At 40.2% G+C, this 250,819-nt stretch overlaps 2 protein-coding genes across 2 annotated transcripts; one reads left to right on the top strand and one right to left on the bottom strand.

Annotated features, from left to right (window-relative positions):
- Nucleotides 1-1,212: 1,212 nt before the first annotated feature.
- On the top strand, nt 1,213-40,875 carry LOC140071657 (uncharacterized). The gene is made up of 11 exons (XM_072119204.1): nt 1,213-1,323; nt 18,868-19,055; nt 22,987-23,036; nt 23,654-23,731; nt 24,645-24,731; nt 25,124-25,198; nt 30,183-30,360; nt 35,831-35,875; nt 38,217-38,321; nt 38,536-38,712; nt 40,541-40,875. Exons 1-10 carry the CDS (start codon nt 1,229-1,231, stop codon nt 38,709-38,711), a joined length of 1,077 nt encoding a protein of 358 aa, XP_071975305.1. The 5' UTR covers nt 1,213-1,228; the 3' UTR covers nt 38,712; nt 40,541-40,875.
- A 5,400-nt stretch (nt 40,876-46,275) lies between these two features.
- UGT8 (UDP glycosyltransferase 8) lies at nt 46,276-113,420 on the bottom strand. The gene is made up of 6 exons (XM_072119205.1): nt 113,115-113,420; nt 91,790-92,613; nt 52,889-53,031; nt 50,725-50,801; nt 48,906-49,125; nt 46,276-47,337 (listed from the first exon to the last, which is right to left on the bottom strand). Exons 2-6 carry the CDS (start codon nt 92,609-92,611, stop codon nt 46,989-46,991), a joined length of 1,611 nt encoding a protein of 536 aa, XP_071975306.1. The 5' UTR covers nt 92,612-92,613; nt 113,115-113,420; the 3' UTR covers nt 46,276-46,988.
- Nucleotides 113,421-250,819: the final 137,399 nt, after the last annotated feature.

Genomic DNA, 250,819 nt, shown 5'->3' on the forward strand with positions numbered 1-250,819 from the left:
ATTCAGTGGAGCTTAAGGTTTATTGTAATTAAGTTAGGACTGTTACTTTTATAATTTATTAAGGGTGGAACTGTATATAAACTCATACATATAACAGGCACAGGCTACATTTATTATAGACTTTATATTTATTTTTATTAAAGGGGTCCTTAAAAAAAATCTAGGACCCAGCTGGGGTGGGCTTTTTAAAAACATAAACCGATACTCACCACATCCAGGTGCATATAGGGGCATGGCTAGGACGGACCGTGGTGCAGGAGACCGGAATTGCTGGACGAGGTAAATAATAAGCAAGCCCTCCCCATAAAATTATATTATATGGAAAATTCCAGCGTACAGGTAGAAGTTTTTTTTTTAAATACAAATCTATGTTTATGTGTATTTTTCACTTCACTTCACTCCCTCTATGACTTTAATTACACTTTTTTACTGACCAGTGAATTCAGCCTCCAGATTCTCCAGTAAAAATGGTTTGCATGAGCACCACCTCGAATCTCTTTTCCCATTCTAATTTGTGGCTCAATCTGCCACTCTATTTTGTACTATATAATTTACACATTGTTATGTTTACCTGGCTTGACCACATTTATAAGTAATAAATAGTGGCACATTTTTGTGATTATTATTATTATTATTATTATTATTATTATTATTATTATTATTGATATTATTATCATCATCCTTAAAAATAATTATGATAATATTAATAACACATAATATAAAATTAATATTTGGAGAAGTTCTTTTAATTTAAACTAATACAGTTAGGACGATAACAGAAAGAACAACAAGAACATAGTAGAATTTTACAGTATATTATTTATAAATATAGAGTAACCTTTTAGTTAAGTTAAAGTTAAATTTTATATGCAGCTTAACTTCATTGATGTTTTTCAGTTCAGTGCACTTTTGGAAACTATTTTGTATGTCCTTTCTAATAATCAAAGGGCCATTGTCTGATTAAGTAATTATTACGTGACCAGCTTCTGATGTTCAACCTGTTGTCTGTGAGTCTTAGAAACCTTAGAATGAAACTGTATACCTCAACATTCCTGGAGTTATTCATCAGGATCAATTCAGCCTGATGGTGGTACTTAAGACAGAGGACTCTCTGTATAGGCAGGCTAAAGAAATGTAGTAATAGCGAACAAAAAAAAAAAAAAATAGAAACACTGAAGGGCTCTGAGCAGTGCACTAAACAGCAAAAAGTCTCACTAGCTACAGTAGTATGGATACTCCACAGGAAAATTATGCTCTCTTACATGATGAGTCTGATTTGGAAGAATATGAAAAGAACAAAGCATCAACAGTAAAATCTCATGGGTAAGTAACAGGTGGAACAGATGCAGCTTATATCAGTGTAAGTGTAAATGTGAATGGGTACGATGGAGAGTTATTGGTGGAATTACATTATAATTCCAGAAAACTTATGTACGATATCTTGAATTTACAATGCATAGACAATCCAGATTTGATTTGGTGGAGTAAAAAGATATAACAATATATTGGTTGAACGATAGATAGTGGAATAGATACACATGCATCATTGTAATTTTATGGAAATCTTCTGTGTAAACATTGACTCTCTTGAGTTTTATGCAGTCTGATCATGTTAAGTGTTGTTATTTTGCCTTCTGCATTGTATTGTCATTGACATTTTAAATATTGCTAATTATAATTAATATGCTGCATAATCAAAACTAAAATATTTGGCGCATTGAGTAAACAACAATTAGCGTTTATTTCATACTCTAAAGTGAATAATCAGTTTTATTATGATCGAATATTAATATATAATGGTAAAAAAATAATGGATCTTTTCAAAATGTTTGTGCTCTAACATAGAAAAGTGTTATTTATTAAGTCATTAGTATGTAATTGTCATCCAGTTCTTTGTCATGTTTACTGTTTAGTTTCTGTGCCTGAAAAAGTTCCTTTGATTTATGTTATGGATTTAGAACTACCATGAGACAGTTCATTATAACGGGACTGATTTAGATCAAGAGCCACTTTGAGTATGGTAAATTATAAAGCAGAGCAATGCCATGGAGTATTGACAAAAGTATCTGTAAGGAAAGAAACTCTAGGGCAGTAGAAAAAATATTTGCTCTATGTTGTGGAACATCTAAATATAATTTAAGAATAACAATAGGACAATTTAAAGAGTCATAAGGGCGCGTTCACACCTTTCAGTTAAAACTTCTAGTATTATGTTTGGCAGTGGTTTTAGCTGCAGTTTCTTAATTTAAAAGGTGAAAGACATGAACTGAACAGGTGAATTTGAAGCTGAAAAACATTAAAGGGGTTATCCGGGTAGAAAAAATTTCTTATGGCCGGGCTGGGGAGGGCTAGTTAAACATAATAAACATGGACTTACCTCCTCCGGCGCCGCGCACAGGGAGCTTCCGGTCTGCGATGGGCTCCTCCCATCCATCCCTATCTCTCAGCGTTGTAAGCGCTGGGAGATGGTGCGCATGGGAGCTTCCGGCCGGCCGGAAGCTCTCTGTGCGCACTTGTAATGAAACCGGCGCACAGAGAAGACCGGCCGTGGCGCGGGACATCGGCAGCACCGGAGGAGGTAAGTACATGTTTATTGTGTTTAAATAGCCCTCCCCATCCTGGCCATAAAAAATTTTTTAAACCCGGATAACCCCTTTAAATAAATGTGTTCAGTTCTTATCTTCCACCGGTTAATTAAGAAACTGCACCTAAAATCACATCAAAACTGCCACGTCTGAACGCACCCTAAGTGTTATTAATAATCTTAACAATGCCTGTTTCATAAGATCCACGTGTCATCTTTGATAGTTTCATAGTAGATAAGGTCACATGTTAACCTGTAAGCCATTGGCCCACATTTATCAAAACTAGTGGAGTCTGTACTATATGCAGTTTAAAAACTTTTGCAATGCCTAGATTTTAAATAGTGTACAAGAATCTACAATGAGCTCTCCATCAGAAGAAATGGAGATAGATGGGAAACAATTATGTCAGTCCCACACATGTCCCACATATGGGTTTGCAGCCAGATCTTGTGCAGTGAGCTCTGCAGATTTTTGTGGCAGATAACTTTAAAAAAAGCATTAGCAAAGCGAGTGTGTGAGCTTGGCGGCGAGTGTGTATTGATCCCAAGTGCGTGCAGTGTCTTAAGTGTGACTTAGGTTTAAGGGAAGGAGTACTTTTTGGATCCAGCAACAAATAGATAAGTACATCTACATTTTTATTTCCTGATATTCATTGTGTGATTTTTATTGCAACCAAGTAGATCTGAAGGTATTTTACTTGCATAATCTGTATATTGTGTGGGGGTATAGGGAGGCAGTCACCTTGCTTATCTAGACAGTATAGTCACAGGTGCTGCCTAATTAATAGTGGGGTGTGGCTATCTAATTAGCAGCCTTTATATACTTCTGTGGTCAGTTTGCTTGGTGGTTTGCAGCCAGATCTTGTGCAGTGAGCTCTGCAGATTTTTGTGGCAGATAACTTTAAAAAAAGCATTAGCAAAGCGAGTGTGTGAGCTTGGCGGCGAGTGTGCATTGATCCCAAGTGTGTGCAGTGTCTTAAGTGTGACTTAGGTTTAAGGGAAGGAGTACTTTTTGGATCCAGCAACAAATAGATAAGTACATCTACATTTTTATTTCCTGATATTCATTGTGTGATTTTTATTGCAACCAAGTAGATCTGAAGGTATTTTACTTGCATAATCTGTATATTGTGTGGGGGTATAGGGAGGCAGTCACCTTGCTTATCTAGACAGTATAGTCACAGGTGCTGCCAAATTAATAGTGGGGTGTGGCTATCTAATTAGCAGCCTTTATATACTTCTGTGGTCAGTTTGCTTGGTGGTTTGCAGCCAGATCTTGTGCAGTGAGCTCTGCAGATTTTTGTGGCATATAACTTTAAAAAAAAGCATTAGCAAAGCGAGTGTGTGAGCTTGGCGGCGAGTGTGCATTGATCCCAAGTGTGTGCAGTGTCTTAAGTGTGACTTAGGTTTAAGAGACTTAAGTTTGAGGGGCTTTAGCAGGTAACTTCTGTGTTTTGTGTTACTTTGACTGTAAATTCTTCTTTCCGTGCATATTTCTATTGTAATCCCCATTAGAACAATGGACTCCATAAGTGGCATTGCTACACGGTGTACATCCTGTGCCATGTATGCTTTCCTTGAACAGCCGTTCGAGGGGGAATACTGCTGTGTGGGATGTGTGAAAATTGCTCATCTGGAAGCCCAGATTCTGGATCTAAATGAACAAGTTTCAAGGCTGCGGGCAATTGATAATATGGAACGAAGTTTGCTGCTCCTGGAGCACAAACTCTCTGGGGAAGATGGTTGTGGGGAGGGAAGTATGGAGGTGCAGAATAAGGGGGCAGCTAATTGGGTAACATGTAGAAGGCGGGGTAGAGGGAAGAGTTGTAGAGAGTCTAGTCCTGATCTGGTGCACCCCAATAAGTTTGCCAGGCTGGCGAATGAGGGGGATATCAGCTCTGGGGTAGCAATGTTGCAGCAAGACATGGCCGCTAGTAACCAGGGGACTGTCTGCTCCAGTAAGACGGGTAATGGGAGCACAGGCAAGGTCAGACAGGTGCTGGTAGTGGGAGATTCCATTATTAGGGGAACACACAGGGCAATCTGTCACAAAGACCGTGCATACCGAACAGTGTGTTGTTTGCCGGGTGCTCGGGTTCGGCATGTTGCGGATCGGGTTGACGGATTACTGGGAGGGGCACTGCTGGACCTTATCCTTACCAACAGACCTGATAGGGTATCAAGACTACAGGTTGGGGGGAACCTGGGGAATAGTGATCATAATATCATTGATTTTGTATTACGCTTTACTAAGCACGTTAGTGAAGGGGCAACCAACACTTTAAACTTCAGGAGGGCAAATTTTCATCAACTAAGGGAAGACCTTAAAGGCATAGACTGGGATAATGCTCTCAAGGACAAAAGCCCCCCCCCAAAAAAAATGGGACTTTTTCTCATATATTCTGAAAAAGTCCTGTGAGAAACACATACCTTATGGGAAAAAGCATAAAAGGAACAAGAAAAACCCTATGTGGCTAACTAGTCTTGTAAGGAAAGCAATAAGCGAGAAAGATAAAGCGTTTAAGGTGCTAAAACGTGAAGGGAGCGATGAGGCATTACAGGATTATAGAGAGAAAAATAAATCCTGTAAAAAGCAGATAAAGGCCGCAAAAATAGAGACTGAGAGAAATATTGCCAGGGAGAGCAAAAATAATCCCAAATTATTTTTCAAGTATACAAATGATAAGAAACTAAAAACAGAGAGCGTGGGTCCCCTTAGAAATAACATGGGGGTCATGGTGGAAGGAGATGAGGAAAGGGCCAATCTACTGAATGTCGCCTTCTCAACTGTCTTTACCCAGGAAAATCCCCTGGTGGAAGACACAATGAGGAATAATGTAAAATCTTTTTATAATGTCAACAGTTTAACCCAGGAAGAGGTACGGCGCCGCCTCGCAACCACTAAGATAGATAAATCACCTGGGCCATATGGCATACACCCCCGGGTTCTGCATGAATTATGTACGGTGATAGACAGACCGTTATTTTTAATATTTGAAGATTCACTGAGGACTGGTTATGTTCCACAGGAATGGCGCATAGCAAATGTGGTACCAATATACAAAAAAGGATCAAATAGCGATCCTGGAAACTACAGACCCGTAAGTCTAACTGCTGTGGTGGGGAAAATATTTGAGGGGTTTATTAGAGATGCTATCCTGGAGTATCTCACTGTGCACAACCTTATAACCCAGCGTCAGCATGGGTTTATGAGAGATCGGTCCTGTCAGACGAGGAGGTAAGTTCAAGACTGGATCTGGGGGACGCTGTGGATGTTGTATATCTGGACTTCTCAAAGGCATTTGACACCGTGCCACATGAAAGGTTGGTATATAAAATGAGACTGCTGGGAATAGGAGAAAATCTGTGTATCTGGGTAAGTAATTGGCTTAGTGATAGAAAACAGAGGGTGGTTATTAATGGCACATTCTCAGATTGGGTTGATGTTACCAGTGGAGTGCCACAGGGGTCAGTATTGGGGCCACTTCTTTTTAATATTTTTATTAATGACCTTGTAGTGGGTTTACACAGTCAAATTTCAATATTTGCAGATGATACTAAGCTGTGTAAAGTAATAAATACTGAGGTCGATAGTTTAGCATTACAGAGGGATTTGTGGAAGCTTGAGGGATGGGCAGAGAAATGGTTGATGAGGCTTAATGTAGATAAATGTAAAGTTATGCACTTGGGCCATGGAAACAAAAAGTATAATTATGTTCTAAACGGTCAATTACTTAGTAAAACTGAAGCTGAAAAGGACTTGGGCGTATTGGTGGATGGTAAACTTAATTTTAGTGACCAGAGCCAGGCGGCTGCTGCTAAAGCAAATAAAATAATGGGATGTATCAAGAGAGGAATAGATTCTCATGATAAAGACATAGTTCTGCCCTTATACAAATCCCTGGTCAGACCACACATGGAATATTGTGTACAGTTTTGGGCACCAGTGTATAAAAAGGATATAATAGAGCTGGAACGGGTGCAGAGGAGAGCAACCAGGATTATTAGGGGAATGGGGGGACTAGAATACAATGACAGATTACAAAATTTTGGATTATTCAGTTTAGAAAAAAGACGACTGAGGGGAGATCTCATTACAATGTACAAATACCTGAACGGACAGTACAAGGATCTCTCCAAAGATCTTTTTATACCTAGGCCTGTGACCAGGACAAGGGGGCATCCTCTACACCTAGAGGAGAGGCGATTCTACCATCACCATAGACAAAGGTTCTTTACTGTAAGAGCAGTGAGACTATGGAACTCTCTGCCGCAGGAGGTTGTTATGGCGGACTCTAAGTACATGTTCAAGAGAGGCCTGGATGACTTTCTGGAGAGAAAAAATATCACGGGTTATGGGGATAAAACATTTATTTAATTCTTGAAGGTTGAGCTTGATGGACTTGCGTCTCCTTCCAGCCTTATATACTATGATACTATGATACTATGATACATAAAATCTAGAATCAGAAAAAGAAGTGTCCCTTCTGCTTGTAATGTTCCATCTACTAGAGTACTAGAGATGTTCCATCTACTATAGAAATATAGAGTAAGGGTTCACAATCTTCAAAAACTGTAATGGAGGACCGTTGAGGTCCACTACCAACTTCCAGCCCATGTGAAGGCACTAAAGCTGTACCCCCAGGAAATTGGACCTAATCAGAAAGGACCACTTGTCGCATAGTCCGCACTGCTAGAGATGTTGGGATAGTTTGGAGCATTGGATGCTTGTAACTCCTAACTAAGAAAATTTGCTGGTTTTATGATTATCAAGGCCTTTTAAAAATTCTCCTGTTTGTGAGTAGAATAGAATTTTATAACACAAATTATATGGCGTCAGTATTACACTATTGCAGACTATCTGGCTAGTGGCCCTTTCTGATCAGGTCCAAGTTCCTGGGGATACCTCTTTGGTGCTTGCAAACAAGCTGGAAGTTGGAAAGTGGAGCTCAGCATCCTCTGTTACAACCTTTGAAGATCGTGAACCCTTACTCTATATTTCTAGCCAGCGAAAGCTACCGTGCTTGATCTGGTTGATTTCCCCACCAGTAGAAGGAACGTTTCAAGCAGGACATTTCTTCTTTTTCTGACTTTGTGCAGTTTGCCCGTGGAGTGTGCAGAGTTTGCCAGATTTTTCAAAAGTGGTGCACAGTCTCCATTAATCTGGCGCTCCCTGCACTACTCTGGCAGTGTGCACCATTTTTTTGGGTGCACTTTGTTAATGCTGCAGAATTGTGGTGCAGACAGAATTGTGGTGCACATCAGTAATAAATGTTGAGCAAACTCTGACTAAGAAGTAATCTACCTATCAATTGCACATTTTTTCTGTCTTGTCAGACACAATGCATCCCCGACACAAAACTGGTTCAGACACGTTATAAATACATGTGCAAGCAGACGGATACCAGTGCAAACACTAAAATGTGGGCCATAGAGTGTTGATTCAGATTTGTGGACCTTCAAAAGCCATTTATTTACCTCTCAAAATGATGTGTTTACCAAGCCATATCCCTACAAACAATAGTGGCGGAAACCAATTTTTATTGGACTCAGATATAATAATCTCCTAAATAGATTAGTCCTGGAAAGACATTATTGAGATAATAGTTTGTTATAAAAATATCATTGCCACAGTAATACTATCTGCTTACAATAAAGCTAAATAAGCTATTTAGTAAGTGCGTCTCCATACAACATACTGTAAATCAGGTCTTAATGTTACAACATGTTACACTGGCACCATAATTACAAGCACTAGATGCACTATTTTAGGGATGAGTGCATTTGCCTGGTAATAAACCGCTATAACGTGTAGTGCCTGCAGGTTTTCAATGTAATTTCAGAAAAAAAAGTACTTGATCATTAATCTCCATGCAGGTGGCACTCAATAAACCAAGAACCATGGAGAGCAACTTTTTAATATCGATTTTTAAGATTGTTTTGCTTTGTTCTTCATGGAAACTGAAGTTGGTAATGCATAGGAAAAATCAAAAGCACTTTCTGAAAGTAATTGATTGGAAAAAGTTTTGTACAATGTGTATATCAAGCTGACGTCTATTTTGTCCTGGTAGAAAAGTATATATTCCAGGAAAGAAAATCAATTAATTGTTTATGTTATCTATTTTATGAATAAATTCTTAAGATATTAGTAGAAATTAATTTACCAATCCATTCCAGTTCTCTTGCGTGACAACTGTTGAATGCTTTATTAACACTTTTTATAAAAAATTGCTAAAGCCCCCACAGTAAATTTACCAAAATGTTCCCCAGAATCTGTTTTAACTGGTTCCAGACTGTCCACTGTATATATATATATATATATATATATATATATATATATATATATATAGTGGGCGGTTAAGGTCCATTAAACCTGGCTTCATAGGTGCATTATAGAATGCACTATATGCATTATAGAATGTATATTATAGCATATAGTGAAAATGGAAAATATCCAAACCCCTTTACATTTTTCACTTTGTTTCATTGCAGCCAATTAGCAAGATCAAAAAAGTTCTTTTTTCTCATTAATGTACACTCTGCAAAACATCTTGACAGAAAAAAAACGTGAAATGTAAATATTTTTACCAATTTATTAAACAATAAAAACTAAAATATTAAATACTAAATAAAACGTATTCATACCCTTTGCTGTGACACTCATATTTAACTCACATGCTGTCCATTTCCTCCTCCTTGAGATGGTTTTACTCCCTCATTGAAGTCCAGCTGTGTTTAATTAAACTGTTTGGAACCGATTGGGATACAAACACACCAGTCTATATAAGATCTCACAGCTCACAGTGCATGTCAGAGCACATGAGACTCATGAGGTCTAAGGAACTTCTTAAGGAGCTCAGACACAGAATTGTGGCAAGGTACGGATCTAGCTAAAGTTACAAAAGAATTTCTGCAGCACTCAAGGATTCTAAGATCATAGTGGCACTCAAGGTTCCAAAGAGAACAGTGGCCTCCATAAGAAGTTTAGGACGACCACAACTGTTCCTCGACCAGAGCAATCATTGGAGAAGAGACTTGGTGAGAGAGGTAAAGAAAAACCCCAAGATCACTGTTAGAAGAAAGCTGCTTGCAGCACTCGAAAACATCATCTTAAGCGTGATTTTAATGGCGTGAGCAACTTTCTTTTTGTATTGATTACTCACCTGCCAGTCTGTAGTGGATTGCGAACACCTGGGGCTCCTCATGAATGTTCTTGTTGTTCCAAATCATTCCGCTCAGTGGTAGAGTTAATTTTTCTGAAGAGTGAGCTGCAATTTTCGTTTTTTATATTGATTACCAAGATCACTGTGTCTGAGCTCCAAATGTGTAGTATGGAGATGAGAGAAAATTGCAGATAGTCAACTATCACTGCAGCCCTCCACCAGTCAGGGCTTTAAGGCAGAGGGTGCCAACAGAAGCCTCTCCTCAGTGCAAGATATATGAAAACCTGCATACAGTTTGCAAAAAAACACATGAAGGACTCCCAGACTATGAGAAATAAGATACTCTGGTCTGATGAGACAAATATTAAACTTTTTGGTGTTAATTCAATCAGTTGTTGATCAGATTCAAGTCTGTCTTGACCTAAATCTGATCCCAGGTCTCTTCTACACGTTCCTAATACTGGTACATACTGGTTTAATCACTTGCGTTCGAATAACGTTTTTTCTCTACCCACATGTGTTTCATTGGTCTAGGGACTCTGGTGGCCTAATCAGAAGCTGTACTTGATTTTTATTGAACCATATATTCACCATTCTCAACAAATCATTTGTCATTGTTCTGCTGGAACTCTTTATCATCAACCATCAAACAGCCCCATATTATAAGCATCCTCCACTGAACTTGACAATTCCTTAACACCTTGCCGACCGAGGCACCAACTGCGGCACCTATCTTACAGTTAAATGCCGGCCACCATCTTGGATGCCCGATCGCCGCCCCCCTGGAACGTCATCGGAGGGCGGCGATCGGTTGCTATGACAGGCTAGAGTCTCATTGAGACTCGTAGGCTTGCCAGGTGCAATGATTTCTAATAGCCACCAGAGGGCAGGCTATTAAAAATCATTGTAAAATATCTATATACTGCAATCCAGTAGTATTGCAGTATATAGTATTAGCAATCGGACCCTGCAGGGTTAAATTACCCTGAAGGATCTAAAATAATGGTAAAAAAAAATGTAAAATTATTTTTAAAAAATATGAAAAAATAGTAAAAAACTTAAAAGTTTAAATCACCCCCCTTTCCCTAGAACTGATATAAATATAAATAAACAGTAAAAATCATGAACACATTAGGTATCATCGCGTCCCAAAATGTCCAATCTATCAAAATATATTAGCAATTTTTCCCAGCGTTTAACCCCGTAACGGAAATTGGCGCCCAAAGTCGAAAATGCCACTTTTTTGCCATTTTGAAAAATCTTTTAAAAGTGATCAAAAGCCCATACCGTCCTCAAAATGATAGCATTGAAAACGTCATCAAAATTTGAAAAAAATGACACCACCCACAGCTCCGTACACTGAAGTATGAAAAAGTTATTAGTGCCAGAACATGGCAAAATGAAGAATTTTTTTTTTTGTACAGAAGGTTTAAATTTTTTTAAATGTATGAAAACATTATAAAACCTATACAAATTTGGTATCATCGTGATCGTACCGACCCAAAGAATAAAATAAACATGTGATTTGGGGCGCTCAGTGAAAGCTGTAAAGTCCAAGCCCACAAGAAAATGGCGCAAATGCGTTTTTTCATCATTTTCACTGCATTCTGAATTTTTTTCCCGCTTTCCAGTATACGACATGGAATAATAAATACCATCACTATGAAGTTCAATATGTTATGTAGAAAACAAGCCCAAACAGAGTTTTTTACATGGAAAATAAAAAAAGTTACAGATTTTTGAAGGTGGGGAGTGAAAAATAAAAATTCAAAAACGAAAAAGGGCCACGTCCCCAACCCAATATTTTAATCTTGACAATTTCATGTGTACATCTACAACCACTATACTTGTATATTATAATGGACTAGTCAAAAAAACTTTGAATTTAATCCATTTTCTGCAATGAGTATGTTATCTTTACATGCCCTGGCACGATTTGTAACCTACATATTGCATATGATTTCTCTTCATTAGCATCTTTCAATACTCTTGTGACCTCTCAATACATATTGCATAAAATCTAAAAATATTTTCTTTGATATTCTCCCATTTAGTATTTTACAGATGGCATCGAGAACTAAGACATCCTTTCACAGGAAGTATGTTCTCCAGTTATTTGTAGAATGGACCTCTTTACTAAAATAGGTTTAGAAATTATGAAGATTGCATTATCTTGTTCAATGTGCTTTCTTTCTTTTGTTAAGTTTAATCCAAATGAATAAAGCCAAGTTTTCACATGGATTTTATTCTGGTAGCATCTAAGCTGAATGTCTGATCTAAAAGTGCATTTAAATGTCAATATCACAACAGACCTTAAACCATCCAAATATCAAATAATGCATTTTTGCCATGTTCATTAGGATTTCTACATGCATTACTTAATTGAGTCAAGGGAGATTTTATTGATAATGTTCTTTTCCACAATCTGCTGATCTCCCTGAGGCTGATGATTGTGTGGTTTGCGAGAATGAAGAATGAAAAAAGAAGAAAGATTGTAAGAATGTATCAATCCATTACAATAATCTCCTTTTCACTAAGTACACCCTTAGGAATAAATAAATCCATGGAATACTTGAAAAGATATATGCATTTAGCATACACAATCAGCAAGGACACAAACAAATACATATTACACAATGAAAAGTCAAAATACTAAACTCTGTGTGTTCATTTATAGTTTTCTATAGCTATAATAGCTGAAAACTAACATTCATTACTTTATTGCAGCCATTTATTTGCTGATTCTCTCCTCTCTGCCGGCCTCATTACCTCTCCCCTCAGCCTTGCATTCTGGTTGCCATAATGAAGACGTAGTTTGCAACATTGGCGGGTCAGGGCTTTGCCCTGTGCTGCTCCCAAGCCTCTAAACTGGAAGCCAGGGACTAAGGTGCATCAGGAAGACCCTCATATTACTGCTTATGGTCCACCTCCTCCCCTGGAGTATCACCCACAAGCCTGCACTGTTCCACTGCCTTCTCACTAGGCTTTGAAAAAGCTACAGTCGGGTCAGTGAAGAGAAGGGGAGGAGTTCATCACAGCAGTATGTACACATAATGAAAACTACTTACTTCCCAGTGTATCTCCTTCTTCAGAAGTTGATTTCTTATCAGTTTCTATACTCCTCCTCCTCCCACTATCCTGGGAAAGGGGGAGAGAGATGGTATCAGCTGAACAGTCTGATCATCTGATCATCCATCATAGCAGGTAGTGTGTAGTGTGTACAGTAGTCATGTCTGGATTTGAATACAATCTCTTTTTTTGTAAAAGAGTGTATATGTGTGAGTGTGTGTAATAATCAGTGTATATTGGTCACTCTAACTGTAATGCATGTTAGACCCCATGCACACAACGTATATGGCAGCCCTATGTTAGCCGTACAGAAAATTTATAGAGCATGCTCTTGCTATATGCATGTCTTGCTGAGAAGAGGGGAGGGGTGAGGAGCGCTCATGCCTCCAACTCTCTTAAACCTAATGGGGCAGATTTATCAAGCAGTCTGAAAGTCAGAATATTTCCAATTGCCCATGGCAACCAATCACAGCTCCCCTTTAAAATATTCATGAGCACTGGTGCAATGAAAGCTGAGCTGTGATTGGTTGCCATGGGCAACTGGAAATATTCTGACTTTCAGACTGCTTGATAAATCTGCCCCAATGTATCCTACACCCAAGTCCCATCCCAGGCGTGACATACATTCTTGTGGAAACAGTTCTATTATATATAAACATAATATACAAAAATCAGATGTGATTATTGGAAACATATCTTTATTTAAATACACATACAATTAAAAACACTTAAATCCCATAAATATGGAACAAGAACCGAAATTCCCCTTACTCCTAGACAGAGCCACAGAGCCATATAGGGGTGTATTATAATGAGTTTTTCCATAGAGAGGAGGCAAAAATATGATAGGTTAGTGAGAAGGTGTGTCTGCACTGACGTTTAAGATCTCTATTGGTCAGAAATAAGGAAAGTCACTACTGGAGCAGAAAATGAACCGGAAGTTTGAAATGCTATTTAAATAAACTTAGCAATGAAATTAATTTTATTACCATGGTACTGATGGAATATTGTTATATGTAAGACAAAAATACTGAATGGAATGTTTTTGTTTTGATTCCCTATATTTTCATGATATAAATTGAAATGCTAACTTAGCCGGAGACATGCCCTGGTAGAAGCCATATGGCGAAACCCAGGGTCAGATGAGGATTTCTGCTGGCTTGAACATGCTGTGATTTTTTACTAAGAGCTTTTTTATCTTCGTTTGCGAGTATAATAATGACTTTTAATCTACATTCTCAACCTTTGTGTTTTGCACCATTGATCTGTCTTCCTCTCACAAAGTCCACAAAAGAGCTCAACTGGAATACGTCATCAGATATTGGCCTAATAAACCACTGCAAGTATGTTGTCAAGCAGCTGAGCAGTTTCTAGATTCGGTTTCTTCCATGTCCTTGGGTGATGGCATCATCCAGAAAATTTACTTTCAAGTAAGATGTAAATTGGTGTTATGAAGTTAAGGAGGGGGGGGGAGTTTTAAACTGAATTCAAGTTCTCCCTGCCTCAGAAAGCCCACTTCACCGTAAGTGATGGTCCTGCTTCCACGGACATCATTGACCAGATCTGCTAGTCTAGTCCAGCGCATTATGTCAGCCACAGGGGAGGAGGTGTTCAGAGGCAGCAAGAGTTTTGAAGTCTCCACCTCATTGAATTCATGCAACCAAATAAAATCTCACTTCATAGTAGATTCTCTGGATGATGCCACCTAGCAAGGTCATGGAGGAAACATGATCTAAAAACTGTTGTGCTGCTTGACAACATACTGGTGTTGGTTTATTAGGCTAATTTCTAATGACAGGTTTCCCTTAAAACCAAGCTGAATTCTGGAGAGATGGGTTGTGGTTTCTCAAAGTGGTGTATACAGATACGAAAAGGTCCAGTGGAAAAAGGAGACAGAGCATTAAAGTTGTTTTATTGTTTATTTGAAGCTCTCAAAAGTGCTGTTTGGTCTTACATCCTGCATGAAGATTCTTCATCCTCGAGATTAAAGGTAGAAGCTTGATTTTTATTTTTTATTCACAATCAGGAAGTGTCCAATCACTTCAGGAGAAACTGAAGATGATTTTATAAGAACGGCTGATAGATGTATCAGGCTAGGAAGAAGCCAGCAGCTCGATATAGGTATCATTGACATCATTGTAAAGGCTCTCTTTAGCTGTCCTAAAACTATTTTGGGCCAAGTAACTTTGGAGTTCCCAACTTGAGAACCACATTATCAGCACATTGTAATGAATGAGGAGGAAAATCCCTGTATACTGCCATACTGTAGTATGGCAGTATATGATAGGATCGATCAGACAACCTAGGGTTAAAGTACCCTGGGGAGTCTGAAAAATAGTAAAAATAAAAATAAAAAAAAATCAAATCACCCATTTCCCTAGAACTGATATAAATATAAATAAACAGTAAAAATCATAAACACATTAGGTATCGATGCGTCCGAAAATGCCCGATCAAAATATAGTAACGTTTTTTTTCACTGCATTTAACCCCGTAACAGAAAATAGCACTAAAAGTCAAAAATGGCACTTTTTTGCCATTTTGAAAAATATTTTAAAAAATCTATAAAAAGTGATCAAAAGGTCCAAAAAATTTTTGTACAGTAGGTTTTAATTTTTGTAAATGTATGAAAACATTATAAAACCTATACAAATTTGATATCACCGTAATCATATTGACCAAAGATTTTTGAAGGTGGGGAGTAAAAAATGGAAATGAAAAAACGGGAAAGGGCCTGGTCCTGAACAGGTTAACATTGGTTAATATTTAACTAGCCCTAAGTATAGCAAAAAAATAATACATTTTTTTAAAAGTAGCACAAAAAAATAGCTATGGCCATTAACTCAATTTAAGACTGCAGTTTTCTACTGTTTCTGCACTAGCCGTGGACGCAGGATTGGGTATCCAGGTGTACTGCTTCCCCCTTTTCCACTCCTCACTACATGGCAATCACAAGGGGTCAATCATCAGTCACAGGGGGTTGTTTCTCCTCATGGGAGACATTTAAAGTAAAAACACACATACACCAAAAATATTCATACATATTCATAAAAATACATTCGCATATCCATATAATAAAAAAAATCCCCAACTACACTACAAAAAAAATTGCCAAAGTCGCCCCGTTTGCCCAAGACATATTTTATATGAGCATGACAGAAACAAAATAGGGAATTCCTTAATAATGATCATTTTGAGTTAATTTGAAAATTTAAAAAATATGCACTATAAATTACAAAAAAAGCCTTTTTTCAACTTTTAACCTCAAAACTAAACAAGACAAATAATCTTTAAACATTTATTATGTTTTAACTTTCCCTATGTGCCCTGAAAACTTTCCCTATGTGCCCTATTTTTGCTTTTACATTTTTCACTTGCCACCTTCAAAACCCATTTTTTAAAAAAAATTTCCATATAAAGAGCGCTTGTTTTCTGCATAACAAATTGCACTTCATAGTGAAGGTATTTTATATTCCATGCCTTGTACTGGGAAGTGGGAAAAAAAATCCAAATTCAGTGAAATTGGTGAAAAAATGCATTTGAGCCGCTTTCTTGTGGGCTTGGATTTTACAGCTTTCCCAAATGACATGTTTGGGGATACCAAATTTGTTTTTGTTTTCATATATTTAAAAAATTAAAACCTCCTATACAAAGAAAAAAATTATTTTGCCAACTTTATTAACTTTTTCATACTTTGGTGTACGGAGCTTTGGGTGGTGTAATTTTTTTGACTTTTGATAACATTTTCAATGCTTCTATTTTTAGGACTGTTCGTACTTTTGATCACTTTTAATTGAAAGTGGCAACCGATCGTCGCCCCGATGACATCACGGGGAGTTGGTGGCATATGGTTAACATCTGCGATCGTTGCTAGCATTGATCGCGGGTGTTACCGGTAAGTGTTTACAGCAATATGCAGCAAAGACTTATTGGCTATGGAGAGGGCTCAGCCCGTAAGCCTTCTCCATTCACTCCATGTAAACTGTTCTTATATCCGAGCACGGCAACCGCATTGAGATCTGAGAAGCCAATGATTGCTGCTTTGTAAACCTACTTATTGATGAATATGTGAGTATTAACAAAGAACTAATGCCCCACTTATAAAAACAAAAATATTCTCTCAAAATTATTAAATAAAGGTTTTTTCTGCTGCCACCTGAGATGAATACACTTAATTTTTTAGTTTTTGTCTGAGATGTAAATATTATACATTGATAACATACTTTCTAAACATAATTATATACCCCTAATTGTCCACTTATAGTGGCTATGCTTAGATTAACCAATTCTGAAATATGCCTTAAATTTCTAAATTCCAAAATAATTAATATACAGTATGTGTATACCAAAGTGCCTCTCCCCAAAGATATGTTGAACATCCCATAAAGGAAAAAAAAAATTTTGTGTAATAGTTTTCAAAATTGTTGGTGTTTCTTTACTTTTTGTTACTACAAACCCATATCTTTCCAACATAATCTTCAGAACATTCACTCATTTAGGCAGCCAGCTCCTTTCCAACTCTCCCTCCACTAGCTCACCATCCCCCAGGAGACTTAGTGCTTTTATTGATAAGTGCTAGAGGTCAAATAATCCAATATTCTATGTTTCTGATAATGCAGCTTTCTTGAGAAATGAAAAATGTTATCCACCAAACTTTCTGTTCCAAATTACTTTTCATCTGAGTTTATCTTTCAGATGAGCAGCTGCTTCTTAAGATAAGTGCTCAAAGCAAATGCTCCTGACAGTGAATGAAGAGATAAAAGAACTATTTGCATCGGGTGATGTGTCCCATTGTTTAATTTACTAGCATGAAGATGTAGGTCCAGATAGTTGTACACCTCTGAAGACACTTCTGATAGAACGGGAAAGGGATCTTTTCCCATTCTATCTTAATAGATTACTGTAAACTGTTGTAGATAAATAATATTTTGTGGAGTTGTATCAGCATTTCACTCTCTGTAGCAAATGAAAACTAATCTTCAAACCAAATCATTGTGGGATCTTGGCTCTAGCCAGACGCAGGTTAATTGGTGGGTAGCCGAGATGCCTGATCTATTGCCCTGTTTATCCTCTGTGATCATAAAAAGTTTATGGTGCTCTTTCTCCTCTGATATGTATTAAATGCATGTTGCTACATGAATATCAATGCTTATACCTTGAACATAAAAGTATAGACACTAAACATATAGTATATGTTTAATATTTTCAAGAAAACATCATTTTACAAAGCCATGTCACAAGGTGATGAGTGTAACCACCTAATGTTTATATTGTCCACCCCAACATTTAAGATGTTTTCATGGCAGGAAATATGAATAAATTGGTTACGTGATAAATAAAGTCATTATCATACATTTGAGCTCAGTAAATGATGGACAAGTCTGTAATCGATAAATCAGACTTGTCATAAATGTTACCAAACATTTTGAAACTGTAAGAAAATTTGGGGAACTGTTTTAGTGCCATATATTTTGATTTAAAGTCAGAGTTCATACTGCACTGTACCACTATAAAAAGGTCCACAAGTCATGGTCTTGCAGCTGGGGAAAATAGTAGCAATGTTTGGGGATTGCAATTGTCAGACCACCCCCTATCTAGTAATTGCCCATCCAGTGAACTGACTTTATGACAACATCTCAGTCTATTCACATGAGACCTATTTACCTTTCCTTTTGGTTTGGCCTGTCCAGATGTCTTTCACAAGACAGTTAGCATGTTGCAATGCCTTACAGAATTGAAAGTAGTGTCCACTTTACCAATAGTTTACCAAAATGTACATTAGGTCTGTATAGATGACCACATATAACACACATTTCAAGTACCAAATGAGAAAAGAAGGATCTTTTAAGAGATCATGTGTAATTTTCATTTGTATTTTTAAAGGGAAATCAGTTTTTTTCTGGTTGATAACGCATTGTTCATACAACTGTTCACAGGGATTGCTATATACTAATAGTATCAGAGATGTAGATGTAATCTACTTGTTATCTTGTGGATTTATATTTATAAAAGCACATTATATTTCATGGCATCTGTCTTCTAATGTTTCAGGAAATCTAACTTAAGGAGATTGACTGCAAAAGTGGGCTGGGCGCATCCTCAATGGCTTTGTCATACTACATTCATAGCGGTTCTGGTTGTGTCACAAGTAGCACTGTGCTTCTATGTTATGGCGGAACACATGAGGAACACAAAATATAATAAAGAAAATACTTCAGTGCAGATAAACGGAAAGAGCAGTAAGTAATTTCATTTTATCACTACAGAATCTAAAGTTATTATATGTACCTATACTGGTGTAACTAGAATATGTCCAATACTCTAGCAAAGTTCTTAATTAGTTCTACAACTTATTAGGGAAGTTATATCAGGGCTTTTGAATAGGTTCTTCAACTTATTGGGGGAGATTTATCAGGGTTTCCTTGCGTACAGGCCGTGAAATAATTGCAATTATTGGCAAACCGGAAGTAATTCCATTCTTTTTCAGGCTTTCTCTGTGGAGGGGCATGAAGGGGGCTCAGCCAGCAGTGAAGTAGGCAGGCAGTTCTTGCCCCACAGAACTTTCACGAACTTACCACCTTTCACTTTCATTGGAGGGTTGGAGACTTCATGATAGTCTGGCACACAAGGGCTGGCGTATGATAAATATCCACAATTAGACAGTAAACTGAACTCTATTAAGCGAAAACCACATTATTTGCTTGTGTATGGGTCCAAGACTGTCTATACATAAAAGGTTGTACTTGTACTGTTGGTTACAGTGGCACTGTAAAACGATCAAAGGGTTAACAAATTTTATGACAGTTGTTTTGCATATGTTCTAAAATTATGGGATATTTACTTTTATTTAGGCCTCTCAAAGTGACTTGAAAGCTGAGCAAATGTCAAAAATCCCAAAATCACATAACATAACATCCTCCAAAAAGAGAACAGTAGAAAAATTGGAATTTTTGAAAATCAAGAATTTTTTTACATTTTCGCCACATATCTGTTTTTTTCATATGTAACCACAAAACATATCACTAAAATGTTTCAATTCATACGAAGTGTGTTACGAGAAAACAACCTCAAAATCACCTGAATATGTTGATGCGTTCCAAACATGTGGAGGGTTACCAATAATATACCATATGGTGAGTTTGTTAGATTAATTGAGGGAATTGTACAGACAACGTAAATTTTATGAGAGAGAAGAATTTACCGAAGAGAAACTTGGCCAGAGAGGTTACAGTAGGAGGATTATCAAGAAAGAAGATAAAATCAAAGACACAGAGCAACTCACATTTTTTGGACATAGGTAAAATCCAATCTCAACCAGATAAATCGAGATAAATCGAAGGGATGTCAAGTGTTTTCAACTCCATATAGTAGGATTGTGCAGAAATATGTTCCCATTCTATTACAGGATCAGAGTCTATCTGATGTTCTTAAAGATGGTGTAAGATGTGTAGCTAAAGGGGCCCCCACTATCAGTAATGTCCTGTCCCCTAGCCTTTTTAGTAGCCAGAATACCAATCATACATGGCTCGATGTGAAAGGATGTTACAAATGTGGCCACCTGTCAGATGTTATCAACGATGCTGTCAATATTTCTGCGGCATCAAGACATTTTAGGGAAACACACAAAAAAAGAGTTAAATAATTTTCATGGATGGGAATAGAAAAAGTTATGTATCCTATTAGAGGAGGGAACACAAAGAGAAAATTACTCAGGAAACCTTTTGGATTTTTGTCATGGAATTCAGGGTACCTCTAGGCTTGAATAAATCAAGATCTTATTCTTACATATTGATTCCTCTCCTCTGTGGTCACATCATGTTGGTGCGACTGCTGTATGGTTATTGTGGTTCCCACTGCTGGCGTGATGCCCTACGGCAGTGATGGTCAACCTTTTGGAGATAGAGTGCCCAAAGTACAACCAAAGCCCATTTATATGTCAGAAAGTGCCAACATGACAATTTAAGCAGTAACTTATTAATCCCTGCTGTATCACAGGTTTCACTGAGATTGGGGGAAAGAGAGTATCAGGTACTATAAAATGTTACTTTTATTAGATATGCACTAAAATAAATAAAAGAATGTGTTGAGGTATATCGTCCTGCACCACTAAAATAAGTGTCTAAGGTGATTCAAATGTCTGACCCCAGCTCAAGCATATATCTAGGCTGACCTAGACTGGGACCAAGACCAAAGACAGCGGGGGTATAGGCTACTGTATGATACCATAGGCCCAGCATCTAGTGGATATAGGGCATATGTAACAAAGCCCCCCTCTCACAGATGGTTTGATGGCATACAAAAAACTAAAGATCAACACCAGTACATCAGCCGTGTCCTCGGCTTGACCTGGGATCAACCTGAGATAAATTGGAGGCTATCTGCTCATATTGTTGGTGGATAGGAGACTGCTCATTAGCCTACATGGAGTCTAAGATAAATGCTCACAACTGCTCGGCCACTAAAATTCACTCTATCCTGAGCCAGCGCTCCTAAGATGATTAGACCCAACGCGTTTCCTGACTATCTAACATTCATCAGGGACCAGATGTAGTATTAAGTAATATACACGTATTGGATGATAGTACACATTCACATAGCGTGTCCCCGCATTGATACCAGCGGCAGCGCGTGCGAGGAGATGCTCAGTATTTAAAGCCTGAGTCCCGTCCCTTCGTGATCAGCGGAGTGGTTCAGGACCTGTATCACAGGTTTCAATCATATTGGCGTAATGAGTTCACCAATGCAAAAGGAAGATGATGGAGATATATGGATTTTAGCTTCCCTCCAGGGTTCCCTGAAGAGGAAGAAGCAGGGTTCCCAGAACAGGAGCTCCAACAATAATCTGTCTTTATCCACACCTTCTTGTTCCGGCTGTAACCCTGGCAGCCAAGGATGTAGCTTTAAAATGGCGAGTCCTGGGCTGTACTGGACCACAGGAGGAAGCTTCATCTCAGAAGAATAGATAGAGATGTGTAGATGAAATTATGTGTCCTGAATGTGAAGTCTTTCTAACATATGACAACATGTCATACATATGACAACATGCTGTATATTTTGTACAGCATCGGATGCCTGACAGCTGTTTGATATTTACTGACATATTGAGAGTCTATACGTAATTTTTCATAATCGTAGTATACAGCTGACTGACGTCTGATTATTTCATAGTTTGATCCATGTCCCTTTGTACGAGTGCATTTCACTAGGAACTGCATTATGTAGTTCCTTTTAATTTTTTCTCTTTTTTAATTCTATTATTGTTATGCTTACGAAATTTCTAAAAATGCGTTCTTTGTATTGACCTTACCTTTTCATGTGATATGGGGGGATGGTCTACCTGAGATCATGTGGTGCTGTGGGAGGGCTTTCAGGTCTTCCTTCAAGACACACAGATCTAACAGATATAAGGTATTGCAGTTGTGATTTGTACAGGTTATGAGTAAGATGCTGGGAGTCAAAACACGTTAACCCATGTCTCATTGTGTTGGATATGTGCATTTTTATTTCATCTTTCATATTACGCTTATGTTTTTATATTTAGATTATGTTGGACATTTTGGGGACACAGCAATACCTGACATGTGTATGACTTTAATTATTTGTGTAATTTTATACGTGTTCTAGAGAAAGGTGTTTTCATTTTTAGTTTTTTTTCATATTTTAAAACTTTTAAAATACTTTAAACTTTTTTTAAACATTTTTATTACTATTTGAGCCCCCCATACTTGAATCACAGGGGGTCTGATCTGGCAAATGCCAGGTACCAAGCTACAGGCTGCTCTGAAGTCCCATTGACTTTGGACTTTGCATAAAAGATGGCGGCTGATGTCTGATTCAAGCAGCAGCATTTTTATTTATTAAATTATTTTTTTTCCATTCACTTATAAAATGGCTGGACCATTATACAAGATTTAATACCACCTGTGCCAGCCCCTCATACTCACAGACTGTAAGCTCTAACTTGTTTATCCTTGTTTATAAGTTTATATTATTGTATAGCGTTTTTTTTAATTTGGCCAAAATGCAGACAACTGCTCTAATTGCTATGAACACGGCTCTTCATGTGTGTGAGTGGGATACATTAAATCCTGTAGGGGAAAGAGACTTATGCTTACCATACAAAATATGTTGGTTCTGTAAACACATATAAATGTATTTTTTTTATCTTAGGTCAACTTTACCATATTGACAATGGAAGTAGTCAGAATGAAACATACATGGTAAGAATATTAAGCCTATTCATAAATATTGGTGCTTTCAGTTTATGCTGAACATTGCATGTTCGGGTGCCTGAACTCAGACATCAGCCAGGATTTTGGGTTTAGCGTTCGGACTCACCCATGCTTTCCGGCAAACAGCCCTCTACCAGAACCATTCTCTAGGATCATTGCTCCCCAATGGAGTCACAGGGAGTGAAATTCCTAGGGATAGTGTCCTGTAGGTGGCCCTTGTATTTAAATGGTAGCACAGGCACTGCCGGTATTAAAGGAGTTAACACTATTGCACTGATTGCAGGGGTTAACTAGTGATGAGTTGAAAACTTTGCCGGGATTTGAATGCTGATGGCAGCTTTGTCCTCTGTATTTAAAGGTTAACACCTGCAGGTGTTACTTGGAAGAGTTAGGTTTCGGGTACCTAAACCAAATTTTGTTCGGACAAAATTAGACTACCCTATCCTGAAAGGGTCGCTCATCACTACTCCCTACACTTCTGGAGAGTTGTGCTGATAATGTGTTACCTAAATCTATTAGTCACTATGTAACATATACTCTACAAACACAATAAAATGGATTTGGGGCATTTTTGCTACTTTAATATTTTGTATTATTTAATCTAGAATGAAGATCAGAAAATGGAACAATCATATCGATCCAAAGAGACTATTCTTCTAAAAAGAGTACATATGTTGGAAGTTGTAAGTGTATTGGCAGGTGTCAGTCTTTTTGTTCTGACATTTCAAATAAATTAAATTAATTATTTTCAGCATACAGTGGGCATACATTGGTGCCGGGGAGAGAATAAGGGGGAGAGCGCTGCTCACCTCTGTCCCTCTCCATAGAAATACACTGCGTGCGGCGCCGTATTCCGTAGAAAGATAGGACGTGTCCTATCTTTATACAGGCTAATGAACGATGTGTAAAAAAGTATAATAAGACTTTGTTTCCCCTAAAACATAAATACTTTTTGGTATGGATGTATATATGGTATTTGATGTATGCTAACATACAGCATACTCTGACATATGTATGCATTCTACAGTATATGTTGCAATTTCTGCCATAAAATGTGTAATTTTTTTTAAATGTATGCTTCTATCATCTAAAAGAATATAATGGGGCAGATTTACTTACCCGGCCCATTCGCGATCCAGCGGCGCGTTCTCTGAACAGGATTCGGGTCCGGACAGGATTTATGATGGTAGTTCCTCCGCCGTCCACCAGGTGGCGCTGCTGCGCTGAAAATCATCTGAACGCGCCGGAATACACCGAACTGGACCAGGTGAAGGTAAGCCCTTCCCAAGCAACACATTTTCGGTTATTAAATGCGACGGTTTTTCAGAATACGTCGGGTTTTCGTTCGGCCACGCCCCCCGATTTCTGTCGCGTGCATGCCAGTGCCGATGCGCCACAATACGATCGCGTGCGCCAAAATCCAGGGGCAATCCAGGTACAATCGGCGCAAATCGGAAATATTCGGGTAACACGTCGGGAAAACGCGAATCGGGCCCTTAGTAAATGACCCCCAATGTGCCTTAACAGCTGGGTTTTTTTGTGATGTCAAACATTTAATAGCTAATAATTTTAGTGAATTTACATTTTATTTTTTAGAACATTAAATCATTAACAAAAACTGTTTCTAGTCAAGGAGAAGACATAAAAGCCCTGCTGGCCCGGGAAAAAACTGATGGAATAAAGGTATTTAAATTATTTATTAATCAGGGCACTATATGGAGCTTGCTCACCCTATAACAGTATAAAAGGATGATATTCCACCAGTATCCAGCAGGAATATGAACACATAAAGTCAAGGTGACTTAACACGATTCACAAACATACACCAGACTTTCTGCTAATGACTTATATAAGCAAATCAATTCATACTTGTAGGTAACACTAAACTAAGTTAATATGTGTTTCGTTGGATAGTAGTAATATAAAGTATAAAATAAAAAATGTAAAACAACATCTAGAATATAAAACTGCTGAATTTCATGCTCAGATTTTAAAGGGTCAACTTCATTTGCAGATGAGCATAGTAATTTATACAATAATTTGTATTTTATTACCTTTTATTACATTTTTCACAGTACGAGAAAGCACTGGAACGACAGTTCAACAATATGACCACAGCACTGAACAGCCTTCAAAATCGCCTGGAGGAGGTCAGTACAATTTTCTGTGCATTTTCAATTAATTTAATGGAAATTACATGCTTTTTACTGAAAATGTAATACAGTCTACAATGGGTCTACAAAAGCAGAAAATAGCCTAGTGTCTTGTAATAAATACTTCCCATTAGAATTCCAATTGTTCGAAGAAGTTCTATTCTAGCAATGGTACATAATGTAACTAATTCAACCCTACATGATCTATTTTCTAAATGAAAGGTGGTTTAAAAGTGTAAGGTTCTAAGGCAGGTTATAACTTCAAATTATTCAAACTTTTGAAAGTTGAAACCTTTCCCTATGATAAAGCGACTATAATATTTTTTCTAACAGAAATGATCCAGCCAGCCATGTTAAGAGCATTTTTAAACCTATGCGTTGGCTACATTATTCATCTAGTCTAAGCAAAATCTTTTTTCTTAACGCAGGAAGGAATTTTATTTTTAAGTAAAAGTCAGTATTTTCCTCAGCAGACAAAAAATATTACCCATCACTTACTGAAATATGTACTAATAATGTTTCTATACTGTTTTGCATCCAAAGCAACAAATTTAGCCACAATAAGCCTATCCACATGATAGGGCCTAACTTGCTGATCAGTGGGGTTCTCATTGATGAGTTTCATTCAGCGATCTTCGTCAGCTCCATAGAGATTAATGGAGCAGAACAGTCATGCATGGCGCAATGGAGTCTGCTCCATTACTTTGTTGGAGTGATGAGGGGTTCGACTGAGGTATGTGGGACTCCATCATCTTTGAGACCCCCACTGATCAGCAAGTTAGGCCCTATCCTGTGGATAGGGCCACACTTTTGTTTGTGGGATTTTTGGGTTTTGTAAACCTGGCTTCCTTCTGCTGAGTTATGTTCCCTGGCGCATTAGGGTAATTTGGCACACAATTTTTTACATGGCAGGACAATTTTTGAAGTCACCATTGCAACATCCCCCATCGGGGGCCTAGCCATTTCTTGGAGCCTGGAGGAAGCCGGGGCCCAGAATACCGGAGTGTCTGGTGGTTGCAGCCTAGGCACGCTAGTTTCACAGTGCTTGGTATGGGGACTGAAGGGCTGTCCCACAGCCTGGCAGGTCTCCAGCGGGTGGTGTGTGCAAGAAATTAGATGGGGGAGAAGCTGTGGTACTGGTTCTCCCTGGGGCAACCCTTAGAGTCTGTAGTATGTGTCCCTGGATGGTGGATGAGGGAGCCCTTGATGGTGATACGGCCATAGCAGGGAATAGACGGAGGCAATGTTGAGCATAAAGGTAACTTACAGTTCTTTATTTGAACCAACAGCAGCAACAGGCCAAACGATTCTGTACTAACGATTATGCAGGTTACTGGAGTGATCTTGGAGAGGGAACCTCAGGAGTTGGGTCACCAGCCTGGATGCAGGTACAGGCTGGGATGTAGCTGTGTCCAATGCTGGAAGCTGCAGCATTGTCCTGGGTATGGTTCAGTATCAGCCCTGATGGTGGACTGACACAGTATCTCTCACTATGTGCTCTGTAGATAATCTCCTTAGGTCTGTGCTAGGAGCAGACCTGGTCACCGAGAGCTGGCCCGTTCCTGACAGGAGTTTCTGGAACTCTCTTCTTTCCACACTCACTGTCTCTCACTGTCTCACAGTCTTAACTCCTCCCCTGACTAAGGGTCTAGTTAATCCCTGGTGAGGTGATCCCACTCTCCAATCACACTCCAGTTACAATAGTGGAACATCATTGGATGATAAACTTTAAATAATGTTAACCTTTGCCTATCTAGGAGGTATCTACCGCACAATTACCTCTGAATGTACTAAATGGTACTAGGGGCTTATTCGCAATTACTCCTCTGCCATGTGCATTGGCAGGGGTGTTGCACCATCACCATTGTTAGGGCAAAAATCTACGTATAATCTGCTGGTTTTTTAATTGTTGGCATAACTTCAGTACATTGGGCTCTACCACCCCCTCCACAATTCCAAGAATAATCTGCTCTCTAATTGTTTCTGGAAATAGAGTATTTTGGGGTTCACCATCTTCCTCAGTTATTGCAGCATATACTACATGATCTTCCAGTTTCTAATTGTTCCTGGAAATACAGTATATTGGGGTTCACCATACCCTTCAGCTAATGAAAAATATACAGAATAACCTGCCAGTTTCTGAATGTTTCTGGAGATACAGTATATTGAGGTCACTGTCCCCTGTGTGATTGGCTACTGAGGGCTCTGTGACTGTTGGCTGCCGGGCGTGGCGAGACTATTGTCTACTTGGGGTCATATAACTTTGACCACCAGAAAAGACCAAAATTGAACTTTTCGAAAAAATGTAACAAACCAGACAAATTGTAATTTTTAATATTTGCAATTTCAGCTCAGCTGATCATGCATGTGAATGAGACAATTCAGTTTAATGTTCAAGCTTTAACTAATAAGTTTTCCCAAATAACTGGATATATGTCAACCTCAAACCTCATCACATTTTTAAGTTAATTCTGGTAACCATGTTTTTATTGGGCATTCTGTACTCTATCTACAACATTACAGAGATAATGTTGTAGGGGGGGCTGGCTGTACACTTGAGGGGTGGCTGGCTGTATACTGGGGGTGGCTGGCTATATACTGGGGGTGGCTGGCTATATACTGGAGGGGGCCTGGCTACTAGTAATAGTTATATTCCTGTACATAGTGGGCAGTATTATAGTAGTTATATTCCTGTACATAGGGGGCAGAATTATAGTAGTTATATTCTTGTATATAGGGGGCAGTATTATAGTAGTTATATTCCTGTAAACAGGGGCAGAATTATTGTAGTTATATTCTTGTACATAGGGGGCAGTATTATAGTAGTTATATTCTTGTACATAGGGGACAGTATTATAGCAGTTATATTCTTCTACATAGGGGGCAGAATTATAGTAGTTATATTCTTGTATATAGGGGGCAGTATTATAGTAGTTATGATGGAAGCTTGTAAAGGAAAGACCATCGGCAACAGGCCAAAAAAGTTTGCAGTAAAAATACAAAATTTATTGAAAAAACATTAAATGTTTTTTCAATAAATTTTGTATTTTTACTACAAACTTGGGCTTGGGGGCAGCTAGATTCCCTTTGGTACCTGAGCGGCTGGCTGAGTGCAGCCTAATGCTCTTCTCGGTCACTTTTGTGGGGTAACCTAGGAACGGGTCTCTTACACTTTGGGCAGGTATCCAACAGCTGGATTTGCAAGAAAAGATGGAAAGGCTGCAGGTGTATGGTAGTTCATAGTTCATTTATTCTGGAACACGGCAATGACCACAACAGCATGGAATAAATTCAACTGGTTCAAGGTTGCTGCTTCAATCCGTTGTGTTCTGCAGAGGTTGCACACAGCCTGCTACAGGTAGCTTCAGGCTGGAGGTTGCTATCGGATGTATCGGATGTATCGGACGCTGGGCGGTAAGTCAATAAGCTCAGCATGTAATATATCGGACGCAGAGCGCCAAGAGGTTAAGTTAAATGGGAAAGTATTCATTTCTCTAGAAATAAAAGGCAACAAAAGTCATGTGGTCTCAAGCGTCACAGCTTGCCTAATTGTCTGTTGAAGCATGGAATTCAACTCTTCCCCTCAGGTCAGGTTTTGGGGTACAGACTCCAGTTTCTACACTGGAGATCAAAATTAGAGAACAGTGTATGGTCACTTAATTTTTCAGAAATAATATAATCTCTGTTGATCAACATTTGATGGATATACCATCATGTTTGGTAAAATAGTGTTTTACCAAATTACCATATTATATCAACATAAAACCTTTATTTTGCAAAAAATGTGATGATCATAATTAGAGAGCACCATTGACTGTAGCACAGAGAATGATTATAATAAAATTTTCTGAATGTTACATCAGTCACCAATCAGTAGGAACTGCCAGTAGCCACACCAAAATGGAAACACTTGAAAATCATCTCATCCCGCAAAAAAATAGCCCACACATGGCCCCACTAAATCTAGCATGATAAACTAGGGGCACTTACTCATAGATCCAGGCACAGTGAACTTCCGATATTTGTTACCCATAATATCCTTCCTTCCCTCTGTGCTGCAGATTCATAGCTTTTACAGTGTGCAAGGAACACTGCCCTTCTCCCACTGTGTGCTGAAACTTCCTGTGCTGCTGTGATGTTTTCATCAGGCAGGGGGAGAGGGATGTGCTGATCAGGAGCAGAGAGGAATGGGTGGGAGTCTAACAATCTGTGAATCTGCAGCATGAAGGGGCTCTGGGAACCACCCCAGTAGCCTTTCAGACTCATTAGCATAATTGTAAACATTGATTTTAGAAGGAAGGAGTCAATGGATAAAAAATATAAGAATATTACTGCAGTCACTGTGCCTGGATCCATGAGTAAGTGCCCCTGGTTTATCATGCTTGATTTTGATGGTAGATTCCCTTTAACCTCTGTTAAAGCAATCATAAAGCATTGTACTGTATACCTCCCACAATCAAGGTTTAACATTTTTATTTGTTACAATTTGTGGACTAAAACATTTAGACTGCTTAATAATGGAAAATAAATTAATGATGAACAAACAACCAAGATTTACTGTAACTAAATAAGATAAATAACTGTTTATGTAATGCTGTATGTTCTCCTTTACTGGAAAAACGAAATAATTTCAGACTATCACCACAGGGTGGCAGCAAATGACCATATTTTGTACTATTTAAAGTACAAATTTTGCTTCAAATAAATATATATAGTTTACTTTACAATTACTGTTACTGACCAAAAGCTTTAAGATTTATCTGTAGTCCTATAGAGAACCAGTGATAATATCTTTCTTTTAACAGGTGCATATCCAGCTCAGCTACATCTCATTTTGCTTTTGCAGCTGAAAAATGAAGAGTTTCTGACTTATTTGACTTATTTTGACCCAAATGATTAATGTCTCAGTTTTTTATTCTTTTTTTTTCCTGAGTGATGCATTCAATAAAATTCCTGTCTTCTTTATTTCTTTCCTTCACAGGGTTTGGAGCTAAGCTTTTCTCAAATATCACAGCTCAGAGATGATGTCTACTTTATTGAAAATGCTTTAAACCGAACAAAGCAAGAACGTTTTGGAGAAAATGAAACAACCGTGAAATCAACAAAGAATAGAAGCACAGTAGAATCTGTAACCGAGCCTCAGACTCATGCATCACCGAGTATGTAGCCTTCTTTCATCGTATATTTTATATTTTATTGCACAAAATATGGCTACATCTTTCAGTGGCTTTTGATTCATTTTGTCTGCATCTTTTTCTAACTTTGCCAACTCTTGGTTCAGACCACTGTTTGTACCAAAAATGTCATTTTATACCCATATCTTTTCTGACAAAACACACCCCTGCCCCAACAGGGTTAAGCACTTTTTTACGATATTTGCTTTATTACCATCCCTTTACCTTTCTTATAGTTCCTACATTTCAATTCATATAGATTATCCATTTAAAATGTATATAATGTCTCCCTTTTAAAAAATACAGTGACCACTCCTTTCAAATAAATTTAGTACCCCCATAGGTAAAGATGCATTCAGTACCTCCCCTCTTACAATATAATTATAAAATACAGTACGATCTCACAGTGGGTCAGTGCTGATGCTGATGGGGAAAGAGAGACATAAGATGTATTATATATATATATATATATATATATATATATATATATATATCAAAACCCTTTGTATCTACCCCTAATGCCACCATATAGTGTGCCCCTTACTTGTAATGCTAGCCCTTTCAGTAGTCGGTCATCCACATATAATGCTGCCTTTTCTGTTGGCCCACTACTAAGAATGGTCTGTTTTCTGTAGATTTCTACTTTTAATGTCCCCTTTTCTACTATTCCCCCAAGAAAAAATGCTCATTCACCTTTTCTATAATGCCCCCAACTTTTGCCCATTAATCTTTGCCAAGCCTACTTACAATAATAGGAGAGCACGACGCACATGCAGTTGGCATGCACTGGATGACCTAGCCAGCTCTTTTCTGTCACTTGACTATAGTCTATGAGCATTCCAGAAAAACACACCCCACTGACACAATTCAGCCATCTGTTATTTCACATAAATATGTGACTATAGTTTTAGTGTCCATCAATGCCATAGAAGTATCCATAGGGCAGTGGTGGCGAACCTATGGCACGGGTGCCTTTTCTGTGGACACTCAGGCCATTGTCCCAGGACAGAGTTCACGGAACAGACTAAATCCACTGAATCTTCCTGCAGTCCCAGGAAACTTAAGAGATACTGCTCTCAGCGCTATTTTAAAGCGACATTTCATTGACTGTTTGAAACTGAGGGAAAAGTGAGAAGCGATTAACAGAACTGCATTGTCTTTGGAGATCCTCCTGCTGGACCCACCATTCTTCCTCTAAAGGGAAACCCTGGAGAGAAGCTACATTGATAATCTGAATTTGCTCCCCTTCTATCAACTATATTGGTGGCCGCAGGTGGCCGATACAATTGAAAAATGTGGAAGACCAGATAGCAATAAGTTACTTCTTAAAATTCCATGTTGGCGCTTCACGATGAATAAGTGGATAAAGGTTGAAGTTTGGGCACTCTGTCTCTAAAAGGTTCGCCATCACTGCCACAGGGGGTCCCCACATGTGCACTGCTGTTCCATCACACAAGCGTGCATCCATCCTTACCTATTCCATTAGGGAGCAATATCCAGATATGTATCTGGCAAGTTAAACTACTGTTCTGAAATCAAAATAATTTTGTGATAACACAAGATAACACAAATGTTTATGCTCTCTATGTGTATCCATATGGCCACTGTGCCAGGAGCTGGGTGTGAACAGAAATTGAAGTATTTCTAGCTTTTGTTATCATGTATTGAATTGTTTTAAATATGAAAAAATATATCACATAACTGAGCTGGAGATAAGTAAAAGGACGTGTTTTTTGGGTTGCTTTGTGGAGTCACAGCGATTGGTCACAGTAATCATGTGCCAGCTGATACTTTTGATTCTGCCAGTATTGCTACACTGCAGGGTGCAAATAAAAAACCTGTCCAGGATAATATGGGATGACGGCCTAGATTATTGATGTGAAAATACCTCTAATAAAGATCACACATAGCACCAAATTACCATTCACCAGTGCAGGGTTTGTCGGTTTGCTTTATGTGGTGTCCATTGTAATGTCCAATGGTGACATTTTAACCCCTTAAGGACGGAGGGTTTTCCGGCTCATTTCTCGCTCTCCAACTTCAAAAATCCATAACTTTTTCATTTTTCCGTGTACAGACCTGTGTGAGGGCTTATTTTGTGCGTAACAAATTTTACTTTCCCGTAATGTTATTTATTTTAACATGCCGTGTACTGCGAAGCTGAAAAAAAATTCCAAATGTGGAAAAATTGTGGGCTCAGTTTTTACGACTTTCACTCTTCGCTCCAAATAATACGCCTACTTTATTCTTTGGTTCGGTGCGATCGCGGTGATACCAAATTTATACAGGTTTTATTGTGTTTTAATACATTTTCAAAAATTAAACGAATGTGTACAAAAAAGAAAAAAAAATTTTGCCATCTTCTGACGCTAATAACTTTTTCATACTTTGGCGCACAGAGATGTGTGAGGGGTCATTTTTTGCGAAATGAGGCTACGTTTTCATTGCTACCATTTTGAGATCTGTGCGACATTTTGATCATTTTTTATTTCATTTTATGTTATGTAAAAAGGTGTAAAAGTCGCATTTCGGACATTTCGGCGCCATTTCCCGCCTCGGCGGTCACCCCCGCCTGTAACCGTTTTTATATTTTGATAGATCGGGCATTTTGGGACGCGGTGATACCTAATATGTTTGTGATTTTTACTGTTTATTATGTTTTATATCCGTTCTAGGGAAAGGGGGGTGATTTGAACTTTTAATATTTTATTAATTTTTTTTATTTTTTAAACTTATTTTTTTATTTTTTTTTTCACTATCTTTTAGACCATCTAGGGTACATTAACCCTAGACAGTCAGATCGCTCCTACCATATACTGCAATACTTCTGTATTGCAATATATGGCATTTTTGCAGCACATTCATTACAATGAGCCACTGGCTCATTGTAACGAATCTGCAGCTGCAAGATAGCCTCGTGTCAAAAGAAGACACGAGGCTACCATGACAACCGATCGCCGCCCCCCGATGACGTTCGGGGGCGTGGCGATCGGAAAAAAGATGGCGGCGCCCGCGCGCCGCCGTCTTTTAAACGCCGCCGGTGACTTTGCCGGCGGCGTTGAAGGGGTTAATAGCCGCGATCGGTGCAAGCACCGACCGCGGTTATTAGCGGTGGGGGTTTTGTGCAATATGCAAAAACCCCCACCCTTGTATGAAGAGGACTCAGCCCATGAGCCCTCTTCATACATCCCTTATACCTCTGCGCCGTAGAGCTACGGCGCAGAGCGTTAAGGGGTTAATGGAACTTTATGTGAAAGCTTTACTTTAAAGAAAATCTACCATCAAAATCAATCATGATATATCAGGGGCACTTACTCATAGATCCAGGCACCGTGACTATGGTCATCTTCCTACATTTGTTATACGTACATCACCTTCTTCCTTCTAAAATAATCTTTATAACTATGTTAATGAGCCTGACGGCTCTGGTGGGTGTTTCCAGAGCCCCTCAGTGATGTAGCTTGACAGGCTGTTACAATCAGTCTCCCCTCCTGCTGCACTTCCTGCTGCTTCTAGATTACTCAAAGAGGGGGAAGAGGGAGAGAGCAGGGATGAGGGAGAGACATGTTTTTCTGATGGGAACTGCCTGTTAATTTGCAACACTAAAGGGCTCTGGTAAGTCTTTCAGGTTCCTTTGTCTAATATTAATGCAAGCATTCGGGATGTGTGGATCCACTGGACCACCACGGGAGTTGATACTAGCCGACACCTGGGACCGGAGTCTAAGTGGCACCTGGTCTTCACCAGAGCCCGACGCAAAGCGGGATGGCCTTGCTGCGGCAGGGAACCACCAGGTCGTTCCACAGGTGTGGCTAGCCCGCGGTTGCAGCCAAGATCAGGTTACCTTAACGGATTGCAGTCTCATGGTCGAGTACAGGCACAGGGTCAGGGCAGACGGCAGACATGCAAGGTCAAGTCCAATCCGAGGTCAGCAATGGGAGATCAGGCAGATGGGAACGGGAACTCAGGCACACAGGAGACAGGAACACAGCAGCACGGAAGAACTCTGGTAACACAGGAACATGAAGGGACTCTGGTAACACAGGTACACAGAGGGACTCTGGTAACACAGGAACATGGAGGGACTCTGGTAACACAGCAACACAGGACTCAGGAACACACAGGAGCAGGAACACAGGACTCAGGAGCAGGAACACACTGGAACGCCGGAGGCACAGGAACGCAGGATAATTGCTAGGCAGCTTTCTCTAAGGCTGTGAGGCACAAAGATTAAGTAGGACTTTCAGGAAGAGGCAGACATAAATAGTTTTCCAGGAAATGGCCAGTGCGAATTAACGGTGCACCGGCCCTTTAAATCTTCTGAAGCCGGCGTGCGTGTGCGCCCTAGGAGTTGGGAACACGTGGGCACGGGCGTGAAATTAATGAAAGCTGTGACAGAGCAGAGAGTATAAATTGGCACTTTGCGATAAATACAGTATTTTTCGGACTATAAGGCGCACCGGAGTATAAGGCGCACCATAAATAAATGCCAGCTAAAATGTCTAGGTTCATATATAAGGCGCACGGATTATAAGGCGCACCTGATTATAAGGATGAATGACCAGCAGGTGGCAGACCTGTGCACAGTTCAAGGCAGCTGTTGTCTGTAAGTACGGTTCATATTTAAGGCGCACTGGACTATAAGACACACCTTTGATTTCTGAGAAATTCAAAGGATTTTTTGTGCGCCTTATAGTCCAAAAAATACGGTAAGTGGGTCTTGGTTGTAGTTTGGGCTTTAACAGTCTTTAACAGTCACAGGCCTCGGAGATAAGTGTAAGTGTCCCTGGCTTATCATGCTTGATTTTGATGGTAGATTTTCTTCAATAATTTTCTTTAGTAGGATCATGAGTAATGATCAGTCAACAGTGGCACATGGCTAAGACCCAGGTGCAGGCATGCCAGTCTACAAGGTGCTGTCATTTTGCATTTAAACAGTTAAGTCTGCGGTTGGTGTCACTGGTGGGTGAATTCGGATCGGTTCATATACCTGGACCCAATATGTATTTTTATTAAATCCTGCTTTATGTTTTTTTTAAGTTCAAATACAGGACCATATCATTTTATAATCACATCACGTTAAATACAATGTAGGGGGCTTTCTGAGTTGAAATGTAAAGTAGTATAAATATATAATAAAATAATATTTAGCTAAAAGCCCAGAAAATAAATTATTGTACAACATTATAAATACTGAAGAAGAGTCAAATCAGAGGAAAGATTTTCCACCCATAGAGACCAGTACGCATCTTATAATGTCTTCAGTACTTGAACAGCTGCAGTTTAATAAAAAGAACTGAAGGTGGCGCCACCAGACTGTTTCTAAACATCCTACCCTGCAAAAGCTCTATCTTATTACATTCATACAATAGCTTCTTCTGATGAAATTTACAATAATACGCCTTTGTATCTAGACATTTAGCAATATTTCATAACAACCTTCTTTTTGTTACAGCAACCTTTGTTCCAAATGCAGAAGTTCTGGATACTATACAAACTGGTATGTCTGATGTATTCAACTAATGCAGAAATATACAAATAATAATTTTTCTTCCAGGTACATCTTGCATTTAGAAGCGATAATATCAATTTCATTAGACACATTAGGGGAGATTCTTTATGTCTTACTAGTGGAGAAGACATATGGATCTCCTCCTCCCCCTAGATTATTGGCTACTCTTACCCGCATGCCACTTTGTCGGGTCAGGAGGTTTATTACTCTATTTACTATAGACTCTGCCCTCTATAGCAAAAATCTCTGCCAGTTCAGACCGGATCTTAGGTCCAAACTGGCGAGTTTGCACCCATATTTACAAAGAAACCAGAGCCTCTTAGAAGTGGTTGGCACCGGTTCATGCCCCCAATTCTGTTTTGTACAGGATTACAATAGTGGTACACATGAGATCTGATCTTTCCTATACATAATTACTACCAGATTATGGTATCTAATAGCAACTTTTAGCTAGCTACTACATTATTTAATATAGCCAAGTGGAATCAAACTTACATTTTGTTAGTTTTTTTTTTTTTTTGCCTTATTCTGGATACACACTATATAAATTGTTAGACCTTCCTATTTTTCCAACATTATGTACTATGGTACTATGTAAATTTCATGTTGTCGCTACAAACACATAAAGGATTTTTTCAGAACTTTCTTTTTTGTTTCCTTCAATACCTAACTCATTCCTGTCTTGTGGATATTCAGTCCCAAAGGCCAATGTCAAGTTCTTCCAATAATTTATATAATATAATTCATTATATTTATTTACTTATATAATTCATAATGTTATGATGGTTGTTAGTGTCTACTAGAGATGAGCGAGCACTAAAATGCTCGGGTGCTCGTTACTCGAGCCGAACATTTCCTGATGCTCGAGTGCTCGTTTCGAGTAACGAGCCCCATTGAAATCAATGGGAGACTCGAGCATTTTTCAGTAAAATTACAAACTGAACGAGCACAGTGAAAGAACACAGTGCAGAACAGATTGCAGATGTTCGGGAACATCTGCGATCTGTTCCGGAGACACGCGTGCAGAACGGTGTTCTCCGCAATAGTATTTGAAGAACAATATGTGTGAAGAACAACTTGCAGATGTTGTTCTTACCTGCCAATGCTCCCCGCGGCTCCTCCACCTCGCCCCACGTAACAGAGCGCACACACTATGATATCAGCAGTGGCGACACTGCAACGTAATAGTGTCTACATGTGCAGAGCGCGTTGACGCATCTGTCCACTCTGTTAAATGTGAAGAGGAAAGGTAGTCACAGAGAGCATCGGATATTAAGTATGTAAGTTTATTTATGCTGCTGCAGGGCATTTCATTACTGCAGGGCAGGTGCTGTATAGGGGTATTTCTTTACTGGGGGAGGCTGCAGGTGACATTTCATTACTGGGGAGCTGCATGGGGCATTTCTTTCTGGGGAGGCTGCAGTGGACATATCATTACTAGGGGAGACTGCATGGGGCATTTCTTTACTGGGGAACCTACATGGCGCATATTATTACTAGGGGAAGCTATGTGGGGCATTTCTTTCTGGGGAGGCTGCAGTGGACATATCATTACTAGGGGAGACTGCATGGGGCATTTCTTTACTGGGGAACCTACATGGCGCATATTATTACTAGGGGAAGCTATGTGGGGCATTTCATTAGTAGGGGCATTTCATTAATGGGGCATTTCTTTACTGTGAGAGGCTGCATGGGGCATTTCATTACTTAGGAGCTGCATGGGGCATTTCATTACTGGGGAGCTGCATGGGCCATTTCCTTACTGGGTAACTGCATGGGGCATTTCTTTACTGAGGGAGGCTACATGGGGCATTTTATTGCTGGGGGAGGCTTCTTGGCGTATTTAATTGCTGGGCAGGCTGCTTGGGGTATTTCATTACTGGGGGAGGCTCCATGGGGTATTTCAATATTTGAGTTGGCTGCATGGGGTATATTATTAGTGTGTGAGGCTGTATGGGGTATATTATTAGTGTGAGAGGCTTCATGGGGTATATTATTAGTGTCGGAGACTGCATGGGGTATTTTATTACTGTGGGAGGCTGCTTGGCTTTTTATTAGTGGAGGAGGCTGCTGGGCATTTCATTACTCGGGGAGGCTGCTGCGGGGCATTTCATTACTCAGGGAAGTCGTGCCCAATGCCCACCCTAGGCTTATACTCATGTCAATAAGTATAAGTAATTGAAAATACAGTTTGATACAGCTAGTTTTTTTGTGGACACTTTTTACATCCCTTGAATAACTTTAAAAGGTAACTAATTATGCATTAATACATCATGATATGTAAAGTACTATGGTAGATTTTCACTATTGTTCGATCTCTACCTTGCAGAAAGTATGCTGAACATAAAGGCCACAGTTGAAGGAGTTTTAAAAGATCAGCAAGATCCTATAGAACAACTTCGTATAGCCACATCTTTCCTGAAAACCCGAACCGGTTAGAATCAGATAACTTACTGCATTTTTGCTTTTACACTTGCTTTTTCTTGTATGAAATGTTACAAGACTGTATATGACTTTGAAAATGTGAAAGCTCATTGGGTAATGTAGTGGCCGCTCTTGACTCACTTAATAATATCCTAGTATAGAAATGTGAAATGTTAATTTACTAAGGCCTTTATTGAATTTACTTGAATCTTTTCACATTTCAGACTTTCAGGTGTTTTTTTATGGAGCTGATAAAGATGCAGATGGATATTTAACCTATGAAGAAATAAAGAGCGTTCTAGGAGAAGAATCTCCAAGTGAGCAGTTGCTGCAACACTTTGATACTGACCAAGATGCAATGTACTCGTACACAGAACTCATGAGAACATTTCTACCCTGAGGTGAATATTACATTTTAACACTATGTTGTACAGTAATTGCTTATCTAGCAGTTGTTCCATCTGTAGACTTGGAATGGGAATTTAATGTTATCCTGTACTGGTAGATGGAGACCTAGTCGCTCTCTCTTTTGTATCTCATAGACTTTTATGTAATATGGTATAGCTATGAGCATCTGTGAGTACATTATTCTTTACACATATAGGCTTAATGTCCCAATGAAATACTTTACATCCCAATGAATTAAAGGCTTCTGTGGAACCATAAATATCACTTTATGTGTAATAATTGCTGATGAGCGGACCCAAATCGCAATGTTCGGCACAGAGCCAAACCCAGACTTCAGCCAGAAGTCTAGCATTTAGGTTGGGGATCGGCTCACTCCGACAACTAAGAATGAGCAGACCCAATCAAGTTTGAGTTCAGCGCCAACCACTACTGGTAACACCCACAATTGATGCTGACACCAATAAGGCTGTGTTTTGTCTAGAATGAGTATAACTGTAGCAAATTCTGATATGATAAGCATTATATAGATTTATGGATACTTTCTTTCTATGTATAGATTTATTGTTGCAGTTACCTCAGTTCACCGTCTTCAAAATGTCTGAAATTTTTTTTTAGCAGATCAGCTACACTTTTGTAGTAAGCCATATTACTCCATTTTTCATTTCTAACAACAAATTCAATGTTAGATTCAGATGTGGTAGACAGATGCAATTTTAAAAAAATTAATTCCAGTTTCCCTTTGGTGCTGGAAAAACTTAGGAACTGCAGTGTTTTCCTTAAATGTTTATATTTTGTGCAACTTTTCAGTCAAAAAAGTCATACATCCAAACATGAACATCTCATGTGCCTAAGCCAATTTTATCAATCTGATGTTTGAAAGACATCTAAAGACATTGTCAGATACCTGCCTGATGATACATTCTTATTTACCATCAGCAAACAAGTTCTTCAAAATAGTGAGGAACTGCAACACAAAGTATACAAGGAAGTCAATCAGTTGTTTCCAATTTGCTTTAAACTTGTATTTAACATTCAGGTCAAGGGCATTTTACAATGAATGATTTTATCTAATGTTATCTCAGGGAGGCTTACTTCCTCTCACATAGTGAAAAATAATGGGGCACATTTACTACGAACAGTGCAGTCTGCCTGTGTAGTGTGCACCCTGCACTGCCCTGACAGATTGACCACTTTTTTGGTGCACCTTTAACATAGGGCATGCAACACAATTCTGTTGCATGGTAAATCTGGCATGTGGTCTGACTAAGCACTGGAACGCCTCCTAATGTGAGTCACATGATGACAAGTGCAGCTACGCCACAAAAGGTTGCATGTGACACAATAATGGCGCGGACACTTCTTAAATACCTGTGTAAGCAGTTTGCACGAGAAAAAACATGCAAATCCTGCTGCCAAAAGGTCACGTATTTATTGCTCCTACAGACTGCATAGGAAGTTTACCAGAGTAGGTCCAATATTGCTGATCCAATTTGGATCTTATATTTACCCTGGTAAAGTTTCTTATTAGTTGTCTTTGGATAATCCCTTTAAATTTGCTGCATCTAAGTTGCTTGCTTATTATATTTTGTAGATTGTAGATATCATTGATGTTTAGTAAATGTGCCCCTCTGTATGCAATAAAGTTAATGTATGCAATGCTTTCATTCTTCCTCTACCATTGCAAGAATACTGGATAGATATCCCTCACAGATTATACTATAGCTCATTTTTAAAATGTGCAAAAGTGTATATTTCAGTTAGAACAAAGTTTGGATTGTGTAGTGATGCCTTTAATCTTATTGAAAACCTTTGTAATTCCAGATTCCATAGCAGCATTGTTGGGATGGAAGGCAGAAGTGGAAAAATGTTATTCGTGGCATCGGGAAGCAGTTTCATAGAACATATAACAATGATTTTATTTGTATTACAACGTGTAGGAAAGAAAAACGGTTCATTTGTTCTAGACTTTTTTAAACATTTTTAATTAGCATTTTAGCTTTATATTGAATACAGGCGGTCCCCTACTTAAGAATACTCGACTTACATACAACCCCTAGTTACAAACGGACTATGGATATTGGTAATTTATTGTACTTTAGTCCTAGACTAAAATAATCAGCTATAACAGTTATCAAAGGAGTCTGTAATGAAGCTTAAGTTTTTTTAAAATTCATTTGTCAGAGACCAAAAAAGTTCTGGCTGGGATTACAATGATAAAATATACAGTTCCGACTTACATACAAATTCAACTTAAGAACAAACCTACAGACTCTATCTTGTATGTAACCTGGGGACTGCCTGTAGTAGTCATTAGGGAGGCCAAGTCTGTAGTTTTTTGTAGAATGAGATGACTAATGGTGTCCTTTTAGGAATTTTAGTTACAATGTGATGTTTTATGTTTGTGCAATGAATAATTATTTTGTATCCTCTTAGACATGGAGTCTACTTGCTTCTTCAATTATTCAAAAGATAATGGTTTGTGTAAGAACGGGTTCTATGAATACCTTTCCTATATTGGACCTTTAGAATTCCCCAAGTCAGGGTTTATACAGGTCCAGGTCGAATGCTATATGCAGCCCAATCAGCTGCAGCAGGTCGCCATATAAAGCAGATGGATAGATTAGATTAGTAATTGACTAATATGCTCTGCATGATAATGTTGATTAAAGGGAAGGTGTCACCAGAAAATGACCTACCGGTATTTCCTTTTTTGCTAATCATATTTTTAAGAAATTTATTTTATGATGTTTCAAAACAAGTATCTATTTTTAATAAAAAGTTAAATATCCTGCAATTTCCTCTCTGGACATTTAGAATAACACCATACAGACGCTTAATAAATCTGTAGAGTTTTCTTTACAGCACTCACATCATGAACATCACAGTCAGGAATACAATAGAAGATAAAACTTCTAAAGAAAAAACTATCACTGCCTCAGATACTGATGATAGATGATATCAAAGAGCATGTCTAGAAATCTCACCACAGACCTCTTTCAGCGAGTCCCCTTTCTGCCTGTGGCCATATAAGACTTAAACAAATTGGATGCCGCTTTAATCTCCAACAGAGAAAAAAAGATAAAAAATGTACTCAAAAGATTAGAAAAAGAGGAATACAAATGGTGCAACTGTTTTCAACTCATTTATATGAATTGACCATAATCTGGGTTTAAATCTGTGTCCAAACAAAAATAGGCAACACATTTCCTTTAAGACTTCACAACTCCAGTTAATTGTGGAACCACTTCAGGGAACCATACAGGTTGATATTGACAGTTAGGCCTTATGCACACAAACATTATGGGAGCCGTGATCTGGCCACAAAATTGACAACCAGATCACGGCTCCAATTGAGGTCATTGTCACCCGGTCATAGGGCGGTGAGCACTTTGAGTCTCACTGCACTGTGACCTTTCTATACAGAGGGTTGAAGAGAACTCACTCCTCCGCTCTCCTGCACCCAATCATGTGCTTGCCTGGGTTAAGGTCTGGGTGAACACAAGTTTGTGTGAAGTCAGCTTCCATACAGCCAAACATAGGCAACGTAACTGTTATAGTAATGACGCATTATTCGGCTGCCAGACAGGGATTCCATCATATTTTTCTTTGATGCAAGGACTTCCATCCACTGGACTTTTGCTTGGTCCGTGGGATCTGACAGTACCCGGATCCATGTTTGTGTGCACAAGGCCTTTTACAACAGAAATGTCATTTATTTCCATAGCAGATTTGTTTGCACAACAGCAATGAAAATAAGCAAGGAAATTTCATAGCTTAAATTTTCTTGAGATATTTTTTATAGTTTTTGTTTTAAGGGACTTTTAGACATGTCACTTATTTAACTACATGTAATTTTATATGAATAAATGAATTTCACTTTCTAAAATGTATCTCAGTATCTTGTATTTCCTGTTTGCAGATATCTGAGGTGTAATCTTTGTTGTGAATGCTCTACACAGCCTATATCAGTAATACACCTATTTATTCAATGTTACAAAGCAGCCACTGTCCTTAGGGTTACACAGTGTTCTCCTCTACTGACAAGTGCTTCATTTAGCAATGGTGCATTACAATCAATGCTTTAACATCCAGGCAGCCCTAAAAATAAATGCTGCTTTTTGTTTGCAATGTGCTGGCTAGTGCCGTCAATTTAGAGAACATTAGAGACATTGATACTGCATATATTATCTCCTGACATCAGTCCGCGCATGCATTAAGACTAAAGGCATTCAGTTAAACCAGTTAAAATTTTATTTTAAAATTTTTCTAAAATCATATTTTTACACACAACTGGCTCGACCAATCATTGCTTTAGGAATAGAACTTTGCATAATGTTAAGATATTTGTTAGTTTTAGTTCAAAGCTCCTGGTAGAGTATGTCAAAGTAGAAAAATCAATAAAATTAATAAATAAAGCACTGTTCACTATGTACATATTCCATATGTGCAGTCTGCCTTTCTAGTAAACCTACTTTCAGTTGGTATTTACATAGTACTTCCATCTTAAAAGGATAATTTTCCAAATTATTTGCTCAGTTTCCTTTACAATTGTGAAATCATATACCGAGCATGATAAAGTAGTCAGTCACTTTGGATATAAAATAGAAAAGTGCACAGAAGTATACCTAAGACAATGACTTATTAACACTGTCCAAAGTAGAAAATAGACAATGAACCACAATATGCAAGTGGTTCATACTCTAGAGGCTTGTCATGAAACGATGCAAATTCAAATACCTAGGCATCATGCACACGGACCAGATCCCCAGATTGTGGCCCATCTGACTTAGGCCGGTGAGCCTATGTCAATAGAAAATGACTGCTCGGGAAGTAAAGAGCGGCAGGAATAGAACCTGATCTATGATTTGCGGCAGGACAGTCTGCTCAGTGTCAATGTGTCTCAATGCGCCATGACCAAGCTCAAAACAGTTCAATTAAGCTATAAATTAGCCAAAAAATGGTAGCTAATTACCAAAATAGATGACTGTGTTCATGAGGCCTTAGGCTGGTCATGGACAATCCTAAAAAACAATATAATGATCTACTGGTGAGGCGAGGCTGGTGAACCTATGTCAAAAGAAAATGAAAGCTCAGTGAGTAAAGACGGCCAGGAGTAGGACCTGTCCTATAATTTGTGGTAGGGCAGTCGGCTCAGTGACAACGTGTTTTACTGCACCGTGGCAAAGCTCAAAAGAGTTAGCCACAAAACCTCAGCTAATTGCTAAAATAAATGGCTGTGTTCATGAGGCCTTAGGCTGTTCATGGACAATCCAATCCTAAAAATACAATATAATGATCAACAAAACTCACTCTTCAAGCACCTTTATGAATATCATCTTAACATTTGATTATTTAAGAATTTTCCATTTTTTATTATACAAACCAACAGAGTTATCAAATTGTTAGGAGCAGGTGGCTAGAAATATGAGGAACTTTAAAATATTATAAAGTTATAATTTTTATAAAATTCACCTAATGTTACATTCCGTCAGTATATGGATCAATGCATCAACAACAGGGTTTTTTAAGTTATGTTCCAATTCCAAAAACCCTGCTGGAACCTGCAAGGTCATCATCATCTATTGTGCACAGAAAATATCTGCTCCTTGAATTGGAAGCCTTAACACAAATATGAGATGTTTATTGTCAACTTATTTATAAGTAAAAAAATATATGCACAGTATAACGTCTCATTTGAACTAAATTGGAGCAAAGCTATGTGGGACTTTTAGTGCCTATTCTATTTTTCTGGGATACAAGTGGTTGCAATCTGACACTTTTATCTATTGGAAAGGGGACAAATGTATTGTCAATTTGGGACAACTACGTTAAATATGAAGAAAGTTTCTAGTGAACAGTGTTTCTAAAATATGAATTCTGAGAGTTGTGTTTTAAAATTTGGATTCATTGAAATATGTTAAACAATGAGAAGAGTTTTGTATTATAAAAAGAACAAAATGGCCTCTTTATTCCAAAAACAGCACCACCCTTGTGTGTGGTATTGCACCTCAGTCTCATTTCCAGAAGAAGATTTTGATAAAGTCTTATTCATCGACATTTTCCTATTACCTCTCTATAAACAATAAAATAACTTCCGTACATTCCCCAACACCTACCATGCCTTTGGTACATAAAGTCTAATCTCTTTGTACAAAAATAATTTAAAATGACCGACATAAATTGAACACCTTTCCACTTCTTTGTTCAGACTGATGACAACATCTGGATATGAACATTTCACATGGAAAAGTTTACATATACTGAGGTAACAGATGGCATACATGACACTGACATGACATCTTTGAAGCCCATAGAAACCAATCACGGCACAGCTTCCATTTCATATTCTTCCCTTAAAAAAATCAAAGCTGTGATTGATTGCTAAATAAAAAGTTATTTTAGTTAAAATGGATCTATACTATATATATCATCACAGCACCAGATGAACAGACACTTTGTATTTGCCTTTTTAGAGGACAATGGGAGAGATCATAGATTGCTATAACATATTAGTTCACAGGTTGTCATAGCTGGGAATATTATATCAAAAGGCCAATTGTGTACATTGATCACTTATCTGCTAGTTCATCTTAGTGATATAATACTGTTTATTACTGTAATACTAGCTGCAGGCATTACAGATGTAATACATTTTGCTTTTCATACATAAAGTGCAGGAAAATCCCTTAAACACTTATTACCATTGAAAAGAAACTGGCGCTACTGTAGCAAAGTATAGATGAATTATAGATTCAGATTCAGAATGAAAGTGTTAAGGAAGGGAATGGAATCATATTCATTTTGCAGCTGGATAACACTGTCAATCATCCCAGATCTTATGGAGGGGAGGTGGACAAGGGAAAATGTAAATATCTGTAAAAAAAACTGAACAAAACAATATTATGGAAAATCTGTGCTTTAAAGGACTACGGGGGTTATATAGCAATGTGCAGAACAACTGAAACAACATCGCTTCAGATCGATTCGGATGTGGACCAAATCTTTTATAAAATTTTAGTTTCAACAAATTGAATATTTGATGAGTCTAAAGAGGTTTATCTTACAACATAATCAAAATACATTCCTACCGAATGCCATGGTGGAGATCTTCAGGATAAATGTGGTTGAGCTGGCACACTCAACTACACAAGACATGTTAGGTGCATCTTAGTTACAAGTTTTGAGGGGTGATAAAAGTCCTGTTTGTAACTAAATGTATTGGTAGAATACACACTATAGAAATGCCAAAACAGAAAAGCATGTGTGTCCTTAAAGGAAACCTACCATTTCAAATGGTAGGTTTAAGCTGTAAACACCGAGCACCAGCTCAGGGTGAGCTGGTGCCGGTGCTTAGTTTCGTTAGTGTTAAAACCTGCGGCATTTCCTATGTAGATCGTGCGCGCGCAGTGCCGAAGCAGTTTATGCTATAAAGTTTAAAAAGTGTTAAAACCGCGATACCGCGGTTTTAACACTAACGAAACTAAGCACCGGCAACAGCTCACCCTGAGCTGGTGCTCGGTGTTTACAGCTTAAACCTACCATTTGAAATGGTAGGTTTCCTTTAAATGTGCATGCAAATAGGATCAGTGGTATAACAATATAATCCATCTCACCACCTACATTCAGGTGTCATTTATAGTATTGGAATAATAAATCTCCAATTTGTTTGTCACTTCTTATCTGGCATTTAAGACATTTAAGATGTCAAAAAAACTTACATGTACAATACTACATATGTAGTGCTTCTAAACTTTGTTAACCTTAGAGTAACGTAAAAGCAATGAAAAGAGTAAAGATGTAGTTAATTTACAACTGACATACAAACTCACATGTATATTTTTATAAATAGTGGTTTAGGCCCAAGTACATTTTATCCTCTGCACATGGACTCTGTACAATATTAACAATAACATTCACCCAGTGTGTATTACAAAAAAGTAGCGCAGTCTCATGGTTGTTGATGTCCTAGTAGAGAAATGTCACAAAAGTATTAGTAATGTTTTTGGTAGAGTTCTGACACTAAACAGTGAGAGATAGAAATTGGTGAGGTTGATTGTTTAGAAGTGTTAGTTTGGATTAAATTTCAAGTCATTCAGTGGTTGGGGAGGATAAAGAATGTTGACTGCAAGTGAAGAAAAAACCTTGGAATAAATAATGATTGAAATAAATGTCCAAAGGTGTTTCCATTGATGCACTGATGACTCCTGTAGTACTGACAAAAGTTAGAATCCTTGTTATAGAGGTTCCTTTGAATGAGCTGTGTACTGGTTCATTTCAATTTCTCTTTATGCTTAAGATGACCGTTCTTCTTATGTTTTCCATTTGCTAAGCCATTGTGGTAGAATCCATTGCTGGTGCTATGGACTATAATTTTGCGATGCTGCAAATATTTACTGATTTTTGAAACCATATACCCAACCACAATAACAATTACCACGGTGAGTAATACAATATCAACTAAAAAGTACTGAAAAATTGAGATGTCATATGCTGCAACACGAAGATGCTCAGCTCCATTGTGCCGAACGACATAATCAATCCAAAAAGAAGCTCTGCTGACTGGATGACCTGCCTGATCCTTGTGAATGCTTGCCAACTTCTTTGCTTGCTGTCGATAACTATGTTACAGACAGAAACATTTTTTTGTTAGTTAAAATGACTGAATAGATGAGTAAGATCTAATTATGAAAATGCAATAAATGATCTGCAATAGTAAAGCATCCTAAGCAATATACTGTATTCTAATACTAGGCAAAAAATACAATATACTGTATATAAAACCAAAGGACAACATATACTCAGGGACAGTGCTTGGAGTTGGAGATTATATTGAAATAGATATATTTTGTTATTTTAACTGCAGACTTATTTTAATCTGCTGTTTCTGTGGTGCGTTGCTGGCGGGTACCCGGGGCCCTCGAGCCTTGGGAGCTATGCCTGCCAGTATGGGTGCTGGGGCCAACTGGGTCTTGGTCCCTGATGCTGCTGTGCTGCAGCGGTCAGAGGCCATGTGATGCCGCACCTAAAAGTAAAATGTAACTAAGAACCTCTAGTTTATTTTGTAAATGTAACCTTGTGGCAATAAATCATTTTTGTGTGGATGCATGGTCCAGTTCTTTTTTCTCTCTCCATATTGGCTTAGTTCTATTCTCTTCCCTCATTTATTAATTTTTTTGCCTGATACAAGCACTTCACCCCATTCAACCCAGGTGTTTTTAAATAAACAGGAGACATAAAGTGGCCCCTACTTCCTCTCAGCCAGTCTCTGAGGCCACATGGAATAGTGAGCATTTAAGAATTGCTCACACAAGGTGAGCATTTAAGACCTGTTCACATGGTGCGGTATTGCATGGTGTCTGCTGATTCTGTGGTGCTGGTGGGGACCCAGGGTCCGGAGCAATGAAGGTTATGCCTGCCAGTAAAGGTGCTGGGGGGCAACCGGGTCTTGGTCCCTGCTCGTGCTCTGTTGCAGCGGCGGTAGATGCCATGTGTAAATGCCACTTAATAGCACAGGGACCCACAAAGTCTTGTAGTTAGTGGATTCATGCAATTTGATCAAAATGTAACTAAAAACCTTTGTTTTGTAAATGTAGCCAGGAGGAAATAGATCATTGTACAATGTGTGGATGTGCAGTCCCTTTCTTTTTTCTCCCCCAATGTTGGTTTATATGTATGGTCTCTGGGGGTTTGCTTGCACACTACTACACTGTCCACAGGAGTGATAACCAAGTATATATTTTTGTCTCCATTATCTCCATTCTTCATAGACATAAAATGTAATAACATCATCTATATTTATTCTGTTGGTGGAGGTCTCAGAATTGTGTTATAAAGCAACAAAGACTATAAAGAATATAGTACTGAAGTTTTGTTTCTTAAAAAAGGAGAAGCCTTCCGAACATTCCCCAGATTACATGGTGTCATGCAGGCCACCAAATCCTGCCATCTTAGGGTGGCACCAATTTCACAAATTAAGCAGTTGGATGTCACAAATCAGATTTATGTAACACATAGGTTTGTGTAAATGTATTGCCTATATATGATGTATGTTGATATCTTCTGTGAAGCCAATGTTTCTGTAGATATTTGCTTGAATTATAATTGGTTCATCTGAAAATCAGTTTTCAAAAAAATATTACTGACATACATTATATACACTTAGAATATTTCCCAAGTGCATTATTACCAGGGCTTGTGGATGACATCTGTGAGGGACTTGTAAAGACTATCTTGTGTCATTTGGCTCCAATCCAGACGAATTCCCATGCCTTTAGCCTGCACTCTGGTCATAGTATCATAATGGTCTCCAAACAGAGGGATTCCAACTACGGGAACTCCATGGTACATGGCTTCAAAAATACCATTCAGTCCTCCATGACTGAGAAATGTCTTAATTTTTGGATGTCCTAGAGGAGAATAAAACAATATAATGGATTAATATTTAACATATTTGATATGTCCTTTATTTCTTATACCATTTTGTGTGAGAATTGTGGAGATATTAAACACTGTACTTGTGGTACATAATGTTATTTATAGAATTTTATTGGTGCATCTCACCTGATAACCAAATGGAGAACTCACTAAAAACAGGTGTCAAAACTCATCTTACATACTATAAGATGTTTATATGACCTAATAAATCACATGAAAATAGTTATTTTTCATTAGACAAGTCCATTACATATGTTATTGAAGGCAACCTACCATCTACCAACTACACTTACTCATATATCAAGACACTGTGACTGTGATAACATTCCTATATTTGTTATCTATGGCCTCCTTCATTCTAAAATCAACTTTTAAAATTATACATGACTGAGTGACTCTGGAGCACCTCGAGCTCATTAACATAATTGTAAATGTTTACTTTAGAAGGAAGGAGGCCATAGATAACAAATATAAGAAGGTTATCACAGTCACAGTGCCTAGACGAGTAAGTGTCCCCGTTTCATCATGATGGATTTTGATCATAGAATAGTCAGTGAATGTATACAGTATAAAGTATGTTCCTATTATGTTTTGTGAAGACATTCAGCATATGTACCCAAAGCTGAATATGTCAATACCCAAAAAAGTCATCAATAATGTTGGTTTGCATATAATTGACATACATCATTGCCTTCCATAAGGGGTTTTCATTGGAAATATCTAATGTAGGTCTTAAAAAGATTTGAGTCTTAAAGAGAACCTGTCACTAGGTTTTTCCACACTAAACTAGAAGTCCCCAGTTAGGGTATGAAATATCCTTTCTAGTATTTCCTCTTTTACATGAAATCTCATCTGTTTACCTATAACCTCCTCCTCCCACCCCAAAGCCAGGACAATGTGACTCTTCTCTTCCCATTTTCACATCAGATGTCACTTCAGAAGCCTGTTTGTTTGGCTCTTAAGTACCTAGAAACATGCTTTTTGTGTTCCATCAAGCTTACAGTCCTGTGAGCTACAGAACTGGACATACAGCCTATTAAAAAATAGTGGATCTTTATCTGCATCTTCCATTTCCAACTATGTCTTTTGCTGCTCGATTCTCCAGTTCAGTAAAACAGAAAGCCATAAGTCTGTGATCTGAAAGAGGTGATCTTTATCTTTAGTATGACACAAAAAGCATTTTCCTAGGTACTATGGAGCAGAAGAACAGAAGATAGGGATTTTCTGAAGTGACACTGCCCCTACAACCTCTCATTGTGGAAATGAGGTAAGAAAAGTCATATTTGTCTGACTTTTGGGGGAGTTTTTTTTATAGGTAAATAAGTGAGATTTCACATAAAAGAGGAAACTAGTAGTTTAGTGGGGTAAAACCTGATGACAGGTTCCCTTTAAATACTATATATAGAAGACAGCATGTCAAAGATACAGCATCATATCAGAGACTATATATGTATATTGTGTGTTTTTAGAATACATGGTTAAATGTATTCACCTTCTCTCTTAGATTACTAAAGCATACATAGAATAAATTTATGTCAATAAATGATTTCAACAATGCAACATTTACTTACCAAGCAAGTCATTTTGTGGGAGCCATTCCACCAATTTTGTGTTGTTACCCAAATTCCTAGGCGTAGGACCAGTAAATCTAAATAAACCAAATAATATTAAAGGCATAAATACGTAGAACTTTGATATTCTTGTTGCTATAAAACTGTCTTCTGCTGAAAAGGAGAGATAAAACATTATGGTTGGCCAAGAAATCAATACTGCACTTTAACATCACAGTATTGATTTTCAATGTGCAAATATAAGCCAACTGCACAAAAAATGTCTTTGGTACTGATATGATTTATATTTATCTAAGGGATTGAGTACTGGAGTCAGACCTTTTATATATGTTTAGACAAATGAGTGGTATTTCTGTAGCACTGCTCAATGCATTCCCTATCTTCTGAAGTTTATTAAAAAAAGATTCAATATCAATAAACTTCATGAAATCTTATTATATAGGGATATTCACCTAAAAAAGAAATGTTATAATTTTATACAAAAAAATATTTAAAAAACAAGTAATTAGATAGTTGTGATACGATCCATATATTCCAGAAGAAAAAGATAGGTGACTTAAGAATGGGCACAAAACATATTAATGAAAAAACTTCTGTCAAGACATGGAAGAACTGCAAGCTCTGCACTTCACACAACTTTTGTCTATGCCTACTTGTCGGCCCTGCACTAAATCGTAGTCGACCTCTAGACAACAGTCCCTACACCAGGTTTATTCTAAGAAAAAAAAGACAAACAAATAAAAGAGATAGACAGAACAAATAGTGAGATCAGTCAAATTGAGTCAAAACCCATATGGTTCGAGGTACAAAACCATAAGGAAAAAGAATGGTTAAAGATAAAAGCAAATAATGCAAAGTCAAGCCGATAATGAATCCAGATAAACAGAGCAAAACATTTGTATAGCATTGAATGAAGTCACCAGTAAGTTAAAATAGAATGCCTGGATGTCTCTCTAGCAGCTGATTGATTTGGAGAAAGTCACTCCAACTAGCACCAGTGACAGAACCTCACAGCTCTGAGACACAGCAAGATAATCAGCTCTCTAGAGAGTATAGACCAGAGTGTGCCACTCATCCAGCAGAACTCAAACTGATGTACTAAAACATGACAACTATGATATAGTATGATATAGTAACAAACACAATAGAGTACATTCCTGAATGATAAGCCTATAAAGATAAAGTAAAAAATACTGTATAACGTAATTGAAATTTGAAAATGTAATATAGACATTAAATAGTGTAAAAATGCCTCACAAGACAGTAAAGCACCACAGAGAAGCAGGGGGGAAAATGCAGGAAAGACACCACAAAAGGGAAGAGCAGCTCACCAACATGTTTCACACAGCTGTCTTTGTCAAGCCAGGGGAAACGCCAGGATAAAGCCATCTATGCAAAACACTTGTTAGGCAGGTGCTTTCCTCCCTTCTGTGTTCCATGTTCCCCCTGCTTTTCTGTGGCGCCTTACTTTAAGGAAATCTACCATCAAAATTAAGCATGGATAATACATGAACACATACTCATAGATCTAGGCAATGTGACTGTTGTAATCTTCTTATATTTGTTATCCATGGCATCCTTCCTTTTAAAATAAACTTTTTTAACATTATGCTAAAGAGCCTGATGTATGCTGCTGATTCAAAGGATGTTACAATGTGCAATGGGCACTGCAGGAGCAGTCTAGCAGCCTGTGAATCTGCAGCACGGAGGAGCTCTGGGGACCACCCCAGTAGCCTTTCAGACTCATAAGCATATGTTAGCACACATATTAGAAGATTATCACAGTCACAGTGCCCAGATCGATGAGTTAGTGTCCCTGGTTAATCATGTTTGATTTTAATGGTAGATTTCCTTTAAGGTTTTTATTAAGACTTCCTCTTGTCTATTACGTGCTATTGTTTTTTCCACTTTAGCTTTATAGGTTTATCTTTCAGGGATGTGCTCTATTGTGTTTGGTACTGTATAGTAGTTTTTTCATTAATAAGTGTTGTGCTCATTCCTACCATAGGGGTGTCAATCATCTTTTCCTCCTAGAATAGATATGATTACTTGTTTTTTAAGAATTGTTAAAATTATTACAAGAATTAAATATGACTGATATTTAGCTTTTTACACTTTTAAAGGTGGTTGCTCTTACTTAATGAGGAAAGAGGGCATGTCTTACCTCCAAAGGACTTTCTGATGCAATTTACCAAGGGCCCCTGCTAGTTTCTCAGCAATGTCTTCAGATAAATATTTCACTCCAGCCCCAAATGAGACAACCACAAAGCCATGCTCATCCACATTATCCACCCAGGTTTGAAAATCCTTAAAGTAAAGAAAAAAGAAACATCAGAACAAATCCGAAGAACAGTGTTTCAACCATTTTATTAAGTATTTGACAGCAAGAGGGATGAAGTAAAAAGAAGTAGGTGAGGCAAGAAGTGAATAAGACTCACAGGACTTTGATGTTTATTAGAGATGAGCGAGTGCTCGTTACTCAGGTCGAACTTTTCCCGATGCTCGAGTGCTCGTATCGAATAACGAACCCCATTGAAGTCAATGGAAGGCTCGAGCATTTTTCATTGAAAGAACACAGTGAAGAACACATTGCAGATGTTTGCAGATGTTCTTCACAATAGTATGTGAAGAACAATATGTGTGAAGCACACATTGCAGATGTATGGAAACATCTGCAATTTGTTCTTCACACATATTGTTCTTCATATACTATTGTGAAGAACACCGTTCAGCACGCGTGTCTTCGGATAAGTTAGCAGATGTACGGAACATCTGCAATGAGTTCTTCACTGTGTTCTTCACTGTGTTCTTCACTTAAATGATCCTGTGTTCACTGTTTTCATTGTATTCTTCACTGTTCTTCACTGTGTTTCGTTAAGTAAATGCTCGAGCCGACGAGATACTCATCCGAGCAACGAGCCATTTCGAGTACGCTAATACTCGAACAAGCATCAAGCTAGGACGAGTATACTCGCTCATCTCTAATGTTTATGTTTCTTTACCCTCTCAGACAGCTTTTTGAAAGGCCTGTAGTACTTGTTATACTTCATCAGTGTGTTCATTAGTCCATATAAGTGCACTCCATATACTTCGTAGTGGTGGTGCTTGGTATTACAGATCTATCCCGTTGAAAGTGCAATATCAACCACTAAGTAACATGTAGACACATAATCGTAAATGTAAGGAATTATTAGTGACCCTTTTTTGTGCATGACAGAAATCGGACCTCAACCAAGTCAACAACTAATTCTTATGTCAAGCCATCATTGCTAATCCCCAAAAAACACTAAACCACTTAAATTGTCATAGTGACTGCAACAGTTCTTTTTCTGTATATATACAGTATATATACCTAGTGTTGAGTAAACCAATCACAAAGTGCCCTTTCATAGCTTGACAAGAGCATTTGAACTTTGGAACAGTTTATGGTAGTGTTTTATTGAGCATCTTTAATATTTCCGTCTTTAACCAACTAGTGCGTCCCACGCACTTGTCACATGGAAAGTATGTGCTTTCTTATATGGTTATGTATTGGTCATTGTGTCATCATTGTAATTGTGTGGTGATATTACTATGAGTAATCAGAAATTAATTTACCATAAAGTGAAAGGATATTTACTAGAGATGAGCGAACATGCTCGTCCGAGCTTGATGCTCGGTCGAGCATTAGGGTACTCGAAACTGCTCGTTACTCGGACGAATACTTCGCCCGCTCGAGAAAATGGCAGCTCCCGCCGTTTTGCTTTTTGGCGGCCAGAAACAGAGCCAATCACAAGCCAGGAGACTCTGCACTCCACCCAGCATGACGTGGTACCCTTACACGTCGATAGCAGTGGTTGGCTGGCCAGATCAGGTGACCCTGGGATAGACTAGCCGCTGGCCGCGCTGCTCGGATCATTCTGTCTCTGGATGCCGCTAGGGAGAGAGCTGCTGCTGCTCAGGGAAAGCGTTAGGGTGTTCTATTAGCTTACTGTTAGGCAGGAGTGATTCTCAAAGAACCCAACAGCCCTTCTTAGGGCTACAATAACGTTCTACTTTTTTTATTTTAATTTGCATCTTTTACCATTTTGTGAGGAATTAGCAGGGGGACTTGCTACCGTTGTGTTTAGCTCTTAGTGGCACACATATCCATAGCAAAGACCGAAGTGGGAAAATTCAGTAGGGGTTGGATTTCTATTAGGCAATAACTCAGTGTCATCTCATCTGGCATAGTACTGTGCTTCCTTTGATACTTGGCTAGAAAATAGCCATAGGAGAATACAAACAGCTTCTTGAAGCCTACAGTAGCGTTCTATATATTTGATTTCTGGTTGATCTGCTGGTGGCTGTAGTTTCTGCAGTGCATGTACTTGCCAATTCTGAGCAATTTGTAGTGAGACTTGCGACCGCTGTGTTCTGCGCTTAGTGGCGCACATATCCATAGCAAAGGCTGAAGTGGCAAAATTCAGTAGGGGTTGGATTTCTATTAGGCAATAACTCAGTGTCATCTCATCTGGCATAGTACTGTGCTTCCTTTGATACTTGGCTAGAAAATAGCCATAGGAGAATACAAACAGCTTCTTGAAGCCTACAGTAGCGTTCTATATATTTGATTTCTGGTTGATCTGCTGGTGGCTGTAGTTTCTGCAGTGCATGTACTTGCCAATTCTGAGCAATTTGTAGTGAGACTTGCGACCGCTGTGTTCTGCGCTTAGTGGCGCACATATCCATAGCAAAGGCTGAAGTGGCAAAATTCAGTAGGGGTTGGATTTCTATTAGGCAATAACTCAGTGTCATCTCATCTGGCATAGTACTGTGCTTCCTTTGATACTTGGCTAGAAAATAGCCATAGGAGAATACAAACAGCTTCTTGAAGCCTACAGTAGCGTTCTATATATTTGATTTCTGGTTGATCTGCTGGTGGCTGTAGTTTCTGCAGTGCATGTACTTGCCAATTCTGAGCAATTTGTAGTGAGACTTGCGACCGCTGTGTTCTGCGCTTAGTGGCGCACATATCCATAGCAAAGGCTGAAGTGGCAAAATTCAGTAGGGGTTGGATTTCTATTAGGCAATAACTCAGTGTCATCTCATCTGGCATAGTACTGTGCTTCCTTTGATACTTGGCTAGAAAATAGCCATAGGAGAATACAAACAGCTTCTTGAAGCCTACAGTAGCGTTCTATATATTTGATTTCTGGTTGATCTGCTGGTGGCTGTAGTTTCTGCAGTGCATGTACTTGCCAATTCTGAGCAATTTGTAGTGAGACTTGCGACCGCTGTGTTCTGCGCTTAGTGGCGCACATATCCATAGCAAAGGCTGAAGTGGCAAAATTCAGTAGGGGTTGGATTTCTATTAGGCAATAACTCAGTGTCATCTCATCTGGCATAGTACTGTGCTTCCTTTGATACTTGGCTAGAAAATAGCCATAGGAGAATACAAACAGCTTCTTGAAGCCTACAGTAGCGTTCTATATATTTGATTTCTGGTTGATCTGCTGGTGGCTGTAGTTTCTGCAGTGCATGTACTTGCCAATTCTGAGCAATTTGTAGTGAGACTTGCGACCGCTGTGTTCTGCGCTTAGTGGCGCACATATCCATAGCAAAGGCTGAAGTGGCAAAATTCAGTAGGGGTTGGATTTCTATTAGGCAATAACTCAGTGTCATCTCATCTGGCATAGTACTGTGCTTCCTTTGATACTTGGCTAGAAAATAGCCATAGGAGAATACAAACAGCTTCTTGAAGCCTACAGTAGCGTTCTATATATTTGATTTCTGGTTGATCTGCTGGTGGCTGTAGTTTCTGCAGTGCATGTACTTGCCAATTCTGAGCAATTTGTAGTGAGACTTGCGACCGCTGTGTTCTGCGCTTAGTGGCGCACATATCCATAGCAAAGGCTGAAGTGGCAAAATTCAGTAGGGGTTGGATTTCTATTAGGCAATAACTCAGTGTCATCTCATCTGGCATAGTACTGTGCTTCCTTTGATACTTGGCTAGAAAATAGCCATAGGAGAATACAAACAGCTTCTTGAAGCCTACAGTAGCGTTCTATATATTTGATTTCTGGTTGATCTGCTGGTGGCTGTAGTTTCTGCAGTGCATGTACTTGCCAATTCTGAGCAATTTGTAGTGAGACTTGCGACCGCTGTGTTCTGCGCTTAGTGGCGCACATATCCATAGCAAAGGCTGAAGTGGCAAAATTCAGTAGGGGTTGGATTTCTATTAGGCAATAACTCAGTGTCATCTCATCTGGCATAGTACTGTGCTTCCTTTGATACTTGGCTAGAAAATAGCCATAGGAGAATACAAACAGCTTCTTGAAGCCTACAGTAGCGTTCTATATATTTGATTTCTGGTTGATCTGCTGGTGGCTGTAGTTTCTGCAGTGCATGTACTTGCCAATTCTGAGCAATTTGTAGTGAGACTTGCGACCGCTGTGTTCTGCGCTTAGTGGCGCACATATCCATAGCAAAGGCTGAAGTGGCAAAATTCAGTAGGGGTTGGATTTCTATTAGGCAATAACTCAGTGTCATCTCATCTGGCATAGTACTGTGCTTCCTTTGATACTTGGCTAGAAAATAGCCATAGGAGAATACAAACAGCTTCTTGAAGCCTACAGTAGCGTTCTATATATTTGATTTCTGGTTGATCTGCTGGTGGCTGTAGTTTCTGCAGTGCATGTACTTGCCAATTCTGAGCAATTTGTAGTGAGACTTGCGACCGCTGTGTTCTGCGCTTAGTGGCGCACATATCCATAGCAAAGGCTGAAGTGGCAAAATTCAGTAGGGGTTGGATTTCTATTAGGCAATAACTCAGTGTCATCTCATCTGGCATAGTACTGTGCTTCCTTTGATACTTGGCTAGAAAATAGCCATAGGAGAATACAAACAGCTTCTTGAAGCCTACAGTAGCGTTCTATATATTTGATTTCTGGTTGATCTGCTGGTGGCTGTAGTTTCTGCAGTGCATGTACTTGCCAATTCTGAGCAATTTGTAGTGAGACTTGCGACCGCTGTGTTCTGCGCTTAGTGGCGCACATATCCATAGCAAAGGCTGAAGTGGCAAAATTCAGTAGGGGTTGGATTTCTATTAGGCAATAACTCAGTGTCATCTCATCTGGCATAGTACTGTGCTTCCTTTGATACTTGGCTAGAAAATAGCCATAGGAGAATACAAACAGCTTCTTGAAGCCTACAGTAGCGTTCTATATATTTGATTTCTGGTTGATCTGCTGGTGGCTGTAGTTTCTGCAGTGCATGTACTTGCCAATTCTGAGCAATTTGTAGTGAGACTTGCGACCGCTGTGTTCTGCGCTTAGTGGCGCACATATCCATAGCAAAGGCTGAAGTGGCAAAATTCAGTAGGGGTTGGATTTCTATTAGGCAATAACTCAGTGTCATCTCATCTGGCATAGTACTGTGCTTCCTTTGATACTTGGCTAGAAAATAGCCATAGGAGAATACAAACAGCTTCTTGAAGCCTACAGTAGCGTTCTATATATTTGATTTCTGGTTGATCTGCTGGTGGCTGTAGTTTCTGCAGTGCATGTACTTGCCAATTCTGAGCAATTTGTAGTGAGACTTGCGACCGCTGTGTTCTGCGCTTAGTGGCGCACATATCCATAGCAAAGGCTGAAGTGGCAAAATTCAGTAGGGGTTGGATTTCTATTAGGCAATAACTCAGTGTCATCTCATCTGGCATAGTACTGTGCTTCCTTTGATACTTGGCTAGAAAATAGCCATAGGAGAATACAAACAGCTTCTTGAAGCCTACAGTAGCGTTCTATATATTTGATTTCTGGTTGATCTGCTGGTGGCTGTAGTTTCTGCAGTGCATGTACTTGCCAATTCTGAGCAATTTGTAGTGAGACTTGCGACCGCTGTGTTCTGCGCTTAGTGGCGCACATATCCATAGCAAAGGCTGAAGTGGCAAAATTCAGTAGGGGTTGGATTTCTATTAGGCAATAACTCAGTGTCATCTCATCTGGCATAGTACTGTGCTTCCTTTGATACTTGGCTAGAAAATAGCCATAGGAGAATACAAACAGCTTCTTGAAGCCTACAGTAGCGTTCTATATATTTGATTTCTGGTTGATCTGCTGGTGGCTGTAGTTTCTGCAGTGCATGTACTTGCCAATTCTGAGCAATTTGTAGTGAGACTTGCGACCGCTGTGTTCTGCGCTTAGTGGCGCACATATCCATAGCAAAGGCTGAAGTGGCAAAATTCAGTAGGGGTTGGATTTCTATTAGGCAATAACTCAGTGTCATCTCATCCGGCATAGTACTGTGCTTCCTTTGATACTTGGCTAGAAAATAGCCATAGGAGAATACAAACAGCTTCTTGATCTTGAAGCCTACAGTAGCGTTCTATATATTTGATTTCTGGTTGATCTGCTGGTGGCTGTAGTTTCTGCAGTGCATGTACTTGCCAATTCTGAGCAATTTGTAGTGGGACTTGCGACCGCTGTGTTCTGCGCTTAGTGGCGCACATATCCATAGCAAAGGCCGAAGTGGCAAAATTCAGTAGGGGTTGGATTTCTATTAGGCAATAACTCAGTGTCATCTCATCCGGCATAGTACTGTGCTTCCTTTGATACTTGGCTAGAAAATAGCCATAGGAGAATACAAACAGCTTCTTGAAGCCTACAGTAGCGTTCTATATATTTGATTTCTGGTTGATCTGCTGGTGGCTGTAGTTTCTGCAGTGCATGTACTTGCCAATTCTGAGCAATTTGTAGTGAGACTTGCGACCGCTGTGTTCTGCGCTTAGTGGCGCACATATCCATAGCAAAGGCTGAAGTGGCAAAATTCAGTAGGGGTTGGATTTCTATTAGGCAATAACTCAGTGTCATCTCATCCGGCATAGTACTGTGCTTCCTTTGATACTTGGCTAGAAAATAGCCATAGGAGAATACAAACAGCTTCTTGATCTTGAAGCCTACAGTAGCGTTCTATATATTTGATTTCTGGTTGATCTGCTGGTGGCTGTAGTTTCTGCAGTGCATGTACTTGCCAATTCTGAGCAATTTGTAGTGGGACTTGCGACCGCTGTGTTCTGCGCTTAGTGGCGCACATATCCATAGCAAAGGCCGAAGTGGCAAAATTCAGTAGGGGTTGGATTTCTATTAGGCAATAACTCAGTGTCATCTCATCCGGCATAGTACTGTGCTTCCTTTGATACTTGGCTAGAAAATAGCCATAGGAGAATACAAACAGCTTCTTGATCTTGAAGCCTACAGTAGCGTTCTATATATTTGATTTCTGGTTGATCTGCTGGTGGCTGTAGTTTCTGCAGTGCATGTACTTGCCAATTCTGAGCAATTTGTAGTGGGACTTGCGACCGCTGTGTTCTGCGCTTAGTGGCGCACATATCCATAGCAAAGGCCGAAGTGGCAAAATTCAGTAGGGGTTGGATTTCTATTAGGCAATAACTCAGTGTCATCTCATCTGGCATAGTACTGTGCTTCCTTTGATACTTGGCTAGAAAATAGCCATAGCAATAGGATAGCATTGTTTGGTTTTAAAAACTCAAAAAAAAACAAAAAACACAAAAAAAAAAAAAAAACACAAAAAAAAACAAAAAAAAGTAAAAAAAAAAATAAAGTTATAACTCTCATTTTAAAAATGTTTAACCCGAGGGCTAGGGGTAGAGGACGAGGGCGGGGACGTGGGCGTCCAACTACTGCAGGGGTCAGAGGCCGTGGTCCTGGGCGGGGTGAGACACCACCTGCTGATGAGGGAGCAGGGGAACGCCGCAGAGCTACACTCCCTAGGTTCATGTCTGAAGTTACTGGGACTCGTGGTAGAGCACTGTTGAGGCCAGAACAGTGCGAACAGGTGATGTCGTGGATTGCTGACAATGCTTCGAGCAATTTGTCCACCACCAGTCAGTCTTCCACGCAGTCCACCCATGTCACCGAAATCGCCACTCCTCCAGCTCCTGCACCTCAGCCTCCTCCCCCCCAGTCTGCCCCCTCCCAGGAAAATTTGGCATTTGAACCGGCATACTCTGAGGAACTGTTTTCTGGACCCTTCCCACAGTCACAAACCACTTGTCCGGTTGCTGCTGAGCAATTTTCCGATGCCCAGGTTTTCCACCAGTCACAGTCTGTGGGTGATGATGACCTTCTTGACGTAGTGGAAGTGTGTAAAGAGGTGTCCGACGATGAGGAGACACGGTTGTCAGACAGTGGGGAAGTTGTTGTCAGGGCAGGAAGTCCGAGGGGGGAGCAGACTGAGGGATCGGAGGATGATGAGGTGACAGACCCAAGCTGGGTTGAGAGGCCGGGTGAACACAGTGCTTCTGAGACGGAGGAGAGTCCTCGACCTGAACAGGTTGGAAGAGGCAGTGGTGGGGCCAGACGGAGAGGCAGGGCCAGAGCTGGTGCATCAGCGCCACTGTCAACTAGTGAAGCTCCCGTGGTGAGGGCTCTTGCGGCGAGGGCTAGATCTTCAGAAGTGTGGAGGTTCTTTAAGGAAACACCGGATGACCGACGGACTGTGGTGTGCAACATTTGCCAAACCAGGCTCAGCAGGGGTTCCACCACTACTAGCTTAACTACCACCAGTATGCGCAGGCATATGAATGCTAAGCACCCCACTCAGTGGCAACAAGCCCGTTCACCTCCGGCCGTGCACACCACTGCTCCTTCCCCTGTGTCAGCTGCTAGTCAGCCCCCTGCCCAGGACCCTGGCACAAAAACCCCATCGTCGCCTCCACGATCCTCCACAGCATCCACCAGCGTTCAGCTCTCCATACCCCAGACGCTGGAGCGGAAACGCAAATATAGTGCAACCCACCCGCACGCCCAAGCCCTTAATGTGCACATCTCCAGATTGCTTAGCCTGGAGATGCTGCCCTATAGGCTAGTAGAGACCGAGGCCTTTCGCAACCTCATGGCGGCGGCCGCCCCTCGGTATTCGGTCCCCAGCCGCCACTACTTTTCCCGATGTGCCGTCCCAGCCCTGCACCAGCACGTGTCAGACAACATCATCCGTGCCCTGACCAACGCCGTTTCTGACAAGGTCCACCTGACCACGGACACGTGGACGAGTGCTGCCGGGCAGGGCCACTATATATCGCTGACGGCACATTGGGTTAACTTGGTGGAGGCTGGGACCGAGTCTGACCCTGGGGCTGCTCATATACTGCCGACGCCGAGGATTGCGGGGCCTACCTCGGTCCAGGTGTTTCAGGCCTACTATGCCTCCTCCTCCTCCCACCCCTCCTCCACCTCCTCCTCCGAACTACCATCCGTGGGCACGGCGCCATCAGTCGGTAGCTCTAGGCACAGCAGCAGTGCCGTCGCTAAGCGACAGCAGGCGGTGCTCAAACTGCTGAGCCTAGGCGACAAAAGGCACACCGCCCAAGAGCTATTACAGGGCATCACGGCGCAGACTGATCTGTGGCTGGCACCGCTGAACCTCAAGCCGGGAATGGTTGTGTGTGACAACGGCCGTAACCTGGTGGCGGCTCTGCAACTCGGCAGACTGACACATGTGCCATGCCTGGCCCATGTGTTAAATCTGATAGTGCAGCGTTTCCTCAAGACATACCCCAATCTGTCTGATTTGCTCACGAAGGTGCGCCGCATCTGTGCGCATTTCAGGAAGTCCAGCCCAGATGCTGCCACTCTCAGGGCAGCGCAGCGCCGCCTCCAACTGCCCGCTCACCGACTGTTGTGCGACGTGCCCACGAGGTGGAATTCAACACTGACCATGTTATCCAGAGTTTACCAGCAGCGCAGAGCGATTGTAGACTGCCAGATGTCAACTTCCACCAGAACTGGTAGTCAGGTCAGTCAGCTTCCTCAAGTCTACAATGAGGAGTGGACGTGGATGTCTGATATCTGTCAGGTGCTGAGTAACTTTGAGGAGTCAACACAGATGGTCAGTGGCGATGCCGCCATCATCAGCCTCACCATCCCGCTGCTTGGCCTGTTGAAAAACTCTCTGGTCAGCATGAAGTCGGAAGCTTTGCGCTCGTCACAAGAGACGGGGGAAGAATATTCCCTTGTTGATAGCCAAAGCACCCTGAGGTCTGTTTCTCAGCGCATATCGGAGGAGGTGGAGGTGGAGGAGGATGAGGAGGAAGAGGAGGAGAATGTTGGCGAGACACAAGAGGGGACCATTGTTGAGTCCTTCACTGTTCAGCGTGTATGGGCAGAAGAAGAGGAGTTGGAGGAGTTGGAGGAGGAGGAAATGGACAGTCAGGCCAGTGAGGGGAGTGAATTCTTACGCGTTGGTACTCTGGCGCATATGGCAGATTTCATGCTAGGCTGCCTATCCCGTGACCCTCGCGTTCAAAGAATTTATTCCAGCACCGATTACTGGGTGTTCACTCTCCTGGACCCACGGTACAAGCAAAATCTTCCCACTCTCATCCCTGGAGAGGAAAGGAGTGTGAGAATGCATGAATACCAGCAGGCCCTGGTGCACAAGCTGAAACAGTATTTCCCTTCTGACAGCGCTAGCGGCAGAGTGCGTAGTTCTGCGGGACAAGTAGCGAGGGAGAGTAGGCGAGCAGGCAGCTTGTCCAGCACTGGCAAGGGTACGCTTTACAAGGCTTTTGCCAGCTTTATGTCACCCCAGCAAGACACTGTCACCTGTCCCCAGTCTCGGCAGAGTAGGGCTGATCTTTACAGAAAGATGGTGAGGGAGTACGTAGCTGACCATACCATCGTCCTAAATGATCACACAGCTCCCTACAACTACTGGGTTTCAAAGCTGGACATGTGGCACGAACTGGCGCTGTACGCCTTGGAGGTTCTTGCCTGCCCTGCCGCTAGCGTCTTGTCCGAGCGGGTTTTCAGTGCAGCTGGTGGCATCATCACCGATAAGCGTACACGCCTGTCGACTGACAGCGCTGACAGGCTGACGCTTATTAAAATGAATAAAGGCTGGATTTCTCAGAATTTCCAATCTCCACCAGGTGAAGGAAGCTCAACCTGAATAATTGATCCACTCCTCCTCCTCCTCCTCATTTTCCTCCTTCTCCTCCTCTTTGTACAGTAAAGCAGAGGAAAATGGCTATTTTTTGACAGGGCCCACTGGCTCTTGCTATAGTACTTCATGCATTTAATTTTTCTGGAGGGCCACCTACCCGGTCCTCTGTTTGAAACAATTTTTGTGAGTGCCACATACAGGCACTCAATCTATTCCATTTTTCTGGAGGGCCACCTACCCGGTCCTCTGTTTTAAAAAATTTTTGGGACTGCCACATACAGGCACTCAATCTATTCCATTTTACTGCAGGGCCACCTACCTGCTCCTCTGGTTTGAACAATTTTTGGGACTGCCACATACAGGCACTCAATCTATTCCATTTTACTGGAGGGCCACCTACCTGCTCCTCTGGTTTGAAACATTTTTGGGACTGCCACATACAGGCACTCAATCTATTCCATTTTACTGCAGGGCCACCTACCTGCTCCTCTGGTTTGAACAATTTTTGGGACTGCCACATACAGGCACTCAATCTATTCCATTTTACTGGAGGGCCACCTACCTGCTCCTCTGGTTTGAAACATTTTTGGGACTGCCACATACAGGCACTCAATCTATTCCATTTTACTGCAGGGCCACCTACCTGCTCCTCTGGTTTGAACAATTTTTGGGACTGCCACATACAGGCACTCAATCTATTCCATTTTACTGGAGGGCCACCTACCTGCTCCTCTGGTTTGAAACATTTTTGGGACTGCCACATACAGGCACTCAATCTATTCCATTTTACTGCAGGGCCACCTACCTGCTCCTCTGGTTTGAACAATTTTTGGGACTGCCACATACAGGCACTCAATCTATTCCATTTTACTGGAGGGCCACCTACCTGCTCCTCTGGTTTGAAACATTTTTGGGACTGCCACATACAGGCACTCAATCTATTCCATTTTACTGCAGGGCCACCTACCTGCTCCTCTGGTTTGAACAATTTTTGGGACTGCCACATACAGGCACTCAATCTATTCCATTTTACTGGAGGGCCACCTACCTGCTCCTCTGGTTTGAAACATTTTTGGGACTGCCACATACAGGCACTCAATCTATTCCATTTTACTGCAGGGCCACCTACCTGCTCCTCTGGTTTGAACAATTTTTGGGACTGCCACATACAGGCACTCAATCTATTCCATTTTACTGGAGGGCCACCTACCTGCTCCTCTGGTTTGAAACATTTTTGGGACTGCCACATACAGGCACTCAATCTATTCCATTTTACTGCAGGGCCACCTACCTGCTCCTCTGGTTTGAACAATTTTTGGGACTGCCACATACAGGCACTCAATCTATTCCATTTTACTGGAGGGCCACCTACCTGCTCCTCTGGTTTGAAACATTTTTGGGACTGCCACATACAGGCACTCAATCTATCCCATTTTACTGGAGGGCCACCTACCTGCTCCTCTGGTTTGAAAAATGTTTGGGACTGCCACATACAGGCACTATCCAAATTAAATTGTCTCCATAGCAGCCTCCACACGTTGTCTCCATTGCTACCTCCAAAAGTCGTCCATATAGCTGCCTCCATACATCGTCCCTTTATCAAACGAGGTGTGTCAGGCAGAAATTTGGGTTGTTTTCATGGATTCCACATCAAAGTTGTTAACTTTGTCACCACCCTGCTGTGTAATCCCCAAAATATACTGGCAAACTTTTACCATTTAGGGATATTATTTCAGCGCTTCTTGCGCATCTGTTTACATTCCCCTCACCCGGCATATCCTAAACTTATAAGAACGCTACTACACTTGATCTTATACAAAAGGTTCTTAGAAGTGCTGTTTGGGGAGTAGCCTAGAGACAGGGGCTTGGATTGGCGAAAGCTCGCCTGGCAGCGGAACGCCAGCTCCATGCGCATCATGCGCTTCTTGCGCATCTGTTTACATTCCCCTCACCCGCCATATCCCAAACTTATAAGAACGCTACTACACTTAACTTGGTGCAGGCTGGGACCGAGTCTGACCCTGGGGCTGGTCATATACTGCCGACGCAGAGAATTGCGGGGCCTACCTCGGTCCAGGTCTCAAAGGCCTACTATACCTCCTCCCACCCCTCCTCCACCTCCTCCTCCTCCGAATTACCATCCGTGGGCATGGCGCCATCAGTCGGTAGCTCTAGGCACAGCAGCAGTGCCGTTGCTAAGCGACAGCAGGCGGTGCTGAAACTGCTGAGCCTAGGCGATAAAAGGCACACCGCCCAAGAGCTATTACAGGGCATTCCACATCAAAGTTGTTAACTTTGTCGCCACCCTGCTGTGTAATCCCCAAAATATACTTGCAAACTTTTACCATTTAGGGATATTATTTCAGCGCTTCTTGCGCATCTGTTTACATTCCCCTCACCCGGCATATCCTAAACTTATAAGAACGCTACTACACTTGATCTTATACAAAAGGTTCTTAGAAGTGCTGTTTGGGGAGTAGCCTAGAGACAGGGGCTTGGATTGGCGAAAGCTCGCCTGGCAGCGGAGCGCCAGCTCCATGCCAAGATCCAACTAACATAGTTTTAACTGCAGCACCTTTAATCTACTACTAGTTCACTGCCTCCATACATGGTCCCCTTATCAAACGAGCTGTGTCAGGCAGAATTTTGGGTTGTTTTCATGGCTTCCATGTTAACTTTGTCGCCACCCTGCTGTGTAATCCACAAAATATACTGGCAAACTTTTATCATGTACCGATATTATTTGAGCGCTTCTTGCTCACCTCCTTTGGTTCCTCTCTGCCACCCATTGGTTTGAAGCCTGAGTCCATTTAGGGTATGTCGCCATGCCACTCTCTAGCCTGCTGCCGCTGCCTCTGCATGCCGTCCCCTATAGTGTCAGGGTCAATTATTGGATGTTTTAGATGCTATCTAGCTTCATTCTGTCACTCTGTCATGGCCATGCTGTTGCCCATAATTTTGGCATAATGGTGCGATTATGCAGCCTCAGAGGCATCCATGCATGCTGCCCCTGCTGTTTCCTGTCCATTTCCGTGGTGTTTCCATCCTTTTCTGAGGTTCCCAGGTGTTTGGCCAAGCTTCCCTGTGCAGAGCCTTGGTCCCCTTGAAAAATGCTCGAGTCTCCCATTGACTTCAATGGGGTTCGTTATTCGAGACGAGCACTCGAGCATCGGGAAAAGTTCGTCTCGAATAACGAGTACCCGAGCATTTTAGTGTTCGCTCATCTCTAATATTTACACTACCCAACTTTAGACTCTATTTTTACTGTAACATTACAATATATGACTAACTATGTGCTGGATATTTTTCTCAGAACTATTTTGATACTTGGCAACAGCAGTCTGGGGCAGGTGTTTCTGCCAAAACTGTTACACAATGGCAAAGGCCCCAGGAAGATATCCTTCCTGGGTGTCTGGGACCAGAAGGACCCAGTTTCGCAAAGTCAGAGCTCCAGAAGGGTGAAAATTTTGTTCTGACTGGGATGAGGCACCAGGACCCTGTGGAACCCTTATTGAGGAGACCTGGGGTAGCCAAATAAAGAGTTTTCAACTAAAATCAACTACTCCACACATCTCATAAAACTTCTTATTTACATTTGGTGTTTTCGCATAGTAGCATAGTTTGTGAAGGTGAGACACAAGTCCTTCCAGTAAAATTAGAAGAAGCCAAAATAAATGCCAGGACATAACGTAACTTAGTGATATTAGGTCTTTCAGTTTCTCCCCATCAGTCACTACCTTCATAGAGTTCCTGCATTGTTTACTCTGTTGGTGTTAGTTCAAAATGTCCAGAGATGTGTCTAAACTTGGCAGCTGATGACCTGCTATGTCCATTAGCTACCTAGATTGACTGCTAGAGGGTTTGCACAGTGCCATTCACAGTAAATGGAGCCCATGACTAGTTCCTGTGACGTCTACCATATGCTTAAACCATGCTTACACAAAATATCATATACTAGTCTTTTTAAGGAACTTTTTTAGCAAAAAGATACAGGATCTTATTATCACCTGTGGTGTACCTCAATCTTAAAGATGCTGATAATTTATAATTATAGAAGTCAACAATACTTCTGTCAAAATGGAAAACTGGTGCAAAAACAACAGAAAAAACAAGTGATACATCTGGCTCAATGTCTTCATTGAAACGGACCTTCATTATCAATAGCTGCCATAGCAGCTGGTACTGTACATTGTGTTTAATATTTCTCTAAATGCATTCATATTCTGTGCAAAGTGATATATTATACATGTCAACCATTATAAACCACACATAGTAAACCTGAACTATGGAACTTGAAGAGAACAGCAAATTTTGCTTTAAAAAACTTAACTTTTACTAGTCAATAGTCTAAAAATACCACAATGCAGAAGTGGAATTATCAACCAATTAGAAAGTATTAAATGTTACAACTTGCTGCCACGGATGAAAGCCAAGCCGTAAATATCCTACTATCACAGCAACACTGCTATGGTAGTGTATAGGGTTCGGTAATACAGTTGTAGAGATATATGTACACCCATAGAAAAAGGGGTCTCACCCAGTCCTTGATGAAAAGGGAGGGAGGCAGACTGTAAGGATGGCTCGCTGGGTCTGCAGACAGCACGGCCACCATTTCTTCTGATAAGATAAGATTATGCCCAACGTGTTTCCTCCAAGATAAGATGGATTCATCAGGGGCCAACACTGAAATACTTAGAACAGGTAATGAAGAGAACGCTGCACAAAGTTATATGTGTCAGCGGTACCCTATAGTCGCAAACGGAAGACAGTGGTTCTATCCGTCTGACAGCAGCGGTGGTTCCATGCTGCTTGCTGGAACGCCGAATTTGGAGGTATCAGTATCTTGGAGGAAACTCGTTGGGCATAATCTTATCTTTTGTGTAGAATAGGGTGAGATATATGGAGATACAGCTGTGGACTGTCCTTGTTAGGACGGGAGCTCTATGGGGATGTGAGGACATTAGTTTAAAATTATAGGGTATGATTAGGACCTTTGACTAGTGCCTATCTGGGAAGCCAGAAGAATTGGTGGCCGTACTGTCTGTAGACCCAGTGAGCCATCCTTACAGTCTGCCTCCGCTCTCTATTCATTGAGGACTGGGTGAGACCAATCCTTTTTCTATGGGTGTACATATATCTCTACAACTGTATTACTGAACCCTCCGTGGCAGCAAGTTGTAACATTTAATAATTTATAATTGGTGGATATATCCACTTCTGCATTGTGGTATTTTTAGACTATTGATTAGTAAAAGTTAAGTTTTATTAAGCAAAAAATGTTTTCCACTGCTGTTCCCTTCTTTTGTATTTAATGTGGTGAGGTATTGGGCTCCTGCATGGGTGTATTGATCTAATTATCCCTGCAACTTGTATAAACAGAGCCTTTTTGCTTATGTCTGAACTATGGAACTTAGATGAAAAGAGGAACTATGGAACTTAGGTATGTTTACTTCTTATAGCTTAATGGAATGTTCCACAGTAAAACTTTATAGTGTTAGAATGTGCAAATAAACGCAAAGCCATCATTTATACTCCAAGATAAACTCACAACAGTTTCCTTATCTATTTGTCCTCTGTCAAGTAGATGAGGAAGTCATGAAAGTCACCAGTGAAGACAAGAAGGGACTGATTCATGGCACTGTGGGCTCTTTGTTTCTGTGCTGGAATCATCACTTTGCTATTCTGTGTAGACTTTGGTAATTCAATGTACAGCTGCAGTTACTAAGCGCGGCCTCAGCTGGTACTAACCAGTACAGACATCCACTTCAAAATACTAAATGGAAAACGCTGCATTAAATAGAGACATGATAAAATCTTAAAAGGTCAGAAGATGACTGCACATGTTGTTAAAACTCTTTACAGACCACTAATAAAAAGCAAGAATACATTTATTTGTGTTTTCTTTTGCTTGTTACTTAATGGTATTCAGGGGAAATTCTTTCTCAATGTCATAGGTAATTGACTCTAAGGTTACCTTTAATAGAGCACAAATCATCTAAAGTATACTCAGCGCTAACACAAGATTAAGTTCAGAGGGTTTTTGTTTCCAGTGTTTTGTATTTAATAGTATCTTTTGTATTAAATAGCATGTTATTTATTATTTCTTTTTTTTAATCTGAAAATAAAAATTAGCTATAGATGCAGAGGGGGAGATGTACAAGATGCCGGTGCTCCAGCACAAAACTAGATGTATAATATGCTGGTGCTCCTGCGCAAAACTACGCTCCATGCCTACCCTTTACACCAGCCGTCGCGTCTACACCTCCTCCACGCCCACATGGAACTATTTTAGTCACCCCTGTTTGTGACTTTTTATGCGCAAATCTGCATAGGGTCCAGGGCAAGTACAGAGGAATAATTTACATGTTACCATGCGTTTGGCTAGTTAGAAAGTATTTTTTCTTCATTGCTTGAAGTGTGAGCATCTGTGAAAATGTAAACATGGCTGCTTACACTTCCAACAACGAAGAGGAATGCTTTCAAACCAACCAAACACATGATTAAACGCATGCGCTTCTGCACTGCTTCAAAAATGCATCCCAAATGCCACGTGTGACTGCACCCTCATATTTCGTCATCTCCCTGAGGTGTGACTACAGTGCTTAAAAATGCAGGACACGGCCTCAAATCCAAAATTTACAGTAGTGTCCACTCCCTTCCATAACCCCTCACATGTTCATTTGAGACATTTGCAAAAAAAGTAGCAAAAAAGACAAACGTTGCACCTGCCAAGATAGGAAAAACTAAACATGTAAGAAAAAAAACATCAACATACATAAAGTGCAAAAGAAGACCTAACAAAAATCTCTCAATTATACTCCAAAAAAACAAACAAACTTAGATACATGTCGCCCACAGCGTCACCAATGCTGTAGTCGACTGCCGCACTACAGAACTACATTAATGCATATATGGGAGAGTAGTCCTGCAAAGACACTGAATCACAACATTGAAGATCATCATAGACAATATTGCTGTGAGATTCTAGATATCTGCATCAAATGTCTGAGAAACTCCATGTACATGGTTGTGAGGCCCAGTGCAGCTTCTCTTTTATAGTTGGTAAAAATGGACAAAAGTGGGTGCACCTGACATCCATGGTGCACTGAAATCCCTGCTGACTTCAGTGGTAACAACAGATGAAGCCAAAAGCTGCCAGCTCTGTCTACAGTGTACAGCAGCATTGTGGGCTACTATGGATGTTGCACTGTCCTGTTTTAATGCCAGTCAAGCTGAAGCCACTGCACTGCCCACACCAATGCTGAGTGCCAAATCCCTAGCATAGATATACAATAGATAAGTTATATTAAGTGATAGCTGGAAAATCCCTTTAAGAATTTTGTGAAAATGGGAAAGAAAACTCTATTTCATAGACTCATGATTATTTTAATAAAGTCTAAAATTCTTTTTCAATTACACTCTCCTCATATGCATTTAGATTCCCCATAAAATGGATTTTCAAATGTCAACAACGGTGATATTCTCACTTTCTTTCTAAAGCTTTTTCCATTTTCCTTACATTATGTGCAGGTCAGTAAAGACCATTGGCGGATTAAGTGTCCCATGGGCACAGGGCTGTTCACCCTTATTAGGGCCCACAAAGTGTCCAAAATATATGTGTCCGGATTTTAGGACTTAAGTTCTATGCTATATCCTTTTTATACTCTATGGGGGATATTTATCATATGCCAGCGCTCATGCATTCAGCGTCTTCAATGCTCATGCATTATGTATCGGGCAGGGTGGTGCGCAGCATTTATTCTAGAAATAGAAATAAGAAAATAGAAAATAGAAATAAATGCAGCCGGTGACTTATGACATGTGACATGTGACATGTGACAGTAGCGCCAGCCCACTCCCGGCTGGCAGCGCCCTCTGCTCGGCCGACAACGCCCCCCCCCCTTCACACCCCTTCACGCCCCACTGGCAGAATAATGACCCATTGCTAGCATTTGCGATTATTTCAGGGCACATCAGTGGCGTAGAGGCCCTGATTAATATGCCCTTATCCTTAATTGTGTACTGTTCATAAAACTATTTTAATGATGATCTGCAAATGTGTTCTTATAACCCATCTATTTAGGAAAGCCAATCACTTTGCCTAACTGCATGAAACCATCCACCCTGACTGCCGTCCAGAACAGATCTCCCAGACAGTGTAGGAGATGTGGACTGAAACCCCTGGCCAGCCCGGCCTCTGTGCGCTCTGCAGCTAAACTCCCCCTCATACTGGCTTATACTCACGTATAAGCCGAGGCTCCTAATTTTAACTAAAAAATAAACTTTGAAAAGTTATTGACTGCAGTATAAGCACTAGGGTAGGAAATGCTGCCACTGCTCATCATTAATTTAATGTCAACAGCAGATATCAGTTTACAGAAATGTCCACAGCAGTTGCCCCCTTTAAAGAAATGTCCACAGCAGAGCTCCTCTTTAATGAAATGTCCACAGCAGCGCCCCGCTTAAATAAAATGTCCACATGAGATGCCCCATTTAATTAAATGTCCACAGCAGATGCCACTTAAAAGAAATGTCCACTGCAGATGCCCCATTTAAAGAAATGTCCACAGCAGATGCCCCTTAAAAGAAATGACCACTGCAGATGCCCGCTTGAGAGAAGTGTCCACTGCAGATGCCCCTAAATGTTCGTCAGGAGAAAACTGAACCTGTCTGCTACCTTGTAAGCCTTACATCCTTTGCCTCTCATGGGAAAGGCCATAAAATGTGGGGGACTGGCTAAACTCACTCTTCTTCCCTTCCACGCACTCTCAAAATGGCGCTGGCAGAATGTGGGAACCGTCTTTCCCTTCACAGTACATAGTGTCTCCGGCTGTGTCACAGCGCTTGTCAGCACCCTCATCGCCCCTCACACCCACGCAGGCTGGGCCTCTTCCAGCACCAAGTATCTGCAGACCTCGGCTCTCCAAGCAGCAGCTCGGGTGGGCTGCCCCTGCCTCTGCAGCTTTTCCATCCAGCTCCACTCCTATGATAGTCTCTAAAGATCTACTGAAATCCCTGCTAGGAGGGATATTGCGCTCTTCTCTACAAAGAGATATCCAATGAGGTTTACAGGCTTTTCACAATCAATGCAGCATACTGGATGAGCGTACGTCACATGTTGAGAATAAGATTCACGGCAGCACACAAAGAGCTGATGGAGCGGCAAAAATCTTCCGTTCTAATCATATTCCTTCTAAAATGGGGGCTTCCTGTGAAAATTATTATTTCTTAAGAAGGCAAGTAAGTAGTCTCCAGCAAAACTTCAGAAGCTACTGAGAGATTGGGATCTACTCCCTGCTGAAGGACTTTCCAACTCTGATACAACCTCGGCTCCTGCACACATGGAAGAAGTATGGCTTTTAGTGAAAAATTCCAGGACAGTATCCACACTTTCTTGCAGAGGACTAGTTCGGAATCTCCAGGATTGAGATCTCCATTGGTTCCTAGGTGTAATGCTAGTGCCAAGTGTGTCTGACATCCGTGTCTGTATAGTTCCATAGATCCTTTAATAGGATCCAAACATGTTATAGTTTGGTAATGTGTATTGCCGCTGTTTATTTTCTGTTACCTGTTATTACGATAGTTGACAGGCCAGTATGTAGGTATGTGCATCCAGGATAGGCTGATTACATAAGCAATGATAAATACTTTTCAGCAATGAGATTTAGCAGCACTAGACATATGGAAATGTAACATTATAGTAATGAGGGTTACATCATTTAATCTAAAGTGGCTAACAGTCTGTACAAAAGGGCGAGAATGTGGAAGAAGCAAAACATTCCAGGGCAGATACATTTTGCAATTGCGATGGTATGCCATTCTTATATGTTCCATTAATAATATTGTCTACACATTAGTTTCAGTCTATGCCCCGAACAAGCGACAGTCCAAGTTTTTTAAAAAGCTGTTTGCTGTGATTAAGTTACATAAACAAGGTTCTGTGCTTCTTGCAGGGGACTTTAATATGCCAATGTGGCCTGCAGTAGACACTTCCAACCCCGCACATCCAGATAAAGCACCAAAATTATTCCATCTTTCTAACCAGGAGGCTTACCTGGATGTCTGGAGGTGATAACACCCAACGGAATAAGAGTTCTTCCTCTTTTCCCATCTCCATAAAATGTAGTCTAGAATTGACCTATTTTGGGCAGATCATTTACTATTTAGCAGGATAACTACCTCTAAAATAAATATTGTAAGCTGGTCCGACCACGCACCAATTTATTTAGAAATATAAGAGAAGTATTCAAAAATGAGATCCATGCCATGGAAGCTACATCATTTCCTGCTAAATTTGACCAAATTTCATGATTTTCATAACGCAAAGAGAAATGTAAAATTTTTTGGTCAGAATACCTCTTCTGAATCGTCTAGCCCTAAATTGTGGTGCACACATAAAATGTTCATGAGGGGACATTTCATAAACATAGCGACAGCAAAAAAGAAAGCAAATGATGAAATGTGGCTTCTTATACTGTCTATCCTTTCCATTTTAAATGCTTTCAATAAAGCCATGTATTGCCCAAATAGAGCAGAAATGATAGATATGTTACAGTACCAGTTAAAACAACTAGACTTATGCAATATGCACTACACAACAAGGCTAGTAGGCTCGAAGCCAACCAATTAAAGAAAATGCAACACAGAATCCCATTTATTTTGAATGTGAATGGTGAAAAAGTATATGATCCCCATCAAATAACGGGGGTGATGACTACTCAGCTCTATTCAACTTCAGGTCTGACAGCTCTACCACACAGCCAACAAATTCAGATGTTAAGCAATTGTTAGATTCAGTAACACTCCTGACTTTATACCCAGAGCAGACAGAATCCTTAGGTGCTTCTATTACCTGAGAGGAAATAACGTTAGCCATAAAACCCCTGAAAACTTATAAGGCTCCGGGGCCAGATAGGCTAGTACCACATCTTGTTCTAGTATTCAATGACATTCACTCTACAGGCCAGATTCCCAAGTAAATGCTAGCTGCACCTCTTCCAAAACACTAGATAGGCCTGCCAATTTTGTCCAAAATCTAACTTCTCAGCACAGACCTTAAGCTGTATTCTAAGATTATGGCAAACTGGCTGGCTCTTTTTCTGCTGGGGATCATGCACCAAGATCAGGTGGGCTTCGGCAGGGAAAGAGTTTCCTCGAATGTCACTAAATGGTTTATGGATCTGATAGAGCTGGTGGAGCAGAATCTGATATCTTCTCTGCTCCTTTTGTTAAAAGGCATTCGATAGAATACATTGGGGAAACCTGTAAGCAATATTAGAAAAATGTGGGTTCTCTCAGAAGGCTATAACAGGCATTATGGCAATATATTCATCTCACTCAGCTAATGTGTTGATGTCAGGATTCTCATCTCCGCCTTTCATGGTTATGTACGGCAGGAGACAAGGGTGTCCTCTTTAGCCCTTAATCTTTACACTAGTAATGGAACCCCTGTCAGAAGAGATCAGAGCCCCAGCTGCTGTGTCAGGAATTAAGTGACTCATAAAATAAGACTGTTTGTGGACGATGTCATTATAGCACTTACAAGTCCAGCAAAGTCTTTGGCAGCTGTTTCCTTGCAATAAGACCAGTTCCACAAAGTCTCCTACTACAAATTAAATGCAAGCAAATTCCTTATTTTAGGTATGAATATTCCAGACTCAATTACCTAAAAGCTGCATGTCCCTTTGAGTGGATTGAGGACGAACTCTCCTATCTAGGTTTTGAATTGCCTTACCCAAGCTCTAAGTTGTTTGCATTAAACTATACTCCTCTATTGACCCAAGTAGAGATTCAACTAAAAGAGTTTGCCAAACACTGGGTATCATGGATAGGAAGGGTTTCTGCTATAAAGATGATGGTGCTCCCTAAAATTGTTTATGATTTTAGAAACGTCCCCACAGCAGTTTCCAAAAAGTACTTAGCAAATATTCAGAAGAAACTAAACAAATATGTATGACTTAATGCCAGGTCAAGAATAGCAGTGGATACTATATTTTGGCCACAACAAAAAAGGGGGCTGCACTTGCCATGGATCAGCTTATAGTACAACTCTAGTAGAGCAAGCAAGGCGTTTGTGTGGAAAGGCTATAAGGAAGCACTGGGTGCAAATTGAAAATGAAGCAAGCTCAAAGTTATCAATACACGCTAATCTTTGGGTTTTGGCGTTAAATTAAGTCACTCCCCCATATTAGCTATTGCAAGAACAGGATATAACAAAAGGAGGCAATACATGATTTTTGAACCTTTTTTTTCACTGAAGATTACTGGCCTACCTTGCTATCTGATTTCTCAGTTGGTAGATGATCTAGATGTAAGCACTTGTGCTGAGAGGGACATCCACAGAATTGATGATATTTGGGGAAAGGATCATCTGATCGATGTTACAGATTTATGTCAGACATTTTCTAGTAGATGCACCGAATATGCATATTAAACAAACCAAAGGAGTTTTGCTGGTTTGCCATGCACTTGAATCCCTATCTACAGCTCTACAATTGCAATTAGTAAGCAATTGGGAAACATGGGAGTTTATTTTTAGATTACCCAGTGTGCTTTCTAAGTATATACTTCATTTGGAGCCAAGATGAAAAATACTCTTTCAGTGGTTATATAGCCGCAGCGAATTGTCAGGAATATTTCCATTCACATCAAGTACAGTAGCTGCTTGAGATGCCGGGGTGCAACAGGCACAATAGTGCACATGTTTTGGGATTGCCCAGTCCTCAAAGGATTTTGGAGGCAGGTGGAGAAGATGTTGTGTAAGATTCGAAAAACCTATTTTACCCTAACTCCAGCTATGGCTCTACTAGGGGTGGAATTGACAGAATGGCAATATTTAATGTTACGGTACCAGCAATTGTTCTTATAGCAGCACTTTGGAAGTCAGTAAATATTCCTTTGTTTACAGAACCTTGATAAAAGCAGCAATTGAATATGTGGGTATCTATAAAATGGCAGATCATATAATTATGCTGCATTGTTTAGGATTCTCAATACCTTATTTACCCTACCGAGCCTGTCGATTTATTTGTTCTATATGTTAATATGTTGTATATGTATGTTTTGGATGCATGTGGACTTTAGGGTTATCTCAGAAGTTCCTGAATCAATTATGGTTCTAATGTCCTTGGCAGCTTTGTCTCCTTTTTAGTGATTACAACATTACTTGTAGATGACAAAATACACAGTAAAAAATGAACCCTTCACCAAATTAAATGTTAGATTTCATTTCTGTGTTCAAATATTGTAAATTCAATACATATTCTTCTTGAAAGAATGTTCTTGTTTTTGTCAACCCATGTTCTGGTCACTTTTATTTTCCAATTTTTATGTACTAAAGTTACTATTAAATCTTGTTTTACTGCCAAAACTGTGGTATTGCCTTTAGTAATACAAACATCTTAATACTACATTTTGGGGAGAAAAAAAGAAAAAAATATGTAACTTAGTGAAAAATATTTTACTATTTATTGGCCTGCAGCTGAATGAACTCCTTTCTGATTAAATTAGTGGAACACTTATGACTTGATTCTGTTTTGATGTCCACAATTATACAAACACTGTATTTAATGCTACAATGGAAGCATTCTCCCTGAATTGTGCCAGTTCTGTATATTTATTGTCCAGTGCCAGAACTACTTGTCATGTAAATGTACAGACCATAAACGCATGTGTAAGGATAGTGTCACGGTCACGGACCCAGTTGGGGCTTTGGATAGTATAGGTCAGGAGTTAAATAGATATAGAGACCATACAGATGCAATACTCAAATGTGAACATCTATGTAAATTACCTATGAGTAAGAGACTATTGTCACAATTTCACAACTTTACTGAGACTTTAAATGACTCATTTGTTTGATATGAGATTTGTAGGTTATCAAAACTCTTAATTGCTTAATCTGTCCAGGCTACCACTCCCATGCAAATCACCTTTGCGAAAACAATTGCTGAATTGTTTATCAGGAAGTTTGACATAGCTGAATATTATTAAGTGGATATATTAAAGGAAATCTACAATTTGTTGGTTTTATGCATCGTGAACCAAACCTACCTTGAGAATGCTGTAGCTACACTGATGCAGGAAAATGTTTTGTTTAATCCTTGATCTGAGTGGTTTTGCTCAAAAAACTATTCTAGAATTCAGGACTTTGTGAAAGCTGGGTTCCTACATAAACACATTACACATGGAGCTTTTAGAACTGACCACACAGGACTAATCAACCTAAGCTGGATGATACACAGCAGCTGGGGGATGATTGATTACTACTACCTGTCAGGGTCAACACAGTGATGTACTCTCAGCTTAAGCTTTGCAGGACAAGGCTGGAGCAGTGCATAATTAGGGAGAGGAGAAGCTCTGGAGCTTTACCTCTTTGAGTAACATTGGATATCACATACTAGTAGTGTGGGTTACATGTCCCATTATGGACTATTATCTGCTGAATGTATTCCCCCTACCGGTCTTGGTGCGCACAGTGGCATGGTCTAATCTTTTCCTATCCCACCCGGCTGTGTCAACTTCTTCTTGTCAAGTCTAAATGGCCACCAGGAGGATGAGGGGTGGACCTTCCCAATTTTAAGCTATACTATTGGGCGTCCCACTATCCTTGGATGTAAATCCCTAATCTAGTCTACATATTTCACCTAAACATCTCCTCTCCTTTTGTGGGCGAGAGTTTGCTCCCACTACTATACAACTGGATGTGACAAGTGCACTCCCTTGTGGAACAACCCAGCCTTTTCTGAACTTTCCTTGTTGCCTAATAGGGCTAGATGGAGAGCCAGGAGGGTGTCTTAGATGGGGGATGTCTATGTGGATGGAGTCATCTGCTCATTTCAGCAGTAAAAGGATTCCTATGACTTGCCAAACTCCTTCCAACTGCTATATCTTTAACTCTACCATGCTATAAACATGGATTCTCTGGGTGACCAGTTGGTAGACAAGTCCTTTCCTGTTATCCTCATCCTCCTGTGGGCCCCAGGTAGGGCCCTCATACCCCAGTTATATTATAGTATCATATAATATAAGCCTGAAAAAAGATGCAATTCCATCAAGTCCAACCTTTAAGAATAAAACAATTGCTTCTTCCCCATAACTCGTGATAAATTTGCTCTCTAGAAAGGTATCCAGGCCTCTCTTGAACATGTACATAGATTCCACCATAACAACCTCCTACGGCAGAGAGTTTCAAAGTCTCCCTGCTCTCACATAAAGGAATCCTTTATCTATGGCGATGGTAGAACTGCCTAGAGGATGCCTCCTTGTCCTGGTCATAGGCCTAGAATTCGCTGGGCTCAGGAACAAAATTCCTAACAGGGCCCCCCACTGTGACCACCACCATTACTACTTCCCCATAACAAAGTAGAGATGGCCATTTTTATTATGCAGCAATGTGAAAGCCATAAAAACTGAGCCCACAAGAAAGTTAGGCAAATGAGTGTCATGGTTGGTGAGGGATGAACCGTCTTCTTTGGGCAGAGTCTGTGGACCCTCTGGAACACCGCAGGGGTTGGTATGAGACCCGCGGTGGCAGCCAAGGCGACAAATGCAGGAAACAATCACAACCTGAGATGACAGCAGGAACGCAGACGTGTACTGGTAAAGCTGGTACGGAGTGAAGACACCACTGGGCTGGAACCCAGGAGGCATCTGGAAATGCATAGGAACACAGAGGTGTCTGGAAATGCACAGGAAACGGGACCTCGGTATACACACAGGAGGCTTTCACTTCAGTTGGGAAGACTTGAAGATCCAGAGGGGAGTGAAAGGAGCCGCCCCGTTATATAGGAAACCCTGAAGTGACCAGCGCCAATGGGAAGGACGCTGGCCAGGGGCGGTCTGGCCATTGTACCTACCGGGAATTTTCCCGGTGGGCCGGTCGGTCCTGGGCCGGTCCGGAGCTTGTCCGGGCCGGTCCGTACTCCCTACAACTTTTCATCTAATCTATAGTACCTGCATCATACAATGCAGGCACTATTGATTAGCACACAGACGCAGCGCAGCACCGCTGCTTCTGCGTCTGTGTATACCCGCAGCTACACAGATCGCGCAATTGACATCATTGCGCGACCTGTGTAGCGTGGAGGAGCGCTGACACCTACCAGACGCCAGCTGTCCGGCGCTCCGTGCAGCTCCGCGGCTTCTTTTTCTGGGGTGGGATGGGGCCATTAATTCTATGTCTGGGGTAGGCTGGGGCCATTAATTTTATGACTGGGGTAGGCCGGGGCCATTATTATTACACCTGGGTCATAGTCGGAGCTCTATCAATACTGGGGTGGGGGGGTGGTTAAGGAGGTTAAAGGAGAGAATAGAAGAAATAAAATATCCTATACTATTACAGTATGTTACATTATGGGGCACTATTTGTGTGGTACTAATATTGTAGGGGGCTCTATTACAGTATTTGGGGCACAGTATTGATGGTAGCAGAAGAAGGGACAATGGGAAAGTGCAGAACATAAGACGTCTGTGTGGTAAACTCTGCAGGAACGCTGTGTACCTGGAGGAAGAGACAAGGTGATGGTGGAACTAATGGAGATGAGGAACGAGTACTATCCGAGGAGACGTCACCTGATGTCACTGGATGTAATAGGTGAGGATCTCATGTGTTTTCTGTAGCTGTATATGATACATATGATACAGTATTCTAGTAGTTATATTCCTGTACATAGGGGGCAGTATTATAGTAGTTATATTCTGGTACATAGGAGGCAGTATTCTAGTAGTTATATTCCTGTACATAGGGGGCAGTATTAGAGTAGTTATATTCTTGTACATAGGAGCAGTATTATAGTAGTTATATTCTTGTACATTCGGGGCAGTATTATAGCAGTTATATTCTTGTACATAGGGGGCAGTATTATAGTAATTATAGTAGTTATATTCCTGTAATATAGTAGTTATATTCTTGTAAAAAAGGGGGGTGTAGTATTATAGTAGCTATATTCCTGTACATAGGGGGCAGTATTATAGTAGTTATATTCTTGTACATAGGAGCAGTATTATAGTAGTTTTATTCTTGTACATAGGGGGCAGTATTATAGTAGTTATATTCTTGTACATAGGGGGCAGTATTATAGTAGTTATATTCCTGTACATAGGGGGGGGGGGTAGTATTATAGTAGTTATATTCTTGTAAAAAAAGGGGGTGTAGTATTATAGTAGTTATATTCTTGTACATAGGGGGGAGTATTATAGTCGTTATATTCTTGTACATAGGGGGCAGTATTATAGTAGTTATATTCTTGTACATAGGGGGCAGTATTATAGTAGTTATATTCTTGTACATAGAGGGGCAGTATTATAGTAGTTATATTCTTTTACATAGGGGGGCAGTATTATAGTAGTTATATTCTTGTACATAGGGGGCAGTATTATAGTAGTTATATTCCTGTACATAGGGGACAGTATTATAGTAGTTATATTCTTGTACATAAGGGGCAGTATTATAGTAGTTATATTCTTGTACATAGGAGCAGTATTATAGTAGTTTTATTCTTGTACATAGGGGGCAGTATTATAGTAGTTATATTCTTGTACATAGAGGGGCAGTATTATAGTAGTTATATTCTTGTACATAGAGGGGCAGTATTATAGTAGTTATATTCTTGTACATAGGGGGCAGTATTATAGTAGTTATATTCCTGTACATAGGGGACAGTATTATAGTAGTTATATTCTTGTACATAGGGGGCAGTATTATAGTAGTTATATTCTTGTACATAGGGGGCAGTATTATAGTAGTTATATTCCTGTACAAAGGGGGCAGTATTATAGTACTTATATTCTTGTACATAGGGGGCAGTATTATTGTAGTTGGCTTGTATATGGGAGAAGGTATTGTAGTAGTTTTATTTTGTATATAGAAGGTAGGATTGAATGTGTTATTCTAAATGTGTTATTGCAGCATTATCCTTGTACATAGGAGGCAGCATATATTCTTTCTCTGAATTGTACATGTATGGCACAGGGAAAAGGTAATTAAGGCTTACCGGGTCATGTGTTTGCATCATCTACTGTTCGACAGGTCACATTCTTTGCACATTAGATTCACTTACTAGCAAAAGATGTTCTTGTTTTGCATTAAGGCCATCTACCAACAATTTGTCTGTTATAACCCCACCCACATTATCTGACCACACCCACTTGTTTTGACTCTGCCCATAAAATGGGCCACTTTTATAGTTTTTTCCAGGGCCGTTTTAAATTCCCAGTCCGCCCCTGACGCTGGCCCTTTAAGTTCAGAGAAGTGAGCGCGTGCCCTAGCAGCAGGAGGCGTGCGGCCTGCACGCCGGGACCTAGAGCATAGCTAGGAGTCAGGAAAAGTAAGTGCGGGCAGGGGGATGGGGATAGGCAGCCAGAGTAGCACTGATGTACCCGCAATCCGTGACATGGATTGCGGGAGCACCCGTGACAATGAGTTTTTTTACCAACATTAGCTCATTTTTTTCTCACTTCCCAGTATACAGCATGACATATTAAATACCGTCACTAAGTAGTACAATTTGTGACATAGAAAACAACCCCTTATACAGCTCTTTACATCCACAAATAAAAAAGTTATAGATTTTTGAAAGTGGGGAAAACAAAATGGAAGCAAAAACAAAAAAATCTACTACACACACATATAATACATACTTACATATATAGTACGACTAGCCCCATATAGCCATATCATTGAAAATACATACATCTATTACACATAATTACTCACACATGCAGCAAATACACCCTTCACACAAACATGTATTATATCTGGAGAAATCAAGGTTCAATCACCAGAGGTGACAGGGTTTTTTACTATGAGAACTGTAAATCTGTGGAAAAGCCTGCCTCAGGCGCTGGTCACAGCAGGGTCAGCAGATGATACTATGATATATTAACATATGTATATAGCATACATTACTGAACATACATGCTGTACATACAGACCATTCATACATTACTGAACATACATGCTGCACATACATTACTGAACATAAATGCTGTACATACCATACATACATTACTGAACATACATACCATACATATATTACTGAACATACATGCAATACATACCATACATACATATATTACTGAACATACATGCTGTACATACCATACATACATAACTGAACATACATGATGTACATAAATACATTACTGAACATACATGCTGTACATACATGCTGTACATACATACCATACATACATTATTGAACATACATGCTGTATATGCATACCATACATTCATTACTGAGCACACATGCTGTTCTTACAGACCATACATACATTACTGAACATACATGATGTACATACATACCATACATACATTACTGAACATACCTGCTGTACATACATACATACTGAACATCTTCACACAAACACTCATGGTATATATGTACATATCACACATGCTGCACATATACATGACACACACATATACAGTTACCTACCTCTCCAGCTGACCCACTACTGACTGCTGTCATCACAGTAGACACCAAGGGAGCCCATATATACTTTCTTCTTTGGTGTCATTTACTCCGGTAGGCGGAGCCTCTGGTATTAGCAAACAGAAGAGCTTTCAGCTCAGCAGGTATGCAAAGTGTGACAGAGGTGCACGGAGCTGCCATAACTCACGTGGGTGCAGCATGTAAGAGCAGCACACGGCAAAGCCGAGAACCCAACTCTACCATCAGGCCCGGAAGTGGTCGCACCTTCTGCGACCGCGATCTTTATGCCCCTGGTACCTTCAATCAGCAGGTGTCCGGAACTGCGATGGGGGCATGCTGTGCACCCTCCTAAGTGAATCTCTTTTTAGGTTGGTGGGAGGAGATATCGGTGAACCCCTCGTGGCCATTTCAGACCCATGGCCTTAGGTGGTTTCCATTTGTAGATGATATCATTTTCCTGTGGCAGTGGTCGAACAATGATTGTTTACAATTTGTTGATGGACTTAACAGCAATCCGTTTGACATATTAATTGCTCCCCAAATTTCTGACAATGCCGTTGATTTCTTGGACCTACAACTCTTCAAATCGGGTGACCAGGTGACAGAAAAAAACGGCCACTAATAGCCTATTACATTATACATGCTTTCATCCTCAACACTAAAAACAGTGGGCCAATTCATGAGACTGAGATGCAATTGCATCGACCTTGATGAGTTCAAAAACCACTCTCTAGGTCTAATGGATAGATTGAAATTTCTGTGTTATCCAAAAAGGATCATCTCTAAAGCTTATCGTCCAGCCAGGGATTGTAACAGGAAAGACATTCTTCAACCGGAAAAAAGGATTTCTGATGACATAGTTCGACTTATTACAGTCTACAATAATCAGTGGCATGACGTTTACTGCATTTGTAATAGAAACTGGAACATATTGGTGAGTGAACCCAAACCGTCTGCCTACATCACCACTCGACCGTCAATTACTGCTAGAAGAGCATGTAACTTGAAAGATGCACTTACACAAAGTAATTTCAATCGTCTGCCAGTGACTACAACTAGCGGTTACAGGTTGAGGGACTCGTATGCCTGCGCTTAATACAATATTTGTCATTTCATGCACCCAACTGAATTCTTTGTAGATCTGATTGATGGCAAACAGTATCGACTTAAACAAAAAATGTTATCTATGCCTTGACCTGTGCTTGTCCTAAAATCTACATAGGACAGACCACCCAGGAACTTCCAATGAGAATCCAAAAATATTTATCGACTATCTCAACTCCTCAAAGAAATCTGACACAAGAGAAGAGTCTGACTTCAGTGGCTTTTCATTTTCTCCTTCAACAGAGAGATCTAAGGATTGTTATTGGATTAGAACGAATCAATGTGAACATACGAGGTGGAAACATGATTCCACGATTATTACAGAAAGAGTCCGAGTGGATTTACACCACACAATCAACGGTGCCCAGAGGTCTCAATGAGGAACTTTTATACTCTGTTTTTTTAATCTCCTAAAGTAATTTTTTGTTTTTTATTAACTGATTAGTTTTTTTTGGCTGCATGTGCTTTTTCAGTTTCATGTGCTTCTGAGCTCACTTTTATGTCCATATTGGGACCATAAACTGCATTGTGATTGTCTGTTTGTAATCTTTGCACTTTCTTTTGTTTTGCTTACAGATGAGAAAGTCGTCTGTCATATTGGAGATTCACGCTGAGCACTTCAGCACTTCAATCCTCCTACTAGCCATTATGGAGGAGGCACAGGGGAGCCGCGTGTGTGCATGATCGGCTAAAGGGAACGCCGCAGCAGCCATTCAAATACACACAGGGAAAGGTAATTTACTGATTACATGCTGCAACCACCCACTTCCTATAGGTTTAAGTATATATAAGAGTACACTACTCAGTCACCTTTAACCCCGAGGAAGCCACAATTGTGGCAATACACGTGGGGCTTCTCTCCCTCCCCCATCCAATTCTTGGTGACGTATGAGTTTCTATCATTAGGAACATCACATACCATTATTTTCTGTGTCTTATTTATTCTTGTGTCCACTCCATCTTTTGTACTATTGGTATTCTTATTCTCATATTTATGAGCAATTATTTATGGTATTTGTGTTACATGTGTTGTGGTTCATTGGACCTTGGTTGTACAAACATATAAAGTGCATGATATTCATGTTTTTGATTACTGTCACCACATCGTTATTGTTATTCTTGTCTTATTTTGACATTCATGGGGGTTGAGGCTTCTGGTTTATCCTGCCAGACCCTTTGGATTACTTATGGTATTTTATGTGTTTTTAATTGTTTTTAGGTGTTCTTAATAAAGATGTTACATTTGTTTGGGAGTTTATGTATACACCAGGTTTTTTCTTGTCTCTATATGATTTTTTCATGGCCTATGCCCTAGCAGGAATTGTTGGAAGCAGCCTGGTTTGTATAGTTATAAAAAGATCTTTGGAGAGATCCTTGTACTTCCCATTCAGGTATTTGTACATTATAATGAGGTATCCCATCTTTTTTTCTAAACTGAATAATCCCAAATTTGTAATCTGTCCTTGTATTCTGACAGCAGCATATTGGGAGGGGGAGTTCTCTTGCACAATATAATAGCCTGCAAAGACAGAACATGGAGGTGCTCAGGTAATGCACCCCATAGCACTTCTGGCTTATTGGCACTATTGTAAAAGTTGATTTTAGAAGGAAGGAGGCCATGGATAACAAATATAACAAGATTACCACAGTCACAGTGCCTGGACCTATGAGTAAGTGTTCCTGGTTTATCCATATTTGATTTGTATGGCAGATTTCCTTTAAATTAAAATAAACAGGAATAACCTAAATATATTGACCAAGTAAGCACCCCTAAATGTCACTCTCAGTAGGCCGGTTCCCTGTGCACTGCTTATCTCAGATTTCACTGAAGCTGATCATGTATTAAATATACTGCTGATTACTGTTATTAATATAATTATTTTTAAAAGATGTATATACACTTACCGGCCACTTTATTAGGTACACCTGTCCAACTGCTCGTTAACACTTAATTTCTAATAAGCCAACCACATGGCGGCAACTCAGTGAATTTAGGCATGTAGACATGGTCAAGACAATCTCCTGCAGTTCAAACCGAGCATCAGTATGGGGAAGAAAGGTGATTTGAGTGCCTTTGAACATGGCATGGTTGTTGGTGCCAGAAGGGCTGGTCTGAGTATTTCAGAAACTGATGATCTACTGGGATTTTCACGCACTCTCTAGGGTTTACAGAGAATGGTCCGAAAAAGAAAAAACATCCAGTGAGCGGCAGTTCTGTGGAAATGCCTTGTTGATGCCAGAGGTCAGAGGAGAATGGGAGATTGGTTCGAGCTGATAGAAAGGCAACAGTGACTCAAATCGCCACCCGTTACAACCAAGGTAGGCAGAAGAGCATCTCTGAACGCACAGTACGTCGAACTTTGAAGCAGATGGGCTACAGCAGCAGAAGACCACATCGGGGGCCACTCCTTTCAGCTAAGAACAGGAAACTGAGGCTACAATTTGCACAAGCTCATCGAAATTGGACAGTAGAAGATTGGAAAAACGTTGCCTGGTCTGATGAGTCTCGATTTCTGCTGCGACATTCGGATGGTAGGGTCAGAATTTGGCGTCAACAACATGAAAGCATGGATCCATCCTGCCTTGTATCAACGGTTCAGGCTGGTGGTGGTGGTGTCATGGTGTGGGGAATATTTTCTTGGCACTCTTTGGGCCCCTTGGTACCAATTGAGCATCGTTGCAACGCCACAGCCTACCTGAGTATTGTTGCTGACCATGTCCATCCCTTTATGACCACAATGTACCCAACATCTGATGGCTACTTTCAGCAGGATAATGCGCCATGTCATAAAGCTGGAATCATCTCAGACTGGTTTCTTGAACATGACAATGAGTTCACTGTACTCAAATGGCCTCCACAGTCACCAGATCTCAATCCAATAGAGCATCTTTGGGATGTGATGGAACGGGAGATTCGCATCATGGATGTGCAGCCCACAAATCTGCGGCAACTGTGTGATGCCATCATGTCAATATGGACCAAAATCTCTGAGGAATGCTTCCAGCACCTTGTTGAATCTATGCCATGAAGAATTGAGGCAGTTCTGAAGGCAAAAGGGGGTCCAACCCGTTACTAGCATGGTGTACCTAATAAAGTGGCCGGTGAGTGTATATATATATATATATATATATATATATATATATATATATATATATTTGTCATATATTTATTAAATAATTAGTAATTAATTACTGAGAAATTGTTGTAGCTTCTCTTTCTGTTCAGTCCTCACTAAAGATTATTATACTATCTAGATATGCTGATGCTCAAAAGAAAGTCCAAGCAGCACAATCCTGGTTTGAATGAAGTGGGTGCATACTGGCAATGGGGTTAGAGGACATTATCCATCATCCTCTGAAAGGTTGCTTGAGCCCCATATTACCCCAAAGACATGATCTCATATTGGAACAGACCATCAAGGGTGACAAAAGGCATTTTCTTATTTATTCACTAAGGTAGTGCGCCCGATGTCCACTAGGTGTCGCTGCTGCGCTGAATTCCATCGGAGTTCACTGAAGTTCACCGTCCTACCCTGGGTGCAGGTAAGCGCACCCGCGGTTTTTCCAATTCCGTGGGGTTTTCTTACGGCCACACCCCCAATTTCCGTCGCGTGCATGCCGGCGCCGATGCGCCACAATCCGATTGCGTGCGCCAAAATCCTTGGGCAATTCAGGGAAAATCGGCACAAATCGGAAATACTCAGGTCACCCGCCAGAAAAACGCGATTCGGGCCCTTAGTAAATGACCCCCATTGTGTCCGTGCCACTTTTTACTTGTATTGGTGGTTATTTTAATAAATGCTTCATCACAATATCACACTATTATGCCTTGCTCCTGCATAAATAAACCGACTTTATGATGTAAGTAAAAAAGCATGTTGTTGTATGACAAGCATGCTTGATCCTCATTCTAATGCAAGATATAATTAATGTTTGCTCTAACCTGTGCAAACAATACAAGTAGCCATACTTTCATTCTGGAATAAATTTATGATACCAGGTGAGTCATTTTTGGCCTGAGGCCAGTTTATTTGTACAATCTTTCCTTCAATAGCCTTGCGTGATACTAATTCCTAGCACGGGTTGTATCCCAATAATCTTCTCTACAGAATGCTAGTCTGATACAAGTATTATGTAACAAAAAGCAATGTACATCAAAAAGGTAAAAATATGATAGCAAAAAATGATACCAACAATAGTACAATAGTTTCAGTTTGAGACCTATGAATTACAGCTGTCATTCACAGCCTCGGGGGCCTTAATTTAGATTAAGAGGGTTGATCCAGGGATTATTCTATGGATAGAGGCTAACTTGATGTGACTGGACTACCCATTTAATGGGGTATTCGAGAATTTATCCCATTTAGTACTCCTGGTATATGTGATAATTATCAAATCAGAGGGGGTTCCCAGCACTCCAAACAATCATTATTATGAAAAGACCATGGTATTTAGATGAATTATGTGACTTCTTCACAGTCTACAAGCACAGCACAGTACATAGTTAAGTGGCTGCACTTGGTATTGCATTTGAAACCCATTCACTTAAACAAGAAGCACAAAACAGGCTGATTGATCTGACTTCACAAGCATAAACAACACTCACTGGACACACAGCAGCTGCTTCAAAGAGGTGAGCAGTGGGGCTGTAAGGTGTTGCACCACTTGTCATTCAGATATTACCTAAAACTGAAACCATTTTACATTGAATGCAAGGAAAGAGCAGAGATCTTGGGATCTTAGGAAAAAACTGCTCTTAGCTATAACAAAATAGGTTAACAAAAATATTTTATATGTATCTATCTCTCTTTCTGACTGTATCTCTCTTTCTGACCCTCTCTGTGTCTCTCTGGCTGTCTCTGACTATCTCTGTCTATGACCTTCTCTGTCTCTGACCGTCTCTTTCAGTGACTGTCTTTGACTGTTTCTTTCAGTGACTGTCTCTGACCGTCTCTGTCTCTGACCTCCTATGTCTTTGACCATCTCTTTCAGTGACCGTCTCTGACCATCTCTTTCAGTTACTGTCTCTGAAGTCTCTTTCCGTGAATCTCTCTGATCATCTCTTTCAGTAACTGTCACTGACCGTCACTGTCTCTGCCCGTCTCTTTCAGTGACTGTCTCTGCCCGTCTCTTTCAGTGACTGTCTTTGACCGTCTCTTTCAGTGACTGTCTCTGACCGTCTTTTTGAGTGACTGTCTCTGTCCCTTTGTCTATGGAGAGATGTATCAGAATTGTCGGAGAGCAGAATTGCTCTTGTTGTCCATGGCACCCAATCAGAGCTCAAGTTTCAGTTTTCCCACAGCTGTTTAAAAAATTACAGCTGATCTATGAATGGGCAAATAGATCAGTTTTACCTAAGTCATTTTTTATAAAGCTCCCCCTATCTCTGTGTCCCTATCCATCTTACCTCACACGTAAGAGTCTTATAAACATTGCCTTTAGTAACCATTCAAAGCTCAGAGCTCATATTAATGACCCGCTTCAGAATAGCAACCAATCAGGGCTCAGCTTCTATCTGCAACAGCAGCAGCAAACAATGACAATGACAATGACAATAAAAATGTTGGCTCAAAACTGAGTCTATGACGTTCACTGAGTGACAGAGAGCTGCTCTGCCAAATTTGTAGATTATAAACACGGCGGTGCAGATTCCTTTAGCGGACATACATACATACATACAAGCCAGTCTGAGGATACATAGTTTCAGTGAAGAGCTTGATGAAAAGAAAAATGCGAACTGAGCCATCGATTGGACAGGAGGTCCAGCACCTTACACTGATCCACCCCGTCTACTACTGGAACGACAGGCAGCTGAGCATCCAGTACAGGAGAAATTGCTGTAACTCAAATGAAAGCATCAGCAATGGAGCACTGCTGTTTTGGAACAGCCTTTGAAATGACTGAAAGAATACATTCTTTAAAGCAGTGATTTTCAACTTGTGTGCCATGGCACACTAGTGTGCCGCGACACATGGTCGGGAAATTTCCCCAAACTATGGTGCCCCCTGTGTTTTGTTTCCCGGCAATGCGCAGCCATGCACAGTCACGGCTTCTTACAATGTAGGAGACGTGTACAATAACACATGTGCAAGCTTTGAACCTCGTGCGACAAAATGACGTCACCGAGGCCGGCACATCATCATGAGAGCGGAGAGACTCTCGCATTTGCCCACCGCCAAGGTAATGCCCACCAATAATGCTGACTGTATGAGCTTTTGCCTGAGTATATGAACTGTTGGCAAAATACTCAGCATATGAGCTGGTACTTGTAGTACTCCAGCAGTATACTGCATATAACAATGAGAAATGTAAAATGAGAAATACTATAGTCATGAGGCTGGAGTACTACAACTACCAGCTCATATGCTGAGTATATCAGCTGGCACTTGTACTCTGGCCTCATGGCCATAGTACTTCTCATTGTACCCCTTTATTTTGCAGTATATGAGCCACATAATAATCAGCACCATATACTAAAAACAGGGAGAAACTGAGAACTGTTGAGGAAGAGCTTTGTGTGTGTCTTTCCACCATTCCTGCCAGGATATCCCTTTTGTGTTTATCGAAACAGGCCCAGGTTTCCCAATGAGTGAGAAAAATAAATTTAGAATCTATATTATTAACTATATGTATAATATGACTGTTTTAGTGTCATTTTGGTTGGTGGTGTGCCCCAGGATTTTCTAAGTATAAAAAGTGTGCCGCGGCTCAAAAAAGGTTGAAAATCACTGCTTTAAAGAATGTATTATCGAATATGTCTGGGAATTCCTTTGGTCAAAATACATAAACTAGTTTTAGATGACACTAATATTTATGGGTAATTCCAAACCAAGACTTGTAATACCATGTGAGGAGGAATCTTCACTAAAATGACAACAAAACATTTTTTACACTCAGTTAAAGGGGTATTCTGAGAATATGAACGTCTGGCACAAAAACCCATGATGATATAAATAAATGAGTACAATAATACTCAATGTCATTAGTCACAAAATGGAGCCTAAATTGTTTGATTTTATGATTTACAAAATGTATGGCCTCTCTAAAGTAGGTGGAGTTATCACTAATATGGCCGCCGCTGAAAACTACAAGTTCCATGATTCTTTAGTTCTCAGTAACTCCTCCCTCTTATGCTCTGCTCCCAGCGATGATGTAACAGACTGTGCTGCTCTGTTACCATAGTAATGATGCGTAACTGCCATCACCAAAACACTGGCCATACTGGATTCACTGCAACCAACCGACTACAGCCAAACATAGTGCTGATCACATGACCTGCCCAGGCAGGTGCAGGACATGTGATGTGGACATGTGACCAGCGGCCATCTTCTGTTCTGTGTCTGATCCGCAATGGACCGCACAGGGGATATTAACGGACTGATTAAAGGGCCAGTAGTATTTTAATTCTTCTGCTAATTCTAATTTTCTGCTAAGGGGAGCAAAATTTTAAATAACAACTAATTACAAACTAGCTTATATTTTGAGTACCCATTAGTATATGAATTATGCTTATTTCTGAAATACCCCTTTAACAAATGTTTGGGCTTGTAGGAATATGAATGTTCATGCAAAAGTTAAAAATATCATATATTACTACAAAGTCTTACCTGTGGTAGTGGGTTGGCTGGTTTAGTGAGTATTCCTCCAACGTAGACAACATGTGGTAGAGTAGGTCTAGGAAATTCCAGTGCTACATCTGTGCAAAGCATCCAAAGAGAGGATCCTTGAATAAGCTCGTTCATTGACCTAGTTGGCAAAATGTTGTGCTTCCTCATTATCCTATCATATTTTGGTAGGACAATAAAATTTATTCCAAATCGTGAAACTAAATAAACAATTGTATTTTTAATTCTGTCCACCAGGTCCATGCGGTCAGTTAGAAGTGAGTTGAATTCTGGAACATATGATAAGGGTGCAGGGGCACCAACCTCAACTGGGAACCAAAGTCCAGTAGAAAACACAATGTATTTACTATCCAATATATTGGCTATGACTAGTCCACACATTTCATTAGGATCAACAATCACCATGTCATAGTTTTCCTTCTTAAGACGTTGGATTACCTCTTGGTTCCCAACCAAAATGTCGCAATTGCTGGAATAATGATCAAGAATGTCAAACATTTCTAATGCTGTAAACCTCCCCGAGAATATGTTCTTCATCTTAGACTGCAGAAATTCATCAGATGTGGTGCTATTAAAAATCCCTGGATAGCGTTGAATTTTATAATGACTTGATGGTGGCATGTCCCTTCCTTCCGACACCAGGAAGACAGTCTCATGGCCTTTTTCATGTAGAGCAGCAGCGACTGTTTTGAATATATAAAGGTGACTCTCAAACATTATTGGAGGGACAATAATTATTTTGGCTGCCTTTGTTATTGTAGTAAAGAAACACAAGAATAGAAGAACAGATGCAGGAGTCTTCATAGCTGTTGTCAAAAAAGAGAGATATCGTGAGCACAATAATACTTTATTTCTACACAAATGGAAATGATACCAAACTATGCCAAATTACTACGCCGGAACATTCAATACTTACAGTACAATAGGGCAATTCTTGACTTGTAGGTGAAACTATTTCAGACAGTAAATGTACTCAGTCTTGGATAAATAAGTGACATTATGCTTTAGTAGCTATAAAGAATCCAAAATCCGTATTTCCAAATTTGGGTATTGCTAGAAATAATGATAATGCAATTTTTCTATAAAGCTGAGACAGCATAAGGTCACACCCCAAACGTACATCACAGATGTGGGCTTGTAAGTCCCCAGAGTAAATGTTCATCTATTGTACGTGTTCTGTTGTCAGTTTGATTTCTATTTACATCAAATCTACTATAAGTTTTTTCCTGCCAAAGTGTTTTATAATCAGAATAAAACTTCTTTATGAAAAAGCAAACCACAGATTGACAGAAATATCACAGATGACATGAGCATTTCTCTCATTGGGAAAGAAAAGAATACACTTTCTACTGCATTTTATATCAGTGTTTTACAGACAGTACATTCAAAGCAACCAATCTGACTTGTGACTGGAAAACAAAACAGACTATGGGGGCAATTTACTAAATTATAAATGGCGTCCTGAATCAACTAAGAGGCACCTGACGTAGAATTGACCCTAGCCTGCATCTGAATGGGAGTAGGCTATAGGCTGACTTGGTTCAGAAACACCCTGCGCTGACCCATTCTGCCTCTGATCATGCCCCCATACACACAGAGGGGAATGGGGCATAAATGTGCAATTTCTTGACATGCATCCGGAATTGCTTCTATTTTAGGGCTTGCACACCAGATTTCAGGCATATAAACCCCGATAAATGTGGCCCAAGATGCACCAAGGTCTTTTTGTCTACTTTGCAAGTTTTTGTCTCATAAAGACTTTTGTTTCCAGGTTAAGTGGAACATGAGGCGAGTTATGCAGAGAATGTGAAATATTATCAGATCATATCTCTAGATAACCAGATCCAGGACTGTAATGGCACAAAATAATTGTATGACACATTATTTATTCATAAATTGTTTTCATTTGGACAGTTAACATCAGGTATGTGCAGTATGGCTTACTGATGTAAGATTTTCCTGGAACTAGGGGCAGTACACGCAGTACCCGGGTTACATACAAGATAGGTTCTGTAGGCTTGTTCTTAAGTTGAATTTGTATGTAAGTCGAACTGTATATGTTATAATTGTAGCCCCAGCCAAATATTTTTTGGTCTCTGTGACAATTGGATTTTAAAAATGTTGGATTATCATAAGAACCAGGATTAATAATAAAACTTAATTGCAGACACTTTTGATAACTGTTATAGCTGTTTATTGTAGCCTAAGGCTACAGTACAGTAAGTTGCCAATTACCAGAGGTCCGTTTGTAACTAGGGGTCATCTGTAAGTCAGGTGTTCTTAAGTAGGGGACCACCTGTACTTCTTTATAGCAGATATGTGCATGGCCATATTCTCCAAGATACATCACTTCTTAGGGCAGTACTTTGCACTACTCCAGTCGCTCTTGAAATTACTACACACCTTTAATTTGCACAACAAACTCCTAGTTGATGGTGTGTTCTAAAGGGGATGACTGGTTTGGTTGGTGGTAGAAAGTATAGCACTTACAGACCTAAGGGAGAGGGATTTGTTTGTCCTCTCCACTGCAGTAAAAATATAATATAGCAGTTACTTCACTGGGTCATATTTGCTACCACATGTATCACAGTCATTGAGATAAGGAGTGACCTGACTGATGAATTGTTGGTTGGAAAGGGGAGGATAAGATGTGTCTATAGAACCAGCTTTATACCTCTGATGATGGAGTGTAGCGAGGTGCTTAAAGGAGTTGTCCAGTTTAAGCACATTCCAGCAAATAGTTGATATTGTTTGTGTACTGAAAAGTTATAAAATTTTTCATTTTTTTTGTTGCTGTCACACAAGAGGAAACTTCATCATTTGCTTCCTGTAGATAAACAACAGTCCATGGTCATTTTATTGTATACAGGTGCAGGGCTTGCTATAACATACTGGGGGTCATTTATTAAGGGCCCGATTCGCGTTTTCCCGACGTGTTACCCGAATATTTCCGTTTTGCGCCGCTTGTACTTAAATTGCCCCGGGATTTTGGCGCACGCGATCGGATTGTGGCGCATCGGCGCTGGCATGCGCGCGACGGAAATCGGGGGGCGTGGCCGAACGAAAACCCGACGTATTCGGAAAAACCGCTGCATTTAAAAACCGAAAATGTGTCGCATAAGGACCGCTTACCTTCACCTGGTCCAGCTCGGTGCATTTCGGCGCGATGAGTTTACTTTCAGCGCAGCAGCGCCACCTGGTGGACGGCGGAAGAACTACCTTATTAAATCCCGGCCGGACCCGAATCCAGAGCGGAGAAGCCGCCGCTGGAACGCGAATGGACCGGGTAAGTAAATTTGCCCCACTGTGTTATAATCAAAGCTGTGTGATGCTAACGAGCATTGCACCTGTGTGACATCACATGACCATGGACCGGTGTTTATCTACAGGAAGTAAACACAGAAGTTTTCTATAGCATGACACCATGCAAAGATCTAGAAAATTGTGAAGAATTGATACAGAAAGCATATTGGAAAATGTAATTTTATTACACAAACAATATAAATTATTTGCTGTAATACGCTTAAAGTGGAAAACCCCTTTATGGTAAACTTAGCACTCCGGTGGACTTAAACCACACTGTGCACACATAAGAATTGTAGCATATTAACTACATGGAAAATCTAGTTATACACACAACTCCGTTGTCACAGAGAATTTACATTGCATGTACCATTGAATGTGCATTATGAGTGAATAAGTGGAGAGCTCTGCTTAGACAAAGGGAATACTCAGGCTCCCTACCATGAAGGTCTCTTGCTGCCCTAGAAATTGAAGCAAGCAGTACAGTTATCAAGCAGGTGTAGGGGTAAGATCTCACGTGCCTCCAATACATATTAAATAGTTTCTAGTATATTTACTGGGAACTGCCACATCACTGTTTTAAGAATGCATGTGCTGAAATTATGCATCTAATGGGCCCACTGTGTGGCTTTTCTCTGTGTAGTACCCCTCTGTAGGCATTATCCTATGACATCAAAATAGGTATATATATGTGAATGTGACATCACAGGTTTCCTGTTCAGCCACCTCAGTTTTGTGCTATAGTGGTTATGAAATGTAATGTTATGTTTTGTGATTAGTAGTATAAGTCTACAAACATGTTTTGTCTGTGTGCACCAGCCATTCAAAATAAACGCTGTCAAAATGGATTAAAATAACTGAGACGTAGTGAACATTTATGCTATTTAAAGGGGTTTGCCCATGAAATAAACGTCTCACATTTTAATCCCTTAGTGATGTTGACATAATAAAGATCATCAGCCGCATCTTATTTACAGGGTCCAAGGTGAAAAAGACTGCAGAGAAGCCTGGAGCTTAGTTTATATCTGGTGTTTACCGGATAACACATGGGAGGAAGACATAGTACGGATTAGTAAAGGGAGAGTTGACGTTTCATGCAGTTAGCGAGGGTGATAGGCTTGCCTAAAGAGATGGGCTTTAAAAGCATGTTTGAAGCTTTAGAGGGTGTGTATTAGTCTGAGAGTCCAGTGAAGGCCAGAGAATTGGAGAGACTCGGGAGAAGTCCTGGAGACGTGCATGAGAGGTTCGAATTAAGGTAGAGATTAATCTGATAGCACTGGCAGATCGAAGAGCATGGGAAGGGCAATAGAATGAGATGAGAGAAGAGAGGTATGGAGGTGCAGCATTATTCAGAGCTTTGTGGATGAGGGTTATTATTTTAAAGTGAATATGGAAGGAGACAGGAAGCCAGTGCAGTGACTGGCACAAACTGGAGGCATCCATGTAGCGTTTGGTCTGAAAGACGACCCTTGCTGCTACATTAAGTATATATTGTAGAGAAGAGAGTTAAGTGTGTGGAAGACCAATTAGTAGGGAGTTACAGTAGTCTAGTTGAGAGTGAATAAGTGCAACAATTAGTATTTTAGAAGTTTCAATTGACAGAAAAGGTCGGATTCTGGAGATGCTTCTGAGATGCATACGGCAAGAGTGAGCAAGAGATTGAATATATGGTGAAAAGGAGAGGTCAGACTCCAGCACAACCCCAAGACGGGGGCCTGCTGCCTGGATGCTATAGTGATCCCACAGACCGAGATGGAGAGGTCAGGGTTAGGTAAGTTAAAAGGTGAAAGACAAGAAGTTCAGTCTTAGAAAGATGAAGTTTCAAGAAGAGAGAGGACATGATGTTAGAGACAGCAAAGAGACATTCACTAGTGTTCTGGATTAAGGCAGGGGTGATGTTGTGTACAGAACTATACAGCTGGGTGTCATCAGCATAGAGATGATACTGGAAACCAAATCTGCTGATGGTTTGTCCAATGGGGGCAGTATAGAGGGAGAAGAGAAGAGGACCTAGGACTGAGCACTGAGGAACCCCGACACTGAGAGGAAGATGAGAAGAGAAAGATCCAGAAAAGGAGACATTGAAAATGCAGTCAGAAGGATAGGAAGAAAACCAAGAGAGTGCAGTGGCCTTTAGGCCAATAAAGCGACTCATCCTGAGGAGGAGCTTGTGGTCCACAGCATCGAACGCTGCCAATAGATCCAGAAGAATGAGGAGTGAATAGTCACCTTTCGATTTTGTAGTGCGGAGATAATTGGAGACTTTAGTAAGAGCAGTTTCAGTGGAGTAGAGCAGAAACCAGATTGCAGGGGGTCAAGGAGGGAGTTAGCTGAGAGATAGCGGGTTAGTCAAGAATACACTAGGCATTCCAGGAGTTTGGAGATGAAAGGGAGGTTAGAAACTGGTCTGTAGTTAGTAGCATTAAATGGGTCCAGTGAGGGTTTCTTTAGTAAAAGGGTAACAACAGCATACTTGAAAGAAGAGGGGACAACACCAGAAGAAAAAGGGAGGTTGAAGATTTTTGTGAGGTGAGAAGTGACTGCTGGGGAGAGAGACTGTACGAGATGTGAGGGGATGGGGTCACTGATGCAGGTAGTGCGTCGAGCAGAGGAAAGTAGCCTGGACACTTCTTCCTCTGTGACTGGCTGCACCTTTGGTGTTAGTAAGGAGTGAAGAGTATCAAAGAACCAGTGCAGTGCAGACTGTAAGGTTTCTGTAAGGATTATTGAAAGTAAAAGAAAGGAGATTATGGTCTGAAAGTGGAAAGGAGCAATTGGTAAAATCAGATATTGAAGATGGGAGAAGACCAAATCGAGGATGTTTCCCTCATTATGATTTGGGGAATCACAGAGTTGTGAAAGACCTAGAGAAGTAGTTAGTCCTAAGAGGTGAGAGGCAGGAGGGGAAATAGGTGTTGATATCTCCCTTGATGATGGTTGGAATGTCACAGGATAGAAAGTGAAGGAGCCAAGGAACTGATAAAGTGAGCCAGGAGGATGGAATAATACAGTGACACGAAGAGAGAATGGGTGAAAAAGTCTGAGGGTTTGAACCTCAAAAGATGGGAAAGTAAGAGAGGGTACAGGAGGAATGACCTGAAAAGTGCATTGTGGAGAGAGGAGTATGCCTACCCCACCTCCCTGCCTATTCTTTGGTCTGGAACAGTGAGAAAAGTGTAAGCCACCATAAGACAATGATGAAACCGAGGCGAAGACATCCTGCTTGATCCATGTTTATGGCAAGCATGTCAAAAGACTTAAAAAGAAAGAGGTCATGAACTGATTCTAGTTTATTACACACAGAGCGGGCGTTCCATAGGACACATTTAAAAGGGTTATGGATGGAGGAGGAGAAGAGGGGATACACTGAATCTTTATAAGGTTAGCAGGGTTTCTGTGTGAAGTGTTAAAATAAGCAGAATGTGGGCCTGGGTTAGGAGAGATGTCCTCTGCAGCAAGCAGAAAGAGAAGAGACAAAAGATGCTTTAGAGATTTATAAGAAGTTATTTCTTGCTTCACAGCAGAACAGTGCGATAAGTTAGTATGGTTACATAAGGTATAGAAAGTGTGAGTGGTAAAGAGAGGTGAGTGAAGGAGTGAGGCATTGATAAGGATAGTTGGTACTGGTGGAATACATGGACGGTAGGAAAGTAAAACAACCATAGCAAACAGAGCGAAAATGGAAAACATTTTTAGAGAAAAATAATTGTTCATTTTACTCTGCCATCTTACCTGTCTCCTGCCCTGTCTAACTGCAATGTCAAACTGCAGCATACTTGTCAGAATATTATTATACCTAGCAGAATATTATGCTAGCAAGCATCTAAGAATGCAAGCATCCTATACTATCACTTAATTTATACCCAGAGAAGACAAGAGACCAGGCCCTCATTTAGCTAAATAAATCTAGGAGACTTAACACATGTGGATCAAGTTCTAAACAGAGAAAAACAAACTCATTGAAGGGCATAGAGAACATTAAATTAGTTAGGACAGAAAAGGATCAAATGTTAGAGAAAGAAACAGACACATGCAATACTAAGGAATTAACAAATATATACAATTGCAGAAAGTGAGACCGGATTTAAAGACACAGTAGATGGGTGAATGTTATAGGGATAATTGTTCAATCCCATTATGGTAGCACTGCCGAGTCTTGTGTGGTGGTGTTAACCATTAGAGTATTCTATGGACATCTAGGATATTATTAAATCATGGTATGGCAGTGTTGTGTTCCAGTAATTGTCTGGTCCCATTATCATGTCATGAGGCGGTGTTTTCCACTCATTACATGGCAGTATTGTTCAGTCACTTTGTTTCTTACTATTTGGCACATGGCTTATCCAAATACACAGATTTACACAATTGTGTTTTGTTTCTGAATAAAATGCATGACTGGAAATCACATTTGATGATCAATGATGGGAGTTGATCTAATCCTTTATTAACCCTGACAGCTTATCATCATGATTTCCCAGACTAGAAAAATTGTGACAATAATTGGTGAGGGTATATTGGTATTGGTAATGTTATTGCGTTTATGTATGCGGGTAAGAGCATGAGCCAGGCTAGTATTACCCCAAATGTGTGGTGAACCCTCACATTCTACAACAGATACATCTCCTGCAGTACTGCATAGTGAAGTTTTAATATGTCTATAGCCTTCAGTAGCAAAACTTGTGTTAAAACAATGGTTTTATGGCAAATCGTTGAGAATTCTATGTTTAAACATTGATAATAATTATGCTTTTTTTAATAAATGTTTTGAAAACATGTATGGCAGTCTGTTTTTACTAGGCGTTAGAGGAAGTCCTGTTGCCCATTGCAACCAATCAGAGCTCAGCTTTCATTCTCCCACAGTTATTTATAAAAGTAATGTGGAGCTCTGATTGGGCAACTAGAATAGTTTAACCTCAGACATTGCTGATAAATCTACCCTAGGTAACGTCGACCATTTTTATAATGCAATATAACACTCACATACATGTTATGAACCTAAGCAGAATTTTGGCACATGGAGAGGCCATTGTGTAGTGTGGGAAGACATAACTTGTAATACTATTGTTTATGCCTTATAAGCTGGTATTTTGTTGACAGTACATTCCACATAGTGACGTGATGTGTTGCTGGCATAAAGTGGTTTTAATGGCTAAATAAAAGCTATGTTTAGTGCCAAATGAGCATTTGTGTGATGGTTCAGAAATTCTTTATAAGGGAGTGGAATAAAATAACTTAATTAAAAATTAATTAAAGAAGCATTAAAGACTCTGCTTCTTGAACCAGTCATCAGCCGCCATCTTATATACAAAGGCTCAAGGTCCATGGGACTATCTCTGTATTTTGCAAAGTATTGTAAGCTGATTCCATTACATTTTTTTTTAAAGATTCCTTACTCTCTGTAGCATCCAAGCATAAATCTACAAGCTGGTGTGTTTTAACCATTGAGGGTAGTTTATCATAGAATTTTACGCCAGCACCCGCCACCTGCCAGATACTTCAGGAGGTCAGAGCCTCTTGTTGTATCTAATGTGGCAGGGGAGCAGGGTGAAGTCCCTGCCACGCTGGATACAACAAGAGGCTAAAGGTGGCTGAAGTATTCGGCAGGCGGCTTGTGCTTCCGTATAATTCTATGCCAGGCCCTATTTAATGTAGAATGGTGCTATTGCTTGCAAGCATTCAGACCTGAATGTAGGAAGGCTATTGCAGGAATGTGGCAGTCACATCCCTCTTCATACCCCTCCATGCCTACATGTAAGACTAGAATTCCGAAAACAGTAGAATTCATAAAAAGTTAAAAGGATATGAACATCCCTAAAATCTCTTTATTGACAGTTATCGGGGATATTTTTAACAAATAATTGTAATTTTTTTTGGCATACAGTAATGAACAGTTTACTTATTTTTCAATATACTTTCTATTTTAATTCCTTACTGTTTTCGCTATCTCAGCTTGCTGTCATTCTACAGGAAGCTGAAATATTTACTTCTAGTTGTCGAAAATCTTTCTATGGTCATGCAATGTCACATAGGTTCCCTGCTGGTGATATCACACAGCTCTGATAACACAGTGCCCCATGATTTCTTACAACACATCTTTTAGTGAAAAAAGTGAAGCTTAAAGTTGCAACTGCTTACCATTTTTAAATGGACACTGTCACCCTAAGGCAGGGTATGATATATCCTTTCAAGCATTCCCTCTCTCATGTGAAATCTCACTATTTTATCTATACAAAATCACCTTCAAGGTCATATGCAAATGTGCTGAAAGCATTTGCCTTAGATGAGCAATACTTAGGGCATCAGGCTTGGGGTTCTGTAAGTTACAGAACCAGAGATACGGGCAAAGACACCATTGGAAATGTAAGCTGCAGAAAAAGATCTGATTCCCTACTTTATTATTAACTCCTTGTTTGTCCAGTTCTGTAGAACCACAAGCCTGATGTGGTTTGAAAGATGAGCTCCTCTTTTTGATACGCAATTTCTTCCGAGTATGCCAATACCTCATATGTGACGGTAAGCTGCTGTATAGGCATAAGCCTGGGCATTGAAGGGAAGCTGTGCCATTCAGAGCAGATTTGCAATCTCTATAATTTTTGGGCAATTTGGACAATTTGGGCATATTTTATGCAAGATAAGACGCACTTTAAAATACTTTATTTTAGTGGGTCTTTAGCTGATTGATGAGATTTTATTACCTATTAAATGTATGGGTGGAAAAAAAATCATCAATTCTGGTTTCAGATTTTTTGCATATGTTTCGGGGCTGTTCAGTGTACAATAAATATAATATGTTATCTTTATTTTATGGATCACTACACTTACAGTGATATCTCATTCTTTTTTGTTTAGAAATGATTTTACAATTTCACTGAAGATAAACTAATAGAGAACTTTTTTAGTATTGCCATCTTTTCAAAGGCATAGCTTAAGTATTTTCCGGTTGACAGAGCTCGTTAAGAGTTTATTTTCTCTGTGATGAGTTGTTCTTTTCAGTTGTACAATTTTGGCAAATTGTCCTCTCTTTATCCTCTTTTGTTAGGGATTCTATTGACCTGATCACAATATTGGAAGATATCTCACTACCGATGGACACTTTTCTTGCAACATTGGATACACATCTACCCCCATTACCTATTTGTGAGGGGCTGTACTGTTACTTACTTTGCAGGTTTTACCATCAGGAGTAGAATTCTTGGATTTACAAATCTCAATTAAACATGTGTTGTTAACTCCCTTAGACAGCTACAATTTCTTTTTTGCATTACAACAGTTTTCATCTTGAGTACCTACATCAAGGGATGCCAAATGGACAATTCTCGCACTTTGTAAACAATTCTCTAATTGTACAGACTCTTCGGATTTTAAACTACATGTTTTGGATCTTACATCAAGAATCAGGAACCAGAGGTTCCAAAAAAAGGTTGTTTCCAATATATATATGAAGGCACATAACTCTAACCTTTCTGATTTGCTGAAACCAAGACTGAGAAGTGCCCAGGAATATCCTAAATTGGTAGCCACGTATAATGACCAATGGGCTGATATATGCTTATAACATCAAAATCTTAGCACATAAAAAATGCCACTGTGTTTTGTGCGAAGACATAACTTGTGTGATGGTTCAGCAATTCTTTATAAGGGAGTGGAATAAAATAATGTAATTAAAGATTAATTAAAGAAGATTTAAAGATTCTGCTTCTAGAACCAGTCATCAGCCGCCATCTTATATACAAAGGCTCAAGGTCCATGGGACTATCTCTGTATTTTGCAAAGTATTGTAAGCTGATGTGTTCCATTACATTTTTAAAAAAAGATTCCTTACTCTCTGTAGCATCCAAGCATAAATCTACAAGCTGGTGTTTTTTAACCATTGAGGGTAGTTTATCATAGAATTATACGCCAGCGCCCGCCACCTGCCAGATACTTCAGGAGGTCAGAGCCTCTTGTTGTATCTAGTGTGGCAGGGGGGCAGGGTGAAGTCCCTGCCACGCTGGATACAAAGGGAGTCTAAAGGCTCCTGAATTATTCGGCAGGCGGCTTGTGCTTCCGCATAATTCTATGCCAGGCCCTGTTTAATGTAAATCCATGGAATATTATACTTACTTTGCAGGTTTTACCAGGTTTTTCAGCAGTAGAATTCTTGGATTTACAAATCTCAATTAAACACATGTGTTGTTAACTCCCTTTTTTGGAAAAAGACAGCTACAATTTCTTTTTTGCATTCCAACAGTTTTCATCCTCAGCACCTACATCAAGGGATTCCAAATGGACAATCCTAGCACTTTGTAAACAATTCTGTAGTTGTACAGACTATTCTGATTTGAAACTACATTTTTTGGATCTTACATCAAGAATTCAGGAACCAGAGGTTCCAAAAAAGGTTGTTTCCAATGCATATATGAAGGCACATAACTCTAGCCTTTCTGATTTGCTGAAACTAAGACTGAGAAGTGTCCAGGAATATCCTATATTGGTAGCTACGTATAATGTCCAATGGGCTGATATATGCTTATACACAATTGGAATATACTGAGAAGTGATAAACATTTAGTATCTTTTGTTCCTTCTACTCCACCTTTGATGGCCCGATGAGCTAAAAATCTAAAAGATGAACTTTCTTACAGTCATTTTCAAAGACTGATCAGAACATTAGGAATAGGAGAACGATTGAAGGGTTATTTTCGTTGTAGAGCCAGCTTGATCTGTCCATTAATATAACCAAACAGATGTTAATTAATCCTTTTAATCAAGAATATTTTCAACTTCAGAATTATATCAACTGTAGGACCCATAATGTCATGTACGCTCTAATGTTCCCATACAATAAAATTTATGTTGGACAAACATCCCAAGAGTTACTTAAAAGGTTACAACAGAATCTAGCAACCATTTTAAATGCAGATTCACATGTTGTTCAAGAAAAAACAGTCTCTACTGTTGCCACCCCTTTCAGAAATTTCCATAGAGGTAGAACTGCCGGTATACAAGTGGTGGGTTTGGATAATGTGCGTAGTAATACTTGTGGTGGAGACATTACTCCAGGCTTATTACACTGTTGGATCTTTACACTGGGAAGTAATACATTTGGCGGTCTCAATGAAGATCGACTTTTTACAGGTTTTTAAAAACATCTCTAATTCAGGGATATGAGGCATTTGTATATTTGGTAGGGTTTTTTTTCTTTTTTTCTTTTATATGTATCTTTAAGATGTTGGACACAAGATGTTGGCTGTTGAATAATTGTATTATTACATGGTCACCTCCATTAGACATTTAGGTATGTTGTATTATGTGCATATATTTCACGGTTTAGAACCTTCTCACCTTACACGCTTGTGTATCTTATTTGATTTATTTTCCATTGGTTCCCTTACATTCTTATGCACTTCCCCCTCTTTTTATTTTTACTAATTCTTTTTCTTTATTTAGGTATTATTTTAATTTAGCTTCATACACCCAGTGATAATGTGGGTGCTTCATGTCTTCATTGTTAACCATCCATTTCGTCTGAGCTCCTTCTGTGATCCTCATCCTGATGACTCATCCTGTTTGCCATCAGCCTCCTGTTGTACTTCTTTATGATTTGCTAGTTGATTGACTTCATTTTTCCATGATTTCTATAAATTTGACATTTGGACTTCCTATTATTTGGAGAAATCTCTGCAATTATGGCCTACTAGCCATAAGCAATGGATTGGACTCTATTAAGAGACGTTAGGCTTGCTTGCTGTAAGCTGTGTACTGGACTTTAAGGAAAGCCTGTGTTTTCCTGTGTATTCATTTAATTTTATCTTTGATTGCTATGTTAATGTTTTTGTTATATTCTTTCATGTTTGTATATATGTCTCCTTCTGTCTCACATGCATACCGTATATACTCGAGTATAAGCCGACCCGAGTATAAGCCGAGACCCCTAATTTTACCACCAAAAACTGGGAAAGCTATTGACTCGAGTATAAGCTAAGGGTGGGAAATGCATTGGTCACAGCCCCTCTCCCCCCAGTTCATAGCCAACAAGCCCCCAGTAGTATATAGTCAGCCAGCTCTCCATAGTATACAGCCTGCCAGCCCCTAGTAGTATACAGCCACCAGCCCCCTGTAGTATACAGCTAGCCAGCCCTCAGCAGCATACAGCCAACCCCCAGTAGTATACAGCCAGCCTGCCTCCAGTTGTATACAGCCAGCCTGCTCCCATGTAGTATACAGCCAGCCTGCCCCCATGTAGTATACAGCCAGCCTGCCCCAGTAGTACACAACCAGCCTGCCCCCAGCAGTATACAGCCAGCCAGCCCCCATGTAGTATACAGCCAGCCTGCCCCCATGTAGTATACAGCCAGCCTGCCCCAGTAGTATACAGCCTGCCAGCCCCCAGTAGTATATAGACTGCCAGCCCCCAGTAGTATACAGCCAGCCCCTAGTAGTATACAGCCAGCCCCTAGTAGTATACAGCCAGCTCCCATGTAGTATACAGCCAGCCCTTAGTATTATACAGCCAGCCCCTAGTAGTATACAGCCTGCCAGCCCCCAGTAGTATACAGCCTGCCAGCCCCTAGTAGTATACAGCCCGCCCCCAAAGGACTTTAAAAAAAAAACTTATATACTCACCCTCCGATGTCAGCGCGGCTCCCCGATGTCCCTGATGTCGGCGCGTCCTGTCTTCTTTCTTCTCCGCGGCTCCTCTTCTTTCTTCATTCATGGACGCGGCCATGTTTTCTTCCCGGCCGGCGCATCTATGACGCGGCCACTGCTGAGGTCATAGAATGTGCTTGCCAGGAAGTAAACATGGTCGCGTCCATGAGAGAAGAAAGAAGAGGAGCCGCGGAGAAGAAAGAAGACGGGACACGCTGACATCGGGGACATCGGGGAGACGCGCTGACATCAGGGAGACGCGCCAACATCGGAGGGTGAGTATATAAGTTTATTTTTTTTAAGTGTTTTTTTTAAGTGTTTTTTTTTTTTATAGACTCGAGTATAAGCCGAGGGAACGTTTTTCAGCACATTTTTTTGTGCTAAAAAAACTCGGCTTATACACGAGTATATACGGTATATAATTTCTATGTGTGAGTTTGATTCATGGAATACACCCCTCTCCCTCACTTCTTATTAATTTTTGACTAGCATTATTTATTATGCCTTTATATTGTTTTATTTTATCATTCCATTATGCTCCGCTCCTTTTTGGGCCAGATATTTTTTGTATTTTCTTGTTTAATTAGTCTTTATTATTTCTTGCAGCACCAATTTTGCATTGTTTGCACTATTTTTTGCACTTTTTCTATTTACACCATTTTTCAAGTAGTGCATCATTTTGCCTGATTTTCTAACATGCACGCTACTTCAATACTTCTTTTTATTTGTATTGGGGGTTCACTCATTTCATAGTGTCATTTGATTATTTATTAGCTAAGCCTTTTATTTTAGACTTCATAACAGTGTGTGCTGGTTGCTTGGCCTCTTGCTATTCTTTTGCACTGTGCATTCTTATTTCTTGTATTGGCTGGCGCACGGCGCATAACTTAGTTTCAGGACCGTTCATGTGACAATGGCATACTCACTGATCACATGTTTTAATGTACTTCCGCTCCTGTACCATTGGAATTGACCTACGCTGAGCTTTACCGTCAGCATCAAAGTGAGCTAAGTTCCATTTGTCTGCGAGTTTCAGGTGATTTGGAGAGGAGTTTTTTTGTTTACCTTATCAGGGAATGTTTATATATTTGGGACATACTCATTCCTCCCTTATCTACCCCTGAGGAAGTCACCATTGAATGACGATACAAGTGTGGTTGTCCCCCCTCACCCTGATTTTCTGCCAATGTCTTTATTATGTACCTTACTTTGGTAATCTATTGTGGTACTCTATTTTCCTAAAACAGCAGCTAGATGTGTTTGGCAGCAAAAATAATAAGCCTGGAAATAGTACATCACACTTGATCATGTTGAGATCAGGAGCTAGTTTGCAGCTAAGATGTCAAAGTTAGTGATGAGTGGACCCGAACCGCAATATTCAGGTCTGTGCCAAATATATTTGCTGACTTGTTGAGGAACAGATGTGTCAGCACTGTATTGATCAATAAAGATCGATAGGGAGAGTGCAGGGATAGGAGTCCGGATCAAACTAATCTTAAGGGAGAGTGTAGGAATAGGAGTCTAGATACGGCTTGTGTTAAGGGAGAGTACAGGGATAGGAGTCTGGATTGAGCTAATGTTGAGGGAGAGTGTAGGGATATGAGCAGGTGCGTAAGGGATATGAGGGGGTGCAGCGGTTGAGGTCACACCCGGGCCCAAGAAGTTTAGTGGGCCCTTATGGTGTCACTTTCCCATATGAGAAAACTATTACTATCAACCATACATTATATGCGGGGGCCTGGCACAGTCTTTGCACTGGGGCCCATCAGCTTCTAGTTACGCCACTGGATAGAAGTCTGGATCGAACTAATGTTGAGGGAGAGTGCAGGGATAGGATTCTGGGTTGAGCTAATGTTAAGGGAGAGTGTAGGGATAGGATTCTGGGTTGAGTTAATGTTAAGGGAGAGTGTAGGGATAGGAGTCTGGATCAAGTTTATTTTGAGGGAGACTGCAGGGATAGGAGTCCGTATCAAGCTAATCTTCAGGGACAGTGCATGGATAGTAGACTGGATGAAGGTAATGTGAAGGGGGAGAGAAGGGATAGGAGTCTGGATCAAGCTAATGTTAAGGTACAGTGTAGGGATGGGAGTTTTGATTGAGTTAATGTGAAGGAAGAGTACAGGGATAGGTGTCTGGTTCTTCTTAAGGAAGTGGGGGATATTGTTGGTCACAGTTCTGCAGAAGCTAGCTGCCATAGATTGTTTTGAGGTCAATATACCCTGTTCATTAACCCCAAAACCTAACATTTATTTCTGTTTCTGCCACAAACCAATTTGAGCCAAATAAAATTGGCACATGGACCGCAAAACCTCAACAGACTATTTCTGTTATCCTCCAGAATTGTATTTCCCCCAATAAAATTGGGAAAGCGAGCTGAAAACCCCAACAGGTGCTAAATTTTATTTCTGTATTAAACACAGGCCACAAGCATATTTGACCCAAAAATATGGACCAATTGTCAGTCAAGGATCCCAAGGGCCTATCAATAAAAATTATTGTTGTGCAATTAACTATATGCAAATGTTATCTAACAACCATTCACCAATTTTTAAGTATATGTACTGCACAGCATGATTGAGTAGGTTGAACTGGGGAGAACTAGATGACAAAAGACCAGTAAGCTGCATATCTGTAAGAAAACCAGTGCATTTATTTCCTGCATCACTCATAAAGGGCTGGGGACATTTCTCTTGGTAGCTAGATGGTAAGGAGGCTGGGTACTTGATGTGCGTGTCTACATACTGTATGAGACAAGCCTGTCATACTACTGATCCACAGCAACCGTTACATCACCAGAAAGGACAAGCAATGCATGTTGCAGCAATGTACACTGATTGAAATGCACATACACTCTCACAATGCTTTAAAATAGCTCCGTGACAAATTAGCCAAAAATTATTTTTGTGCACATGTACATAAAATATGTTTCATGTGTTCTTCATGTTAATTCAGAATTGGTATCACACTGAGAGCCAGTGCAGATCTTCTGCATATTGTAAAAGTAACATGTCACCTTTGTTTTATAAGCAAAAGTGATTTTCCATAAAATATTCCATATACAAAAGGGCACCATAGCATATTTCAATAATCCAAGGGCTTATTTTTAACAGACAATGAATATGTTTATGGACAATTGAAAAACCACTATGACTCATACTGTAAAGAGTTGTCCACAAGTTTATCCCAATTTAGGGGAAAAAGGATTGGCAATCATTGAAATTAGACATCTTATATAGGACTGCAAGTTAGATTATTTATTTTTAGCAAGTTTATCAAAAGGTATAGCTCTGAGGAAAGGAAAGAAACAAATAACAAGGAAAACAACATTCAGTACTTGTGAGAATTGGTAGGTGAGTTAATTGGAATAATATTTATAGACAATATTTAATGTTTTTGCATAAAAAAGTACAAAATGATAAAATAACATCATATTATAGTTATAATGACTGTTATGACTTACAACCTGGAAGAACAAAGCCTACACTCAACAAACAATGTAATAGTAATATCTCAGTAGGCTATGAAGAGTATATGGAGAGAGCTCATGGAATGATCCCTCTCCATACAGGGCTGGTGTCTGCTGTATTATACACAGGGCTGGCTCCAGGTTTTGGTAGGCCTCTGGGCGACAGAGCCTCAGTGGGCCCCTTTGTGGGCCACCCTCCAGTAGCCACACTGCCCTCTGCCCTACATAGCCACACTGTATCCTCTCCCTGCAGAAACACTGATTCCCCCTTCCCCTGAAGACACACTGTATCCCCCCACCCCCTACACTGCCCCCCTCCCCCTACACTGCCCCCCTCCCCATACACTGTCCCCCATCCCCTGCATGCGTGCATTTGATGGAATATTAAATGGTGCCACTAGGAAGTACAAAATGTCCCACAAATAACAAGCCCCTGGCTCTGAACGTCGCTCCCTGTGATATCACTGAGGAGCAGCAATCCATTGCTATGACAGCCTCTGGTCACACATAGACCTGAAGCAGTCTCATTTTACACTATTCTGTATTATGGCAGCATTTGGTAGGATCAGTCAAACAACACAGGGTTGAGGTACCCTAGGGGGTCTGGAAAATAGGAAAAAAAACTTTTTAAAAAAAAAATAAATAAATAAATAAATAATAACGCCCTTTCCCTAGAACTGATATAAATAGGAATAAACAGTAAAAACCATAAACATGTATTGCTGCATACCAAAAAGTGTGATCTATCAAAATATAATAATGGTTATTCCGGGCGTTTTAACCCATAATGAAAAATAGCGGCCATAGTCAAAAATTCTTTTTTTGCCATTTTGAAAAATATTTTTAAAAAATCAACAAAAGGTGATCAAAAGGCTGTACAGTCCTAAAAATGACAGCATTGAAAACGTCATCAAAGGTGGCAAATGACCCATATAAAGATCTGTAAACTTAAGTATGAAAAAGTTATTAGGGCCAGAACAAAATGAAGAATTGTTTTTTGTACAGGAAGATTTCATTTTTGTGAATGTTATCTCCGTGATCATACCGACCAAAAGAATGAAGTAGACATGTCATTTGGGGAGCTTGGTAAAAGCCTTAAAATCTAAGCCAACAAGTAAACGGTGCAAATGCCCTTTTTCACCAGTTTAATACATTTGGAATTCTTTTTCCTGCTTCCCAGTACACGGCATGGAATATTAAATGCCATATAATTTTTACCAGGCCCCTGACTATAGGCTTAGGGACCCTCTGAGATTTCTATTCCCTCATCCTCTGCTCTCCTCAATTGACTCTGCTAATAATGGACTTTAAACTGCAATTAATAAAAACAATTGACAATTTAACCATTAAAAGGCGATATCAGCTGTGGACAATCCCTCTTTTGTAAATGAAAGCCTAGCATTTTGGTGTTATCTGTCAACAAGCTAGCAGCAAGTATTTTATTCCCCTGCGGTGGAATTACAAAGTTGTCATTGAAAACAATCATCTGACAATGTTATGAACAAATGTGTTGTGTTCCCCAAGGGAATTACAATCTTTGTAGACTGAACCATTTTTATGAGACCGCTGCTAGTGGCTCAGACTTATCCAATAAAATGATTATATTTACAATAATAGCATTTTCTCATATGTTTTTGCCATGAATATTAAGCACTCAAGAATTGATATTTATAATTAGGGCCATTACTACAGGGGCTACAGAAGTTTCAGTCACCCCCTCCCCCTCTATGTGACACATATTATTGCACATGGCACAGCAAATTCTATTACGTCTCTTATGGAAATGATCTTTGGATCCTGGACTTCTTATCTTAACTGGTGCCTGGTGGATATATGAGGAAGCTAGTTATTAACAGAACAGTACAACAGTGTTGTTTCCAGTCTACTTTAAGCTTTTAGCCAAGTCACATATAGGTCCTTCTATGTAGGTAGCATTATTATAAAAAATGCTCTATAACTTTTAAATGCCTTTATAATTTGTCATATATTTGTCTCATGCTGCAATTCTGTTGCAGAAAGTTTTTTACTGTTCCATTCATGTGAAAAAAAAACTTGCAGAGATCGCTGCTTGCTATCACACAATCCTATTCCAAGGAAGGGAGCTGATATTCAGAGACATTTCCATAGCAATTACGCTCAGCTGTAGTATAGATGTGTCAATACAAACCCATATGAAACAGGATGCAGGACCCCAATGTACATCTCAGCACACGGCTTTCATTAGGGGGTAGAGTACCGGACAAGGGCAGTGTCCCGAAACACGAATTGGGGTGTCTGCCATTCTGATGTGTTCTTTCTTTATGTGCTTTCGGGAGGTTTTGTGCCTTTATTTAGAGATTGTGTGCAGATGACCATGTACATCTGATTGGGTACTCTTATATTGATGCTTTCTTAGCCATGTATACAAACAGATGTGCACGATGATTGCATTTACATCATTTTTAAATTTACTTTTTGTTACATCTTTCATATCCCTGGTACGTTTGTGTTTGTTTCAGTGGTTTGCTTTTCGCTTGCACCCATACACTCTGATTACTTAATATAACATTTGTAGCATATTAGTAGTAGAATATATTTGTAGTTTTATGTTGATTTTGTGTCAACTAACTTGAGACTAACAATAGGGAGTGTTAGATCATAAGAGAGTATATACCATGTGTTATATTCCCCCCATTTTCTAGTAAGGTCATTTTTGTTGAAGAGCAAAGAACATTATTCAACCTTTCATCAAATTGGGCAGGAAATCAACAGTGATGGCCAAAGTATAACTTTTATCTTTTCTCTATTAGTAATTCACTCAGTTCTACGTAATAATTATAAATTGGTCACAAATCAGAAGTATCCGATCATCAATGCAAAATATAAATCTATATATGGGTTACCCAAATGTTGTTCTTAAACCACATTAGCAAGCTAACTACAAACTCATTCAACCCTTAACCAGAGTGAATCATGACCTGTGCATTTCTCTAACCCTGCCTACTGAACATTGTACTTTCTCTGCACTACTTCTGGAGTGACAACATACACAGATATAGCAGTGCAGAGTTGTAAAACTCTACTCTTACACAATCTATGCAAAATGATTAACCTTTCTGCAGTTAACTACAGTCATATAAATCCACATCATGAGGATGTGATATTACCCCTCATGACAATGGCAGGATAATCATTTTTCTCATCCATTAATATAGATTTTGATTATTATTTCAGTGCTACCTGCTAATGAATGGTGTGAAAACAAGAAGAGTAAGTAAATAAGACACAATTTTAATTCTATTCAAGGTAAAATTATTATGTTCAAGCTATGTTGATTGTGATAATAGTATGTCTTCAGTTGAGGGGGTAGAACCATACACCAAAATATGACATCAAGCATTATTATATTGTAAGAATTTAGTAAAATGCTACATTATATGCACAACCCCTTCTCAGGTTGGGGGTCCGATGATGCAGATAAATATGGGATCTGGAAGCAGAGTAACCAAAGAACCTTTAAGCAGTTTCTCTTTTTCCATGCATGGATGAAATAGAGGAAATGATGCGTTAAATGGAGCCTCTTCTAGAGCCAAGGGTTAGACTGCTTAGTATGAATGATGGGGAAGGGGAGAGTACAATTGATGGACCAACACCCTATATTATAGCAAGTCTACGACCTGTATAAGAGAGAGTTCATCAGAATAGTCATCTCAAAAATGGTTCAGAGCAAATTGGTTCCTATTAGAATTTCTGAACGTAGAGGGCAAACAAAAGCTCTTCCTCTACCTTTTTCATACAACTGTGACATCGGATATGTCACAAGTGCATCAGTTACCATGTCAGTGTGTCCATGTTATTTCATCATATAGCACAAAGTAATGAATATAACACTGTGAAAATGTTATATGAAATACTAAGCTGGTGTCTTACCTCATATGATTGATGTATACCTTGTAAAGTATAAGGAAAAAAGTTTCCAGAGGTAATGGATTAGAAATTAGAGGAGTCCTGGAGTGTCCTTGTAGTGTGTCCACTGAGTGCCTGAGATCAAGGTGAAATAAGAGGCAGGTAAAGCTCCTCCTTGCACTGTGCAGAATCCTGAAGCCAGGAACCAGGTGGCTGCTGCTGTCCAGGTGGAGAACACAGCTTGATGTCACAGAAATCCTCTCCTGTTTGCTGGTGTGATGTTTTCTCCCTGTGCTTGAGCAATGAGTGCAATGCTGTCACCCTCCCTTCTCACAGGCTTCTGTGCCCTTTATAACTTACTTTCCTAGATCTAACTCCTCCTTCCATTCTCAGACATATTCTAGATGAAAATCTGTGACACTTTAATCCTGGATTTTTTTGAACCAAAAAAGAGTTTTATTGGAAATTAACAGGTGGGGCTGGAAGTTGTGTATAACAATAAAGCAAACCCTGTTGAGATAAAAACAAGACTATGTGCTGTGATGTTCTAGGAAAACCTGAACTCAGTGAATATACAACATTTGTTTTCCAAGTGACTCTAAGCAAAATATTCTGTACATATATGTAGCAAATTTAATGTGATTGAGAATACTTAAGAACACCCGACTTAAAGACGACCCCTAGTTACAAACAGATCTCTGGATGTTGGTCATTTACTGTACTTTAGCCCTAGGCTACACTGATCAGCTATAACAGCTATCAATGGTGTCTGTAGTTAAAATTTATTGTTAATCCTGGTCCTTATGATAACCCAACAATTTTAAAATCCACAAAACCAAATTATCAACACAGAACACAAGTCCAGCAGTGATTCCGCACTGCTTTTCAATAATCGAACCCACTCCATAAATTGTATCTCAATCCGAAAAAAACACGAGAGTGAACAATGGTTCTTACACACTGAATCCTACAAAGAGGTTCCTTAAAATATTCCATTCTTTATTAAGAATTAATTAAAAAGAAATATAGACAAACAATTTACAACATTTGTGAATATCTATAAATAGTTTAGATCGTTCTTGAAGGTCCACAAAAAACCATTACTACAATACCAATGTTTATACTTGCGTGAGGCACAAATTATACATACACTGCGATAGCTGCCGGTATTATATCAGGTGCAAAGAGAGATTGCAAATGTAAAAGATCGCTCAACTCAAGAAAGTGCCCGTGCATAAGAGAAGGGGAGTCAAGATATACAAATGGGTATGATGAAAGTGTCCAGTCACAATGATTATATGTCCAAAGGGAAAAAAAATTCAAAAGTAAGTTTGCTTACCCATAGTATATAAGGTATGTAGAATGGAAACCCCGACGCGCGTTTCGCGTGCCACCGCTTCCTCAGGGGGCCTGTGATAATTTGTGCCTCACGCAAGTATAAACATTGGTATTGTAGTAATGGTTTTTTGTGGACCTTCAAGAACGATCTAAACTATTTATAGATATTCACAAATGTTGTAAATTGTTTGTCTATATTTCTTTTTAATTAATTCTTAATAAAGAATGAAATATTTTAAGGAACCTCTTTGTAGGATTCAGTGTGTAAGAACCATTGTTCACTCTCGTGTTTTTTTCGGATTGAGATACAATTTTAAAATCCAATTGTTACAGAGACCAAAAAAATTTTGACTGGGGTTACAATAATAAAGTATACAGTTCCAACTTCCAACAAATTCAACTTAAGAACAACCCTGCAGAACTTATCTTGTATGTATCCCGGAGACTGCCTGTACACAGAAAATTTTACTTGAATGGATTCTTATGTGCTAAATTGTGCTGCAGAATTTAACTGCTGCATCTTTTCTTCAATCACTCAAATGATTTCATCTAAATGTTGGCAATACAGAATAGAAGCTATTGCAAATGTTATCATTCATGGCATATTCATGGCATATGGAATGGTTATCATTCATATTGATTTAACAGAAGCAACTAACAACTTCTCTTCTGTATTAGGCTGGGTTCAGTGGCAGATTAAGTGTCCCGTGGTCATGGCCAATAAGCTTTTTTGCTGTCAGAGGCGAAACTTGAAAATGCTGCCTCCCCTACTCACCTGCACCCAATGATGATACCACACTAGAAGTCAGTCATTAGATAAAGACATTAGTGACTAGTACCTTGTACTAGTACAGGAGGCGATCTGCTCCATCAGGAAGAGGACTTCTTTATAATTCTTTATAATTTCTAACTCCCGGCCATGGTTTTCTCTGCTGAATTCACAATCAAACATCTTCAGCTCTATGCAGCACCTCTCCAAACTGTGCCCCTAAAAATACAACAGTCACTTACAGTATAATGGAATGTTTTTCTTATATATATTATCCTCAAAACATGACTAAACAAACTATTCCCCACATAAAACAACCTGTATATAGTCACCCGAATTATAGTATATACAGCACCCACAATTTATTGGGTGCCCTATTTTAGCCTCCCGTAGCCTCCCCAAGTAATCAACAGCCTCTCCTCCCCCTGTATATATAGCCTCTTCTCCCCCATATACACAGCCTCTCCAGCCCCCTGAATACACCGCCTCTCCACCCCCTGAATACACAGCCTCTCTACTCCCATACAGAGCCTCTTCCCCTCTACATACACAGCTTTTTCCCCTGTATACACAGCCTCCCCTCCCCTGTATACACAGCCTCTCTCCCCTCCTGTATACACAGCCTCTCTCCCCCTGTATTAAGGCGCCTATGTAATTTATTTTTCAGGTAGCACAGACTTGCCAGCCATTGGCAAGTTTGTGCTACCGATGGCAAAATGCCCCTCCCAAGAAGAGTCTGCAATCTGCCGTCTGAATCACATTCCCCAACTGCATGAAACCATCCACCTCGACTACTTTTCAGACCAGATCTCCCATACAAAGTAGAAGATGTGGACTGCTACCCCTGGGAAAACTGGGAAAAGTTTTTGACTGGATTAAACCCTAGGGTAGGAAATGCAGCATCATATAATAAAATTTCCAGCAGCAGCCTCACCTCTTAAATAAAATGTCCACAGCAGCGTCCCCCTTTACAGAAATGTCCCCAGCAGAGTCTCCCTTCAATGAAATGTCCACTGCATAGCCCCCTTTTCAGAAATGCCCACAGCAGAGTCCACTTTTAATGAAATGCCCACAGCAGAGCCCCCCTTTAAAACCCCTTTTAACAAGGCTGTTTAAAATAGAATCACTTTTTAGAACATATGTACGATGGGTCCATGTAAGATGGGTCGACTCTGTTCAGAACCTCAAGCGCAAATTAAAAAAATGGGAAATTCAAAATAAGTAGCAACTCTTCCTCTTTGGATCCAACCTGTCCATTTTATACATATTATTCTAGTACACCAGTCTAGAGCTAGACAACACTAGTCATTTGGTATGCCAGTTTTATCACTGTGATGATCAATTCTGATGCACTGTTAAAAAAAAAATGTTGCATTCTACTTTAGACCTACCTTTATTTGGTTTAAATATTTAAACATTAGTCTGTGCACCGAAAAAAATATTTTCCACTCAGCCAAAGCATATTTTCCCAAGACTAGACCCAATTAATCGAACTAGTCTGAAAAGTGTCAAAAAAGACCTGTATGGCTGGGCAGCTCCTACTTCAAGGACATAACCTCAATCATCCTATATAAAACACCAACAGGTAATACACTCATCTCAAATTATGACTTCAACAAAGGTCACATCTGTCCATTTTGTTTACCCCTGTTTGTTCCCATTTCCACTATTTTAGTACAATTTTACTTCTACAAAGCAATGTAACCCAGATCACACTGATCACACAGAACATTGAGCATGGTGTCTGGAGAACATATAAAAACGTATTCAGAACATCATATATGGTATAAATAATGACACATGAAACAAATTATAACATAAGTAATTCCTTAATTATGGTATCATCCAAATTAAATAGGTAATTTAAATAGGTAATCCCTATTTATCTATTGTATTGTATATGTTTAAATGCTGCTCAACTCAAGACATGCAAAATGTCCACCCCCATGAATTGAAAACAGATTGAAATTTAAAAAAGCTGCAATAAAAACATTTGTTTTTGTGTTTTTATTTAAAATATTAGTGAAACATAATCATATCTTGAATCCTAATTAATTAAGTGATTAGCAAATAGCATTCATTTGTTGGCAAGTATCTCCATGTTTATGCACATTATGTTCTTCACAATAAAGAAAGTTTATGAAATTCTTACAGCTTCTTTGCTAGAGGTAGATAAAGTTGGAAAAAGATGGTCCAATCTGAGATTAACAAAATGTTTTGTTCCCATATACAAAGCATCGGCCATCACAACAGAATTCCATAGACTCACTGCTCTTATGCCCATTCCCCACTTGCGAGGGTGATGCGATGAACTCGCATCACACTCGCAACGCAAGCTGCCGGGAACGCATGGCCCGAACGCTGCACCGCGGGAGTGAACTCAGCATGTCAGTTCACTCCCGGTGTGCAGCGTTTGGGCCGTGCGTTCCTGGCAGCATGCGTTGCGAGTGTGATGCAAGTTCATTGCAAAATGTTCAAATGTGTTCTGACCAGTGATTTGTATACAGGCAAAACTATAAATATCTATCCCTCTCTTAAAACATCCTATAATTTTATTTGCCTTATTAACAAATAACATATTTTTCTGTTTTTATATAAATCTGATCCGTGATGCACCAGTCAGTGGTGTGCTGGCCCTTTAAATCTTAGATCTCCAGCGTACATGCGCCCACCAGCAGGGATGCACGCGCTGAAGCGAGGAGACAGTCGCTGGAGCATGGCATGGTAAGTAAAGCTGGAAAGCGCTGGAGGCACAGGGAGGCACACGGGTACACGTGCGACCCCGCAGGGTTACTCGTGACACTGAGATATTCACTTCACAGTGCAGTCGCAGCCCCCATTGAGATCAGAACTAAAAATATATTTTTTTATGTATATTTTATCTACTCAGAGTGATAGTGAGGGTTGTACCCTAATGTCTCACTCATCAGCTCATTGTATTATATGTTCTTGCACAAATGTTGAAGTTTTCATGCTAGACACTGAGCTTTATGCCATTGCTTTATATGGGAATATTCCAGTTTTTTTTTTTAGATATCTTTGTTTTCATCTTCAGGATAACCCTTCGGGCAGATAATACAGGATCTATCCTGAAGTGAATAGCTCATCTCCTATCCACTGCACAAGGACCTCTGCACAAAACACTCAGCACTTTCTTACATATCCATGGGCTGTTGTAATGCAGATCTCTAGAGCAGAGAAATAATTTTCTGTACATAATCATGTACAGAAACTTAAAATAAATAAAAATGTTCAGTCATGATTCAAAACTGACTTGAAAAATATATGTAACTAAAAAAATCTACATGATCCAATGTGTGTTGACCACAATGGGAATGATTGGTTGAGTAGGCAACTCCATTCATTTCCCATATATCAAGAGCTACCCAAAAGTACTGCATGGAGCATGGAAAACATTGTGGCATAGTGTGTCCTGTCTTCCAGGTGAAGAGTTTGCTAGACATGACATCTTTCTGCAGTCCCAGGTAGTGCTGCACTATTTCAAAGTGACCCATCTTGAGCTGCCTAGGACTATAGGAATTGTGATAAAGTGTGGACAGAGTCAGTTTGGAGCTAGTGGAGAACTTGCCCCAGGCTCCACAATTCTTCCTGTAAAGGGGTCCTATCTTCTTTTAATGACTTATAAGCTGTGACAGAACAGGAAGCAATAAGTTAAGTTACTGCTTAAATTGCTGTGTTGACACTTTGGGAAAATCAGGTGGGTTTCAGGTCGCATTTTGCCCACTTGATCTCTAAAAGGTTTGACATCACTGCCTTAAGGGATTTTCATGTTAACTACATTGAACAAATATTCTGTTGGCAATAGCATACAGCATTCATTTATTTCATAATACAATCTTGGCTGTGTACCTTCATAATACCTGTATTGTAATTCAACCTTGAATTTGTCAACTGATTTATCAAACAAATTGCATGACTTAAAATATAAATGGCATACGTGCCAATTCTTATGTGTCACTTTTAAATCAGGTATTTCCGAGTCCAAAAGAAGAAGGGGCTTGTAAAATCCTACTCCTATATTTAAGCACACAAATGGTCCGCCCATAGGCGGTGCATAGTCAGGACTTAAACATTGCAGTGTAATAGAATTTTACCAGGTAATGACACAAATTGCAGATTTTATTTATTTTAGTGTATTTAAATTAGTGATCTTTCTTACAACCTCTGCTTTATTTTCTTAAAAAATTTCTTGAAGCACTATTGAAGTGTGTGTTGATTTGTTAGGCCACCATGTATTTAAAGGGGTATTCTTCTTTGTAGATCAGTTGCAGATCATCCAGAATCCAACCCAGGGGAACTTGCAGGTCAGCTGCCTGAAGCAGTAATGGAGCAAGTGAAAATACTATAAAACTCATCTGGGCCCTGTGGTCTTTTACTTGCAGGAAAATTCCCATATTGTTGCAATGCGAAATGAGGTAGCCATGAGCAGTACTCTACATATATCTAAATCAGAGATACCAGAATAGGTAATGTATTTCTCGGCTCATAAAAGTAAATGTAGAGTCACCACCACTCAACTCTTTGCAAATACAAGAACCTTCTTATCATGATGAAATTAATGTTTAAAAAATGGATGTAGCTACCCGAAGCGTGGTGGACAATGTGCTTCATTTAAGACTTAAGCAAGGGAGGAAGTGACTTCATTCAAAGGATTTAAGGGGCTATTTGTATACAATATACATGGAATTGTACGGTGGAAATACTATAAAATGTAATTCTATCACTGACCATCTAAAAGTAACCTGCAAAGATATCTGAGAAACGTAAGACAATTATTGTACAGTTTTTATTGAAACAGACCATAAATGATCCTTCTAAAAAAAGACAGCACATACATCAATAGACTAGCTATTCTGTAAGTCTCTGTGTAGGGTTGAATAGACATCTTGTAGGAAATGTGATGCAGCCAGGATCCTAAACAACATCAGCATTGTGATAAATTCAAGGCAACAAGGGAACATGATCTAGATAACAATCATCGCTGACATAAATATTTTATAAATGTCTAAAAAGTTTCAATTAAGTAAAAGTGAATACTCTTAGCTGCTACTACTGAGTTTCTCATTACTAAGTGTTTCCATGGTGTATATGTTTTTCATATGTTTGATAGTTTTTGATTGCATGTATATCAATGCATTGGGTATTTCTGATTTTGAGGATCAGCCATTAAATAAACTGTAATTCCACATTTTAAGTGTGAGTTATAGCTATAGTTTAACTCAAAAAAGTAAGATTTAGTTCATTGTTGTTCAAGAAATTCATCTACAAAGTGAATTATTATTAAGTTTCTGTCACTGTATCATTATGATACCAGGTTACAGGCATGGATCTTCTCTAGGGAATGGCTTATTATTAAGTCCTATTAAAGAAAATGGCATATTTTTCATGGTTGACAAGTGCTGTCAGGTATTGTTGGTCTCACACACTTTTTCACATATAATATGGATGTTAGCTTGGAGGGCTAAGCAATACAGTAATGCATGAAGAATGTATAGAGCAACTCAAAATGTCAGGGGTTTACTAGAGCTAACCTGACTCAATGACATGGCTTTAATGACCAGGCATGCAGGTTTAAAGGGGACCTGTCACACGCTTTTACCCCTCTAGACTATTGCACAGCTGGGTAAAGACTTTGCTCCAGTAACTCCCCATCCCTTTTCCATGCATGAAAAAAAGTTAGTAATTATTCAAATAGATAAGTCATCATCTCATTATGCGTGAAGTTATTAGAATCCTTAATGAATTTAATGATATGTCTATTTTGTGAAGTGAACCAACAAGAAAGTTCGGGTGACCTGTGAAATCACTGATAAGAGGCATGAGTGCACCTGTCTTTTGGCTTTCTCTCTATGTTGGATTCTAAAACAACAGTAAATAAACCCCTTCTTGTCACAGCACTTTTCTGTTCATTTTTTTGCTCCCCACCTTCAAAAGGTTATACCTTTTTAATTTTTTGTGTACAGAGTTGTTTGAGGGCTTATTTTCTACATAACAAATTTTACTTCTCAGTGACGTTATTTATTATTCCCTTGCGCGTACAAAAAAAACAATTGAAAAAAAAATTCAAATGTGGTGAAATTGCTGGAAAAAACACATTTGTGTCACATTCTTTTGGGCTCAGTTTTTACGACTTTCACTCCAAACGACATGTCTACTTTATTCTTTGGTTCAGTACAATCACGGTGATACCAAATTTATACAGGTTGTATAGTGTATTAATACATTTCCAAAAATTAAAACAATGTATACATCGTCTTCTGACCCTAACAGCTATGTTGTTTGTTCAAGATGAGATGACATTTTCATTGCTAACATTTTGAGGACTAGGCAACCTTTTGATTACTTTGCATTACATTTTTTATGTTATGTAAAGTGGTGTAAAAGTCATTTTGGACATTTGGGGGCTATTTTCTCTAGCAATAACTGTTTTTATATTTTAATAGATCGAGCATTTTGGGATGGGGCAATACCTAACAATTGATTTTTACTGTTTATTTAGTTTTACATTACTTCTAGGTAAAGGGGGTTGATTAGAATTTTTTACTTTTTATAATTATTTTGTTGTTTTAACTTCTTTTTTTACTATTTTTTAGACCCTCTAGGGCACATTAACCCTAGATGATTTGATCATTTCTACCATATACTGCAATACTACTGTATTGCAGTATATTGGGTTTTTACATAGGATTCATTACAATGCACCACTGGCACATTGAAATGAATCTCCATATAGCCTTGGATCTGACGAAGACCTGAGGCTGTCATGGCAACCAATCGCTGCTCCCCAATGCCGTCACAGGGATCGGAGATCTCAACTAAGATGGTGGCGCTCATGACCTGCCGTCGTGTCGTCTTCATCTTTCCCGGCGACAATTAAGGAGTTAACAAATGGTTGTTAGCGTTGGGAGTTTGCTGCAATATGTAGCAAACCCTATGTCTGTATGAAGAGGGCTCAACACATGAGCCCTCTTCATTCAACCTTAACAGCTTGCTGAGAGATGTATCCATCAGTGAGCGTTAACGAGTTAAATTCCTTGGACCTGGTATTTACTAAGCCTCCTGAGAGATGCCTCTGCCTCCCATGTTTGAGAGGGAGGTTACATCACACAGGGGACGTGTGTGAAGGAAACCTCAATGTTTTGGACCCCTGAAGGGTACGCAAGGTAGCTTATTTATCCTTTTTAGACACTCCCAGAACAAATGGGTTTGGAGAGGCGTAGGAATTGATTTAAAGTTGTCCACACAACTTCCGGTTATGGCACAACAATAAATCACAACCCTGATTGGCTATAAGACTCCTTTCACTAGCCTCAGTGAAACAGAACCTTATCAACCCAGTTCTCCATTAATATAAGCCCAGTCCATAACTGGATTATACAGGGTGAGGAACCAACCCGGTAGCATAAGACACGGACTTTGGTGTTTGTGGATCGAGAAAAAAGATCAACACAGGTTAAATTTTATATTTAATTGCCTTAAGGGCACACTAGACAAACAGTACACACAATATATAAATATACAGTTAACATTTTACAAAATACACAGGTAGTACTACAAGTATCAGCAATCCATATGTTAGTTACCTTATGTGTGGGCTTAATGGAACCTTAAGATCTTTCCTCTGAACTTTTGATGGCAAACCTGACCCTTTTGCTATGGTTCCATCCCAAGATATGTATATCTCTGGACCCAAGGGTGCTAGAGCCTTGGGAATTGGGGCACAGTGATCCCCTGACAATAACAATCCAAAAATGTAGTTCCCCTTTGGCTGAGATGGACCATTATTCCATAACCAACATATTGGTCCAAAAGTTTTATGACTCATTGTCTCCTATTTGAAAATGGCGGGGGGGAATCTGCCAAAGCCTTTCAGAGACGCTATGGCTGCAAAAGGTGTTAGTTAATATCTACCCCCTACTGACCGAGACTTCCTCTGCAGCCTTTTTAGTGTTAGATAACAGTCTAGCTAGCTCCATTAGGATAATTAAGCTGAGTCCGGGGGGGGGGGGGGTAAGGATATGGGTGGCTTGATGAACAGGACAATATTGGGTGGATCTAGCTTGTTCATCACAGCGGGCATAGAGCGCCAGACATGTTGTCCCTGTCCTCCGTGCTGCTAGCTATCAGTTTCTTTTTTAGGTGATCCCTGCATCTCAAGCTTAGAGAAGAACACCACTGGGATCAAGATGAAGAAAAGTAAAGGTAAGTATTTTCAGTCTATTTGTATAGCTGTGTATATGCAATATGTATAGCTCTCAACCTAAGCCACTTGAACTTGAAAGTTTGAAGATGACAAGTCCAGGGAGGACTCTTTAATTTTTGAGGAGTGGTTAGTGGTTAGTGGTTGTGCAATGTGTTCCATGATTTTAGAAAGGTCCAAAACTGTTGCCCTTTTTTATGTTCATGTGCGTTAATAGGGCATTTGGACAGGGGGTTTTCTGGTTGGAATAACCACATTATCACCTTAGTAACACCCATACAAGTTTTCTTGTCTATCACTAAGGGACCTTAACAGTCCAGATCAGAATGTGTAGGGTTGGTTAGTGAAAGGAAAGTTGAATTTACAAGTTAAAAAATGTGTAAGGCCTGTCTGAAGAGGGTTTCAAAAGTGAGGGGGAGGTGTGAATTAAAGAAGAGAAAAATCTTTGAACACTAGCATATCAAAGAGCACAGGTTGGGTGTTAGGCTAATATGAGAGAGGAGAGGTAGAGCAATACAGCACTGTGCAGGGCTTTGTGGATGAGTGTGATTAGATTAGGCTGTATTAAGAAGGAGACAGGCAAAAAGTACAGTGACTGGCACAGAGAGGAGTCATCTGTGTATCATTTGGATAGGTTTTTTAGAGATTTTCATATTAAGAAATGGGTGGAATATGGAAACGGAGAAGTCAGATTCAAACACAACTCAAGGCAATGGACCTCCTGCCTCAGGGTTATAGTGACACCTCTTATGGAAATATAGATGTTGGGGGTAATTTAGTTAGTAGAAGGCAGGAATACAAGAAGCTCTGTTTTAGAAAGATTAGGTTTCAAATAGAGAGAGGACATGATGTTAGAGATGTCAGGCTTCTGCCTACAGTTACAGAGAAGTGTCCCTAGATGAAGAAATGTTTTTTCTGTTTTTTTAATATAATGTTATAATCTTATTATTGGCCATATTGCTGCTATAGACTAACTAGTCATACTACAGGTAGAGTTAGATCAGGGAGTCAAACTTCATAGAGGTGGGAACACAAGTGGTAATGTCAATGAAAAAGGAGGTACCTATGTTATTTGTCTTTACTATAAGATATCATTAGTGTTGCGTAGTCCTGAACCGGGTTGTACCAAACTCTGTGGGTTTGTGTCTTCCGGACCCAAGATGGAATTCCATTAGAGGTTTGACTGATCGTCCCCCACAGTTAATATCTGTGATCGGTTTCTGGGACAGATCATGGGCGTTAACTCTTTAAATGCAGCTGGCAAAGATGGCCTTTAAATGGCCAAAAGAAGACACTTATATGGCTGTGGCCACGCAGCGGTACTAACCTGCCAGCGGCGCTGGTTGCCGTCATTCTGTGGAGGATCAATGCTCCCAAATGATGTATTTGGGAGTGAAAATCATCCTCAAAATGGCGTTTTAAAATTTGGATTCAGGAATTCTTGAATTTTCTTTAGTCAGGTTAGCAGTGTGAGAATGACAGGGAAGCTTGACAGTATAGTATACTGCAGTTTTTTGAGAGAAAATAATTAATTTTCCTTCTAGCCGGAGCTCCAGAGTTCTTCTAATTCTTCTCCTATAGTGTTAGAGTGACAGATCCTTCTAATGAAACTATGCCTCAGTTCAGACCAGCACCACCGCGTTTGTTCCCCTTTCGTCTCTTAATTGATTCTTTTCAGACGATATTGCTGCGAGGAACATACAGGCAAATGGTGTAGTGTGTTTCAACAGAATTTATTAAAAACATACTCACAAACATAAGTAAAATTGCGCATCAAAATTAATAGCGGGACGCTAGCTCAACCAAGCTGCCTGACCCAGGGTTTCGCCTCCAGGGTTTCACCTCCAGGGCTTCTTTTGGGGAGTTTGCTCCCTGCCTCTGTAACTGGAAAAGGGGACATAAATAAAAGTCTTTTTTAGAGGGATGGTGGCTCTAATCCCATGGATAGAGGCCTCAATGGAGCATTTATAAAGACATCTAAAAGGTAATGTGTGGGGTTTGTCTACTGGTGACAGGTTCTCTTTAAAGTTCCAAAAAATGTCCATCATATTTTACATGATAAATTGTACAATGTTTAACAGTTATATTTTTAACTTACCTTACTTAAATGTATATCTTTATATAACAGTTCATTATGACTATGGAGTTTCTAAAAGAATCAAATGTTATTATGTAATAAAGTGATATAGTGAATACTTTTTGATTTTTCACATCACATATGATAATTTCTTTATGAAATACAAAACACTGATTCTTCTATATAGTCCCATGAATCCATGACTTGGATTCCCCCTCTAGGACATGTACTAATAGGATTCCACTCCTGAACTCTCTGTTGTGTATGAGTCAGCAGAGCCATTTCTGTGTCATGTATTGGCAAAGCTGGACAAAAAGCACAGTACTTTGAGAGGGGTCTATAATTATGTGCTCCTAAAGTTTTGGAGAATATGAGGGATACAATAACGAACATTAAAGCGGAGCATGATTTACACACTCAGAGGAAACATTTAGTGGATGACATTTATTTGGATTTTTGTTTCAGAAGTAAAAAGCTTTTGTAATTCTACCACATTTATTAAACCTTTGAAGAAGGAAAAAAAGGCAGAATACAAAGTATGTGCTCTCGTCATTAATTTACAATTCCTTATTTTAATCTCATGAATTAAGTCATTGTTAAGAACATCCCTTCAAAATGTCATTGTGTTCAGTGGAATGCAACCAGGGGCGTCCAGTGCAAGGAGCCTGAGCTGTCCTGTCTCAGTATAACAATACATCTACACAGAGGCTGGGACATTAATGTGGGCTATAGAAGCACAATCACTACTTTGTGTATGGAAAGTCCAGAATATTACCTGATCGCAGTGTTAGATATTATGTATCATTTACAAATATATAACTGTTCAACATACGAAAGGAATGTTTTTATTCTTTTTTTGCACAATAAATGCATAATTCATATGTTATTAAGGGTTAGGGAACGGAACTGGAAACAGAGAGAGTGGGCCCTGAGACCAAACCCCCTTTTCTAGCTTCCCTGCCCTAACTGCCCTACCAACCCTAGGCGGAAGGTAGAAAGGAGAGAAGAGTTTACAGAAGACAGATGGGTGTGGGACAATTTAATAAAGGCTGTTAGCAGGTTATAAAATGGCGACTAACACAGAGATATTGAAACAAAATGAGCACAGCCTCAGCCATACTTTACAGACATAGGATGACAGATTTTACAGCATAGGTGAAACATCTGGTGCCCTCCCTTTTAATCTGCCTGGTTCAATTCCTCTGATTTTACGTTTCATATTCATTCCTGAAAACATGTTCACTTCTCCAACTACTCTATTTCCATTAGTAGGAGACATTCCTCTGTGCTACCAATCTTTAGTACCAAATCACAGCATGCCTAAAGTTGTCTGAGAAGCTAGGGGGGACTAGAAGTTCTTCTTCAAATATTAAACAGCAGAGCGCCAGGTATTCTAACTATGTATTATGCATCCCTTTATGGATCATTGCCTCTTTGAACTAATGGATTGAATTATGCATGGATCATTTGCTAATACCTGTGGAATATTTTAGAGTATTTGCTATAAATAAAACATTTGCCTATACATTCCACTGCATGTATCTACTGGCTGCTATCCACAGTATTGTAGTAATTTTCATGCATGTAAATAATATGTTTGCATAAACAGAAGGTAGACCCTGTGAGGAGAATTTATCATATACTTGATCTATGTACTCTAGCATATGATGAATTCCCTGCCCCTCAGCCATATGGGAAAGATCAGGAAACTCCCTGCCTGACAGATTTTGCTATTACCTGTGCACTCCCCCCAGCATATTGGTATATCCAGTACAGTCCACCCAGTATATAGGAATGCCCAACAAATTCCCCCCAGTATAAAGGAATGCCCAGCATACTCCCCCCAGTATATCGGAATGCCCAGCACACTCCCCCCACTATAAAGAAATGCCCAGCATACTCCCCCCAGTATATAGGAATGCCCAGGACACTCCCCCCCAGTATATAGGTATGTCCAGCACACTGCCCCCAGCATATCGGAATGCCCAGCACACTCCACCCGGTATATAGGTATGCCCAGCACACTCCCCCCAGTATATCGGAATGCCCAGCACACTCCCCCCAGTATATAGATATTTCCAGCACACTCCCCCCAGCATATAGAAATGCCCAGCACACTGCCTCCAGTATATACATATGACCCGCACACTTATCCCAGTATATAGATATGCTCAACACACTGCTTCCAGTACATAGGTATGCCCAACACACTCACCCCAGTATATTGGTTTGCCACCTGTAGTACACCCAGTATATAGGTATGCTGCCCAGCACACTCCACCAAGTATATAGGTATGCCCAGCCCAAGACACTGTCCTGGTATATAGTATATATATATATATATATATATATATATATATATATATATATATATATATATATATAGTTTTATTAAGTATAAAGATATGCCCAGCACACTGCGCCCAGTATATAGGTATGGCCAGCACACTACCCAAGTATATAGGTATGGCCAGCACACTACTCCAGTATATAGGTATGTCCAACACACTGCCTCCAGTATATAGGTATGTCCAGCACACTACCACAGTAAATAGGTATGCCCAAAAACAGGTCCCCAGTGTATAGGTATGCCCAAGACATTACCTCTAGTATATAGGTATGCAGTATATAGGTATGTCTAGAGCACTGCCCCCATGATATAGGTATGTCTAGAACACTGCCCCAGTAAATAGTGCAAACAGCACATATCATATCCCCATTATATAGGACACCCAGAACATAACCCCAGTGTATACGGGCTACAGCACAAAATGTTTAAAATGCATGCTCTCGACTAGCTCGCCCTATAGCTTCCTTGTCTTCCAGTTCCCCCATTTCATCCCTACTGACTATGTAATACAATCCACCCTTAAATAACTAGCTTTATGTTACCATAGTTTATCTATGAATATTTAAGATAATTGTGTAGAAATTCTACCATTTCAATAGTTTTGTATACGATTAAAGTCTGCAAGGATCCCAGACTATGCTGCTTCCCTGTCTAATGGTAAAGGATAAAAAATATGTGCACCATTTTACTGACCAATCTGTATCATCTTATTGGTCGTTGTGCTAGTTCACTACAACCTTGTTTGCACAATATAACCGGATAAAGGCTACTTGATAAGGAACCAGCTGCTGAATATGCTATTGTGCTGTTTGCATGCTGAATATTAGTGGATTTTCCTGACACCAGCCACTTATCCATGGAAACATTGATTCATTTGGCTATTTAAATTTCTTTTTGTCTTGCAGGGTTATTAATAAGAAATCTTTATTTATATAGCGCTATGAAATTCTGCAATGCTTTACAGATGCTGCAAGTTCTGTTTGGGTTTTTTCATTGACATCGTATTATTTATTATTATTAATTATTTTTATAAATATATTTTTTTATTTTTAGAAAAAATAATTTTGATTAAACTAAACTAAACTAACATTTTTAAACTAAAAAAGAATGCAAGAAAAGGGAATATAGTAAAACACATTTCCTCAACAAATGAAAAATATGGTATCAACTAACATAATAGTGTTCCACTAGATTACATTGTATACAGTAGTTCATTGACTACTGCGTACCCCAGTAGGATGCAGGCCAAGTATGTTTTCTGTGGTTGTAAATCTTTAAAAGATATTAGTCTGGCAATAGGATATGAGGGCACATAGAATTCTCCTCTTACTTACACGGCTGAGCAATTAGTTACCAGGCAGCTTAATCATTCCCCAGACATTGGGCTCACTAGTCAGTTAGTCACAGGTATTAAAGCTCTTTAGCTAACTGAACATGGTGTTTCCCATACCCCTGAGTAGGTCAACCGTTAAAATAGAGACTTCTAAATGATTGCATTGATGTTGTCATTTGTGATTAAGTCATTATGAATAGTCATTACGAATACATTATGAGAATTTACCTGACCCCTTTTCTTGCGTATATACAACGTCTTTGTTAATATACAGGGCTTGGCTGTAGTATAGGGTGTGCAGAGATACACAAAGGCCTTTCTGTGACATAGAAGGGCAAAAGGTAATTAAAAATGGCTCATGGTACTTGGGGTGCGGATCCCTGTTACACCCAGGAGCTTTAAAGTATGTTACTGGATAACATCTCTGTAAAATTGAATATTTACTTTACACACTGGTAGAAATGCATCTAATGTGTGGACAGTTTTATTGTTCATACTTATAACAGGCACAGTATTGCCACAGTATGTCCATAATGGATCACATGGAGTCCATTGGTTAATATACCAAAGTGTAGAGGGTAGAAGATCCCAAGGAGCATCAGATTTTATGTAGGCTATAGGGACTCAATAGACAAGGAGCCTGCATAGAATAAATAAACTGCACAGTGACATAACAATACACAGGTACAGTCTACAAGCTCCCACATGTATAAACAAATGTAAATAGAGATCTGTCACTTTTACAGACATGTATTGATGTAAATGAGTTGTGAATCCTGGTCCACCCAAAGCCCTAACCAAAGTATGTATAAGTAAATACATACAGAAGCACCTGGATCTGGGCTCCCAATGCAATAAAAAGCTGGTTTGCATGAAGACAAAAGTATATGTTTCTATAAAATGACAGATTGCTAGGAAACAGGAATGGTATGTGTAAACGTGCCCTACACAATGTAGTTTTTGCCTTGATTTAAGAGCTGACACTCTCCCTTTAAGTAATAAAAAGGGGTTATTGTATACAGGCAGTCCCCGGGTTACATACAAGATAGGGTCTGTAGGTTTGTTCTTAAGTTGAATTTGTATGTAAGTCGGAACTGTATATTTTATCATTGTAGCCCCAGCCAGAACTTTTTTGGTCTCTGTGACAATTGGATTTTAAAAATGTTGGGTTGTCATAAGAATCAATATTAACACTACAGCTTCATTACAGACACTTTTGATAACTGTTTCAGCTGTTTATTGTAGCCTAGGACTAAAGTACAAGAAATTACCAATATCCAGTGGTCCGTTTGTAACTATGGGTCGTATGTAAGTCGAGTGTTCTTAAGTAGGGGACCGCCTGTATTTGAATCTAGAATGGGAATAACATACAATGAGGTCACAGAATGGAAATAATGCTCACAGTGACGTCATAGGCCAGTGGTGGCGAACCTATGGCACTGGTGCCAGAGGTGGCACTCAGAGCCCTTTCTGTGGGCACTCACCAGAGAGGACTCCAATTATCTTCCAACAATCCAGACAGCCCAGGACTTGCTATGCACAGAGATATTTTAAAGTGACAGCTCTACCTGGGACTACTGGAGGAGAGGGAAGGTGTGGACAGATCTGGATTATCACTGTAGCTCATGCTCCGACCCTGACAATTCTTCCTGGACCCTGGAGGGAAGCTACAATGGTCATGCAAATTTCTTCTATTTTCTGCTTTATTGGTGTCCTCGATGCTGATATGAATGAAAGCAGTGGCAGAGCAGGAAGTTTAAATCACTAATTACATTTCTATGTTGGCGCTTTCCAATAAATAAGTGGGTCTTGGTTGTTGTTTGGGCACTCGGGCTCTAAAAGGTTCGCCATCACTGTCATAGGCAATTAGGACTACAGTGATGTCAGAACAAAGGGATAACTGGTATTGTTAACCGAATGTCACAGAACTGTAGTAATGTTATATAGCAGACATACAGTCATACACAGAACAAGGTCATAGCTAATCTCTCACGATGGGGGAGATTTAGCAGAAGTGTCTGAGAGCAGAACTGTTCTTGTTGTCTGTGGCAACCAATAAGAGTTTAGCTTACATTTTTCCTGTTCCTAAAATAAAAGCTGAGCTCTGATTGGTTACATTGGCGATTGAGTAACTGAAACAGTTCTGCTCTCAAACACTTTTGATAAATATCCCCCTATAACTTTACTCATTGTGTGGAATTTATCATATGCTGTTGCATGGTGCCATGAAACACTGTCCCTTCACAATATATATACTGTAAAAGGCCCCCACCTGATGTATTCAACAGTCGGTTTTGCTGCCATACAATTCTATACCAGGACCTATGTGGTATAGAATTGTGCTAAAATACCCTGCACCGGGCCACTATGCCACTGGGCATGCCCCCTTCACAACCCTCCATGCCCACATGACCTGGAGGTGATGTAAAGGAGGAAATAATCACAATTCCTAGTGATTTGCTAAGAATTGTGATTATTTCAGGGCTTGTACACCACAACACTCTCATATAAGCCTTAGTAAATGTGCCCTATTGTCACTAGACTTTCTGGGACTGGAATAATTTCTGGGCAGATCTTTGGGGGTTGGGGACACATATACTTTTTAGAACCTGACAACATGTTTGAACAAAACATTTAGAAAAGACTGGGACATCTCAGTTTATTTGCTCATATCCTAGGGCTTTTGTCCAGTAGCATTTGTTTCGATTTTACTTGGCACAGCAGGACGCAGTTACCCATTAACTGAATTTTGTACTTCCTTTGCATGGGTTGATGCCAATGTATTGAGTTTGTTAATTTTCAAATGAAATATACAAAACAAATGCAAACAAACATACTTTTTCATGGCCTCTCCACAATATCACATTGATGCTCACCCATAGAACAGATCATCAGTGTTTAAGTAGTGGCCATCCAACCTCTGGGACTATTGAAAAGAAGAGATTATGGTTACCTTTTATAGTGATAATATGTACAATGGACAAAGAGTCAGGACGAACAGAAAGGATAAGTGTGGGCAAAAATAAAACATGAATAGAAATATGTAAATGTGACAGAAGTATCAGCTATTCATACATTTTTCTCCATGGAGAGCATAAGGCTAAATTCACATTTAGTTTTTTTATACACTCAGCTTACACGTCAGGAGAGCTCCCAGTGTATTATAGTTTATGTGGGATGGATGTCACTGTCCTAGGAGATAGGCTGGCTGCTTCCAATGTTTACTCCTCCCACTTTCAGGGTTGAGGGGGGGGCTATAGGAAATAACTCACTGTATGAGCGTACAGTGGGTTACATCCTAACCCTCTCTTGTAAGGATAACTTAGGAATCTGCTTGACGTATCCTTACAACAGATGGCAAAAATCATATGTGAATATAGCTTAAGACACAATAAAAGATTACCCTTTAGGTTGTTGGATGATTCTTCAAGCCATAAGTCTGTTTACTTGCAGGTTATGCAAAGTTCCTTGATACTCATTTTTCTTTTAGTGACCTCACTGACTCATTGACAGAGAGGAATATACATATTAGAAGAAAAAGGAGACATATCAAGTGAGCTATTTGAGACCATTATCAATTGTTAATTGGCTACCGAGCCCTAAACCAGATACCTAAAGTTAAAAACACCACTACTAGCAACAGATGCAAGTTATATAGATCCGCGCTGCAGACAGGCGTTACAAGTTATGTGCTCATGTTTAATATTTCATTCCCTTTACCTTTGGTACATGCTGCCGAAGAAGCACCTGATGATGAAGGGAAAATGAAACCAATAACTGTCCTTCTGGATTAATTTTAATCATTTTTATGAAAAACATCTGACTTCAAATCACTAAATAAGTTTACATATCAAATGCTAGAAGTCATCTACATTGTTTATCCTGTTTCCAAAAGTGATCCATAATAGATTTCGAAAGTAAGCTCAATTCACAAAGTCAGTTTGCACATAATAAATAAATCTTTCTGGAAACGTTAAAGGGCTTTGTCCAGTATTACTTTTTTTTACTATGGCTTCCATTGGAGGTCTATGTGTAAAAAATAGTGAATCACTGAAGAATATTGAAACCAACGGAGCAAATTTTTCTTCTTCACATAGTGCCTGTTTATCTGTACGTGGTAACTTCTACATAATTATAATCCATTGTATGTTTACCACTTCAATTTAGTAGATGATTTTTTTATAGGGATTGGGTAGTGCAATGAGACCACTGCCTGCACCCTCTGTATGAAATAGGTGGTGCCGTCAACTATTCTGTGCCATCTGTGTAATAAAGAGGACGCAGGCAACAATATCAATGTTCTGCCTGCATCCTGTTTGAGAAGCAAAGGCCGTGGGAAGAGGAGGAAGATGCAAGAGCGCGGGCAGCAGGGGCATTGCTAAGTCAAAAGCCTGTGTCTGGTTGAGACCCTGGTTACCCTCTGGCAGTGGGGAACTCATCCTGTTGTCCAGACAGCTTTTCCCATTCTCACCCCCATCTGAGTCCTCTGGACACAGATTGAGATGATAACTGTAGGGGAGTCAAGAGCCGATTCAGAGTACAGCAGGAGACAGTGACATCTCTACATCATGTCTCATGCAGCACCCTACATCAGTCTAGAGCAGGAGACGCGATGTAGTGACGTCCCTACACCTCATCCTGCAGATGGAGAAGAAGAGGAGATTCAGGAGGGAAGCCAAGTAAGTATTAGTGTTTATTACTTTTAACTTAACAGTGTGTGTATGATGGTCTGGGGCAGTGATGACAAACCTTTTAGAGACCTAGTGCCCAAATTTCAACCAAAACCCAATTATTTATCACAAAGTGCCATAAAAGTAGTCTGAGTAGTAAGTTATTACTAACTGTTCTGCCAAAACTTTCAATCGTTTCGGCCTCTTGACGACACCAATACAGTTGAAAGAAGAAAGGCATATTTGGACTATCATTGTAGCTTCTCTTCAGGGTCCCCCTGTACAAAGAAGAAATGTGGGGCCAGCACTAGGACCACCAAAAATAATGCAGCCCTTTAGACAACTCTCACTATTCCTGCAGTCCCAAGTAGACAATTATGTGTAGTGCTGAGAGCAACTTAAGTCTCCTAGGACTGCAGGAGGATTCTTTGAGTTTGTTTGGTGATCTCTGTGCTGGGTAAATGGTTTTGGTGCCAACAGAGAGGGCTCTGAGTGCCACCTCTGGCACCCGTGCCATAGGTTCGCCACCACTGGTCTGGGGTCACTACTGTGTGAGATTATTCTCAGTGTGGGGGAGCTATCATTGAGTGTGGGAAGCTATTACTTTGTGTGTGGGGGCTATTCCTCAGTGTGGGGGTTATAACTGAGTGTGGGGGACTTTTACTGAATGTGGGGGGCTGTTACTGAGTGCAGGGGGCTATTACTGAGTGTGGGGACATTATTTGGGGTTGGGGCATTATCGGGTAGTGGTTATTAGTAAGGGAGTAGGACCATTGCTGAGTTTGTGGTGGAGGTATTAGCAATTCTTGGGGCAATTAGTGAGTATGAGGCTACCATGTGTGTTGGGGGAGCTTTTACTTAGCATGGGAGGCTTTTACTAATTGAGGGGGCTATTAGTATATGTGGACTGTTAGTGAGTGTGGGTGCATAAGTGAGTGTGTGGAAGTACAATACTACTTTGTGGGGACATTATTCATTGTATTAGGGTATTAGCAGGTGAGGATTCTTTCAGTAGATATAATTAGATATGGGAAACAATCAGGATATTAAGTGTAGAGGTCTTGAGGGGTTATTATGGGGATTTACCTTCAGGGGATATTATTAGGTGGGGAGCGCAGTTAGGGGGGATTAGTGGCTGGCCATATTTAGGGTTATTAGTATAAGTAGTATTAATGGGGGCCATATTATTAAATTGTTATTTTCATGTATGACATATCCACAGGATGATAGGTCCATGCATATACTGTACCAGGCCATGATGAGGACAATGTACTGTGTAATGCGATAACTAAAGGCATTACCAAGTATGGGTTCAGAATGGAAGGATTTTACAATATGTTATACTTGGGCACATTATTTCTCTGGTACTAGCCTATAAGGGGGACTCTGCAGCACTATTTCAATTTATTGGGGGTACAGAGTTAGGCTATATTCACACTAGCTGGGCGAGTATACGGCAGGCGAGCTGGAAAGGAGGTGGGGTGAACGCAGCTCACCCCTCCCCTCTCCATAGGGGTGCACCATGCACAGCCATATGAACAGGGAAAGATAGAACATGTTCTATCTTTTCCCTGTGTAGGGTGCAATACAGTGCCCCCACATATACATCCCCACAATGGCAGTGTAAATGGGGTCTTAATGTTAGCATAAGAATTATATTGTTAGGGGACCAAGATGGATGGCATAATAGAAAGTGCAGAAAATAAGTTGTCTTTTTTGGGTCCACTTGTGGCTGGCTTGTGATGGTGGCCCATATGGAGAAGATAGGGAACAACTACAATACAAGGACATGTCACATGCAGTCACTGGAGGGAATAGGTAGGAATCTCACCTGTGTTTTCTGTAGCACAGTTATTACAGTTTGTTGGTGCTAGTGACATACAGAAGTGGACTACCAGAAATCCTGTTCAGATGCATTGGGGCCCGAGCCACAAATCTTTTACAACCCTAGCAACGCCCTTCCAAGGCAGGTGAGAATTCATTTTTATTATTTTTGCATTAACTGACAACATTGCTGGGGGCAGTGGTATTGCTATATTAAGAGGGGGCAGCACCATACTAAGTGGGAAAGCGTGGTATATTAGGGGAGTTGTGATCTATTAAGAAGGAGGCTGTAATATATTAAGAAGGGCTATGCTATATTAAGGGGGTGCTATTTTAAAAGAGGAAGCGCTGTGCTACATTAAGAGGGGTTGCTGTGCTACATCAAATGGGGCTCTGAATTACATTAAGTTGGTGTTGCTTTACATTAAGGCGGCTGTGTATTAATTTAAAAGGGTGCTGTCTTGACCCTACCTATTAATTTGCTTGGGAGAAAAAAATGCATATATAGAATTAATTACAGTAAGTCTAGATTTTAGTAATGCTTGAGGCAGCTTTGCTCTGGTATTATAATTGGCTTCTTAAAAATGACGATTCAACATGTCATGGGTTGAACTGTTTTTACACCTACAAGTGATTACAGCCTGTAGATACAGGTGCCTTGTAATGATGTCCCCTCTTCACAGATAAATCTATCCACATTAGTTGATTCTATCAGCAACAGTGTTCCTTCATCAATATTACATGTAAGAGTAAGTATCCAGGCTCATTCCTTACAAGACCTCAGTACAATAGCTATTGTATTTTTGCCTCACATGGAATTCCACCAACTTCAGTCTTAAAGGGAACCTACCACCACAAATCTACCTATAAAGGTAGATTGGGTGGTAGGTGGATCAATGGGACGTGAGGATAGCCCTTTTAAGGGCTAATCCTCACGTCCCTGCACTTTTTTTATAACTTTTATTTGATATTTATTCAAGTTTACTTATGCGGCTACTGGGGCGTGGAGTAGCCGCATATGAGATTACACGAGGCGGCTACTCCACGCCCCGGTAGCCACTTTACCCCTCCTACTCACCCATCTTTGGCGCGCAGCTCCGCGTAGCTGCGCGCCCTCGTCCAGCGATCCTGCCGTCTGCGCATGCGCGGAGTAGTGACCCGAAGATGGGTGAGTAGGAGGGGTAAAGTGGCTACCGGGGCGTGGAGTAGCCGCCTCGTGTAATCTCATATGCGGCTACTCCACGCCCCAGTAGCCGCATAAGTAAATTTGAATAAATATCAAATAAAAGTTATCAAAAAAGTGCAGGGACGTGAGGATTAGCCCTTAAAAGGGCTATCCTCACGTCCCATTGATCCACCTACCACCCAATCTACCTTTATAGGTAGATTTGTGGTGGTAGGTGCCCTTTAAGGCAACTATTAGTTGGTTGATTTTTAGGACCCATTTACTAAGGGTCCGAACACGCAACTTCATCGGGTTTCCCGAATATTTCCGTTTTGAGCCAAATTTCCCCGGGATTTTGGCGCACGCCATCAGATTTTGGCACATCGGCACCAGCTTGCACGCAACAGAAATTGGGGGGCGACCCGATGGATTCGGACAAACCATGGAATTTAAAAAAGGATTTGTGTCGCAAGGTCAAGCACTCATATGCACCAGGAAGAAGAAGGTGAACTCTGGCGGATCTCAGCGCAGCAGCGACACATGCAGGAACTCGGGAGCACAATGTTAGTGAATTGCGCCGGACCCCAATCCTCGTCGGACAACACACCGTGGGATCGTGACGGGACTGGGTAAGTAAATCTGCCCCATTACGTTAGTTAGGTAATTCATTGTTTCATTTATATTTTATTAATTTGTATCTTTCAACTTTCTGTTCTGAGAAATCATTTTGACAGTTTTTTTTTTTTTTTTTTTTTTTTTTTTTTACTCACTGGCAACATTCAGGCAATTAAGTTTTATTTTACTCCCCATGAGGTTAATGGAAATTAAGTACATGAATTAATAAGTAGTTGCCTTCAACAATCTCAATCTTTTTTTTATTTATTTTTTTTTTCAAAGAATTCTATTAAATATACATACGTCAATACGTCCAAGTAAATGTATCATTTAGTGTCTTACAGAGGTGTTCTAGGCAAGTTACAGAGGTGTTCTAGTCAAGATATTAATACATAACAAATAAATTTACCATTTAGTATCTTACAAAGGTGTTCTAGGCAAGTTATCAGAGTGTCACAGCTATATACAGTAATCGTCTATTACAGTTAACTTACCGCATATACTAAAAAATACACTTCTATTAAGATTGGCATTTCAATTGGACTTGCAAAGACCCGTACTTATTCCCCCCTTCCCCCATTCCCCCCCCCCCTCCCCTGCTGGAAGTGTGCAGGACCCCAAACGAAAAAAAAAAAACAAAACAAAAAAAAAAAACTTCTAAGCTTTCCATTGGTCCCATATATCGTTCAGTCTTCTTCCTCCTCTATATCTTTTTTCAAATGCGCATTCATATGCACTAATACGATCCACTATATTTTCCCATTCCTTTATTGCAGGAGATTTAGCTTCTTTCCAATGTTTAACCAACACCACCCTTGCTAACAATAAAGCCTTCAGCACTAGATCTCGTTTAGATTTTGTGCCTATCTTATCTGGGATTAATCCCATTTTGACAGTTCTGATCATGAGTGACCGCCCACATGACTTCACAGCATAGAAGGAACAGTTATATAAATGAATAAAAACCAAGTTGTACTTAGATCTGTTCTACAGAAGACTTCAGACTTCATTATCCATAATAATAATAATACAGTAATCTTTATTTATATAGCACCTTCAAATTCCATAGCTTTACAAATCATATGGGACAAATACAGGTAGTCCCCGAGTTACGTACAAGATAGGTTCTGTAGGGTTGTTCTTAAGTTGAGTTTGTATGTAAGTCGGAACTGTATACTTTAGAATTGTAACCCCAGACAGAATTCTTTTGGTCTCTGTGACAATTGTATTTTAAAAATGTTGGGTTGTCATAAGAACCAGGATTATCAATAAATCTTAATTGCAGACACCTGTGATAACTGTTACAGCGGATCATTGAATCCTGGGGATAAAGTACAGTAAATTACCAACATCCAGAGGTCCGTTTGTAACTAGGGGTCGTCTGTAAGTCGGGTGTTCTTAAGTAGGGGACCGCCTGTATAATAATACATTACAGAGTACAAACAGTCATATGGAACAATAGGAGTGAGGGCCCTGCTTACAAGAGCTTACAATCTATGAGGATGAAAGGGGGTGACACAAGAGATAAAGAGCTTGTATAATGGTCCAGCCATTCTTTATTAAGGAACAATATAAAATCATTTGATAAATAATTTAATAAATAGAAATGCTGCTGCATGAACCAGCCATCAGCCGCCATCTTATTTACAGGGTCCAAGGTGAAAGTGACTGCAGAGAAGCCTGGAGCTTAGTTTATATCTAGTATTTTACGAATAACAGACGGGAGATAGGACATAGTACGGATTAGTAAAGAGATAGTTGACGTTTCATGCATTTAGCGAGTGTGACAGGCTTGCCTAAAGAGATGGGTTTTAAGAGCACGTTTGAAGCTTTGGAGGTTGGGTATTAGTCTGATTAGTCTGGGGAAGGCCATTCCAGAGAATTGGTGAAACTCGGGAGAAGTCCCGGAGACGTGCATGACAGTTCCAAATTAAGGTAGAGATTAATCTAATATCACTGGCAGATCAAAGAGCATGGGAAGGGCAATAGGGCCTGAGATGAGAGAAGAGAGATAGGGAGATGCAGCATTATGCAGAGCTTTGTGGATGAGCGTTATTATTTTAAAGTGAATACGGAAGGAAAAAGGCAACCAGTGCAGTGATTGGCACAAACTGGAGGCATCCGTGTAGCATTTGGTCTGATAGACAAACCTGGCTGCTGCATTAAGAATAGATTGTAGAGGAGAAAGTTCCTATACTTTACTATATAAGAGAGGATGCTCTTAAAGGATATTCCCATCTCGGCATTCACATTTAATTACTTTAATTCATCTACCTTAAAAAGAAATTTCCTTTGCATGTTATACAAAAAATGTTTCTGTATTAAGAAATTTTTTTATAAATGTAGTGATGTTGTCCCTTACAAACATGATTGTTGTCTTTGGATACGACCATCACTGCGGACATGATTGCACAAAAGGAAACAAGAAACAAATAGTTTTTTTCATATGAAATGGCCTGGAGTTACTGCATGTCCCACAGCTGTCCTGTGGTAATAAATGCTAAATCCAGGTTTTTGTGAATTTCAATAGCACTTGCGTGGACACCGCTTGAAGAAGGACAACAAACTCGTTTCCAAGGGACATGATGACTACATTATTGGGAAATTATCTTCACACAGGTATTTTTTAAACATCCAATTGAAGAAATGTATGTATATGATAGGGGAATTCAATTAAATGTGAATGCCCAGATAAGAATATCCCTTTAATTCTAAAAAAAACTGTACTTCATAAAAAAAATCTTTTCTAATCACCTCACAGAGCTTCCATGTTGCTGAAAGAATAATCTGCAAAGAATTAAACCTCTGTTCATTATCTCTACCATTTCATTAGTCAGAGTACCTCCTGTATAAATGTTTAATACAGTTACCAGATACTATCTTGCTTTGATACAATAGATCATAGTCGCTTAGTTAATTTTTAACATGGTTTAAAAGTTTCTGATTTACTAGTCTTAGAGTTAGTATAAGATAATATAGGTAATAGGCAGATAGATAGGAATATAACATAGGGAATTAGATAGATAGATAGATGGATAGACTTAAAGAGAACCTGTTAGTAGGTAAGGCAAATATGACTCTTCTCACCTCATTTTCATATGAGATAAGTCAAGTTTAGTGGTTGCAGGGGAAGTGTCTCTTCGGAAGCATCTATCTTTTGCTCCATAACAACTAGAAACATGCTTTTTGTGTCATATTAAATAAAAGGGCCATCTTTCAGATACATTCAGGCTTATTATGGCTTTGTTAGCTACAGAGCTAGAAATACATGCAGCTAAAGACATAGTTGGGAATGCAAGATGCATATATAGATCCAGTTCTTGCCTATTTTTTAACATGTCCACTTCTGAGAATCTTATCTTTAATTATCTTAACACCAGCAGCATGTTTCTAGGTACTATAAAGCAGAAGACATGGCCTTCTGAAGTGACACCACCCCTGCAACCTCTAAACCTGACTTATCTTGTGGAAATTAGGTGAAATGAATCATATTTGCCTGACTTTTGAAAGTATTGTTTTATAGGTAAATGGGAGAGATTTCACATAAAAGAGGTCATTTATAAACTACTGGGGACTAGTAGTTTAGTGCGGCAAAACCTGGAGAAAGGTTCCTTTTAAGACCTAAGAAACCAGCAGCAGGGCTGCCATTAGGAATTTTTTTGCCCCTGCCTGACAAATTTTATGGGCCCATCGCCTTCCCCATGCCCATTAGTTTCCCATCTTATGTTTGCAATGTAGTGTAGCGTTAGTATAAATTTAAGACTATTTAAGAGATTGCGGCCTCCCTAATGGTCTAGAGCAGTGGTGGCGAACCTATGGCACGGGTGCCAGAGGCGGCACTCAAAGCACTTTCTGTGGGCACCCAGGCCATCACCCCAGAATGAAGTTCACCAGACAGGACTCAAAGAATCTTTATGCAGAATTTTCTTGCAACAATAGACAAATTTGCTCTCCTCCTTTTAACTGCATTGGTGTCCTCAGGAGGCTGATACGACTAAAGGTTGTTAAAGAACAGGGAAAAATAAATTACTGTTTAAATTGCTTTGCAATAAATAAATGGCTTTTGGTTGAAGTTTGGCACTCAGGCTCTAAAAGGTTCGCCATCACTGGTCTAGAGTTTTAAAATGATCTTGCATTTGGTGCATAAAAACAGTAAAATATCAAAAACTTTTCCACATAAACTATAACATAACTAAATGTTTAAATGTGGACATGTGCTAATTACCAGAACCAAGCGTATCACACTACCGCAGTATTCTGATACTTTTCATGTATTCTGATACCTATCATGAGAGTGAAAGCTATGGGCTTGGGCCTTAAATGAGTCTACTACCTCCCATCTCACTTATAATTAAATACAGACCACTTGACAAGCTTTCCAGAGATCTGTCATTTAAGAAAAATTTTATGAAAAAGCTCATTTGTACACATTTAAATACAAAATTTCTCTAAAATGACAAATTAGTAGGAAAGGTGTGTCTCAAAATCTTCTGAAGTGCACTACAGAATATTGATTTTCCTCGTGGGTCATTCAGGAGGTAGTGGCCTCCCTTTAAAGATATAGTTCTGTATCTCCATTAAGTTTATGTGCCTCCATTTTATGGACTATTGGAACAGCAAAGCTTTATGTAAACTGCTCCATGAACTCACCTTTTGGGTCGAATATCACCCTGATTTACCATCAATGGGCTAGGACGTCACACACAAGCCCGGTAGCCATCGTGACCTGAGAGCTATTCAGGTAACTTTGACCCCTTAAAGAGAAGCAAAACTACCAATTCAGGGACAATTCTCTGTGTGAAACCCCTTTTCCAGCACCCTTAACCACAGGCACCCACTGCTTGCTCTTTACAGACAGACATGAAATATACATTTGATATGTGAATTTTTTGCCTCTGTGTGGTGTACAGATTACTGACTGGAATCATATCAAAAGTCGCTGGCTTGTTTTTTCTTTTCTAAATCCACACAATTCTAAATGATTTCACCTATATCGCTGTCACTAGCTCCACTGCCAACAAAGATGCCATAGAGATTTGAGGTATTGTCTGCGCCCTTCATGCATTCCAGTCACAATTCACTTTTTGTAATGTAGCCAATAAATCCTGTCCTAACGTCTCCAAAAAAGCCTATTTATTCCTGTCAAAGAAGAAACTAAAACCATCGTGACATCTGAACCTATTGTGTAGCTCTGTGAAAGACACCTGAAGTAACCTTCCATGTTACAATGGAGGTCTGTTCCCTAACATACAAAATGGTCACACAAGAGCATGTGTGTAATAACTCCCAGTCACCCAGTGACCAGCTCATGTCCTGATGATGCAAGAATATATTGGACGTCTGTTTTATATTGAACCACAGGACTTTCTAAAATCTTATATAAACTTCTTATCTTGAGGCACACAGTTATGTGCAGTGCAAATAAAAACCAGGCTATTGCCAATGTTTATGATGACTTTAAAATGGGAATGGCCTCAGTGACTAAGGTTTTACAATCCAGGCAGTTTAGTTATCCTTTAACTCCTGCTGATCAGGTATTCAGCTCATATTAAGAGGGACTCCTTTACCTCTGACACCTTCTATCCTTCAATAGGTGCAGCCCCATGGATTCCGACACAGTTGCTCTCTAAAAAATCCTTTGCCATCAGTGCTGTTAGTGTTGCCAGTCAGTATGCTTATTAGGCTCCTTATTGTCAGGTGGGTGGAGCTTGGCTGTCTGCTACAGCTCAGGACAATAATAGAGGACGCTGTTACTATATATGATTTTATAAATGTGTGGGGATAAGGGGGTTCGATGGGGCTAAAGAAAAATTCTGCAAAAAGAGTTGGGGTTGAAGGAGGGGGTAAAAGGTACTCTCTGGGGGAAATGTATCATAGTTTTCTTTTCTTCGATGAACTTTTGAGACATTTGCCAGCTCTTTTTTACACCTTACGTATAATCATGTCTTTTTACTTGTGATACGTGTTCAGCTTTGCCTGTCCTGGCAGGAGCAAATTTTGGCTTCTTTTTGAGACTTTTTGTAGTAAATGTCTCAAATCAACAAGCCATGTGAGGGGGTTATATACAGGAGTGGACACAAGCCATGTGAGGGGGTTATATACAGGAGTGGATACAAGCCATGTGAGGGGGTTATATACAGGAGAGGACACAAGCCATGTGAGGGGGTTATATACAGGAGAGGATACAAGCCATGTGAGGGGGTTATATACAGGAGTGGACACAAGCCATGTGAGGGGGTCATATACAGGAGTGGACACAAGCCATGTGAGGGGGTTATATACAGGAGTGGATACAAGCCATGTGAGGGGGTTATAAACAGGAGAGGATACAAGCCATGTGAGGGAGTTATATACAGGAGAGGATAAAAGCCATGTGAGGGGTTATATACAGGAGTGGATACAAGCCATATGAGGGGGGGTTATAAACAGGAGTGGATACAAGCCATGTGAGGGGTTATATACAGGAGTGAACACAAGCCATGTGAGGGGGTTATATACAGGAGTGGATACAAGCCATGTGAGGGGGTTATATACAGGAGAGGACACAAGCCATGTGAAGGGGTTATATACAGGAGAGGATACAAGCCATGTGTGGGGTTATATGCAGCAGTGGACACAAGCCATGTGAGGGGGTTATATATAGGAGATGACACAAGCCATGTGAGGGGTTATATACAGGAGAGGATACAAGCCATGTGAGGGGGTTATATACAGGAGAGGATACAAGCCATGTGAGGGGGTTATATAGAGGAGAGGACACAAGCCATGTGAGGGGGTTATATACAGGACAGGATACAAGCCATGTGAGGGGTTATATACAGGAGTCAACACAAGCCATGTGAGGGGGGTTATATACAGGAGAGGATACAAGCCATGTGAGGGGGTTATATGCAGGAGAGGACACAAGCCATGTGTGGGGGTTATATACAGGAGAGGATACAAGCCATGTGAGAGGTTATATACAGGAGAGGATACAAGCCATGTGAGGGGTTATATACAGGAGTGGACACAAACCATGTGAGGGGGTTATATACAGGAGAGGACACAAGCCATGTGAGCGGGTTATTAACAGGAATGGACACAAACCATGTGGGGGGTTATATGCAGGAGAGGATACCAGCCAAGGAAGGGGGTTATATGCAGTAGTGGACACAAGCCATGTGCTGGGTTATATACAGGAGAGGACACAAGCCATGTGAGGGGGTTATATACAGGAGAGGATACAAGCCATATGAGGGGATATATACAGGAAAGGACACAAGCCATGTAATGGGGGTTATATACAGGAGTGGACACAAGCCATGTGAGGAGGTTATATACAGGAGAGGATACCAGCCATGTGAGGGGTTATATACAGGAGTGGACACAAGCCATGTGAGGGGGTTATATACAGGAGTGGATGCAAGCCATGTAAGGGGGTTATATAGAGGAGAGGATACAAGCCATGTGAGGGGGTTATATAGAGGAGTAGACACAAGCCATGTGAAGGGGTTATATACAGGAGAGGATACAAGCCATGTGAGGGGTTATATACAGGAGTGGATACAAGCCATGTGAGGGGGTTATATACAGGAGAGGACACAAGCCATGTGAGGGGGTTATATACAGGAGAGGATACAAGCCATATGAGGGGGTTATATACAGGAGAGGATACAAGCCATGTGAGGGGGTTATATAGAGGAGATGACACAAGCCATGTGAGGGATTATATACAGGAGAGAATACAAGCCATGTGAGGGGGTTATATAGAGGAGATGACACAAGCCATGTGAGGGATTATATACAGGAGAGGATACAAGCCATATGAGGGGGTTATATACAGGAGAGGATACAAGCCATGTGAGGGGGTTATATAGAGGAGAGGACACAAGCCATGTGAGGAGGTTATATACAGGAGAGGATACAAGCCATGTGAGGGGTTATATGCAGCAGTGGACACAAGCCATGTGAGGGGGTTATATATAGGAGATGACACAAGCCATGTGAGGGGGTTATATACAGGAGAGGATACAAGCCATTTGAGGGGGTTATATACAGGAGAGGATACAAGCCATGGGAGGGGGTTATATACAGGAGAGGATACCAGCCATGTGAGGAGGTTATATACAGGAGTGGACTCAAGCCATGTGAGGGGGTTATATACAGGAATGGACACAAACCATGTGGGGGGTTATATGCAGGAGAGGATACCAGCCAAGTGAGGGGGTTATATGCAGTAGTGGACACAAGCCATGTGCTGGGTTATATATAGGAGAGGACACAAGCCATGTGAGGGGGTTATATACAGGAGAGGATACAAGCCATATGAGGGGGATATATACAGGAGTGGATACAAGCCATGTGAGGGGGTTATATACAGGAGAGGACACAAGCCATGTGAGGGGGTTATATACAGGAGAGGACACAAGCCATGTGAGGGGGTTATATACACGAGTGGACACAAGCCATGTGAGGGGGTTATATACAGGAGAGGATACCAGCCATGTGAGGGGTTATATACAGGAGTGGACACAAGCCATGTGAGGGGGTTATATACAGGATAGGATGCAAGCCATGTAAGGGGGTTATATAGAGGAAAGGACACAAGCCATGTGAGGGGGTTATATGCAGGAGAGGATACAAGCCATGTGAGGGGGTTATATACAGGAGTGTATACAAGCCATGTCAGGGGGTTATATACAGGAGTGGATACAAGCCATGTGAGGGGGTTATATACAGGAGAGGATACAAGCCATGTGAGGGGGTTATATACAGGAGTGGATGCAAGCCACGTGAGTGGGTTATATACAGGAGAGGACACAAGCCATGTGAGGGGGGTTATATACAGGAGAGGACACAAGCCATGTGAGGGGGTTATATACAGGAGAGGATACAAGCCATGTGAGGGGGTTATATGCAGGAGAGGACACAAGCCATGTGAGGGGGTTATATACAGGAGAGGATACAAGCCATGTGAGGGGGTTATATGCAGGAGTGGACACAAACCATATGAGGGGTTTTATACAGGAGAGGACACAAGCCATGTGAGGAGGTTATAAACAGGAGTGGACACAAGCCATGTGAGGGGGTTATATTCAGGAGTGGACACAAGCCATGTGATTGGTTATTTACAGGAGGGGATACAAGCCATGTGAGGGGGTTATATGCAGGAGTGGACACAAGCCATGTGAGGGGGTTATATACAGGAGAGGATACCAGCCATGTGAGGGGTTATATACAGGAGTGGACACAAGCCATGTGAGGGGGTTATATACAGGAGTGGATGCAAGCCATGTAAGGGGGTTATATAGAGGAGAGGATACAAGCCATGTGAGGGGGTTATATAGAGGAGTAGACACAAGCCATGTGAAGGGGTTATATACAGGAGTGGACACAAGCCATGTGATTGGTTATATACAGGAGGGGATAAAAGCCATGTGAGGGGGTTATATACAGGAGTGGACACAAGCCAGGTGAGGGGGTTATATACAGGAGAGGATACCAGCCATGTGAGGGGTTATATACAGGAGTGGACACAAGCCATGTGAGGGGGTTATATACAGGAGTGGTGGAAGCCATGTGAGGGGGTTATATAGAGGAGAGGATACAAGCCATGTGAGGGGGTTATATAGAGGAGTAGACACAAGCCATGTGAAGGGGTTATATACAGGAGAGGATACAAGCCATGTGAGGGGTTATATACAGGAGTGGATACAAGCCATGTGAGGGGGTTATATACAGGAGAGGACACAAGCCATGTGAGGGGTTATATACAGGAGTGGATACAAGCCATGTGAGGGGGTTATATACAAGAGAGGATACAAGCCATGTGAGGGGTTATATGCAGGAAAGGACACAAGCCATGTGAGGGGGTTTTATACGGGAGAGGATACAAGCCATGTGAGGGGGTTATATACAGGAGAGGACACAAGCCATGTGAGGGGGTTATATACAGGAGAGGATACAAGCCATGTGTGGGGTTATATGCAGCAGTGGACACAAGCCATGTGAGGGGGTTATATATAGGAGATGACACAAGCCATGTGAGGGGTTATATACAGGAGAGGATACAAGCCATGTGAGGGGGTTATATACAGGAGAGGATACAAGCCATGTGAGGGGTTATATACTGGAGTGGATACAAGCCATGTGAGGGGGTTATATACAAGAGAGGATACAAGCCATGTGAGGGGTTATATGCAGGAAAGGACACAAGCCATGTGAGGGGTTATATACAGGAGTGGATACAAGCCATGTGAGGGTTTATATACAGGAGTGGATACAAGCCATGTGAGGGGGTTATATACAGGAGTGGATACAAGCCATGTGAGGGAGTTATATACAGGAGCGGACACCAGCCATGTGAGCGGTTATATACAGGAGTGGACACAAGCCATTTGAGGGGGTTATATACAGGAAGGATACAAGACACATAAGGGGGTTATATGCAGGAGAGGACACAAGCCATGTGAGGGGGTTATATACAGGAGAGGACACAAGCCATGTGAGGGGGTTATATACAGGAGTGGATACAAGACACATAAGGGGGTTATATACAGGAGTGGACACAATCCATGTGAGGGGCTTATATACAGGAGAGGACACAAGCCATGCGAGGGGGTTGTATACAGGAGAGGGCACAAGTCATGTGAGGGGGTTATATACAGGGGAAGATAAAAGCCATGTGAGGGGGTTTTATACAGGAGTGGACACAAGCCATATGCGGGGTTATATACAGGAGAGGACAGAAGTCATGTGAGGGGGTTATATACAGGGGAAGATAAAAGCCATGTGAGTGGTTATGTACAGGAGTGGACACAAGTTATGTACGGGGTTATATGCAGGAGAGAATACAAGCCATGTGAGGGGGTTATATACAGGAGAGGATACAAGCCATGTAAGGGGGTTATATACAGGAGAGGACACAAGCCATGTGAGGGGGTTATATACAGGAGAGCATGGACTGAGCATGTTTGTGTGCGGGGAGCCTTACTCATACTCTAGACTTGAAAAGTTATCGCCAGGGGGCCTTATCCACTCTTCTTCCGGGGGCCTTACTCTTCAGATTTTTCAAATGATAATCAGCATAAAAACGAAGTATTCCTAAAGATCTCCATATACATTCAATAGCCGAGTACAGGCGGTCCCCTACTTAAGAACACCTGACTTACATACAACCCCTAGTTACAAATGGACCTCTGGATTTTAATAATTTGCTGTACTTTAGTCCTAGGCTACAATAAACAGTTATCAAATGTAATTAAGATTTATTGTTAATCCTGGTTCTTATGACAATCCAACATTTTTTAAATCCAATTGTCACAGAGACCAAAAAACTTTTGACTCGGGTTACAATAATAAAGTATACAGTTACAACTTATATACAAACTCAACTTAAGAACAAACCTAAAGAACCTATCTTGCACGTAACCCGGGGACTGCCTGTATATATATGTTTTAATGAAAAGATAAAAAATGAGTGTCCTTTGCGTGGGTTTCCTCCCACTCTCCAAAACATACTGGTAGGTTGATTAGATTGTAAGCCCCATTGGGGACAGGGACTGATTTGGCAAACTCTGTGTAGCGTAATCTGTGTGCTCTATATAAAGGAATTATTATTATTATTAGAGAGGTCCCATGCAGAATTGAAATCTTCCTACGGCTGTTGTATATTTCAGCTACAACAAGTTTTCTGGCACAAGTTGCAGTTCAGTTAAGGTGTCGCTTAGTCTGTCTTACTTTTTACTCTTCTCCCCCCTCTGCCAAAATGTTGAGTGGGGCTCAAAATTGCTAGATATTTTCCCACCTTGTGCACTTAATAACTAAGATACATAGCACACTATGTCAGCTCATTCTGCAGGACCACAGCAGGCATTCTGTAGAGAAACGGCTCCAGCAATGCTATTTAGAGTGGGTGCACAACACAGAACTGGCAAACAATTGCATATAACCATGTCCTTTAAAACAGCAACAAAAAGTGTGGCATAATATGTCCTGAAAAGTGACTGCACGCGGCTTATTCAACATTTGTTAGTTGCAAGGATTATGGCTGGCAAATAAAGTTTTGTGGACTAAATTAAGTCAGAAAATTATATATATTATCCAGTATCACACATGGTGATAAATCTATTGCATTTTATTAGTGATTAACAATTGCATCCTTATAGCAGCAATATCAGGCTGGGTCCCTTAAACCATGGGCCCAAAGCTTCCATTCGACAGAAGAGCCTGAAATTTCAGCACATATAATAAGGAAAATTTTAACAGTGCAACAGTGAGGGCAGAACATTACAGATTTGTGATAAAACCATCTCATAAGGTTAAAAGTGCTTTAGATACATGTAACCAATACAACATAAAAATTAAAAACCAACATACCAGTCTTTACCTATTTAACCTTATGGGATGGGTTTTTTCAGTGAGAGAACAGTGTCACATAGCTGTTATGTTCTGTGCTCACTGTTATGCTATATGTATTAGTATTTACTGGACTTTAGGAATAGACACTTTGTAGAAAGAGATTTCCCATGTTTTGTGTATACCCATTTCAGTCTATTCTGTAGAATGGAACCTCAGGTTTTAAAGTTTATATGAATTAATGATAATAAATATATTTTCAAGCAAAATAAGCTTTCTTATTGACTCCATTTTCTTGGGTAATATGTATTTAATCCAATCTGGTCTAACTTGAAACTGACTAAATATTAATCTGGATGAAGAACAGGTCAAATGATCTTTCTTCAGATTATATGAAAAAGCACTTGTGTAGTTTCTGTTCAGGGTTTAGTTTTGAAATAGTGACATCTAGTGTATAACTAAATGAACAGCAAGCACTTGTTCTCAAAATAATAGCATTGGGTTTGCTACTCCTACTGTTTCATAGTATCATGTCCTCTATTGTATACTTAATAATTATAACAATAATAAACCTTTATTTCTATAGGGCCATCATATTACACACAAGAGCTTAGTTGCACTCTCCCTTTAATTTCCAGTGTATAGCAATATGTATGCTGAGTGGACACATGTGCATAGTTATAGATTTTGCCCCTGCATGTATTGCTAGCTGTATACCAAGTTGGATAAACACTTTAATGCAGGTTGGATACAAACTCTTCCTAGAAATACTGAGTGTTCTTAAGAACTAAACTGTCCCAAACAATGAGAAAAGCATTGATAAGCAGGAAATTAAAAAAAAATTGCAGAGCTCCATGAATCTGCTGCAGGAGTCATAACATTGGAAGGGATAAAAGCTTATGAAACCGTTGCTGCAAAAACAGTCAAATCTGGAAATCTTCCTTGTGGGTTAAAATTTCTTCTTTATTGTAACATATTAAATTCTGATGCACATGATGCTCCTGACCTACACATTTGAACCTCATATGGTTCTTACTCATGGGTAACCCTATGCGGACTGAAATGCGTAGGTCAGGAGCAGGATGTACATAACATATTATCATTCCTTCTATCAATGCATCTATGATACTGGTTGTGTTCTCTGCAATGTCCATGAAAAAACCACCCATCAACTACGCATTTAATATTTAGCTCTATAAATTAAAAAATATATGTGTATTTTGATATAGATTAGAAAAAAAACTGAAATAATGTATTACACCTTTCTATAAAAATGGCGCCCTCTAGAGGTACAGCCTTTTATCGATAACTTCCGTTTTTTAAAGCACAAATTTCAGTTCATCAGTTCAGTGGCTGTGCAGTATGCTTGGAGGGAGCTAACTACCTGCACACCATATTTACACAGCCACATAACCCCTGCCTTCAGTATCTCACATTTAACCTCCTATGGCACTTCCTGTATGCCCTTTTCTCCATGCCATCATTTACAAACTGTATGCCTCCATCTGCCCTGCCTTTCTTATCCTTTTAACCACTTACCGACATACGATATTTCTATACGTCACATGTCGACTGCTCAGTTGGCTCTTATACAAGCTGGGTATGTGCTGCATATTGCAACAAACACCCACTGGTAACTCCAGTGATCAGTGCTACCTCCGATCGCGGTGTCTACCCTTTGATGGTTGCCGACAGCAGTCAAAAGCTGGTGGCACGTGGGCACTGCCATCCTTGTTGAGATTGTTGCGCCCCGTGACATTATCATGGAGTGGCGTTCTGTTACCATGACAGGCTTGGGTCTTTCTAAGACGTGAGGCTGTGTATATTAAATAGATCTATTACAGTGGCACATTGTAGTAGATTATGTATAAAAATCCCCATATATTGCCATACTACAGGGATAAAGTACCCTAGGGAGTCTAAAAATTAAAAAAAATATACAAATCGTCCTGTTTCTCTAGAACTGATATAAAAAGAAATAAACAGTAAAAATCATAAACATGTAAGGTATCGCCGTATCCCAAAATGTCCTGTCTGTCAAAATCTAAGAACGGTTATTCCCGGTATTGAACCTCGGAGTAACGGAAAATAGCACCCAAATGTCCAAAACACCACTATTTTGCTATTTTGCAACATATAAAAAATTTTATAAAAAAGTGATTAAAAGGTCATTCAATCCCCAAAATGGTAGCAAAGAAAACATCAACTCATCCTGGAAAAAAATTACACCTCGCACAGCTCCATACATGGAAGTATGAAAAAGTTATTAGCGCCAGAAGATGGTGAAACGAAGAAATGTTTTTGTACAGAAGGTTTAAAATTTTTTAACTGTATTATGTAAAAATACAAAAAGGACTGGTCATGGTCATTGAGGAGTTAAAGTCTATTCCCATGCTCTGCTTTGAGTGATGGATTGCTTCCCCACAGATCAGCTTTTAATGAAGTATCATGTGGGTTTATCCCTTCTAGTTTTGACTCCCACCAATGGAGGGGGGGGGGGTCAATAACAAAATGTGCTCCCCTGTGCCCCTTTTTTTGGGGGGCTAAAAACACAATGGGGGGAATGTATTATTTTGACCCAAAATAGCGCAAGAAATAGGTGTCAGGAACCCAAATCGGAAGACAAAAAAATATTGTGAAAAAATTAGCTTTTTATGGCATCAACACTTTGTAAATCTGTTGAAACGGGCTCAAAATAAAAAAAACTTTTTAAAAAAAAATGGGTTAAAAAGCATTATTACATTCCCAGACATATGTATTCAATGAAAACAAAATGTCAACGTATTCCACATATTATTTCAAATGCCATTTTTTTGTCACATACTTAATCAGACCATTGTAACCACAGACCAAAGCGAAAAATAAAATCTCTGTTAGAATTTCTGGGTCTCTTTTTCTCACCACGTGTCAGAGGACATATTCTTCTCTAGCTCTTCTCTTGCTTGCAAGCCATGGTATCTAGATGCTTTTCATTACACTTCAGAGACAGAGTTTGCTCTCACCACCTGTCAACAGAGGTCCGGCTCTGGGAGTTTGGATAGTGTTCAGAAGGTTGCATAAAATTGTACTGCCCAAAAGAGCCAGTCTGGCTCCTCTACAAAAATGACATTGATTGCAGCCACAACAAACACTGGTCCAGCCAGGACTGAAGATGTACTACTACCACAGCCAGCCAGCTGACAGAACTTCTGTAAAGAGATGGTGGCACCGTCTATGTGCAAAATTCTTTATTTTTTTTTACTATAATACACACAGGGAGTTACATACCACGACAATATGTCATTTTCCGCCCGATGGAGCTTTCTCAAGCCTATCGTAGGCAAAGTTTTTGCTTTCTTCTGCTTTCATGGATTTCGTTGCCAGTCTGTTATCCTGTTGCTGTGAGTAATTTTGCAAACTCTTTTCTTTTTCATGCTTCCCCATGCAGGTCCATGACAGGTGGATGGGGCATGCTTTAGGTCATAAGTAGGCCAACCACTTCAGTCCTACCCTATGAGCTGTCCATCACCTGCACACATCTACATACATGTCAGCCCCGATGGCAGTTGTTGCACCTCCATATGCCAGTATATGTCTACAGAGGCACTCAAAGTATATGCTGGAAACGTTCCTGTCACATATACTGAATGTGTCTTAAAATCAAGATCTGAACACAGCCATATAGAGCAGTCAGAGTACATGCAACCTTCTGAGAGCAAAGTAGGGTTATTCCCAAGAACACTTTTACGTTCTTTATCTCTATATACTCTTTAATTCTGTAGACATGTGTGGCCATGTTTTTAAAATCGTGGAAATCGTCGAAATCTCTGCCACTCTTGCGTGATAATCCTCAGCATGTGCCATGGATACCTCCCAGATACAAGAAGAATGTAGGTCAGCAAAACAAGAATCATTTTGTTTTCATAAAATCATAGTCTCATAGCTCTTTTATATTCATCAAACAAAAATAGCAGTAAATACATTGGTCCTGGAGTTACCGGCAGCTCACATAAAAGTTACATGCGGCAGACCTACGTGTTTTGAGCACTACACTGTGCTCCTACTCATAGCTAATGAATTAATAAATAAATAAATTCTTATATGCTAACAAAGCAATTGTAACTTACTTGCATCATAAGTTCCATATCCAATAGAAAACATTGATACAGTGCAATATTCGGAACTTGCGGGTTCCAAAGCAAGTTGTAACCTCTGTTGCTAGGCAAAACTTTCCGTATACGTATGACCTGCAGGTCATTCATCTAATGGAATCTTCATTTTGGTACTACGTATCAAATAACTCAACCACTATTGTATTTGTTTTTCTGCAAGAGGCAAACTAAAAAAAACATAGTTTAACCGGTTAAGGACCGGGCCCTTTCCTGTTTTTTCATGTCCATTTTTCACTCCCCACCTTCAAAAATCTATAACTTTTTTTATTTTTACACGTAAAGAGCTGTGTGATGGCTTGTTTTCTGCGTAACAAATTGCACTCTATTGTGATGGTATTAAATATTCCATGCCATGTACTCGGAAGCGGGAAAAAAATTCCAAGTGCAGTGAAAATGGTGAAAAACGCATTTGCGCCATTTTCTTGTGGGCTTGGATATTACGGCTTTCACTTAGCACCCCAAATGACATGTCTACTTTATTCTTTGGGTTGGTACAATTACGGGGATACCAAATTTTTATAGGTTTTATAATGTTTTCATACATTTACAAAAATTAAAACCTCCTGTACAATTTTTTTTCTTTTATTTTGCCATCTTCTGGCGCTAATAACTTTTTTATACTTTGGTGTACGGAGCTGTGGGTGGTGTCATTTTTTGCGAAATTAGATAATATTTTCAATGACATCATTTTTAGGACTGTACAACCTTTTGAAAACTTTTTATAGATTTTTTTTTAATATTTTTCAAATTGGCAAAAAAGTGCCATTTTTGACTTTGGGCACTATTTTCCATTACGTGGTTAAATGCATTGAAAAACTGTTAATATATTTTGATATCGACGCATTTTCGGACGCGTCGATACCTAATGTGTTTATGATTTTTACTGTTTATTTATATTTATGTCAGTTCTAGGGAAAGGGGGATGATTAGAATTTTTAGGTTTTTTTATTATAATTTTTTTTAAACTTTTTTTTATTTTTACTATTTTTCAGACTCCCTAGGGTACTTTAACCCTAGGTTGTCTGATTGATCCTATCATATACTGCCATACTACAGTATAGCAGTATATGGGGATTTTACTCCCTATTCATTACAATGTGCTATCAGCACATTGTAATGAAGGGGTTAAAACGAAATAGCCTCGGGTCTTCTTAAGACCCGAGGCTACCACGGAGACAGATCGCCGCTCCCCGATGACGTCACGGGGAGCTTTGTCGGCAGCGATCGCTGTGACAACACCCGCGATCGGTGCAATATGCAGCAAAGACTTACCGGCTATGGAGAGGGCTCAGCCCGTGAGCCCTCTCCATGCAGCAGGACACGACTGCCGCCGTGAATTCTCGGCGGGCGGTCGTGGACCAGTTAATAACAATTCCTGTATCAAAGCACTTCTACAATATACAGTGCCTACAAGTAGTATTCAACCCCCTGCAGATTTAGCAGGTTTGATATGAAGCAAATAAGTTAGGGCCTTCAAACTTCAAACAAGAGCAGGATTTATTAACAGATGCATAAATCTTAGAAACCAAAAAGTTATGTTGCTCAGTTAAATTTTAATACATTTTAAACATAAAAGTATGGGTCAATTATTATTCAACCCCTCAAACCACCAGAATTCTGTTTGGTTCCCCTAAAGTATTAAGAAGTAGTTCAGGCACAAAGAACAATGCGCTTCACATGTTTGGATTAATTATCTGTTTTTCCAGCCTTTTCTGACTATTTAAGACCCTCCCCAAACTTGTGAACAGCACTCATACATGGTCAACATGGGAAAGACAAAGGAGCATTCCAAGGCCATTAGAGACAAGATCGTGGAGGGTCACAAGGCTGGCAAGGGGTACAAAACCCTTTCCAAGGAGTTGGGCCTACCTGTCTCCACTGTTGGGAGCATCATCCGGAAGTGGAAGGCTTATGGAACCACTGTTAGCCTTCCACGGCCTGGACAGCCTTTAAAAATTTCCTCCCGTGCCGAGGCCAGGCTTGTCCAAAGAGTCAAGGCTAACCCAAGGACAACAAGGAAGGAGCTCCGGGAAGATCTCATGGCAGTGGGGACATTGGTTTCAGTCAATACCATAAGTAACGTACTCCACCGCAATGGTCTCCGTTCCAGACGAGCACGTAAGGTACCATTACTTTCAAAGCGTCATGTCAAGGCTCGTTTACAGTTTGCTCATGATCACTTGGAGGACTCTGAGACAGACTGGTTCAAGATTCCCTGGTCTGATGAGACCAAGATCGAGATCTTTGGTGCCAACCACACACGTGACGTTTGGAGACTGGATGGCACTGCATACGACCCCAAGAATACCATCCCTACAGTCAAGCATGGTGGTGGCAGCATCATGCTGTGGGGCCATGGATGGTTCGCATCCATGGGAAGATGGATAGCACGGCCTACTTGGAGATTTTGGCCAAGAACCTCCGCTCCTCCATCAAGGATCTTAAGATGCATCATCATTTCATCTTCCAACAAGACAACAACCCAAAGCACACAGCCAAGAAGACCAAGGCCTGGTTCAAGAGGGAAAAAAATCAAGGTGTTGCAGTGGCCTAGTCAGTCTCCAGACCTTAACCCAATTGAAAACTTGCGGAAGGAGCTCAAGATTAAAGTCCACATGAGACACCCAAAGAACCTAGATTACTTGGAGAAGATCTGCATGGAGGAGTGGGCCAAGATAACTCCAGAGACCTGTGCCGGCCTGATCAGGTCTTATAAAAGACGATTATTAGCTGTAATTGCAAACAAGGGTTATTCCACAAAATATTAAACCTAGGGGTTGAATAATAATTGACCCACACTTTTATGTTTAAAATTGATTAAAATATAACTGAGCAACATAACTTTTTGGTTTGTAAGATTTATGCATCTGTTAATAAATCCTGCTCTTGTTTGAAGTTTGAAGGCTCTAACTTATTTGCTTCATATCAAACCTGCTAAATCTGCAGGGGGTTGAATACTACTTGTAGGCACTGTACATCTATTAGTGGACATAAATTCATGGTTATAGTTTAAGCCCTGAGGTCATCTGGTGTTTAAGCACTTAATGACTTGGCCATTTTGCACCTTCCTGAAAAAGCTTTTTTTTTTAATCTGACATGTGTCACCATAAGTGGCCATAACTTTGGAATACTTATTTAAATAGGGTTATTTAAATAGGGTAATTAACATTTTTTTCATGACACATTGAACTTCATGTTGATTGAGAGATTGAAGCAATATGTTTAGTATTTTTTAATGAAAAAAATTTGGCAAACATTTGGAAAAAAATTCAAAATTTTCAACTTTTTGGAAAGTTAGTCATATCACCAAAGTAACTTGATAACTACATTATCCATATGTCTGCTTTAACTTGGCATAATTTTTTGAACATCTTTTCCTTTTTTTTAGGATGTAAGGAAGCTTACAACTTTAGGTTTTAAGGATTTTCGTGAGAAAATCTGAAAAATCGCACCTATTTTTGGAGGGACCAATTTAGTTAGAAGTGACTTTATAAGGCCTATTTGACAGAAAGCACCCTCAAATTATACCATTTTAGAAACTACACCCCTCAAAATATTCAAAACAACCTTTGGGAAGTTGATAACCCTATGAGCGTTTCATGAGTGTGAAAAATAAATGGAAGTGAAGTTACAGAAATGTAATTTTATTGAACAGTATATTCATTGAACACTAAAATTTACACCTTCACAAGGGGTTAAAAAGTAAAATGCATTTTACCAATGCATACCAATATCCAATACCCATTTTGTCAATTTACCCTGCTGTACAGGCACACGGGGGCACTTGGAAGGAAAAGAGTGTTGTTTTGTTTTTGGAGGACAAATATGGCTGGAATTTTTTTTCATGTGTCAGGATGCATTTAGAGAGCCCTAATGGTACCAAAACAGAGGAAAGCCCCAACAAGAGACACCATTTTGGAAAGTACACCCCTTGGAGAATTTAGTGTTAACCCCTTCCCGACATTTGACGTACTATTACTGCATGGCGGGAGGTGCGTTCCCGCAATATGCAGTAATAGTACATCAAACTTCTGGCCCCAGCTCCTGAATGGAGCCGGGGCCAGAAGCTGTGGGTATCGGCTATATAAATCTCCGCGATCGGAGATTTCTCCGATCGCGGGTGTTAACCCCTAACACGCCGCGGTCGCGCTGACCGCGGTGTGCTGGGGGCATTTAACTGGATTCGGACCCCCCTGCGGCGCTTACCGGGGGGTCCTGCTGCTCTGATCGCAGCCCCGGGACTGCCGGTGCCCGGGGCTGCGCAATCTTCTTCCGGGTGCCGGGTCCGTGCCTTCTGGCAGGACCCGGCTGTGACACACTGAGCAAGCGCAGCATGCTCAGAGTGTCACATAATACAGTGTAATACATCTGTATTACACTGTATTAGGTGAAGAATAGCTTGAACAAGTGATCAGTGGATCACTTGTTCAAGCTAACCTGTAAAAGTAAAGAAAAAAAAGTTAAAAACACTGAATAAACACAATTTTTAATAAAAATAATTAATTAAATAGAGTTAAAGTCCCCTAAACACAAACATTCCCTATACACATCTAATAAAGTAAAAATACCTGAAAATCACCAAAACCCCCCACATATTTGGTATTGCCGCGTCCGTAACAATCTGTACAATAAGTCAGAAACATTATTGAACCCGTACGGTGAAAGCCGTAAAAACAAAACCCGAAAAACTCGCCAAAAATATAAATTTTCATAAAATCCCTTCACAAAAATGTTCTAAAAAGTGATCAAAAAAAGTTATGTGCCCCAAAATGATACCAATTGAAAGAACTACTCAACACGTAAAAAATAAGCCCTAAACTAGCTCTGTCAACCAAAAAATATTAAGGTTAAGTTCCCGAAAAGATGGCGATGCAGAAACAAATGAGATTTCCTCTATATTAGTTTTTCTCCAGTAAAATTGTAAAAATAAATGAAAAACTATATAAATGAGGTATCACCGTAATCGTAGTGATCTATAGAATGAAAATATTATAGTATTTTTAGTGTATGGTGTACGACCCCCAAAATATACAAAAAAAAAGAAACCCCAAATTGACAATTTTCTTTTCCTCCATACATTAAAGAGTTAATAAAATCTCATCGAAAAGCTACAGACCCACTTATATTAAGTATTTGTAAAGTGCATCTCATGTCGCAAAAAATAAGCCCTTATATGTCCAAATTGCCAAAAAAATAAAGATTGTATAGCCAATAAAAAGTGACAATGCATAATCTGCTCTGAATGGCGCAGCTCCCCTTCGATGCCCTGGCATGTGCCCATACAGCAGGTTACCACCACATATGGGGTATTGTTATACGCGGGAGAGATTGGGGATCATATTTGAGGAGCGTTTTGGAATTTTATGCACTGAGAATTTGTACATTTTATGAAAAACACATTCATTCAGCCAAATAAAATGTAATTTCGAAATTGCATCCGATTTTGTTTTAACCCCTGTAAATCAATTAAAGGGTTAACAAACTTCATAAAAGTTGTTTTACATACGATGAGGGGTGTAGTTTCTATAATGGAGTAATTTATGGGGTTTTACTTTATTTAGGCCTCTCAAAGTGACTTGAAACCTGAGCAGGTCCCTCAATAGAAGGATTTTGCTTTTTTTATGAAAATGTGAAAAATTGCACATGACGTTCAAAGCCCCATAACATCTTACAAAAATAAGAGTATGCATAAAAAAACACGGAGGTATAAAGTAGACATTCGGTGAATGTTAGTTATTACGTTTTTTGGTGTTATGACTCATGTGTGGAAAAAGTAGAAAATTTTGAATTTCGAAATTGCTAATTTTTCCAAATTTTCACCAAATATCTGATTTTCTCATAAATAAATGCAAAACATACCACCAAAATTTTTTAACTAACATGAAGTACAAAGTGTCACGAGAAAACAGTTTCAAAATCACTTGGATATGTTAAAGCGTTCCAAAGTTATAACCATTTATAGTGTCAGAGGGCAGATTTGAAAAAATGGGCCGTGTCAGGAAGGTGAAAAGTGGCTTCGGCGTTAAGGGGTTAAATATGTGTAATATGTGTATTTGCCCCAACAGGTGTTTGATTCAATTAAGCCCCAAAAAGGAAAAAGGTAAACATTTTTATAAAAAAAATTCCCAACCTAACAGTTGTTACAATAATACCTTCTACAAAAATGAATCCACAACAAAGGTTGGACAATTATGAATGCATTGCAAATAAGGTGGTGGAATATACTAGTAAAAATTTTTCACTCTGGAGTTCTCGCAGGTCTTGTATAGTGCCCTAACCCCCTGTTTGGAACAGACTCTTTTCTGAGTCCTTCCTTTAGAAGCAGACGTGAGGAATTCACTGGGAAAATGTTGCCCTGGTTAAACACAGTGGACATCTAATCTACAGGTACTGGGGCCCTGTCCTTTTTGTTAAAATATTAGTTCCTTAATTACGACCTCTATAAAAAAAAATGGAGAAATGACGCAGAAAGACTTGCCCATTGGAACTGCATGTAAGAGTTGTACAGCATCATCTGTACAATGTACCCGGCCAGCGATTTGTACCATATCTTCATTTTCCATAGGGTGTTGTGCGGCTTCAGCACCTGATCTGACAGATCAAACCCACCCATGTATTTATTGGGAGCCAGGATGCCGCCTGGCTTGGGGGCAGTGGTGGTGGTACCTTGTACAGAGGTGAGGGTGCTGGAGTCCCCATGAATTGTGGTCAGAACAAGGACATCCCTTTTGTCCTTATATTTGAGCAACAGCATGTTCTGATTGCTGAGTGCCTTGATATCCCCCTTTCTACGTGGCTGCCTAACAAGGGATCCAGGGAGGCATCTCTGGTTTTTACGTACAGTGCCGATTGCTACAGTACCTCTGGAACTGAGGGATTGAAATAGGGGAATGCTGGGATAATGCTGGGTTATCCACATACAGTTGGTAACCCTTCTCCAGCAGTGGGTGCACAGATCGGTCAATCAGAGCTCTTTGGGAGATGGCATGATGCCACCAGACATGGCCCCTTCCAATGATGATTGGTGCTGTCCTAGACAGCAACAATTATTGCCGTGTGTTTCTCCCATTAACCCCTGTAATGCCCATTGTGATATTGCTGCTATTGCCTGGTCTGAATTGTCTTTTTTCTTGTAATAAATTTTTAGTTTTTCCTATGCAACTTTTGGCTTTTATTTTAGACTTTTAATTGCAAAAGTCTCAAATCCACATGGACACAAGCCATGTGAAGGGATTATGTACAGTAGTGGACACTACTATAATTTCGTATTTGGGGCCATGGCCTGAATTTTTAAGCACTGTATCCACACCCAAGGGAGATGACATTTATGATGCGTTTTTAGATGCATTGCATAAATTTGTGTCAGCTTATACTCGAGTATATACGGTACATATAGTGATACCACAGTACAGGAAAATACACACAGTGATGTCACAGTGCAGGAATAATCATTGGCATGATGTTACAGTATAGGGACTATAAACACAGTGATGTCACATAATACTGGCATGATAAACATAGTGATGTTATAGTATAAGAAAAATACAAATAGTGATATCACAGTACAGGGATAATACACACAGTGATGTCACAGTACAGGGATAATACACACAATGATGTCACAGTATAGGGATAATATACACAGTGATGTCACACAACAATCTTCTCAGTGGCATAAAAATTTTACATAGTGTATCGAATTGATTTGGTTAAGTAGCAAAGTAATTTTGTATCTTTTATTCAGGTGTATCATCTATACTTTAATACACTGTTTAAATGATTATCTTATGTTGCAAATTTTTGTCATCATGCTTTAAAATCTGTACCTTTCGTGCCTTTTATTTATCATCTAAAAAATTGTAATGGAACCAAAACATATAAAGATGGTGAATAATTTACACTAGGTGGCGCTACAAGCATTGTATTGGGCAAATGTTTTAGTTTCTGTAAAATAGGGAAGAATTCTATTTTTGTCTGGTAATGTATAATTCAGAATGTGTAGAGCTCTTCATGGCTACAAATATTTATCACACTCTTTAAATTCTGAAGCTTTCACAAGCTTGTTGCCATGAATGTCAGAAACAAGAATGATCTGAAATAAAAGGTTACTGTATGTGATGTGTAAAATATATTTTTATAACATGAAAGGAACCCTCATGGGGATTGCAATTATTTCACTTCAATACAGCAGTACCCCCAAAGGAAACTCCAAAACCTGTCCATACTCTATGGCAGTGATGGCGAACCTTTTAGAGACTGAGTGCCCAAACTACAACCAAAATCCACGTATTTACCGTGAAGTGCCAACGCGGCATTTTAAGCAGCAACTTATTGCAACGTCCAGGGGCGGACTGGGAATTTAAAATGGCCCTGGAAAAAAATATAAAAGTGGCCCCATCTTATGGGCGGAGTCAAAACAAGTGGGTGTGGTCAGATAATGTGGGTGGAGTTATAACAGACAAATTGTTGGTAGATGGCCTTAATGCAAAACAAGAACATCTTTTGCTAGTAAGTGAATAGAATGTGCAAGGATTGTGACCTGTCGATCAGTAAATTATGCCTTAATTACCTTTCCCTTGTGCCATACATGTAGAATTCAGAGAAAGAATATATTGATACTGCCTCCTATGTACAGGAATAATGCTACAATAACACATTTAGAATAACACATTCAATCCTGCCTTCTATATACAAAATAAAACTACTACAATACCTTCTCCCATGTACAAGCCAACTACTATAATACTGCCTCCTATGTACAGGAATATAACTACTATAATACTGCCCCCTATGTACAGGAATATAACTACTATAATACTGCCCCTATGTACAAGTATATAACTACTATAATACTGCCCCCTATGTACAGGAATATAACTACTATAATACTGCCCCCTATGTACAAGAATATAACTCCTATAATACTGGCTCCTATGTACAAGAATATAACTACTATAATACTGCCCCCTATGTACAGGAATATAACTACTATAATACTGCCCCCTATGTACAAGAATATAACTCCTATAATACTGGCTCCTATGTACAAGAATATAACTACTATAATACTGCCCCCTATGTACAGGAATATAACTACTATAATACTGCCCCCTATGTACAGGAATATAACTACTATATTACTACATATATACACAGAAGCGAACATGAAAAAAATCTGAATTTATCATATACAGCTACAGAAAACACATGAGATCCTCACCTTTTGCATCCAGTGACATCAGGTGACGTCTCCCCGGATTGTACTCGTTCCTCATCTTCTCCATTAGTTCCACCATCACCTTGTCTCTTCCTCCAGGTACACAGCTTTCCTGCAGAGTTTACCACACAGACGTCTTATGTTCTGCACGTTCCTATTGTCCCTTAACTGTCCCTTCTTCTGCTACCACCAATACTGTGCCCCAAATACTGTAATAGAGCCCCCTACAATATTAGTACCACACAAATAGTGCTCCATAATGTAACTGTAATGGGAGGGATAATTTATTTCTTCTTTCTCTCCTTTAACCCCCCCCCCCCCCCCCCACCACCACCGACCCAACCCAGTATTGATAGAGCTCCTACTAAGACCCAGGCATAAAAATAATGGCCCCAGCCCGCCCCAGACATATAACTAATGCCCCCTGCCCGCCCCAGACATATAATTAATGCCCCCTGCCAGCCCTAGATATATAATTAATGCCCCCTGCCAGCCCCAGATATATAATTAATGCCCCCTGCCCGCCCCAGACATATAATTAATGCCCCCTGCCCGCCCCAGACATATAATTAATGCCCCCTGCCAGCCCCAGACATATAATTAATTCCCCCCCCCGCCCCAGACATATAGTTAATGCCCCCCTGCCAGCCCTAGATATAGAATAATGCCCCCCCCCGCCCCAGACATATAATTAATACACACTGCCAGCCCCATATATACAATAATCCCCCCCAGACATATAATTTATGCCCACTGCCAGCCCCATATATACAATAATACCCCCCACCCCAGACATATAATTTATGCCCACTGCCAGCCCCATATATACAATAATACCCCCCACCCCAGACATATAATTTATGCCCACTGCCAGCCCCATATATACAATAATACCCCCCACCCCAGACATATTATTTATGCCCACTGCCAGCCCCATATATACAAAATTACCCCCCACCCCAGACATATAATTTATGCCCACTGCCAGCCCCATATATACAATAATACCCCCCCAGACATATAATTTATGCCCACAGCCCGCCCCATATATACAATAATCCCCCCCAGACATATAATTTATGCCCACAGCCCGCCCCATATATACAATAATCCCCCCCAGACATATAATTTATGCCCACTGCCAGCCCCATATATACAATAATCCCCCCCAGACATATAATTTATGCCCACTGCCAGCCCCATATATACAATAATCCCCCCCACCCCAGACATATAATTTATGCCCACTGCCCGCCCCATATATACAATAATCCCCCCCACCCCAGACATATTATTTATGCCCACTGCCAGCCCCATATATACAATAATCCCCCCCACCCCAGACATATAATTTATGCCCACTGCCAGCCCCATATATACAATAATACCCCCCCAGACATATAATTTATGCCCACTGCCAGCCCCATATATACAATAATACCCCCCCAGACATATAATTTATGCCCACAGCCCGCCCCATATATACAATAATCCCCCCCAGACATATAATTTATGCCCACTGCCAGCCCCATATATACAATAATCCCCCCCAGACATATAATTTATGCCCACTGCCAGCCCCATATATACAATAATACCCCCCCAGACATATAATTTATGCCCACTGCCAGCCCCATATATACAATAATACCCCCCCAGACATATTATTTATGCCCACTGCCAGCCCCATATATACAATAATACCCCCCCAGACATATTATTTATGCCCACTGCCAGCCCCATATATACTATAATCCCCCCCACCCCAGACATATAAGTTATGCCCCCTGCCAGCCCCATATATATAATAATCCCCCCCCCCCGACATATAATTTATGCCCACTGCCATTCCCAAATATAGAATAATGCAGCCCCCTCTCCCAGACATATAATTAATGCCCCCGGTTCTGTAATTTAAAAAAAAAAAACATCATACTCACCCCTTTGGTGCAGTTTCTTCCCGTCTTCCTCGGTCTTCGGTGGCTTGGTGAAGAGGCGCGGGATAGTGACGTCACTGCTCCGCGCCTCCACACCAAGCCGCGGAGCTACACGGAGGCAGGCGACAGCTGACATGGTAAGTGCCAGCCTCCTCCACGCTACACAGGTCGCGCAATGACGTCGATTGCGCGACCTGTGTAGCTGGGTTTATACACAGACGCAGAAGCAGCGGTGCTGCGCTGCGTCTGTGTACTAATCAATAGTAACTGCATCGTACGATCGTACGATGCAGGTACTATGGATTATGTGAAAAGTTTTAGCGAGTGCGGACCGGCCCCGCACCAGCTCCGGACCGGCCCCAGACCGGCCCAGGACCGACCGGCCCACCGGGAAAATTCCCGGTGGGTACAATGGCCAGTCCGCCCCTGGCAACGTCTTCTTCCACATCTTTCAATCGTATCAGCCCCTGAGGCCACCAATACAGTTGAAAGAAAGAGGGCAAATAGCTTCTCTCCAGGGACTCTCTGTACAGGAAGAATGGAGGATCTAGCAGGATGACCTCCGAAGATAATGCAGTTCTGTCAACACCTTCTCACTTTTCCTGCAGTTCCAAACAGCCAATGAATTGTCGCTTTAAGACAGCGCTGAGATCAGCATCTCTTAAGTTGCCTGGGACTGCAGGAAGATTTGGTGGATTTGGTCCTGTTTGGTGAACTCTGTCCTGCAGTGATGGCCTGAGTGCCCACAGAAATGCCTCCGAGTGCCACCTCTGGCACCCGTGCCATAGGTTCGCCACCACTGCTCTATGGTATACTGACCCAGTGCATTGTTATTGCCATTGTTACTGTATGACACATCATAATGGCCTTCTACAGTGTGAAGATATTCCCTATTCATAGGGGAGATTTATCAGGACTTATACATCAGTTTTCTGGCTTACAAACCCTAAAATAATCACAATTCCTTGCAAACAACCAGGAATTGACATTAATGTCACCTGAATTGATGTGATGGGGATGTCTGTCTGGCAGTGTTATTCCACAAACCTTCACACTTGCTATAACCTTGCCCCATTCAGTCTTGAACAGGCGCAGGTAATAGCGCAATTCTACGCCTGGCAGGGCTGGCACAGCAGAGGGGCGGGGCTTATGTCTTATGTAAGCTCCAAGTGTAAAAGATGAGATCCAGCCATTAAGTCATAGAGAAGTGCAGAAATAAGCTAAGGATTCATAATAAATTATAAAAGAATTTTCAGATCAATATCTTTTATCAACATACAAATATTCTCCAATACAACAACAAGCAAAACATTACAGCTGAAAAGGGGTTATCTAACGTCATCATCACCCAGTCTGCTTTTCAACTAGAAAATGTCCAGCAATAAATAATGAGAGATGGGCAAAAATAGTAGCAAACTTCATGCATTGACCTCTCCATGTTTCACTGGAAAAAAAAACCTATGGGTTTAATGCAGTGGTGGCGAACCTATGGCACGAGTGCCAGAGGTGGCACTCAGAGCCCTTTCTGTGGGCACTCAGACCATCGCTCCAGGACAGAGTTCACCAAATAGGACCAAATCCACCAAATCCTTCTGCAGTTGTAGGTAATTTAAGAGATGCTGCTCTCAGCACTATTTTAAAGCGGCACTTCATTGGCTGTTTGGATCTGCGGGAAAAGTAAGAAGGTGTTGACAGAACCGCACTATCTTTGGAGGTCATCCTGCTGGACCCACCATTCTTCCTGTACAGAGAGACGCTGGAGAGAAGCTATTTGCCCTCTCTTTCAACTGTATTAGTGGCATTAGGCGGACGATACAATTGAAAGATGTGGAAGAACAGGCAGCAATAAGTTACTGCTTAAAATGCCATGTTGGCACTTCACGGTAAATAAGTGGATTTTGGTTGTAGTTTGAGCACTCAATCTTTAAAAGGGTCGCCATCACTGGTTTAGTGTAATGCTTAATCGATTAAGATCTAAATTTTTCAGACTATATAATGCACTGCTGATTTGGACACCAATTAAACGTTAACAAAGTTGTACCTCCAATGCCAGCTCAAAATCAGCTGCAATCTGTGAAATGTGTGCACAGCAGTATCACCGAAGAAACACAAAATTTTTTAATTAAAAATTCAGCATTCAGAGAATAGAAAATTCCCTGGTGGTGGCTCATCTCTGCAATATACACAGTTGTGCTACATTCACATGCACACACAGCACTAATACATGCACATGTAAAAACACATTGCAATGATACATTAACAAACACAGCACTACTACATGCACACACAAAACTCTGCTACATGCTTTATACACATGTAAACAAACACAACTCTGCTACATACACATGCACAGCTCTTCTGCATACGCACACAAAGCTCTGTTACATGCAAACACACAGCTCTGATACATACTGAACACACATGGACACACAGCTCTACTACATGGAACAATATTTATATAGTTGGGTCTATCAGACTATGAGACACCCAATATAATAACTTAAATGAAAGAGAAAAGACGGATGTCTATGAAAGTTTTTTCAATGCAAAATAACAAGTTTATTTAATTACAGAAGACAAATGTATTTTTAAAAACATTTAAAAAGCACAATTCTGTGCTGCACATGCCCCACTATCACAAATGGTAGATAAATCTGCTAAAGATATAGTAGGTAAATGGAGATATAGGTCATTGAGGCTAAAGTAAAAATGGACATAAGTAGGAATGAAAGACCAAGATGAGCATCAAGCATATAGTCTATAGAAAGTCACAATTTACCTCAATGTCTAGATCCTCCAGCTTGGGGATAGAAGGGGCAAGAAACAGTCCCCACGCGTTCCGCCTGTCTGGGCAGGCTTCATTTCCTACATTGCAAATAGACTTCTAAATTGGCACTATTGATCATTTGGTCACATTTTAATTATACATTTATACCGTATTTTCTGTAAACTGTTTCCCCTCTTATATCCCAGATGTTTCCATACATAACTCTGCCCACTAGCCTCTACATTATCCGGCCTCCCTCCCCCTTCCATTCCTCCAGGCTGTCTGTCCATCTGTGCCTCTTTCTCTATTGGTTTCCATTACAAATGTGGCAACTCCCTTCGAGTGCGGACCTCTTGGGCTGAATAATAGGAAAGACCTTTTCCTATGATGTGATTGTGCATGGATGTTAAGTGAATATAATGTACCATTTAATTTTATCTCTCTTTTTCTCTATTAGCAGCGTTACTCTGGGTGTTCGTGTTTCTAATAATCATGTGGTGTGTAACAGCCAATCAGCGGTTTTTATCGTTTAGTTGCTGGGTAACGAGACCCATGTGGTCTCGGAATATTTTGCACCTGTTAACACACTGTTATTGGTGAGTACCCTACCGTTTCTTATTTAACTTGCAAATTCTGTACCTTCTGCTAGTAATAGGCGGATTGGAGGCTGCTTCTGTTCCCTCCACTAAAGGTCGTAATGGGAAGGGAGAAGGAGATTGCACAGCTGTTCAGAGATCAGGTGAAGCACTTTGTTAATGTTTCATTTGAGCTGCAGGACAGTGGTCAGGAGGGTTTGGCAGTATTGTATCCTCATGACTTCGGACTATAAAACACAGGCACTTTATGGCAGGACATTTTTTGCCAAAAAGTGTGCCTTATAGTCTGAAAAATATGGTATATTGAGAAATCCCACCATTAGCTTTCAGCAGCTTTGATAATCTCCACTTGGACCTTATGTGGCCTCTTTAGCAGTTACTTTACAGAACCATTCAAATTATCAAAAAGGAAAAAATAAACCTTAAAGCCGACATAGAGAGCAAGAACACACTGTCAAACCTACATGGAAGATCCCTGAGATCCATTTCGCCTGAATCTTTTATCAACTGGGTTCATCAAACTAACCAGTTTTGCCTCCTGGAAATGTCCACCTTCTACTGCAATTTATCTCTTTAACCTCTTGGCTTGTTCAACATCTAGTTTGAATGATAAGTGTCCAATGAAATATTTCACGTCTCTTTGAACTCCTGTATTTATAGGGGGAAAGCTTAAGTATGCCCCTTACATGCAAAAGATGACATTTTAACCATATTCAAGCAATAGACATTTAAATTGGTCAATGCCAATGGGGCAGATTTATCAAGCTGTCTGAAAGTCAGAATATTTCTAGTTGCCCATGGCAACCAATCACAGCTCAGCTTTCATTTTACCAGTGCTCATGAATATTTTAAAGGGGAGCTCTGATTGGTTGCCATGGACAACTAGAAATATTCTGATTTTCAGACACTTGATAAATCTGCCCCAATGTCTTTTCTTGGTCACATGCTGAGGTTCAGCTCATATGGCAATTTTGTGTCTGTTGTCCTCAGTCTTCCTTCCACAGCACCATTTATACCACCATGAAAATCGAGCCTGGACGCATCCTGCATTACAGGTGATAAATGTGAAATATTAGTTGTTATTTTTGGTATTTTGACTGAAAAGAACATTGGGATTAAATATTACACCAAACAGAGGCTAAATTTACTGGATACAATGTTCACTGCTGGACCCTATCTTATCTGTAACATTAGCTTCAGACACTGACATTTCCTCCTCCATCTTTGGTGTAGCTTCCTTTGTCATGTGAAGGATTGTACAGTGAATGTTGATTCATACAGCGGCAAATATATGAATCAGTCCACATGTATTTGGATGATACTATGCAGGATTTAAACTAGAAACACCAGTATTTCAAAATACTTTCACTTTTTTATATATATGCTAGCGCTGTATATAAATTAATTAGGGAGCTTTTTGTAAATAAATAACAGTGGCATGTATATTAATAAAATGACTATTATTGAGGTTGCGGTCACATGCATGCAAGTACTGTATTTTGACACATATGCATCTTATAAGTAGAAGCATGTGTTTTGTTTTGTTAATTTTCAATGCTAATGTAAAAAGGGAAGACACATGCTATTGCTTATATAATTAACTTTTATGTATGCGTAGTGATGAGGTTTGTACAATATAATTTTTTTAGATTTTAAAACACAATGTATATGTATTATGGGAATCCAGCCTTAGGGGGCTCTATATTAATTATGGCTCCTGTATATAATGTATACCGTATATACTTGAAGCCCCCATGTAGTATACAGCCAGCCAGCCCCCATGTAGTATATAGTCAGCCAGCCCCCTGTACTATAAAGCCAGCCCCATGCAGTATACAGCCAGCTCCAAGTAGTATACAGCCACCTCCAAGTAGTATACAGCCAGCCCCAAGTAGTATACAGCCTGCCCCCTTGTAGTATACAGCCAGCCCCAAGTAGTATACAGCCAGCCCCATGTAGTATACAGCCAGCCCCTATGTAGTATACAGCCAAACCATATAATATACAGACAGCCTCCATGTAGTATACAGCCAGCCCTCATGTAGTATACAGCAAGCCCCATGTAGTATACAGACAGCCCCCATGTAGCATACAGCCATCCCCCATGTAGTATACAGCCAGCCCCCAGTATTATACAGCAAGCCCCAAGTAGTATACAGAGAGCCCCCATGTAGTATACAGCCATCCCCAATGTAGTATACAGCCAGCCCCCATGTAGTATACAGCCAGCCCCCTGCCAAAAAAAAAATAAAAAACTTAATACTCACCCTCCGGTGAGGGGCGCATAGTGTGATGCGGCGGTGTCACGGCTGATGACGTCATCAGCCGCGACGCTGCCACATCATAGTGTGCGGCCATGCAGTATACAGCCAGCTCCAAGTAGTATACAGCCACCTCCAAGTAGTATACAGCCAGCCCCAAGTAGTATACAGCCTGCCCCCTTGTAGTATACAGCCAGCCCCAAGTAGTATACAGCCAGCCCCATGTAGTATACAGCCAGCCCCTATGTAGTATACAGCCAAACCATATAATATACAGACAGCCTCCATGTAGTATACAGCCAGCCCTCATGTAGTATACAGCAAGCCCCATGTAGTATACAGACAGCCCCCATGTAGCATACAGCCATCCCCCATGTAGTATACAGCCAGCCCCCAGTATTATACAGCAAGCCCCAAGTAGTATACAGACAGCCCCCATGTAGTATACAGACAGCCCCCATGTAGTATACAGCCATCCCCAATGTAGTATACAGCCAGCCCCCATGTAGTATACAGCCAGCCCCCTGCCAAAAAAAAAATAAAAAACTTAATACTCACCCTCCGGTGAGGGGCGCATAGTGTGATGCGGCGGTGTCACGGCTGATGACGTCATCAGCCGCGACGCTGCCACATCATAGTGTGCGGCCAGACGCGACTCTGCCGGTGAGAGAAGAGGAGCAGCCGGGACCCGCGCCAAAGATCAGGAGCCTCACCCTGAAGTTCGGGTCCCGCACCAACGTTCCGGAAACCGGAGGGTGAGTATTAAGTTTTTTTATTTTTTACTTGACTCGTGTATTAGCCAAGGTGAGTTTTTTCAGCACATTTTTTGTACTAAAAAACTCGTCTTATACACGAGTATATACGATATGTAATAATTTATCAATATCAGTTTAGGGGAACCGTGTATATGCAATAGCAGGGGTGCTGTAAATACTTTAATTTATTCTGGAGGGCTTTATGTTGGAAAGTTAATTATTTATTAATTATGAAAATTATTACAATATTTATAATATGATAATTTATTCAGGGGGAATCTAGTATATATTATAACACTTTAATACATACACAGTGTATGTTCTATATATGGGGGAAGTGTGGTCAGTTGTGTTGTGAGGGGTCTATATATTTTAGAAGCACTGTTATCCAGGTGACATTATACTGTAAGAGACTGCGGTATTTTATAGGCACAGTGTGGAGATGTGGTGCACAGAGCTGAAGACACCTGGTTGTGATTTCAACAGCGATAAACCATGGTCGGGAAAAGTCGTATTGAAGACCTCTTCAACATTATCACTTGTAAGGTACTTAATGCCACTAATTGTTATCAATTGTTAGTAATGTTGTCAGCATTTTTTGATCAGATTGTAGTTGCCAAAAATAACAGGGGACCAGGGGTAAGTTTTTTTTTTTTGGGGGGGGGGGGGGGGCATCATGTCAGTACCCACCTCAGGCAGCAAATAGGCCAGAATCGGCCCTGTATATTACAATAGCCTTCCACCGGATCTACCTTAATAGGTAGATTTGTGATGGTAGGTTTCCTTTAAGGCAGTGCAGAGATTGTGATTTCATCATGGTCAAGGAGTCTGCAACATAAATTGGTTCATACTATGGTAAGTACATTATAGTTGATAAGCTGGTACAGATTTTGCATTGGGGCCCTACAGCTTTAACCCTTGCACTGTACTAGTACGGCGCATCCCGGGTCCCGGTGCATGGAGCGGGCTAGCGGGCTGAGCCCTCTCCATAGCCGCTAAGTCTTTGCTGCATATTGCAGCAAAGGCTTACCGTTAACACCCATGAACGGTGCTAGCACCGATCGCGGGTGTCTTCCCGCGGATCGCTGCCGGCAGCCGCCATCTTGCTGCGGATTGTCGCTCCTCGTGAAGTTATCGGGGAGCAGCGATCCGTCAACCATGACAACCTCAGGTCTTCCTAGGACCCGAGGTTGTCTCGTTTTAACCCATTCATTACAATGTGCTATCAGCATATTGTAATGAATGAGTAGGAAAATCCCCATATACTGCCATACTGTAGTATGGCAGTATATGATAGGATAGATAAGACAACCTAGGGTTAAAGTACCCTAGGGAGTTTTAAAAATAGTAAAAGTAAAAATAAAAAAAAGTTTTAAAAAATTATAATAAAAAAACCGAAAAATTCAAATCACCCCCCTTTCCCTAGAACTGATAAAATATTAATAAATATTATTAGTAAAAATCATAAACACATTAGGTATCGACCCGTCCCAAAATTCTCGATCTATCAAAATATAATAACGGTTTTTCACTGAGTTTTACCCCGTAACGGAAAATAGCGCCCAAAGTCAAAAATGGTACATTTTTGCCAATTTGAAAAATATAAAAAAAATTTATAAAAAGTAATTAAAAGGTTGCACAGTGCTAAATATGATAGCAATGAAAATGCCATCAAAAGTCACAAAAATTACTTCACCCACAGCTCCGTACACTAAAGTATGAAAAAGTTATTGGCGCCAGAAGATGGCAAAATTAAAACAAAAAACATTTTGTACAGGAGGTTTTAATTTTTGTAAATGTATGAAAACATTATAAAACCTACACAAATTTGGTATCCCCATGATTGCAGTGACCCAAAGAATAAAGTAGACATATCATTTGGGGCGCACAGTGAAAGCTGTAAAATGCATTTTTTCACCATTTTCACTGCATTCGGAATTTTTTTCCCACTTCCAGCACATGGCATGGTATATTAAATACCAGCACTATGAAGTGCAATTTGTTACGCAAAAAGTAAGCCATCACAGAGCTCTTTATGTGGAAAAATAAAAAAGTTATAGATTTTTGAAGGTGGTGAGTGAAAAATGGAAGTGAAAAAACTAAATAGGGCCAGGTCGTTAAGGGGTTAAAGGATATCTACCAGCAAAATTAAGCTTGATAAACAAGGGACATTTATTCACAGATCCAGACACTGTGACTGTGGTAATCTTCTTATATTTCTTATCCATGGCCTTCATTCTTCTAAGATCAACTTTTAACCCCTTTGGGCCTATTTTGGCCTGTAGGATGCGGCCCTATTTTTCAAATGTGCCCTGTGTCACTAAAAGTGGTTATAGTTTTAGAATGCTATAAGATATCCAGGGGATTTTGAGATTGTTTTCTCATGACACATTGTTTTAACTTCTCTACTTTTGAAGCAGATAGTCTTAGCACCCAAATAAACTCATAAATTATATTCCCTAAATGTCCGCTTTATGTTGGCATGGTATTTTAAGATTCCACATATTTTACTAGAATGTTATGGGGCTTCGAATTTGGGTGCCATTTTTCAAATTTTTTGGAAAATCAACAAACCCCATATTTAGATGGACCTGACAGCCACTGCATCAGGTGCAGGTCCATTCTTGAGCCGGTGCCAGAAGTGGGACGTTATAGAATGTCCCCGTGCAGGAAGTATCTTCCCACAGGGACATACTATGATGTCCTTGTGCATGTAGGGGTTACAATTATGGCTTTATGCTGTAGCGTCACAAGTTGTTACACTGTCTCACCCTCCCTCCTTCTTCCTCAGCACTTCCCCTACTTTTGCTGGATGTAAACTCCCTGCAGCAGAGGAAGTTTCCGCTCACAGCGGGAAGTGGCACATTGTAACTTAGTATTCAGGCTCGTTGACATAAATGTAAAACTTTAGAAGGAAGAAGGACATGGATTGAAAATATATGAAGATTGTTGCAGTACCTACATATTATAAGCATACCAATAAATAAGAGACCTGGAGGGGACTGCATTGTGAAAAGCCATTATTGTAGTCAGGTACATTTTGTTACTTTCTGCTATAGATTACAAGACAACAACAATAAATGCAGTATATTAGATGATGGAGGATCATACATTATAGAAATATTTGCAAGTTTACAATAATCATTTGATAAGATGTCTTTAATATGGAGATTAAACATACCACTCCTTCACATATCTGTTCTTAGTCAGCTCTTGTGAGATCATCTTGAAAACAGTGGAAAGAATCAGTTGTCAGTGAAGCTATAAAATTAGCATTTTGTTTATGCATTAAAAATTCATTGCACTTTTGAGAATGTGTCAAAGTTTGTTTTGCTTATGGCATTCTGAAGTTATGTATATAATTGGCTTCCAAACTTTACCTCATCTATTACATTCCGGGGCAGGGAAGGGGGATGCTGGCAGACACAGGCAGCCTTATGAAAACAAGCTGTTGGAAGACTGTACATCTTCTAGACAGTGGTTTGTTGTGGCGGATAATGTTATTATTGTTTAAATTGTGAATAAACTATGTGAGACACAGAACATTGGAGTACATCATACAACTACCAAACAGCAACAGATTCATTATCTGTATATACATTAAAACATTTAATTGCCATTTAGTATGCGCATTTTTGTAATTACATGATATATAATCTTTATTTATATAGCGCCATCATGTTCAGTAGCGCTTCACAAATCATAGGGGACATATACAAATATAATATTACATTACAGAGTACAAACAGTCATATGCAACAATAGGAGTGAGGGACCTGATCGCAAGAGCTTACAATTTATGAGGATGAAGGGGTGACACAAGAGCTTACAGTCTATGATATGTTCCCTGAGACTCTAAGACTAAGTTCGTGAAACAACCCCTATAACTCAGGGTTGGCTACTCTGTCAAGGAGCCAGGTATATTTTTAAACTTTGTTTTTGTGACAGTTGCTGAGGATTTCTTGACAAAATAGGTTTAGGTTCAGTATATAGAGAGATTTACAATTCTCATACATAGTATTTACTGCGATATAACACGCCATAAAAGTGGATATCTATACGATCTTTAAATAATATATTTTTTAGATCTACAGTGGATGGATAAATACATTTATTTTGATATTTTTACCATATCCTTCATTAACTCAAAGTAACAAATAACACTGTAAACAGTCACCATCTGTTCCACATGGATCTCTGTTCATCATAAAACAGCCTTTATTAAAAAGGTATATTTGGATATTGATTGGTTAATATAAATGTGATATGAAAAAGAAAGCTCTTCAAAACATGAATACTCAAGAGAGGATGTTAGCTAAGTGAAGTAGTGTAATTTCCCAGCACATAATGAAAATGCAGAATCTGTACAGAATATCAGATGGAAAATGTATTGACAAAGGTGCTCTATTCGAGTCTAGGATAATGGCTTCAGTTAGACAAACTTTGACTTAATCCCACAAGAACTTGCATGTATGGAGCACTGGACGATATCCAAGCCTTCCAAGAAAAGGCTACTCTATCTATTGTACATGACCTTCACTCGGTGGCAGCCCATCAGAGAGTGAAGGAGAGATGTTTCTTAATTAAGGATATTGGCTAAATGAGAGTTTTATGTGTTACTGCCTCTATTCAGCCTTGTGTAGATATGAAATGTAAGCTGGGGTTACAGGAGAACTGCTCCCAGAACACTAATAACCTCTATTGACACACTGTTCCCTACTACTGGAGTGAAAAAAACAACATTTCTGATTTTATGTAATTATAAGGTATTTACATCTTAGTATTTGTCACTGGTACTCCTGCAACCCATATCTCGGGTCGCAGGCGCACCCGTGTACCTCCGGGTGCCCCAGTCTCCCCATGATGTCCATGCTGTGGTGCATGTGCTCCCGTCCCCTAGGGCGCCAACTCTGTAAAATTTAAAGGGCCAACGTGCCGATAATTGGCGTCTGGCCAGCTGCCTTCCCTAATAATTTCCAGCCCCTTCCTGTGTCTCCTGCAGGATATTTGTGCCTAGAGCCCTAGAGAAAGCTGTGTGTATGCCTTGTGCTGTTTCTGAGAATTCCTGTTGTAACCCCGCTTCCATTTCTGACTTTGCTTCTTTGCCATCTGCCCTGACCTGTGCTATGTCTCCGATTCCGATCCTGTGATGTCCGTCCTTACCTCCTGCCTGTACTCAACTACAAGATTGCCTGTCGTTCCTGTACTTTGACCTTGGCTGCCACTGCGGACAAGTCACGCCTGTAGAACGACCTGGTGGTATCACGCCGCAGCAAGTCCAACACGCTTTGTGCCAGGCTCTGGTGAAAACCGGGTGCCACTTAGACTCCAGTCCCAGGTAGTAGCTTGTGTCATTGTCCGCAGTGGTTCAGAGGATCCACAACCTCTGAGTCTGACAATATTTTTAATGTTGCATATTAATATTTGTGGTGTAACATGAAGCCCCTGGACTGCAATAGAAAATCTTTCATGGGACCTCCACCTATTATGTGCCATTTAAATGACTTGCATCTTCTTATGTGGCTATAGAACAGTAATGGTAAACCTATTAGACCTTGAGTACCTGAAATACAATCAAAACCTTCTTATTTATTGTAAAATACCAACATGACAATTTAAGCAGTAGCTCATTTTAACTGCTCTGCCTCAGCTTTAAATCATATAATCGCACTGAGGACGCTAATACATTATAGGGGAAATTTGGATTATGATTATGATCCAGGATGACAGGATGAATGGAGTGGCTTTCAGTAGGTAACCAGCCCTGTCCACTGTTCACTGATCCTGCAGTCTCAGGCAACCAAGATTATGAGATGAGAAGTGCCACATCCATGCCATATGTTTGCGACTACTGGTATAGAACATGGTAGTGGCACGCTGTCCTGCGCTCCGGGTTGCTAATTATGCATGCCCCCGCACGTGAATTCATGCCTCCTGCATGATAGATGCCTCCATCTAATGTTAGAAAGGGGGGTGACATCACAAAGGGGGCGTGCATAATTAGCAGCCTGATTGCCGGACATATTCCCCCTGCATTCCGGTCTTTATTGAAAGTATCTTTTCTAGCTGATCCCGACGTGTGAAGCTTAGCAAAGAGCACCACCAGGATGAAGAGGAGTGTAGGTATTTTTTTTAAATAGTACATTTCCTTTAATAATGTGTATATTATTCAAAATAGGGCTCTGCATAAGGTATTGCACTATTAAAGGGATTATATACAAAAGCTAATAGTACTACAATGTCTGTGACTGGTACTATAAATGTATCTATATTTGTAGTGTCTTGTTGCATTATGCATGTAATATGAATAGCTCCATTTCTGTAAAAATGTGGTCCTGCAGTATTAAAGTATATTTGCGTTATGTTCATTATATTACCCTATCTTTGTTTTACAAATTTCACTCCCCTCACAGTACATTGATGTAGACTGTCTAGCCATACCTAAGAATAATAAATTATAGATCCAAGCGTCTTTTTCAGTTGAAGGGTTGGGATTGCAGATTTGTAAGCATATTACATTTAGTTGCTCTGGGGCTCTTTAGGTATTCTTTACGGATACATTGTGTTCCCATTCCCCATACTCAATAAGTTTCTCAGTGCCCAGTACACCATATATATATGGTAAAATATTATCATTGGTTTATATTATCTGTTTCCTGTACCAAACAGGCCTCTGGGTCCAATAATTGGGTCCTCCCAGCCAGTAATTTCCATTTCAGTAGTATTTTAATCATCCTTTTAAAAGTTTTGTGCTTTATGCAAACAGCAAGAGGGCAGAAGACATATACATTCTGTCTGTTTTTATAAAGTCTAATTATACTCTTCGCTGATTTAACGAAACAGATCTTTGCCAGTTTTTCCATATTATTAGCTATAAAAATAATTTTTACAAGGAGATGTAGAATATCACATTGTGGAGCTCAAAGATGAGACGCATACACTTGTTTCCCTATGTGGGATTGCAAATCAGATACGCCTCAGTGGGAGGCTGAGAGTGAACTAAAGAGTTTCTTGAACTATTTAACATGTCAGAACATTTCTTCTGTTATATTACCAAATGGCTCGTAAGACCCGCTGTGTGATTCTGCAATATCTTTCTTTTGTGAATCTTAATATTTTAATAGGTACTTATTTTTAAAAGGCACAGATTCACCATATAGTGTAAAATAATGTGTCTAAAAATATATAGTAGACTGCAATAACTGTAATATACAGAAAGTCTGCTCTATTTTATGTGGTTCCATAAGTGGATCTCAAAAGCCGTTGTACAATCCAACATTTGAAATACCTTGGTTCTGCTTAAGTTCTCTTGTTATCGGTAACTTCTAGAGCTGAAAGTACAGATACATCTGCATGGTACAAATGAGCCCACCTAAAGTTACACCACTGTTGATGAGTGAGCTGCACATTCAATGTTGGTTCTCCAGGTTGAAAGACATTTTTTACAGTCACTTTCTGCTTTTGAGATACGGTGATGTCCTCCAGTAAAAACTTGTGTCCAGTAATAAGTTCAGAAGTTATATCTCAGTAAACAAAGGTTGTGATTTACGTTACTGCTTGTCTGATTTTTATATCAGCTCCATCAGTGAACAGCTTTGATATGTGACTACAGCTTAGCTTCAGAACCTACAAGGTTGTCTAATAGCCACTTGCTGTCTTATAGTTGGTTTATGCTCATCCTCCTGCTAATTCTATACCCCCTGCCCCAGTGCAGTGCCTACTCTTATAAGCCATTCGATCAAAGCACAGATGTCTATCACAGCAAAGGTTATATGATTAAAAAAGTACAGATTACTTAAGTTACTTTCAGTAAAAAAAAAGATTGAGGGACTTGGTTCACATATTACACTGAAGGTAATGAATTGTTGAGAAGAATTTACATTGACATTTTAGTTTTCTCTTCTGTTCAAAAAATATGTCATTTTGCCTTAGCATCTCCTCTGCTCTGTTCACAGCATGCTCATGCCAAGGGCCAGATTATAGAGATATAGAGAAGGCTCCAGGGGCGCGCGCCCTGGTGCCCCTACCAGCAATGTCCAACAGTCAGCTCACAGCTGTGAACTGTCTCTGGGAGTGAGCAACATGTGCACCTGCCTCCCAGTCATGAGATCCATGAGATGAATATTATACACAATGGGGCACATTTACTTACCCGGTCTTGTAACGACGCTCCGACGGTGATGATGTCCGGCACAATTCACTAAGATTGTGCGCCCAATATCCTGCATGTGTTGCTTCCCCGCTCAGGTCCACCGTAGTTCACCTTCTTCTTCCCAATGTATGTGAGTGCATGTCTTGCGACACAATTTGAATTTTAAAGTGTAATCGTCATTCTGAGCAAAAAAAACCTAAAATACATAATTCTGCTCCAGGTGTCCCTGGGAATCAATCCTCAAAGTATTTTGCCTCTCGGTCCTCATTTAGTACCTTTTTTGGCCCATAGCAACCAGGGTTTCCAGCTCTCAAAAGAACTACATTCAGCAAGATGGAGGGACGGAGCCTGCCCCTGTCACCTTATCACAAGCGCCTGCTGCTGACCAATGAGACCAGAGCTATCTATCTACTTAGCCCATATCTATCTTATCTATCTAATATCTATCCATCTCGTATCCATTTATCTATCTATCATATCTATCCATCTATCTCCTATCTATCTATCTATCTATCTATCTATCTATCTATCTATCTATCTATCTATCTATCTATATCATATCTATATATGTATGTGTCTATATCTATCTATCTAACACGCCAGCACAGCACATGAGGGCAGAGCTTGCAGACTTGTAGAGTGTCTCCTGCCATTTCCTGTGTGTGAGGTGATGGGGGGAGGGAGGCTGCAGTTTCTGTCTGTGTGGATTATTAGTGTAGGGAGAGATAAAAATGTAGGTGTTTGGTCACTATATTAGTGAGGTCTTCCTCATGCACATGGCTGAGTGCTGGGGCAGTGACACATGAGGTAACAGCTGTGTGCAGGGAGAGGGGGGCGTGTCTCCTGTTTCGTAGTCTTCTTTATGAAGACGGAATGTCCATAGTAACAGCTATCTGAGCAGTCACTGCCATCTAGGGGAAGTCTGCAGAATACAAGATGAAGGAGCAAGATTCGGGTAACTAACCTGTAGCTAGTACAGTTAGTCTTTGCACACGGCAGAAAGTGCCTGTGCCTGAGCTGGTCAGAGAGTATTGCATCATGCACAAAAGAGAAGAATCCGACCATAGTCAGAAGATTTACGGTCGGATCCAGGGGCGACCAACTTTATAAACGCCAAGACTGATAGAGACAGGTTGAATTTGTGAAATGCTGTACTTTTGTTAATAACATTCAATTAGAGAATGTGTTATTTTGTTTATTTAAGAATCTTTTGTTCATGGGAATACCCATTTAATATGTAATGTTATGAAAAAGAATATTTTCAACAAGATAGGGTCTGTAGGTTTGCTCTTAATTTGAATTTGTATGCAAGTCGGAACCGTATACTTTATAATTGTAGATCCAGACAAATATTTTTGGTTTCTGTGACAATTGGTTTTTAAAAATGTTGATTGTCATAAGAATCAGGATTAATAATAAATCTTCATTACAGACACCTGTGATAACTGTTACAGCTGATCATTGTAGCCTAGGACTAAAGTACAATAAATTACCAACATCCAGAGGTCCGTTTGTAACTAGGGATCGTATGTAAGTGGAGTGTTCTTAAGAAGGGGACCGCCTGTAATAATATTAATATAAATATATGGACAAAACAATGCCAATATTATTGGAATTTTTGAGTGTGAAATGTTTTAATTAGTAGAAAGATAATTAGTTAACAAACAGTCTGATACATTTGTCCACATTTAGTAAAGCCCCCATGCCAGTTTTTTGTTCGACTTCGTACATTCTTTTTAGTGCAAACTGCTTGCTCATGTATTTATAAAGTGTCTGCTACACATTTGTGTCGCAGCTACTCTATATCTAATGCAAAAAAAAATTTGGCACTGAAAGGGGTTTTCCGGTGCACAGTGGGACAGTGTGCCACATTAATCATGCAGTGTCCAACAGAATAGTGTCCTATTTTAAAGTTGAACCAAAAAAAGTAGGTGCACTCTGCTGGAGCAGTGCAGGAAGCATCAGATTCATGAAAAATGTGTGCCACAATTTATTAATCTGATGCACATTTCACAGGCAAACTGTTTGCGCTGTTTCTGATAAAGGTGGGCCAGGTAAAGTTCTTTAGTTTCCCATTGCTAATAATAATAATGTCCACTACAAGAACATACACACAAATTATATGGTTTCACAATTACAAATAAATTATCAACATGACACGTACACACCAAATTAAATTTAGTACTGTTGATGTGTTTTAATAGTACATTTTAATGCAATCCTATGAGGAGCCGAATATCTTCTCTTGAGACTTTCGAGAAGTTAGTAACCTAGCCCTACCATCTGTAGCACTTTTTTCCAGTGGAAACTGTATGACTAAACTTTGTTCTCCAAATATGTTGTTCTGCCAACTTAAAAGCATTCCTAAGTCACATGTTGTGATCACTAAGTATTTCCTTGTACATTGGTTAGTTTTGAAAGATCTGATTTCCGTCTATGACATGGTAAAGGAAGGGAGTTGCTATGTCCTGGGAGCTGTCATGCATTTTATGACAACTGTACAGGGGTTTTGCTACAGAAGACTTCAGTATTATAACATTCACATAGGAAGTGTGGAGTCTCATTATAGATTTTGCAGTGACTATGTAAATTGTGATAACTAAGTGATTGTATTTGTAATTATTTTCTATTAAGCTTTTATATATATATATATATATATATATATATATATATAGAGAGAGAGAGAGAGAGAGAGAGAGAGAGAGACTTGACAAGGGCTCAGTCTGTGTAAGAGCCAAAACGTTGCCACCAATGGATTAAAAATCCAATGCTTTTTGCTAGAGTTTTTGGTGTGCTGCCTTTTTTTCTACATATATAAAAAAAGATCCTGCTGCCGGGATTATTAAAGCTTTGCACCCCAGAGGAGAAGGAAAGGTGAGTCTTTTACTTCTAATCAGCACCAAGCAATGTTTTAAAAAACTCTTTTATCGTTGTATTGGATTATGGCAAGATCAGAAGCAGACCTATTCACTACTTCTATGCTAATATCATCAATAGCTTTAATCTAACTCCCTAACGACACCATTTAATAATAACAATAATAATTCCTTTATTTACATAGCGCACACAGATTACGCAGCGCAGCATAGAGCTGCCAGATCAGTCCCTGTCCCCAATGGGGCTCACAATCTAATCAACCGACCAGTATGTTTTGGAGTGTGGAAGGAAACGGGGACCCCATTTAAAAATGCAACTTATAACTTATTCTCTGTATAAGTTATTAGTTTTCAAACAGCTACATGGTACAAAATGAAGATATTCTCATAATTCAACCATGATAAAACAAATCTTTTGCTACAGCCGACTCTTTTATACCCACATCTAATAACACAGATAGCAGAAGTAATGTGTTAATAACGGCTGGGATAACATTTTATACAGGATAAAATGTGATTAAAATGAACAGATGAATGAAGTGAATCCTAATTACTGTTTGTTGTATTTGCTCGCATCTTCCAGCATCCTCTCAATAAACTATTCCTGTATGTCCTCCTATGAGCCGGATGATGTAATACGTTTAATATGTTCTGAGCAGCTGTAAAGATTTCAAGAATTGTGACCATGAATAAAAGTGATAAAACTGTGGAAATTGCATGAAGAACACTTCAACAAATGAGAAGTATCACATTGCAGGCTTGCGGTCCACTTCAAGTTTTCCAATTATAATTAGATTGTCAAAGCAAAATGTCCGCCAATACTTCCATCAGTTCACTGAAATCATAGATTATTTTTCTAATGCTTGTTGTCTTATAGATTGTTTGCCTATGTGCTTGAGTACATGAGAGACATTTTGTTATGCAGGGAATTTAAACATATTTAAAGGGAATTTCTCTGTAGTGTAAACTACACAAAACTATAGACAGTTTAACCCCTTCCCGATGCGCGCCGTACTAGTACGGCGCGCGCCGGGTCCCGGTGCATGGAGAGGGCTCGCGGGCCGAGCCCTCTCCATAGCCGGTAAGTCTTTGCTGCATATTGCAGCAAAGGCTTACCGGTAACACCCGCGATCGGTGCTAGCACCGATCGCGGGTGCTTTCACCGCGATCACCTCCGGCAATGCTGCCGGAGGCTTCAAAAAGATGGCGCCGCATGGGCGCCGCCATCTTGGCGCGGATCTTCGCTCCCCGTCACGGGGAGCGGTGATCCATTGCCATGACAGCATCGGGCCTCACGAAGGCCCGAAGCTGTCTCGTTTTAACCTATTCATTACAATTTGCTATCAGCACATTGTAATGAATGAGGAGTAAAATCCCCATATACTGCCATATTGCAGTATGGCAGTATATGGTAAGATCGATCAGACAACCTAGGGTTAAAGTACCCTAGGGAGTCTGAAAAATAGTTAAAGTAAAAGTAAAAAAAAGTTTAAAAAAAAAAAATTATATTAAAAAAACCTAAAAATTCAAATCACCCCCCTTTCCCTAGAACTGATATTAATATTAATAAACAGTAAAAATCATAAACACATTAGGTATCACCGCGTCCGAAAATGTCCGATCTATCAAAATATAATAACGGTTTTTCACTGCGTTTAACCCCGTAACGGAAAATAGCGTCCAAGGTCAAAAATGACATTTTTTTGCCATTTTGGAAAATATAAAAAAATTAATAAAAAGTGATCAAAAGGTAGCACAGTCCTAACAATGATAGCAATGAAAATGCCATCAAAAGTTGCAAAAAATGACACCACCCACAGCTTCGTACAACAAAGTATGAAAAAGTTATTAGCGCCAGAAGATGACAAAATTAAAAAAAAAAAATTTTGTACAGGAGGTTTTCATTTTTTTAAATGTATGAAAACATTATAAAACCTGTACAAATGTGGTATCCCTGTGATCGTAGCAACCCAAAGAATAAAGTAGACCTGTCATTTGGGGCACACAGTGAAAGCTGTAAAATCCAAGCCCACAAGAAAACGTCGCAAATGTGTTTTTTCACCATTTTCACTGCATTTGGAATTTTTTTCCCGCTTCCCAGTACGCGCCATGGAACATTAAATACCGTCACTACGAAGTGCAATTTGTTACGCAGAAAATAAGCCATAACAGAGCTCTTTATGTGGAAAAATAAAAAAGTTATAGATTTTTGAAGGTGGGGTGTGAAAAATGGAAGTGAAAAAACTAAAAAAGGCCAAGTCGTTAAGGGGTTAATATATTGGCAGTAAATATCTAAAAAGGGTGTAACAAAAATGTGGGGATGGTGGAAAATCTAACGAAATACACATCAGATTGAAAAATTAAAAATATCTGTCAAATATCAGTTGAAAAATCTTTACAATGATACCAAACTCGATTAGATTCACCTCACCAGGGTCGACTTTATTATCATTGGATATATTTTTAAGAAATATTTTTCAAATGTTTTTGTTTTTCGATCCTATGTGTATTTCCTGAGACATTTTTGAGCATTTTTTTTCTCCCTTCCTTTTTATTCAAAAATTTTAATTATTATACCGAATAACAAACAGTAATAAAAATTCTTACAATACACTGGACAGGATAGTAGTCAAACATCCATGATTTATATGTCATTAACCCTATATATCTCCTGCTAGGTTAGACAAAGCAGTCTAAACTGTTATAATATAAACCCTCCCTTAACTGAAACTAAACTAACTAAAAAATATATCTTCATTTTGCCATCTTCTGGCGCTAATAACTTTTTCATACTTTGGTGTACAGAGCTATGTGTCAGGGGAAAGAGGGGTGATTTGAATTTTTAGTTTTTTTAATATCATTTTTTTAGCCTTTTATTTTATTTTTTTTACCATTATTCAAACTCCCCAAGGTGCTATAAAGCTAGGTTGTCTGATTGATCCTACCATATACTGCCATACTACAGTATGGCAGTATATGGGGATTTTGCACACCATCTATTATAACGTGCAAATCACCGCTCCCCGATCCGCTTTGCTGGTGGCGATCAAAGAGTTAACACCCTTGAAAAAGCACCTGGTGAGTATAAAGAGGGCTCAGCCCATGATCCTTCTATATACTCCCCCATGCACAACAAGATGTCTTATTGCGATATGGGGTTAACATTGCAGTACCTAAAAGCCCACTCTCTAGAATCTCATATATTGATTCCATTGTTGTAGAATAATCATTTTTATAAGGCCTATTCTGTCAGACCTTGATAATGGCAAGGTATCCCAGCAGTGCATCCTATCACTGATGGCTCTCAATAGGGGTATTAAAGGGAACTTGTCATCAGAAGTGTCTCAGTGTGGTGGCATCATCCAGAAAATCAACTTTGAAGTGAGATCTAAATTAGATATATAGGGGGAGGAGATTTATCATTAGGCAGGATTTTGAGCAGTTGTCTATGTGTTAGACTGGCAGGTTTCCAGCAATCGGATTTATAGTCCGATGTATGTGCAGTCTTAATTGCCTTCTGATGTGACAGCTGTGTGTGCTCTATGCGAATAGACTGCACCAGTCCCACATATGTTTAACATCTGCTCAATTTCTGCCTTTTTTAGATGTTTTTGCACACAGAAACTCTCAGATGCCTCAAACATAAAATTGAGCAAAACTTCTAAATTGAGCAAACGTTAAAATTGTGCAAGTTAGAGATAAATCTCCCCCTGTAGTAGCAATGGACCCACATACACCACCTCCTATGTGGTGTAGTTTTGCGATGGTGTTGCACTGTGGTGACTTTAGAGTTGCATTTTTTTCTCGCTAAAAAAAACAATGTTTTCGCAAACAATTGTTGCTACAATGATACGCCAAGGAACTACATAGGACTAATGATAAATCTCCCCCACTCCCCCAATTCCCCCAGGAAGTTGAGCACTGAAGTCAAGCTCTTCCTGCCTCTCAACACCTCCTCATGCACCAGAATTCTTACCCATGATTTCCCTGGAAATGAGGCAGAGAGCATAACACAGAATTCAAGTTTTCCCTGCTGTAGCACAATAAATTTTCTAATGGTCGAGCCAATTTCCAAAAAACTTCAAATTTTTGGGTCATATTTTTATAAATCCACAGTGCAATCCTAACAGTAACCAACGCAATCTAAATGGATAATCCGCTCTTAACCCCTTAAGGACGCAGCCATTTTGTAGCTTAAGGCTCAGCCCGATTTTTTGGATTCGGACTTGCTTCGCTTTATATGGTTATAACTTTTGAACACTGTTACTTATCAAAACGATTATGAGATTGTTTTTTCCCCACATGTTGTACTTCATTTTAGTGGTAAATTTTGGCAGATAAGTTTTGCGTTTATTTACAAAAAAAAAGAAAATATGATAAATTTTCGAAATTCTAAATCATTGCGTTTTCAGGCAGATAGATGTACCACCTAAATAAGTTGCTGAATAACATTTCCCATTTGTCTACTTTACATTTTCATAATTTCTGAAATGTCTGGATAATTTATTTTGATGTCACGCGGCTTACAAATAGAATATCGCTTTTCCGGATTTTCAGAATTGACTATTTTGGGGATAAATACAGTTTTGAATGAAATTTTACATATTTAGCATCAAAACCCCCTATATAACCAACCCATTTTCAAATCTGCACCCCTCAAGCTATCAGAAACAGCTTTTACGAAGATTGTTAACCCCTTGAGATCTTCATAGTAATTGAATCAAAATGGAGGTGAAATTTAGAATGGTCATATTGTTCCCTTATACGTTCATTTAGCACTAAAATTTACACATTTCCAAAATATAAAAAGAGAAAACCCACCATACAATTTGTTCTGCAATTTCTCCTGAGTACAAAGACCCCCCACATGTGGCTGTGACTTGTTTTATGGGGGCACAGCGAGGTGCAGAAGGGAAGGAGGGCGCTGCAGCTGCCAGGATTTTAGTTTCCTCATTGGCCCCTTTTGAAGGCTATAAAATTTTCGCTTTTTCGTTATTGGGGCCATGTGACGGCATTTTTTTGGCGGAATGAGATACTTTTTCCATTGTTACCATTTTGGGGTTGGTATCACCTATTGTTGAAAATTTAGGAACTTTATTTGAGGGCAGGAGTAGAAAAGCATCAATTCTGTACTGGATTTTTTACTTTTTTTTTTTTTGGTGTTCACTGTATAGACTAATAATCATGTTATATTTATTCTATGGGTTGATACGATTACGGGGATACCAGACATGAATATATTTTCTTACGTTTTACTAAATTTGTCAAACAAAACCCTAATGTGGGGAAAAATCTATCATTTATGTATTGCCGTCTTCCAAGTGGCATAACATTGTTACTTTTTTGGCTACGGAGCTGGTTGATGGCTTATTTTTTGCGGGACATGTTGTGCTTTGCACCAGTGTCATGTCTGAGTACATATGGTTTTTTGATCGCATTTTATAGCATTTTTTGTGGGATTGAAAAGGTAAAAATCATAATTTTTGGAGGGTTTATAACAGTTTTTTTTTACGGCGTTTATCGTGGGGGTTCAATAATTATTTACTTTTATTCTACGGGTTGTTACGGACGCGGTGATACTATATATGTGGGGTTTGTGTTATGATTTAGACTTTTTTTTGAGTTATATGTCTCTTTATATGTTTTGGGAGTTTGGGGCATTTTTAGTGATTTATGACTTTATTTTTTTATTGAATAACTTTTTTTTTTTTACTTTTTCACTTTTATACCATTGGACACGAACAAGCAATCTTATGATTGCTTCTTCATGATAATATTCTGCAATACTGATGTATTGCAGAGTATTATCAGTGTCAGCCTATACACTTGCATAGGCTGGCACTGTGCCAGTAAGATGACGTCACAGACGCCATCTTACCGGCAATTCTTGCAAGTAACTCTGGGGTCCAGATCGGACCCCAGAGTTGCTATAGCAACGATCGGCGCCCCCCGAAAACGGTTCGGGGGGGCCGATCGTGGGGGAAAGACCCCCCAGATGCATGTTAGATGCCGCGGTCGCGCTGACAACTCCGATCGCGGGTGTTACACTGGGGTGCCGGCTATTAGTTACAGCCGGCACCCCGTGTTTCCCGATGCCGGTTCGGCTCTGATCCAGAGCCGAGCCGGCATAAGCGCCGTGGCGGATATATCCGCCACTGAGCGCTAAGTCACTGCGCTCCGTGGCGGATATATTCGCCACGGAGCGTGAAGGGGTTAATCATGGTCTGCGTTAACACCCATCATAAAACCTCCTTGCAGCTAGTTAAGTCTCTTAAGTCAAGTTAGTTAATGTCTCTTTAAAGCAACATGTGGGGTTATCCTCTAATTTTCTATAGGTTGAGGTATCATTTAATAGCATATTTATTTATTCACAACAGGGAGTTGGTAAAAACTTTCAAAAGGCTTAGAAGTAGAGATTATCCAGAGTGGATGTTAACTCGTGCAAGGAAAATAGTAGAAAAGAAAGATCGTTCTACACTCATTACTCAAATTTCAGCTGATTTTAAGTAGACACACCGTATTAGTTGTTTCTTATTGTCCACAATACAAGGACATATATAATATCATATACAAACATCTCCCTCTACTCAAAGCAGATCCTATCTTAGAAAAGATTCTATCAGCAGGCTGCTGAGAAGTATTATGAAGGGGACAAACGCTGGGAAATCTTCTTTCTCCCTCTCTGTATACATCTCAATCTAAGACATCTTGGTTATCATACAAAGGTTTTTACAGCTGTCCGACTAATTGTTGCATTATATGCAGTTATGTGCACAGAACTAATACATTTCAGAACAGTTCTCACACCAAAACATATTCCAGTACTAATTACATTAATTGCAGTATGTTCAAAGTAATTTATGCCATTGTATGCACACACTGTGATTTAATGTATATAGGCCAAACAGTTCGCAAATTTAAAGTTAGATTCCTCGAGCATATCAACGATATTAGTAAAACAGAGACCCGGGGAATATCCTGAAAATCCAAACATTTTGTGGATATTTATCAGTGGAACATTGAAACTATGCACCTTTGCCTTTGAAAAAGTAGATAAATCAATAAGGGTATCCAAAAGGTCTAAATTTAATTTTTTTTTTTAATTTTACGATCGGATTATAATATCCATGATCGGTTTATAATACTTATAATGTTCACATGAATTAATTTTTTAACTCCCCTTACTACATAAACATTTGTGCTGTCATATGTTTTGCAAACTATTGTTAGCTAATAGTGTCTGTTCTTCAGATATAGAAGTATACACCATATTGCTAAATTACATTTTTGTTTTTAACATATATTCATAGTTTTTATCAATTATCATTTTTTATTTTGTTCTGCTTATATCTATTCAGACTATGCTCCAGTGGCATCCCCGGGACTTCATGGCAACTGAAGTGCTTCTCCATACAACAATCTAATTAATTGTTTTCGTTTTTCATCACGCTGTTTCTCTGCAGACAACAGTGTTCATTCTTCAGCTGTTTTGATGCTCCTGTAGATCATCTTGCCATCCTGTAGATGACAGCTTCGTTAGTTATGAACATTTTCGCCAATCCTTTCACGGGACCTTTTCTGAAGTTTATTGGAAATTGGCTAGACCATTAGAAAATTTCTTGTGCAGCATCCTCCATATACCTTATTGCCCTGAAAGAGGCAATTGCTGGTTTTTGAGAAGATTCTGCCTAACTGACCTTATGACAAGCAGTAACCTCTTCCTAGCTCTGTTTGATTGCGTCTGGAATTGTGACCCTGCTCTTATACTGCAGACATACATGTCTAGTATGAGCCAAAAGACATGCCTATGTTTGCTAAGTAGCTACAAAAAGCTTGGTGATATTCCCAAACACAGACTCAGATCCCAAATCAGAGCATTCCTTCAGTCTTCGGGTCAGTGGGTGCCAAACTTTGCAGTTTGGGTCCACTCAGAACTATATAAAGCATATTTAGTTTGACTATGGTAACTCCCTGGTTTACCTACAAGTTAGGTCCTGTAGGCTTCTTCTTAAGTTTAATTTGTACGTAAGTCGAAACTGTATGTTTTATAATTGTAACCCCAGCCAAATCTCGGTCTCTGTGACAATTGAATTTAAAAATGTTGGATTGTCATAAGAACCAGGATTAACACTAAAGCTTTAATAACTGTTATAGCTGTTCATTGTGGCCTAAGGATAAAGTACAGTAATTTAACAATATCAAGTGGTCCGTTTGTAACTATGGCTTGTCTGTAAGTTGTTCTTAAGTAGGGGTCCGTCTGTATATGTGAACTTAAAATGCTTCTAGTAAAGCTTGTGAGGGTTCATTACCTTATTTATAATGTACATTACTTTTAAGTTGGTATTTTCTTAACTAGATTGGGTGAATTAAAATAATTTATGGGGTCTCCATCACAGGATTGTCACTTTTAACAGCTAACATGTAGCTATTATGGATATCAACTTAATCCCATTCCTGGCTCTAAAAATTTATGTGAGAGCCAGAATAACAGAACTTTTATTTTTTTTGGTTTACAATACATCATCTCACAGCTCATTTTCAATGGACTTTAGGTTTTCCATTACCTTTTAGGCTAAAAAGTCATGAATCAATATAAAACTATGTTGTGAAAAATGTCATTGGAAGATGGGTTATTTTTAGAAATGAAAGCAGAGAAATATGTCAGTAGATGATTATCTCAAAATCAACTCACTACTAATATAATATACTATAATCTGCTATAAATCATCAGTGTCTCAAGGGAAATACTATATATAGTATGTTTACAAATCAGGACCATATTGCTTCATTCAGAAATTTCAACAAGGTTACTTTGAAGCAATCTCTCTGTAAATTCTTAAAAATATATGTACCAATATTTGAAACATCTCCTAAAATGCAATAATATCAACTGCAAATTTATTAAATCAAATCTATGTTAGAAACAAAGAACAATACATACCACATAATACATGAATACACCTGTTTATATGCGCCTGGGGTCAGTCTAGCATGTTGGTTAACAAGTAACTGTAAAGATACTAACAAAAAATTGTTTTAGCACAGCTGCAGAGAGACTTTGACAACAATTCTAACAATAACTGTATCATGTTGCTGGCTTCTTCCTAGCCTTAGATACAGCCTAGTATATCTATCAACCCTTTTTATAAAATCATATTGAGTTATCCCTGAAGTGGGCAGCACTTCTTGGTTGTGACATCAGCCAAGGACACTGAGGCCAGAGCACTGAGGGCATTCATAAGAATCAGGACAACATGTTTATAGTTTGCCAACCTGAAGCATGTTATGAGTCACTGCCTAGGGGGGCAAGGTAAAAAATCTGCTAACAACTAAACACCTGCAGAAAGCTAATTAGTAAATTAGAGAATTGCTTATTTTTGTTCAGTGCAGAGGTAGGCAAAAGTTGTTGCACTTTACAGTTGTTCTTTCACAAATGCAATTCGGTATTGTGGCTTGAATTAGGAAAAAAATTCTCATGCAAATCTATACTTAGCCCAAATGCAACAAAGTCTTAAGACAATAATTGTATTCATAGAACATAAATACAAGGAACGGTTTACGTATGCATATAATACAGTGAAATAAAATATATACTTAACTTTTCTATAAAGACCCCCTGAATGTCTTTCATTGTCACTGCAGTTTTTCCTGCTTCTCCACAGAACGCAGTAAAAGCCAGAGACCCTGGGGAGAAGAAGGTTCAAGTTACACTAGAAAACTTGTGAAATACAAATAAACAAAAGAAAATAAAATGTGAAAATGTCCCCCAGGTGTCTTTGATGACCTCATGGGGAACGAACATAGTAAAAAGAAAACACACTATATACCATATATATTTAAAAATACATATTAATATTTCCCTATAAAGGAAGTGATGTATGCTGGACAGTGTGACTGTATTTCAATAAACACGATGGCCGGTGATTGATATTAACTCTCTCATGTTCGGGACATGGCTTGTTAATACAAATGACTTTTTTGCACATGCCAATTGATTTTGCGGTTATTGTATATATGATGTGTAATGATAACGCTTTTTGAGCATTAGAAACATGTCCAATATTGATTGTGTCTGTCTCTTGCACTTTATTGGTATAGATTATTGGCCAGTATCCGTATATACAGGCAGTTCCATAGGTTTGTTCTTAAGTTGAATTTGTATGTAAGTCAAAACTGTGTATTTTATAATCGTAGTTCCAGACTAAATTTTTTTTGCCCCAGTGGCAATTGGAGATTCAAAATTTTTTGCTGTAATTGGACCAAGGATTATCAATAAAGCTTCATCTTACAGCTGATCATTGCAGTCTGGGATTGTAGTAAAGCCTCCAAAATGCTTCACCAAAGGTCACAGTGGGCTGAGGGGTCCATCTGTAACTATGGGTCGTCTGTAAGACGGGTTACCTTAAGTAGGGGAACGCCTGTATTGATTGTTCTTCCACAACCAGTTTATTGTTGTTTTGGGCATTGAATTTTCCATCAAAGAGCACTAAGCCTATACACTCACCGGCCACTTTATTAGGTACACCTGTCCAACTGCTCGTTAACACTTAATTTCTAATCAGCCAATCACATGGCGGCAACTCAGTGCACTTAGGCATGTAGACATGGTCAAGACAATCTCCTGCAGTTCAAAACCGAGCATCAGTATGGGGAAGAAAGGTGATTTGAGTGCCTTTGAACGTGGCATGGTTGTTGGTGCCAGAAGGGCTGGTCTGAGTATTTCAGAAACTGCTGATGTACTGGGATTTTCACGCAAAACCATCTCTAATGTTTACAGAGAATGGTCCGAAAAAGAAAAAACATCCAGTGAGCGGCAGTTCTGTGGGCGGAAATGCCTTGTTGATGCCAGAGGTCAGAGGAGAATGGGCAGACTGGATCAACTTGATAGAAAGGCAACAGTGACTCAAATCGCCACCCGTTACAACCAAGTTAGGCAGAAGAGCATCTCTGAACGCACAGTACATCGAACTTTGAGGCAGATGGGCTACAGCAGCAGAAGGCCACACCGGTGCCACTCCTTTCAGCTAAGAACAGGAAACTGAGGCTACAATTTGCACAAGCTCATCGAAATTGGACAGTAGAAGATTGGAAAAACGTTGCCTGGTCTGATGAGTTTCGATTTCTGCTGCGACATCCGGATGGTAGGGTCAGAATTTGGCATCAACAACATGAAAGCATGGATCCATCCTGCCTTGTATCAACGGTTCAGGCTGGTGGTGGTGGTGTCATGGTGTGGGGAATATTTTCTTGGCATTCTTTGGGCCCCTTGGTACCAATTGAGCATCGTTGCAACACCACAGCCTACCTGAGTATTGTTGCTGACCATGTCTAGCCCTTTATGACCACAATGTACCCTACATCTGATGGCTACTTTCAGCAGGATAATGTCATAAAGCTGGAATCATCTCAGACTGGTTTCTTGAACATGACAATGAGTTCACTGTACTCAAATGGCCTCCACAGTCACCAGATCTCAATCCAATAGAGCATCTTTGGGATGTGGTGGAACGGGATTCGCATCATGGATGTGCAGCCGACAAATCTGCGGCAAATGTGTGATGCCATCATGTCAATATGGACCAAAATCTCTGAGGAATGCTTCCAGCACCTTGTTGAATCTATGCCACGAAGAATTGAGGCAGTGCTGAAGGCAAAAGTGGGTCCAACCCGTTACTAGCATGGTGTACCTAATAAAGTGGCCGGTGAGTGTATATGTATGTATGTATTTTGTGCTGATTGTATGTCAGTGGATTAAAGTGAAAAAAGTCAAACTTCCTCAGTGCGCTGCTACATCGATTTTAGGCATATATTTCTTCTTTCTTTCTGATGATTACCACATATCAATTTACTTGTATTGGTCACTAATTCGGAAACATATGATCTATTTAAACATATGATGTGTTTGATCCAGTGTGAATAATTCTTCTGTATATATTACTTCTATTTATCTGGCAACTCCGACATCTGAATTTACTTTTATTGGTCACTAACTCAGAAACATATGATTTCCTCTTAGATTACCACAGCTTTTCAGTCAGCAATAATCCTCCTCCAACTAGATCACGGTAAGGACAAAAAACAACTTAATACAAATAATAACATGTAAACCACACAATCAATGTCATATTTGGGGAATTCCATGTGATATGTACACACCAAACAGACAAGTATCAGTTTCCTGCATGTATACAGAGTGTATATACATGTATTGCCATTAGAGTAGAGTGATACACAACAAGTCATTGACATTTTTAATGTGAATTTCCTATATTTAGGTGTGTCTATATGTGTTTATATTTATTAGATGTCTCTTCAACAATATTGTGTACTTAGTGCAGTCCTAGACACACTACTACCTTATTCCAATTCATTTTTATAAATTACTTTTTTTTTTTTTTAATGCCATTTTCTTATTATGTATTTGTAGAATATTTAAAAACCTGATGAAGGGAGCGGTCCGCCCCTGAAATACGTAGTTTATTATTCAATACTTTGTGAATAAAGTGAATGTGTGATCAAACATTGATTGAGCCTGAAATCAATGTAGCGGTGCACTGAGCAAGCTCCACTTTTTCCCTTTAATCCACTGCCATTTGCAATGCGGTCCTTCCAGGAGGAACTGGTAGGAGCACTGCAGCGCTACATCATCTCTTGACACACTCCAAATAGTTGTGCACTGAGCATAACTACCCCAGGTGAGAGCATAACTAACCTGACCTTAGTCACCAGAAATAGGATTCCATTGAAACAACAGGTGTTTAACCTATGAGCGCCTTTGTGTCCTTTTATTTTATATTCCAGTGTGCTGATTGTATGTCACACTGTCCATGGTCTTTGTATGTTTTTATATTATATTTTTATCTGGGGCATCTTTTATGTCATTTGGTGTCTACAAATAATAGATATTGATATTTTAATATACTGGTGTTTTGTATGAATTTTTGAGTACATACTATATATAGGGTTTGTGATTTATAGGTTATATACTTCCAGTGATGCCATGTACAAGACATCAAACCATACCTTTAGATATAACACACATCTTAACAAATACATCTGGTGATATAGAATGTATCTTGTTTGAGGTAAGATGATATAAGGATAATATAGAGAAAAAAAATACTGAATGCCACACAAAGTAAAAGGCAGACATTAAAGTTTAAAAGTTAACTGCATAAAAAAACATGAAAATCAAGGAGAATCTGTTATGCAATATGTGAAAAACGGCCCAATTGAAAACAATAAAGGACTATTTTTAATTTTTTAATCTTCATTATATTTGGTAGACAGTCTTTATAATCTATGGGATTATATAAAGAACACCATTGGTAATAATGTATGTAATATTCCATCTATTGTTGCCTCTCTAATACAGTACAATCAATCAACATCCCATTTTCAACTCAATATGATAATAACCTACAATATATATTTTATACATATTTTATCTAAAATAATTGTGAAATTGTGAATTATAAATCGGGTTAATAATGCACAGAATAAACATCTGATAGGCCTTTGTTTTGGTTTATGTATTTGTTTATTACACTTTTGTGTCTTTTTATTCATTTTTTTTTATTTATTGAAACATAAGTTTTCTCTCCCACTAAAGTACATACAGAGAGTCCTTGGTTGATATATGACACCATGGGGCTTATATCTTAGGTGTTGCTAATTTGTAAATTTTGGTTTTTTGGTTTTTTTTCTCTATCCTTTTATAGGATTTGACTACTATGTGATCTCTGCAATAAAGTTAATCTACCATCAAAATGTACATATTATAAGGTACAGAGAACTAAGCTACAAACCACAGGATAACTGCAGCAAAACAGCATGTACGGACACAGCCTAAATACTGTATCCTTATGGGGAATATCTAATAATAAACCAGGGAGCCTATGATAAAATAAATGTCCTACAGCTACCCTATCAGATTCAAGCTGTTTTATAGACATATAGCCAAGGCAACCGTAAGTTGTAGAAATGGCTCAAACTCATTAAAAGAACAATTCAGAAAGTATAAATGTTGTAGATGCAGTTTCTCAACTCTAAATTGGCTTAATTGACACATAGCCACATAAGGCCATTATGTAACATTGCAATTAGATGTATTTTCAATATGCGACAAAAGAGGGTGTGTTACCTAAAATGTATAACATTGAACATGATTTCAACACAAATTAACTTTTGACCGTTTTATTTCCAACAGTTTCATTGTGCATATACATATATAACCAAAATTACAGCATAGGGAATCATACTTCCCCCTATAACCATACATTTTCTGAAAGCAGACATCTGTCACACTATCAAAAGTCCAGTCAGTAGTTCATTGATATAGGTACCTTCATGCAATTTTTAAGTTTTTTTGATAAAATTTTTGACTCAAGAAGAAAATGCTGAGCACTGTATCTCCTAAATATTTAAAATTCAACATGTGTACAGTTCATGCATAAGACATGGGCCCATATCTACAAAAAATATCTATATAAAAAAATATAATTTTTAGAAAAAATATACCACACACCATAAAGGAAATTCATCAGGGCGATTTGGGCCACCAAACTACAGTTCCTTATGGACTAGTGATTTAGTGTTCCAAATCACCCTTTGTGCTTTTCATGCAAAAATAAACTTATTGAACTAGTGAACTTATCCCGGTCTGGAGCTCCCAATGCCTGTGCAGTTACACAATGAAATCATGATGACTATAAAAAGGTTAAAAAAGTTATGACCTTTTGGCCTTCATGATGTCTATATTGCCTCATTGGCTTGAAAAGGGTTAAATATCTCATAGCACATTGAACAGCATAAAAACAATACATACACAAAAAAATGGTTCAACTGCATTTGAAATTTCAAAATCCAATTTCACCACATCCGGAATTTTTACACAATATTATAAAAGTTATGGCCTTTTGGCCTTCATGATGTCTATAAAAAAGGCTTGGAAAGGGTTAAGGGTACATTCCAACAATTGAATATTATTATAATATTGTTTTATTATATTAACATAATAATTTGTATTATTAGAAAAAATAAGAAAAAAATGCTGTCACCTTCAAAATGACTGATTGCCAGTGACCAGTGTCTCTTCCTATGGGAATAACTTTTCAACACCTTAACTTATCCCAGTTGTTTTGAGATTGTTTTATTATGAGACATTGTAATTTATGTTAGTAGTATAATTTTCCTGATCAGTTTTTGGGGGGTAAAAATTCAACAATGTAAAAATAAAAAAATACAATTTTCAAAGTTTCAAAGGATTTTCGTTTTATACTAAAGGTCTTGCCACAATTTTTTTTGTAGAAAAAGTTTGCCGTATGTCTTCTTTCTATTTCCATCATTTTATTTTTTTGCTTTATTTTTTATGGAAGTTAGTAGGTTAATAGTTTTAGTAGCAAGTTGTCAGATTTTCAAGAGATTTGAAAAAAAGCTATATTTTTCTTGGCTAATTTAGTTTGGAAGTACCCTATAGAGCAGTGACGGCGAACCTTTTAGAGGCCGAGTGCCCAAACTGCAACCCAAAACCCAAATTTATTGCGAGGTGCCAACCAAAAATTAAAGCAGTAACTTATTGCTCCCTGTTCAACAACTTTTAATCATATTGGCCTCCTGAGGAGAGCAACACAGTAGCAAGATGGAAAATTTTCATCATTTTAGCTTATTTCCAGTTTCCCTCTATACACAGAGTATCAAAATATGACTGAAAGCAGCATCTTTTAAGTTGTCCCGAACTGCAGGAAGATTCTTTGAGTCCTGTCTGGTGTGCTGGGGCGATGGCCCGAGTGCCCACAAAAAGGGCTCTGAGTGCCGCCTCTGGCACCCGTGCCATAGGTTCGCCACCACTGCTATAGAGGCTTATGTACTATAAACCCCCACAAGTTACACTTTTTATGAACTTAGTTACACATTTTATGAACTTAACATCTCACGCTATTCAAACCTACATTTTGGAAATCTGTAAAATTTAGAAAATTTTTACATTTCAATTTTTGTATAGGAATATTCTCATTTAGCCCTAAAATGTACACATTTAGTAGGTATAAGGGATAAATATACCTGAAGATACAGTAATAAAAATCATTTTGCCACTTAGTCTGAATAATGATTATTACTCTTTATGTCTAATAGTCTTGTTACAACTGTCAATGTAATTTTTTCTGTATTTGGGTGTTTAGTTAATTACATAGAGGTCAATCCGTTGTCCTATTTTCTAAAAGTAATATACACCTGTGTCCTGGATTTGAACTCCACTTATCCTTGGGTGTTCGCTTACAGGTATAAGACCAGGGAGAGGCTGCCTTAGTGAAATGTTCCCACTGACACCGCAAGGTTTTTACCTGTCAACTACACTCAGCACAATACAACAAGTTTTATATAGTGAAATACAATAGTGGAGCTTCATGTTACTTGTTAAAGCGTGAGATTATGCAATTTTCAGCAAACCCTCATGAACAATTAATTTATATCTTCTGTAAAAACAAAAATACAATTAAAATTTCTCTGCATGTCTTGTCTTCAGACCCGTGTACAATCAAATTTATACATATAAATTGAATCTATATGGTCACTAATTGTAGCACACATATTAACTGAGCTTTTCTGTCTTTTGAAAGAACTAATGATGTCCTCAATGTGTAATATATAGGTTATAGAGAGATCAGGCAGCACAGCTCTGCAGGTGCTATCACCATAGAGTCAGGAGACCTGTACAGACTGTATAGAAAAATATTACTATTTGTTTGGTACATCTGTTGAGCACCTTCCTAAGAAGAACAATGAATCACTCATCAATCACTTCAAATCTGCTATGTTTCATTACCAACGCAAAGGATATGGGAACGTGGTCCAAACAGGCATGGTCCCATTTGAACACAGGCTTTATTTTAAGGAATCTACTATTTTCATAGGTCTACTTAGTAGATACTCATGGTAGATTTCTCAAATCCCCATACAGTTTTTATTATTTTCTAAAATGTACCCTATCTGTTTCAAAACTTTATTTTATTTTTATACTAATTACACCTGTGAACTCGGCAGCACAGCCCGCAGTGGCAGCAGATCCTTCAGTTTACCTGGAGCTTCTGCGTAGAGCTCCCCACTACTGTGCAGAATGTGTCACTACGTTCACAGGCGGCAAGGACGTGCAAGGGGGTTGATCTGCAACAATTAAACACTGAAGGTAATTAGCATAAAAATTAAATAAAGTTTTAAAACAGACGTTGTACATTACATAAAATGATATGGGGATGAGGGATATTGTAGGAATTTATTGTCCAAATCTACTGTGTAACTAGACACCTGACAGTAAATTCATCTATTCCCTGTGACTAAAATAAAGCTATTTTTGGACACGACCACCACCATCTTCTTCCATACCGATAAAGAATGTTACAATGTCTGTATGGTTCACAGAAAATTCATTACTGAGTTTCCGACAGAAAACTGTGTTTTTTCTTTCCGTTGCTGTGCCTATTGCGCCTTATTTATAAAGTGTCAGCCACACAATATTGACTCCTTTTTTGAGTACACAATTTGGACACTGCCACTGTTTTTGGGCCACATTTAGAGCTGCAAAAAGCTGGTCTACAGAGTTCTATTTCATAATCATGAATGTCGAGACAGTTCTAACCCTTTTCAGTCCTGCACCAATTCATTAAGCCCTTGAGCACATGGCTGTGAGGGCTGTGGGAAAATGAAAGCTGAGCTCTAATTGGTTTCCATAAGCAATTAGAACAGTTCTGCTCTCAGACACTTCAGATTAATCCCCCCATTGATTCCAAAGAAAAAGCTAAATAATAAACCTGATTATTTGGTAAAGACATATCTTCTTTTAATGAATAATATAGGCATGCTTGTGGACGTTTGTTTCTCCAGTCAAAATTGTTTAGGAGATGTTGGATCTCTTTTAAAGCTCTTTGAGGGATTTTTAGCAGGATACAATATAAGTCATTTTACAATAAAAGGAGAGTTCCTTAGGACATCCAGATAAAAAAAATGATTCTTTCCTTTATTTTGTCATCATTAAAAATTTAAAAAAAAAATAATAATTTTTTTATGTTCAATGGGGAATTTTTCTGCAAATGTGCGGTGCTCCGATGAGTTCTCACCTTCATTAGCTATTTTGTTTGTGGCTTGGTGGGAGGAGAAATATATTTTTTCCACATCTAACGCATTCATGAAAGAAATTGTGCTCTATGGCCGGTATGTGGATGATGTCCTACTTATATGGCAGGGAGAGGTGGAATTGTTTGAGAAATTTATGATATATATCAATAACAATGATGTAAACCTTTGTTTCACCCATCAAACCCTCATCAAGCATCCATTTTTTGGACATACATTTATCCACATCACCTACACATAATCGTGTCATCACATCTATGTATACCAAGCCATTAACTGGCAATTCTATCTTGTCTGCCTGCACTTGTCATCCCATTCATACCATTCAAGCGATAGCTTATGGAGAATTTTTGCACGCCAAGAGAATTTGTTCTAATGAAGAGAACTTTCCACAACAGGCTAACAACATTGAACACAAATTGATTAGGAGAGGGTATTCGAGAAGATCTCTTTCTGATGCCCGCAAAAAAGTCAATGCGGTCAACAAAAAAAATCTAATTGTGGAGAAGGACAATAGAATCAGAAACAAACATATATATATCCCAACCTTCAGTACTCCTTTCAGCCCCCTTTTCAATGCTGTCAAAAAAAGAATACATAAATACATCTCTGTTTTGGATCAAGATACTAACTTACACATGATTATGAAAAATGGGTATAGATGTGTGGCAAAAGCGGGCCAATCTCTGGCAAATATTTTATCCTCCAGCATGGTTAACACCCAGCCGACAGCCAAAACTTGGCTATCGGTGAAAAGTTTTTTCACGTGCGGGGGGTCCCGACGTAATGCATGTTCATTTGCTATAAACAAAACATTTACGTTCAATATCAATGAAGAGAAAAATCAAAAGATAAACACATTCATCAATTGCAATTCACACCATGTAGTACACAGGATCCAATGCACAACATGTAGCTCTATATATGTTGGTTGCACTATTCAATAACTCAAAACAAGGATTGGACAACATATCACTAGCATTAAGAAAGGTGAATCCAGTGCCTCAGGAGCTGCCAGGCACTTTGTGGAGTGTCATAATAGGGATCTTTCTTCATTAACCTTCATCGGCATGGAAATGGTGGATCGTCCAGCCCGTGGAGGAGACTGGAGAAAGAAACTTCTAAAAAGAGAGGCATATTGGATCCTTGCTTTAGGATTGAGATATCACTTATGCTTGTTACTAGTAGCCATTGCGTGTTTTTCAGATATCTTGCATTTGATTAGTCAGCTGTGCATGAAGGTATTTCTAGGGTTGTCCACCCTCATTTTATCATACCATGAGAAAAGCTTAAGTTATAGCCGAAACGCGTAGGTGTTTGGACCTGCTGTACACCATGTACAATTTGTAACGTTGACAAAATAAAGGAAAGAATCATTATTTTATCTGGATGTGCTACAGAACGCTTCTTTTTTGTATCCTGCATGCATAAAGCCAGCTATACGTGTGCACACCAGCCATAGGAGCCTCTACCACCTCAGAACAAGCCAGGGTATGTGAAAACTTTCTTTTTCCTTATTCATATGAGGATAATAGTTTTGCTATTGAATAGTGTGTGGAGAGTAATATTGAAAAACAGTCAATAACATTTTAACAGTTAAACAAAACAACTGTGACCTGATGCTGAAAGGTATGTACCAAAGTTCACCCTTGATAGTTGGGGCCATTTACAATACATTGAGATACTATAAGAGGAAATTAATACATGTCTATGTCACTCATTATATTTAGTTTTGATAAGATATGTACTACAACACAGAATCTTGTCTTAGTGTATTTGTATTTTTGTTTTTTAAAAAAATTAAATAAAAACTGTTTTAATAAAAAAAAAAACTTTCTTTTTTTTTGTCATTTTACAATACTGGTTTCTAGCTACCCAGGACATTTTTCCGATTTCTCAAATCAGCTTTAAGGTTTGTTTTCCGATTGTTTATATTTTTCTGAACCATCTCTTTTATAATCGTACACAATAAGATGGAGGCTAAAACTAAACAATACTGTAAGCATGTTCAAAGACAGCTACACTTTCATATATTTACTAAATGCTTTATTTGGACCCATAAACATGAGGACAGAGAGATTTAATGTGCCTTTTAAGCAAACCATTAAATCTTCCTATGCTCTAATGGAGCATTCTGTTATTTTATATCTTTAGTGTTTTGGTGAGCCATCTGGTTTCTATTTTTAAAGCCTTTCATTAATATTGCAAATAAACAATTTGGCCTTAGGTTGACTTTTCTATTTAAAAGCAGAAATTATATCTCACCTTTAAAGATGATATAGGAGAATTTCTTCTACTTAGCAGAGGTAATTTAAAGCATAATTGTTAAGAAATAATGATTTTACCATATTATTATATGTGTTATTACAAAACATGCCTACTTTGTGCTGCTCGTCCTTTTCTTTCCAAAAGTGGCATTTTCTATTCTGAAAGTGTTTGACAAAAAACTTTCCTAGCAGAGGTGTAGTGGGTGGAGACTAATATCGCAGGAGAAAAAACAATTTCACGGTCCAGCCAGGCTCCAAACACCAAATTTTCTTTATTTCATGGTAAGTACAAAAAGTTTTTTAAAATCCACTCGGACAGACATCAGTGCCTACGCGTTTCGGACATTAGCTATGTCCTTAGTCATGGCTACATAACACTAGTAAGTTTGAGCATTTAAAGCCCAGTACAATTGTGACTGCCTCCCCTTACTTCCGGGAGGCCCCACCCATTTCCGTTAACATCCACTAATAATAGCATAAAATTTTAACAATTTCAGCAATTGTGAATATAAACTAATGTCACATTTAAACAATTGCATGTCAGTTAGTTATAGAGACATAAAAACCTGTAAACATTACCGCTGATCTCTCCGAATCTAACATTGTGGACCGATCGTGCCACACCACATGATATAAATCACGTGACAGGTCCCAATCATGTGATACGGAGCATATGTTATCTAGGATCGCTAGGCAACCATGGCTAGCATAACTTCATTGTTATATAGCAGTACAGAACAGAAATTAGATGAAATTCCAAGGGGATGGTGAAACGGAGGTCATAGTGGGAGGAACTAACATCGGCGTCGCAGCGAAGATCACAAGCCAAAGGCCGCCACAAAACAAATTCTGGGGGACTGGACGTGGATCCCCGCGGCAAGGTCGAGATGTTCCTCCTGCTACAGGTATAGGGTGTTAAATCTGAAGAAAAAAGGAAGAAAATAATAATGAGCACACTTAAATATGAAAGTGTAGACATGCAGAAATTACTAGTGAATATTTAAAATTTATCAAGAAATAAAACATATTAAAAGAAAACTTTGCGGACAAAAGGAATGAAATGATGGTAGTAGATGGGTAACGGTAGAGTCACATCACCCAAAGACCATCATGAGAAGGTATACAAAGGTTACCAGTCAAAAATTAATAGTTAATTCCTAAATTAACGCATTTTCAGGGGAGAAACCATGGGAACTGTAAAATCAATAATGGTACATTAATTCTCTTCTCCTATTGAGACCATGGGGATAACAAGTTGATAAGGAGAAGATCCAAAACGCCTCTCTGTTAGCCAAACGGGCTCTCATATTACCCCCTCTTGCATTTGCATGGACCTTTTCTATGGCATAAATAGTGAGAGATCTGACATCTCCCTGGTGGACCGCCGTAAAATGTTGCGATGCACCTGAGAGATTACGACCACTAGGATTTGTAATGTCGCGAACATGTTCAAGAAATCTGGTCTTAAGCTTTCGTGAAGTGTGTCCGACATACATCAAATTGCAGATATTACAAGATATGATGTATATCACATTCGCTGAATTGCAGTTCAAAAATTCTTTGATGGTAAAAGTTTTCGAGCTATCATTGGGAGAGAATGTCTTTTTTCCATTCTCCACAAATTTACACGTCTGACAACGAGTAGCTCCACATCTGAAAAAGCCCTGGGTGGAGAGCCAAGTTGATTTAGGTTGCATAGAAAACAGTGAGGGGGAGAGTAAGTTCCCCAAGCTCTGGCCCCTTCGGGAGACTACTTGGCATCCATTAATAAGAATCTTTTCAAGTATGGGATCTGCTTTGAGTAAGTGAATATGTTGCTTAACAATATTAGAAATAGTTTTAAATTGGGGACTGTATTGTAAAACTAGTGTCGGTATGTGGGAAAAATCCCGATGTTTTCTATCAGACACATCCAATCGCTGTGGGTGGATGAGATTATGTCTGTTTTTATTGCGGGCCTTAGTGTACGCTCTATTGAGTGTCCAGTGGGGATAACCCCTATTCTTTAGTCTATTGCACACCTGTACAGCTTCCTCATGAAAGATTGACGTGTCACTACAATTTCTTCTTGCCCTTATCAGTTCCCCCATCGGTATAGCCTGTATAGTATGTGGTGGGTGCTGTGAGTCGGCATGTAGAGTTGTGTTGCCGGCCGTCGGTTTCCGGTAAGATTTGGTAATGATTTTTTTATTTGCAATGCCGTGTAGAGATAGATCAAGGAACGATATATCATAGGGATGATGTGTATACGTAAAACGCAAATTAAACTCATTATCATTGATGTAATCAACAAAGAGTGGTATGGCAGGTACACCCGCACGCCATATAATGAGAATGTCGTCGATGTACCTGCCATACCACTCAATGCAATCCCAAAAAGTGTTATCGGGGGAATAGATGGCAAGCTCCTCCCACCACGACATCGTGAGGTTTGCTAGAGAGGGCGAAAATTTCGCCCCCATACTCACCCCTTCTGTCTGCAAGTAAAAAGAATTGTCAAACATAAAAAAGTTATGTGTAATGAGGAAATGACAGGCTGAGACCACGAACTCCTTAAATTCTGGTGTATAGTTTGTGTATTTATCCAAATGGAATTGGAGTGCCCGGATAGCAATGTTGTGGGGAATAGAGGTATAAAGTGATACCACATCACAACTGAGCCAACAGAAGTTGGTCTTCCAATCGATTTTGTCAAAAGCCCGCAATACATCCCGTGAGTCCTGGAGAAAACCAGGAACCCGTCGTACTAAAGGTTGCAATACCCAATCAAGCCAACTGGACAGCTTCTCACTGAAGGACCCGATGCCCGAGACAATCGGACGCATAGGTGGGGGTGTGATCCCTTTATGTGTTTTTGGAAGACCATGGATTATGGGTATCACAGGGTCCTCCGTGAAAATCTGCTCAGACTGGCTCTGTGTAAGGGCACCTAAGGCCACACCTTCCACAAGTAATTTCCTGAACTCTTCATTAAAACATTTGGAGGGGTTCTCTCTTAACTTTCTATAGGTACAAGAGTCATTAAGGAGCGCCAGAATTTGTTCTTTGTACATGGATTTATCCATAAGCACAACTGAGCCCCCCTTATCAGACATCTTAATTATGACATCTTGCCAGTTCAGAATATCCTTAAGGGCCTGTCTCAGAGGAGGGGGGAGATTATGAACCCTGTGTTCATGTAGAGAGTTATGTAACATTTTAAGATCACGCTCCAACCTCTCCTGAAACAGGTCCATACATTCTGCCCGGGAGTTAATTGGGTAGAACCTTGGGTTCTTAACCTTAAAGTCATTAGATGGTTTATCACACATAGGAAAAGCATCATTATCATTGAGGGATGTCAGGTTATACAATGTACATTGATCCCGAAAGTCAAGAGTAGAAAAAATATTTTCACTTACTTGTTGACTTATAGGATTGAGAGTAGATCCCTCTTCTGCATTATAAAAGTGACGTTTGACAGTTAAATCTCTGACAAATTTGTTGATATCACAAATGGTATTATACATATCAAAATCTTTATCTGGTACAAAATTTAACCCCAATGAGAGAACCTTGGTCTGAGTCGGAGAAAGAGTATGTCCAGATAAATTGACTACATCTAAATCAGTTATTTTGGTTTTTTGCTTCTGAGTGTCCAAGAGGGGATGCCATGAGTTCCTTCGGTGTTTGCGCCCCCCTCTGCGTTTTTTGAGGGCTTCCTATTTCTTTTTTTCTTATAGTAGGACATATTTTTAGGAGTAGAAACACTTTGCTCAGATTCAGATTCCTGGGTCAGATTTTCAGAGGAGTCCTGGTCAGAGGAGAAAAAACCTACTTTTTGGGACTTGTTCCTACGATGTCTTTGGTTTGGATTCCTAAGAATTGAACGTGGGGTATACGGTGGTCTCTCCCACCTTCCCCATTCATACACCTGGTGGTTATCATAGTCAAATTCGTCCCGTTGAAATTTTGACTTTTTAGATGAAGCAATTTTTTCTTCGAGACTGTTAATATGCTGCTGCAGTTGTTGTATTTGTGAGTCAAAATCTTGTTGTGTGAGATTGAGTTTCAAGTTATCTTTAGCCTTAGTAATATCTGCTTGCAGCTCCTTCAACTTTGTCTCCTCATTAGCAATAATTAAGTTCATGAGTTTCATTGAACACTCTGATAAAATGGCATTCCAGCTCGTAGTAAACTCCTCCGAGTACACAATTGAAGGGATCTTTTTGAGGCGTAACCCCCTTGGAATAAACTCCCTCTCGATGTATGCTTTGAGGGTGGTTTGATCCCACCAAACACGTGTTTCGTGTTCCATCAACTTTTCAAGCATTTTGTAATTGTCCCCAGTTCCCGGGTGTAACCCCCGTGCATCATGCTGGCTGGAGAAAACTTCCGCTGCACGTTCAATTCTATTCATAGTTAAACATATATATGTATAGATCAAATCCAAGTCCGCAAAGATAAAAAATGTCTGTCGTCAACGTGGAATAGGGGGTGGGGGGAGTACACGGCTGCAGAATAACAACATATGACGAGCAAGGAAAGGAATGCCAGCTCACCTCCACCTTCAGTGTTGAGTACGGCACGGACCTCCCCTTCTGCCCGGGGGACATAAATAGCGCAGGAGAAAAAACAATTTCACGGTCCAGCCAGGCTCCAAACACCAAATTTTCTTTATTTCATGGTAAGTACAAAAAGTTTTTTAAAATCCACTCGGACAGACATCAGTGCCTACGCGTTTCGGACATTAGCTATGTCCTTAGTCATGGCTACATAACACTAGTAAGTTTGAGCATTTAAAGCCCAGTACAATTGTGACTGCCTCCCCTTACTTCCGGGAGGCCCCACCCATTTCCGTTAACATCCACTAATAATAGCATAAAATTTTAACAATTTCAGCAATTGTGAATATAAACTAATGTCACATTTAAACAATTGCATGTCAGTTAGTTATAGAGACATAAAAACCTGTAAACATTACCGCTGATCTCTCCGAATCTAACATTGTGGACCGATCGTGCCACACCACATGATATAAATCACGTGACAGGTCCCAATCATGTGATACGGAGCATATGTTATCTAGGATCGCTAGGCAACCATGGCTAGCATAACTTCATTGTTATATAGCAGTACAGAACAGAAATTAGATGAAATTCCAAGGGGATGGTGAAACGGAGGTCATAGTGGGAGGAACTAACATCGGCGTCGCAGCGAAGATCACAAGCCAAAGGCCGCCACAAAACAAATTCTGGGGGACTGGACGTGGATCCCCGCGGCAAGGTCGAGATGTTCCTCCTGCTACAGGTATAGGGTGTTAAATCTGAAGAAAAAAGGAAGAAAATAATAATGAGCACACTTAAATATGAAAGTGTAGACATGCAGAAATTACTAGTGAATATTTAAAATTTATCAAGAAATAAAACATATTAAAAGAAAACTTTGCGGACAAAAGGAATGAAATGATGGTAGTAGATGGGTAACGGTAGAGTCACATCACCCAAAGACCATCATGAGAAGGTATACAAAGGTTACCAGTCAAAAATTAATAGTTAATTCCTAAATTAACGCATTTTCAGGGGAGAAACCATGGGAACTGTAAAATCAATAATGGTACATTAATTCTCTTCTCCTATTGAGACCATGGGGATAACAAGTTGATAAGGAGAAGATCCAAAACGCCTCTCTGTTAGCCAAACGGGCTCTCATATTACCCCCTCTTGCATTTGCATGGACCTTTTCTATGGCATAAATAGTGAGAGATCTGACATCTCCCTGGTGGACCGCCGTAAAATGTTGCGATGCACCTGAGAGATTACGACCACTAGGATTTGTAATGTCGCGAACATGTTCAAGAAATCTGGTCTTAAGCTTTCGTGAAGTGTGTCCGACATACATCAAATTGCAGATATTACAAGATATGATGTATATCACATTCGCTGAATTGCAGTTCAAAAATTCTTTGATGGTAAAAGTTTTCGAGCTATCATTGGGAGAGAATGTCTTTTTTCCATTCTCCACAAATTTACACGTCTGACAACGAGTAGCTCCACATCTGAAAAAGCCCTGGGTGGAGAGCCAAGTTGATTTAGGTTGCATAGAAAACAGTGAGGGGGAGAGTAAGTTCCCCAAGCTCTGGCCCCTTCGGGAGACTACTTGGCATCCATTAATAAGAATCTTTTCAAGTATGGGATCTGCTTTGAGTAAGTGAATATGTTGCTTAACAATATTAGAAATAGTTTTAAATTGGGGACTGTATTGTAAAACTAGTGTCGGTATGTGGGAAAAATCCCGATGTTTTCTATCAGACACATCCAATCGCTGTGGGTGGATGAGATTATGTCTGTTTTTATTGCGGGCCTTAGTGTACGCTCTATTGAGTGTCCAGTGGGGATAACCCCTATTCTTTAGTCTATTGCACACCTGTACAGCTTCCTCATGAAAGATTGACGTGTCACTACAATTTCTTCTTGCCCTTATCAGTTCCCCCATCGGTATAGCCTGTATAGTATGTGGTGGGTGCTGTGAGTCGGCATGTAGAGTTGTGTTGCCGGCCGTCGGTTTCCGGTAAGATTTGGTAATGATTTTTTTATTTGCAATGCCGTGTAGAGATAGATCAAGGAACGATATATCATAGGGATGATGTGTATACGTAAAACGCAAATTAAACTCATTATCATTGATGTAATCAACAAAGAGTGGTATGGCAGGTACACCCGCACGCCATATAATGAGAATGTCGTCGATGTACCTGCCATACCACTCAATGCAATCCCAAAAAGTGTTATCGGGGGAATAGATGGCAAGCTCCTCCCACCACGACATCGTGAGGTTTGCTAGAGAGGGCGAAAATTTCGCCCCCATACTCACCCCTTCTGTCTGCAAGTAAAAAGAATTGTCAAACATAAAAAAGTTATGTGTAGTGAGGAAATGACAGGCTGAGACCACGAACTCCTTAAATTCTGGTGTATAGTTTGTGTATTTATCCAAATGGAATTGGAGTGCCCGGATAGCAATGTTGTGGGGAATAGAGGTATAAAGTGATACCACATCACAACTGAGCCAACAGAAGTTGGTCTTCCAATCGATTTTGTCAAAAGCCCGCAATACATCCCGTGAGTCCTGGAGAAAACCAGGAACCCGTCGTACTAAAGGTTGCAATACCCAATCAAGCCAACTGGACAGCTTCTCACTGAAGGACCCGATGCCCGAGACAATCGGACGCATAGGTGGGGGTGTGATCCCTTTATGTGTTTTTGGAAGACCATGGATTATGGGTATCACAGGGTCCTCCGTGAAAATCTGCTCAGACTGGCTCTGTGTAAGGGCACCTAAGGCCACACCTTCCACAAGTAATTTCCTGAACTCTTCATTAAAACATTTGGAGGGGTTCTCTCTTAACTTTCTATAGGTACAAGAGTCATTAAGGAGCGCCAGAATTTGTTCTTTGTACATGGATTTATCCATAAGCACAACTGAGCCCCCCTTATCAGACATCTTAATTATGACATCTTGCCAGTTCAGAATATCCTTAAGGGCCTGTCTCAGAGGAGGGGGGAGATTATGAACCCTGTGTTCATGTAGAGAGTTATGTAACATTTTAAGATCACGCTCCAACCTCTCCTGAAACAGGTCCATACATTCTGCCCGGGAGTTAATTGGGTAGAACCTTGGGTTCTTAACCTTAAAGTCATTAGATGGTTTATCACACATAGGAAAAGCATCATTATCATTGAGGGATGTCAGGTTATACAATGTACATTGATCCCGAAAGTCAAGAGTAGAAAAAATATTTTCACTTACTTGTTGACTTATAGGATTGAGAGTAGATCCCTCTTCTGCATTATAAAAGTGACGTTTGACAGTTAAATCTCTGACAAATTTGTTGATATCACAAATGGTATTATACATATCAAAATCTTTATCTGGTACAAAATTTAACCCCAATGAGAGAACCTTGGTCTGAGTCGGAGAAAGAGTATGTCCAGATAAATTGACTACATCTAAATCAGTTATTTTGGTTTTTTGCTTCTGAGTGTCCAAGAGGGGATGCCATGAGTTCCTTCGGTGTTTGCGCCCCCCTCTGCATTTTTTGAGGGCTTCCTATTTCTTTTTTTCTTATAGTAGGACATATTTTTAGGAGTAGAAACACTTTGCTCAGATTCAGATTCCTGGGTCAGATTTTCAGAGGAGTCCTGGTCAGAGGAGAAAAAACCTACTTTTTGGGACTTGTTCCTACGATGTCTTTGGTTTGGATTCCTAAGAATTGAACGTGGGGTATACGGTGGTCTCTCCCACCTTCCCCATTCATACACCTGGTGGTTATCATAGTCAAATTCGTCCCGTTGAAATTTTGACTTTTTAGATGAAGCAATTTTTTCTTCGAGACTGTTAATATGCTGCTGCAGTTGTTGTATTTGTGAGTCAAAATCTTGTTGTGTGAGATTGAGTTTCAAGTTATCTTTAGCCTTAGTAATATCTGCTTGCAGCTCCTTCAACTTTGTCTCCTCATTAGCAATAATTAAGTTCATGAGTTTCATTGAACACTCTGATAAAATGGCAATGAGACTAATATCTGTCAGTCTATGCCCTAAGGCTGAGGCCAGCTAGCTTGCCCCCACATCCCATGATGCCTTGTGTTCTCTCTCAAAGTAATTAAGCATTAAATTCATTTAGTTTCCCACAAGTAAATCCAGCCTGGCAGCTTCCATCACATGGAGGAGAAGAGGACATGTAATAAGTGGAAGAAGTTATAAGTAAACCAGTTACATGCTATAGCCTGTGCTGTGTGAGCACTATGGGTTAATAGCTTATCTACTCATTGCACAAAGTGCAGATGACAAGATAGGAGAAGTGAGCAGCTTGAGGTGCAGAGAGTGACAGAGAAAGTTCTGTAGAATCACAGATTGGGATGAAGGGACTTATAGGGAACAGGGAGATCTTGTACCTAACTATTCTGTGCAGGAGACATCTGCACACATTCAGCTTACATAAACTGTCACATGACTTCCTCCACTGTGAGCAGGGAGCAGCAGCTCATCCCCTACCATGAAACCAACCAAGAAAAAAGTGTAAACAAACTACAGACTCCAGCACACCAGCACATGGAGAGGTGGCAGCCATTGCAGCAATGAGGTTATGTGAGGGGGATAGCAAAGAAACTAAAGATACTGAAAATAGGTAACAAAGATAATAGGCAAAGTTGTTTTACATCTCAAGAACTATTGATTTGTGGAAAAAAGGTACTCGTTACAGTTACTCTTTAATGATATACTGTTGACATATATCAAATTCAAAAACTCCATTTAGATTATAACTTTAAATGAATATTAAAAACACTCCCTGGAGGAAAAAAAACTTGTTTCAGAAAAGAAAGAATGATTTCCCAGGTGTGAAGGGAAGATAGTGGATGCTGAGAAAAGTGTGGATTGTGGAAGGAAAGAAAGATAGCAGATAAAAAAAACTTGATGGAAAATTGAGTTTTGTTGCCATACACTTGTAAAAGTCCATGCTGCTTCCCAACCATATTCCCTACTTGCCTCCTCCATCTCTACAATTAAATCTGTGCCGGTCAATCACATGATCACTCATTGCCTTTATTTCATACACAATAGTGTATATAAGAGTAAAGAAAATACAGAAGCAGTGAAAAACACCTCTTTAGAGTAACTGTCTTAAAGAGAACCCGTCATGCAAAATAACCCCCCTAAACTAAATATATTTTCATAAACTGCCATTAGAGAGCATTGCCTCTATCCCTTCATTGTCCCTCTACATGCCTGTAAACCTAAGCAATGAGGTCCTAAAGCTGTATGCAAATGACTTGTGAAATGTCCAATGAAGCATTAGCATATTCAAGCTGTCCACTCTATTCATGAGTGGGAGGCACAGCCACACCCCCAGTGCATGACTGACAGCCTGTATAATGGTGTGAGGCTGTATAATGATGTGCTTCCTGGTGCTGGTGGCCACGCCTCCTGCAGCCTGTGTGTGCATGTGTGTGTGTTTAGGAGCGATACAGCAGCTCCAGGCAGCCATGTTATAGCAGAACATGTCAGATTCATGTGTAGCTGATGTCTGTGTCTCTCACCTGTATATTAGGAGGATGCAGCATGTCAGCAGATGCAGCACACACCAGCAATGCTTTACTATACATTACACACAGACATGAGCAGGGGGAGGAGAGGGGAGGGGGAACAGGGGTGACATCACTGCCTCTGACCATGTGACCAGCCTCATTTATATGATAAAGAATAGATGATTTTACAATGAATAATGTATGAAATAACTGTATAAAGGCTGGGATGGGATCCTTGTGAGCTGCTCCAACAGGTAGAGGTGACAGGACTAGTGGCAGAGACCTGATGACAGGTGTCCTTTAAACCTTTGCTCTAAATACACATAGGCATTGATTTAAGGCACTGCTATCTTGGCTAGGATCACCCACGATCTTGGCTGGTGATCATTCCCACTGAGACTCCAGGGCCTATCAAATTATAAGTGTTGTTGCATAACATCATGTCTGACAAGATAACTAGTATTGTCGAAAACTCACCATCAATTAAACTCAGTTAGCCTCAAAAAGGTATCACCTGATTTCTATACACTTCTTGAAGTACATTACTTTTTCCTGTGACTGATTCTTAAAGCCAAATCCTTATATTTCTGATATTGGCTGATAGAGGTAAACACTTTTGTCTCAATTGGTACCTTAATATGTGTGCAATATATCTCGTAATGGTTCATGCATTGCAATTAATCTTAATGTAAAAACAATTTAGGATAATTTATTACACTGAGATAGAGGAGCATATTCACATATTCATTATAAAAGTGTATATGATATGACTCTGGTTCATTTACAAACGAAAACACACTGGAACAGATTTATCAATCCTTTTACAGCATAATGAACTATACTTACACTCACATAAAAAACTATAAATCCAAGGGCTCAGTCTGTTAAATTTGTAGGTATGTAAATTAAAAAAAATATAACCATACTGAGCTAGCTTTTGCACGTTGTGGCAGCTGCTGCTAATAAGACCACTAAATCTACAGATCTTTTCAAGGCAACTTTACGAAGCTGGACACAGCCTTTTACCAAACAGCTGTTGAGGTTCTTCTGTTTAAACCTTACTATTTAACTTACGAGCTCTGTTGGATCTCTTATGGATGTTGTAACTTTGTAAATAGGGTACTTTAACCCTAGATCTGATTGTTTCCACCATATACTGCAATACTAGTGAATTTCAATATGTGGCATTTTTGCACAGTATTCATGCAATACACTGCAGATGCCTTGACAGAGACCTGAGGTGGCATCTGCAGGGTTAATGCTAGCACCAATCGCAGGTAAACTCTACCTCTGTATGAAGAGGGTGCACGGCCTCAGCACCACAGTGCTGTACATGTGCGACACAGAGCATGAATGGGTTAATAAAGATTAGTGATGAGCAGACATGTGAGAAGTTTGGTTTCAGCTGAGTTCGGCCAAGCCCGAATTTGAAACATCAGTTTCAAGTACCAAAGCTGAACCTGGACCTGAACTCCCACTAGTAACACCTGCTATCGGTGCTGTTACCAATTGTGGGTGTTAACTGTTTAAATACTGCTAAGAGGCTGGCAGCATTGAAATCACTGTGTGATGCTCGGTTCATTTTGAATAATATTTTCTGGGTCTGTTATTAGTTTGGCAATACATTGTGTATATAATTTATAGCAGTTATGTCAGGCTTGCGGGTTGTGGATCCTCTGGACCACTGCAGACGATGACGCAAGCCACTACCTGGGACCGGAGTCTAAGTGGTACCCGGTTTTCACCAGAGCCCGCCGCAAAGCGGGTTAGACAAGCTGCGGCGTGGTACCACCAGGTCGTTCCTCAGGCGTGACTTGTCTGCAGTGGCGGCCAAGGTTGAAGTACAGGAACAGCAGTCAATCTCGAGGTCACATTCCAGGCACAGGGTCAGGGCAGGTGGCAGAGATGCAACGTCAGAGTCCAATCCGGGGTCAGCAACAGGAGGTCCAAGCAGAGGGGTATGGGAACACAGCACACAGGACAGCAGCACGGAGGAACACTGGTACACGGAAACACGGAGGAGGTCAGGTAACACAGGAACAGAGGGACTCAGGAACGCAGGAGACACAGGAACGCAAGAGACACTGGAACGCAGGTGCTGTGAGGCACAAATATCCGCAGGGTGAGATGGGAGAGGCAGGTGTAAATAGCCTCATGGGAAATGGGCAGCGCCAATTAATGGCCCTAAGACACGGGGGCGCGCGCACGCGGAGTGAGTGGGACTCGGGAGCGGGGTCAGGTATGAGGTGCTGGCGCTGCTCTTGCGGGGAGCGAGAGGCACGGGTGAGCCCGCAACCCGTGATATGGGTCGCAAGACCACCCGTGACAAGTTATTTATATGACTGCCTCATTTGCATAAGTTGTTTTTTTCTGCTTGCATGGGTCTAAACATATTTTAATAGTACTCCCAGAGGTAAATTTATATAAGAAATATAGACAGTAAATTTGTAACTAGGCTTATTTTTACACCAACGGGTTAACATTGTCATGCTACAGAAGAGTATTCCGTTTCCTTTAATTTCTCTAGTATTTTCTTTAAACGTAGCCACTGATAGTAGTTGACTGTTTATATACTTTGGCTTACAAAACGTATTCAATTAAGTATCAAAGCAACTTTGTAAGAGGAAACCACATTTTTGACTATGGCTCCCATATGTCTCAATACTAGTTTTGCTATTGAAAAACTTAACCACAAAATATGTTACTTTCAAGAATTTCGGCACTTTTCATAGTTATATCTATAATAATATTGGGAAATCACTAATAAAAAGGCATTGGGAAACCCATTACATCGGAAATACAGTCTAAAGTCCTAGAAACAGCATATTAAACTGGGAAGATATATTTATAATTTTGTGTAAAAAGATTTAAATGCAAAGTGCCTCTTTGAACTTTTCTACCTTTTGCCTCAACTAAGACTTCAAACATAAAGATACAGAATTGTAATTCTTTTGGTGAAAAATCAACAAAGGGGACACTATTGTGAAGTGGAACGAAATTTATTGGATATTTTATACTTTTGTAAAAAATAATAAACTGAAAAGTGGGGCGTGCATTATTATTTAGCCCCTTTACTTTCAGTGCAGTAAACTTACTCTAGAAGTTCAGTGAGAATTTCTCAATGATCTAATGTTTTCCTTATTGACTGATGATGATAAATATAATCCACCTGTGTGTAATCAAGTCTCCGTATAAATACATCTGCTCTGTGATAGTTCCAGGGCTCTGCGTCAGGCCATGAACACACCAGGCAGGTCCATGATACTGTTGTGGAGAATTTTAAAGATGGATTTGGATACAAAAAGATTTCACAAACTTTAAACATCCCAAAGAGCACTGTGCAAGCGATCATATTGAAATGAAAGGAGTATCAGACCACTGCAAATCTACCAAGACCCGGTCGTCCCTCTAAACTTTCATCTCAAACAAGGAGAAGACTGATCAGAAATGCAGCCAAGAAGACCATGATAACTCTGGATGAGCTGCAGAGATCTACAGCTAAGGTGGGAGAACCTGTCCATAGGACAACAATTAGTCACACATTGCACAAATCTGCCCTTTATAGAGGAGTGGCAAGAAGAAAGCCATTTCTCAAAGATGTCCATAAAAAGTCTTGTTTAAAGTTTGCCACAAGCCACCTGGAAGAAACACCAAACATGTGGAAGACGTTGCTCTGGTCAGATGAAACCAAAATCAAACTTTTTGGCCACAATGACAAGCGATATGTTTGGCGTAAAAGCAACATTTTGTGGGCCCGGGTGCCCCTGCAACTCATATCCTGTGCCACAAGTGCACCGGTGTTCCTCCCAGTGCCTCCGGTTGCTGTCTGCAAGGTAACTCACCTCTCCTGGCTCCAGTGGAGGTCTCCGTGGCTCCCACCACCCGGCGTGCGCTCCCCCTTTTCCTAGGGCATGCTTACGCTGGCTCACTAGGATTTAGAGAGGCAACGTGCTGATAATTGCCGCTGGACGGCCAACATCCCTGATAAATTCCCAGCCCCTTCCTGTCTTCGTGATCGAGCATTTACTTAAGAAAACACAGCGAAGAACAGTGAAGAATACAATGAAAGCAGTGAACACAGTAAACACAGTGAACACAGGATCATTTAAGTGAAGAACACAGTGAAGAACACATTGCAGATGTATGGAAACATCTGCAATGTGTTCTTCACACATATTGTTCACATACTATTGTGAAGAACACTGTTCGGCACGCATGTCTTCCGATAAGTTAGCAGATGTACGGAACATCTGCAATGTGTTCTTCACTGTGTTCTTTCAATGTGTGCTCTTAGTGAAAACATCTGCAAACATCTGCAATGTGTTCTTCAGTGTTCTTTCAATGTGTTCTTTCAATGTGTTTTGTCAGTGCTCAAGTCTCCCATTGACTTCAATGGGGTTTGTTATTCGATCGAGCACTCAAGCATTTTAGTACTCGCTCATCTCTAGTTACATCCCAGACTCCAATCCCTTGCTGCCCATCCTGACCTCCTGCCTGTCCCCGACTATGATTCTGCCTAACGTCTGTGTACCACGCCACAGCAGTCCAACCCACTTTGCAGCGGGCTCTGCTGGAAATTGGGTGCCACTTAGTTTCTGGTCCCAGGTGTCGGCTTACGTCATCATCCGCAGTGGTTCATTGGGTCCACTACCCCTGGACCCTGACAGTAAGATCCGGCCATGGACCCTGCCAAGGATTCTCTAAACTAAACTGGCTGATCTTACTTACCACTATTGTGATCTAGCAGTCCCAGCAGATTGCCGCGTAAGGTGAACATTTTGGACAAGTCACTGCCATGCTGCAGAAATTGATTGCAACTCAGCAACAGCATCAAGCTCCTGTGGCTCCCCCTGCTACTCTGGTTTGCCTACCTACTGCTGAACCTGAGCTGAAACTATCCATGCTGTCTAAATATGATGGGGATCCCAAGTTGTGCAGGGGCTTCATCACCCAGTGCTCCCTGCAAATTGAGCTTATGCTGACAAAGTTCGTCCCGTAACACTCTAAGGTGCATTTATCATCAGCCTGCTCTCTGGGAAGGCCCTGGCATGGGCTACTCCCCACTTGGACAGAAAAGACCGAGTTACAGCTGACATCACCTCCTTCTTTGCTTTGTTCCGGTCCATCTTTGAGGAACCTGCACGGGCGTCTTCTGTTGAAGCTGCGTCAAGGGGACTCATCTGCTGCGGACTATGTGGTTTGGTTCCATACTTTGGCCTCTGAGCTAGCCTGGAAGGATGCAGCCCTGATTGTGACCTTTAAAAAGGGACTTACGGGACAAGTTAGAGATGGGCTGTCTGCACGTGACCTGCCGACTACTCTGAGCTACCTCATCTTTCTGCCCCCACAGATTGATATCCGGTTTATGGGGCGCTCCGAGGAGCAACGTCTCGAGCAAGTGCAAGTCCGGTTCCGACGTTTGCTTCGCCTTGCTCCTGCAGTCCAAAGATAGCTTCAGCAACCTGCCATGACTGCTGTAGAGGAACCAATGCAATTCAGCTGTCTTCTCAGGGACGTTCCAGGTCGGCGTTAGGAGAACCTCTGTCTCTATTGTGCCAGCCCAGGAACACTTCCTTCAGTCCTATCCACTTTGTCCTCAGCATTCAGAAAACGTACACACCTAGGGTTCTTGAGAGACGTGTCCCTAGGTGAGAACAAAGATTCTCCATGTCTGGACATACCTGTCTTACTCTGCTCCAGGAAGGGTAATTAGTTTCTAGCCCCTGCCTTCCTGTACTCTGGTTTGGCATGAAACTGCATGGATGCTGCCCTGGCCTCTTAGTACTATCTTCCTGTGGTCCATCTCGAGAAGCTGCTGGTCATTGCATCAGTCAGTGGGCAGATTCTCCAAGACCCGATCCGGTACGGCACTGAACCCCTGTGCATACAAGTGGGGGCCTTGCACAAGGAGAGACATTTCTTTTCATGTGCTAACCCGGTGCACATTTTCAGTTCTTAAGGGTCTTCCATGGTTGCAGCGGTGATCAACTGGCAGACGGGTGCAGTTCTCTGGATTGCCAGTCCTCCAACCCTCTGGTGGGCCTCCCCGCTCCATATGTGATCTATGTTGATGTTTTTTCAGAGAAGCAAGCAGAGACTTTGCCATCGCACCAACCCTACGATTGGCCTATTGATCTGCTGCTGGGCATGTCACCTCCACAGGGTTAGGTGTACCCAATGTCTGTTCCTCAGACCTCAACAATGTCGGCCTACATGAAAAAGAATCTACAGAGGGGGTTTATACATAAGTCCTCTTCTCCTGCCGGTGCATGGTTCTTCTATGTGGCCAAAAAGGTTGGGTCACTCCAACCATGCATAGACTATCGTGGCCTAAACTAGATCACTGTGAAGAACCGCTATCCTTTGCCGTTAATCACAGAAATCTTTGACCGCTTACGTGGAGCCAAGGTCTTCACCAAACTAGACCTCCGCCGGGCGTGAATGGAAGACTGCCTTCAATACTCGTGATGGGCACTTCGAGTATCTGATCATGCAGTTTGGACTCAGTTTGAAACACACCAGCTGTTTTTCAGGAGTTCATCAATGACAATCGATGATATCCTGGTGTTGTCTACAGACCTTGCCCCTACCCCCAGTATATAGCCTGAAGCTCCTGTCCTTAGTATATAGCCTGCAGCCCCTGACCCAATATATAGCCAGCAGTCCCCGCCCCCTAGTATATAGCCTGCCCCCAGTATATAGCTTGTAGCCCCTGCCATCAGAATTTAGCCAGCAGACTCTGCCCCCAATATATAGCTTGTAGCCCCTGCCCTAAGTATATAGCCTGTACCCCTGCCCACAGTATATAGCCAGCAGCCCTTTCCCCCTAATATATAGCAAGCAGCCCCTGTCCCCAGTATATAGCCAGCAGCCCTTTCCCCCTAGTATATAGCAAGCAGCCCCTGCCCCTAGTATATAGCCAGCAGCCGCTGCCCCCAAGTATGTATCCAGCAGCCACTGCCCCCCCCAGTATATAGCCTGCAGCCCCTTTCCCCCAGTATATAGCCTGCCAGCCCATTTCCCCCAATATATAGCCTGCCAGCCCCTGCCCTAGTATATAGCCTGCAGCCAATGCCCCCCATTATGTAGCCTGCAGCCCTGCCCTCAGTATATAGCCTGCAGCCCCTGCCCCAGTATATAGCCTGCAGCCCCTGCCCCAGTATATAGCCTGCAGCCAATGCCTGCCTAGTATATAGCCTGCAGCCCCTGCCCCCAGTATGCAGCCTGCAGCCCCTGCCCCCAGTATTTAGCCTGCAGCCAATGCCCCCCCCCCAGTATACACCTGTAGCCCCTGCCCCCATTATACAACCTGTAGCCCTCAACTATTAAAGCCCAGCCTATAAGAAAAAAATAAAATGTGTACTCACCTTCCGATGCCCCTTGGCAGGTCCTCTTCTTTCCTTTGATGCTTTGGCTCTTGGTCCCCCATGCAATGCCATCGCTTGCGTCATGACGTCAGCTGCTCACTGACATCATAGTGTGTGCCGATAGGGACCTTTTAAAAAAGGGTTGCGTGCGACATTGTGGTGGCACTACTTAAAAACCTGTCCAAGCAGTTTGCACCTAAAAGAATGTGAAAAGTCCAAGGGAAACTTGTGCAATTTTTTCAATTTATAGATTATCAATTGTTTCTTTAACCCCATAACCACCTGGCCCTTTTTTGTTTTTTCATTTCCATTTTCACTCCCCACCTTCAAAAATCTATAACTTTTTTATTTTTACACATAAAGAGCTGTGTGTTGACTTAATATTCCATGTCGTCCACTAGGAAGTGGTAAAAAAAATTCCAACTGCAGTGAAAATGGTGAAAAACATTTGCACAGTATTCTTGTGGGCTTGGATTTAACGGCTTTCACTGTGCACACAAATAACATGTTTACTTTATTCTTTGGGTAGGTGCAATCATGGGGATAACAAATTTGTATAGGTTTTATAATGTTTTCATAGATTTACCAAAATTAAAACCCCTGTACAATTTTTTTTTTTTTTCATAGGGAGTGGTTATTTTTTCCAACCTTTGATTGCATTTTCAATGCTACCATTTTTAGGACTGTTTGACCTTTTGATCAATTTTTATAGAATTTTTTATATTTTTCAAAATGGCAAAAAAGTGCTATTTTCCATCACGGGGTTAAAACACGTTAAAAACCTGTTAATTTTGAAAGATCGGGCATTTTCTGACGTGGTGAGTCCTAATGTGTTTATAATTTTAACTGTTTATTCATATTTATATTACTTCTAGGGAAAGGGGGTGATTTGAATTTTTAGGTTTTTTTAATATAATTTTTTTTTTCATTTTATTTTTACTATTTTTCAGACCCCCTAGGGTACTTTAACCCTAGGTTGTCTGATTGATCCTACCATATACTGCCATACTAAATTTTCCTCCTCGCATATTGTAATGAAAGGGTTAAAACGAGACAGCCTTGGGTCTTTCGTAAGACTCATTGCCGCCCCCCAATGACATCACAGGGAGCAGCGATCTTCACTAAGCTTTGCTGGTGGAGATGGAAGGCTTAAAATCCGCTATTGTTGCAAGCAATATGCATCAAAGACTTACCGGCTATGGAGAGTGCTCAGCCTGTGAGCCCTTTCCATGCACTTGAACCCGATGCCCAACGTACTACTACGGGAAGGAGTTAAATACTGTTTTTAATATTCTATTGTACTCAATAAACATTATTTAATGTTCTAAGCTGGAATAGACACCATGATGATAGCTCATTATATACATATTAACGTTCAGGTAAATAAGAAAGTTCATGGTACTACCTCTAAGAGTTGGATTTATATTCCTGACATTTAACTAAAAGGGATTTTATTGAGTTTCATTAAGAGTCTTTGTGCGAGTCAATTCTGTTGAGCAGGACTGTCATAAGACGATTGATTATTGAAGAGTGAAATATAGAAGAATCTAGAAGAAGTTCACAGCGGGGATGTAATCAGCAGAGGGAGGCTGAGGTGATATTCAATACATACACAATTACATCGTGTCTCCCACACACCTCAATTCAGCGAAGTAATTTTCAATTGCTGACACCATCCAGCTGTCTCTTTTTTGTCAGATCACTTTGCTGGACAGACTATGCACTCCAAATTTCTCATCAAATAGAAGCTACTTTAACACTTACTTGTCCTGTAGCTTCATGTTAGAAGAGGGCAGGGAAATGTATTGAAAGGGTGGACGCTCGCTAGCAATATTATGAGGTACCGTGGCTGACATCTCAATGAGGCCTCAGTGACTGGTATGCTGTACAGAGCCTTTAAAGTCATATATACCATAGAAGCAGTTCATTTAGCAGCCCAGGACCTTAAAAAATAGGGAATCCACACTTATTGGTCAGACTAAAAAGTGATCTACTGCGTACCTCAGAGATATATGTTATGTCACACCACTATCTATTACTATCACTTTATGATTGCTGTTCGTCCAACATCTTAGACCCATGAGAACAATAGTTGTTACATTGCTATAGACTTTGTCCCTTTCTATATTCTTCCTCCAAATTTAAATAATAGTGCTGAAATTGGAAAACCCTCATAGATGCCTGAAGAGTTAAATATGGCAATTGGATTGAAAACTGGCTGAAGAATCGTATCCAGAGAGTGACCAGTTATAATGAGCTTGACACCAAGCTGTATAGTAAAATACAGTCTATATATGCAGTCTGTGGAGGTATAAGGCATTGGTTCGGCCACACCTGGAATATGCTGTCCAGTTCTGAGAACCAGTCTATAAAAAGGATGCCCTGGAGATGGAGAGGGTACAACGAAGAGCCACAAAAATGATAAGGTATGGAGAGTCTCAGTTATGAGGAAAGAGTAAAACAACTAGATTTATTTAGTCTTAAAAAGAGACGATTAAGAGGGGACATGATTCATGTATATAAATATACAAATGGTCCATACAACTATGGTGTTCCATATTAAATCAAAAGACAAGGGAGCACTGTCTCCATCTGGAGAAAACAAGGTTATATATTTACTGGTATATACCTACATATATATAGCTACCTATGATAAGATATTGGAGAAGGATCAATTACCTGCAGATTCTTGCATAAGTCCTTCTTTAAAATGGTAATGCTGATATCTATTTGATTGCTGTTTGAAGTATGGTCTAAATTATAGGATGGAAAATACTTTTTTCAGTAAAAACTACACCTCAGGATTGGGCTGTGATTGAAATGGCCTTTTTAGTCAAAGTGTTGTAAATTTCAAAAGCTCTGCCTTATTATTTATGTCTCAGTACATATTATATTGATTCTGTGTTGTGTTGCCTCCAGTTCATGTACCGCTCCTAGTTATATACATTTCATTGCACGCTTTGCCTAAGGCTAAGAAGCTTCACAAATAAAGAACATGAATAAAACCTAGTAATCCATAGATATGTATAAAAGGTTGTGCTACTACCAGCTCATTTATCATGTTTCATGCTGTTTATACTGAGCTTGTTCTTTAGGAAGGCTACAGGCCAAATGTATTTATCTGATGCCTCCATGTTGCAGGTAGTTCAGGAGTTAGCTACTCACTACACAAAAACTCCACTATTCAGCCTCATGCAAGCAAACGGCAGGTCCCTTTTTAGATCACATGATCATCTAGATTCCATTTTCTCCTGTGTTTTTGTAGAACAGAGCACATTATTAGACTCCTTTGCAGTTCTTGTTATGTTTTTATGGCATTTAAGATGGCATACAATCAACTTTATAATCTTTCCTGTACTGCCTCATTATGTGGCAATTTAGAAGGCAAGCCTATTTTCTGAATAAAGGACTGGAGAGGAGTTCATGGTTTTGAGTTCACCCAATGTCTCAGACCGGCCTAGTAAAGGCAATTTTTGAAATCTCTACACTGACCTGCAGGAGTACCTGGAAAAGTTCTACAGCTATTCCACCTTATGCATCTTCTGCTGGATACTTGTGACTTTGTGGACCCACCTCTTCCTTCGAACTTTCATTGCCTTCACTCCATGTTGAATCTAGGACATTGTCATCACCTCTTGGATTATCTTCCATGCAGCCCTCTCCACTGCCCTCCTTGTCATTGTCCACATTTCAGAAAGCCACAGCAGTTGGAAATTGGGTTTCATCCGCATCGTAAATGTCCTGTGATGGTCCACTGTCCACATGCTCATCTTCTAACACAAGTTGTTGGGCATCTGGGAACCACGTCCGCAACTGGGGCAGGGGCAAAGTGATGGCCCATGGAATCCCAACTAGGAAAGTCATCATATAGCATTGGTGACTGCTCAATGACCTGTAGCTGAGACGGCATTGCTGTTTTGAAGGGGAGTGAGGTGTAGGGCTCTTCACTTTCAGCAGAAGTTTAGCAAGTTGAATACAATTCAATGGAACATGAGGCACTCTGTGATGTAATCTATACATTTTTCATCTTCATCTGGCTTTTTCAACCTGATAGCACTATTGTGGACTACAAGAATATGCTGCAAACCTTGGTGCCTACTTGCACCAGAGGAAGGTGTAGCAGACACATAGGGGCAGATTTATCAAGCAGTCTGAAAGTCAGAATATTTCCAATTGCCCATGGCAACCAATCACAGCTCCCCTTTAAAAGATTCATGAGCACTGGTGAAATGAAAGCTGAGCTGTGATTGGTTGCCATGGGCAACTGGAAATATTCTGACTTTCAGACTGCTTGATAAATCTGCCCCATACTATTCCTACAGCACCAGCTCCATCAGCAGCAACGCAAGAGCCATGTCCTTGCCAATTCTTTGCTGCTTTCTTCATTATTAAGACAAAAGCAGTTCTAGTCACTGCACTGTAAGTCGGTATGGATAAACACACACAGTTAATGTCAGTGTCCTAGAAGATGGTATGGATATACACATGCAGTTACTGTCGCTCTGCTATTAGAGTGTATGGGTACACAACCAGCAAATGTCATTGCACTATAAGATGCCAAGACTACAGGTTTATCTACATTATATTAGCATCTGACATATATGAAAATGAGAGATGAGAGATCAAAAAGGAGGGATGATGAGAGCCATTAGATGGATATAAGACATAATCAGGGAGATTTATCAGAAGCATCTGAGAGCAGAACACTTGTAGTTGCCAACGGCAACCAATAACAGCACCACTTTCATTTTCCCACAGCCGTTAATTACTTTAAATTTTTTAAAGTTGAGCTCTCCTAACCATATCCCTATCCCAACGATAAAAAATCGAAGATTTACAGTCGGATCTTGGGGCAACCGAAATTGTATACACCAGTACTGATAGATGCCACTACGCTATTAAATGGTATGAATATACACATACATTTAATGTCACTACGCTAGAAGATGATATAGGTATACACACAGTTACCGTCATTAATGTGCACTAGTAGACAGCATGTGTATGCAGAGGCAATTACTCACTTCAATAGTAGTAAACACACACAGTTAATGTCACTGCACTAAAAAACGGTATGGGTATATACATGCTGACATTGACGTTGATGGTGACAGTGACATTAAAGCAAACCTTAGCCTATGCTATGTTGATTTTGGAAATGCTTTTGTCAGCATTCTGAATCAATCCAGTACTTTATATAAGCTAAATTCACATTACCTGGCTCCCTGCCAAGAGTGTGTGGGTATTCCAGGGGTTGTGGGGGGGGGGGGGGGGCAGCTGCAGCCTATGTGTGCCTGTGTCTATCTCCTCTCCTCCATACTCCTCCAGCACCCTCACCCCTCCCCACTTCCTGTCATAGTGCATTGAGCAGGCAGTGAAGGGAAGTGGAGTGTGTAGAGTAGAGCAAGTGTGTATGGCACTGTGCTAGAAGATGGTATGAGTATATACACGCAGTTAATGTAACTGGTATAAAAGCGGCTATAGGTATAAACATGCCTTTAGTCTCACTGTGCTAAAAGATGGTATACACATGTAGTTATTATCACTGCCCTTCTGGCCTTCTAGCAGTCTCCTCTCCCTACCTAACTGCCGTGAAAAGGGCAGTTACTATCTCCAGTTGCAGACTTTCTCTGGCTCTCTCCTAATCTCAACCATACCCACACTGGAGTTCAGGAGCCTATTAGCCAATTTTTAAAGTTGATCCAAATGGTTTTGGTCCACTCATTAATAGCCACTAGCATATTCAGAGCAGTTAGTGAATTCCACACATATATGTGTTGATTTTTTTTGTGGAAAAATGAGAAAATGTGATTAATCTGTAAAGTAATAAAGTACATGATCTCACAGGAAACAAATCCAAGTGTGCTCTTGGCTGAGTTAAAACTAGGCTATCCAAAAATACAAACCTTGTACAGAAAAAATAAAAGGAGTTAGATCATCCTCTGCAGTTTAGAGAGTAAATTGTTATGTGTGTTTGTTACTTAAAGAAGATGGGAATCTACAAGTGTGCAATAGCTTAGACATTATGGGTCTTGATTATTTTTTTAACTTAGGATACATTTACTTGAGGCAGGAATGTTCTTGCTGTGTAATCTCTGTGCGCTATATAAATAAAGGAATTATTATTATTGTTTGTGGTATGTCCAAATCAATGTGCATAGAGACCATTCACTAAAATGTTCACCAGGTCTCTGCAACTGTGTACCGATCATGCTGGAATTCTTAACTTTAGAATGATGTCATTTATAGATGTCTGTGCCATCAAGAGGATGTCTAGACTAGTCTAGATTTGTAAGTACAATTTATACTTGTACATTGATCAGATATGAAATTAAGGTCTTACTTTTTACATTGTAGGTCCCATTCATTCTACCAAATCAACACTGGCTTGCCAGGCATGAACAGTACAAGATCTCTAAAGCTGTGGTATAAGACATTAGTAATATATCCTCTATATTTTGTAAGTTGTGAGATTTGGTCATGATGATTGGACATATTGTACCTCATTTGAGATTTGGGAAATTTGGGGACCAAGTCAACATCATGAATCTTTTGCCATGTATTATATTGGTCTCAAACAATGTTTAGGTAGATCCAAAAATGACCTAGAGAATCACCGCTTCTGCCAGCATCGGCATCAGACAGGGGTTATGCTCTGTATGTCTAGTATTAACAATTTGACCTCTGTGAAAGCTTTTCAGATTCTTTCACTTGCCCATATTTCTCCTGCCTCTATGCATACACTTCAAGAACTGACTATTATTTTCCTGATTAACGCATCCGATTCCTTGACAAGTAAAACATGATAATAATAATAATTCTTTATTTATATAGCGCACACAGATTACGCAGCGCTGCACAAAGCATGTCAAATTGGTCCCTGTCCCCATGGGGCTCACAATCTAAACAGCCTAACAGTATGTTTTGGAATGTGGGAAGAAACCGGAGTACCCGGAGGAAACCCACGCAAACACGGAGAGAACATACAAACTCTTTGCAGATGTTGACCTGAATGGGATTAAAAAACCCAGGACCCCAGTGCTGCAAAGCAGAAGTGCTACTCACTCAGCCACCGTGCCACCCTACATACATGATTATTAACGTCATTCAATTTACCCGTGGTGGATGTAATAATCATAATAATAATATATTTTTATATAGCACCACCCTATTCTGTAGCACTTTTCAAATAATTGGGGACAAATACAAATAAAATAAGATATTACAGCGTACATACATAGTCATATGAAACAATAGAAGTGAGGGGCCTGCTCACAAGAGCTTACAGTTTATGAGGATGAAGGGGTAACACATAAGGTATGAGAGTGTGTATAATGGTCCAGCATTCTGTAATGTTATCATGGGTTTATGTAAAAGTATATGTTTATGAGTTTATATAAGCATTAATACAATAAGTAGATGCATGGATCTTCTGTAATTATAATAATACCTGATCTCTGCAAAGAGTTTGTATGTTCTCTCTGTGTTTGCATGGGTTTCCTCCTGGTCCTCCAGTGTCTGCCCCCACTCCAAAACATACTGGTAGGTTGATTAGATTGTGAGCCCCATTGGGGACAGGGACCGATTTGGCAAGCGCTCTGAAGTGCTGCGTAATCTGTGTGCGCTATATAAATAAAGGAGTTATTATTATTATGTCTCCATCCTGGTACAATTACTTTAGATCTACAGTTGCATAGTGTGAGGGATGTGATGCACAGAAAAGAAGACATCTAGGGGTCAGCAATAAGTTATGGCTGGAAGAAGTCACCATGAAGTTCTGTACTTAAAGTAGCATAAAGTCACCTGTGTTACCTGTAGCAGTGTCAAGTGGAGATTCTCCACTGCTCTTCCCTGCTGCCATCTTCCAATGTTTCACAGTGCAGGCAACAACAAAATAGCTGCTGCTTATTTTCATTAAAACATCCCCCCCCTCTTAGTGCACAGGTAAAAAGGTAAGGGTAGCTGTGATGTCACCAGAGCTCTGAATAGATAGTAATTCTGTTATAGGTGAGGGTCTGCACAGTTTTTATCAGATGAGCTTATTCTGTTGATCAATTGTGTGCAAATTTTAAAAATATGATGTATATTTTTCATATTTCCTTTAATGGTAAACTAAGAATTATATTCACAACAAAAAAATGTAAATGATATATTTATTTGTTATTTTTACTACATTTCCTTTAATGAGGATGCATGAGGAATAGGAAATAGGGGTGATTCTAGTTTGCAATATAATGGTAGTTAACATAAAAATACCCATGGACATGTGTCTTTTTTTTTCAACAGTATAAACTATGAAAATAACAAAAAAAACTCCTCTTGTCAAATTACGTAGAAGAAAAAGTACTCGCTTGATAGAATTTTAATATTTCCTTTTTGGCCACCCTCCTCTCCTCAATAATAATATTTCCATAGTGTACAATATTGGAATGTTGCTATTCCTTAGAATATTGCATTTTCTCCTTATAATTGCATCCAATCTCTATCTACGGCCTCATTAATGCCAGCAGCGCAGAAAGCTCTCACAAAGGTCGCTAACGTAAATTCTCATCAATAACATCCAGGGTTTGCAATTGCCATGACAGTAATGAATTTGTCTCTCTGCTGAAAATATGATTGTGTTTTTTTCCTTTGTTTGTTTGATTCCATCATCCCTCTTGACATTCAAGAAACTCCAGGGAACAATTTTCAAAATTCAGGTACTAAGAATAAACTAAAGAGATGTTAACCAATTCTTGACCCGAACTAGAAATAAGGCACAAGATGAAAGCTTGTCTGTGTCCAGAAAGGAAACCTTTCTTTTTCTAGGCGTCCATACAATCTCCCCATATGGTGAGTTGTAATGACATGCATATGTAGAGCACATTGTAACACATGTGCCTGTTACATATAAAATGTCCTATTCAGTATGTGCATTTCATTTCTGTAACCATTTTACAAGATCTAAACACATTTCATGCATTACAATAAATAATAAAAGATAAAGCTCTATGGTTTCACCTGGTCATAAGAGCTAAAGTTATGGTTCCAGGGAGTTAGTAATTTATGGGGCTCATGCTATTATGCGGTCTTAGCAGAATACAATTATATTAATGTAAATCTTTTCGGAGATCAAAGGCTTGCATGATAGGTTTTAGAGGGGTTTCCTTTCATTTTATAATTTTATATTTTCCACTTTAGTATAATGGCATCTGCTTGTAATGAACCTTAAGTTTGAGCCATATTGTGCCCATACAATACAGCATTCATGGGTTAAATATTCTGCAGGGGAGAATGTTGCTTTAATAATATGACCGGTACAAAGTGGCTGCCCAGACTATTGTAATAACTAGAGAAGGGAGAGTACTATATCATCATATCAAAGTGTCTTGATACACGCCAGCTGATCTGGACCAGGTAGACTCATGTAATAAACTGACTTGCAATGGCAACTTTATCTTTTTGTAATTCCTGGAAAGTAAGAAAAATAATGGTGTATATATAGATTCTTGTTCCCAATAAGGTTTAACTATACTGTAAGCACAGGAACTAATATATGGAGCAGATAGTCCGCACTAATAAATTGTCCATTTGAACTATTACTTGAGGTGAATCCCATTAAAGTGACCCATTGCCATTTTATGAATTCCTTTCAGAGTTTTAGTGCAAAGAAAGTTTCTTTAGGTTTAATAAAGGCTTTATTGTAAGCAAATATCAACATCAGGTGTACTTGTTTACAGCACGTTGAAATCACACAAATTGAGTGATAACTGCACAAAGAAGCATCAACAATCAAGGATTACACATAACCTCGGGGCACATAGGATATAGGAGGAAAACACCATAGGGAGGTACCCGCCATATACAGGCGGTCCCCTACTTAAGGACACCCGATTTACAGACAACCCATAGTTACAGACAGACCCCTCTGCCCACTGTGACCTCTGGGGAAGCTCTCTGAATGCTTTACTATAGTGCCAGGCTACAATGATCAGCTGTAAGGTGTCTGTAATGAAGCTTTATTGATAATCCTTGGTCCTATTACAGCAAAAATTTAAAAACTCCAATTGTCACTGGGACAAAAATAGTGTAGAACTTGAATTATAAAATATACAGTTTCGACTTACATACAAATTCAACTTAAGAACAAACCTCCGGACCCTATCTTGTATGTAACCCGGGGACTGCCTGTATAGCAGAATATGCACCGAAGCACTCTCCACTGTAGTGTGTTCAAACCCTCAAAATAAAAACACATAACCAAAGTTTAGAATCCACATAGAGACATCATACATCCAACACAGACATCCATACCGACTCACAGGACAGGACACTCAAACAAAAGAGGGGGGAGGGGAGGAGGGGGGAGGGTAGGTAGAGCAGTTCATCAAATGCCAGCAGATCAAAAGAGTCTTGTATTCTCCAAGTCAGGGTGGTGGTAAATTGGTAAATTAAGAAAGGGTCAGCACTCCAGTAGGGATTATTCAGGAATCAGTTGATATAGAACCACTTCACTATTTCGCCTCTACTGGCTATTCTCATGGTGTTTTATTGTTAGGTGAGTAGACAGTTTGTGGGTTGACGAGTGGCGCGATCTACCTTTGTGCATTTTTTGTGTGTATTTAGCCAATATAGGCCTATATTTTACTGAGAATTAATTAAATATTGTGTTTTGATGGATTAACCATAATTTTATGGATGCAATTGTTAAATATAGTATAGATAGGTTTGGAAAATTTTTAATAATGTAATAACACAAGTCCTTACATACCCAATTGTCAGAAGGATTTCCCCGTCAGTATTGCTTTCTAGCTTCACATGTGAGGCTTCTTTTAGGTGTAGATCTTCTTAAATGAAAGACTTCATAGCTGTTTCTAATTATAGAGTTAATATGGTAATTACAAAATGTCCTAAAGCTTACCCAAACTTTCAAACACATTTTTATGAGTTCTAATAATAACAAATTTAATATACTTTGTTTTATTGTATCTCTGTTGTATGTTTTATGATGGGTGACTCAGTGGTTAGCACTACAGCTTTGCAGCACTGGGTGCCTGGATTCAAGTCCCATCCAGGTCAACATCTGCAAAGAGTTTGTATGTTCTCTCTGTGTTTCCGTGGGTTTCTTCCAGGGAAATGTGAATGTAATTTTTATGAATATTTATTCTTTTTTTTTCTTATGCAAGTTTTCCCCTGTAACTGGGGGATCTATAAGAGCTGAAGTGACTGATGTTAATCAGAGCTGTACTCCAATCAGAGCTGTATCCCAATTAGACCCAGCAGTTCTGATTAATGTTTTAGACCCGGCGGTCACGTGACCGTAGAATCTATAGAGCTGGCGCCAGCTCCACTCCTCTATGCATTGCGCTCCTTAGGGAAAAGGAAGGTTCCGTTTATCACTGTTTCTCCCTTCTCCCTAGGGTCCCGGTCCCAGAAAATGTCAGCGATGTCCAAAGACGTTGCTGCAGACTCCAGACCTGCGCCCACTGACGTCTACAGTTAGTGGGCGGTCGGAGTGGAATTAAAAAAAAAACCTATGTCCTCATAAACTAGCAAATAGACTAAAGGAATATATACTGTTGGTCCCTGAGTTACAGACGACCTCTAGTTACAGACCTCTGTGCTCACTGTGACCTCTGGTAAAGCTATCTGGTTTATTTATTCCCAGGCTGCAATAAACCGCTGTAAGATGTCTGTACTAAAGTTTTATTAATAATCATTGTTTCCATGACACCACAAAATTTTGAAAAAAATCCAATTGTCACAGTGACAAAAAAAAACTATTTTCTTAAAGTAATTGTTGGGAACCAAAAGAGGATTCCACATAGCCTCCATTGTATCACCAGTTCTGATTATTTCTGCCATTTCTTAACCTAATATTAACATTTTAATGGGCTTTAGTTTCCTTCTGCATACAGTCCTGTAGTGAACATATGGTTTTGATGGTATAGGCTCATCTATATGTCATATAGAACTCATCACACAGGATCTATTTAAAGAAACACTATATTTAGACAATAAAGACATATGTCTTCAGTAAGTATTATACCTCCTTAGATTAAGGGCAAGACAGTTGTGAATTATGTCTGTAGTGTTTTCATATATCTTTTGCTTTTATTGCCAGAACATTTTCCATGTAATGCTTGTGTTTTTGGTAACAGTTTACAGCTGGGCAGAGAAGTCCGGGATTACACATACAATCTTTGTGAATTAGTAATGCCGCTTGATTGAAAAAAGAGCCTGTCTTGTTTTATTCTAAGAATGAACAGCTATTTGAAATGGTAATTGTAATCCCATGATTTCATAGGCTACTTAAAAGCTGAGAACAATAATATTCTTAATATGAGTTACATATATGAATTAAAGAATTACAAGAGTATATCCATAAATATAAAAGAAAATACTAATATAAAGTAACAAAAGACTACATCAGTTTTATCTAAAAAAAAAATCATAGGACCTATCTTTCACATGAATGTTTGATACAGTGTTCAACTGCACAAGAACTTGACCACTTCTGCCAAAAAGAAAACGTGAAGGAACAAAAAAGGCTAGCAACGGTGTGGAAATTAGTTACCAAACATACCTCCAGAATGCTGTAGCTACACTGATGCAGAATCATAGCTTGCTTAATCCCTGTACTGAGTGGTTTTGCAGAAAAAAACAATTATAAAATTATCATAATCAGGCTCTCTCACTCCGGTGGCTGCCCCGACGCTCTACTTTTACCTTAATTATGCTCCAGCCTTGTCCTGCTGAGTATACATAATCACTGTGTTGTCCATGACAGGCAGAAATAATCAGTCACTGCACTATCCCACAGCTGCTGTGTATGAGTCATCAAGCTCAGGTTGATTAGTCCTGTCTGGAAAGTTCAGGCATATGAAAGTAATGTGTTTATGTATGGCATCCAGGCTGCACCCAGCTTTCTCAAGGTCCTGAATTTTATAATTGCTTTTTTAAGCAAAACCACTCTGTTCAGGGATTAAACAAGATATGTTTCTGCATAAGTCTTGCTACAGCATTCTCAAGGTATTTTTGGCTCACAATGCATAAAAACAAATAATTGATTTCTTTTAAATATAATTTCCTTTATAAAAACAAATGTTAATGTTAATTCCATTCTGTTTTATTGGTATTTAGTGCTGAGGTCTTTAGACAAATATCCAAAGAGCTGTATGGTGTCCTTACATTTGTGTGTAACGTTTAGCTACTCCAGTTTTGTTCTTCGGCTTTTTTAAATAAATCAACAGCAATCATTGTTGGTGATGAGCATCACCCCTAACTCCATGTCCTCTGGACAGGTCACAAAGCATGTTTGTAACACTCTCCCGTAAAAGTCAATGAGTAATATCTCTGATCTAGATGGCTTCCCATATTATGGGGTAGAGGAAAAGTACTAAATAAATAAAACCAGGTTATTGAAAAATCATTTAAGATAAGATAAGATAATCCTTTATTACAGCATGAAATTCACAGCGTTGCAGTAGCAGAGAGGGTACAGAGAGTGAAATACAAACTATGACAACAATAATATTAGGGATAAATGAACAAAAAGAAAAGTGGGATAAAAAGACAAAAAAGAGACAAACAATGATCGACAGTTTGATGTTTAGTCTGTGGATGTGACCTGCAGGGACTGGTTAGGTGGGGGGCGCAGGTTACTTCTGTTTGGCCTTGTTTGTTGAACAGCCTGATGGCAGCGGGGAGGAATTACTTACGATAACGCTCCCTTTCACATTTGGGGTGAAGCAGTCGGTTACTGAATGTGCTCCCCAATGCCACCACAGTCTCATGCAAGGGATGGGAGCTATTCTGCAGAATAGACTTCAACTTACACAGTGTCCTCCTCTCAGCTACCACCTGCACTGTGTCAAGAGGACCCCTCAGGACAGAACTGGCTTTCCTAATCAGTCTGTCCAGTCTGCTCCTCTCCCTCGCTGAGATGCTGCTTCCCCAACAGACTACACCAAAGAAGATGGCTGGTGCCACTACAGAGTTGAAGAAGGTCTTAAGAAGAGCCCCCCGCACTCCAAATGCCCTCAGCCTCCTCAGCAGGTGTAGCCTGCTCTGACCCCTCCTGTGAAGTGTGTTTATGTTCTCTGTCCACTCCAGTTTATTGTTGAGGAGGACACCCAAGTACTTATAGGACTTCACTGCCTCAATTTTTTTCCTACCGGTGGTTATCCATGGGTATCGGGTTTTAATTTAAGGATAAAAAGAACTAGGTTATACTGATCTTCAAGATCAATCATCAAAATAAAGTGTTTTAAGCCCATTTTTTTCTCACTCATAGGTACCACCCATCAAAGCTGAAGAAGCTAACACATTTAGTCGCTTGGTTTACAGGACTAGCAGTGGTCTGAAAGATTAGAAAATAATTAATGTAATATATTCTTTACAATCCCGCAAGGTCGGGTGGGTGTCGGGACATTTTTTTTTTTTGGGGGGGGGGGTATAGAGTTGTGTCAATTGTACAAATTTCACTTATTATACTCACATACTGAAGAATAGAAACCACTTTTTTACACCAAAGAAAATGAAGTCTTGTTGACTTCTTTAACTGGGCTGACTGTTTAGGATCCTCTGAACCAGGATCAACAGATTGCATGCTCCTGATTGAGGTGTATTGCACTTAAACGTGTGCACTTTGCAGGCAGTAAACTGGGAAACACGATCCCTTGTTTGTGGCCCATTTCACATAAGCGGTGAATGCCGCTCACACCTCTAATGTCATAGTTTGAAGTTTTCTGCTGGTCAGATGTTTTGTAGTGGGTTTCCCTCATTGATACATGTGGCGTTTAAGGAGTGTAGGTCTTCACAACTTTTTACAGTAAGTTGGCAACTTTTTTACATAAGAGTTCTCTCACCGTCGGAAACATCTCTAAGCTATTTTCTGTGCGTGGTAAAAGGCAGCTTTGGTTTTTCACCCAAATTTGTGACCTCTTAAAAATGGTGCAACTTTAATATCTGGATTCAGGTTATAACTCATTAAACAATGCTGAAAACTTAGGTGCAAAAAAGTTGCAAAATTGCACCTTCACCATCAAAAGTCACAAAATAGAAAAGCAAAGCCAAAAATTGGATCCATGTTCCCCAAGGGATTCTTGCTTTATATGTTTTTGTTTACATGTCATTTAAAAAAAAAAAAGCAGAAATCCAAATCGGTTTGGCTGCTTGCAGTGATATATGGTGTTTCTTCACTGAGGAGTGTTGTGGCAGATAGCACACTGCAGCTGCAGCTGAGCACTGGGTAAATTCTCCATTGCACACAGATCTGCAATCTATCACTTTTAATAGGAAAAAACAAAATATACAGAAGGAAAATCTCTTTACTGTAGGATTCATAAAACCAGGTGAATGAATGAAGTTATTGCAGAAAGAACTACAAAATCTTCCACAACACTTAGCTTTCTGTCCTGGCTTTCCAAATGTTCGCTCAACTTTTTAGGCCAAACATGGAAAGAAAACACTTCACTCTGCCTCTCTTCACATGCGTTGCCATTTTGCATAAAGAGTCCTTGTTGTAGGCAGTAACAATATATTATTCATAGTTAAAGTAAAACAACATTTTCATTTTTCATTTTCTAGAAAAAGCTCCCATTAATAGCAAATTTAGAAGTAGTTACTTTCTAATTATACTAATAGATGATTGTACAGTGTTTCCTTACCTACAGCCCTGTACAAGCAGTCCCCAGGTTACGTACAAAATAGGGTCCAGAGGTTTGTTCTTAAGTTGAATTTGTATGTAAGTCAAAACTGTATTGTTTATAATTGTAGATCCAGACAAAAAAAATTTGGGCCCCAGTGACAATTGGAGTTTAAACATTTTTTGCTGTAATGGGACCAAGGATTATCAATAAAGCTTTATTACAGACACTTTATAGCTGATCAGTGCAGTCTGGGACTATAGTAAAGCATTCAGAAAGCTTCACCAGAGGTCAGAGGGGTCTGTCTGTAACTATGGGTTGTCTGTAAGTCGGGTGTCCTTAAGTAGGGGACCGCCTGTATAGAGTTAGTTCTCCATTCAAAAGCAAAAAAAAATTATTTTGGTAATTGTGGATGTAACAAGTTCAAGCTAAGATATGCTCTTGTATTATCCGGTATGGGGTACCAGCCTTTTATTATCAGAAGCGGCCAGTGTGGCCATAATACAAACAAACTTTCAGTGGAGCCAGGGGTTATAAATTACTTATTAGGCTGCACACAAATGTGCATGGACCCATGTGATGGCAGATTCCATGCCCAGTGTAGTGGACCAGGAATCCCTGTCTGATGGCCGAATAGTAGCGCCAACTCCTTTGTGCGCAACCTGCCTTATATTGATTTGTAATACATTTAACGGTGCAGCCAGCAGACAGTGAATCCTTGGATTATATTTCTCTATTGTAGAAGGATTCCTGGCCATGGCACTGTGCCTGCTCTCCGTTTCTATGGACTAAACTCCTTTGTGCGCAACCTGCCTTATATTGATTTGTAATACATTTAACGGTGAGCCAAAGAAGCACCCTGGCAGGAGTCTAATTTGTAATTTGAAGTATTCTAGCAGTGTAATTTATTTCCTCTCCTCTAAATTGCATCCATACACCTCAAATCCTATTATAATGGCCAGTTCAGTGCATGCTCTCCTGTGTAGGTAAGACGTCAGTCTCTCCTACGTGGTTGATTTCTTGTGAAGTCTAGAAGAGGATCACATTAGATGAATACATCCTGACAGCTCCCAGACTGTTCTCCTCCTAACTCAGTCACTCTTGCCTAGTTTTTGTGTATGTAAAATAGGAGGGGGTGTTACGAGAGGGCAAAATAACAGGGGGAGCTGCTGGGGGTGCAAATTAAGAAAGGAAGCTACCGGAAAGTAGCAATAAGAGGGGGAGCTGCTGGGTCGTCACAATAAAAGGGGGAGCTGCTAGGATGTCACAATAAAAGGTGGAGCTGCTGAAGAGTGCATAAAGAGGCATAACTAATGGGGGGAGCAAAAAGTGGAGGAGCTACTTGAGGGGCACAATTAGAGGGGGATCTGCTGGAGGCTCAATAAGAGGGGGAACTTCTGTGGGAGCATAATAAGAGGCGGAGCTGCTGGAGGACACAATAATAGGGGGTTTCAATATGAGGAGGTACTGAGGCATAATACCAGAGGGGCTACAATGTAACAGGGAGCTGGGAGGACACTCTGCTATGAGTAAGGGACAGAGCAAAATGCATGGCTCAGGGCAAAAACATTTCGTGGTGCGCTATGCACCACCTCTTTTGTCCCTCTTCCTCTGATATGAAAGCTGGAAGCTATGCAATCATAGAGTGGTGCCGTATATTTCTGGGTTATACAAGAAAACAGGGGAGCACTGATATAGCTAGTAAATTCATTCACCTTATCGTCTTGAGCAAAACATAGATTTATATGCTCATAATAATGCCTGTCTGCTTTAAGAATTCTAAAATATTTCTGGAGTTCCCAAGCAACCCATTTATTAGACATTTATACATGCCAGCATCAATAGTAATGCATTGAAACCTGTAGAGGCATTTTAGCATAATTAATCACAATTTGTTGTAGTGCGCAAGAATTTGCTATTATTTCTGTGCTTCTACACCATGTCAATGGCAGAAAGCATTAAGCCACAAGGATAAGGTATGAACCAACAAAGGAAAATTCAGAGGATGTCCATTTGGTAGGCATATTAATACATCTTTGCAACAATATGTAGGCTCTTTCATCAATCAAACATTCATCAAATATGGATTTAGCCACTTCACGCCCTATATTCCTTCCTGAAGACTAAATAATAATAATAAAACTCCTTTATTCATATAGCGTCAACATATTCCGCAGCGCTGCACAGAGCTTGCCAAAACCTGTCCCCATGGGGGCTGCCAATCTAATCAACCTACCAGTATGTTTTGGAGTGTGTGAAGAAACTGAAGGACCCGGAGGGTCCACACAAACACAGAGAACATACAAACTCTTTTCAGATGTTTGCAGCGCTGCAAGGCTATAGTGCTAACCTTAATATATCTATCTTATGGTGATGTCTGTGCTGCCTCTGTTCACCAAGGATGGTTCCATGAAAATACCAGTGGGTCAGTGACTATAACAGACTGTAATAATAAAATAATAAAAAAAATTGTGCAACATTAACTAAGGGTAACACACACCCAGGGATGAGTATGAGTGTGTGCTGTCCATTTAGACCAACATCCATTTGTAAAAATGGAAATGAGGCCTTACAAACTATATGTAAGCAACTTGTCATGCCTATGCAGCAGAAATATTAGCATATGGATTAATGGCATATTCACCAAAGCTATGCCATATAAAAGTTAGGTCCGGGCACTGCCTACGGTGACGTTTTCATGATGCACTGCAGGAATATATTGAGCACAGGAAGAGTTTGTCAAAATGGTTAACATTACATTAGTATTTTTACTAAATATAACAGCTGTCACCCCAGACTGTTCAGCCTCAAACCAGCCTTCTTCCAGGGCCACCTAAGAGCTGGCATATGGAGAAGAATGTGACATTGATGGGATCACTGCTTCCCACTAGCTGGAACACTTTGTGCACATACTAAGCCTTGGTGGTGGCAGCTTTAAGTAATTATTAAATAAGAACATTCAAAAGTCATTTTCAGCAGGATGTGGTCTTTTAGAGGAAATATTCACCCTGTAAGCTTCTGAAAAAATATTATTAATATTAATTGTCTAACTAGAATACATTGTACCAGCCCCTGCATTATCCATCTGCATCCTCATCACATCAGTAAGAATTACAATCACTGTCATCTCTTGAGAGTCATCCAGCTGTGATCTCCAGAGAATCATCTATAAGACTTTGTGTGACTTTTTACCAGATGCAAGTTGTAAGTCCAATGTCTTTATAAGTCAGTATTTAGATTGTAAATATAATACAGACATAATGGATTATGCAACATGTTTACTGGAACATGCCTGCCGATCACGTGTGCATCCTGCCCATTGCTATAAGGTTCTGAACAAACACAAGACGGCACATTAGATTGGCAGAACACAGAACATTCCTGGTTTTCTGAATGTGAGTGAAACATCTGGAGTTTGGAATTGTTCAATACGCTGAAGGTTTTAGTTAAAAGAATTGTACTAAAATTAAATCTATACATAATTTTGCCAGGTTTTCGGGAATTGGAATAAAAGGAGTTTATTAAAAAGATTTATCTTAAAGTATGTCTTTAAGTTTTGGCGATAGCAGGGAGCATAACAAAAAGGAAACCTGTTTTATCCATGTTTTACAGAAATGCCTTTTGGTCCTAGTGGACCAAGTGTTAACAACAAAAAACCTCCATGTTTCTAAAACTGCTGGATGATGACAGATTGTCTTGTCAGTAGAAAGTGTCGACAGCTGGGGGTAGGGAAGGAGAGCAATCACTTCCCTCTTGGTGACCTGCACATGCTCACTACACTATGCAGCAAAGGTCATAGAAGGTAATGACATAACAATATAGCCCATGATGTGGAAAAGTCTGTATCTGCCACAATTCTGGCCATTTTTTTTTATATGTTTATTTTTTTAACATTGAAAGTAATTGAATTTCCATTGAAAGGCATAGAACAAAACAAAAATAGAACAGACTGGGAGAGAATTGCAGACAAATTCTCTACATGCCATTTTTTCATTCATACTTAGACCCACTAATTCAATTTTTGTTAGAAAGATTCACATTTCTATGTAAAAATTATTACAGTGTTTTTTTCTTTAATTTTTTAATCTCGATCTTTTTACCTACAGTTTTGGCACAGAAAGTGTCGCAATGTGACTGGTGCAATTTTTTTTGTGACTTTTCTCATTGAGCCGACAATTTTGCCACCCTATCTCTTTGCTACTCAATGCTTCATTTGTCACTATTTGATGGTAAGTTTTTTTTAACTTTTACAAATGCCACAGCCTGAAAAATCACAATCAAGTCGCTAAAGCTTTTCCAAAGAGTTTGTATGTTCTCTCCTTGGATCCTATGTGTAAATTCAACTACATTGTATATTCAATATATATATATGTAGGTCCAACTGTTATGCTAAATTAAAAGACATCTAAAAAATAAACTCATAAACTCTAGCCTGATTTTGGGCATGAGCCTTTCATTACCATAAAAAAGTTAAAGAAAACAAAAGAATTTGGCATTTTGGGGAAAATTAATTGAACACATGATATGTGGTACCTAGAGGAATAAAAGTCTTGTAGCATATCTTATACTCATTGTACAAAACTTAGGGGGGAATTAATAACTACTTTTGGATTGTTTGACTTTTTGAACATGGCTGGTGTCCAATACCGGGCTTTATGGAAAAATTTGCGACCTTTTGCTTTTAAAAAGTTTTGTATCCCGAGTGCGAATTGTTGAAAAAAGTCCCCAAAATCCCTGCAGATTAAGCCACAAAATGTGCCAAATCAGGCACTAAACCACTCACCAATGAGCAATGGTTTTTATTGCGACACTTGAGAGGAAATAACCAGTGATTGCACTGAATTGCACTGACAGCTAAGTCCTGGTGAGTTTATGTGCACTTTGTTCAATTATTGCTTAAAAACCAGCAAAAGCCAAACAGTGACAGGACAGTCACGACAAAAACATCAGAATATCAGCCCGATAAATACTGATAAATGTGTGTCACATATACTATTAGATCATGTTTATAATATACATCAAATGTTTACTATTGATAACTTAACATTTCTTAAAGAGGTCCTGTCAAGTCGATTTGGGATCCTAAATAGAGATGAGCGAACATACTCGTCCGAGCTTGATGCTCGATCGAGCATTAGCGTACTCGTAACTGCTCGTTGCTCGGACGAGTATTTCGCCCGCTCGAGAAAATGGCAGCTCCCGCCGTTTTGCTTTTTGGCGGCCAGAAACAGAGCCAATCACAAGCCAGGAGACTCTGCACTCCACCCAGCATGACGTGGTACCCTTACACGTAGATAGCAGTGGTTGGCTGGCCAGATCAGGTGACCCTGGGATAGACTAGCCGCTGCCCGCGCTGCTCGGATCATTCTCTGTCTGGATGCCGCTAGGGAGAGAGCTGCTGCTGCTCAGGGAAAGCGTTAGGGTGTTCTATTAGCTTACTGTTAGGCAGGAGTGATTCTTAAAGAACCCAACAGCCCTTCTTAGGGCTACAATAACGTTATAATTTTTTTTTTTTTTTATTTGCAGCTAGTACCATATTGTGAGGAATTAGCAGGGGGACTTGCTACCGTTGTGTTTAGCTCTTAGTGACACACATATCCACCTCAAACACCAAAGTGGGAAAATTTATTAGGGGTTTGAGTAGAATTAGGCACAGTCTGCCAGTTTCTTTTTATTTTACGTTTATTTTTTTCATAACTCAGCGTCATCTCATCTGGCATAGTAGTGTGCTGTAATACTTGGCTAGAAAATAGCCATAGGAGAATACAAACGTCTTAATTACGCCTGCAGTAGCGTTATATATATTTGATTTCTGGTTGATCTGCTGGTGGCTGTACTTGCTGCAGTGCATCTACTATCAAATTGGGAGCAATTTGGAGTCAGACTTGTGACCACTGTGTTTTAGTGACGCACATATCCATCGCAAAGACCGAAGTGGGAAAATTTATTAGGGCCCGGGGTTGTATTTCAATTAGGCACAGTCTGCCAGTTTCTTTTTATTTTACGTTTATTTTTTTCATAACTCAGCGTCATCTCATCTGGCATAGTAGTGTGCTGTAATACTTGGCTAGAAAATAGCCATAGGAGAATACAAACGTCTTAATTACGCCTGCAGTAGCGTTATATATATTTGATTTCTGGTTGATCTGCTGGTGGCTGTACTTGCTGCAGTGCATCTACTATCAAATTGGGAGCAATTTGGAGTCAGACTTGCGACCACTGTGTTTTAGTGACGCACATATCCATCGCAAAGACCGAAGTGGGAAAATTTATTAGGGCCCGGGGTTGTATTTCAATTAGGCACAGTCTGCCAGTTTCTTTTTATTTTACGTTTATTTTTTTCATAACTCAGCGTCATCTCATCTGGCATAGTAGTGTGCTGTTATACTTGGCTAGAAAATAGCCATAGGAGAATACAAACGTCTTAATTACGCCTACAGTAGCGTTATATATATTTGATTTCTGGTTGATCTGCTGGTGGCTGTACTTGCTGCAGTGCATCTACTATCAAATTGGGAGCAATTTGGAGTCAGACTTGCGACCACTGTGTTTTAGTGACGCACATATCCATCGCAAAGACCGAAGTGGGAAAATTTATTAGGGCCCGGGGTTGTATTTCAATTAGGCACAGTCTGCCAGTTTCTTTTTATTTTACGTTTATTTTTTTCATAACTCAGCGTCATCTCATCTGGCATAGTAGTGTGCTGTTATACTTGGCTAGAAAATAGCCATAGGAGAATACAAACGTCTTAATTACGCCTACAGTAGCGTTATATATATTTGATTTCTGGTTGATCTGCTGGTGGCTGTACTTGCTGCAGTGCATCTACTATCAAATTGGGAGCAATTTGGAGTCAGACTTGCGACCACTGTGTTTTAGTGACGCACATATCCATCGCAAAGACCGAAGTGGGAAAATTTATTAGGGCCCGGGGTTGTATTTCAATTAGGCACAGTCTGCCAGTTTCTTTTTATTTTACGTTTATTTTTTTCATAACTCAGCGTCATCTCATCTGGCATAGTAGTGTGCTGTTATACTTGGCTAGAAAATAGCCATAGGAGAATACAAACGTCTTAATTACGCCTACAGTAGCGTTATATATATTTGATTTCTGGTTGATCTGCTGGTGGCTGTACTTGCTGCAGTGCATCTACTATCAAATTGGGAGCAATTTGGAGTCAGACTTGCGACCACTGTGTTTTAGTGACGCACATATCCATCGCAAAGACCGAAGTGGGAAAATTTATTAGGGCCCGGGGTTGTATTTCAACTAGGCACAGTCTGCCATTTCCTTTTTTATTTTACGTTTATTTTTTTCATAACTCAGCGTCATCTCATCTGGCATAGTAGTGTGCTGTAATACTTGGCTAGAAAATAGCCATAGCAATAGGATAGCATCGTTTGGTTTTAAAAACAAAAAAACACAAAAAAAAAAAAAAAAAAAAAAGTTAAAAAAAAAATACAAGTTATAACTCTCATTTTCAAAATGTTTAACCCGAGGGCTAGGGGTAGAGGACGAGGGCGGGGACGTGGGCGTCCAACTACTGCAGGGGTCAGAGGCCGTGGTCCTGGGCGGGGTGAGACACCACCTGCTTATGAGGGAGCAGGGGAACGCCGCAGAGCTACACTCCCTAGGTTCATGTCTGAAGTTACTGGGACTCGTGGTAGAGCACTGTTGAGGCCAGAACAGTGCGAACAGGTGATGTCGTGGATTGCCGACAATGCTTCGAGCAATTTGTCCACCAGTCAGTCTTCCACGCAGTCCACCCATGTCACCGAAATCGGCACTCCTCCAGCTCCTGCACCTCAGCCTCCTCCCCCCCAGTCTGCCCCCTCCCAGCAAAATTTGCCATTTGAACCGGCATACTCTGAGGAACTGTTTTCTGGACCCTTCCCACAGTCACAAACCACTTGTCCGGTTGCTGATGAGCAATTTTCCGATGCCCAGGTTTTCCACCAGTCGCAGTCTGTGGGTGATGATGACCTTCTTGACGTAGTGGAAGAAGTGTGTAAAGAGGTGTCCGACGATGAGGAGACACGGTTGTCAGACAGTGGGGAAGTTGTTGTCAGGGCAGGAAGTCCGAGGGGGGAGCAGACTGAGGGATCGGAGGATGATGAGGTGACAGACCCAAGCTGGGTTGAGAGGCCGGGTGAACACAGTGCTTCTGAGACGGAGGAGAGTCCTCGACCAGAACAGGTTGGAAGAGGCAGTGGTGGGGCCAGACGGAGAGGCAGGGCCAGAGCTGGTGCATCAGCGCCAAATGTGTCAACTAGTGAAGCTCCCGTGGCGAGGGCTCCTGCGGCGAGGGCTAGATTTTCAGAAGTCTGGAGGTTCTTTAAGGAAACACCGGATGACCGACGGACTGTGGTGTGCCACATTTGCCAAACCAGGATCAGCAGGGGTTCCACCACTACTAGCTTAACTACCACCAGTATGCGCAGGCATATGAATGCTAAACACCCCACTCAGTGGCAACAAGCGCGTTCACCTCTGGCCGTGCACACCACTGCTCCTTCCCCTGTGTCAGCTGATAGTCAGCCCCCTGCCCAGGACCCTGCCACAAAAACCCCATCGTCACCTCCACGATCCTCCACAGCATCCACCAGCGTTCAGCTCTCCATACCCCAGACGCTGGAGCGGAAACGCAAATATAGTGCAACCCACCCGCACGCCCAAGCCCTTAATGTGCACATCTCCAGATTGCTAAGCCTGGAGATGCTGCCCTATAGGCTAGTAGAGACCGAGGCCTTTCGCAGCCTCATGGCGGCGGCCGCCCCTCGGTATTCGGTCCCCAGCCGCCACTACTTTTCCCGATGTGCCGTCCCAGCCCTGCACCAGCACGTGTCAGACAACATAATCCGTGCCCTGACCAACGCCGTTTCTGACAAGGTCCACCTGACCACGGACACGTGGACGAGTGCTGCCGGGCAGGGCCACTATATATCTCTGACGGCACATTGGGTTAACTTGGTGGAGGCTGGGACCGAGTGTGACCCTGCGGCTGGTCATATACTGCCGACGCCGAGGATTGCGGGGCCTACCTCGGTCCAGGTGTTTGAGGCCTACTATGCCTCCTCCTCCTCCCACCCCTCCTCCACCTCCTCCTCCGAACGACCATCCGTGGGCATGGCGCCATCAGTCGGTAGCTCTAGGCACAGCAGCAGTGCCGTCGCTAAGCGACAGCAGGCGGTGCTCAAACTGCTGAGCCTAGGCGATAAAAGGCACACCGCCCAAGAACTATTACAGGGCATCACGGCGCAGACTGATCTGTGGCTGGCACCGCTGAACCTGAAGCCAGGCATGGTTGTGTGTGACAACGGCCGTAACCTGGTGGCGGCTCTGCAACTCGGCAGACTGGCCCATGTGTTAAATCTGATAGTTCAGCGTTTCCTCAAGACATACCCCAATCTGTCTGATTTGCTCACGAAGGTGCGCCGCATCTGTGCGCATTTCAGGAAGTCCAGCACAGATGCTGCCACTCTCAGGGCAGCGCAGCGCCGCCTCCAACTGCCCGCTCACCGACTGTTGTGCGACGTGCCCACGAGGTGGAATTCAACACTGACCATGTTATCCAGAGTTTACCAGCAGCGCCGAGCGATTGTAGACTGCCAGATGTCAACTTCCACCAGAACTGGTAGTCAGGTCAGTCAGCTTCCTCAAGTCTACAATGAGGAGTGGACGTGGATGTCTGATATCTGTCAGGTGCTGAGTAACTTTGAGGAGTCAACACAGATGGTCAGTGGCGATGCCGCCATCATCAGCCTCACCATCCCGCTGCTTGGCCTGTTGAAAAACTCTCTGGTCAGCATGAAGTCGGAAGCTTTGCGCTCCTCACAAGAGACAGGGGAAGAAGATTCCCTTGTTGATAGCCAAAGCACCCTTAGGTCTGTTTCTCAGCGCATATCGGAGGAGGTGGAGGTGGAGGAGGATGAGGAGGAAGAGGAGGAGAATGTTGGCGAGACACAAGAGGGGACCATTGTTGAGTCCTACACTGTTGAGCGTGTATGGGCAGAAGAAGAGGAGTTGGAGGAGTTGGAGGAGGAGGAAATGGACAGTCAGGCCAGTGAGGGGAGTGAATTCTTACGCGTTGGTACTCTGGCGCATATGGCAGATTTCATGCTAGGCTGCCTATCCCGTGACCCTCGCGTTCAAAGAATTTATTCCAGCACCGATTACTGGGTGTTCACTCTCCTGGACCCACGGTACAAGCAAAATCTTTCCACTCTCATCCCTGGAGAGGAAAGGAGTGTGAGAATGCATGAATACCAGCAGGCCCTGGTGCACAAGCTGAAACAGTATTTCCCTTCTGACAGCGCTAGCGGCAGAGTGCGTAGTTCTGCGGGACAAGTAGCGAGGGAGAGTAGGCGAGCAGGCAGCTTGTCCAGCACTGGCAAGGGTACGCTTTACAAGGCTTTTGCCAGCTTTATGTCACCCCAGCAAGACACTGTCACCTGTCCCCAGTCTCGGCAGAGTAGGGCTGATCTTTACAGAAAGATGGTGAGGGAGTACGTAGCTGACCATACCATCGTCCTAAATGATCACACAGCTCCCTACAACTACTGGGTTTCAAAGCTGGACATGTGGCACGAACTGGCGCTCTACGCCTTGGAGGTTCTTGCCTGCCCTGCCGCTAGCGTCTTGTCAGAGCGGGTTTTCAGTGCAGCTGGTGGCATCATCACCGATAAGCGTACACGCCTGTCGACTGACAGCGCTGACAGGCTGACGCTTATCAAGATGAATAAAGCATGGATTTCTCCTAATTTCAAATCTCCAGCAGGTGAAGGAAGCTCAACCTGAATAATTTATCCACTCCTCCTCCTCCTCATTTTCCTCCTTCTCCTCCTCTTTCTACAGTAAAGCAGAGGAAACTGGCTGTTTTTTGACAGGGCCCACTGGCTCTAGGTATAGTACTTTATGCATTTAATTTTTCTGGAGGGCCACCGACACGGTCCTCTGTTTTAAACAATTTTTGGGAGTGCCACATACAGGCACTCAATCTATTCAATTTTTCTGGAGGGCCACCTTTCCGGTCCTCTGTTTTAAACAATTTTTTGGGACTGCCACATACAGGCACTCAATCTATTCCATTTTTCTGGAGGGCCACCTACCTGCTCCTCTGGTTTAAAAACTTTTTTGGACTGCCACATACAGGCACTCAATCTATTCCATTTTTCTGGAGGGCCACCTACCTGCTCCTCTGGTTTAAAAACTTTTTTGGACTGCCACATACAGGCACTCAATCTATTCCATTTTTCTGGAGGGCCACCTACCTGCTCCTCTGGTTTGAAAAATTTTTTGGACTGCCACATACAGGCACTATCCAAATTGAATTGTCTCCATAGCAGCCTCCACACGTTGTCTCCATTGCTACCTCCAAAAGTCGTCCATATAGCTGCCTCCATACATCGTCCCTTTATCAAACGAGGTTTGTCAGGCCGAAATTTGGGTTGTTTTCATGGATTCCACATCAAAGTTGTTAACTTTGTCGCCACCCTGCTGTGTTATCCACAAAATACACTGGCAAACTTTTACCATTTACGGATATTATTTCAGCGCTTCTTGCGCATCTGTTTACATTCCCCTCACCCGCCATATCCTAAACTTATAAGAACGCTACTACACTTGATCTTATACAAAAGGTTCTTAGAAGTGCTGTTTGGGGAGTAGCCTAGAGACAGGGGCTTGGATTGGCGAAAGCTCGCCTGGCAGCGGAGCGCCAGCTCCATGCGCATCATGCGCTTCTTGCGCATCTGTTTACATTCCCCTCACCCGCCATATCCCAAACTTATAAGAACGCTACTACACTTAACTTGGTGCAGGCTGGGACCGAGTCTGACCCTGGGGCTGGTCATATACTGCCGACGCAGAGGATTGCGGGGCCTACCTCGGTCCAGGTCTCAAAGGCCTACTATACCTCCAAATCCTCCCACCCCTCCTCCACCTCCTCCTCCTCCGAATTACCATCCGTGGGCATGGCGCCATCAGTCGGTAGCTCTAGGCACAGCAGCAGTGCCGTTGCTAAGCGACAGCAGGCGGTGCTCAAACTGCTGAGCCTAGGTGATAAAAGGCACACCGCCCAAGAGCTATTGCAGGGCATTCCACATCAAACTTGTTAACTTTGTCGCCACCCTGCTGTGTAAGCCACAAAATATACTGGAAAACTTTTTTCATTTACGGATATTATTTCAGCGCTTCTTGCGCATCTGTTTACATTCCCCTCACCCGCCATATCCCAAACTTATAAGAACGCTACTACACTTGATCTTATCCGAAAGGTTCTTAGAAGTGCTGTTTGGGGAGTAGCCTAGAGACAGGGGCTTGGATTGGCGAAAGCTCGCCTGGCAGCGGAGCGCCAGCTCCATGCCAAGAACCAACTAACATAGTTTTAACTGCAGCACCTTTAATCTACTACTAGTTCACTGCCTCCATACATCGTCCCCTTATCAAACGAGCTGTGTCAGGCAGAATTTTGGATTGTTTTCATGGCTTCCATGTTAACTTTGTCGCCACCCTGCTGTGTAATCCACAAAATATACTGGCAAACTTTTATCATGTACCAATATTATTTGAGCGCTTCTTGCTCACCTCCTTTGGTTCCTCTCTGCTACCCATTGGTTTGAAGCCTGAGTCCATTTAGGGTATGTCGCCATGCCACTCTCTAGCCTTCCGCTGCTGCCGCTGCCTCTGCATGCCGTCCCCTATAGTGTCAGGGTCAATTATTGGATGTTTTAGATGCTATCTAGCTTCATTCTGTCACTCTGTCATGGCCATGCTGTTGGCCATAATTTTGGCATAATGGTGCATTTAAGCAGCCTCAGAGGCATCCATGCATGCTGCCCCTGCTGTTTCCTGTCCATTTCCGTGGTGTTTCCATCCTTTTCTGAGGTTCCCAGGTGTTTGGCCAAGCTTCCCTGTGCAGAGCCTTGGTCCCCTTGAAAAATGCTCGAGTCTCCCATTGACTTCAATGGGGCTCGTTACTCGAAACGAGCACTCGAGCATCGTGAAAAGTTCGTCTCGAATAACGAGTACCCGAGCATTTTAGTGCTCGCTCATCTCTAATCCTAAAGCAACTACAGGTCCTTATGGACTTGTGGTTGAGGGTTCCGAATTGACACTTGTGGAAATCTGTAAGTGGAGATGTTACCTGCCTAGATGTCCGATGAGGTAAACTGGACTCAAATCTTCAGATCCTGCGCTGGATAATATTCTGGTTTCACTGTGCCATAGGTAGTGAAACCACAACTCGCAGGCGCAGAGGGAACAAGGGACGAGGTAAGTATAAAGTTTATATATTTAAGACAATCACTCAAAAATCATAACAAGTGATTTGGAACAAAATAAGGACCTGTGGGTGGCTTAGTGTCCCAAATCACTGTGACAATCCCCCCTACTCTCGCAGCACTTCCTCACTCTTTCTGCCTGATGTAACCTCCCTACAGCACAGAAAATTTCTGCATAAAGTGGGAGGATGGAAGTGCTCCTTGCACACTCTAACAGCTTGTAAAGCTACAACACGAGGGGCTCTGGTAACCAACCCCAGAACACTCCTGCCTCATCGGCATGATTTTAAAAGATAATTTTAAAAGGAAGGAGGCCATGGATAACAAATATAACAACATTACCATTCACAGTACCTGAATCTATAAGTATGGGTAGGTTCACAATAGCGTCTTCCTGTTGTTGGTCCGTGAACTACACTACACTACACTACGCTGTAAGGAGTTCCTGCTTTTTAACTAAACAGAAGTGCCAACAGTGTAAATGTGATTACAGTCTCATGCTGCTGTTTAGTAAAAAAGGAGGAACTCCTAACATCATATATTTCTATCATTGTTCTGTCGCCTGCAGTAATTTTGGTCCCTGCCACAAGACTCTGCATGGTCCTTGGTTCACAGTCCACCTCCCAACAGCAGCAGTGTGAATCGGCCATTTATGTCCCAGGCTTATCATGTTTGATTTTAATAGTAGATTTCCTTCAAGAAAAAAAAAACATTTTTGGTACCTGTCATTAGGTTGGCCTCTCCTACAGAGAACTTTCCTGGCAGACAGGAATTTGGGGCAGATTTATGAAGCTGTCTAAAAGTCAGAATATTCTTAGTTGCCAATGGCAACCAATCACAGCTCTCCTTTAAAATATTCATGAGCACTGGTAAAATGAAAGCTGAGTTGTAATTTCTTGCCATGGGCAACTAAGAATATTCTGACTTTTAGATATCTTGATAAATCTGCTCCAATGTGTCCTGACATAGAAAATGTGTACAGAAGCAAGAGAAATATTGAACTGACAGCAAAATCTTAAAATACTATTTAAAATAGAATAAAGTTGAGTTCAACTTTTGATTCAATTGATAATTAGCTAATTGTTGGCCCCTTAAAAGGAACCTGTCACCACATTTTTTACAAATACACCTAGTGGCATGTTCCTATAGAGCCCTAGTAACTATTTGACCCCCATCTTTTAGCTAATTGTTTCCCTCAGTTCCCCATAAAATCAGAGTTATAAACTTGATTAGCATCTAGGGATCTATAGTGCGAGTTGAGGGGTGTGGTTTAATGTCATGTGACCAGGGTGACATCATTACCCCATGCACATTTCTAACCGCATAAAAAATCATAGCATTCCTGCATGGACTTCTACTCCTCTCCATGTAGGCTGCTGTGAATTTATGTGATATGGGAGCTGCGATTTCATGATATCATCATGATTTCATATATGCTTAGTGTATAGTTTGCTAATATATGCTTAGTGTATAGTTTGCTAATGTTAAAAGGCTAATGAACCTGCAAAGATGTCACCCTGCTCACATGAGCTTACTTCTGCATGAATAGAAAGCATAGTGAAGAGCTGCTGGATTCAGCATGAGG

This window comes from Engystomops pustulosus, chromosome 1, assembly GCF_040894005.1.
Source record: "Engystomops pustulosus chromosome 1, aEngPut4.maternal, whole genome shotgun sequence".
Taxonomy (NCBI): Eukaryota; Metazoa; Chordata; class Amphibia; order Anura; family Leptodactylidae; genus Engystomops; species Engystomops pustulosus.

Bases quoted from the DNA above. Each gene is read 5' to 3' on its own strand.
- LOC140071657 (XM_072119204.1), top strand. From the start codon at position 1,229: ATGGATACTCCACAGGAAAATTATGCTCTCTTACATGATGAGTCTGAT. The intron at 23,037-23,653 runs GTAAGAATATTA...TATTTAATCTAG, and splicing joins GTCAGAATGAAACATACATG to AATGAAGATCAGAAAATGGA. The intron at 38,322-38,535 runs GTTAGAATCAGA...TTCACATTTCAG, and splicing joins TTTCCTGAAAACCCGAACCG to ACTTTCAGGTGTTTTTTTAT.
- UGT8 (XM_072119205.1), bottom strand. From the start codon at position 92,611: ATGAAGACTCCTGCATCTGTTCTTCTATTCTTGTGTTTCTTTACTACA. The intron at 50,802-52,888 runs GTAAGACATGCC...TGGTTTATTTAG, and splicing joins CATCAGAAAGTCCTTTGGAG to ATTTACTGGTCCTACGCCTA. The intron at 47,338-48,905 runs GTAATAATGCAC...TCTGTAACATAG, and splicing joins GATGTCATCCACAAGCCCTG to TTATCGACAGCAAGCAAAGA.